The sequence below is a fragment of the Hemiscyllium ocellatum genome, chromosome 17 (genome assembly GCF_020745735.1).
Source record: "Hemiscyllium ocellatum isolate sHemOce1 chromosome 17, sHemOce1.pat.X.cur, whole genome shotgun sequence".
Lineage (NCBI taxonomy): Eukaryota > Metazoa > Chordata > Chondrichthyes > Orectolobiformes > Hemiscylliidae > Hemiscyllium > Hemiscyllium ocellatum.
In genome coordinates this window covers 42243824-42532181 of record NC_083417.1, presented here as the reverse complement: position 1 = coordinate 42532181, position 288358 = coordinate 42243824, and the positions used below count along the sequence as shown (strand labels likewise).

General features: G+C 40.9%; 2 protein-coding genes across 5 annotated transcripts in view; both read left to right on the top strand.

The window, feature by feature from the left end:
• Window positions 1-42693, top strand: part of znf423 (zinc finger protein 423) — a 374786-nt gene extending 332093 nt beyond the window's left edge. For all 4 annotated transcript variants that reach the window (XM_060838114.1, XM_060838113.1, XM_060838112.1 and 1 more), the window contains one exon: window positions 42061-42693. In XM_060838114.1, coding sequence (XP_060694097.1) covers window positions 42061-42090 — 30 coding nt within the window. In that variant the 3' untranslated portion in view covers window positions 42091-42693. The remainder of the gene's footprint in view (window positions 1-42060) is intronic.
• Window positions 42694-126668: 83975 nt separating this feature from the next.
• On the top strand, window positions 126669-265272 carry si:ch211-212o1.2 (uncharacterized protein LOC492735 homolog). Its single transcript, XM_060837703.1, has 6 exons — window positions 126669-127032; window positions 158582-158701; window positions 214110-214201; window positions 230021-230165; window positions 253970-254182; window positions 262400-265272. The coding sequence occupies exons 1-6, from the start codon at window positions 126858-126860 to the stop codon at window positions 262519-262521; spliced, it is 867 nt and encodes a 288-aa protein (XP_060693686.1). The 5' UTR covers window positions 126669-126857; the 3' UTR covers window positions 262522-265272.
• The last annotated feature ends 23086 nt before the right edge of the window (window positions 265273-288358 follow it).

Genomic DNA, 288358 nt, shown 5'->3' with positions numbered 1-288358 from the left:
CTGCTAACAATAGTTAAACTCATAGTCCTCTACAAAAATCATTGTGGAGAGGATTTTCTGTCTGTCTCTGTTCACTGGTTTCCTGCTGACACACTGATGACTGTGAATCCTGCGCCTGCGTGAACACATCATGCTGCAAGGAGGATTGATAATTAGCAGAATGGGAGCTGAAATCTTTCTGACAGATTTACGTTAGACTATTGATTGAGAAGCTCTAAGTCTGGCGTTGGTGCGTGTATGTGTATGATTAATCATATGAATATTATATAGCTTCACCAATGTCCTGTACAGTCACAACATGGCATCCCAACTCCTATACTCAATGTTCTGATCAATGAAGGCAAGTATGCCAAACACCTTTTTCACCACCCTGTCTAACTGTGGCTCGCTTTCAAGGAACAATGCACTTACACCCCTGTTCTCTCTGTTCGGTCCCCATGGCCCTACTATTAACTGTATAAGTCCTGCCCTACTTTGCCTGAGCATAATGCGGCCCCTCATATTTATCTAATTTAAACTCCATCTGCCATTTTTTTTAGCCCATTGGCCCAACTGATCTACATCCTTTTGTATGTTGAGATAATCTTCATTGTCCACTACAACACCTATTTTGATGTCATCTACAAACTTACTAACCAGTTATTGTGTGTCTGATTGTCGAAACTCAGAAATGGATGGTTATGTCAGATAGCAGCATGAGGGTTTGCTGGATGTTGAGAAGGAGGATAAACAAATACATGATGTAATCCTTAATATTTGAAGCAATCTGATGTTATGGGTTCAATCACAGTCAGCACAATAATGCTCCAAGCCATTGATGCTGTAGAGCTCAAGGTATGCAAGAGTGATCTGCTTTCACCATGCCTCTATTCTGCATCTATCTTCCCCCTAGAGCAGAATGACCTAATAATTGTCTGTAACAGTGTAAAGGTCTGAAAGGTTTGTTGCTGGGGAGTGTACTAAAGCGGACTGTCCAATTTGATAATGTCAAATGTCCTTGAGGACGGGAACAGGTTTTGCATCTTGAAGGAGTAAGATCCAACATTGTGCTCTCTCTCCTTTATTGTCTCACGAACAATGTCTATCATATCAATGTAACTTGTATCTAGTTGCTAATATGCAATAAACAATGTCTAGTTTAAAACAAAGTCCTCTTCCCTTTCAGCTGTCTGGTGGTGTTTCTCTACACACTAGTCTAAGCAAACTTGTAAATCCCTAGAAGGAAAGGGGGTGGTAGCAGCATGTCTATCAGATATTTCTTGCACCACGATAAGCTGTGATCAGGATTCATTGTTCAGTAATAACGTAGTGCTTTGTAAGATATTATGTAGAACATAGCTAAGTAACTAGAGGCATGTGGAGACTATAAAAGATGAATGTATGGCAGGCAGCATTGTCAGCTGGGCTAGATGGAGCATTTATAAGGGATAAGTTGGAATGGTGGGGAGGGTTACTATGAGAGTGATAAGTGAGTCGGTTATTGAGCCGTTTGTGTCATTGTGACGTGTTGGGTACAAAATACGATGTGAAGAAGCATTGCTGTGTGATCTCATTTTACTTCCTGAGGCCCTAGGGTTCAGAATCTGGAAGTTGCCCTCCCTGTCCACCTTCTTTTAATCGCTTCTGTAGGTGGATCTTAAAGGTCTCCTCCTGTCCACCTTCATGACTAACACCTTGAGTGCTTATATTATTGTTCCATCTTACCCATTTTAAATCCCAGCAATGTTTTTGGTACAAGCTCTTTCGAAGAGAAAGACCTTGCTTTTCAGTACAGAATACTGGCCCTACCATTCTCAAAACTACACCAAGAAACACCAATTCAGCTGGTAATATAACAAGGCAATCAGCAATGAAGACCCACTTGGACAAAAGCTACAGTCAGGTAAATGAGATGGGAACACTAAGGTTGCCTCTAAAGCAAATGATCTGCCCACCACAAATACATGCTGGTAATGTAGGTATTTTTCATAAATCCCAAAATAAGTAAATCCCGATTAACAGTAAGCAGAGAAATTCCTTTTGAGTGTGTTCTTCATATCCTCGAAAACATTGGGCAAAAGAAATGAAATCAGATGAACAAATCAGTAGACCTCTACAAGAATAGAAATGGACCATTTGTGTCAACAAGAATAATGGGAGAAACAAGGCTATATGCTTACCTCAGTCTCAACTAATAACAGGAATGATTCAAAATGCTTAACATCTAGCAAATTACTTTGAATGCAGACATAGATGATTGCCCATTCACAAGTCAGTGGGTGGAAAACCCATGCTTTAATCAGATCCACAGGATGCCCATGAGAGATTTGTTAAAGAAAGGATATTTGCTTGAGCAGCAGAACCACGTATCTTTCTTCAAATGGTGCTACAGTAGCCTTTGCATTCATCTTCTTAGAAGCTGGCATCAAGTTACAGGTTTACTGTCTGGTATGGAAAAAGCTGGCCTCTGCTTTGAAAGTCTGAGTTCCAGAGTGACCATTCAGATTTGTTTGATGGTCTTCAGGTAAGTTGCTGTCATTCTTGAAAATGCTACAAGGTGGAGTTTCACAATGGAACACTCAGTCTTTGGGACATGTACAGATTAACAAAAAAATCTATGGAATTTTCTGAAACATGTTCCCTGTTGTTTGACAAAGAATTGCATTAATTGCAGTTTTGGAGAATTGTTTGGCTACATTTTTCTTGCTCTTTAAATTGAAATAGGATAGTTAGGAAAGAAAAATGTAGAAAATGCAGATTGTATTAAAAACACCGATCACTATGAGACGGAGAATTGTGCTATGAAGCACCTTCCTTGTTAGAGGGATAAAAGGTGGTTGTAATTCATTGCTTAGGTAACCAATTAAAACAAGAACCAGACTTTGGTGCTGTCTTTGAAGGTGTTTTTTTCAGACTGTTTCTGAAAGCACTGGCTCTTAATGAGCTTACAGAAGAAGCTGATGGACACCAGATAACCAGTGTACACTTGCACATGAGCAATTTGTTTGGCCAGCTATTTTACATTCTTCCAAGTAAGAACTGTATATATATAGATGTTTCACTCATTCACTGTTAATTAATATTTATGAAAGAGAAATTGCATTACCATATTATGTTTAGTATTGCTTAGGAATTATTTATAGTCTTGTTGTCTTTGACCTCCCTTGTTCTGATACTTCCTTTAAACTGCTGTGTGAGAGATAAGTCTTGGAGTAGAATTTATCCTGCAACCATTCCTCGAATCTTGCTCCTGTATCATCCTAATGATGGGTAGGATACACTCAGTCTTGTTAACAAGTATACATTTTTAAGAATCTCTCATGTACTTCATGATGATTTTTGTGTAGCTAATTTGGAAAGTTTCCTGTTTCCCAGCTTAATTATCCCTTGTGTTACTCAGCACATAACTTCACAGAGGAAAGAAAAGAAAAGCAATTCATTACTTCTGCTGTGAAAGTGATCCTATGACCTGCTTGATATTATCCATTGGCTGTTAGTCTACTGCAATTTGACAACACACCATGGGGGACTTTCTGACTGGTGGTTCCCCATCAGGTGCAGCCCACCCCCTACCAGTTGTCTTCTAATAGGTCCAGCTGCTGTTCATGTGGGTTCTTGAGACTGCGGCTGCTTCTTTCCCTTGGAGAGTTCCGCCATCAGAGTGAACCTGGCAATAATGACACTCATGATAGGCAGATAGAGCTCACTGAATGTGCACAGAACAAATAAAATATCAGAAAGAAGCAATCCAGAAGCTGAAAACTCTCATGGCAATCCTAGCAACAAATAAGAGGTCAGGCATAGAGATCCTGTTCCCTGTAGCTTAGTGTCTCTTTCAGTCCTGCCTTGAATTGTTGATTTTAGAAAATAAGCCCGTCAATAGTTGTTTGGAACTTGTATGACTTCAGGTTAAGATGGTGTTGAAGTTCAATTTGAGTCATATGTTCCTGCTGAACATGTATTTGTTCTCCACTGGCTATTTTCTAATGCATGCCTTGGACGATGAAAAAACCTGTTGAAAATGGTGGTCGGTAATAACAGAGATTTAAGCCCTCTACAGTCCTCTTCCTGCTGGCTCGAGATTAAAATCTAACATAAATAAATTGGATCAATATTTTCAGCAACTGAGAAAAATGAAAGGTGTCCTCATTGAAATGTATAGGTGCAAAGGAGCTTGAGAGGTAGGACTGAGATAAGAGAGGAGTCTCGTTACTCAAAAGGTTATGAATCTTTGGAGGGCTCTGCCTCAAAGGGCTGTGGAGTCTCTGTTGTTGAATGCATGTAAGTTTAGCACAGACAGACTTTTGGATACAGAGAATCAAGGAAAGATAGAGATAACATAGAACATTATAGTGCAGTACAGGCCCTTCATCCCTCGATGTTATACAGACCGGTGGAACCAATCTGAAGCTTATCTATCCTATACTATTCCATTTTGATCCATATGTTTATCCAATGACCATTTAAATGCCCTTAAAGTTGGCGAGTCTACTCTTACAGGCAGTGCGTTCCATGCCCCTACTACTCTGAGTAAAGAAACTACCTCTGACATCTGTCCTATACCTATCACCCCTCAATTTAAAGCCTTGTCCTCTCATGCTAGCCATCATCATCCAAGGAAAAAGGCTGTCACTGTCACCCTAGCTAACCCTCTGATTATCTTGTATGTCTCAATTAAGGCATCTTTCAACCTTCTTCTCTCTAGCGAAAACAGCCTCAAGTCCCTCAGCCTTTCCTCATAAGACCTTCCCTCCATACCATGCAACATCCTAGTAATCTCCTCTGAACCCTTTCCAAAGCTTCCACGTCCTTCCTGTAATGCAGTGACCAGAACTGTATGCAACATCTCCAAGTGCGGCCACACCAGAGTTTTGTACAGCTGAAGCATGACGTTGTGGCTTCAAAACTCAGTCCCTCTACCAATACTATATGCTGCCTTAACAACCCTATCAACCTGCGTGGCAACTTTCAGGGATCCATGTAACCCAGTACTCTTTATTCCTGTTGCTCCTTCCAAAGTGGATCACCTCACTCTTTTCCACATTAAACTCGATTTGCCACCTCTCAGCCCAGCTCTGCAGCTTATCTATGTCCCTCTGTAACCTTCAACATCCTTTGGCACTATCCACAACTCTACCGACCTTAGTGTTATCCGCAAATTTTACTAACCAATCCTACTATGCCATCATCCGGGTCATTTATGAAAATGACAAACAGCAGTGGCCCCAAAACAGATCCTTGCAGTACACCACTAGTAACTGAACTCCAGGGATGAACATTTCCCATCAACCACCACTCTCTGTCTTCTTTCATCTAGCCAATTTCTGATCCAAACCGCTACATCACCCTCAATCCCGTGCCTCTGTATTTTGTGCAATAGCCTAGCGTGGGGAACCTTATCAAATGCCTTACTGAAATCCATATACACCACATTAACCGTTTTACCCTCATCCACCTGTTTGGTCACCATCTCAAAGAACTCCATAAGGTTTGTGAGGCACAATCTACCCTTCACAAAACTGTGTTGACTATCCCTAATCAACTTATTCCTTTCTAGATGATTATAAATCCTATCTCTTCTAACCTTTTCCAACACTGTACCACAACCGATGTAAGGCTCACTGGTCTATAATTACTAGGGTTGTCTCTATTCCCCTTCTTGAAGGAGGGGACAGCATTTGCTATCCTCCAGTCTTCTGGCACTATTCTTGTAGACGATGATGACCTAAAGACCAAAGCCAAAGACTCTGCGAACTCCTCCCAGCAGGGAGAGCTGACACAAAAGAGAAAAAGAAGCCCAGGATCAATACAGCAAAAGTAGAGATGAGGGGAAGCAATTATAGCAATGTAGACTATGTGGAGTCAGAACCATGGTTTGCTGTTGTCTCAATATTGAGATCCAGTTCAGTCTGAGACAATAGTCAAAGAGGCAAATGGAATTGGTTTACGGAATCAGGAGTTCATTATGAGGGTTGATGATGGAAGCTTTACATTTCATAATGTTTAGTTGGAAACATTTGAGATCATCAAGGCTGGGCACTAGACAGGCTTCTGACAAAACAGGTCATGATGAGAATCGAGGATAGGTGGTGAAAAAGTGAGATTTGATGTCCTTAGTAGAAGCTGTTGGACAATGATGTGTGCCTTAAGTAGTCTGTGAGTTCTGAGCTTTTCTCATGGATTGTCACTTCCTCCGATGGTTGATTTGTTATGGTGCAGTACAAATTGATCCAGTGCTCACATGTGAATGGTGCTTTGTGTATCAATCTCTACTGCCCTAAGTTCAAGATCATCAGTGAACTTGAGTGATCTGCTGTTTTGATTCATTGCCCCAATCTGAGTTGGTAACAAAAACAGTTCATTCAGTAACAGTCTTCCTCCTTAAAACATAGATTAGCCATAGGTCAAAACAAAACATTCAACTTATTGTTTCATGCCAGCTCTCTGGATGAGAAACTCCCCAACCACTTTCCTGTATTTCCCCTGTAGCCCAGCAATACTATGGGTAATTTTGATCCCCTTATATAAGGAAAGATATTTTGTTCTTAGAGACAGGGAATCTTTTCTGCATTAAGTTCATCCTGGTTGGAGACGATTGTCTTATGAGGAGAGGTTAAGTCGGCTCATTGGAGTTTAGGAGAATAAGAGACAGCCTTATTGAAATATACAGGACTCTTAGGGGAAGTGACAGGGTGAATGTGAAGAGGTTGTTTCCCCTTGTGGGAGTGGAGAGTACCAAAGAGCATAATCACAGTAAGAGATCACACATTTAAGACAGAGGTGGAGAGGAATGTCTTCTCTCAGAGGGTAGTGAATCTGTGGAATTCTTTACACAGAGGACTGTCAAACCTGGTTTGTTAATTATATTCAAGGCTGAGAGGAATCCAAGGTTATAGGGAAAAGGCAGGAAGTTAGAGCTGAGAGTTATCAGATCAGCCATAATGTCATTGAATTCTGGAGCTACCTCAATGGACTAAAAGGCCTACTAATTGTATATCTAATGATCTTAGAATCAATATTTTCTCTTCACATGCTGACCTAATCCATTTGAAAGTCACCACTGAATTTACTACCACCACACTCCCAGACTCTACGCCAAATCCTAATCACTTGCGTTTCAGGAAGGATGTGAAGGCTTTAGGGAGGTTCATCATGGACAAAAAGTTTAGAAAGTATTTGATAGAGTTGACGGGGCCATACAGACTGGGCAGGGAGAAACTTGCTTTCAGTGGAAGAGCCTCAAGCCATAGGACAGATGAAAGAATGGTAGCATGAGGGAAAGCGGTGAGTGGTTAGGTTTGGGATGCATGATCTTGTAATGTGGTGGAAGTAAATTCAATTGTAGCTTTCATTGTTGACTGTTGTAAAAACCAGTCTAGTTCACTAATGTCTTTTAGGAAAGGAAATCAGCCACCTTCACCCTTCAGGCCTCCAGATACACAGCAAAGTGGCTGACTCTTGAATCTCTGAACTGGTCCAAGCAAGCCACTCAAAACAAGGAGCAATAAAGAACAAGCAATATGTGCTGGCCCATTCCACATCCCATGAATGAATAAAAAAAATTGATCTTGTCTTTGGAAGTGAGGGGCCCACTGAGTGTCACTTCCATGCCTTTTCCTCGGAACACCTTACCCTCCTTGCTTTTGACTGTATTCCTTGAATCCCCATATCACCATCACTTACCTTTCGACAAGGGATTAACCTTAAACCCTGACAAAGGCGAATGTGAATTACTGGGGGGACCCATTGCTCCCCCCTACAGTGGATCTGCTGGTAGTGGACAATTGTAGGCCTCTGATTAGGCAGAAGTTGTTGCATTGAAGGCAAGATTTCCATCCAACTTGAGGTTTTGCAATTAATTTTTCCCAGTGGAGCCAGGAGCACTGCCAGCAAGAATCCTGGAGTAAATCAGGGACTTAGTTCGTGGCTCCTAAAGATTGGTTCACTGCGGTTGCTGCTAGTTTTGGTGGCAACTTTTGAAACTTGCACCACCTTCAGTAAATTCCTCCCTCAACCTCTATTTATAAAGCCCAGAATTTTATATGCAATTTTAGCCACTTTCTCAATCTGCCTGCCAGGTCTCTGTGTCTACATCCTCTATAGAATTGTAACCTTCACTTTAAATTACTTTTCCTCATTCTTCCATCTATCACAGTGGAATTTTTTATAACATGTTTCAACATACTGCAAATGTTCTTATAATATGGGGATTTCATGGCATTAGATTTCATCTGCCACATGTTCTCTTATTCCATCATGCTCCTCATGGTTCACAGTTAATCCAATTAGTGTTCTGTACACCCATGTCTAGGTCATTAATATGTAGCAAGGAAACAGTGGTCTGAGTACCAACCTCAGGGAAATGCCAATGTACACCATCTCCAAGTCCGAAAAACAGCTGTTTACCATGCTAAGTTTCCTGTTACTCTGCCAACCTGACACCCAATTTGTCACTAACCCTTTTATTTAATTTTGCTAACAAGCCTGTCCTGTGACGTTTTAAATTTTCCGTCTACTGACGCAGTGTCTTTCATAGATAAACTGCAGCACAGCAACTCAAATAGGCACATTTGAGCACTTTCCAAACCAGTCACCACCATGACCTCAAAGGACAAAGGTAACAGACAAATGGGAGCATCACCTACTATATCCTCTCTGAGCCATATGGCTTCCTGAGCTAAAAGTATATCACTGTTCCTTAAGTGTAACTGGGCCAAAATCCTGGATTTCCCTTCCTCTTGTATATCTATGCCAGATGGAGTGCAGTGATACCATGTGGCTTACCATCACCCCCCTCAAACACAATTAGGTAACAAAAGCTGACCTTATGTAGATGCACACCTCCCAGAAAAGAATAAACAAATGCTTATTGGAAGTCCACATATACCACATCAAACACAGTGCCTCCATCAGCACTCTCTTACCTCATCAGCAAACTTGTATAAGTTAATTAATGTATGTTGCCTTTAAAAAAAATCTGATGCTGTCTTTCCTTCATTTTCTGCCTTTCTCTAAGTGTCTGTTAATTTTGTCTCAGATAATTGTTTTTCAAAGCTTTCCTAATACACAGGATAAATATTTTTTTAAAAAGTCAAAGAACTGCAGATGCTGGAAATTAGAAATAAATGCAGAAATTGCTGGTAAAGCTCAGCAAGTCTGGCAACATCTGTGGAGAGAAAGCAGAGTTAAAGTTTTGTGCCCAGTGACCCTCCTTCAGAAGTACTGAGGTTAAATTGACTGGCCTGTCGTTGCTGGGTTTATATTTGCATCCTTTTTTTGCACTAAGATTTGCAACATTCATGTTCCCTGGCACAGCCTCTTCATCTGTAAGGATTGGAAGATATGGCCAATACTCCTGCAATTTTCAAACTTACTTCTGTCAGCATTTTCCAGTGCAGTCCTTATCAGTAGTGGCCACTGCTAATCTTGATAATGGCTATTTTAATGATAACTAGCTTTTCTAATCGCCCTTTATTTCAATTATTAGCATATCCAATAGTTCCTATTTTCCAATAACTTCAGTAGCTTCTTCTTTAATAAAAGCATATACAATATAAATTTTTTAATCTTCCATGTGATGTGGGCATCATTGTCTGTCTAGAACGTCCTCTCTGCCAGGCAGTGCTGACAGTCCCTACTGAGTGAGGTGAATAGAATGGGCATTTAAGAATCAAACATATTAGTGACCTTGAGGGGTTTTTATGGCAATCTATTATAGACTCATGGTTGCTGTTACTGGCATACCTTTCTAATACAGATTTAATTACTTGAATTCTAAATTTCACTGGTGGCCATGGTGTGATTGGAGCCCATGTACCAGAGAATTAGCCTCAGTTTTTGGATTTCTAGCCTAGTAATGTTACTATTACAGCACCATCGCTGTATGGCACCTTAACCATGACCTCTGCTCCATACATGTGTCTTCTTTCTTGATACCTAATTGACCCCACTAATCAATCTTTTACCATTTATATGTATATGGAAGACTTCAGTTTCTCTTCTACCTGAGTTGCCAGTCTCTTCTCATTCTTGCTTTTTACCTTTCATATTCTTCAACTCTAATGAATTAGATTCTGTCCTTGGCTCCTCAGGAATATCTACCCTGCCAAATACTTGAATATTACCTTTAATTAGTGTGAAAAGTGAGGTCTGCAGATGCTGGAGATCAGAGCTGAAAATGTGTTGCTGGTTAAAGCGCAGCAGGTCAGGCAGCATCCAAGGAACAGGAAATTCAACGTTTCTGATGAAGGGCTTTTGCCCGAAACGTCGAATTTCCTGTTCCTTGGATGCTGCCTGACCTGCTGCGCTTTAACCAGCAACACATTTTCAGCTATTACCTTTAATTATACTGATAATTCTAATTTTTCTTTCCTTCCCTATCTTTCCTAAAATCTTTGCATGCTTTCTTACTGTTCCTTGTCCTCATACCATGTACTTCTCAATTCTTCAAGTACCTTGTTTTTACTACCACTAATGCTATTCCTGGTGCCCAGATCAGCTGCCAAATTAGTCTAAACCCTCCTCAGTTGCACTCCCCAAGCTGCTCAATGGGGACATTGTTCCTAAGCTCCCTTTGATTGAAACTATTTCAGCCTGTACAAATCTCATCACCCCAAAAACAATTTAAATATTCAAGGAATTAAAAACTCTGTCTTCTGCGCCATGTCTCCAGCCAATTTTTGCATTTTTTTCTATTTCTACATTCCCTAGTATGTGGCTAAAAGGAAACCAGAGATAATAATTACTTTTGAGGTGCTGCTTGCTAGTCTCTTTCCTAGTTTCCGAAATCCTCCGACAGGATCTCCTTCCTCTGTCCAACCATGTTATTGATCCTGATATGTACCTTGACTTCTGATTATGTGTCTCTCTCTTGTCTGAACAATCTGATGCCACTCCGAAGCATCCCTGAACTAAGCACTAGGGAGCTGGAATACTATCTTGGATAGAGGTCTGTAGCCCAGAAGTGGCTGTCTGTTCTCATGATTGCAGCATTCTCTATCACTATTACTTTTTCAATTTTCTTTCTTCCCTGGTGTATACCTGCAATTTACCAAAATAGGCTTCTGCAAAATTATTATAGTCAAGCAATGCAACATAACAACACACCTTATCTGTTAACTGTTACCTCCCAGAAGCTAACACCCACAAAGGTACATAAAAGGAAAAATTTAAATCTTTGAAAAGGCAGTGACCCAAAATGCCATTACTTACTCACATAATGAGGATACTGCATGACATGACAGGACCCACATTACCCATTCACAACCTTGTCGATCAGGACTTTGATAGCCAAACAGTACACAGGTATGATGAGGAATAGAGCTAAGTTTGAGCATAAAATACTGTGATTCACAAATTAGTATAACATCTTCACATATAAAACAATTTATGTTTCAATAAAAGAGAAGTCAAGCATTTTTGAAAACAATGATCACAATTATATTTATGTTTCTCGGTGTTTAAAGTCTTTTAGTTCAGCTATATGCCTGCTCCAATCGTTCCACTCTTCAACAAACAGTATGCAGCTTATAGTCCATCTTACAATATCTAGATTCAATAGCTTGGCATTTTTCAAAGTTTATTTTCTTTTGCACTTACAGCAGAAGTGCCTTCTCCATTTTAACACAACAATACATGCCTGGGTGTTTTCAGAAAAAAAAGTCTAGATCATTAAATATAATAGGTCTCAGCTGCAGTTATGATCACTGAAGCGTGCACACAATTCATCACAGCAAATTAGGTACATCTACGAAATGTAAGTGTCTCTGAGAAAATCTTAAGAAAAATGCCAACACAAAACTGTATGACCAAAATCATCATTTTGCTTAAAATGTTTCTTGAATATTATTAGGCAAAATAACATTTTTATAGAAAATATACACATTTTTTGTTCACAGTCCATGCATTAAAATTAAATAATCACTGGATGGATATCTCTCTGCATACATAATTTATTTATTTAAAGTATCTTGTCTACTGTTAAAGATATGAAAGTCTAAACAGTTAACATTTTAGTGACAAATATTTGAATACAAAGCCCTCATACTTGTCAAATATTCCTGGCATGGGTTCAGATAATTGTCCTTTTTTAACGCATCTTGTTTATGGCATATAATAAATTAACCCAATTGTTTCTTAACTAAAGGCTCTTGAGATAAAATAAATGCCTTAAAATTGGTCATTTGTTTTCCATTCTGTTTAGTTGTGATGCTGTTTAGCATGCATTTATTAATTGCATTAAGATTTTACCTTTTTTCTCTGCTGCATAAATCCTTTTGGAGTACCTTTCCTAATGTCCATAATACGCTAGTTACAAAATAATTTAATCACAATATAATTTACATTATGTGTATTGTGCTGAATATTATAAAGTAGAAACCCACTAGCTCTTTTTTTCGTAAATCTTTATGGATTAAACTAAACACAATAATCTTGTTCTCATGTATTGGTGTTAATCTTCCTCTTATACCTAAATCCTGAAACATGTCTCCAACCAAGTCTGGAAAAGTATATTCCCTAAAGTTTACACTTTCCTTATAAAATATTACTACCATTTTATTTCCACATTGCTAGAGGGGAAGGAGGAGGCCTGAACTCCCATGAACCATTGCATTATTTATAATGCTTGTCAGCACAGTGTTGAGTATTTTCAGAACATAAATGCTGTGACAATATCTGTGATCTAATAGTTTGCACAACTTTAATATAGCATGAAATACACATTGTGTTCTTGGCAATACTGAAGTATAAAGTAAATTGGCTTTTTGTTACTCCATCTTATCACAATATACTTAACAAAGAGGAAAGTGTTTTAGTTTTGGTGGCTTTTCATTATTTGATGTAAATAGACATTTTTGCAGACTATCATGTTTATCCTTTAAAAAGCAATTTTATAGTATACAGCAGAGTTTATCAACTTCGTTTACTAAATATAGCATTAGAATGTTGATCAATAGGGAACTGAGGAATTATTTTTACTATAATTCCCAGAATAAAACATTGATGTCAAAAAATTTTTCGGAGGCCAGGAGAAATCCATCTCCTCCTTCCTGGAATTACATGGACCATAATTTACACTTGTATGCTGTTAAATAGATTCATGGTTCTGAAGGGTTAGTGGTCATGTTAGAGTGGCTCCACTCATTCTAATAGCATCATGCAAAGTCTTTGTGTAGAAGATGAGAAGTCCTGCTGTAGCTTTCAGAGGGAACCGATATTAGTAGGACCTCCCTCAGGTCCTACTAAACATATCTGATCAAATTAGTTTACTTATGGCTATCATGCAATTAACCTCCTTATCTAAGAAGGTCTACTCAGTGGTAACTTATCCTATACCAATGATCTCTGGGTAGGGCCAAAACAAAACAAAAACAAAAGGATAAACTGGTGTCAATGAATTACCTCAAAACGACCCTTAATCATTACAACTTACTTATGGGAAATGCTCACAGTACCGTCGATTCTGATATAACGCAACAGTTCTGTTTGCTTGCAATCCCACGTTGTAAGAAGCCTAATAGCCAATACAGTTGGAAAGTTTGCGTTCTACAAATAATGGTCTAAATTCTTCAATTGCGTTATAGCCAATTCGTGTTGAAGAAACAGGCGTTATGGCAGAACCGACTGTACCAGCAGTCGTCATCTGGGAAAATATCACAGTGCAATAGTGTGCATCCAACCTTCACCATGAGCAGAATAAATACAGAAGACCCTGAAGTAAAGGAAATTTTTCACACAAATTAATGTGACACTTTAAGAGCATTACTGCCTTCAGAAGACAGTCAGCAGCTGAAATGCAGTTCCTGGCAGAAAGAGACAGCTGGAGCTGTGGAAGCAGCAAAAAGGAAAGCTCAGTCCTCCAAAGTCAAAACTTCTTTCAGAAGCTAGTAAGAAGTGTGAAAGCAAGAGTGTGGGTTACAAAAAGAGAGAAAAGCCAGCCATACTTAGAAGATGCAGAAGTCTTTGTGAAGAACGTTCCATTAGAACCAAGTGATATCGCCAGGAGATAAAATTAGAGATCTTTATGGGAAAAGTGAATAAGTTTTGAGAAACGGCATAAAGAGAAGAATGGGAAGACAAGGCAGTGTGAAAGAACGTTCTCATCGTCACAATTAATATTGGCATCATTGACATTCAACTTCAAGAGGTGCAGCTTCAATGAACAGTGAAAGGGCCACTAAATAAATTCAGACCAGTGTTATAGCATCAGAAAGGCCTCAGAATTTCTTTAAGATGAAAATAAACAATTTCGAACTAATCTAGTGTAAAAGATCAGAAGATAAAGGTTAGGAAGAATGAATGATGTAAAATAGCCTGGATTTAGTAATTAAGCTATAACATCAATGGGAAGATTATAATTATAAAAATAAATAAAATATTTATATTTAGCCTGAGAACTTTATTTAAATACTTGGGTGGTGGGAAAGTATTTGGTGATTTTTACTGTAAAAGATGGCAAAATATCCACTTAACTCAGGACTAAGTGGTTCAGGTGGCACCTTTGGAAAAAGTATGTAAATTCAGTAAGTATTACAGAATTCAATATTACAAAGAACAGATTTAAAAAGCACAGAAGCAATAATTCATTGCTGAAAAAAAGTTAATTAAATTGAAGGCTTTATTGAATAATTTAATATGCTATTACAGAAATACAGGACTAAAATAACTGGCAAATAGAAAACACCACAACACTGTTATATTATTGAAGTCTTAAAATCTCTTGCAAGAGAATTTTAAATAGTATTTGTGAATACAAGGACAAGTTCAAGGAAGTCTAGATTTCAAGCAATGTTGAATTGCTCCAGAATTAAAACAATTTTACAACGATAGGATTACTCAGCTCATTGAGAAGAAATGGAAAATATTTTAATACTTTGTAACAGATTCAAGGTGGATTATACAAAGCATAAGATTGGATTTCATGGAGGCAACAGTTCAGATAGTATGGTCATGCCTCAAAAGCAAACACTAAGTACAGATTAGCACATCGATACAGAGGTGCAGGAAACTAGAAGGTTGTACACGCAAATATCTTAACAGGGTAGTGCAGTCCTCTTTCGAAAGGATAACTGAGGTGTTTATAGGGGAAATTGTTGATCCTAACTATCAGTAATTCATAGAACATGTCTATGGTCGTGAACTATTTATTAAATGTAAGGTTGATGCAAGTGCTGAGGTCAGTAACTTATCAGAACAGTTACAATGGCTGAAGAAGCCGAAGCTACAGCCAACAGTTATGAGATTATATGACTTAGATCTTAGGGGAAAGTAGCATGCACAACCAAGTTTCTGGTATCAAGACTGGCTCTAATTTAGTGAGGGACACCTTGGGTTCCAACAGATTGATTGTATTAGAGGACTGTCTAGTCCGAGGCACAGACAGACGTTTCTGTGGCCAGCAGTGAAAAATCGAAATGGTGTGTTGTCTCTCTTGTGCCAGGATCAAGAATGTCTCAGAGAGGGTACAGAATGTTCTCAAAGGGGAGAGGGGCCAGCAGGTGGTCATTGTCCACATTGGAAACAATGACATATGGAGGGAAAAGGATGAGATTCTGAAGGGAGATTACAGAGAGTTAGGCAGGAATTTATAAAGGCGGTCCTCAAGGGTAGTAATATCTGGATTACTCCTGGTGCTGTGAGCTAGTGAGGGCAGGAATTGGAGGATAGAGCAGATGAATGCATGGCTGAGGAGCTGGTGTATGGAAGGAAGGATTCACATTTTTGGATCATTGGAATCTCTTCTAGGGTAGAAGTGGCCTGTACAAGAAGGATGAATTGCACCTAAATTGGAAGGGGACTAATATGTACTGGCAGAGAGATTTGCTAGAGCTGCTCAGGAGGATTTAAACTAGTAAGGTGGGGGAGGGGGTCGGAAACCCAGGGAGGTAGTGAGGAAAAAGATCAATTTGAGACTGGTACAGTTGAGAACAGAAGCGAGTCAGTCAGGGACAGGGTAGGACTAATAAATTAAACTGCACTTATTTCAATGCAAGGGGCCTAATAGGGAAGGCAGATGAACTCAGGGCATGGTTAGGAAAATGGAACTGGGATATCATGACAATTACAGAAACATGGCTCAGGGATGGACAGGACTGGCAGCTTAATGTTCCAGGACACAAATGCTGTAGGAAGGACAGAAAGGGAGGAAAGAGAGGAGGGGGGTTGGTGTTTTTGATAAGGGATAGCATTACATCTGTACAGAGGGAGGATATTCCTGGGAATGCATCCAGGGAAGTTATTTGGGTGGAACTGAGAAATAAGAAAGAGATGATCACCAATTTGGGATTGTATTATAGACTCCCTAATAGTCAGAGGAAAATTGAAAAACAAATTTGTAAGGAGATCTCAGTTATCTGTAAGAATACTAGGGTGTTATGGTAGGGGATTTTAACTTTCCAAACATAGAGTGGGACTGCCATAGTATTAAGGGTTTAAATTTAAATGGGTTTGTTCAATGTGTGCAAGAAAATTTTCTGATTCAGTATGTGGATGTACCTACTAGAGATGCTGCAAAACCTGACCTCGTGGGAAGTAAGGCAGGGCTGGTGACTGAGGAGTCAGTAGGGGGAGCATTTTGGAGCCAGCGACCATAATTCTATTAGTTTTTAAATAGTGATGGAAAAGGATAGACCAGATCTAAAAGTTGAAGTTCTAAATTGGAGGAAGGCAAATTTTGATAGTATTAGGCAAGAACTCTCAAAAGCTGATTGGAGGCAGATGTTTGCAGGTAAAGGAACGGCTGGAAAATGGGAAGCCTTCAGAAATGAGATAACGAGAGTCCAGAGAAAGTATATTCCTGTTAGGATGAAAGGAAAGGCTGGTAGGTATAGGGAAGCTGGATGACTAGAGAAATTGAGGGTTTGGTTAAGAAAAAGAAGGAAGCATATGTCAGGTATAGGCAGGATAGATCAAGTGAATCCTTAAAGTATAAAGGCAGTAGTGTACTTAAGCGGCAAACCAGGAGGGCAAAAAGGGGACTTGAGATAGCTTTAGCAAATAGGGTGAAGGAGAATCCAAAGGGTTTTTACAAATACATTGAGGGCAAAAAGGTAACTAGGGAAAGAATAGGGCCCCTCAAAGATCAGCAATGTCGTCCTTATGTGGAGCCACAGGAGATGGGGAAAATACTAAATGAGTATTTTGCATCAGCGTTTACAGTGGAGAAGGACATGGAAGACATAGAATGTAGGGAAATAGATGGTGGCATCTTGAAAAATGTCCATATTACCGAGGAAGAACTGTTGGATGTCTTGAAACACATAAATCCCCAGGACCTGATCAGGTGTACACTAGAACTCTGAGAAGCCAGGAAAGTGATTGCTGGGCTCCTTGCTAAGAAATTTGTATCATCAATAGTCACAGGTGAGGTGCTGGAAGACTGGAGGTTGGCTAACGTGGTGCCACTGTTTAAGAAGGGTGGTAAAGACAAGCCAGGGAACTATGGATCGGTCAACCTGACATCGGCGGTGGGCAAGTTGTTGGAGGGAATCCTGAGGGACAGGATGTTCATGTATTTGGAAAGGCAAATGCTGATTAGAGGTAGTTAACATGGCTTTGTGCAAGGGAAATCATGTCTCGCGAATATGATTGAGTTTTCTGAAGAAGTAACAAAGGGAATTGATGAGGGCAGAGAGGTAGACGTGATCTATATGGACTTCGGTAAGGCGTTCAACAAGGTTCCTAATGGGAGAATGGTTAGTAAGGTTAGAGCTCATGGAATACAGGGAGAACTAGCCATTTGGATACAGAACTGGCTCGAAGGTAGAAGACAGAGGGTGGTGGTGGAGGATTGTTTTTTTTAGACTGGATGCCTGTGACCAGAGGCGTACCATAAGGATCGGTGCTGTGTCCTCTTCGTCATTTATGTAAATGATTTCGATGCGAGCATAAGAGGTACAGTTAGTAAGTTTGCAGATGACAGCAAAATTGGAGGTGTAGTGGACAACGAGGTAGGTTACCTCAGATTACAACAGGATCTTGATCAGATGGACCAATGGGTTGAGGTGTGGCAGTTGGAATTTAATTTAGATAAATGCGAGGTGATGCATTTTGGGAAAGCAAATCTTAACAGGACTTATACACTTAATGGTAAGGTCCTAGGGAGTGTTGCTGAACAAAGAGACCTTGGAGTGCAGGTTCATAGCTTCTTGAAAGTAAAGTCTCAGGTATATAGGATAGTGAAGGTGTTTGGTATGCTTTCCTTTATTGGTCAGAATATTGAGTACAGGGATTGGGAGGTCATATTGTGGCTGTACAGGGCATTGGATAGGCCACTTTTGGAATATTGCGTGCAATTTTGGTCTCCTTCCTATCATAAAGATGTTGTGAAATGTGACAGGGTTCAGAAAAGATTTACAAGGATGTTGCCAGAGTTGGAGGATTTGAGCAATAGAGAGAGGTTGAACAGGCTTGGGCTGTTTTGCCTGGACTGTCAGAGGCTAAGGGATGACCTTGTAGAGGTTTGTCAAATAATGAAGGGCATGGATAGAGTAAATAGACAAAGTCTTTCTCTTGTGGTGGGACAGTCCAGAACTAGAGGGCATAGGTTTAGGGTGAGAGTGAGAGGTGAAAGATATAAAAGAGACCTAAGGGGCAACTTTTTCAAGCAGAAGTGGTACTTGTATGGAATGAGTTGCCAGAAGAAGTGGTGGAGGCTAGTGCAATTGCAACATTTAAAAGGCATCTGGATAGGTATACGAATAGGAAGGGTTTGGAGGGATATGAGCCAGGTGCTAGCAGGTGGGACTAGATTGGATTGGGATATCTGGTCGGCATGGACGAGTTGGACCGAAGAGTCTGTTTTCATGCTGTACATCTCTGTGACTATCTGACTCTATGTGGAATAATTGTCAAAAGTATAGATGTGCTCTATGTTACAAGTAGTGCAAGGAAGTTGAAGATCAGAATCAACAATCTTCACTTTTGAACCTGTGTGTGTCATGATCTCAACTTCCCAAGGAAAGTAGAAGGACTTCAACTAATCCCCGAAAGCAACTGACCAGGAACGACTAATCATTGCTGAAAGATCTGAAGGTAAAACTGAGTAGAGTTTGCCAGAAGAAAGCAAGAATGAGCAGCGCAACCCACCTGAGCTCATTGTCAACTCTTTAAATGAAGATGTCTAGACAGCTCAATAGTCTGCTGAACAAATTGCTAAAACATAACAGTCAATACCAGTGAAAGAGAGTGCTGAGTAAACTGCGTCTTCTTTTTAAAAAAAAAGTTTACTTCACTCGTCAAACAGCTACAGGAAGTGACTAAAGATCCCCAGCCTCATCAATAATGGGAGTGAGGTAAGCAGCATATCACTCCATGGGAGCCAGCACAACATCCACAGATTCTGAACACGATCACGAACAAAGGATTGCCTGATCCAGAATCAAGAATACTACAAGAAAGAAAGTATTTATTTCAACACAGCAGCAGTCTTTCACAGAGGAAAGTCCAGAGAGTCAGGGTCCTCCAGCTAAAGTAGTAGGCTTACTAAAAATGTTTACAAAGAACAAGATCCTCTGTGAAGGATATCTGATAGATTAAAGGTGTTTCAATGGAGAAAGGATCCACAGTTGAGAACAAGGGTCAACAGTTTTCAAGCAAGAGATATACCATTCTGCCAAGCCCAAAGGATTCTGAGCAACATGTGATATGTTTAGACTGCCTACATTTGTGAAGTCTAAGAGTTGGGGAGATAGTATACTTCACTCCGAGCTGTGAGGCTGGGCATGTGTAGCCACTCTGAAGGTCCATGCACAGCCAACCCCATTCACAAAAATAGTTTAGGCTTAAATACCTGACTCATGTTTGTAATATGTTTACTCCCATATCTTTCCATCTTTGCAATGCACTTTGTTCATTTAGAGAATCAGGTGTGATTGATCTAAGATTCTGCATATGAACATTGCTTCAATTCACTGGATTGATCTTCCACGTATCCTTAGATGGGCAAGATACCAGTTTCTCAGTTTTAGGCTTATCCATTCAATTAAGCAATTGCTGGCTAAAATTATCTCACCTTGGTGTGAGTCTTGAAGTATTGATCACTGATGATGTTCATGTTTACTTACTGAAACAGAGAGCAAATTGGGCTCCATAAATCCATGAGGAACATGAGTAGGCCATTTAACCCTCGGATCTGCTCCGCCATTCAGTAGGATCATGGATGATCCAACATTTCTTATGTCTACCTTCCTGTCCTTTCCTCATAACATTTGATTCCCCTATCGAGTATTTCAAAATTTGAATTCTGGCTGTTGTCAGAAGCAGCAAATATATTTTGTTTTTGTTAACTACAAAATGGCTTTTCAGTTTAAAATATCACAACAAGATGGCTGCAAGTTATGATTTGACTTTGTGAACCTGTACTGCTGCTTTGCTGTTTTAGCTGTAATAGAAGATAAGGCAAACAATAGAGTTTTCATCAAATGAATTATGAACCATTAATTAACCACTCAAACTAACCTTGAACTGCTAGCATGAGATGATGATCTACGTAAACCAAGAACCGTTTCCCAGGAAATATCGTTGGATTAGCCTGTCAATCAAGTCGGTTGATTGGTCTTTTCTTGTTATTAAGGCTGTACTGTTTCTTGAAAAACATATAAAAAATGCTTATTGTTCAATTGTAATTGCACAATTTTGCCACGGAGCATGGAAGCTTTAATCTCTGTGTTGCTGGACAGAATTGCGTTAGGCTGCCTTACTTTATTAAATTGATAATCTTGCTTTATGCAGACCGGATTCCGTTGATTCTTTGACTGATCTCAAAGCCAAGGGGTCCCACCTGGGATCTAAATCTTCACTATGATCAAGAATATATCAATCTCTCAGCCTTAAATATACACAGCTCTCTGTGACAAGGATTTCCAAAGACACTCAACCCTCTGAGAAAGAAAATACCTCCTCATTCAGTCTCAAAGCGTTTCCCCTTTAGTGAATTGAACTGAATTGAATTAAAATTATTGTCACATGTACTGAGGCACAGTGAAAAGCTTTTTAGCCTGAGACTGTGCCCTCTAGTCCTGGACTCTCCCATGAAAGGAAACATCTCCTTAGCATTTACCCTGTCAAGTGCCTTATGAATTCTGTCTGTTTCAATGAGATCAACTCTCATTCTTCTGAATTCTAATGAGCTGGGTCCCAACCTGTGTCACCTTTACCATAAGATAATCCCTCCATAGTTCTGTAGCTGTGAGGTCTCTTAAAGTACAAAGCTAGTGTCCATGACTTGCATGTGCACTTAAATGAAAAGTGTACTGGATCCTACATATGCAAAACCCTCTTTCCAAATATATTCTAATGACTGTCTGTGGCATGGATACCAGGCAGATTATAGCTGTCAGCAGGAGACAGTTTCTATGGAACAGTTGACTAAAGTGTTGTAACATTGAAGAAGTTTCTTTGCACATTTATCCAGAGCCACAATAACAGCAATCTGAGCTTCCAGTGAATGTTGTTTGTGCTGCAGTGGAAGCTGAGATATCAGCCATCAGATTATGCACCATGTCAGTATTTAACATCAGACTGAAGTCTCTGATCACTGTATGTTCACCAAGCTGTATTGCTAACTTGGCTCAATTCTTTATGCCACGTCGATGCTGGTACCATGTTGCTTGACATTGAATGCATGTATCCTGATACAGTATGCATTTTGGTCTATGCACAGATCTACTTCCTTTGGCCCAGTCCTCATCTGAGTCCTGTATATGTTTTGTCTTCCAGTGAGTTGGCACCTTGAATGTCCTTGGCTCCAGGTACTTGTGTTCACTTGTCATGTTTAGATCCCACCTATCTAAACTTTGTGTCAGTTTCTGAACTGGCAGCTGTGCTGGGGAACTCACTTGATAGTGCTTCTTCGTCTTTACTTCTTGTTTCTCATGTACTGACTAGGTAGCTGCCAAAGCTTGAGGATTGAAATGAAAAGGAAACAAAGACTGTGCTAGGCAGGAGAGGAGAAAGTAAAATGAGTGCATGCACCATCTGCAGCTGGTACATCAATAGAGATTGAGGGATGAAAGGATGAGGTTAGACAAGGAGAATCAGCCATACAGATCTTCTAATCTTCAATGGTTTCAGCCCCCTTGATTATCACAGCCTCAGCAATGGCCCTTCCCCCCCCCCCCCCTCCCAATGTCCACTCCGAGGGAGGAAATGTCTCTTTCCTACCAGTAAACTCCTGCAGTCTCCTCCTGTGCACTGCTTCCTTTCTCTAGAAAGAGGGAAATGTGCGTGTGTAATACAATATGTTTGGATGATGTGGCTGTCATAGATGAATAGTTGCTAGCATGCAAAAGCTTTGAGATTTAAGTTGGTTTGAGAACAGGACTTAAAACCAGTCTTGTGGGTGTGTGTGAAGTTGAGGTAGAGCAAAAGAATGTTAGGTGTGAGTCCTGTATGTTAGAAAGTGTTAGTAAGAGATAGGAATGTAGTGAATTGACAGTGGATATTGATAGTCATGCAGCTGGTAGGATATAAGATGCATTAACTTATGTGAGACCATTCAACTTCTTCCTGCACTGTATCCTGGTCCTTAGTCTCACTTCTCGCATTAATCTCTGTCACGATCTTTTGTGGTGGGCCCTTGAGTATTTGTGTAGAGGCTGACTCTCTCAGGATTGAGGATTTCTCTTGTGTTCTTTCTGTCCCTTCCAACAGGATTTCCAGGGCAGTGTCCAAAAACCTTTTCGCGCACACTCTCCTATGGTTAACATTGTTCCATTGCACAATGTTTAGAATAATTTCCACATCACTGTAAGCCACAATACACCTCCCCCTTTAAAAGATATAAGCTAACTTTAATTAGTGCTAGGGAGTAACAATGTTGGACTCCCTGCTGATTTGTGCAGCCAATAAATGATGCAGGAAAGTCTAGCTCTATGCAGATAATGTGGCATTGAGCAGACTGCAGGAACTTGTTATATCTACAGTCAGCTTGTGCAAGTTAATCACACATCATCATCTCAGCACCCATTATCAGGCGTTACTCAATTTGACTTCCATGTGGTTGCGGTGTCAATCATGGCTCAGTTGATGACACTCACATTCAGTCAGCAGGTCCTGGGTTCAGCCACTTGGACTTAGAACAAAAAAGTTGAGCCTAACATTCCCAGTGTGATAATGACCAAATGCTGTACTGTTGGAGGTGCTGCCTTTCAAACAAGGCATAAGACCAAGGTCATACTTACCCTCTGAGACACTACTTCAAAGGGAAGTAAGCTATCCTTAGTGTTCTGATCAATATTTACCCCCTCAGTGAACATTATCAAAGAATTTTTTTGTTAATCACTTGGCTGCTGTTTGTATCATTCAATGACTCCTCTTCACAGCTCATCGTGGTATAAAATATATCTCATAAGTTTTAAGCCTCCATCCTCCTTTCTGATAGGGATTTACAGTATTCTGTTGCATCTAATGTGGTAGAGGAAGTCAACCATGTAGTCAAATTAGAAGGAGGTATACTCTTTAACCATATATAATGTATTGCATGATGGCAACCAGGTTTCAGTTGCACATTGGTATGATGGGCATAGTTACTGAGACTACAAGGGAGACCATCTTACTCATTTCAGAACCAAAAATGTTTCCTGGCCTGATCTGACGTCACCACATTGGAAAGTGCTTAATGCAGTTCTCATAATTATCTGTTTCAGATTCTTCCAATCTCATGTAATATCTCTCTCCTCCTGCCACCCATCTCCCCATACACACCTCCCCCAATACCCTAAGCTTTATTCCTAATAGTAATGTTATGCAATTGTGTCCATGATTGCATTTACCACAACGCTAGTCTCTGTCTAAGTCTCTTCAGACCTGGAACATTGTAGGCCACTGGAGTGAAGATTGTTGACTTTGACTCTCTTCTGGACATCAGATTCAGGACTCTGGTCACTGTTCACCAAGCATGATTGCAGCATGAAGTACTTCAGGTGTGTATTCTCTTAATGGCTTTCCTGAATTAATCCCACTCTTCATGGCTCAATAAGACAAATCCTGTTCCTGAAACGGATTTCCCTAAATGATTCCCACTGTCTGCAGCACGACTAATAATCTCTGTTACTTCACAGTATTTTGCTGGACATGCTTCCTGCCTCTATTGCGATTTAAGTAATGGAATTCCTAGTTTTTCTGTGGTCTTAAAAGCATCCGAACATCCTTCTTTCCTTAGGTTTGTCCATATATGCATTAACTTGTCCCTTTATTGCTTTAATTCTGGACCTGCAATGTTCCTGGATATGTGATCTCATTGTAAATCATTTCTGTGCTCGACAATTTCCTTTATATTTTAATGCTTCTTCATGGTGGCCACTCTCTGGTGGTGATGCCCAATCTTAGCTGCAAGCACTTTGCTTACTTCTAGCTTTTCCAGCCTCAGCCACCAGGGATTTCAACTTTACCCATAGAACCTTTGATGTCTGTTTGCTCTTTGGCTAAACCTTGACTTGACTGCTCTGACAGATTAGTCAGCATCTGCGACAATCTGTGACAATCTCGATGTGACCAGAATTCCAGCTTCATGGAGGTTCTAGTTCACACTCACTGCTCTGCAGCAGTTGCCAGGTCCGAAATGATTTTGTTTATCATAGACTGTCTTATTGACTCTTGCCACCAGGTTCTTTTCAGTAGGATATTGAATGTTCAACACCTTCAGATGCTAACTGTCTAATTGACCAGCTTCTTTAAAGCTGTGTCAGTAAAATCTTCAGATCTCCACGGCTGCCAGCTAAATAGAGACTTGCCACTTGCCACCATGACGTATGATAAATCCTCCTCACAGCTCATCATAGTGTCAGATACATTGGGTAGATTTGCTGCCAGCACCCTCTTTCCTGGGCGGGATTTACAGGGCCTGTTTGATGCTGTGTGGTACAGGAAAACCACCAGGTGGTCTAATGAGAAAAGGCTCTTATTTTAAGCAAAGTATTGTTTATTGCATGTAACAACTCAGTAAAGTTACATTTCTACACTTGACCCTATAACTTAGAATACAGGAGGGACTTTGATATTAGGTTTTATTTATTCAATGTCCAAAACTGTTCCCCTGTTTGAGTCCATGTGACATTTTCAGATTGGGCTGTGTTTAATACATTCTTCCACATTAACTCTGTGACACCCTTACGTCTTCATACAATAGAGTACCAGGTGCAAATTTGCTGTTGTGATTTCTACGTTATAACAGCTGTATATATTTAAATATAAATGTCAATCAGACATTGTATGATATCCAACCATTGTAAATTATTAATGCAAGTCTTTCTTTCTCTTCTATTGGAGCATTTTAACTGGAAGAGTAAATGCAGTCAGGCCTCCATACTAAAGCAAGGCAAAAATTTTATTAAAAGTGATTCATATCCCAGAAACCTTTTAATACTTTTACATGCTGAAACCAAAATTCACCAGCCTGCTGGGTGCATATTAAAGATGTCAAGGTGGTGTTTGAACAAAAGTGAAGAGGTATCATGGGTTTTTAAAAAATTATTCATTCTTGAGATGTGGGTGTCACTTGTTAGGCCAGCATTTATTACCCATTCCTAATTGCCTAGAGAGCACTTAAGAGTCATCCACATTGCTGTGTGTCTGGAGTGACGTGAAGGCTCGACCAGGTAAGGAAGGCAGAATTCCTTCCCTAAAAGGATATTGTGAATCAGATAGATTTTTATGACAATTGACAGTGGTATACAGTTGCCAAATTATTCCAGATTTTTACTGAATTCAAATTTCACCATCTGCCATTGAGGGATTTGAACCTACATCCTCAGCATATTAGCCTGGGGCCCTTTCTTACCAACTCAGTAGCATTACCACTACACCATCACCTCCCCATGACAATATCCTTCTCCTACAAATGCAACTTAAAAATTAAATTTAGTGACCAGTTATCCCTTTTCAGTTTGTGAGGCAATGTTATCACAAGATGACTGCATACAAAATTATCACTGAATTGTTTTTGCTGAAGAGCTATTGATTGAAATATTTTGAGCCTCACTAACATAAACGTTCAATATAAATACAAGGAGTATTATTGCAATATTATTGTGTGCTGATAAAGGAAGTGTTTGGGTGAAGTTGCCAATGTTTTTCCCCCTGGTAAGGAAGTCCATAACGAGAGGGCACAGGTTTAAGGTGAGAAGGAAAAGATTTAAAAGGAACTGAGGGGCAACTTTTTCATGCACAGGGTGGTGTGTATATGGAATGAGCTGCAGAAGAAATGCTCGCGACAGATGCAGTTACAACATTTAAAAGACATTTGGACAGGTACATGGACAGGAAATGTTTGGAAAGATATGAGCCAAATGCAGTCAAATGGGACGAGATTAGAAGGGCCTGTTTCTGTCGTGTATACTTCCATGACTACCTCCTAAACTGAAACCATACGATTCTGTTTTCTTGGCTATAAATCAACTGCATGTAGAAAAATAATATTTTTGTTATAGTATGAAAAATACAGCAGGAAGTTGATGTCTTGTGCATCATTCTATTCAATGTCATTTTTACAAAATCACATCCAAAGAAAATTGCATGGTAGCTCTGCATCTACCTCATTCTAAACCGTCTGCATGGCAAGTCTGCTCTTTAAAAGCATCATCATGTATGAGAGAACGTTTCACTTCTTGCATTAATGATCTAGATGAAGGAACTGAGGATATTCTGGTTAAGTCTGCACGGTGGCACAGTGGTTAGCATTGCTGCCTCACAGCGCCTGAGAACCAGGTTCAATTCCCGACTCAGGCGACTGACTGTGTGGAGTTTGCACGTTCTCCCCGTGTCTGCGTGGGTTTCCTCCCACAGTCCAAAGATGTGCGGGTCAGGTGAATTGGCCATGCTAAATTGCCCGTAGTGTTAGGTAAGGGGTAAATGTAGGGGTATGGGTGGGTTTCGCTTTGGCGGGTCGGTGTGGACTTGTTGGGCCGAAGGGCCTGTTTCCACATTGTAAGTAATCTAATCTAATAATACAAAAATAGGCATGGACGAGTTGGACCAAAGGGTCTGTTTCCGTTTTGTACATCTCTATGACTCTAGGTACTTGGACAGGTAGCATTGAGGAGGCGGGGAGGCTGCAAAAAGATTTGGGCAGGTTAGGAGAGTGGGCGAAGAAGTGGCAGATGGAATAGAACATGGGAAAGTATGAGGTCATGCACCTTGGGAAGATGAACAGAAGCATGGATTATTTTCTAAATGGGGAAAAAAATTCAGAAGTCTGAAGTGCAAAGAGACTAGCGAATTCTAGTCCAGGATTCTATCAAGGTAAACTTGCAGAATGAGTCTGTAGTTAGGAAGGCAAATGCAATATTAACATTTATTTCGAGAGGACTTGAATATAAAAGCAGGGATGTACTTCTGAGGCTCTATAAGGCTCTGGTCTGACCACCTTTGGAGTAGTTTGCGCAGTTCAGGGCCTCATTTCTCAGGAAGGATGTACTGGCCCTGGAGCTTGTTCAGAGGTGGTTCACAAGAATGGTCCCAGCAATGAAAAGTTTAACATATGAAGAATGTTTGAGGATTCTGGGTTGATACTCGATGGCGTTCAGAAGGATGAGGGAGGATCTAATTGAAACTTACAGAATACTGAATGGCGTGGACAGAGTGGATGTAGGGAAGATGTTTCCATTGGTAGGAGAGACTTGGACCCAAGGGCAGAGCCTTAGAGTAAAGGGAAGAGCTTTTAGAAATGAGATAAGGAGAGACTTCTTCAGCTAGAGAGTGGTGAATCAATGGAATTTATTGCTACAGAAGGCTGTGGAGGCCAGTTCATTGAGTATAATAAAGACAGAGATAGATAAGTTCTTGATTATCAAGGGTTACGGAGAGAAAGTGGGAGAATGGGGTTGAGAAATCTACCAGCCATGATTAAATGGCAGAGCAGAGTTGTTGGGCTGAATGGCCTAATTTCTGCTGCTATGTCTTCTGGCCTTAAAATGCAGAAAGTGATAGTCTTGAGACAAAAGAAAAACTGCAGCAAAACAAAAAGGAAAGGGTGAGGGCAACGCACTGTAGACTGTCCTCCCTGACTGAACTTCTGACTATATCAGCACTGAAGTTTACAAAATATGCAGGGCAAGGAAGGAACTGTAAGGACATCATGGTTGCAGGGAGGAGGAAGCAAAACAAATTTTAAATGGGGTAGGTAAAGCAAAAGTGGAGAGAGATCTGACCCAGATCTTTTAAAGATTAGAGATCCTATGTTTGTGGGTATGTTCGCCGAGTTGGGAAGTTGATTAGAGATCCTGGAAAGGTAAAGATCAAATCAGGCAATACTGAACTGAGACCAGGTGGCAAAAGAAGCTGTAGAGAGGGAAAAAACTGACTGTGGACACAAGGAACTTCATCTCTGTTCCTACTGGGAATGGGAGGGATGGATGCTGTTGGAGTTTGCATTATTAAAAATATGATATCATTTGTTAGCAGTAGTATGGGATCTCTTGGTGTGACCATCCACCGTCATCTGATAGAGAGTACCAAAAATAAATTGATCTCGGTGTTGGTAAAGGAATATCATATGTAAAGAAAGTACCTACCTTAAGTGATGTCACTTCCAGGGCATGTACAGATATGTACATATACAGCATGGAATACTGCCTGCTGCTGCTTTTGCCACCAGTAATTGTAGTTTGCTATTACCACACTCTATGTTGCCAAGCCAGCATTTGGCCTAAATGTTCAGCCGAACCAACCAAATTCAGTTGTGTATTTTTATAACCCCCTTTGCTGCACACGATTCACTGCACACCCGTTGAGTGCGTTTACTGTTTGTCAGGAGTGCAAACTACAGAACATATGAGGCTTTAAGACAGGCCATCTGTTAGTCCTGGATCGTTGGAAGATTGTCAAACTAGTCTAAAAATAAGCAGATAAAAATACACTGAAAAAGACAATTAAATGCTTTGTTTTATTCTTTGGAAAGGTGTAAACAAAGTTTGGCTTTGTGATAGCATGTAATGAAGCATGCAAATCTTTTTAGCTGCGTGAGATTTCATTGTTAGTTAATGAGCTGAATATACACTGTCGGGCCAGCTAAAGTTTTGTTTGTTTAAAATCAGACGTCCAGAAAATTTAAGATACATGTTACTAAACAATACTGGTTTTGATTTTCTTGATGGCCTTAAGATGTCTGTAGCCAAACCATTATGATATGACTGTAAAATGGGGCACACTTGGGATCAGTGGCTATACAATATGCTAAGTAGTGGCTTAGTGCTCATTTTCTGGTACTAGATGTTGCTGCACTTAAGTATAGTAGATGTAGAACAGACATACTCAATCGAACCAATGTGAAGAGCACATGAGGATGACTGATTTCTTTATCACTATGGATTAATCATGAAACACGTTAAATCTCAACACTAACAACAAAATCAGTTGCCAACATGCATATTGTTTTGCTAATGTGGAGCTGACTGGATTTAATAGAGTCATAGCAAATTTGTTTGAGCAACGATTGAATAAAAGCCAATGATATGGGATGTATAGGATTGGTCTGAAATAGTTGGACTGAAATTTGAGAATACAAAATCCTAATCAGATTTTAATAGCGTGGTTTTACACTTGAGTAAAATTCTCCAGAATGTAATTATATCTTGTTTAGAATTGATCTTACATGAGTTGTACCTCAATTCTCCAGCTATGAACTCAACTGAAAGGCTAAATTTTACTCGCCCCGTACAGGCAGAGAGACTGGTGAAATAGCGGTTGAGCTGTGATGTGTTGGAAATCTCTTAGCATAGGTCTCAAGTCAGAATAGTTGTTTTCTCCCATCGAAGAAAGCAACCGATTTGCATAATTCAGGAACCAATTTGGGCCATTCTGTGAGGCTATCTGTAATTTGCTGATGGCACGTGGACCTTGAGAATGAGGTAAAGTTTCCAGTTTCATAATGGAAACTTTCCTGTAGCTATCCAGGAAGTCCATCAAAGTCAGAGGGGACAGGGTCAAGAAAGATCCCTGCTGCAGAGTCCAGCTCCCATGAGAGACTTCCCCTTTGTCTCACACCAGGGAAATGCCCTTATCTCCTTATATCTTAATTGATATATAACTGTCTGGAGAACACTTCTATTTTGAGATGCACCAAGGACAAACTGCCTGCCTCAGCAGTATCCATTGCTGCCAGCTCTCTGAATGGACAGCCATTAGCTAGTTATCCTTAATTGAATAATCTGACACCAGGCATCCTCTTGCCTACTAAGGGCAGATAGAAGTCCCATGCTTAACTCAGCGTGTCAGAAAATAACTGGATAAAGTTGTTTAATTCCTATCATTTGCAGTGGGTTTCACTGCTTTCAACTACAGTTATGGGAAGCCCCCAAAGGAGCCCACATAGAGTTTTGGCTTTTGGTCAGTGATGCCCAGTTTGGGTTCTGCCAGGGTCACTCAGCTCTTGATTTCATTCCAGCCTTGGTTTAAACATGAATAAAAGAGCTGAATTCCAGAAGTGAGGTGAGAGTGACAGCCCTTGACATCAAAGCTGCATTTCACTGAGTATGACATAAGAGCTTCAGCAAAACTGAAATCAGTGGGTATCAAGGCAAGCTCTCTGCTGGTTGGGGTCATAACTGGCAAGTAGGAAGGTGGTTCATGGTCATTTGAGGTCAGTCACATTCGATCCTGGACATTTCTCCAGGAGTTCTTCAGGGTAGTGTCCTCACCCCAACTATCTTCAGCTGCTTCATCAACGACCTGCCTTCCATTAAAAGGTCAGAAATAGGAATGTTCGCTAATGATTACACAACGTTCAGCACCATTCACAACATACTAAAGCAGTCCATGTTCAAATGCAACAATATCCAGGCTTCGGCTGACAAGTGACATTTGCCCCATACAAATGCCAGACAATGATCATCACCAGTAAGAGACAATCTAACCACTGGCACTTGACATTCATGGTGTTATTGAACATCATTGAATTCCTCCACTGTCAACATCCTAAGGTTACCATTGACCAGAAACTCAACTGGACTTGCCACATAAACACTGGCTACTAGAGCAGGTCAAAGACGAGCAATACTGTGTTGAATAACTGACCTCCTGACGCCTCAAAGCCTGACCATCATCTACAAGACACAAAGAGTGTGATGGAATACTCCCCAGTTGCCTGGATGAGTGCAACTCCAACAAAACTCAAGAAGCTTGACACCATCCAGGAGCACCACCATGTGCAAGGTCCCCTCTAAGCCACTCACCATCCTGCCTTGGAAATATATCACCGTTCCTTCACTGTTGCTAGGTCAATGTCCTGGAATTCACTCCTTATTGGCATTGTGGGTCGGACTGCAGCAGTTCAAGAAGACAACTCACCATCATCTTCTCAAGGGCAGCTAGGGATGGGCAATAAATGCTGGCCAGCCAACAATACCACTTGCCAAAAATGAATAAAAAAAATCTTGGGATAGGATTTCCCAGTGTGTTTTCCTGACTTCCAGCCATAATTTTAGTGGATGATCAGTTAAAATTCTGAGAGAATGTTCTCTATTCCTGCTGTAATCACAGCAAGAGATGAGGCAGAGGAAGTAGCCACAGAAAGTCTGACCCTTTGTGTTTAATATTCAGTTGTTACCCTACAGAAGATTCAGCAATGTCTGTTGGGTAGTTTCAAAATGAACAGAACCTTGTGCCTTCCAGCAAACCTGTCTTGGTGCTGGAACATTTAATTGAGTGGCAAGGTGGAGATCCCATCTCCACAGCTATTAAGGCCCTTAAATGGGGAATTAATCCAATCAAACACCTTTTATTGTTCTGCTGCTGTGAGTGGTGGGAGGATGCTCATCATTCAAGGAGCACAGCAAGCAAACTCTTGCAGGATTTATTTGTGGGTTGCTGGAGTGTGGAATGGAGGGCAGAGAAGAATGGGAAATCCCTTGAGAGGTCTAGCATCTAGAATGGGACAAACCCTCAGATAGCCATCCTCCTACTCATGTTTCTAGCCCCCTCCCATCTTGCCAGCTATCGTCACCCGTGCATGGGTCCCGTCTCATCGACATATGCAGTACTGAAATCAGCCACCAACTTATCAGTGGTGCTGAGAGTAGAAGTAGGCTGTGGGCTTCTGATATCCAGCAACTCTCAGCAGACAGGACCCTGCCTCTAGGATACTCAATCCCAGAGGAATGTGTGCTCTTGTCCTGTGAACTGCCTGAATGGTACAAGGTGCAGAAGGATTTTTTGATCAAAGGTAGTGAGAGTCTCCTGCTGCCCCTCCAACCACTGGTCAAGACTCCCTCACCCAGTGATATTCTACCCAGTGTCTTATTGGACATAAGTATGGCAAGACAAAAACGTTAATTTCTATTGGCTGCATCTTCAAAGGCATCATTTAACGTGGGGTGTAATTTGACATTGAACGGTGTCTGATCCCACCTTGCAGAGTATTTTGCATAATGATCTTTCCTGTGTGATCAGTCAGCAGTACCCAGCAAAGGAAATGTTAGACTATTTGGGGTCATGTTTGCAACACCCAGCACGAGTCAGGCTTTGTTCCCAAAAGAATGGGTTGCATCAACAAGATGGATTCCTCAATGTGACTTTAGATGGGTGCTGGGCAATTCATTTGAGGATGTAAACCTGTCATTTGTTTATTTGATAGACTGTTGGCTGAAATTGGGCATTAGTGGCCCAACTTTTAAAAGGAATAGGTGTAACCAACAATTGTGTAACCATTTGCAGCCACAATTTGTGGCAAGTGGTATTTGTTGCCAAGGTTTGAGGAATAATAACAATTGTGACATCTGGTGGACAGTCAGAATAAGACCTCACTGACAGGTTAACTGGGGAGTCACATGATTACGTGAGAGACCTGACTTTTATCTTCTGAAAAGTCCCATGTTGTTACATGCTCCAAATGATAGACACACATACCAGCTTAATTTTGATTGGATGTCAGGAGCTGTTAGTTATTTACACAACTGAACAGAATTTTAGAGTTATGTTGTGTTGTAAAATAAATGGGTTACAATTAAAGAGAAAATAGACCTCTATTAATATCTAATTATGTTAGAAAACCAGTCTTGTTGTTATTGCATAGATTCCTAATGTCATAGTTGACTGTTTTAATGCAAATTGTCAACCTGTGAAAGAAAAGTAAGCCCAAATCCCATGTTTTTTTCATTTACATCAACCATTTATCTTAATAATTGCTATAAATGTTTTTGAACAATTTACCTCAAAAATTAGTTGGAGAAGAATTTTTATTAGATTCTCCATATGAAGGTTTTCCATCATGCCAATGATCACAATGACGTAGTTCAACTGATGACAGGTAAAGTGTAATGTGCTGCTTCCAGGCAATTGTTCAACTCTATTATATAAAAAAAACTGACACCTGTCCTCAAACTACCAGCTCCTACATAAACACCTTTATTTCTAAAATACTTGACTGTATTGTTATCTTGCAGTTCTTTCCAATGACTCCATGTTTGATCTTTACAATAAACCTCCCTTCCCATGGTTTAAGCAAGTCATGAACGATAGTAAAATATATGGCGCATTTGCCTTTTTTTGTTGTCCTCATCCTCTGTGCAGCTCGTGGCACAGTTAAACACATTATCCTCTCTGCTGTTGTCCAGTCTGGGGGAACATCACCGGGAATCCTAGCTACAGCCTACCAGTGTCGAGAGTGTGGTGCTGGAAAAGCACAGCAGTTAAGGCAGCAGCTGAGGAGCAGGAGTCTGCAGTCCTCACTTTCTCCAACAGCCTAGTGGTGCCCAGCAGGGTCCAGGAGGGAGATTGTGGGCCCTGGCACTTCTCTGTCTCTCGAGCCCCTTTCTTTCCCCACCCTGACAGCCTTTAGCACTTCCCCTCACATCCTTCAGATTTGAGGACAGGGAGCAAAATGTTTCCTTTTGAGCTTTTCTGCTTTTTGATTTCTCGATTGCTACTTTCTCATTCTCATGTCGTCGCGCTGTAACATTACTTTGAGTACTTGACATTGAATTGGAAAAATTCATCAATATCCTCAGCAAGTACCAACATTCCATTAAACTTAAGGACCCACAAGAACAGATTTCTTTTCTTGACTCGATTATGTTTAAATTGACACAAGACAAGAAATAGAAGTTTTTTCAAAATAACTAACACGTTGCTACACAGAAAAAGCTATTGCCCTAAGCACAACTTTCACAGACTGATGAGATCATTGCTAATGGTTTTCCACCACATGTGCAAGAAGCTGGAATATTTTAAACAAACAGTTGTTACTCCATTGCCCATCCCTAATTGCCCAGGGGGCAGTTAAGATTCAACCACATTGCTGTCGGTCTGGAGTCACATGTAGGTCAGACCAGGTAAGGATAGCAGTTTCCTTCCTGAAAGGACTTTAGTAAATCAGATGGGTTTTTCCAGCAATTAGGAATAGTTTCCTGGTAATTATTAGACTCTTAATTCCAGATTCTTCATCGAATTCAAATTCCACTGTCTCCTGGCAGAGCATGCACTCATTTATATTGCAGTGGTGTGTACAGAGGGGAGTTGAACCCTTAATATTTTAAGGAGGAGGTGAGAGTACATCCAATGAGCCTTAACTCTTCATGTCTTAGCCCACTGTCCAGACCCCCTCCAAATTTAAGTATTCCAAAGCTTTCTGCTGTCCTCCACACTTTATAAACCTCAAATTCACCCAAAACTTTACAGCTTATTACCTAAACTAGAGTAATTCTCATCTCTGTTACCTATCTGATCACTGATCAGCAGTGACATCTCAGTCCCCTAACATTTCTAACTTAAGTGTTGCGTTCAAGTGCCTTAATGACCTCAGCCAGCCCCACCCCTGCCACTCTCACCATCTATCTCTATAATCTTCTGAAAACCTATTATTTGCAAAGAATCTGTTTTTCCACATGACCTGTATATCCCCATTCTCTGCCAAACCCACCTTGGCCATATTCATCAGAATTTCTTCTCTAAATCTTTATACTTTCTTTAAGATCTTCTGTAAAATATACCTCCTTGGCCATGCTTATAGTCACTTCCTTCAAATAGCTTCACCAATACCTTAGTGTCAATTTTTATCTTATTTTCTGCTCTGAACTGTCTTTTGCTATTTTCCTACATTAAAAGCATTGTTTTAATGCAAGTTTTTTTTTAAAAATTAGCAAATGGTGAAATCTTGTTCCGTTTAAGATTTTAATTATAAAGTGTGTCTACAGTTCTCATCAGTGCAAAGGTTTCATAATAAATCAGGTAACATATCTTGCTTGATATGTAGTGTGCTGACATAATGAACAAGAAAGGGATGGAAAAGATCCTGACATGTTTGGAGAGAGAAAATCAACGTAGTGAAAACAATTACCATACCATTAAATTAGGTTGCTTTGAACTGTCAATATGTCTGTCTCCTAAATCTACACTAATTGTTTAAAGTGCATTAAGTATTGCTGTATTGCTCTGAATGGGAATGGAAATACTACGCTGCAAATCACTATTTGTCATATATGGTATTTTTCAAAAACGAATCTCCTTCCCAAACAAGACAAGTGTCCTTCATCGAGTTAATATAGTTTCTTTTTCAAAAAAAAGATCAATCACGGGAATAACCCTTTAATTTACCAATGGTGAAAAGTGCAGTAGGTCACATTATCATATCATTTGCATGTGGCACAGGTCCAGCTCTGCACTGCAGAAACTGACAAAACACCAATTTCTGGCACAAGGACATCTACTCACAGCTGGCACCAAAATTACACCATTTCTCAGAAAACAATAAACTACTATATTAAAGGGGTACTGCATTCATCTATGTTTTTAATAATCTCCAGTTTTATGAAAGGGAGATGTCAACCATTATTGGTGTACTTCAGTCACCATTACTAGACTATTGGCTCAAAACAATCTGGAAGCAGGATTTCTGTCTGAAACCCAATGTACGGTGATGTTTTTAAGATCTGCCTCTGTGATGTCACGAATGGACAAATATTCTGGCTCCAGCTACTGTTTCAATTCATGTCGTCACTAGACTAGGAAGCCAAATAGTTATATTGCTGCTTCCTGTAGAAATTGTATGTTCCCTATTTGCTGTAATTAACAATTTGCCTTTGTTCTTTTTGGGACCTTGCTGTGTGCAAATTGGCTGTCACATTCCCTACAATACAGCAGTTGAGTATATTTTAAAAGTACTTAACTGTAACTCACTCAGGAATATCCTGAGGTTATAAAAAGTCTTGCAGAAGTTCTTGCTTTTTGATTTATTTAATTCTGGATTGAAGCATTTTTTTCTCCACCAGTCAAAAAACTTCATTAAAATATATAGATATTGTATTGAACAGGATAGAAAGAAAATTTATTTTGCTTCTTTAACTTAATTTATCTTTGTTCATTTAAGCATACAAATTAAGAATACCCCATTTGGCCCCTCGAGTCTGCTTTGTTTTTTATTATGATAATGGGTTGATCTGATTGGGCCTTCAGTGTCTTTTTCCAGCCTATCTCTGACACCAATTGATTCCCAAAATCAGTCAAGAATCTATTTCCCTCTGCCTTATAAATATTCAGTGTTACTGCCTGCCTCCGTCGCTTTCTGGTGAAGAGAATTCCATCGACTCTCAATAAAAAAAAACTCATCTGTTTATTATCTTGCCTATCCTGTGCATATTTTCCAAACCAAAAGTTTTTTATCCACTCCTAATGTGTCATAGTGCAAATTAGTAGTACCTGGAAGTTGTAGCTGAGATAAACTCATAAATTATCATTCCTGGCAGGAGCTAAGTGACCAGCTCTGATAACAAAGCTGCGTGAGAATGTTTCAGTTTAGTAATGTGAACTTACTCTTAGGTTGAGTTCAGTTTCTCTCAGGGAACCATCACGTATCTCAGATGAAATGCAACTAGCTATTGAGTAGTATGTAATAATCCTATTTACTGCTTATCAAGGTCTAACCTATCTTCTGCTGAAGACTTCATGTGGTATCCTTCTCCACATGGCATCAGTAACTTAAACTAATACAAGCGGGAAGATTGAGGTCACTCTGATACTCTTAGTCTTACAAATCAGCAACTGTCATAAGGATCTTTTGTTATCTATCACTGGAAAACACCAAAAGAAAAAGCATTTCCCAGAGGCTTAGCCAAGATTGAAATATTGCATGTCGAATTGCAGATGATGGCAGAATCTTACGTCCTCCCTTTGGCAGTGTGGTTGCAAGGGGCATTTAATCAGATAGAGGATTGGTGGGTTGGGGCCCCATCTACAACCTGATTATATCTCTGATGGAAGTCAATAGATGCTTACTTAAGGGCCTTATCCCATTTCCATCAATATCCTAAAGGTGGCAGAAAGCTTGTCATGTAGGAGATATGGCAAGGAAACCAGTGTGAGTGACCTGCGGACTCTCTGGCATAGCCCCTCGTTCAAAAGTGCTCAATGGTTGATTGAGGGACCCAGAATTGCAAAGGAGGGATAGTACTGCTGAGAGCCAACCCCTCCTTCCTTATTACTGACCATACACCCTAATAGTTCTGTGATCACATTCATAGAATCCCCACAGTGTGGAAGCAGGCCATTCAGCCCATCAAGTCCACACTGACCCTCTTCAGAGTGTCACATCCAGACCCACAGTACAACCCTGTTCCTGTAACCCTGCATTTCCCATGGCTAATCCACTTCACCAACACATCCCTGGTCACTATGAGCATGGCTAATCTACCTAACATTGCTGAAATGATAAAATTATAACAAGATTACAATTTCATTGATTTTTAATGTACAATTCAGTTCAAGGAAAATCCAATTTTCCATTAGTTGACTTTAAATCTTGCTAAAATTTATGAAATAAATTTATTGCTGGTTGTCACCTAAATCAAGATGTTATTAATTATATGATACAGTGTCACCAGGTTGACAGTGACTTTGAGCATTTGAATGGCTTTTCATTGTGGCCTTCAAAGATGATGTAACATGTCATTGCTTTAAGGAGCTATCCTGAGAATTTTGGTCCAAAATAGCATTTATCTTTTAAAGATAGGATTTCTCAAATGGCTGGTCCCACGGGGTACCACAGTTGTCCAGTGTTAGGTACTGGGACAGATGTAGTGGTGATGAGTTTTGTATATCTGTCTCTATACAATGCACTACCAGGAAAAGCAGGTCAGGCAGCAGGAGGAGCGAGTGCACAGCTGCAGTTTCCCAAACTGGCTCACTTCCAAGATGGTGGGTTTGCCATGGGGACAAGCAGAAATCTAATTGTCTCTGTGGATTTTTTTTTAAGAAAAGTAAAGTTTATGATAACTGCTGTTTCTTTTTGTATGTTGTTACCAGTGCAGATGCTGGATTATTACCATGTTAAATTCTTGTTTGATACAGACAGTTATTTTAATTGCTATAATTATCATGTTTGAATAGGACAAATTGAAGTAAAAGTGTTCAGCACCGATATCTGTTTCATACCACCTGAGTGTTTACAGTAGGATGATGAAAGTGGCTATTAAAACTAGATTGGTATAGGAAGTTCTACTTTGTTCTCTTTAACAGCATTACAGTGAACTTTTTGCCTTTTGTACTATTATATAGAGATTTGAAACCAGTATTTTACCCCATATAATAATAAAAAGAGATGTCAGACAAAGAGCCTGAGGTCTATTTGTTGTTCCATGAAGTGAGTATAACAAACAAGTTGCCTGTCTTAACATCTTTTGCTTTTTGAAACTTCCTCCTTCCAATTTTGGGCTTGTCCCAACACCTCGTTTGTTGTTTGTTCCAATTTTATTAAAGAAAACATAACAATGTCAACATGCTTCAATGTAGTGCAAATCAATTTTTTTCATTTTTTTGTTCTCATTTGAAATTTCTGCATAACAAAGGCAATTCAAACAGCAAGTCAGGTAAGCCAACGAGAAAATGCTGCACGTGTTGAATTAGGCATTCCAGGTAGGCATAAGCAGCAAATGGCAGTGTTTCTCAATGAAGTCTCTAATGCTCACTTTCTCTCAGAATATTTGTAATGGTATAGTTCCAAAACTAAGAGCTGAAGTGGATTTGTGTCAGTTTAGATTACAAATTACACTAACTTTGTATGCAAAATGGATGTGGTCCTTATTTAAATCTGGAATAAATGTCTGTTCGTAGATACTTAGCTTACAACAGTTGACATGCATTTAATGCACAATCACCGATCAACCTTTCTGATTATCTGGATAAACAGCTCCTTACTTGCATTATTATGTGGAAAGATTATGGCCTGGAGTTTCAGTTTTATGCACAATTACTTACCTGGGCACAAACTACACCAGAAATTGCACAAGTTGTTAAGAAGTGTTTCCTCTCTATTAAATTTCTGCTCAGACTCATTTGTGTACTATTGAAGATCCGATTTTTGGTGTTCTCAGACAATATTTCGCAATGTAGTTTTCTTTTAAAAAGTGCTCCATTAGATTGGTTATTTGATGCAATTTTGATGAATGCTGCTGAAAATGGAATTATCAGAAAAACATCTATTTTAATCAGTGTCTCATCCACCATTCATGAATAACCCCAGTGTAAATAATTAAAAGTGATTTTAAAAAGGATTACAAAATCATTTACTGGGTTCATTAAATGGAACATTCTGGGTCTGTAGGAGATGAGGAAGAAGGTGGAAGATCTAGAAAAATTAGGCGGGTTGGTGTCAGGACGGATACCATACTTCCCTACCTCTGGCCAAGTGACTTCTGGATGGGAAGGTTCAAAGGCAACTGTCTCTCTCTGCTGCCACTTTCAGACCCTTTAGTTACTCAAGGACCATTTAAGAGCTTATTCCCTCCTGGGCTGCAATTATTTCAATCCTAGGTGGAACAAATAAGAGATTGCATAACTGACTGATAATCCTGTGCAAATTGCCCATTAGCTGGAGAGCTGCCCTATAGCCGTGCAATATCTTTTGCATGATTAAATATAGTGTGTATAGGGCAGTTTGGCTTCTGACATAGAATCTACCACTGTTGCTTCTGACCCCAGTAGCTGATTGTGACCCCTGTCTCCCAAAAGAAATCTGCACGTTCCTTCCACACTTGTCGCTCGTTGCTCTTCCATCTTGGGAAATTCAGTACTGGCAGCAGCCACACCTCCACCATGGTGCTACTGAATATTGGAGCTGCTGCCCTCTGATTGATTGGCATCCTGCAGGCAGCTGGGGCGTCCCATTTTGGGGTCCTCAGCATCTTCGTTGGTGTTCACTAAACTGCCTGCTGAGGACACACTGGTGTTTCAGTGCTTTTGTAAGCAGCATGCAAAGCATCCAGCAAAGCAACCAGTGTTTTAGTGCATTTTATTCAAAGCTTTCAGAGTTCTTTGTTACAGAAAAATGCTCAAATTTAAGAGTTTCCTTGAAGGCTGCAGATTGCACAATTAGAAGTTTGCATTAGTACTTAATTCAAACTTGGTCCATGGCCAATCATTCATGGGCAGTCAGCTTCTGTTTGATGTTTTTTAAATTAGTCTGGAAGATCATTGAGACTTGATTTTACTGGACATTGTTTCCCCCTAATATTCTGTTGTCCTTTGTGGTAGTTTGCCCTATTTCACACAAATTGGGCTGAAAAAGCAGTGTAATTTAGCAAAAACCTTGACCTGTGTGTAAATAATAACCCTTTAATCACTTCTAATCAAAATTCCAATATATGTACAATTGTCATTCTCATGCTCACCTTACTGGATCAACACAATGTATTTCTGCAATGTTGACATTCAATAATTTGATCTTTTTCTGTTCATCCTTGATGTGAGACTGTTTAAGAGACCAAACTCCTGCACAATAGCTGAAGAAAAAGTTAGTTATTTATTTAATTGTTTATTATTTACTATAATTTCCCAGCAGTCAGATTAATTGCAAAGTTTTCAACATTTAAACTTAAAATTGTGTTATCTAAAAGAATGGAGTGGAATAACATAGGGATTCAAAACTGGATATTTACTCTGGTCAGCTTCTTAAAACCCATTTTATATTGACACTTGGAAGTTAGATTGAGCCCAAAACATGACCTCCATTTGACAATATAAATCTCCTGAATTATGAATGTCAAACTGGTGCTGTTTTTAAGTAAACTCACCTCAGGAGTAGGTCTCCTGCTAATACTGATTCAGATGCACAAAAGCAGTTTAAACTGTAGGCGGATTTGCTGTGAACCATTTTTGCCTTCAGTATATACTTTTTCAGTTCGTACATCTTTGTATGCATATTCATGTATAGTTAAACATTTACATGCTATGTTATATTAATTGTCCTTGTAAGCAGCTCAAATTAACAGGCCATATTAATGGAGGAGTCAGTTGCACTCGATGTCGTTACTTTAAGTCCTGACACCAGATTATAATACTGGATCACATTACAATTACAAACAATGAAACCTGAACTGTTCAGCCAGTATTTTGATATGAATAAATTAATATTTATAAAAATCAGATTGGAGACTGTTAATCTTTCTTTAAACGCACCTGGTCAGCTTTTTATAAACCGGAAATGCATATATGTGAACCAAGATTGGTTCTATTATGAGAAATCGTACAAAATTGAAATTAATTAGGGATTTTGTGTTTCTTAAATTGAATATTTAAATGAAGGAAAGCTGACCAAAAAAAACACAAGTATTGTGCTTCCCTCTTCTGGTAGAAAGACAGAATTTGCTGAACATTGACAAAAAGCATCAGTTCAAAGATAGCACCAAAGAGTTATTCTTTGATTTCAATGTTTGAAACAATAATTTAATAAATTGTTACATGTCTGTAAAGGTACCCTCCACATGACTATCAGTTTGTTGCAGAATTAAGTCAAAAATACTTTGACACAGATTCAAACATTTTTTTAAAATGGATTTTAAATCTCAAATTTCACGTGATCTATTTTTAGAGTTCAAACAGACTTACATCTTCTGCAGTTTGTATTCATTTGCAGACCTGTCCAACGTAATATCATTATTACAAAACAAAGGTGTATGTCATACCCAATTGATTATAAGGAATTATTATGTGTTCAGTCTTGCTCTTGTTAAGCTAATGAAATTGGAACCTAGTGCAGCCAACAGTTACTTTTGTCTCTGTGCATAAAGCTAAGTTGTACAAATTTTACATTATCTGCAGTGAGCCCTGGGTGGATATGGACACGTGTAATTTATCCCTTATGGGGTTTTTTTGTCTTTCCAGAACCACATGATGAGTCAGCACGCACAGTAAGGTGTCAGCACTGCGAGACATATTCTCTGCAGAAGACTCGACAGAGACACAGTGGGAGAGAACTTTTGAACATTACATCCAATCAAAGTGTCATTTGAAACCCAGATGTAAAACTAATGATTTGGCCATGAGGCACTGCTATTATAAGCAGTTTGAAATGAATATTAATGTAACAGATTAAAAGTATTCTATGCTCAGTATTTTTCTGTCCTGCTTTTAACTAGTGAGTTCACAGCTTTTGCTTCTAATCAGAGTTATAGTGTGTTAGAAACATCAGCTTTGTTGCTGTTGTCCTTTGTTGCTTAATGTAGTAAGCTAATAGATGTCAAGATAACTAGATGTATTTTGTTAATACTTGCTTTTAAATGCAGAATTAGCCAGTTGTGATAACTGTGATGCGCTAGCTTGCCATTGTCAGAATTTTTTTTTCCCTTTTTGTCAAAGAAAGATGTTTTAATTGAATTGACCGGTTCACCGTACAACGAAAGATTATGTAAAGAAAAACAATGATTACAGTGCAACTGGATGGTGTTTGCTTATAAAATGTGATTTACCTGATTGCAATAACTAGGACAGTATAATAAAGGGAAACCACGCACTTGATCTGTCTTTGTATTTTGTGTGAATGCATGTGTTGGTTATTGTTCTCTTTCAGTCTAGCAGAAGGTCTTGACCACAGTAGAGTGTATTAATCATCAATGCACATAATGCAATACATTTTAGTGTTACACAATAGCTAATATTAGAGTAGTCATGCAGAGATAATATGATTAACTTTATAATTTTGGTCAGCTTGGTGTCGTAGCACACTGCATGTCGTGGAGGACATAAACCCCTTGCACACAATTTAATATGACTGTGCTTCCCTTTATACTATACCAGAACTCCCTTATGTTTTTTAATTCACCCTAGAGATGTTCAGTGAAATTGAGGTCAGGTTTGTCTCCAACTTATTTCAGTAATGGTTCACTGTAACCTCGTTTCACTATGTTAAAGGCACCATAACTGGAAGATGTTGTTTTTATTGCACACAACTTGCATTGTTTTACAGGGTACTGCCTCAAACTGAAATATTGCAACACTAATAGAAGTGGAGGAAGTATTGGATTTGAAATGGTAGGATGTAATGTAGGTAAATTATATTATTGAATTTTCTGTTGCAACCTTATATTGGCTTATTTGTCCTGTGTTTTTTTTTCTTGCCCTAGTTAAAATTTGTATGGAGATTTGTATATGGTGTTATGGCAATTTATAAAAAGCCAACCACAAGAAAACCTATTGCTTATGGATTCCCGTCTTTTTAATCAGTGTTTCTGTGACCCTTTCCCAACTACATTATTTCATGAAAACAATTGTTACATTAATTATGAATGATTTATTAAAAATGAGTAATTCAAATTATAATTTTCATAAACCAAAGACTGCACAATTCCTTTACAATCAGGATAACTAAAACACTTTGACCTTAGCTGCTTTTAGATTGGGTAGAGATGTTAATGAACAGAATCCTCTTTCTTGGTTTTCTCTCCATCAAAATTTCAGTCCTTCTGGAAAGATCAAATGTACACATCACTTAATTGTATTGTGTAAGTGTGCAAACTAGACCATGCAGATATTGCCTTGGCATTCTTACCTCTTCTGGATCAATATTTGAAATTTGGATTTATAGCTTTGAAAATGACAGACTTTTGCTGAAGTTACAAAAAACATTTCCCATTGTACAACTCCTCACTTGTTTTTTCTTCCAAACTTTCCATGCTGCCAGCATTCCTTAGAAAAGACTCCACCCTTCCTTCCTACATGCAAGCTGACTGCTGGAAGATGCGTCAGGGTTCATATTTTCTCATACTTCTATTCACCTGTGTTTCCTGCAGCAGACTTGAGATTAGGATGTCTTGTTAAGTTAACCTTTGCTTAGTTACACCACGGATGAGTATGTTATGTAGGAAGTGCTTAAGTAGTAAACCAAGAGGTGCCAGGGTAATTGAATGTGTTTCATCGACACAGTTTAGTTAGTACATCATCAGCTTGTGCCACTACAGATCATTGCTGTTGATTTTCTAGTTCAGCCTGAGTTGCAGGTGAATTTTCCAGCAACAGTTAGGCTTACAAAATTCAGTCCTTATTTTTGGCATGAAATGTGCCATTTCAACTCCAGGTTGGTGCCTGCAGTACATGCACATAAATTTGACTAGGTAAAAACAAGGACTGCAGATGCTGGAAACCAGATTCTTGAGGCAGGTCATGCCAAGCAGCATTTTGTTCAGGGCGTTAGTGTGCACACAGGGAGTGCTCACTATAAACATGTGGGTTAGGTTATTTGGAATGTCTGATTTGACGTCAACATTGCCATTTTAGAGCTCAGCACTCCCAGTAGGTACCATTTCTTAATCACGGACAGCTCAGCATGCATTCAGCAGCAGGATTCCAACCCTTCCTCCACTCACGGACTAACTACCACTGCTAACTACTTAAAGAGATCATTAGTTTCTTAATGGATTAGTTGTTTATTGATTTCTACTGGCTGGTTCTGAAAATGTTAAAGTGTTTGATGGTTTCTAAAGTTCTTGAATATTGTTACAGTCTGCAAGGCTGAGCTGAAGTATACTGTCAAGATTTTAAATGTTTTGTATAAGCAACATGCTGTGTGACTCAATGATAGATGAAGATGAACGTGCTTAGAGGATCGTTAGATGTACCTGAAACTGAGGTCCAACTGGTTGAGAATTCAATGCAGGACTTGCTAAACAGCAGAGACAGTATTTCAGGCATACAAGGCTGAAGTATTTGCAATCATCTTTAGATGGAACTGCTAAGAGGTTGATCCATTTGAACCTTCCCTTAAGCTCATTGCCATTATAGATTTCATCGTTGAATCAGTTTGATAAGTTTCCACATGGTTTCAAAAATGAGGTGAAGACATTGGATATTGAAGCACCAATGGAGTCTAGCAGCATTCCACCTGTAGGACTGAAGATATATGTTTGACAACTAGCTACACTTGTAACCGAGCTACTTCAGAGATTAAACATTTGCGTCTACTCAGCAGTGGGGAAAATTTTACAGGTATATACTGTCCACCCAAAACAGGACATATCCAATCTGGCCAATGACTGTCCCTACAGTCCACTGTCAATAATCCGCAAAGTGATTTAACCAGGGAACATATTGTCAAAAGTCTTAGTGGCACTTACTCAGCAGTAACCTGCTCTCTGATGCTTAGATTGGGTTCAACCTGGAATATTCAGCTGTGTACTCATTACTGCCTTGGTCCAAACATGGACAATGGAGCTGAATTCTAAAGGCGAGATGAGAGTGATGACCAAGGTATCAAGACAGCTTTTGACCAAGTGTGATATTAAGGATGGAATACTCGCCTCTTCCCCAGATGAGTGCAGCTCCAACAAGACTGAAGAAGCTTGATACCCTCCAGGACTAGATTGGCACCTCAGCCACCAATTTAAATATTCACTCCCTGCATTGCTAACACATAGCAGCAGCAATGTGCAACCTTTACAAAGTGCAGTGCAAAAACTAACCTAGGCTTCTTCAGCAGCACCTTGCAAACCCACAACTCTTGCCATCTGTAGAGAGAAGGGTACCGATAGGTGGGAAAATGAGGCACTTCCCCTTCAAGCCGTGCACCAACCTGAAATTTTGAAATTTTATCCCCATTCCTTCAATGTTGCTGGTTCAGAATTCTTAAACCTTCCTAACAGAACTGTCAATATCTCTACCCATCATGGACTGCAGCAGTTCAAGAAGGCAGCTTACTACTTCTCGCTCAAGACTGATGAAAGATGTGCAACAATTGTAAGCAGAAGGTGCTGGACAAAATCAGCAGGTCTGGCTGCATCAGAGGAAAGAGAGTCACTGTTAATCTTTCAAGTTCAATGATGTCTTCCGAACGCTTTCTAAAGAGGAGTCATTGCACTTGAAATTATTTCTCCCCACAAACACTTCCATTTCTTGTACTTTTTGTTTATGTTTCAGATCTCCACGATATGCTATATTTTACTTTTAAATAGAGTGCAAGAAATGTTGGCCTGGCTGGTGTAGCCTAAATTATGTGAAAGAATACATTTTAAAAAAAAAACCCTTGGTTACATTAACATCAAAGGAAATCCAGTAAACTCTCCTCTGGTTGGAGTCATTCCTAGCACAAAGGGAACTGAAGTGACTGTTGGAAGCCAATCATCTCAGTCCCATGACATAATTGCAGGATTTCTTCATGTCTTTGGGCTAACCATCTTCAACTGGTTCATCATTGGACTTCCCACAAACATTAAAGTATTTGTCGATCATTGCATGGTATTCACTGCCAATCACAACTGCTCTGGCACTGAAGAATTTCATTCAACCAAATCAGCATAACATTCCAGCTTGGGTTTGATAAATGGCAAGTGGCATTTGTGCCACACAAGTGCAAGACAATAACCATGTCCAACAGAGAGAATCTAACCATCTTCCCTTTACACTCACTGCTGCTTTCACTGAAATCCTGACCATCCTGGGTGTTGCCATCCAAAAACATAACAGTTCCAACTTCATCAAAACCATGGCTCCTGTTCTCTTCACTGAAGAGTATAAATACTGTGGTTTCTAGAGTTGGTCAAAGACTGCAAATTCTACTGCTTGTAACTCACTCTTGACAATGTCTGACCATCATCTACAAGTTGCAAATAGAGTGTAATAGAATGCCTGATTGAATGTAGATCCAACACCACTTAAGTAGCTTGCTTTATTTGTATCCCGGTACAATACCTTATATATTCACTCAGTCCAACACTGATAGCAGTGGGTACCCTCTGCGCAAAGCAATACTGCAGTTCATCAAACCACCTTCACCTTCCTGACCTCTAACAACGCTACTAGTTCCTTCCCATTCACATGCTATCCTGGTGTGCAACTATCTCACTATTCCTTCAAGTTTGCATGGTCAAACTCCTGGAACTTTCACCCTAACAGCATTGGCATATACTGTTGGATGTAGACCCCAGCAGTTCAAGCAGGTGCACACCACAAACGTCTCAAGGGCTCTCAGGGAGGGGAAACAAATTCTGGCTTTGCTAGTTTCATCCACATTTTACAATTGAGGAAAATAAGTAGTATGCATTCCTGTTGGATGAAAACTTAGGGAAGATAATCAGAGACAACCCAGCAAGACAAGCTGCTGCAAGAAGGGGAGCAGCGTTCTCCTTAGTAGACTGTGTTCAGAACAATTTACCGACGTTTCAGTGAGGAACTGTGTGCGCTTCAGTAAAATGCTCTAATTGAGATATGCCATTTGAGGCAGCATTAAATGCCATCTGGGAGCAGGATAAGGACAGCATCCACTGTCTGTGAAGATGATATTGACTACAAGTGTTTGTGTGTTGGGATCATCTGAGGTTGGATCAGACTACAATACCACACAACTGTTACATGTAGGATGTCACTGAGGTTTGAAATTTATTCCAAGACTGATGAGTACGTTGTATACTCTCTCTCTCTCTCCAGAGAGAAGCCAGTGAATCAAGTACACAACTTTGGAAGGATTTGGTGTGAGGATCTAGAGAATAAATATTGATGTTTGCTCCATTTCAGCCACATGCATGCCAACCACTGAGCAGTATGAGCAATAGTGATAAATTTGGGAGAATGTTGCAACAATGAAAAAATAACATATTCAACATTGAGGAAAAGAACTCTTGATTTTTCCCTTAAGATCACAACGGCTGGATGCAAATCTTGCTGGTAAGTGGTGAGGGCCCTCTTTGCATGTGTTGACAGTAAAAGTAAAGTTGCCATTGTTCCACTCTCCCATTTGAGAGAGACAACATTAAGCTAACCTTCAATCCAGGTCACCAAGAGTGCCTGAAAAAAACTGCCCATTGCTCCTGTGACTGTTTCTACATTTGCCTGAAGTTATTAATGGCCAATACAATAGGATCATCTTCTACCTGGGGCTGAGAAGGCTCCTGGTCTTTACTGACCTTCCATTTCCAGCGATCCAGGGTTTTTCTTCCTTGACCAGCTGTGGAGATGTGAGATTAGAGTGGTGCTGGAAAAGCACAGCAGGTCAGGCAGCATCTGAGGAGCAGGGAAATCGACATTTCAGACAAAAGCCCTTCATCAGGATACTGCATCTGCAGTACTCACCTCTGCCCAGCTGTGGAGATGTGCCTGTGATGTGCTCTTCAGGACATAAACCCAAATAATTAAAGTTTCTCCTGAAGAAGAACAATAGTTTGGAGTTGTTAGACATAGGTTACCCCAGTCTAATGAGTTTAGTTCAAAAGTTGCAGACCAGAAGTGTTTGGTTAAAACCCTGAAGGGGCTATTTGAAGTTGAGAAATGTGACAACTCAAGGAAGAAGCTAGCAGGTTCTCAAGACCAGGAATTGAAGCATAAGTTAAGTTATAGGGTTAACAACTCCTCTTGTGGGAATGATTTTGAGGAACAAACCAGCAAGAAAATTGCAGAGAGTTTTAAATATCATAGCATCATTATAGTGGGGAGCTTTAATTACCTCAATATAGACTGAGATAAAGGGTGATGTAAAATCCAGCAAGGGACTAACATTCCTAGATTGTGTTCAGGAGAATTTCCTACAGGAGAATCTGTCTGGTCCATTAAGAAAGGTTGAGACCGGACCTTTTCCTTGAGAATGAGGTGGGTCAAGTAAAACAAGGAAATTTTAGGGGATAGTGATCATTGTATCATAATATTTATGATGTTGATGGCCAAATTAACAATGAGCAATCTAGAATAAGAAGAATCAACTGGCACAGAACTGATTTCAATGGGGCAAGAAACAAACTAGGCCAGATAGACAGTAATGAAAGGTTATGAAGAAAAACAGTAATGCCTATCTTCAAAGAGGAGATGGATCAGACATGGTTAAGATATATTCTGTCAAAATCAAAATGTAGGATGAACAAATCTCAAATTCCTTGCTTGATGAAGGAGATAGAAATTGAAGTTAAATAAGGACAAGTGTGCTTGTGGTAGAAAATGCAATTGAGAACCAAGCTGTACACATAAGGTTCAGAAGGGAGATGGGAAGTAAGTGGGGAAGTGAAGAAGGATTATGAAAAAATGCTGACATCTAACATACAGAGAAATCTTAAAGTCTTCCATAGGCACATCAATAGTGAAAGGATGGTGAATGGAAAAATAGTGCTGATTATGAACCAAAAGGAGGATTTACACATGGAAACAGCAAGCATGCGAGAGATGTTTAAAAACCTCTGTCTTTACCCAGGAGTAAAATACTGCCCAGGGCATGGTGACAGAGGAAGAAACTTTGAAGGATTTAAAATTGATCATGAGGAGGCATTGGATACTAATTTACAATTAGTACGGCACTGGGATCGGGTGAGATGCATCCAAGGATATGAAGAAAATGAGAATGGAAATTGCAGAGACCCTGGCAATAATACTTCAATATTCCTGAAGTGGTGCTGGAGGACTGAAGAATTACAAATATTACATGCTTGTTCAGTAAAGGTTGGAAAAAATAAGCTCAGCAAGTATCGAGAGTTCTTGGTGGTGGGGAAACTTCTGTAACATTATTTTAGATAGGATTGCTAGTCATGTGATAAATTATGGGTTAGTTCAGAAGAACTTGCATGGATTTGTTTAGAAAAATCATGTCTAGAGGTGACAGAGGTCTGGTGAGGACAATGCCATTGACAAGGTATACATGGCCTTTCAAAAGCGATCAAATGCAGTGATAAGAAAAATACTGAGTGGCTAGAGTCTGCATGGAAGTATTTATTCTTGAGGCATTAAAGAGGATATTAGAAGATTATCTACATAGAAACAACATGCAATGTAACATAGGAGACTAGCAATAAGGTAAAATGCTCAGAGTCAATGCAGACAAATGAGCCAAATGAAGGAAAGGAAATGAGGATGAACAACCATATCAACAAAGTACAACATCCTCGGTGAAGGATTTCTGAGAGATATAAAATCCTCCAGCAGAGAAATTATCTATGAATCAGAATCAGGCTCAGTATTTCTCAAGCAAGAGGAATGCATCAATGGGAATGCATTTAGAGAAATATGTGAAAAATCCAGACTGTCTTTGTGAAGTCTGAGACTTAGGGCGCAGTATTCCCGCCATTATCTTTTCCATCTGTGCAGAGATTTATGCACAAGAGCAACTTCAGGATTGGGGATCAATTCTGTCATCCAACCTGGCTGGCCAATCACCACTCACATTGGAGTGGCAGCACATGCAGCCATAGAGGTTTTGAGATGATGTTATTGGTAGGGGGTGTGGAAGTGGTAGATGTAATCTAATTATATACTTGGCTTACATGGAGAAATATGGAGAAAGAAATCTTGGGGGAGATGGCGTTACTAAAAGGGCTACCATTCATGTTATATTGTCTCTCCTGTTCTACTAATATAATGTGTAATATTTGTGTGAAGATCAAGAAGTTCTACCCTAGCTTTCAGAAGGAGCAAATGTATCTATACTGGAACCCTAAAGCTCCGAGAAATAATGCCTCATTAAATGTAGTAATAGTAGTTATTGCTAGCATGTAATAAACCTTCTTGTTATCTAAGAACTGTGCCTCTTCTATAGATACAGGTACACAATCTTTATCCAAAATTCTGAAATCCGATAAGCTCCGAAATCTGAAATTATTTTTATGGGATGTGGAGCATCATTTTGGTGTGCAAACAGGTGACCCAACTCCACACCCACTCAAACCATGTCACTCAGATGTGATGTAGTGGCGTGGCCCAGTACTGGCAGGAGTCAATTGTGCCTCAGCGCTCTTACTATTCACACGTGCGCCTGCTGTTAGGTAATTTTTAAAAATTTCACTGTGAAAATGTCATTTATTTTGAAATCTGAAAAATTCCAAAAACAGCTGGCCCCCAGGATTTCGGAGAAATGATTGTGTACCTGTCTTCTTTACCACAATTCACTAGATGGGCCCAAGACAAAATAAAGACAAAGTAGGATTGGTAACTATCTCAAATAACTCTTACCTGATAATATACGCTGGTACAGGTGGCAAACATCACAAGACACCAAGAGTGGTCATCACAGATTGTGCCTTTGGTGCAAGTGCCATTAATTGTACCAAATACAACAAGCTAGACAGTGTACTGGGTGAGGTGGTCATCCTTTGATGTCATGGTTCATGATTCTGATGCACAAACCATGCATGGTCAGTCTGCATATGGTGGGAGATGTGCTACTACATGAAACAAGATAGAATAGAACATTGATATGCTATGACAACATGTCCACTGCCTGCTTCATTCTAGAGAAGCCCTGCCCTACGTGACAGACCAAATGTTAAAATTGGTGGTGGTCTGTTATCCTCTATACAACCTCTGCATTATAAGCCAACAGCTCTTACAACCTGCGATACAATGTGCAGCTGAGGAGTCAGAGTAAGAACAATGGAGACGATGTATTAATGTTGGCTGCACACATCAGTATAGTAATAAGGAGACGGTCTGAAGTTGGTGTGCTGGTTGCATTAGAAGCAACTGGGGTATGGGCTAATCATGGGCCATGATCCCTGTGTCTATTTTTCAAGGGCCATTATATTTTGCTTTCTTGTAAGGCTTTTTATTCTTAACTATTCTCTCTAGATTCTGTCATGTTGAAAAACTGTTATATAAAATTGAATGTGGTAATTCACCAGTCATCACACTAGTTAACAGAAAATAAAAGCTGATGTGCACAGAACAAATTATTTCACTGGTGGTCTTTTGGATTCTTTTGAATATTTCGGTGTTCTTTTTAAGTGTATCTCTAAAAGGGACATGTTTCCTTCAGGTCGAAATAGAATTTTTAAAAAATTAACAGAATTTTTTTATTAATTTGTTATAACCTTGAAATCTTGTAATGTGCATAGTGGCAGGGTCAGGATTTTGTGAATGAGAAGATGTAGAAATAATATCTGATGCTCGCAATTCTGAAGAGATTAATGGCATCTATCCTATGCTCAATCCTGCATTTGAATAAAGTTATGCAGGTCAAGAATGGTTACTAAATTAGTTATGGCATTTGTAAAATTATCTCCACTGTATACAGAATCAGGTCACTTGGTACGACTGTATGAAAGTGTTTATACTCTGTGAACCTCCCCCACTCTAATTACCTACTTCCATCCAAACTACTGTATCCCTATCTTCCTTTCTCTGCCATGAATTAACACAAATTAATTAGATTGTTAAAACCTTTTAATTCTTTCCCTTAGCCTCTCACCACTTTATAATGTTGCAATTTGAAAAGATGGCTAACTCGATTTTCAGCTTCCATGTTCCATATCATGGAATGTTTACAAAAGCATAAACTGCCAGCCAGCATACTTCATTTTGTTCTTCAATTTACTTTCTGATCTATGATTAAAAAGTTAAGAATTCATTGGGAATGCACCTTAAGAGCTTATGGGTCATTTTCATTTATTCTAGGATCACTAGTCAGCCCATCACGTAGTACATGGAACAGATTAGAATTAGAATCATCCTTTATTGTCACATATATTCAATGAATGTAGTGGACTGTTTATATGTTACCACTTATAGCTCCATCTTAGGTACAAAGGTACCTAGAGTAAAAAATGAGGTCTGCAGATGCTGGAGATCACAGCTGCAAATGTGTTGCTGGTCAAAGCACAGCAGGTTAGGCAGCATCTCAGGAATAGAGAATTTGACGTTTCGAGCATAAGCCCTTCAACAGGAAATTTCCTGATGAAGGGCTTATGCTCGAAACGTCGAATTCTCTATTCCTGAGATGCTGCCTAACCTGCTGTGCTTTGACCAGCAACACATTTGCAACAAAGGTACCTAGGTACAGTTTCTTTACTTACAAGATCTGAGAAAATAGAGAAATAAAATGTCCAGCATTGCAGAAATAAAAATTCAAAACAACAATCTTCCAACCCAGACTATGCTGGCATCTAGCCTCCAACCCATACTGGGTCCTGGCTCCAGACCACTCCAGGCCTCACCTTGAGGGTGATGAGGCTGGGAGATCACTTCAGACTGCCACATCAGGCTGAGAGCCTGTCATGTGAAGACGTTGTCCTGAGAGAATGCTACAGTAAGTGGGGGGACAGTTATGCCAAGCTGGGAGGACACCACAGCACGCCAAGAGGCTACTCTTGGCAGCTGTTACACCAGGCTGGGACTCGGCCACACCATGCCAGGAGGCTGCTATGAGAGGGTGCTGAGTTAGGTTGGGAGGTCACCACAGCACGCCATGCCAGGAGGCCATTATGGGAGGCTGCTGTGCTAGGCCGGGAGGTCACCAGTCATTGGAGGTCTGGCATTATTGCTGGAGGTCTGGCGTTATTGCTGGAGGCCTGGGGCCATCACCTGAGGTTTGGGGTCATCGCCAGAGGCTGGGAGTCATCACCGGCGGCCTAGGGTCATCACTGGAGACTAGGAGTTATTGTCAGGGCCTTGGGGCCTTCGCTGGAGGCTGGGAGTCATCATCGGAGGCCTAGGGTCATCACTGGAGACTAGGAGTCATTGTCAGAGGCCTGGGGCCATCGCTGGAGGCTGGGAGTCATCATCGGAGGCCTAGGGTCATCACCAGAGGCCTGGGGTCATCACCGGAGACTGGGAGTCATTGTCGGAAGCCCGGGGTCATCACCAGAGGCATCGCTAGAGGCTGGGGATCTTTGTTGGGAGCATGGTCATTGTTGGGAGCATGGGGTCATTGCTGGAGGCCTGGGGTCAGCGCCAGAGGCTGGGAGGGAAGGAAAAAAAACACTTAGTGGAAAAGAAAAGAAGAAGAAGAATGGGCAAAGTGGATGAGTTCCGGCTGCAGCATCCTCTTCCACCGCCATATTGGTAGGCCTACTTGAGCCATTAACAAAACTACTATGGAGAAAATATTTGCTGTGAACAATCCTGATGTGAACATTTTTCATTAGTAAGGGGATCAAGGGTTATGGGGAGAAAGCAGCAGAATGGGTTTGAGAAACCTATTGGTCATGATTGAATGGTGGAACAGACTTGATCGGCTGAATGACCGAATTCTGTTCCTATATCTTATGGTCTTATAATGTTTCAGGGACTATTAAGTCAATATACTTAAAGGTTTTCCATATAGTTCCATATAATTTGTACTTATACCATATTCATCTCAGACATGAATGATAACTCTCTGAAGTACTCTGGTGTCCATGCTTTTACAATTAATCTAGATAGCAAAAGATATAATTATTTGGAGAGTGGAATGAAGCTGCGATTATTACATTATAGCCTTATTTAGCTAAGATTGAGAGTTGAGCAAAATAAATTTTAGTAATGAAATATTTTGAGAAGGTTCCACTCACATTAGTGTGCTGTATCTTGTCCTAAAAATGTATTTACTTCCTGGTGCACACCGCCTACCCTCATAAACCTTCAATTCTTGATGTTTGCCAACCAATGACTGTGATATCAATTGTGCATTGTTGAAATAGTAATCAGAATAATTTTAGTTTTGACAGCAAATATTCTTCTGTTTAGATTGTAAAGTGTAACAAGTCAGAAAATGAAGATCTATGCAGATAATGAATTTGTTGCCAATGGCCCTCTGACTCATGAAGATTTCTAAACATTTGGGGAATGCATACAATAATTTTCCTTGTCAAATATTTGTCAGTTCATTCATTCATTCATTCTTCAATGATTGCTTTCTAAACAGGTGTGAACCATTCAGGCGAACAGTTTGAATGCTTGCTTCCTCTTAAAGTGCTTATTTTCACCTGTAGCTCAGATACCTACACATGTTGGATGTTGGACTTTATGAATTTTATTTAAAAACCGGCACTGATATATCATCTTAAATGCATTAAAATATCCCAAGGAACTAATAGGAGCATAAACAGACATACGGTGAGACCAAGCCAATGATAAACACTAAAAAGGCTGGCTAAAAGCATGGTGAGTGAATAGGATACAGGGAGCATCTTAAAGGAGGAAGTTGAAGTAGGTAATTGAAGGAGGAGACCCATATGGTTGAAGGTGGAGCTGCCAATGATGAGTTAAATGAAGTGGGAATTGTACAAGGCTAAGCTTGAGGAAGGTGACATGGATGGATAGGCTTGATTTCTTTATGATACCTTCAGCAACTTTTACTGCCAGCTCAGCTTTTCCATTCGACTGGCAATAGTATGCGATTGAAGCATGATATTGAATTTCCTCATTTTTTAATGAAGCAGCTGCATTCTTCACTCATGAACTGAGAGCCATTGTCACTCAACACATTATTGCGAATATCATAAAGTTGAAATGTATTTTCAGGCATCCTGCAATCTCACGGGTAGTCATCAAAGTCAGCTGGTCCACCTTCCGGTAATCAGATCAGTGGCAAGATAATCAATTTCTGAAAGCATAAAGAGATCCACTCCCAGGGTACCACAACAGGCAATGCTTGTTCACACTATGTAAAAACAATTCATCTGAGGGAACCAAATACAACATTTCCACCTTTGCTTGGTTATGAAAAATTGTGCAGGATTGTGAGTTGTAAGGAGGATACGAGATGATTTCAAGGTGACTTAAACCAGTGCAATGAGTAAGCTAATGCAAGGCAGGAGGGGCTGGGGTGATGTGGTGGGAATGTCACTGGCCGATAATCCTGAACTTCAGGCTAATGTTCTGTGGGCATGTGCTTGAGCCCCATCATGGCAGGTGGTGACTTTGAATTCAGTATCACAAACAAAAATCTGGAATAAAATGCCAGTCTAATGATAACCATGACCACTACCGAGTACTGTAAAAACCCATCTGGTTCGTCAATGTTCTTTAGAGAATACACTGTCTTTACCTGGTCTGACCGACATATGAATTCAGACCCAGAGCAATGCAATGGGTAATTAAAGATGCTCAATAAATGCTGGTCTCACCAGTGGTGAATGAATTAAAAAAAGATGCAGTATAATGTGGCTAAATGTGGAGTTACACACTTGGGTGTGGAAAACAGGAAGGAAGAGTATTATTTAAATGGTGATCTATTGGGAATTTTGGACATACAAAGGGATCTGGGTTCCCTGATACACCAGTCAGTGAAAGTAGACAGGCAAGCAATTAGGAACACAGATGGTATATCGTCTTTCATTGCAAATGGATTTGAGTTCAGAAATAGGGACACTTTACTATAGTTATACAGGGCCTTGGTCAGCTTACACCTGGAGACATGTAGATTTTGTCTTTGTACTGAAAAAAAGACACACTTTCAATAGAGGGCATGCAGTGGAGGTTCACTAGGCTAATACTGGGGATGGCAGAACTGTCCTATGACAAGAGATTGGTTTGACTGGACCTATATGCACTCGAGGTTAGAAGTATAAACAGGATCTGATTGAAACATTATAAAATTCTAACATCTGAACAGACTAAAGCAAGGAGGATGTTTTCCCTGGTTGGGGAGTCTATAACCACTCAATGTATTCAAGAAAGAGATAGATACATTTTTGGATTTTAAAGGAAACAAGGAATATGAAAAAAAAAGTAGGAAGTTGGCATTGATATAAAGGATTAGCTATGCCGTTGACATTACCATCAAAATGGTGGAGCAGGTTTGAAGACAGACTGGCCTACTCCTGCTCCTTGTTTCTATGTATGTAGTATAGATTAAACCATGACATTAAAAAGTGATATTAATAGGCAAAGGAAATATTTGAAGTTATTGCAAACAGATTTCTATGTTGCTGAATGTGTGAGTATCCACTTTGGATTTTAAAGGCTAGAACAGAGTGCTAGATGATGAGAAAGTTAGAAACCTGAGAGTACATGGCTAAATATACGGATCATTGAAATTAATGATAATCGAAGAGATTAAAGAATGTTGGCTTTTCTACGTGGAGCTTGAGTTATTCAAAGTCTTGATGAGGCTTCGCCTGGAGCACTGTAAGCAGTTCTGTGGAGCATATCTTAGGAAGGATTATGTTTGCATTGGAGAGAGAGTAATACAGAAGTATCAGAATCATACGTGGTTGAATTACAAGAAATTATTACATAGACTAAGGTTATACTTCCTGTAGTGCAGATTTAATCAAATGTGTCAAGAACAGATAGGCTACTGAAGTGTTTCTGTTGGTTGGGATGTCCCATGGAAAGCAATCCTTACAGAATTGAAAGTAAGATATACACTGCTGCACACAAAGGATGGCAGAAGTTTGGAACTCTTATCCACAAATTGTAACTGATGCTAGATTAATTATAAATGTGAAATCAGGGTTTGATTAAAACATTGATTAACAAAAATATAAGGCATATATGGAATTAAGTCACCAGTCAGTCCTGATCTCATTTAATTGGTAGAACAGGACTGATGGGCTAAATTACCTAATCCTGTTCCTAAGTTTCTTTGTTCCTCCTTCTGTTCCTCTCATGCAGGTGAAATAGGTTTGATGCCGGGTGGGATAGAAGCTGTCGAGTTTTGGTTGACTTAAGTTTGAGGTCTGCCAGGGGAACTGAGTAGAGTTTGGAGGTGGTTAAAAACATTGATGAGAATATGATCTGATGCAGAGTCAGAAACTGACAATATTCCACAAGTGAAGTTAAGCTGCCTTTGAAATGGAAAGGATATGGGGTAAGATGCTCATAAAAGATACCAAAGTACCAAGCAATTTAGTGAACTAGAAACAGTAGCCAGAAAATTGACGAGGATCTTGGTGACAGATTGGAATTATTGACATGGACCAAGGATAAACTCAATAGTTCCAAAAACAGGGAACAGATTTGAATGGTGAATTAGCCTACACCTGTTGTTTCCAATGCACGTGAACATGGTAATGTTGTGCTACCTGCTGTTTAATATGATTGCAGCATACAACTATCACTAACTGCGTTGTGGAGTGGCCCAACAAGATAACAGTCAGTTTTGATTATCCAATTCATAGTTCGATAGCATCATAGAGTATACCGCATGGAAACAAACCCTTCAGTCCAACCAGTCTCCATTGGTAATTTTTCAAAATTAAACTTGTCCCACCTGTCTGCATCTAGGCCATATCCCTCCAAACCTTTCCTATTCATGAACTGATCTAAATTCTTTTAAACACTGTAACTGTATCTGCATCCAACACTTTTCCTGGCACATGAACCACTTTCTGTGCAAAAATGGTTGCCCCAATGTCTATTTTAAACCTTCCTCCTGTCATGTTAAAAGAAGCCCCCTAGTTTTGAACATCCCCATCCTAGAGGAAAGACCATTGTCATTTATCTTATCCATGCCCTCATGATTTTTAAACCTCAATATGGTCATCCCTCAAATTCCTACGCTCCAGTGAAAAACAGGTCCTAGTCTTTCCAGTCTATTTTATATCTCAAGGCGACCATTCCTGGCAACATCCTAGTAAGTTTTTTCTGAATCTTCTCCAGTTTATTAGTATCCTTCCTGTAGCAGAGCAACCAGAAATGGACACAGTACTCTAGAAGAGACATCACCAGTGTTCTGTACAAACTCAACATGATGTCCAACTCCAATACTCAAAGGTCTAAGCAATGAAGGCAAGTGTGTTAATTCCAGATCAAGCTGACATCTACTTGCTTCAGTCCTCCACAAACTCAAGGCCACAAACAGATAGTGTCCTTGGCTGCCCAGAGGTAGACTGCACTCACCTTGGTGCTGCGACCATTCTGATCAGTTAAAGCTAGTTTTCACTCCTTAATGTCAGCCTGCACTTTCAGACGTGCATTGCGACTGGAACACTGTGAGTTATTTTACATCAGATAATGACCTGGAAACGACTCCAAATGGCTGGACTCCAAGATATTCTAATGTAGCACTGGATACTTTGATCAAGATGATGCAGAAGTGATATATTCTCAGGAGTAGTGGAGAAGTCAATGGTCACCTCAATGAATATTTAAGAGGCAAGAGGGTTGCAGTGGTGGTTAATCCTAGGGAAGCATCCAAGGACCTGGAAGCAATGCCATAAAAGATTTTAATTTCAGTAACCTGCCATTAGCGGTCAGAAGATGAATATATCTCCAAATACCATACCCCCAATTACACCATACCCTTAAACTCCATCACACCTCTCTCACTCAACAACCAACAAATCTATCAATCCAGGCTCATAGCTCGTGTTCATAGATTCACCTCACCCTCCTATATCTTGATCTGCTGTAAACCTCACACCGACATATGCACATTGACATGTAGCTTCAACTGTAAAGGTTGCGCTCACTAACACACTTGCCTTTCTGTTGCTGGCCAAAGTACTGTAAAACCTGAGGCAACAAGTGCTAACCAGTGGGGGCAAGTGAGGCTGCTAACCCTTACTCATGTTGCAGCACAGATGGTGCTGGTCATTACTGAAGCAACCATTGCTGAAGACATGGTCAGCGATGGTGCTGCAATGATGGGAAAAGATAATATCCTTATTTCTCACGCTTCCTGCTCTCACTTTTTCCTCATCCCACAATTTCTTCTGATTTACACAGATCAAATGTTGTAAGCATGCACCTCTTTCTTTCCTCTGCTATCACTCCCTCCTCCCCCACCAGCACCAACACCTTTCCTGAACTTTATTCTACCCTTGCCCTTTACACCTTTCAATTATTCAAGAACTGCAAGTGGCCAAGGCTACGGAAGAGCAAACTGATGATGATGAGGAAACTGTGTCAGTGGACTGCACACCAACAGCCACAAGTTTAGATATTGACATGTCATGTACTTCATAGGATAGCACAGAAACAAGACCAGTTCATGGTAAAACATTGGTCATGTGGTCTGCTGACTAGGCAGTGTTAAAGATAGCAATGGTCCCCTCTAAGGGTGAATCACTCATGAGTTCTTCAGCAGAGGATTCAGCTGAGGATTTTGATGAAGCAGTCCACAACTCCAGTTCTGAAAGACAGTGATATCAAACCTGAAACATTAACTCTGTTTCCCTCTCCGCAGATGCTGCGAGACCTACTGAGTTTCTTCGCCAATCACCAGCATGCTTTAAGACTTAGAAAGGAACTAAGAATGGATGTTTGAGGCTTCAAGAGATAATGATGAGGGGGGCAACTTGAGTAACCATTGCAGATTTTCTGTCTATAAATAGTAAGGCTGGGATTAGGCAAGAGCAGTCTTACTGATTGTCAATAAGAGAGTGATATTTGTTGAGGATGTTTTAGTCAGTGCTGTATTTCTTGCACCAAGTGCCTTGTTGTTTCCTTCATTTGCATGTTTTACCCATCCACTGGAGGGTTGTGAGTTCTGACAAAGGGAAGCAGCAGTGGAAGTGCTGAAGGGATAGCTTCAAAACCTTTAGCTCAAGTTTCTTAATATATTTTATATAAAATTAAGTCACTTGTACACACATGGTTGACAGCTGTGTTTTTAATACAGTGAAGGAAGCATCTGCAGTAAGTACCGATGAAGATAATGGTTGACACATGGTGCCATTTGTTTTTAACGGTCGGCATCCACCAGAGGGAGACTTGGGCTAAACCTTTACTCAATCTTGTCTGTGGGATGGAAGGGATGGAATGGTGGTGGGCCTAATTTGAAGTAACCTTGTGAACAATTACCTATGTTAGGCATCAAGAATTGCCAGCTTTAGTTTTCATCTAAGAACCCCCCCTCCCCCACAACCCCCCCCCCACCCCCACCCCTCCTCCCCGTGCAACTATTGTAATCCTGTTTTGAAAGAATTGTAGCTGCTTTTTTCTGCCTTTCCAGCAGGGAGTCTTTTATGTTGATGGATCATTTTAGTAACTCTTCAGTTTCCAGGTCTGGTATTTTTGCAGTGGAATCTGTTTTTTCAAATAATTCATTTTTAGGGCAGTTGCTACTTGGGCTACCTCAGAAATTGTTAAACATCAACCACAACATCTGGATCAAACCAAGTCAGGACAACATAGTGCTCATATGGATATTCACAATAATTCTGTTTTACCGACCTCTAAAGTAGAACTTGAATGCATAACTTGTGGGTTACTATTTCAGCACACTAGTCAGTACACTACCATGTCATGTATGTTATTGAACCTCTTGCCAAGAAAGAGATGTCTATCTAGTTTGTTCAGAGTGAACACTGGAAAGAGTAAAATGAGGCATCACTCTTAAGGTGATCAAGCACATTCCTTAGTTCATGTATAAGTTTCCATCCCATGTATATGTGGGTTTCCTTCAGGTGCTCCAGTTTCATCTCACAGTCCAAAGATGTGCAGGTTAAATTATCCGTAATGTCTAGGAATGTGCAGACTAGGTGGATTAGCCATGGAAAAAGTCGGGTTAGGGGTAGGGTAAGAGGGTGGGTCTGGGGGGAATGGTCTTTAGAGGGTAGGTGTGGACTCAATGGGCCAAATGGCCTGCTTCCACATAGTAGAGATTCTATGATTCTATGATGATTCTATGTATACTCACAAGGAATCGTTACAGATATAAATAAGTTTCCATTGCTGATAAGCCATTTAAAGATCTCTTGTATTTGAGGTTAGACCAAAGAGAAACGTTGTGTACTAGTAACAGCTACTCCAAGAATTCCAGCCTTCCTGATTGTTGCATAATTGACTACATTTTGGGGCATTGAATTTTGTCGTTATTGGTTTTAAATTAAGTCGTACTTCTGCAAAATGCAAGTGGAGATTCAAATGTTCACTCTGTGAATTTATTGTGTCTAGTCAAAAAATGTGAGAATGTAGATATGCTCAGAATATTGGCATTGGCAAAGATTTATTCAAGTGCAAAATCTTGTAAAAATTGTCAATTCAGGATGTTGGTCAGGCCACGTTTGGAACATTGCGTGCAATTGTAGTCTCCTTCCTATTGGAAGGATGTGGTGAAACTTGAAAGGGTTCAGGAAAGATTTAGAAGCATGTTGCCAGCTCTGGAGGATTTGAGCTATAGTGAAAGGCTGAATAGGTTAGGGCTGTTTTCCCTGGAGCATCGGAGGCTGGGGGGTGACCTTATAGAGGTTTATAAAATATGTGGGTGGCATAGTGGCTCACTGGTTAGCACTGCTGCCTCACAGTGCCAGGGATATAGGGTAGGGGAATGGGTCTGGGTGGGTTACTCTTTGGAGGGTCGGTGTGGACCGTTTGGGCTGAAGGGCCTGTTTCCATACTGTAGAGAATCTAATTTAACCTAAAATCATGATGGTCATGAATAGATAAATAGACAAGTTTTGTTCCCTGCGGTGGGGGAGTCCAGAACTAGAGGGCATTGGTTGAGTGTGAGAGGGAAAAGACATAAAAGGGACCTAAGGGGCAATAGGTTCACACAGAAAATGGTGTGTGTATGAAATGAGCTGCCGGAGGAAGTGGTGGAGGCTGGTACAATTGAAATAGTTAAAGGTACATGAATAGGAAGGGTTTAGAGGGATATGGGCCAAGTGCTGGCAAATGGAACTAGATTAGGTTGGGCTATCTGGCTGGCATGGACAAGTTGGACCAAAGTGTCTGTTTCCATTCTGTACATCTCAACATCTCTATGACTCTAATATAAGTGGGTCATCCATAAAAATACACAGTTGTCTTCTGATGGAAAGAACGGAGCCGCTGACAATGGAATGCAACACCAATATGAATTTATATCGTACCTTTAACATAGTAACAACAATCCTGGCCCTTTACAGGAGTATTAACAGTGTTTGATAGTTTGGAAAAGCCTGCCATTTTTGTATACCTGAGGTAACCATTCGCATCAACAACCTGAGGAGAACTTAAATATTAAGGGTCATAATGTCTTATTGACAAACTGGTAATTATTTAGCCACAGATATACTGAAAAGGAGGGGAACAGTTTTGTCAACAAGGGACTGAAATGGTGCTGGAAATTAGTAGTCAGTCTGCATCTTGTATTCCAGGGACAGAGTGAGTTTTATAGTCTCTGTGTTTTTTCTTAGTAAACAGAGACTTTGATGCAGTTCCTCTAGTTTTGATTTATACATCTGTTACCCTGACCAAAAGGAAATGGATACGAAGTAAAAAAAATCACCAAGTTATTGAGAACCTCCACATTGAAAAGAAAACTAAAATTACTTCAGAAATTGTAACATCAGAAAACAAAAATAGACTTAGTCAAATAACTTCCGTGAATGAAGCTGGTATTTACTAATTTACACTAGTTAATGCAAAAGCCACTACTTAACCCTGGATAGTAGTTTAATTCTGATGGCTGGGATCTTGGTTTTTTCCAATCATAATGTTGGCACCCGTAGTACTCACCACCTGGACTCTGAAGAATTTCCTGTTGCTTTCCCTGATGGCTATGTGGGGAAAGGATGCAGATTTGAGTTGTCTGGCTAATGGCCAATATTTTAGGCAAACTGCCTGAATGATGGTGAGCAGAGTCATCATTTTCAACCTTTCTTTCATAAAGAACTTGTTGACTGAGCTGTTGAATACATGAGACGGTGATAGAAATCATTGATGTTGGAAGATTCCCCCATGTTCAATCCCTTGACGCTGCTTATGAAATAAATTGGAACCGTCATATCTTCTCAAACTCTTTGCTTCTCCTTTGACACTGGACCATATTTTCACAATTTGTGGTCCTGCTTTTGAGCTTGAGATTAATTGTGATGCTGCTGGCAAACAGATCCTCTCCAGCCTTGAGTCTCAGCTTGACCAGTGGGTGAGTTCTTGTTCAAGCAGACAGCCTCCAGATTTCCAAGTAGGAGGTCACCCATGCCAAAGGTGGAGTGTTGTTTTTGTATTGTTTCAACTATTTTTAACTTTTTAGGCCCAAAATTTAGAAGTGCAAGTGCCTGTATGTGCTCTAACTCTAATACTCTGCAACCCCCAATTCTAAAATAGACAAAACAAATGGATTATAAAATGTAGCTTCTCTTATTTATACATATCCATCCGAACTGTGCTAGATTTGGTGAAAGACAGTTGAACCAAAGATCAAATATGTATACAAAAGAGATATAAAAAGGAAAAGGAAATGGCATGTTCCTTATTTAGAGTTGGGGTATGTGAAGAATTTCTCATATAGTTGGACTAGTACTTCTGAGTCATTATCAACTGCTTTTGAATGTGGCTAAGGTTTAATTTGTTGCAAAATGTCATAGGCTTACAGTTATGCCTTACCAGCTATGAAGTAGCTGGTAAGGCATGTCAGCAGAAATAGCATGTGACCTGCTGCATGTGAAGAACTAAACTCAGTGAGTGTATCATCAGTTTTTTTCTGGTGTAGAGAGGAGTGTCACACTCTTGAATGCATGAAGTCTGGAACAATGGACGAGTCAGGTGATCTGAGTAAGAGGATCTTGGAAGGTGGACACCAGCAGGATGTGTTACATATCCAGTACATTTTCCTAATGCAGTGATCTTATGCACAGTCATTCCAGGAAAACTTGGGACTTTACCTAGTATTATCCTATAGCAGTGAAACCTGGTCACAAAAAAGCTGTTGTATTACAGTGCAAATACTGGTCAACTTTATATTCAACCTAAGCAAGAAGAAGATCTTGAAGAAGAGTTATTAATGCTAATTTATGCATATATTATGCTATCACCCATCTTTTCTTAAAGCCTTGAAGCTAAGTTATCAATCCTAAATAAACATATTTTACATTTCCATTCTTCTTTGTTTTAAAGTGAGTGTCCCTGATGTTTTCATTAATGGAAACATTTTACTCATTACTTTGTTTCCAGAAAACTAAAATCCACAAGCTACGTCATAAATGTTCAAGTTGCATTTGTTTTTGTCAGTGTTGTTAATATTTATTCATTTGGGTGAGGTAGAGACCATCTGCTTTCTGGATTGAAGGATGATTGAGAAACTATCGATCGGAAGGGGGAATGCATGCAATGTGAAAGGTATATACAGATTGCTCTTAGCATTCCAGCACACATTCTGAGAGAAAGTCATTAAGTTTCTCCAGTTTAATGTAGTGACTACAAAATTAACACATGAACTATTCCTCAGAGTTGTAGTCAGAAAGCAGAAAAGTGGATTTAAATACTGCCTCTCATATTTCCAGGAGCGTTATGACCAATGAAGTACATTTGAAGTGTCACAGTTGCAGAATTAGCAGTCAATTTATGGATGGCATCAAAACATTGAGATAAATAACCACATGAGCTGATTGAATTGCATTGTTTGAAGAATAGATGGATAAATCCTGTGCTCTTTGTAGTGCTTTGCCATCTTCATGTCGATGTCAAAAAGCAAACAGGGTTCCATTTTAAAATTTTCATCTGAGAAAAAGAATCTCTCAAAATGTAGGATTGCACTGAAAAATACTCAATTGTGTGGTCATGTAATGGGGCGGGATTTTGTTGGAAATCATGGTCCCTGGCTAACATACCTGAGCATAACTCTGATGAAAATCCTGAATTGTCTTAAAGTCTTCTAAAGTAAATATTTTGTCAAAAGTATTTCATTATGGTGAAGTCCTTTAAATTGCTTTAGCCTGACATTGCAGCATCATGTCACCTGGATCAAACACCCCCTCCACCTTCCCACCCCACCCCACCCCACCCCATGATGCCAGTAGTCACCCTGCAGCAATTTAACGCTGGATTAATTGGAGGAATTCCCACTAGAGAGATTCTGGCCAATCTAACTGGCCATGATGACAATCATGACCACAAGCAGTCCTACCAGGATGAACAGCCCAGGTGATCTGAAGTTTGGAGACTTGGTGAGAGAGAGGGTGGCCGTGTTTGCAGGGGACAAGGTTAAAGATTGGGATGACCTTCATGGGGTGGGGGGGGGGGTGGGGGGGGGGGTGGGTGGGTCCCTTTGGTGAGGGCATAGAAAAAAATACTCTCCCTCTGCTGTCAGCAGCCTGTTGCAGCTTGTTAGTTGGCTACTTAAGGGTCTCATTAGGCCCATGGGTGGTCAGGCTGCTCAATACCACTCTAACCCCTGAATAATTTTAGCTTTGTCGCAGTGAGTGGGTCAGCAGCAGGAAGGCCATGCCCTGCACTTTGTGTGCCACCCTGTCTTCAAACCCACCATCAGGGGAGTGGGTCTTGAATTCATACCATTGCAACACAGAGGCTCAAGTCAAGAAAAGTTGCTAAAGTATAGCATTCTGATGCTCGTTTGTAACTCCTGAAAGATTAATCCTATCTCCTTTCTGAATACATGCCATCTGACCTACTGAGCATTTCGAACATTTTTTTGCTCATTACAGATGGACTTATTCCATCAATGTGAATCATCTGGTGTATTTACCACAGCTTAAAGAAATTGGCAGAAAGCCGTCTAATGACATTCCAGGGTCCTTGTTGGGTCACACATATGGAGAAGGGTGTTTTCTATTCCACTTGTCGACCGGCACTGGGAATTTGATAATCCCTTTTAATAAAGGACTGTGGGTGGCGCCATATTCCAAATAGCTCAGGTTTTGAACTGAGAAGAAAAGGTCTTTTCATTGCATGTTGCAAAAGCTGCAAAAACCAGCATTTCAGAGATCTCCATTATCTATTTCAATGTACTGTATTAAGCATGCTCCTGCTCCCAGTGTTAAATCTTTTGACTAATTTGTTATTTCTTTTACTAAATGATTAACATGCAAGTCCAAAGTGAAGAACCTGAATGATGAATGGCTGAAGTTCATAACAGAACTGTTTGATGATAAGAATTGATGATAGAGATAATAATGTAAGATCTCACAGCAAAGGGCTGAATTATATCTTGTATGACTTGTATGTTATGTGCAGTTATGAATGCAATTCAGTTGTAGGAGAACAATTGGCAAAGTTCATCTGATTAATTTTTAATCCACATTGACCATAATGGAAGTGGTTTGTCTAGGAATGAAAGGTTAAAATAACGTTTACCACCAAATAAATACAGATAATGCTATTTCATGACATATTCTATTAATGTTAAGGGATAAACCAACTACACTTGATCTGAGTGACATAGTGCTGCAATGTCAGGCTAAAGCAATTTATAGGGATTCGCCATAATGAAATTCTTTTGACAGAATATTTGTTTAGAAGACTTTAAGACAGTTCAGGATTTTCATTAAAGTTACAATAAGATATATTTCAATTCAATTTGTGTGCATTGAAATTCAATGCACAGTTACTAATGGATTTTCTGTCACAGTTCATGCGGGTTCTCTTGTCTTTGATTGTGCTCTGTCCTGTAATCATGTTGATTAATGTAAACTAACAATGACATTGCCCCTCTTCCTAGAATAATGACTGCAGATGGATACCATTGCTCCTCTCCTTTCCTGCATAAGCTCTTCATCAGGAATGGGGAGGGGGTGGCTCAAGGGGGCTGAGAGATCCATGCCACTCGCCCCCATTCCTGATGAAGGGCTTATGTTAGAAACATTAACTGTCCTGCTCCTCGGATGTTGCGTGAGTTGCTGTGCTTTTCCAGTGCCACGCTCTTTGACTCTGATCTCCATCATCTGCAGTCCTCACTTTCCCCTCTCCTCTCCTGTCATCATCTTCAGTAAAACATCACTTTTGAACTATTCAAATGTTATCAAGGTTTTCTTTCTTCACTCTCTTTTCAAAGATTGCTCCAATAACCACAAAAAGTATGAATCCATTTCCCTTTGGCAATCATTCTCTGTTTTTTTTCTTTGGTTTTCTGAGCATGGTTATCCTGAGAAGCCTGGGATGCATGTTGTCAGTGCTTTGAATAAAACCCCCTTGATAGATAGCTGCCTGAACATTATCACACAGAAAATGTTATATATGTAAAGTTGTTCAATCTTTATTTGGCTCTGAGTGAGGGAGTGCTGCGACAGAGAGTGAGCAGCCCAGAGATGCAGCCTGGTGCAGTAAATGAGCTGGGTGCATGACACTTAGCACAAGGTGTCCTTACTGCAGCATTACAATCTTGGTTGTTGGTGCAGCCTGAGGTGCAGCACTGAAATTTGAAAATTTTCTGGAAGTGGATTGGAGATGTGCAATGAGCATTCTTAGTGTGCAGCACATTTCAGGTGCCAATGGTCATGGACATGGGATGCATTTGACAAGTGCCCATGGAGCATGCCCTGAGATGTTGGTGGCCAGCATTCAATATGGAGGTCCTTCAGAACAAGTGGCAAGCTGAAGTTGTCAGGTAACTGCTCTAACTTCCATGTTGAGAACTCTTGACATCTAGCTTCTTTGGTGTATTTGGTAAGATGGGAAACTGAATATTAATGAGACAAGATTGCAGTTAATAAGGTCATTAACAAACTACAATCCTGTTAATTGGCAACTACCCGTTCCTGGCAAAAACTTGCTTCACTGCTTGGCAAATGTGTAAAAGCTGCATCAAGATCTCCCTGATGTTGTGACAGGCCTCCATGCATTTCTTGCCTGATTCTGCCACAAAATCTTGCATTAACTGATAACACTCAGACCCCTACAATATTCCACCCAATGTTTTTTGCACATAGGGGATTCTGGGTAATCCAAGATGGAGGACGGGAAAAATTTCTGGCTGTGACAGCGACTCCCTTATTGAGGTATTTTAGGTATTGGAGGTGATTTCCTCGAATTCCAGGATCAGCAATTACTGTTTTATATGCTGTTACATTGTTTTTGAACTTTGGAAAAAAAAGTCTATACAAAAGTAGTTTTAAAAGGGAGAAGAACAGACAAAGGCAACACATGGTGAGGTCAGTGCAGGAGAGAGAGAGAAAGGAACTGACACAGCAGTGAACCTGCACAGTTACTGCCTTTGTTGTTTGAATTCATGTATCACTGGACAACAGAGTGTGTCTGGGCAATTTAAAAAACAGTAAAATTCACAACTGATCTTGGAGGAACTGTTTGGGTGAAGTTCACAGCACAGAAGCAGATAAGTGTATTGTTTTTAAGTGGGACCTACAGAAAGTCTGGCGTAGTGAGTAGAGTGGGTTTTTTCTTGATTATGTGTTTTTTGAGATCTGTCTCTTGATTAAACTTAAAATATAAGCCATAACTATTAATTTAACCTGGGGCAGTGTTTTGTAGAGGAATAAGACTGACTTATTTTCTGGGTCTGTAGATTGTGAAGTAGCAAAAATGGCCTTTAGTAGAGTGATATGTTAGATATGGGAGTTTAAAGAGAGTTTAAGGGTTACTGCGGATTATATCTGCAATAAATGCTGTTGGTTGCGAATCTTATCAGATTGAATGGACCGGTTGGAAAGACAATTAGAAGCAATGAAGAGTTTGCAACAGCAACAGTATTTGATGGATGGCAGTTATGGGAAGGGGGGGAAGTCTCAGATACAGTCACATAGCTGGGTTAACTCCAGGAAGGGTAAGAGAGGTAGGCAGCTAGTGCAGGAGCCTTCTGTGGCTATACTCATTTCAAATAGGTATGCTGTTTTGGAAAATGTAGGGGTGATGGATTCTCAGGGGAACGTAACACAAACAGCCAGGTGTCTGGTATTGAGACTGGCTCTAATACAAAGAGGAGTATATTGGGTCCCAAGAGATCAATTATGTTCGGGGACTCTCTAGTCCGAGGTACAGACAGACATTTCTGTGGCCAGCAGCGAGAAATCAGAATGCTGTGTTGCTTCCCTGGTGCCAGGATCAAGGATGTCTCAATGAGGTTGCAGAATGTTTTCGGGGGGAGAGGGGCCAGCAAGAGGTCATTGTCCATATTGGAACCAATGACATAGGAAGGGAAAAGGTTGAGATTCTGAAGGGAGATTACAGAGACTTAGGTAGGAATTTAAAAAGGAGGTCCTCGAGAATAGTAATATCTGGATTACTCCCAGTGCTACGAGCTGGGAGGGCAGGAATAGGAGGATAGACCAAATGAATGCATGGCTGAGGAGCTGGTGTATGGGAGAAGGATTCACATTTTTGGACCATTGGAATCTATTTTGGGGTAAAAGTGACCTGTACAAGAAGGATGATTTGGACTTAAATTGAAAGGGGTCTAATATACTGGCAGGGAAATTTGCTAAAGTTGCTCGGGAGGAATTATACTAGTAAGGTGGGGGGGGGGGGGCAGGGAGATAGTGAGGAAAGAGATCAATCTGAGACAGGTACAGTTGAGAACAAGCCAGTCTAACAGTCAGGGCAGGCAGGGACAAGGTAGGACGAATAAATTAAACTGCATTTATTTCAATGCAAGGGGAAGGCAGATGAACTCAGGGCATAGTTAGGAACATGAAACTGGGATATCATAGCAATTACAGAAACATGGCTCAAGGATGGGCAGGACTGGCAGCTTAATGTTCCAGAATACAAATGCTACAGGAATGATAGAAAGGGAGGAAAGAGAGGAGGGGGAGTGGCATTTTTGATAAGGGATAGCATTACAGCTGAGTGAGGATATTCCCGGAAATAAATCAAGGGAATTTCTTGGGTGGAACTGAAAAATAAGAAAGACATGATCACCGTATCGGGATTGATTATAGACTCCCTAAGTCAGAGGGAAATTGAGAAACAAACTTGTAGGGAGATCTCAGCTATCTGTAAGAATAATAGGGTGGGTTATGGTAGGGGATTTTAACTTTCCAAACATCAACTGGGACTGTGATAGTGTTAAAGGTTTAGATGGAGAGAAATTTGTTAAGTGTGTACAAGAAAATTTTCTGATTCAGTATGTGGATGTATCTACTAGAGAAGGTGCAAAACTTGACCTACTCTTGGGAAATAAGGCAGGGCAGGTGACTGGGGTATCAGTGGGGGAGCACGTTGGGGCCAGTGACCATAATTCTATTTGTTTTAAAATAGTGATGGAAAAGGATAGACCAGATCTACAAGGTGAAGTTCTAAATTGGAGTAAGGCTAATTTTGACGGTATTAGGCAAGATCTTTCAAAAGCTGATTGGGGGCAGATGTTTGCAGGTAAAGGGATGGCTGGAAAATGGGAAGCCTTCAGAATGAGATAATGAGAACTCAGAGACAGTATATTCCTGTTAGGGTAAAAGGAAAGGCGGGTAGGTATAGGGAATGCTGGATGACTAAAGAAATTGAGGGTTTGGTTAAGAAAAAGAAGGAAACATATGCCAGGTATAGACAGGATAGATCGAGTGAATCCTTAGAAGAGTATAAAGGCAGTAGGAGTATACTTAAAAGGGAAATCAGGAGGGCAAAAAGGGGAGATGAAATAGCTTTGGCAGATAGAGTTAAGGAGAATCCAAAGGGTTTTTACAAATACATTTAAGGGCAAAAGGATAACCAGGTGAGAGAAATGGGCCACTCAAAGATCAGCAAAGGCAGCCTTTGTGTGGAGCCACAGAAAATGAGGGAGATACTAAACGTGTATTTTGCATTATTATTTACTGTGGAAAAGGATTTGGAAGATATAGAAAGTAGTGAAATAGATGATGACACCTTGCAAAATGTCCATATTACAGAGGAGGAAGTGCTGGATGTCTCGAAACACATAAAGGTGAATAAATCCCCAGGACCTGATCAGGTGTACCCTGGAACTCTGTGGGAAGCTAGAGATGTGATTGCTGGGCCTCTTGCTGAGATATTTGTATCGTTGATAGTCACAGGTGAAGTGTCGGAAGACTAGAGATTGGCTAACATGGTGCCACTCTTTAAGAAGGGTAGTAAGGACAAGCCAGGGAACTATAGCCCAGTGAGCCTGACATCGGTGGTGGACAAGTTGTTGGAGGGAATCCTGAGGGATGGGATGTACATGTTTTTGGAAAGGCAAAGACTGATTACGGATAGTCAAATGGCTGTGTGTGTGGGAAATCATGTCTCACAAAGTTGATTGAGTTTTTTGAAGAAGTAACAAAGAAGATTGATGAGGGCAGAATGGTAGATGTGATCTATATGGACTTCAGTAAGGCGTTCGACAAGGTTCCCCATGGAGACTGGTGAGCAAGATTAGATCTCATGGAATAAAGGGAGAACTAGCCATTTGGATACAGAATTGGCTCAAAGGTAGAAGACAGAGGGTGGTGGTGGAGGGTTGTTTTACAGACTGGAAGCCTGTAACTAGTGGAGTGCCATAAGGATTGGTGCTGGGTCCTCTACTTTTTGTCATTTACGTAAATGATTTGGATGTGAGCATTAGGGGTACAGTTAGTAAGTTTGCAGATGATACCAAAATTGGAGGTGTAGTGGACAGCGAAGAAGGTTACCTCAGATTACAACAGGATCTTCATCAGATGGGCCAATGGGCTGTGAAGTGGCAGATGGAGTTTAATTCAGATAAATGCGAGGTGCTGCATTTTGGGAACTCAAATCTTAACAGGACCTATACACTTAATGGTCAGATCCTAGAGAGTGTTGCTGAACAAAGAAACCTTGGAGTGCAGATTCATAGCTCCTTGAACGTGGAGTCGCAGGTAGATATATAGTGAAAAAGGCATTTGGTATGCTTTCTTTTATTGGTCAGAATATTGAGTATAGGAGTTGGGAGGTCATGTTGTGGCTGTATAGGACATTGGTTAGGCCACTGTTGGAATATTGAGTGCAATTCTGGTCTCCTTCCTATCGGAAAGATATTGTGAAACATGAAAGGGTTCAGAAAAGATTTACACGGATGTTGCCAGGGTTGGTGGATTTGAGTTATGAGAAGAGGCTGAACAGGCTGGGGCAGTTTTCCCTGGAGCGTCGGAGGCTGAGGGGTGATCTTATAGAGGTTTACAAAATTATGAGGAGCATGGATAGGATAAATAGACAAAGTCTTTTTCCTGGGTTTGGGGAGTCCAGAATTAGAGGACATAGGTTTAGGGTGAGAGGGGAAAGATATAAAAGAGACCTAAAGGGCAAACTTTTCACGCAGAGGGTGGTATGTGGATGGAATGAGCTGCCGGAGGAAGAGGTGGAGGCTGGTACAATTACAACATTTAAAAAGCATTTGGATGGTTATATGAATAGGAAAGGTTTGGAGGGATATGGGCCAGGTACTGGCAAGTGGGCCTAGATGGGGATATCTGGTCGGCATGAAGGACCGAAGGGTCTGTTTACATGCTGTACATCTCTATGACTCTCTATGATATTTGGACAGTCTATATTGCCTCATGGTTAAAAGTTAAAAATTGGAAATATCATTTAAATATGTTCTTTCTTAATTCAGCACCAAGGGACGATTGGGATATTTTTGGGGGGCTGATTCTTCACCAAAATTACAAGAGGACAGAAAAAAAATGAGGACAAAATGTGTCATTGATATCATGTAAAGTTTCTACACCTTACAGGCTTGATCTGTTGTTTTATGCTCTCTCTCTTTGAAACAGAAGCCTGGAGCTGACACACACAATGCATTTTTACTCTGTTATAAATGGTTCCCCTCTCATTCATCAGACAGACTGTAGAAAACAGCAGATGGGTGAGGTGGTCAGCAGCAGGGTGGTGTGTTAGTGAACAGAACTGCTACATCCTCAATTAAATAACGCAGAGCAGCAACAAATTATCGACATTCTGCAAAACAGAATGATTAAAATTACAATGGAAGGCAAATGGATTATGATTTGCGTGTAAGTAATTGCAGAATGTAGAAATCTATTGAAGATCCAGTAAGGAGATTTTTAAAATAATCAGCAAATGGCACTGTGGCAACTAGAGGGTAGTGGATGTTAAAGAAAAGGGTGCATTAGCGGTCTGTTTTACTTTATGGTAAAATAATAAGAAACAATTTGGCCAAAGTGTAAAACAAGTTATCAATTCATCTGGGCTTGTTTATCAACATCGTTTCTGGTGCATTTCACATTCCTCAATCGAAAAGCTTTAATCTAATCATATTATCCATCTCATTGATGTCAACTTTACAAAACTGCAAATCTGTTGCTTTGATGTAGTGTAATTTTGCCAGTTCTGTGTAACGGTGGAAATAATGGGACTGCTAGCAAAAGCTCCTTTCACATAGAAGGGAACATGCATTTCTTGAAAAGGCATTAACATTATCGGCACATGCCCTCCCGCTGCCCATCATCTCCATTGGTAACATATTGTCATTGAAAGAAGATTGGCTGGTAAACAGGAAGCAGAGAATAGGCATAAATGGGCCACCTTCTGGTTAGCATGATGTAACAAATGGCATGCCACATGAATCAATCCTGGGACCTTAATTGTTGAAAAGTTATGTTTAGGACTTGGATTGAGGAACTTGAGGTACGATTGCTAAATTTGCTGCTGACACAAAAATAGTTGCAAAGATAGGCTACACATTGACATTAGGAAACAACAAAGGGATATGGATAGGCTGACTGAGCTGGTAAAGATTTGACAAATGAAGTATAATATGGAAAAATGTGAAATTGTCCATTTTAGTAAGAACAATATTAAAAAGCATATTATTTCAATGTTGAGAGCTCTGAGATGTGGAGGCATCTGAGTGTCCTAATGTAAGAATCACATAAGATTAGTATGCAGGTAAAGCAAGCAATTAGGAAAACTAATAGAATGTTATTGTTATTGCAAGGGGAAGTGAATACACAAATAAGGAGGTTTCTTTATGTTATACAGAGCATTGGTAAGTCCACAACTGGGTACTATGGTACTGTGTACAGTCATGGTTGCTCATTTAAGAAAGAATGTAAATGCATTGGAACCAGTTTAGAAAAGGTCTACTAGACCACTACATGGAATGGGCAGTTATTCTTATGAGGAAAGGTAGGAGAACCTAGGCTTGTTTCCACTGCTGTTTACAAGGGTAAGAGGCAATTTGATTGAAATGTAAAATGTTGACGAGTCCTGACAGGATGAATATGAGAAGAATGTATCCACTGCAAGAGAATCCAGAACCAGGAGTCATCGTTATAAAATATAGGGTTTCCAACTTGAGACCGAGAATGAAGAGAGATCTTTTCTAATGGTCATCCATGAAGGGCGGTGGAAGCAAAGTCTTTGAATATTTCTAAGGAAAGACAGATAGGTTTTTGAAAGGCAAGGGGGTGAAAGATTATAGGGGATGGGCAGGAATGTAGAGATTAACCATGATCTCATCCAATGTCAGAACAGGATCAAAGTGCTGAGTGGCCTCCTTTTCCTAATTCACATGCATTTTCATGTTTTCACATGGTTAGTGTCCAATGACCACCATACACAAGAGCAATGTATTTGTCTTATTATGTATAATGACATCACTGCCTTGAGTATAATCAGGAAAAGTAAAAAAAAACGATTGCTGCCTTTTTCTAATTTGATCACTAAGTCTACCGAGCGGGAAGGAGAGAAACTAAATCACAACCAGCAATTATTTAAAAGCTTTCTAAAGCAGGAAAATTTGTTGCCTCAAATGTTAATACATATTACAGGCTGTAAAAATGATTCAAGATGTGAATCTGAAGGCAGGAGTTCTTGACCTCCTTATTCTGTCTCCTTGATTACCTCAATCAGAGTTCCCTGATGAGAATCATTTTAAGTACACAACAATAATCAGGGATTTTGGCTTCTAGTCTCTTTTTTAGTAATAATATTTCTCTTCTCAGAAGGTGATCATAAAAGACAAATAGGATAAGTAGATGTCAGGTCAAAGATTTTTAAGCTGGCTGTTGTGCACACATTTTATTAGTCATGGTTTTCTGAAACACTATCAGGAGTAATGTTAAATTTCACATTTGATAACAAGTCTCAATGAAATTGAGCTAGTCTAGAGGAAGAAAACATTATAACATCACACAATCATCCCAGAATGGAAAACTGGTCTAACTTGAAAATAGAATGTACAATTTAATAATCATCATAAAAATGTTAAAGATTGCTATCATTATTTTTAACCTTAAAATATTTGAAAGGATGCGAAATGAAGATCAGAAAGCGCCACCTCATTTTTGTAAAGGTGTTCATACATTCTGTTTCCTACCATCATAGATTAATGAAACATTGGTAAATGTTTTAATTTTCTTGCCATTTGTTACATAATAGAAATTAAACTACTAAGCTAAACGGTCAGGCCACCATGCATTATGTGTTTTCCTTCATTTTAAGTCATCCAAAAGATTTGAGCCTTCTTACTGTCGAGTTAAACAATGATGCAATAATTGAATCACAATCCCCGCCCCCCCCACCCACCCCCCCCCCACACCCACCCCCCCACCCCCACCCCCACCCCCACCAACCACACAATCAGATAATATTAAAACCACCGATTGTCATATTAAGGATGACTTTAGTGAATCCCAGATCACTGTAATAGTTGTGTTACAGTCCATTAATGGCCGTACGAAAAGAGTTCACCCTTGTTTTTAACAAGCTTTTTTGGTGGTCTAGGATTAGGGTTTTAACTCGTGGTTGGATCAAGACAATCCATGTAGAGTCCAAACGATGCTTCTTGTTGTTCCTCATGCTCTGACCTCAGCTTCACCAAGAGTAAACAGACTCTGAACAAACAAACAAGGAACACCAAGGGCTAAGTTGTTAATGCAGCAGGAGATTTTTTTTATAAATCATTCAGGTAATAAATCAAAGTGATTTGACAGGTTTAATTATACCACAAAAGGTATTGGTTTAAATACAGTTCCTAATTTCACAGAACCCCTAGCATGTGGAAAGAGGCCCTTCAGCCCATTAAGTTTGCAATGACCCTGCAAAGAGCATCCCACCCACATCCAGCTCCCTACCCTATCCCTGCAACCCCATAACTATGATGGCTAATACACCTAACCAACATAACGCAGGGCAGTTTCAGCATAGCCAGTTGACCTAACCTGCACATCTTTGGATTGTGGGAAGAAACCCACACAGACACAGGGAGAATAAACACACTCCACAGACAGTCGTTCGAGGGTGGGAACGAACCTGGATCCCTGATGCTGTGAGGCAGCAGTGCGAACCACTGAGCCACTGTGCTGGGGGAGGATGGTAGGCTCCATTGTAGTAATGATTGGAACTCTGACCAAGTGCCAACAAATGTCCCTTTAAATCTCCCAGAGTTTTTAGTGGCAAGTTGGGTATAATTGTCCAATTCTGGAGACCTGAATCATTTTCTTAAAAACCTAACATGATGTTTTACTTAAAGGCCCTATGGATTAACCGGTCCACCACCTCCCCCTGCTTGCTCACATGGGACATTCTCCCACCCCTCCCCTCTGTCCCTCAATGGCAATGCTCCAAACCCCTGCTTTCACAAATCTGGGGTGGTGGCTAGTATTGTGCACTAAAATGGGGTCACACTGAGAAAAAGTTTGGTAAGTTCTGATCTAAAGCTTGGGAAGGAAGGAATCTCCACAGGACCTGAACAACATGGGCTAATGGAAGGAAATTTGGGATATCTGGTCGGCATGGACGAGTTGGACCAAAGGGTCTGTTTCCATGCTGTACATCTCTATGACTTGTGATAATTGGATGAGATGTCACACAAGATCCTTTCTGTGCCTAGGCCAAAATGTCATATTTTTCAACCAAGTCCTGGATGTGGAAGGTGTATTCTTGTTAGTGGGCAACAAGAAGACTGTTACTGGAGTAATCACTTATTATGACTAGAAGGATCTAGACAGTTTGGGAGAGTGGTCCAGGAAATGGCTGATGGAATTCAATGTGAGCAAATGCGAGGTCTTGCACTTTGGAAAAAAGAATACAAGTATGGACTACTTTCTAAATGGTGAGAAAATTCATAAAGCCAAAGTACAAAGGGCTCTGGGAGTGCTAGTCAAGGATTCTCTAAAGGTAAACATACAGGTTGAGTCCGTGATTAAGAAAGTGAATACAATGTTGTCATTTATCTCAAGAGGGTTGGAATATAAAAGCACGGTTGTGCTACTGAGACTTTATAAAGTTCTGGTTAGGCCCCATTTCGAGTACTGTGTCCAGTTTTGGTCCCCACACCTCAGGAAGGACATACTGGCATTGGAGCGTGTCCAGCGGAGATTCTCACGGATGATCCCTGGAATGGTAGGTCTATCATATGAGGAACGGCTGAGGATCCTGGGATTGTAATCATTGGAGTTTAGAAGATTAAGGGGAGATCTAATAGAAACTTACAAGATAATACATAGCTTGGAAAGGGTGGACGCTAAGAAATTGTTTCCGATAGGCGAAGAGACTAGGACCCATTGACACAGCCTTAGAATTAGAGGGGGTAAATTCAGAACAGAAATGCGGAGACATTTCTTCAGCCAGAGAGTGGTGGGCCTGTGGAATTCATTGCTGCAGAGTGCAGTGGAGGCCGGGATGCTAAATGTCTTCAAGGCAGAGATTGATAAATTCTTGATGTCACAAGGAATTAAGGGCTACGGGGAGAATGCGGGTAAGTGGAGTTGAAATGCCCATCAGCCATGATTGAATGGCGGAGTGGACTCGATGGGCCGAATGGCCTTACTTCCACTCCTATGGAATATTTTGTTGTTTTGTACTGTCAGTGAGTTTTCATTGTTGAATGCTACAAATTTTCCTCTAGTCTTCAACTTTAATTGGAGCGATGAATATGTAAAGTTGTAATTAATAATTTTTTTCTTGACAAAGCAGTAATTGTTTCAGCATTTCATTTTGGCCTTAACTAATGATTAATCTATACATGTGATGCATTTTATGTGGCACTGATATCAATTGAGTTCAATTATTTTATAACCATGAATAATTGAAAATTAAGGATTTTATGATATTTCTTTTGTGATGAAGAAATTTCTAACTCAGTTTTTGTATTGGTACTTGCCAAACTGTAAACTAAATCATTAAGAACAATGAGCTGAGGAAGCATGAGCGATTAAACAAGGTAAATGGTATTCCTATTAAAATAAAACAGGCACACCTTTTACTTACTGCAATAGCCTGCTTTCTCTGCTGATTGTTGGTATTCAGATCTTTCCTGGTATAATCTGAATTGAACTTATCTCAAACCTAAGATCAGCTACCAAAGACAGACACACTCTTTGAAGTGGAAGAGAGACTGCTATTCTGGCTGTCTTCCTAGATTCTATCTTTATAGAAACCTATGCCTTTCAAAAGGCTGAGAAATTGGTTTTATGCTGAAAAGCAAACAGAAGTTTGATTGCCCAAATACATGGCTTCAAAGGTCCTCCAGCGTGACTTTTAGACTTCATTTCCATAAAATAGGCAAGCTACAAATGTCAGTCAGGTCTCTTGATGCAGCCTGATGGTCAGGGTCTTTGTAGAACTGGCTGTCTCAACCTTGAATTCACAGAATCACTTGCGATCTTTCAAACTCTACATTAACTAAAAACAAACCATTCCATTCAGTGTCCCTGTCTGTATTTGGGAACTGTGTCCCAAACAGGAGTTAGGCCCACATTAGCAAATTGAAGGAACCTGTTACAGATACAGAGCTCTCTAGGCTCTCAAATTTCATCAGTTTGTAATTTAGCATCCAGTGCACGTCTGGTTATGGGTTAGTAGATGGGGGTGAGAGGTGGAGGGAATGTGGGGTGGGGAGTGTGAGGGTATGTCTTGGGGCTAGTTAGATGGGGCAGGTTAGAGCATGTGTTATCACCACACAAGACCATTTCCAAATCCATTTCATGCCCAGAATTTGGGCAGGATATTAATAAATTTCTTCTTTGATATTGCTAATGATGAAGCTTTGATCATCGTGCTTTTGGAGCTAAGAGAAGCGAGAAGGGGACATGAAAAGTCTTTAGCTGGTAGGATTAGGGAAAACCCAAAGGCTTTCTATAGGTATGTCAAGAATAAAAGGATGACTAGGGTAGGTATCGGTCCAGTCAAGGATAGTAGTGGGAAGTTGTGTGTGGAGGCGGAGGAGATTGGAGAGACATTAAATCAGTACTTTTCATCAGTATTCACTCAGGAACAGGACACTGTTGCTGATGTGAATATGGAATCACAAATAATTAGAATGGATGCCCTGGAAATATGCAGGGAAGAGGTTTTGGGAATATTGGAAAGGATGAATATAGATAAGTCTCCTGGGCCTGATGGCATTTACCCCAGGATCCTATGGGAAGCTAGGGAGGAGATAGCAGAGCCATTGGCCTGGATTTTTATGTCGTCATTGTCAACGGGAATAGTACCAGAGGACTGGAGGATAGCGAATGTGGTCCCATTGTTCAAGAAAGGGAGTAGGGATAGCCCTAGTAACTATAGGCCAGTGAGTCTGACTTCAGTGGTGGGCAAAGTCTTAGAGAGAATGGTAAGGGATAAGATTTATGAACATCTGGGTAGGAATAACGTGATCAGGGATAGCCAGCATGGTTTTGTGAAGGGCAGGTCGTGCCTCACAAACCTTATTGAGTTCTTTGAGAAGGTGACTAAGGAAGTGGATGAGGGTAAAGCAGTAGATGTTGTGTATATGGATTTTAGTAAGGCGTTCGATAAGGTTCCCCATGGTAGGCTAATGCTAAAACTTCGGAGGTATGGCATTGAGGATACATTAGAGGTTTGGATTAGGAATTGGCTGGCTGGAAGGAGACAGAGGGTAGTAGTTGATGGATTATGTTCATCTTGGAGCGCAGTTACTAGTGGTGTACCACAAGGATCTGTTTTGGGACCATTGCTTTTTGTTATCTTTATAAATGATCTAGAGGAAGGACTTGAAAGCTGGGTGAGCAAGTTTGCGGATGACACGAAAGTCGGTGGAGTTGTGGATAGTGAGGAAGGAAGTGGTAGGTTACAGCGGGATATAGATAAGTTGCAGAGCTGGGCGGAAATGTGGCAAATGGAATTCAATGTAGCTAAGTGCGAAGTCGTTCACTTTGGTAGGAATAACAAGATGATGGATTACTGGGCTAATGGTAGGCTACTTGGTAGTGTGGATGAGCAGAGGGATCTTGGTGTCTATGTACACAGATCTCTGAAAGTTGCCACCCAGGTAAATAGTGCTGTGAGGAAGGCATATGGTGTACTGGGCTTTATTGGCAGAGGAATTGAGTTGCGGAGTCCTGAGGTCATGTTGCAGTTGTATAAGACTCTGGTGAGGCCTCATCTGGAGTATTGTGTGCAGTTTTGGTCGCCATACTATAGGAAGGATGTGGAAGCTTTAGAACGAGTGCAGAGGAGGTTTACCAGGATGTTGCCTGGAATGGTAGGAAAATCTTATGAGGAAAGGCTGAGGCACTTGGGGCTGTTCTCATTGGAGAAGAGAAGGTTTAGGGGAGATCTGATAGAAGTGTATAAGATGATTAGGGGTTTAGATAGGGTAGATACTAAGAACCTTTTACCGCTAATGGAGTCAGGTGTTACTAGGGGACATAACTTTAAATTAAGGGGTGGTAGGTATAGGACAGATGTTAGGGGTAGATTCTTCACACAGCGGGTTGTGAGTTCATGGAATGCCCTGCCCGTATCAGTGGTGAACTCTCCTTCTTTATGTTCATTTAAGCGGGCATTGGATAGGCATTTGGAAGTTATTGGGCTAGTATAGGTTAGGTAGGACTCGGTCGGCGCAACATCGAGGGCCGAAGGGCCTGTACTGCGCTGTATCCTTCTATGTTCTATGTTCTATGTTCTATGTTAGTTGAGAGGAGAATTGCTGAACTGTTTTATATATTCATCTATTTACTATTAGTAATAAAACATGAAAACCACAGATATAAGTACAGCTCAGAGAATTCATCCAATTGATTGTTGAAACATGTAGTATTCCTCATGTTCCAATATCCTATTACCAACAGAAAGACTCCAGAGTTTTTGCTTCCACTTCCTTAACAGAAGATTATTTCAAACATTAATCGCTTTATAAACTTGCATTTCATTAGGTTTCAATATTATGCCAAGAGTTCCATTGCCCGTCCATGTAGGCTTGCAACTCAATTTCCATTCTAGCAGCAAGACAAACTTGCATTTGAGAAAACTCCAGCCAATAATTTTCTTTTTTAAAATAACCCCTTATAAAATAATGTCATTCTGCCTTGATGATTTGCATGTCCTGAAGCAGATATTGTATTTGCCGTTTACTTAATGAACTTTTTAAACTATCAATTTTATAAAGCTGTTCATTTTCAGGAGTAATGAATCCTTTGATTTGAAAATAATGTGTAAAAGACCTTTGTACAGAGGGTTTATTTCCTATAACTTGTTTTCAGTAGTTTTCCCCGTTACATTGTTTATAACTTACTTAATGCTATAAAACAATGCAACTGGAGATCTGGCTAACAGTAGTTCTGCGTTGAATGACTTTCGGAGATCTTAAGCATTAATAATTCAGGGACGTATCATCTTGTTTTTCTCTGTGCTATGAACTCAATTGCTTTTCCCATTTGCAGTGCTAGTCGACATTGTTAACTGTTCCCTTTTCTGGTATGACATCGATATCCTTATGAAAACTCAGCAACCAATTTTTTAGGAAATCAGCTTCAATGTCTGTCACTTCCAAATACCATTCCACTTGTAACTACCATCTTCAGGAAAATTCAGGCCTTAGTTATGGATGAGCCAGGATTTCTTCCAGTTGAGCACTGGAAAGTTTAAAGCCATTGTTTAACATCCACATCAAAACTTTTGATCCCATTTCCATTCGATCCCTCCTTGCCCTGTTTGGTCACTCAGGCTGGACTAGTTGAACCCAGAACTGAGCTTGAAACCAATTGTTTCTTTAACTGTTTCATCAATGGCAAAGGCAGCATTTGTTGCCCATTCCTAATTGCCCTTGATGAGATTTACTTTATTGAACTGTTGCAATTCATGTGATGTATGAATTCCCACGATGCTATGAGAAAGAGAATTTGAGGATTGCATTCCAACAAGAGTGAAAAATCAGTGATATACATCCAGGTTATGACAATGCATGGCTTAGAGAGGAAATTGTAGCTGGTTATGTTACCATGTGGCCTTGTGATGGGGTTGAAAGGTACTGCTGAAAAAGTCTTGTAGAGTGGCTGTCGTGAATCTCATAAACATTACTCACTGCCACAATTGGTAGTGGAAGGAGTGCGTGTTTCAGTTAGTGAACAGGGTACCATCCATGCAAATAAATGAATATTTTTGAGCTTCATGAGTGCTGTTAGAAATAATTAAGGAAGCTACAGAGTTCATAGAATCGCGCACACCACAGGAAGAGGCAGTTGGGCCCCTTGTGCTTGCACTGGCTCTGTTACCTAGTGCCAATATCCTACCTTTTTCCCATATCCCTGCACACCATTTTTGTCCAAATAATCATCCAATGCTCTCCTGAATGTTCAAATGAATATGTCGCCACCAGATTTCCAAGCAAGACATTTCATACCCTAACTACCTGCTATGTGAAAAGGTTTTTCTCACATCAACCTTGCTCCATTTGCACATTACTTTAAAACCATGCCCTTGTGTCTTTCATTTTACCTCTTATGAGTGGGAAGAGTTTTTCTCGATCTAATCTGTCCAGCTTGCTCATGATTTTGAAAACTTCGAAAAAGTCTCTCAGCTTTCTCTCCAAGGAGACCAGCCCCACCTTCTTCAATCTATTCTCAGAACTGAAGTTTTCCATTCCTGGAACCATGCTTGTAGACAGCTGCTACATTCTCTCCAATGCATTCACAAAAATTCCTATAATGTGCCACCCACAACTGTACACAATACTACAGCAGAGATCTAACATGTTTCTTGTACAAGTTCAACATCAGCTTTTTGCTCTTGTACTCTATGCACCTATCACTAAAGCTGAGAAATGTTTATTAACTGCTCTCTCTGTCCATCTTGCCACCTTCAATGATTTGTGCATATATACACTCAGGTTCCTCTGCTACTCCCCGTTTTATGTTGACTTTTCAATGTTTTTCTGACCAAAGTGCATTACCTCACATTTCTCCACATTGAACCTCATCTGCCACCTGAGTTAGTGATGTAGTTAGTTTTTTTTGACAGGATGCCACACAAATGGTCCTTATTTATTCAATCAATTGAACTACAGCACAAATTCTTCTTCCATGACCAGCAGGTTGTGGCTTCAGACCAGAATCCTGAACTTCTGGATCAGAGGTAAAGATGCCACATGACCTCTCAGAAGCCATTGAAGCCATTTGTGAGGTAAACGTAACGATCTTTCATGCATATTTGATTTTGGACAACAAATAGTTAATCATAATACAGCATTTTGGTGAAATATTTCAGCATTGAAAGTGAATGTTGATTGGACTTGCAGTCATTGAGTGATTGGTTTCCTGGCATCTTCAGTCTTTTTAGGCAGGAGCTTCTGACTATTGACTGCTGCCCTGAGGAGGCCTGTGCTCTTGTATTCACCTTTTACTTAACGTTTGATGCATGAAAACTTGCATATTCTTCTCCAATCCAATACATTCATGTGTGTAGATTTTGCTGATTCCCTACATTATTTATCACAAATAATTATAGTGTCTTATACATATCCTCAACTGTTAGTGTGGTTAGGCCCATCTGTTGTGTGTCTTCCATCTCCCATTCTAAAATTCCATTTCCTTCTATTCTGTTTCCTGACTTGATGATGATCTCATGCTGCTGTAAGCTTCTTCATGACAAAAGAATTGAGATACAACTGTTGAGGCTGCCAGTGACTTTATGTGTACAGATGCCTTCATTTCAGGTCAAGGAAGCTTTATTCAATGATCCTTTACTCTAATATTTGTCTTTGTTCTTCAGGAAATAACAATAATTAGATTATTTACAGTGTGGAAACAGGCCCTTCGGCCCAACAAGTCCACACCGACCCGCTGAAGCGCAACCCACCCATACCCCTACATTTACCCCTTACCTAACACTACGGGCAATTTAGCATGGCCAATTCACCTGACCCGCACATCTTTGGACTGTGGGAGGAAACCGGAGCACCCGGAGGAAACCCACGCAGATACGGGGAGAACATGCAAACTCCACACAGTCAGTCACCTGAGTCGGGAATTGAACCCTGGTCTCAGGCGCTGTGAGACAGCAGTGATAACCACTGTGCCACCGTGCCGCCCAGTACTAGTAGCCATGGGCACCTTTTATAACGTAGCTTGATTTAGCTTGTTGCCATTGTCAGGTTTTTAAAGGGATTGTATATTCTTGGAAAACAATCTATGCCCTACTGCTTTTCGTAGGTGGGAGGAATTACTAAGGGCACATGTAATGTCATTTTGATATCGGCAACAAGTGATTTTATGATGCCAGTATGGGACACATACTGTCACCTGCAGACAAACATATATGATGACATTAGGAAGCTGTCATGACAAGACTATCATGTTGTGTGATTCCTGACCAAAGAATGAAACTTGACAGTCAGTTAAAAAATGCATTTTCTCGTCTGTCATATTAAATAAAAAAATTTAGCGCGCCAAGATTTGTTGCAAATTACACAGAACACTTTGATTGTCAGCTGATGGGAAAAGGACAATCCAAAAACAGTTTATGTTCTCTGTCTTGAAATGGGCATCTTTAAACAAATGTAGTCTCCATATGGACTTACATCCATTTAAGTTCAGCCATTTCAACTCCATCAAAATCACTGTGTTCTTCATTAATTGGTTCTTCAGGGCCTCAAGTGCAGTTTGATGTTTTCACTCCCAGATACAAGTGCTATCTTTCTTGTTAATTGCCACAATAGCTGTGTGATTGTGACACAACCATTTAACATTCTCAGTAGTTATCTACTTTCCTTTTGTGAACTTTGTACTCATCAGGTTGAGGAATGTTATTGTTCAAGCTCTAAAACACTTTTTTTGAACGTCTGTACTAGGCTGCACTTGATTTAGTTCATCATGTGACTTAGGTGTGTAACATTTACAATTGCAAATGCTTTGGCTAACAATTCATAAATAACCCTAAATTTTTACACATGTTACTCATTCTACGAGGTCAAACTTGAAAATACCGCATTAAATTGAACTTAGGCAATAATTAGTTATAAATTAAATAATGAAATGGCAGAACTTGGCAAAATACTAAACAGCATAAGGCAGCATTTATTTTTAACATACGACTAGAATGCTCACTTAAGAGTCAGTTGCTGTTCAGTTTATCTCCCTTGGAAACAATGTATTTAATAAAAGCTGCTTATGTGATGTCTGAGTCTGATTCTAATGCTGTTGTTTCCAGGAAGCTAAGTTTTGATGCAGCTGTCACCTATTCACAAAGTAAACTTTCTGAAATCCAGTATGTTTGCAGTGGTATTGCCAGTAACAATACAAGACTCACACATTGACAGCCAATAGTACTGGATTGGATCTTGAGCCATATAAAATCAGCATGAAAGACTCTCTAAAGGTACTTTGACATTGTGTATGTAGTATTGCTGTTGCAGAGTGAACTACAAGCGAAATATAAAAATGCCAGGGGTTGTTATATCTGATGGCTCACGTCTGGCAGGATACAATAACTTGGCATTCCAAAAATTATTGAATTGAGATTGTGGCCAGTACAGTTTCTCTCAATAATGAGTTCTTCATCTCAATAAAGACCTATATAAGTTCAAAAAAAGGTGAGTAAAGAAAAAAAAGAGAAGCCACTGGGCTGTTCTGTTCTCCCAGAATGAAGATTAAAAAGTGACACTCCACATTCAGCTGAACAATTGACTCCAACTGATTGTACAGCACATTAATCATACCAGGGACATATGTAAGGCCATTCATCCACTCTGTAATGAGCATGTTTGTGAACATCAAATCCATTCTTACTTGACCTGACAGTGTGCCCATGAAGAATAAAGTGTTCATGTAAGTCTGAGCAGCATATTTTGAAAGAAAACCACAGAAGACACAATTTTGGTGATTTAACCTTTCTTCGATGCTTTCAGATATTCCATTTCTGTATCTTTACCATCTACTTGCAGATTTTTGAAGTGTGACTGATATACAACACATTACTTATGAATATACACATGAATTCAGAGGAGAAGTAGGTCAGTCGGCCTTTCAAGCCTGCTGTGACATTAAATAATATCGTGGCTGATTCTACTTTCCCAAATCTCCCTGATAACCTTTGATTTCCCCTGCCTGGCAACAATTTAACTACCTCCATCCTAAAAATATTTAATGACTCTGTTTCCAATGCCTTTTGAGGCAGAGTGTTCCAAAGTAGTAGAACCCTCTGAGAGGAAAAGCAATTCCCTCACCTCTTTCCTAAAAAGGTGCCCCCTAATTTTAAAATGCTGTCCCCTCATTCTGGACTCACCCATGACAGTAAACATCCTTTCCAGCTCCATCTTGTCAAGACCATTTAGGATCTTATAAAATTCAATCAGATCACCCTTACTTTGCAATTTAAAGAAACCCAGCTTGTCCAATCTTTACCCAAAAGACAACCCACTCATTCCAGGTAGCAATCTAGTAAACTTCCTCTGAATGTTCACCAAAACATTTACACCTATCCATAAATAAAAAGACCAAAACTGCTCACAGTAATAAAGATATCAGAGTAGGTCATGTGGTCAGAGGGAGACAGAGGAGACATTGCTGGAGCGAGTAACTGGGAACCAAACCAGATGTTGCTGGAAAAACTCAGCAGCTCTGGCAGCACCTGTGGAGAGAAATCAAAGTTAATGTTTCAGGTCCGGTGACCGTCCCTCAGAACTGGGAGAGGGGGGGAGAGGTGGATAGAAGGAACTTTATTTATGGGTTTACTGCAAGACATGAAGTCTCGACAGTGAGGGGTGAATGGGAGAGAAAACAAAGCATGAATCAAGAGGCCTGTTTGCACTGAGACCAACAGTAGCATGATGTCACAAAGGCAGGGGAAAGAATCTGATTGGTGAGTAGATTTGGTCAGTAATTCCAATCGTTAAAAGGGAAGTTGGACATTTATGTTTAAACATCTAGACCTTTTTTCTATTTTCTGAGAAACACTTTATTAAGTTTTCATAGTAATACTCACTTATTTTAGGGGTAGCAAATAGTCTTTAGAGTTACAAATAGTAGGTGGAGGGACAGGCCAGTGGAATATAGATCCTCCAGTTAGTGTGAATGTGAACTGGCATGGGTGATATTTCCTCAGACGATGGCACTACAGGAGACTCTGTTATCTAGGGGAGAAAGGTGTAGAATGGGACAGGAATAGTTACAGGAGATTCCAGAGCCAGGGGATCAGGCAAGCCCCTTAGTGGCAGGGAGCATAACACCAGGATGTGTTTAATTAGTGAAGTTAAATATGACTCAAGTCCATTTTAATTAATAAAGCATCAAATTTTATAAGCGTTCATGCCATTGTTTTCATGAGAATTTATCACTTTGTTGACACAGCCTTGATAAGTTACTTTCTGTTGGTCAGCAATAGTTGGATTGAATAGAAGTATATGCTTCCCTTTTTGTTTTGCAGAATGAGGTGACATGGTGGCTCAGTGGTTAGCACTGTTGCCTCACAGCACCAGGAACCTGGGTTTGATTCCTGCCCTGGGTGACTGTCTGTGTGGAGTTAGCACGTTCTCCCTGTGTCTGTGTGGGTTTCTTCTGGATGCTCCAGTTTCCTCGCACAAGGTCAGGTGAATTGGCCATGCTAAATTGCCCATAGTGTTAGAGGTAAATATAACGTCGGGAATGGGTCTGGGTGGGTTACTCTTCGGAGAATCGGTGTGGACTTGTTGGGCTGAAGGGCCTGCTTCCATACTGTACGGAATCTAATTGAAAAAAAACTAGTTTGTAGTCTTCACAGCATTTTCTTCACTTGGCAAGTCCTTGGTCTATTTGTTTTCTTTTCCAACATCTTTATATTAAAATGGTATAGAGCATTCTGTTAAATGTTAGGATGATTTTTAGTCCCAGAAATCCTAGCAACAAATGAGAGATGAGCATGTCTGGATGGACCCAGCTGATGAAGAGCTTTTCCACATACCAATTAGATAAGCTTTACCTACTCTTCATGCCTGTACCCTCACAAACTCTTTTGATCCCGGACCCTTCTGACCTCGTCCTACTGATCTTCCCTCACAAACATTTCCAATATCCTTCACCAACTTTTAAGGTTTGTCTCCAATCCTTCCAATCTGCTGTCAAGGTGCCTGGGTCTTACATCTTCACCAAGCACAATGTCTAACGTCTCATCAATTTTTGCTGTGCCGCTCAAAAGCCCTAGCCTTATTGATCCTTCTATCCCTTGGGTCTGTTCCCTGGCTCTAGCCTAGCCCCAAGGGCCGTTCTGCCTTATTCCTGCTCTATGACACTTTATGGATCTGTCAATCTGGGCTGGGAAGCTGGGTAATCAGAACATAATGAGATCCTGCCTTTAGACTAATCAAAACCTGGGAGAGCCCATTCTTTCATATTTCCCAACTGCAAAAACCTCACCATCTCAATGCATTCCCAAGATGTCCTGGGACCATATCCAGTGGGATTCCTCAGCTCTCCACAGCAATACCCTGACCATCCAAAACAAGTGCATTGGGAATGGAGCATTTGAATAGAAACGGTGTGTAGGCAAATGAGGAAAAGGCAGGGGATAGGCACTAGGTAATAGGTGGGGGAATGATGGGCCAAATGGTCTCCTGCTGAGCTGGAACAAATCAATGATTCTGTGATATGCATTCAGAGCTTTACTACATTGCTCAAGCCATGGATGCATTCCTTCAGTGGCTAAGTGAGAGAGGGCTGAGCAATCTGGAACACCCTCAGGATGTCCTATCCCTCGAGAGCTGAGGGAGGTGCTATTGTATACTGACATGGAGGAAGAGCAACAGACAGGCACCCAAGGATTGTCACCTCAGGACACTCTGGAGGTGCCCTGGGATACCTCCTCCCCTCTGTCAGGTACCCAAATGCCTCCAGCAGATCAGGTCGAGGTGCATCTATATAAGAGACCCGCCCAACCAGCAGACGGTAACTCTGGATCATCAAACCTTGCCTGTCAAAGTTATTTGGGATCGGTTCCCTCAAGCTTAGCTGAGGCTGTCTAGGTGGCACCAAGACATAGGGGTCAGGAAAGAAAGATTGAACAACATTGGAATCACTTTGGATGAAAAGACATGAACCTTCTATACAACCTGACACTTGACAAATACAATTGTCTCTTGTTTTTTCAACTTGGTAAGCTTTCTGATTTATAACTGCCTTGCAGACCACCTTTATGGGCACTAATCACTGTACATCATGGGGAACAGGGCAATGATTGCTAAGGCTGTCATTCTCTGGGAGGCACATACCCTCTGGATAGTGTTGGCATTGGGTATTCCTTCTGCTCCTGTTCCTTCTTCATCACAGCTGTGCTGTATAGCAGTTGGGTGAAGATGGTCAAACAATTGGCACTGATCAGTGAGGAAATATCAGAAAGGAGATTTAAGTTCCAGTGAGTAGAAGGCAAAAGTGAGGACTGCAGATGCTGGAAACCAGAGGTTAGATCAGAGTGGTGCTGGAAAAGCACAGCAGGTCAGACAGCATCCGAGGAGCAGGAAAATCGATGTGAAAAGCAACCACACAAAAGCCCATCCCTTTCCAGCCCTTCCCTCTCCCTTCCACTGCTCAATGCCACCAACCAGAATCATTTCTCCAATCAGGTCGTACCCTCTTCATCTGTACCCACTTCATCACCCTGCACATGCTGCCCCCTTTATTTGCAGCTCCCCCTACACCCACCCCCAGTCCTGAAGAAATGTCAACTTCTTCACCTCCTGATGCTCCCTGGCTTGTTGTGTTCTTCCAGCCTCCTGCCTGTCTATTTTGGATTCCAGCATCTGCAGTTCTTTACCTCTAACTGAGATAGTCTATTGAGGCAGCCCTGCACTATTTGGTGAAGTGGTGGAATGTTCTTGTGCTTTCAGTGCTCCCCCCAAGCCCACATGCAGTCTGGAGAGCCACTATCTCTCTCGCTTGCCGTAAGGAACTGTCCAACCACGCTGCTTGATAGTCCATGTTACTATCATGGCCTTTGGCCCCATTCCCACCTTTTGGCACGCTACCGGACTTGATCTCCACTCCTGGGTTTTTCTCCAGTCAAAGTGTGTGCTCCCACTCCCAGATTCTCAAACCCTGACTTCCCTGGATATATGGACCTTTGGCTTCAGTGGGGCCATCTGCACATGTGCAGCTGGTGATGTTGCTTCATTTCAAACATAGTGACGTGAACACACACACGCTGTGCAGTTCATTCTGGCTCGGGATTGTCTGTCATCAGAAACTGATGCTTTCTGGCCCATTTGCTCATGAGCAGGCAGCTGTGTTGACAGCCTCTTTTGATTCTGTGCCATTTGCGACAAATAGCAAAACACTAAACCATTGTTAGAAAACTGATATTTTGACTCCTGCCCAAATAAGAACATATCCCAGCATCAGCCCCCTCTTCTCTTCGAAAAGGTCCAGACTAACCTGAATGATTCAGTTGAATGATGGGGTCCTCACTGTTCTAGTCCAGGTATCTACCTGAATCAGGAAGGAGACATATTAAAGCTTGAACACATAGGGATCTGACACATTAAAGGCTCCAAGCGCTAGGGATGCAAATAGCTATAGTGTGTGCCAATGGCCTAACCAGCATTTCTTCAAAAGACTCTCTGAGACCATTCACAAAAGGACTCAGGAAAAGTCTTTTGTTTCTGTGGTTATCTGCAGAGTGTCTCTTCAACACTCACAGCTTGCCAGAAACATTTAAATAAACTCTTGTATACTTCTGAATGGTTCCGGTCTCCTATTGACAAGAAAGGGAGGGCTGAGTCATCCCTTACGTCTGGAATGTGTTTCTATAATAGCAATTAAAACAGCTATTGTGTCCCTTTTCACTGTTGATGATGGTTCATTTGCTTATTTAAAGCCACAATTCCAAAATTGATCAATAATGAGTGGAGTCGAAGAGTGTGGTGCTGGAAAAGTACAGCCAGTCAGGCAGCATCCGAGATGCAGGAGAGTTGACATTTCAAGCATTAGCTCTTCATCAGGAATGAGGGGGTGGCCCAAGGGGGCTGAGTGATAAATGAGAGAGGGGGTGGGACTGGGAGGGAAGGTAGCTGGGAATGTGACAGGTAGATGAAGGTGGGGATGAAGGTGATAGGTCGGAGGGTGATGAGGCCGCTTAGTGTGTGTCCCAGAGATGTTCTCTGAAAAGTTTTGCAAGTTAGCGCCCTGTCTCCCCAATATAGAGGAGACCACATCAAGAGCAACGGACACAATAGGTGACGTGTGTGGAATTACAGGTAAATCTCTGTCTGATGAGGAAGGACACATCATCTACTGTGTAGTTGCTCTCAATGTGGTCCCCTCTACATTGCTGATCTCCAGCATCTGCAGTCCTCGTTTTTTTCTCCGAAGATGTAATGAAGCTTGGATTCCTTACGTGGTCCAAGTAACAAATGATGAAGAAATATATTTCGAAATGGTGCTGAGCCAAGAGAAACAAGAGGATTTCTGCACAACCCTCCCATGCCCTGAGGGCTGTGAGCTGCATCCCCACCTCCTGTTCTTTTTAACTACTCCAGCCATTAACTGCAAGGCAGGTGATAGCTGCCTGAGGATGTGGTGGAGGCTGGTACAATTGCAGCATTTAAAAGGCATTTGGATGGATATATGAATAGGAAGGGTTTGGAGGGATATGGGTGGGGTGTTGGCAGGTGGGACTAGATTGGGTTGGGATATCTGGTTGGCATGAACAGGTTGGACCGAAGGGTCTGTTTCCATGCTGTACATCTCTATGACACTATGACTCCGGAAGTGGGCAAGCTGCCTGTGCAAGTGGAGATTGCCCACTTGGTTTCAATGTAACATGAAGTCTACTACATTTGGGTAGACCACGGGGCTCCGAACTGAGGCACGCATTGCAGACGCATTGTTGACTCCACATTCTCAATGTGACTGACAAATTTCACCACAGGATTTTGCTTTTATCCACATAAGTTAGTTTTCAGAGCACACACGATACAGCCTTGTCATTTGCTTTCCTGTATAATTTGGTGATCTGAAACTGTTTTAATGTTTCAGAGAATTCTGGTGATTGATCTGAAAGTACACCCCTTACCAACTACAATCCCCCTCACTCCAGGCAACCATCATAGCTGGACTGCTTTGTATTCAAGAAGCCAACGACGTTACGTCAAAAGGCCATTTTGTCAATATTTACCGAGGCAGCTTCAGCTTTGAACCGGTGAGACCAACCAGCTGCTGACCTCACTGGTGACCTTATACTTAAATGTGTTGTACATTCCCAATGATTTGAAAATGAAATTTTCAGAAAGTCAATCAAACCAATATAATGTTAGGTGTTTCAATTTGTGCTGAAAATGCTGCAGAATGTGCTAAATGCTGGTCTGCAAATTACCTAGCTGCATGCCCAGAGAGTGAAGCTCTGAGATCGGATGCTAGTAAAATCCACTAAACAATGACTAAACTAATCATTAGGGTTTACTTGTCTAAAACTGCAGTCAAGGATATCACTTCTATCACACAAAGCTTTTAAATGTTGAAACTTATAGGGGAAGCATTTAATCTAAATTGTGTCATTATGTCTACACAAAACATGTTTCCGTTAATAGACTGTCAACTGGCATTAAAAAGCATAACAATGAAATGTCAGTACACTTTGATAGAAGTGATAGAAGTGAGCATTTTATGCCTGGCAGAAATCCATCAATCCTGTGTGTTACATCACCAAAAAGAAATCTAAAATTTTCCAGATAACTTAAAAGCATACACTTTCACTGTCTCTTGCCACTTGTCTCAAACTGAGACAATCATCCATCCAACAGTCTGCCCTGCTTCCATGGTTACTGTGTTGTTGGGGATTGAGATCAGTAGCATTTGTGATGATAACAGAATGGTAAGGTCAGGCTTACATAGATAGATAGTGGTAGCTGGAAAGAAACAGAAGCTGTAACCTAGTATGAAGAGAATGTGTCTGTCGGTCAAGCTGTAAAGATGTTTTGCAAACAGTTCCAGCAGCAACACTTTAAGAAACTAATCAAAGTTAGACATGTCAGCACTAATGGTGGCAGGTGGAAAGGGAGGAAGAAATAAAAAGGTCAAAGTCAGCAACTGAAATGGAAGTTGTGGTGAAAAGAAAGAGAGAATTTGTTTGAATTCTTGCCAGCGTGTCATGGATGTCTGAGGAGCAGCAAGCTTGAAAGGACTGGACAACAATAAGCACTGGCCCAGAGCCAAAAACTGCAGGACAGAGCCTGGTTGTCCCAGATGCAGGAAGAGCTTCAAGGTTTAGGAGACAGGCAAAGCCAATTTCCTACTCCCATAAACAATCCAGGAAATTGAGGGACTGCATCAGGCTGAAGAATGGGAGAATTGAGAGAATTGGTTCACTGGGTATAAAACTGCTTCAGGATTAGCTAAAAATAGCTAGAAGGATCAAGTTAGCACATTACCATAGAAGTTATCTGTAATGATGATATTATCACTAATGAGAATACGGTATCATATGAAGAGGTTCACACGCATTTGATGATTATTTCAGTGTTCAGAGAATTTTAATTGTTGAAAGCTAAAGTTTAATAGAGGAAAGCAGACGCAAAGTGAAAGCATGAAAGATCCTTACTGGATAGCAGAGAATTGTGCGTAAGAAGGATTGAAGGCAGAGATATTTTGGAACTAGATCATAGTCACAGTAGCAGTTGACGGCTTACAAGGATTTTGACAAGCCAAAAATGATTTAATGTTGCAGATTACCAGTGGAATTTCAGAATTAAAACAGGCTGCATGTTCAACAAGAAACTGAGACAGAATGGAACAAAGTGAGCAAGGTTTTTAGGTTATAAGGAAGAAAGTGCGCTTATACCACTGCCTGTCAACAATGGAGAGAAGCATGCCAGCAGACATTTTGATAAGTCGTTGACATAGTGGGAACAAGTGACAAAAATGTCCAGCAGGGTCAGCAGTGTCACACTTGTGGAAATTGGGTCTCTAAAATTGTCAATGTCATAGCATTCATCCTCTAATGAGTAGGATTGTCTCCCTAGGAGATTCTGTGTCACCGGTCATGGGTAGTGTGAGTCCTTAGGTGGCTGATGAGCCCGATCCTAGAGCAGCGTCATTTGGCAGGGATTTCCTGGTGGTGAATTGGTCTTTGACCTGAGATCACTGGCATTCCTTTCTCCGGTTCCTTTTCCATACTTCCTCCTGTGGATGGGTGTTTTTGAAGAATCGTGTCCCCTCATCCAGGAGGTTCCTCCCAGTCGGTTTCTTCTGAGTGAGAGTCTCCCAGATTTTGATATCTATGTTGCATTTCTTGTGAGAAGACTTCAGGGAATCTTTGCAGCATTTGCTGGGTCCTCCTCTTGTTCAGGTGTCTTCCTTAAAGTACCATTGGTTTGGTAAAGTACAGACATAGATGAAACAAAAGGATATATCCTCAAAGCTGAAGACAAATACTTGAGTGTCAAACCAGAGGTAAATGGATACCCCACAAAATTTAAACTAGGTACAGAGCTGATGATTCAGCATTATCAGATGAGCACCAATGGCTTAAACAGATTAAGTTGCGGGGGATTCAAGATGGCGGCGACCCAGCAAGTCTGAGTCTGTAGTGCTCTGCCTAAGTCTTTGGCAAAGTGGGGCACCTGCCTCCACCTCACCCATTAAATCATTTAAAATAGCTTTTGCCCAGTGTAGTTAGTGATTTTGCATCAAACTTGGATAGTTTGGTGTTGTTCTTGAAATGACAAAAGGCAAAAATTCTCGCAGCTCCAACAGGCAGGGACCCCTCCCCCATCTTCTCCCGCAGCAGCAGAGATGTCCGCAGCTGCCTCAGGGGACTTACCTGCAGAGGCGAGCCTGCTCTCCGCGATCAACAAACTTCAAGAGAAAATCGACACTCTTGTTGAGGAGTCCCGGTCCAGGTGAGGGTCAATCTCGGTCATGCTGCAGAAGCTCTCGAGCTGCGAATCCAGACCCTGGAGAAGCGCATTGATGATCTCGATAATCAGGGCCATCAGAAAAATATTTGGTTGCTGGGCCTTCCTGAACGGGAAGCACAAGGCCAGCATATAGACTTTTTGAAGCGATGGCTCACACAGTTATTGAAGTTGAAGTTGGGACCGGGACGGGTGTGGGTGGAGTGGGCCCATCGGGTTGCTATACGCAGGCCTAGGTCAGATCAGCACCCCAGCCCAGTTCTAATCCCACAGCAATGCTACAAATAAAAACAAATGCTCCTGGAAGCCTCAAGAGCCCTAGGGAAGGATCCCCAGGCCGTGATACACAAGGGCTCCAGAATAATGTTATTTCAGGACTTCTCTCCAGTCATGGTCTGCAAGAGGAAGGCATTTGATGAGGCAAAGAAGCATCTGAGAGACCTAAATATCCATGTGTTATCCCCTAACACTTCTTCAGCCATGGAGGATCCGTTTACAACTTTGGGCTGCCGGAAAAAGCAAAACAATTCTTGGATTCTCTTAAATAGACTGCGGGACTCGAACCGTATGGATAATGACTTTTATTTACCCCCCCCCTTTGTTTGCCCCTCTTTATTTTTCATCCTTCTTCCACTCATTTTTCCCTGGGGGTGGGTTGGGTTTGGGGTTGGGGTGGGGGGGGGGGCTTATTCTTTACTCTTCCTTTGGTTTCTTTTTTATAGTCCGTGTGGATTACTCAATTTGTAGATGAGGGGGTTTTGTTTTATCTTGCCTTTTTCTTAAGAGCGGGTTTTCTTTTTTCCTCATTTTACTTAATTGCCTAATAATTGCTGAGGTTGTAATATTGTAATTTTGTAATTTTATATATTTCTATTTTTTTACTTTGTCTGCTAAATGCACCCAGATGTTGGGGGGTTACTCACTTTCAACTCTGGTTTTACAAAATATTTGAATTTGTCTACTCCACTCTATAATGCTTGGGCTGAGGGCAGGACCCGAGCTAGGAGAGGTTATGGTGGGGTTATCGATAGGTAGTTATGCCCCCTGGGAGCAAGGGGGAAGTCTCCTTTCAAATATATTTTGCGTTGTTTTTTTCACTTCAGGATAGTTTTTAATTGTGTTGGTTTAAATGTTTTAAAGAATTTTTGTATTTGTGAAATTCTTATGGTCTTTATTCAAGGTTCGTTGAGTGGGGTTCTTCCTCCTAGGGGTATCTCGGGCACCTGGACGATTATGGTTAGCTATTCGCTTAGATGGTGCACCTGGAATGTCAAGGGGAGTAATTCACCAATCAAAAGAACAATATATTATCAAGTCTCAAAAAAGAAAGTGTTGATGTAGCTCTCTTACAGAAGACACATCTACTTGACAAACAACATATAAAGCTACAACAGGGTGGATTTGATCAGGCTTTTCTCATCTTTCAGTTCAAAAAGTAGGGGAGTAGCCATTCTTATTCAGAAGAATCTTCCTTTCCAAATGTTAAGCCAGATAAAAGATGAGTCTGGATAGCATATATTGATCAAAGCACTAGTACATGGAGAGGAATATGGAATTTTGAATCTTTATTGCCCCTCCGGTGCACCTCTTTAAATTTGTAATGGAAGCAGTTCTCTAAGTTGATGGCTTTTGGAGTCCACCATACAATTATAGGAGGAGACTTTAACTGTATTATGGACAGATAGAATACCTAAGAGCACTATGGGTATATCTCTGAGATCTAGACAATTGACAGGTCTGAATAAGGAGCTTGGGCTAGTGGATGTATGGAGGTGCTTTCACCCCCAGGGTAGAGATTTTACTTTCTACTCTAACCCATACAAGTGCCAATTGATATGTTTTTGACCCTCGACCCTTTTGAATTCCATATTGTCTTGTAAAATAGGTAATATAGCTATTTCTGATCATGTTGCAGTATATATGGAAGTCAAGATCAGGGATGATGGAATAGGCCCCCAACATTGGCGTATGGATCCCTTCTTATTGAAGGATAGCAAATTTATGAAGTATTTTTTGCAGGAATTCAAATCCTCCTTGGAAATTAGCTCAGGTATGGCCATTAACCCATCGATGATGTGCAAGGCTTGATCATCTCATATTCTGTGACCTGGAAAAGACAAAAGGGAGAGCAACAGCACCTGCTCGAGGCTCACTTGAAGGCAGCTGAGACAGCATATGTTGACAGACCTTCCATTACTAAGCTACAAAGGATCACAGCCCTTAGGACAGCCTTGAATACCACACTTACTCAAACAGCAGAGAGGGAAATATTATTCGCAAAGCAGAGATTATATGAATATGACGATAAGCCTGGCAGATATCTAGCATACCTTGCTAGAAAAAGGCTCCTCAAGCCATTATGTCCATTAGAAAAAGTGCTGGTACCCTGACTTGTGATTGTAAAAAGCCTTTAGAAAGTTGTATTTTGAACTGTATAAATTGCAGGACTGTGCGGATAGAACTGAGAAGATGTAATCCTTTTTGAAAAATCTGACTTTTCTGGGTTTAACCTCAGAGCAGGTGTCGACCTTGAATGCCCCCCTGACAACCCAGGGAGTACTCGACGCGGTTAGGCAGCTCCAGAGTGGCAAAGCGCCTGGAGCAAACGGATTCCAGGTCAAGTTCAATAAAGAATTTATAGGGGATCTGGCCAGGCCACTCACAAATATGTTTAATTGTTCACATAGTCAGGGTTGTCTCCCGCCTTCATAGAGAGAAGCAAATAACTCTCTTATTCTTAAAAAGGTAAAAGCCCCAGAAGATTGTTCATCATATAGACCCATACTCTTATTAAAAGGATTTGAAAATTCTTTCTAAAATGTTAGCATTAAGATTGGAGAGGGTCTTATCATACATCATAAAACAGGACCAGACGGGGTTTATAAAGGGCCGCAGGTCAACAAATAATATCAGAAGGGTCTTAAATATGATACAAGCCTGCCAACAGGGAACAATACCGGGTTTAACTGTCTCCTTGGACGCAGAGAAGGCATTTGATTGGGTAGAATGGCCATTTCTTTCTTATACACCTGGAAAGGTTCGGTGTCGGAGAGGTATTTAGTAAATGGGTTTCAGTGTTATATAATGATCCTAAAGCAGCGGTGATCACTAATGGTCTAAGTTCGGATAGCTTTAATGTTGGCAGGGGTTATCGTCAGGGATGTCCTCTTTCACCATTATTATTCACACTAGTGATTGAACCACTGGCGGAAGCTATACGAACTGACCCTAACCTAATGGCTCCGAGGGTTGGATCAGGCAAACAGAAAATCATTCTATATGCGGATGATGTCCTCCTCCTTTGGTATCCCTGCCCCACCTAATCCAAGTGATCAGCTTATTTGGTATGTTTTCAGGCTATAAAATCAATTTCATGAAATCTGAGGCCATGCTGTTGGGAGGTGTTGCCAGTGTGTCTAATTTACTGGACGGATCTTGTTTTCCCTTTCGGTGGTCACTAGAAGGTTTTCTGTACTTAGGTATTTTTATCACCCCAGTATTTGGTCAGCTGTATAAAGCCAATTTTGTGCACTTATTAGAGACAATAAGACAGAACCTTCAACGCTGGGGAGATCTTGCAATATTCTGGTTAGGCAGAGTAGCCCTAGTTAAGATGAATATCCTACTTCGTCTTTTATACCCCATGAGAATGCTCCCCCGATGCTGCCAAGGTAGGCATTGCGTAAGCTTTACGGCTGGCTCGGCTCCTTTGTTTGGAATCATAAATGGCCCCTTATTAAATTAGAAAAGCTGCAGCTTCCACAAGCAAGGGGAGGATTGGACTTTCCAGATTTTAGGAGGTATCAATTGAGCTCCTTATTGTCCTATGTAGCTGATTGGGTCTCTTGTGACCCACAATCAATCTGGCTAGATATTGAGAGCTCCCAAGCAAAGTGTCCCCTCATCACTCTTTTATTTATGGACAAGGTGAGAGCTATTATGGACTATTGTAAAAACCCTATTGTATTAAATACAATTAAATACAAGATGAGGGTAACCTGCAAAAAACCTCTCCTTATACTCCTATAGTGGGAGCATTGGGGTTTCAGCCAGGGCTGACAGATGCTACATTTAAAACTTGGAAGTCCAGAGGTATCTCCTGCTTGGGAGACCTGTTCGATGGGGAGCAGCTGCACCAGAAGTTTGGATTGCCTAACAGGGACCTTTTTCGGTATTTCCAAATATGAGACTATATACAAAAGAAGGAGAAAGTGAGGTCTGCAGATGCTGGAGATCAGAGCTGAAAATGTGTTGCTGGAAAAGCGCAGCAGGTCAGGCAGCATCCAAGGAACAGGAAATTCGACGTTTCGGGTATAAGCCCTTCTTCAGGAATGAGGAAAGTGTGTCCAGCAGGCTAAGATAAAAGGTAGGAAGGAGGGACTTGGGGGAGGGGCGATGGAGATGTGATAGGTGGAAGGAGGTCAAGGTTCCAGCAGGCTAAAATGTACCTACAACAAATGATGGACAACCTGTACCTACAACAAATCCGAAGCCTCCAGCAACACTCCTCCCTCCGGATCCTCCGCTCCACCCTTGCAGCTATGTGCCGCTACCTACATTCCCTGCAATTAGACCTACCCCAGCTCAGGACAACACTCTCACAGACTTGCAAAGGACCTCTACTGTTCTTCATCCACAGAAGAATCCATACACTAAACAAACAGTTCTTCCTAGCCATATCAGAAATTAAAGACAGTAAGTACCAAAAGCTTTCATGTACTTACCCCCACACTCTGGGTTCCTCAACTGTTCCAGAATCTTCCATCGGCCTCCGAAATCAGTCCGGCGCCATTAACCACGCGGCCGCTACAGCGCCCGCGGCAACAACCGCCGCCGCCGACCATGACGTCACTTCCGCCCCCACCGACCTCGCGGCCTCCGCGATTGCCGCCCAGACAACCGCCTCCATGATCGCCAGGAAGACCATTGCCAACGGATTCGCGACCCCCATGGCTGTCGTGAATAACAGGGTTTCTTTCGCCACAGCCACTTCCGCCCCTTGGGTTGCCGTTGCTGCAGCCACTTCCGCCCCCAGTGACATCACTAACCTGCACGACCACAACGCCTCATGTGTCTCCGCCCCCACGCCGATCTCCGTCACCACGCCTAACCCCGCCCCCACACCAATCTCCATCACCACACCTAACCCCGCCCCCACGCAGATCTCCGTCCCCGCCCCTGCACGTAACCCCGCCCCCACTCCCAACTCCAGTCCCACAGCAGGTCCTAGCTCCCAGCCCTGCAGTGTTTTCACCATCCCTCCAGACCTCCCCCTCTCTGAGGTTGAAAGATCAGTCCTCAGCAGAGGCATTACCTTCATTCCCGTATGCTCTCGGATTAACGCGTTCAACACACGGCGAGACATTGAACAATTCTTACGCCACCTTCGCCTCTGTGCCTGCTTCTTCAACCAAGATTCTCGCCCACCCTCTGACGACCCCTTCTCCCGCCTCCAACACACCCCATCCACCTGGACGCCCGGTGCTGGGGTCTTACCCGCCCTCGATCTCTTTACAGCCAACTGCCACCGCGGCATTAACCACCTCAACCTGTCCACCCCTCTTATCCACTCAAACCTCTCACCCTTGGAATGTGCAGCCCTCCACTCCCTCCGCTCCAACCCCAACCTCACCATCAAACCGGCAGACAAGGGAGGCGCGGTAGTAGTTTGACGCACCGACCTTTACACCACTGAGGCCAAACGCCAGCTCGCGGACACCTCCTCCTACTACTGCCCCCTTGACCATGACCCCACCTCCCACCACCAAACCATCATCTCCCAGACCATCCATAACCTCATCACCTCAGGGGATCTCCCATCCACCGCCTCCAACCTCATAGTCCCACAACCCTGCACCGCCTGTTTCTACCTCCTGCCCAAAATCCACAAATCTGACTGCCCTGGACGACCCATTGTCTCAGCCTGCTCCTGCCCTGCCGAACTCATCTCCCAATACCTCGACACGGTCCTGTCCCCCTGAGTCCAAGAACTCCCCACCTACGTTTGGGACACCACCCACGCCCTCCACCTCCTCCATGATTTTCGCTTCCCTGGTCCCCAATGCCTGATCTTCACCATGGACATCCAGTCCCTGTACACCTCCATCCACCATCACGAAGGACTCAAAGGCCTCTGCTTCTTCCTTTCCCGCCGTACCAACCAGTACCCTTCCACTGATGCCCTCCTTCGACTGACTGAACTGGTCCTCACCTGAACAACTTCTCTTTCCAATCCTACCACTTCCTCCAAATCAAAGGAGTAGCCATGGGCACCCGCATGGGCCCCAGCTATGCCTACCTCTTCGTAGGATATGTGGAACAGTCCATCTTCCGCAACTACACTGGCACCACCCCCCCACTTTTTCCTCCGCTACATCGATGACTGTATCGGCGCTGCCTCATGCTCCCACGAGGAGGTTGAACAGTTCATACAATTTACCAACACCTTCCACCCCGACCTCAAATTCACCTGGACCATCTCAGACTCCTCCCTCCCCTTCCTAGACCTTTCCATTTCTATCTCGGGCGACCGAATCAACACGGACATCTACTATAAACCAACTGACTCCCACAGCTACTTAGACTACCTAGACAACACCTCCTCCCACCCTGCCCCCTGTAAAAACGCCATCCCATATTCCCAATTCCTTCGTCTCCGCCGCATCTGCTCCCAGGAGGACCAGTTCCAATACCATACAGCCCAGATGGCCTCCTTTTTCAAGGACCACAGATTCCCCTCAGACATGATCGACGATGCCCTCCACCGCATCTCCTCCATTTCCTGCTCCTCTGCCTTTGAGCCCTGCCCCTCCAACCGCCACCAGGACAGAACCCCACTGGTTCTCACCTACCACCCCACCAACCTCCATATGCAGCGTATCATCCGCCGTCATTTCCGCCACCTCCAAACGGACCCCACCACCAGGGATATATTTCCCTCCCCTCCCCTATCAGCGTTCTGAAAAGACCACTCCCTCCGTGACTCCCTCATCAGGTCCACACCCCCCACCAACCCAACCTCCACTCCCGGCACCTTCCCCTGCAACTGCAGGAAATGCAAAACTTGCGCCCACACATCCCCCTTACTTCTCTCCAAGGCCCCAAGGGATCCTTCCATATCTGCCACAAATTCACCTGCACCTCCACACACATCATTTACTGCATCCGCTGCACCCGATGTGGCCTCCTCTATATTGGGGAGACAGGCCGCTTACTTGCGGAACGTTTCAGAGAACACCTCTGGGACACCCGGACCAACCAACCCAATCACCCTGTGGCTCAACACTTTAACTCCCCCTCCCACTCCACCAAGGACATGAAGGTCCTTGGACTCCTCCATCACCAGACCATAACAACACGACGGTAGGAGGAAGAGCGCCTGAGAACCCTCCAACCACAAGGGATGAACTCAGATTTCTCCAGTTTCCTCATTTCCCCTCCCCCCACCTGTCTCAGTCGAATCCCTCGAACTCAGCACCGCCTTCCTAACCTGCAATCGTCTTCCTGACCTCTCCGCCCCCACCCCACTCCGGCCTATCACCCTCACCTTGACCTCCTTCCACCTATCACATCTCCATCGCCCCTCATTCCTCATTCCTGAAGAAGGGCTTATGCCCGAAATGTCGAATTTCCTGTACCTTGGATGCTGCCTGACCTGCTGCACTTTTCCAGCAACACATTTTCAGCTATATACAAAAGAAGACTACACTGATAAAAGAACTCCTACAAATCAGATAAATAAAGGAGAGTGCTATGGCCGATGAGGCCGCCCTCTGTCAGTACTCTTTATCACTCATTATATAAGAAAGTATCTAAGGACATGGAACGATTATTTAAAACCTGGAATCAAGAATTAGGGTTGGAAGTCTGATCAGAAATGTGGGAGGACATCTAGGAAAATGGCAGGAAGATCTCTGTTTGTATTAGAACTCAGGCTATTCAATTAAAGATACTTCACAGGGCTCATATGGCACCTGAACGACTCACAAAATTCAAGGCAGGACCATCTCCATGTGTCCTAAATGCAAAGTAGAAGTTGGCACTCTCACGCATTGTCTATGGACATGCCATAAGATCCGCAGGTATTGGGATAGAGTAACGAATCTTGGGTACAGAGATTAGATCGGATCCATTGTCCCTGCTTTTGGGCTCTTTAGATTTTCCCTCCCTGGATGTGCACGAGAGGAAATTATTTATCATTCTTTCCTTTTGTGCAAGGAAAAATATTTTAGTGAACTGGATAGCTGAAGGCCCTCCAGGACTCTCGAACTACACAGGTTAATCATGGAATAAATCCCTCTTGACTTCTTTACAAATATGGTGCACCAAAAAACAGAATTATTCTATAAAATATGGACTATATTGACACAGATAATTTGGCCATACTGTTCAGGGCTTTTGTCTAGCTGTGGTAATGGTTCTGGCTGGTTTGGGGATCCGTATAAAATTGGATTTTATTATGACTTGATGTAAATCTATTTTGAGCATGCATCTAGTTAATTAATTATTTTGTTGTTTATTGCTAGTAATGTATGATATTGTATTTTATGCTATTTTGTTGTTTGTAGAATACATTAGTAGTTAGTTGGGTTTTTCTTTTTTTTGGTTATTATTTTTTAAAAATTTATTTAAATTTATATTGATGTTTATGCTTCTTTGTATTACTTTTGTAATTTTGTAAAAAATCTTTAAAATGTTCTTTTTTCAATAAAAATATCTATATAAAAAAAACAGATTAACTTGCTATATCCTCAATGAACATATAACATCCTGGAGGAATATCATTGAAAGTAAGAGGCCAAGTATTGGCAAAGCACCAGTAAACATGAAGAGAAATCATTGAATCTTTCTATGTAATTCTCCTTGAATGAGACAAAGGGAGGGCTTGGTTGATATGAAAGTGGTGGCGCAGCTGTTAGTGCTGCTGCAGGTGGGGAGGGGGAGGGGGATGGGAGATTGGGGGGGGGGCACGGTGTCCTGAATACATTAGTAGGCACCGTAGAGATCATACAGACGTAGTAATGTGGGAGGATTGTGTGAGTGAGAGTGAGTAAGAGAAGATGCTGCATATAACAGTGAGAGTGGTGGACCATGAACATTGGTGGGAGGTAGTTGCAGCAGAAAAACAGATCGTGAGATACCAGAGAGAAAACAGTGACACTTGCCCTAATGTAGCAGAGAAAGTCATTGACCTTTTTATTGCATTGTTGCATATTTCTCTGAATTGTGAAAATAATACTGTCTCAGGTAGCAACCTCAGACCAGGAGGACAGCTTCTGGTGTTGCTGTCGCCTCTGCTGGTCCTGAGAGAAGTCCACTCTACATCACCCAGTCTACCAGGACCTCCAGGTCCTTGTCTGTAAAGCAGGATGTCAATTTACTCTATCCGCATCTTTGGGGCAAACAACAGGAGCTGTGTTGGATTTCATAGTTGAATTTTCAAATGGTGCCAGTGCCAGGAATCTAGGACATCCCAGCAGCTACTGTGAATGGGATTAGATGAGACTAGTGTCAAAGGGGTGTACTTCATAAGCACAGAGGCGAGTTTGGGAGGATAGCATGAGAAATATGAGAACAATCAGAAAAATGAGAAAACCTCTGTGATCTCGCCAAAATTGACACATTCCAATCTCTGAACAGACAAGATCTAAGATGCCAGGTATGTCATCTTAATTTTTAAATAATTGTGTATTCATTTTGGAAATAGTTGTTGCAATCAAATTAGATTAGATTACTACAGTGTGGAAACAGGCCCTTCAGCCCAACAAATCCACACCAACCCACCTATACCCCTTACCTAACACGACAGGCAATTTAGCATGGCCAATTCACCTGATCTGCACATCTTTGGACTGTGGGAGGAAACCAGAGCACCCGGAGGAAACCCACACAGACACGGGGAGAACGTGCAAACTCCACACAGTCAGTCGCCTGAGTCGGGAATTGAACCCAGGTCTCAGGCGCTGTGAGGCAGCAGTGCTAACCACTGTGCCACCATGCCGCCACTGAATAATCATCTTGTAAATAGTTGTTGTAATTGTGTGCTCAATTTGTAACTAGTTGTTGCAATTACTGTGTGCTCATTAATTCTTGCACTTAGGTTTAATTTCACCATTTGGGTCTTTTGTTTGGATTTCTTCATAAAAATTTAAAATTGTGTTGTTGCCTTTGCCTCATCATGATCCTTCAATTTCAGCTAGGTTTTCAGCCTCGATCCAATGGGTTTCATTGAGTTCTCTTCAACAATAAAGTGTAAAATCCACATTACCATTGAAGGCACATATACGTAAAACCTGCATATTGGGGAAACAATTACTTTAAATCATAGGCAGAGCTGAAAGGCCAAACAAAAACTGCTCTACAAGATAATAATGGTCTACAAGATAGCTACCAGTGACAACCATCTCCAACTGCTAGCAGCAACTGAAATGTTCCCAGTATCCCCCTTTCATTTTTCCTGTTCAGTAAAACTGTGTTTTCCTTCTGGGTAGGGTCAGAAACCAGCCGACCTTGTAATTTTGAGGCCCAGACTGACCAATCTCATTTCTGACCTCAGCAGGACTCAAAGTTTCACTCCTATTTGATGACTGTTCAGTGTCAATAAAAGGATAAGGCTTGGGTTTCCTGTTTTCCTTTGTCGGCAGAGCTGATTTGTTACTTCTTAAGGTATCTCTGCAAACACTGAATTTGGTGTTTTGTATTTGGTTCTGAGACACGTAATTCTGTGATTGTTTTTCTCTCTCTCTCACACACACACACACTGTAAAAAAATGTGAATGTGCTGATTAATAATTATTAATGAAGCAGATAAATTCGAGTTTTCAAAATTTAGCATTTTGCTTTCTTCTCATGTTATTTCTTGCTCTGTCTCGTTTTTTTCTGTGCTTGGTAAAATTGTGAAGTTTCAGGCATGTGGACATAAAAAACATATATTGGTAAGAAGTTAGCACAAAAATGTAGCAAACATTTTGAAAATTAGGTTGCGCATAGAAGAAGCATTGTAATTTATAGCAAGGCATAGAGGTATCAACAAACAATTAACCTAAAGATCTTTTATGCAATGGCATGACATCAGAAAGGTGCCATATGGAGAAAAGGGCGCTCTGTAGAACCAGACTTAAACCTTTTTCTCTGCATTTAACTTTTTCTGCTAATTAGGGCAGAAGAAAATAGCTGAAGAAATGACATAAAAAGAAAGGGACAGAGGTGAAATCAGGCTCAGAGGAGAAAAGAGAAAGAAATGGGCCAGAAGTATAACGAGAGTCACCAGGAGGCAAGGATCAGGAGATTGTAAAGCTAGTCATAATTTAGCTGCAGGGTCTTGAGATAACACAGAGGGAGCAGAAAATCAGTGAGGAGTCGACAGAGTAAGTTAAATAGTCTGAGACTGATTGTTTCCTGTAGTTGAACTGGAAAAAAAGTGCAATTAAGAGAATCAGTCAGTGTGAGACGGAGATTAGGTGTTAGATGACTGGAGGCACTGATTTCTAGTGATCTATGAACAAGTTCTGCTGTTCCTTGTCGATCAAACAATAGAATATTAATGCTGTGATTTTTAATGCTAAGTGGAAAGTAATTTAATTACAACCAGAGTGCTACTCCATTAAGAACAAGCTAATTAGTATATTGCATTTTTCCACTATATTTTCCATGTCCAAATGTGGGCTATACATGAATATTTCATATTGGCTTAAAAACACCAACGTGCAGAACATTTAGAACAACATAATGGTGTCTGTCAAGTATTATATAACAACTGATTGGATTTCCAAGCATGCTAAGATACATTTAGCTGGAAATAAAATTAAAATCAACAAGCCGCTCTGCCACGCTGAGCAAATGTAGAGATTGGCAACGTCCCTTCTTCAGTTCCTAGCTTGCCTTAAACTAACTGGGGTCAGCTAGACTGATACTGGTCTTGCACAATTAACCTCAATAATCTTGGAAGGGAGCTATGTTAACTCTTCTGAGCTTTATCCACTGTGCCAGAGTTCCCAAAATCAAATAATCCAGTGACATTCATTGTCCAGCTTTACACATGAAATGTTGTGTGATGAATGAAGTACTGGACACCAGCTAGCACATGTGGAACCACATTCCTGTCTGAGTTTCTGGAAGAGACAGAATAAAAAGTCTAGAAAGGCAGTGCAATTACAAACAAGTTTCTAGGCACTGGAACGTTTGTAGTTTGTCAGAACAGCCAGAAGGTAGGACAGCAATATTTTTTTTACAATGGTGAGGAGGGAGATGGATAACGTCTGACCTCTGCCTCAATTGGGCTATGACTTCCAAACTCATGTCCCAGTTTCTATAATGGACATTCCAGGTGTGCCGTGGCATGTCTACTTGCACATGCTATTAAAAGCAGGGAATCTCCTCTTCACCATGTAGACTGTGGTGGTCTCAGCCACGGAGATCAGGAGCAGATGCATCTGTTCAATTACACACCCAATCTGCTGTTATGACCAGACCAGCGGCAGCATTCTTCAACATTTTAAGTTCTAAACAGGATACTCCAAATTGTTAAGCTCCTGGGTGAAAAGGGCCTAAGTGGCTCACCTGCCCCTCATTTAGTTGCAATCAGATTAATTCAAAAACCGACCCCTTCCCTTGTGGTTACCTTTCTCCCAGATTCAACTGAAGTAATGTTTTAAAGGAGTCACTGTGACCAGGCTTCATTGAATTTACAAAGAATGAATTTATTAATTACAAAATGTGAGAAAAATTACCCTCACAACACACACAGACAAGGATTAGAAATAAAAGCTGTGTCCAAAAAAGAAAGTTCAAAACACAGATGGAAGTCACTTCTGAATTGTTTGTGAAAAGAAGACAATTAAATGTTATGGGCATTGTGGTGAAGCTCACTGTTGTATTGGCATTGGTAGTCAAATATTTGGTTACATGATCTGTAGTTTTGGAGATTGGTTCAGATTCTGTAGTGGTGATTCTTTTTGATTGTGGCTCATTCCAGCATTCAGGGTGAGAAAGAGCCCTTTTGTCATCCTGTTTTCCATTTCACTGGCTGCTAGCGAGCTGACTTTTAGCACTCACAGAAGGAGAGGGTCTTTACTTGTAACAGAGAGGTGACTATGTGATAGTTCTTTGCCTGGTACCTTCACTAGATGCTAAAGCTTGAACCCAAGCTGATACACATGAGAACCTTCAGTCCCAGTAGTGCACGCCAGTGGGGTTGAAATTAACTTTTACCCCACGTTCTTGTATATTGCTCAAAGGGAAAAAGAAGTATATCTAGAATTTGGGGTAACTTGCTGTTGAGGAGAAGGCCATTAGGTCTCTGGAATCATTATAGTCACATGATATCACAGTCTAGTCTGTTTTATTGACCTCCTCACCCCCCACCTTTGAAGGGCTATTGCCCTTTTGCATTTGTAGATGTGACATTCTGAGGATCTCCCTCTGTCTCTAAGTAGCCACTAACTTTATAAAAGCAAATTACTGCAGATGCTGGAATCTGAAACCAAAAGAGAAAATGCTGGAAAACCTCAGCAGGTCCGGCAACATCTGTAAGGAGAGAAAAAAGCTGATATTTCGAGTCTAACTGATCCTTTGTCAGCTTTGACAAAGGGTCAGTTAGACTCGAAACGTCAGTTCTTTTCTCTCCTTACAGATGCTGCCAGACCTGCTGAGATTTTCCAACATTTTCTCTTTGGGAGCCACTAACTTTACATCTGCAACCACTTTTGACTGCAGCTCCTTTTTAAAAAAAAAGTATAGAAGTAGGAGTTAAAATGTTCCCTGTACTTTGGGGTTCTGTGGTCATGACACTACCCATGGCTTTTCAGTGTCACCATCTCCATTATTTGAAGGCTACGATCTAGGCATCAGTAAATTTTGCAAACTGAACTGTATGCATACATATTTACTGTTCATTGCCTTAACTCAAAATGATCAGTTCAGTTTGGAAGCCTTTTACATCCTCACTCCACCCTATACTGTGTTCATTTTTATCATTTCAGTGAAGTGTCTTGAGTTATTTTTTTTACACTGAAGGCTCTACACAAGTATAAGATGTTTGTTTTGTTTTCTGCCACTTTGAAGTTTCCATCCTATACTCCTCGGACTGCAGATGTTTTCCATCCATGAGCTGTGGCCTTAATGTTCATCTGGGTCAATGATACAATCCAACTTCTTGTTCCACTAGAAGGAAGTGATTGACTTTGTCATAGTTTATCAAGGTGGATTAGCTGGTGCATGACATGCTGGGATCTCTAAGGTTAGGATAGATTTTCTTAAAAAGCTCCTGGCTTGTCTTAAACTTGGGTTTCTGCAAGATGTGTAGAATCATTGGGAACAGTTTAGCCTGGTTAATCAGTCAAGCATTGCAAATGCAACTGTCGGAAGTCCTACAGCAAATGATGATACTAATTCAGATGAAAGGTCCACTAGTGATAGAGGAACATTGGAGCATTATGGATGTTGGTGATGGAGCGCGTCTAACCTATGGCCTGAAACTGGGAACCAGATGAAAAAAAACATTTCTGGTCTGCACCAAGTTGCTAAACTGGTATCAATACCTAATTAGGTACACCACCACAGATGAATAATGCACTTGTTCAGCTTTCTAAATCAAAACTCATATAGTTTCCATTTTGACATTGTGTATCACAGTCATTTCAAAGTGCTGGTCATGTTTCCCAAGCATGAAATTGTTGTTGTATGATTTCTACTATTCTTATTGCTACCTATTAACCCTTTTCTACTTCAGCCTCCAAACACCTGCTCATTCATGGTATAGAGTATTTGCTATTATCCAGAGATGCATTGTGGTAGCAGCACATTTGCTGATAAGAGCAGAACAAATTATGCCCTGCATTTGTGGGAATCTGCTACCCAGCAGGTAGAGACTTTCTCCAAAGTGAAAGATGATCCCTTCATCACCTCTGACAAACCATGCATCAATGACCGATTTGCAGTTTTAGTGTACTGGGGTAATTTTTATTTGATAAAAATGTCAAAGAAATTTAATCTCACTGTTTAATCTATGAAAAATAATATTGTAAAATCATCTGTTTGAACACTCACTTTACATCTGCAACCATTTTTGACTGCAGTTCCTTTTAAATAAAAAAGTATGAAGTATGAGTTAAAATGTTCCCCATATTTTGGTGTTTTGTGGTCATGGCACTATCCATGGCTTTTCAGTGTCACCATCTCCATTACTTGAAGACTACGATCCAGGCATTAGTAAATTTTGCAAACGGAAAATTGAACTTTATGCATAACTTTACTGTTCATTGCCTTAACTCAAAATGATCAGTCCAGTTTTGGAAGCCTTTTACATCCTCACTCCACCCTATACTGTGTTCATTTTTATCATCTCAGTGAAGTGTCTTGGGTTATTTTTTTACACTGAAGGCTCTGCACAAGTATAAGATGTTAGTGTTAGTGTTTGAATTTTTAACACAGACACTGTCAAATTACTAATATAAATACAGAAAATATTCCAAATATTTGGCAAGTCTGTGGAAAGAAAAATCAGAGCTAACATTGATCATCTTCGATCCAAACTGGGAAACAGATGTAAACAGTTTGCATAAGGGTTGGGGGGTAGTGGAACAGGGCCAAAAGGAAGGTTGTGAGATAGTAGAAGGAAGGAGAAATTCAATGACAAAAGAGTTAGTCTTCCTGGACACCTCAAGGTTTGCAACCAAAATCTGGAAATGTGATGGGATATTATAAATATTTCCTGAGCTAATGCATGTCTTTGCTCGTAGTATGTAACTCGTACATTCTGCAATCTAGTCAAACACTTCTCGCACATGCTTCCTCATGCTAGAAATGCATGCTGATAGTCTGCTCAGTGGATAGAGTACTTTCATGAAAAGGTTTGGAGGGTGCTGTCCATCATGCTATGCAAAGGGATGTGAGACAGGTCAGTTTAGGCTTTGTGCAATTTACAAAAAGCAGGGAAGTTATCCCCAACCCAATTTCTGATATAGAGAAAAAATATTGGAGGGGTGTTCTATTACCCTATGCACTTTGAACGGTATGATCTGCCCGTACTACACGTAAAACAAAATGTTTCATTGTGACTAGGTATATGTGACAATAATAATTGATCAAATCAAATCATAGGAGAAAGTGAGGAGTGCAGATGCTGGATGCCTTCTTGGATGTCACCTGACCTGCTGCAGAACTGGCTCGAAGATAGAAGATAGAGGATGGTGGTGGTGGAGGGGTGCTTTTCAGACTGGAGGCCTGTGACCAGCGGTGTGCCATAAAGATCGGAACTGGGTCCACTGCTTTTTGTCAATTATATAAATGGTTTGGATGTGAATATATGAGGTATAGTTAGTAAGTTTGCACATAACACCAAAATCAGAGGGGTAGTGGACAGTAAAGAAGGTTACCTTGGATTTCAATGGGACCTTGATCAGATGGGCCAAAGGACCGAGGAGTGGCAGATGAAGATTAATTTAGATAAATGTGAGGTACTGCATTTTGGAAAGGCAAATCAGGGCAGGACATATACACTTAATGGTAATGTCCTGGGAAGTGTTGCTGAACAAAGAGACCTTGGAGTGCAGGTTCATAGTTCCTTGTGAATGGAGTCACAGGTAGATAGGATAGTGAAGAAGGCATTTGTAATGCTTGCCTTTGTTGGTCAATGTATTGAATATAAGAGTTGGTGGGTCATGTTGCAGCTGTACAGGGCATAGGTTAAGCCTTGTTTGATCCCCCAGCTATAGGAAATATGTTGTGAAACTTGAAAGGATTCAGAAGATACTTACAACGATGTTGCCAGGGTTTGAGGGTTTGAGCTATAGGGAGAGGCTGACTAGGCTGGGGCTATTTTCTCTGGGGTGTCAGAGGCTGAAGGGTGGCCTTATTGAAGTTTACAAAATAATGAAGGGCATAGATGAGGTGAATAGCCAAGATCTTTTCCCCAGGGGTGTGGGAGTGAAAAATTAGAAGGCATAGCTTTTAGGTGAGAGGGGAAAGAGTTAAAAGGGATCTAAGAAGCAACTTTTTCATGAAGAGGGTGGAATGAGCTGCCAGAGGAAGTGGTGAGGGCTGGTACAATTACAACATTTAAAAGGCTCTGGATGGGTATATGAATAGGAAGGGTTTAGAGGGATATGAGCCAAATGCTGGGAAATGGGACTAAATTAATTTAGGATATCTGGTTGGCATGGATGAGTTGGACCAAAGGGTCTGTCTCCATGCTGTACAGCTCTATGAGTCTAAGTAAGAAATTCAGAACACATTGTCACAGTCAGGCAAATTTCCATTCTCTGGGCATGCTTTGTGTATTGGACCATGTCTCCTTATGTCTGGTGATCTGCTTGGCAATAAGCCAGATATTGCCTCATCTTCCCACAAAGGTCCTAAACTAAGGAATGGAGAAAAGTGAACTTGTTGCACAATGGGGCCCTTGGCCTTTTTACTCAGCAGCCTAAGCAATCACGAGGAATGTTCTAGGTGACTTTGGAGTCTCACTAATGTCTGCTGCACAACTGAACTTATAGGGAGCTATCTTAAGTACCATCTGGTGAATTGCATACAATGCAGCAGAAGGTAGATGTGGGTACTGGATTCATCCCAATCGACCATCATTTGTTTTCACATCACGCCCTCAATAACTACTTAGAAACTGGACTTGTTTTGAGAGCATGTGTCAGTATCTGTTTCATTTCATTAGGACCATATGAAAGTTGATCTGCCAGAAGGAAGAATTTTCTTTTCATCCTTTGTCACCACTGCTCCTTCATACTTCCACCTATAAAGGGTGGAGGGTGCTTTAGCCATTTATTACTTACTGCATATCTTTTTTTCTTCAATTTAAAGATCAATTGAACTAAAGTTTTGTTGGTGAGGCTTGCTGCATGTTATGAAGTGCTGACTTCTTCCATCTTCCTTGTCATAAATTCAGCTTCAACAAAGAAAAACTGAAAATGGGTTGTAATGGTGCCTTGAGGAAAACTCTTCAGATTTATATTTCATCTCAGTCGACTGGAATTGACCTGTTCAGTTCATTTTAGTATCTGTGAATAAGAAACTTAGTTAGAATAAAGGGTAGGCTTTGCATACAAACCTGAATGCAGATGTAAAAATTGCAATTAATCCAGAACCAACCATTGTGTGTAGTAGGGAGTTCCATATTTCTGTGAGTGGAAGTGTCTCCTAATTTCAGTCCTTAAAGATCTGGCTCTAGTCTCTAAACTCTACTACCAAGTGTTATAAAAGGCAGTTAGTACCTGAAAAAGATATCTCAGATGATTTTGCAGAAACCAACACTTACAAATTGCTGGCAATGCTAGTATACCACAGTACAAACCAAGAATCATAAACTCCCAAAATAACAGAAATGGCCCCTTCCATTTTACTCCATCTGTTCTTCTTCATATTTTGAAAACTTCAAACAATGCACCCTTAAACTCCTAAATTCCAGGTAATAGAATCCTATTTTGAGTATTCTTTCTTTGTAAATTATCTTTTGGAGTCCAGATATCATGTTGCTAAATCCATGCTGCACTTTCCCTTCCTTATGCTGTCAATAGCAACCCTATTGCATGCAACTACAGTAAGTGAAGAGGTATTACAAGCTGAAAGGGAGAGGATTTGGTTTTGTGCCCCTTCTCCTGCCCATCAAAAGCTCAGCTGGAAGTTGGAGTAGTCACATAATGCATCTAGCTACAGAAAGAATTCATTTCCTGCCATTGCACTCCTAGTGATTGCTGTGTACCTTGTATTGAGTACTGCTCAAGCTCTCTGAAGAATTTAAATGTAAAAGGCTGATTTCAGCAATGTAGACAATCCACTGAGCAATTAATCCCATTATTTTCAATTGACGGCTCCAACAGAGTTTTTGTTGACTTCTCAAAGGTTCTCAGATTCATTTATGTTGTGGCAATTATAATCCTTCCCTTCTTCATTTGAGACAGCTGCTCTGTTGGTAACATATAAATGCCCTGACTGACTCTGAGGGTGCAACCATAGTTGGATGGAACTTTTGTGACACCAGAGATCTTTGTTTCCAAAAGGCTTCCGGGGAAACATCTGAGCTCTTTTTAAAAAAACTGAGCAGAAGTGATTTTAAAAACATTCTTGACAATTGAAACTTGTTTACTGTCAACAATGAACATTTGACAGTACACATGCATAGACCATGACTTTATTTTTAAAAATAACAATAAATGTACAATGTACCTGCCATAAAATAAAATTAGTTTATATTTCAATGTTAATAGAATGATGTCAATTTAAATATTGCACCAAATCTTAATACTGGGGGTTAGGATAGGGAGGAGGTGCCATTACACACACTGCTCTGAAACAATCAGTGTTATTAGCCTGTGCACCAGAAAAGCAGTCAGAGAGTGATTTTAATGCCTCTGCAGCCAATATTGGTAAATATTAAATGGGAGAAATGAAAGAGAGACAGAGAGAGAGAGCGAGAGAGAAATGACATGGAGAAAGAAATGATAGAGAAAAGATGGCAATGAGAATGAGGAAACAAAAAGATTGAACAAGACGGAATAAAAGAGGGACAGAACAAATGGGGAATGAAAGAAAAAATGTATACCCATAGAATGAGAGTGGGAAAATAGAGTTGGGAATGACTGTGCAATCAAGATCTTAGTGAAATATTGAAACTAAAACATATCACATGATTAAACTAGGTTTCAAAATTTCTTGTATTCTATTCCTGTACCTCCAGTGATATCAGTGAGTATAATGCATTTGAAACTTAAAGGGCACATGACCTTTCCTTTATTTTTACCTGTAACGTGTTTAAATCAACGACTTCCATAAAATTTTATGGAATTTTATTCCATCACAGAGTCTTTGAATAACCCTGTATCTCTGCTAATTTCAGGGCACCAAATATTGAGATAAAGGAACTGAGATTCAGGAAGCAAACAGAGAACCCCAGGCACTGCGTTTAGATTAGATTACTTACAGTGTGGAAACAGGCCCTTCGGCCCAACAAGTCCACACCAACCTGCCACCCACCCATACCCCTTCACCTAACATTATGGGCAATTTAGCATGGCCAATTCACCTGACCTGCACATCTTTAGACTGCGGGAGGAAACCGGAGCACCCGGAGGAAACCCACGCCGACACAGGGAGAATGTGCAAACTCCACACAGTCAGTCGCCTGAGGCAGGAATAGAACCTAGATCTCTGGCGCTGTCCATAGATCAACCGTAAAATTATAAACCTAGTTACAACTGGTTAAACAATGCATGACTTTTGATTGGTGTTTCCAGCAGCAATCCAAAAGTGGGAAAGACGAAGTTCCAATCACATCAATTTGAAGTTGTTGATGAATTTGAATATTGCTGCTGAGAGGGTGGGAATGTGAAGGTTCACAGAATGACCTGCAGGGAGCAGTGAATGATAGTGTGCAACTTGAGGATTTCCACATAAACTGCACTAATCTAAATCCTGACATTGTGGTCAGATTCAGAGGGACGACAGCATCAAGCCCTTCAGAAATCCAATCCATTATCATTGGCTCTTAGAAATGTTACTTGATTAATCCAAATTTTCAATGCTGTAAATATGTTTCTCTTACATTTCTGAAATGCATAACTCAACATAAAATTATTCTTTACCATAGCCACATTCTTTTCAAGATACTATCACAGAGTCTTTGAATAACCCTGTATCTCTGCTAATTTCAGATTGAGTAGTGGACTAACCTATAACCCTTCAAGACGAAACTCCTGGCTCCAAAGCTGCAGATTATATAGGATCAACAGACAGATCTTCTCAAACTTATTCCATGTCTTTCCCACAAACACAGTTACCATCAAAATTATTGTCCCTGAGAAGCCCAATTATCTCAATCACTAGCTACCTGATGAAGGAGCAGCGCTCCAAATGCTTATACTTTCAAATAAATCTGATGGTGTTGTGTGATTTTTAATATAGAATATTGGCAGCAAACAGTTGTATATCTGTGCATTGTAATGAGCAAATTAATGATTAATTGTAGCTAGCTGTCATCAGTATCAGTGAGTATGTTACATTAACACTTGTGTCTCTTTGACAGCATGAAGTCCTTTGTCCAGCTCTTGAGCTTAGGAAGGTTGATCACTATGTCCATTGGACTGAATAATATTGTTTGACTTTATTTAAAAATTGTAAGGATTTGTTATTTGAAACAAAAAAGACATCTGAGCATCCGTATTGCCGAGGTTTTCTGAATAATGCAATTTAATCTTTGGAGTCCAGAGCAATGGAGAGAATTGGAGACTCAAGAATTAAAGATATGTTGAGGTTTGTAGCCTAATCTCAGGGTACAGATTTATGATGGCAACTGAACCTGTGATTGTGTTCCATATTGTGTCTTTGCATCATGCACTCTTCTTCTATCAGTTTTCTGGCCCTGACTGCAGTGCAAAACACACTGCAACAATCAAATGGAACCTTAATCAAATACAGTCTTGGAATAAATATTGCATTGCAACACTTCAGTAAAGGAACATAGTGACTGGTTAAAGTGCCCTGCAAACACTCCAACAGGTTCAAAATAAAGTTGATTACAAATAAATGACCGATGAGAACAAAATAAACAGGAGCAAGAGTAGGCCATGTGGTTCTTCAAGCCTGTTGCACCTGTCAAGAAAATCATGGATCACCTTCAACCTCAACTCCACTGATACCCAATTCTCTTGAGTTCTAGAGAGTCGAATAGTCTAATCTCATTACCCTTAAAGGCACTCTACATCTAAGCACAGAGACACTTCTAAGGTGGGGATTCTAAAGATTCACAATCCTCTAAGAAATTTCCTCTCATCGATCCTAAAGGGACAATGTCTTAATCTGAGACTACACTTCCTTAGTTCTCAGTTGCCACTCAGCATCTACCCCACCAAGCCATTCAGAATCAATGAGATTACTTCTCACTCTTCTAAATTCCAAGCACAGTAAGTCTGTCTACATAATCACTTTTCAGAGGCCAACTTCTTCATCTATGATGTTATGATAGAACTATTTTGTCAATCAATTCTCCAAAATATTGTTTTCCTTGCAATCAAGACCCTTCCCATATATTTCATTTGTGAGTGCACTGGTATAATGGATTTATTTGAAGCCAAAAGATGGTGACTACTCTATCCTTACAGATATTTTGGTATATTTTGTATCACACTCCTGTCCAACCTGGCAAATGGGGAGCATTACTGATGTTGGGAAGTCCCATCTTGGCTTTTGGCCTTCATAGAATCAAAGAGATATACGGCACGGAATCAAATCCTGCAGTCCAACTTGTCCATGCCGACCTGATATCCTAAATATATCTAGTCCCATTTGCCAATATTTGGCCCATTTCTCTCTAACGCTTTCCTATTCACCTATCCATCCAGATGCCTTTTAAATGTTGTAATTGTACCAGCCTCCACCACTTCCTCTGGCAGCTCAGTCCCCACATGCAACACCCTCAGCTTGAAAAAGCTGCCCCTTAGATCCCTTTTAAATCTTTCTCCACTCACCTTACACCTCAGCCCTCTGATTTTGGACTCCCTCACTCCAGGTGAAAAAAAAACCTTGCCTATTTACCCATCCATGCACCTCAGGATTTTATAAATCTCTATAAGGTCACCCCACTGCTCCAATGCTTCAGGGGAAATAGACCCAGTCTATTCAGCCCCTTCCTATAGCTCAAAACATCCAACCCTGGCAAGATTCCTGTAAATCTTTTTTGAACCCTTTCAAGTTTCACAGCATCCTTCCTATAGCAAGGAGACCAGAATTAAATGCAGTATTCCAAAAGCGGCCTTGCCAATGTCCTGTACAGCTGCAACATGATATCCCAACTCCTACACTCACAGTCTAATAAAGACAAGCATACTAATCACCTTCATCACTATCCTGTAACTCCACTTTCAAGGAACTATGAACCTGCAGTCCAAGGTCTTTTTGTTCAGCATCACTTCCCAGGACCTTACCAATCATTGTATAAGGTCTGTCCTGATTTGCCTTTCCAAAATACAACAGCTCACGTTTATCTAAATTCAACTCCATCTGCCAATCCTCAGCCCATTGGCTTATCTGATCAAGATCCCATTGTACTCTGAGGTAACCTTCTTCACTGTTCACTATACCTCCAATTTTGGTGTCATCTGCAAATTTACTAACCATATCAGAACTTAAACAGTTAATGGTAAGGTCCGAGGGAGTGTTGCTGAACAAAGAGACCTTGAATTGCAGGTTCATAGCTCCTTGAAAGCAGATAGGATAGTGAAGAAGGTGTTTGGTATGCTTTTCTTTATTGGTCAGAGAGTTGAGTATAGGAGTTGGAAGGCCATGTTGTGGCTGTACAGGAGATTGGTTAGGCCACCATTGGAATATTGCGTGCAATTGTGGTCTCCTTCCTATCGGAAAGATGTTGTGAAACTTGAAAGAGTTCAGAAAAGATTTACAAGGATGTTGCCAGTGTTGGAGGATTTGAGCTATAGGGAGAGGCTGAACAGGCTGGGGCAGTTTTCCCTGGAGCGTCGGAGGCTGAGGGGTGACCTTATAGAGGTTTACAAAATTATGAGGGACATGGATAGGATAAATAGACAAAGTCTTTTCCCTGGGTCGGGGAGTCCAGAATTAGAGGGCATAGGTTTAGGGTCAGAGGGGAAAGATATAAAAGAGACCTAAGGGGCAACTTTTTCACGCAGAGGGTGGTATGCGTATGGAATGAGTTGCCAGAGAATGTGGTGGAGGCTGGTACAATTGCAGCATTTAAGAGGCATTTGGATGGTATATGAATAGGAAGTGTTTGGAGGGATATGGGCTGGATGCTGGCAGTTGGGACTAGATTGGGTTGGGATATCTGGTCGGCATGGACAGGTTGGACCGAAGGGTCTGTTTCCATGCTGTACATCTCTATGACTCTTTTCCTCCTATGTTCACATACAAATCATTTACATAAATGACGAAACGCAGTGGACCCAGTACCAATCATTATGGCACACAGCTGGTCACAGGTCTCCAGTCTGAAAAGCAACCCTCCACCACCACCCTTTGAGCCAATTCTGTATCCAAATAGCTAATTCTCCCTCTGTTCTCTATGATATAATCTTGCTAAACAGTCTACCATGAGAAACCTTGTCGAACACCTTATTGAAGTAAATATAGATCACGTCCATTGCTCTGCCCTCATCAATCCTCTTCATTGCTTCTTCAAAAAACTCAATTAAGTTAGTGAGACACGAATTCCAATGCACAAAGCCATGATGACAATCCCTAATCAGTCCTTGCCTTTTCAAATATATGAAAATCCTGTCCCTCAGGATTCCTTCCAACAACTTGCCCACAACCAATGCTCACTAGTCTGTAGTTCCCTGGCTTTTCCTTACCATCTTTCTGAAATAGTGGCATCATGTTAGCCAACCTCTCGTCTTGTGGCAGCTTGTCTGTGGCTATCAATGCTACAAATATCTCAGCTAGCATCCCACAGAGTTCTAGGTTACATCTGATCAAGTCCTGGGAATTTATCCAACTTTACGCATTTTGAAACATTCAGCACCTCCTTCTGTTAATATGGACATTTTTCAAGATGCAGCTGTTTATTTCTTCATGTTCTCTATCTTCCATGTTCTTCTCCACAGTAAACACTGATGCAAAATACTTGTTCAGTATCTCCTCCATTTCCTGTGGTTCCACATATAGGTGGCCTTGCTGATCTTTAAGGGGCCTTATTCTCTCCCTAGTTACCCTTTTGTCATTGATATATTTGTAAAACTCTTTGGATTCTCCTTTCCCTATTTGCCAAACCTGTCTCATGTCCCCGCTTTGCCTGTCCCCTGATTTCCCTTTTAAGAATACCTCTACTGATTTTATACTCTTCTAAGGATTCACTTGATTTCTGCTGGCTATATCTGACATATGCTTCCTTCTTTTTCTTAATCAAAATCTCAATTTCTCTCGTCATCCAGCATTGTCTATACCTACCAGCTTTTCTTTTCACCTCAACAGGAACATACCGTCTCTTTACTCTCGTTACCTTATTTTTGAAGGTTTCCCATTTTCCAGACATCCCTTTATCTGCAAACATCAGCCCCAAATCAACTTTTAAAGTTCTTGCTTAATACCATCAAAATTGGCCTTCCCCCAATTTAGAACTTCAACTTTTTGATCAGGTCTATCCTTTTCCATCACCATTTTAAAACTAATGGAATTATGGTCGCTGGCCCCAAAGTGTTCCCCCACTGACACCTCAGTCACCTGCCCTACCTTGTTTCCCAACAGTAGGTCAAATTTTTCACCTTCTCTAATCAGTCCATCCAAACACTGAATCAGAAAGTTTTCTTGTTCACACTCAACAAATTCCTCTCCATCCAAGCTTAGTACTATGGCAGTCCCAGTCTACGTTTGGAAAGTTAAAATCCCCTCCAATAACCACTCTATTATTCTTCCAGATAACTGAAATCTCCTTACTAATTTGTTTCTCAATTTTCCACTGACTATTGGGGGGGTCTATAGTACAATCTAAATCAGGTGATCATCCCTTTCTTATTTCTCAGTTCCCTGAATGTATTTCCAGGAATATCCTCCCTCAGTACACCTGTAATGTTATCTCTCATCAAAAATGCCCCTCCCCCTCCTCTCCTGCCCCCCCCCATACTTCCTGTAGTATTTGTATCCTGGGAACATTAAGTTGCCAGTCCTGTCCATCTCTGAGGCATGTTTCTGTAATTGCTATGATATCCCAGTCTATTGTTCCCAACCATACTCTGAGTTCATTTGCCTTCCTTGTTAGGCCTTTTACATTGAAATAAATGCAGTTCAATTTGTCAGTCTTACCTCGTTCTCTACTTTGTTCCTGCCTGCTCTGACCTTTTGACTTACTCCTTTTCCAGTCTCGGATTGATGTCTTTCTTCACTATCTCCCTGGGTCCCACCCAACATGATCCCCCCCCACCCCCCCCCCCCCCCCCCCCGCACCCCCCAACCCCCCTCCCGACCCCCTAAATTACCCCTGAGCAGCTCAAGCAAATCTCCCTGCCAGTATATTAATCCCCTTCCAATTCAGGTACAATCCGTACTTCTTGTACAGGTCACTTCTATCCCAGAAGAGATTCCAATAATCCAAAAATGGGAACCCTTCTCCCCTGCACTAGCTCCTCAACTATGCATTCATCTGCTCTATCCTCATATTCCTACCCTCACTAGCTTGTGGGACTGGGAGTAATCCAGATACTACTGCCTTCAAGGAGCTCCTTTTTAAATTCCTGACTAACTTCCTGTATTGTCTCCTCAGAATCTCATCGTTTTCTTTTCCTATGTCGTTAGTTCTAATGTGTATAACAACCTCCTGCTAGTTGCTTTCCCTTTTGAGAATATTCTGCTCCCTCTCCAAGAGAGGGTTACCACAGATTACAACAGGATCTTGACCAGATGGGCCAATGGGCTGAGAAGTGGCAGATGGAGTTTAATTCAGATAGATGCGAGGTGCTGCATTTCGGGAAAGCAAATCTTAGCAGGACTCATACACTTAATGGTAATGACCTAGGGAGTGTTGCTGAACAAAGAGATCTTGAAGTGCAGGTTCATAGCTCCTTGAAAGTGGAGTCGCAGGTAGATAGGATGGTGAAGAAGGCATTTGGTATGCTTTCTTTTATTGGTCAGACTATTGAGTACAGGAGTTGGGAGGTCATATTGTGGCTGTACAGGACATTGGTTAGGCCACTGTTGGAATATTGCATGCAATTCTGGTCTTCCTATCGGAAAGATGTTGTGAAACTTGAAAGGGTTCAGAAAAGATTTACAAGGGTGTTGCCAGGGTTGGAGGATTTGAGCTATAGGGAGAGACTGGGATTGTTTTCCCTGGAGCTTCGGAGGCTGAGGGGTGACCTTATAGAGGTTTACAAAATTATGAGGGGCATGGATAGGGTAAATAGGCAAAGTCTTTTCCCTGGGGTCGGGGAGTCCAGAACTAGAGGGTATAGGTTTAGGGTGAGAGGAGAAAGATATAAAAGAGACCTAAGGGGCAACTTTTTCACATAGAGGGTGATACATGTATGGAATGAGCTGCCAGAGGATGTGGTGGAGGCTGGTACAAATGCAGCATTTAAGAGGCATTTGGCTGGGTATATGAATAGGAAGGGTTTGGAGGGATATGGGCCGGGTGCTGGCAGTTGATGGGTTGGTGGGTTGGACCGAAGGGTCTGTTTCCATGCTGTACATCTCTATGACTCTATGATATCCTTGATCGTGGATCCAGGGATGTAAAACACCATCCTGGTGTCTCACTGTCGGCCGTAGAAATGGTTGTCTGTATCTCTGACCAGAGGGTCCCCTATCACAATTGATTACTTGAAACCTGGCATATTCCTTGATACATTACAACCAGTCTCGGTGCCAGAAATCTGTCTGTCAGTGGTACATTCCCCTGAGAGTCCATCACTCCCTCCTTTTTCCAAAACAACATATTTGTTTGAGATGGGGATAGCCACATGAGATTCCTGGAAGTTATGACACAGTTTCCATGCTTTATCCTAATTTATCCACTATCAACCTTTCCACCTTCACTCTTAGGTCTTGTTGTCTACCATTCCCTGAAGCCTCATTGCAGCTTCTTCAGTGAGCTCTCCTTAATCTCTTCTTTGTTTAGATACTGTGGTGAACAACTTAATGCTTCATTTAATTTATCTCTAAGCTCTCTCAGTTCCTTGTCCAGTCACCATTCTTCCTTCTGCATTCACTGAACACTATGCTATATAAACTCAGCCATGGACAGTCCTTTGATCATGCCAAATTCAAGGTTTTGATTTTTGACAATTGCCTTCTCTGAGCTCTGCTTGATCTCTCTTTCTATTCATGTCATCAGTCCTCCTGCATGATTCACAGTACTGCCCCCTTTACTACCACACCTCTTTGAGAAAAACATTTGCTTGCACATGCTTATCATTCCACCTTCTAACTGCAATTCCCAAATGCTAGTCCTTTAATTTCCATAACCCTTATGCTATTGTTGATATCTTCACCTTATTAAATGTTCTTGTCTTTTCCATGAGCTTCGAATATCTCTGTTCCTCTTGATTCAGTTTCCACCCTGTACCTTTAAGTGTGAATGCTGCCAAATCAGGTTCTGGATTAGGGTGGTGCTGGAAAAGCACAGCAGTTCAGGCAACATCCGAGGAGCAGGAAAATTGACGTTTCGGGCAAAAGTTCTTCATCAGGAATAGAGGCAGAGTGCCGGCAGGGTGGAGCGATAAATGAGAGGAGGATGGGGGTGGGGAGAAAGTAGCATAGTGTATACTAGGTGAATGGGAGTGGGGATGGAGGCGATAGGTCGGGGAGGAGGGTGGGGGAAGGTAGCAAAGGAGTACAATGGGTGGATGTGGGTGGGATGAAGGCGATAGGTCAGAGAGGAGGGTGGAGTGGATAGGTGGAAAGGAAGATAGGCAGGTAGGACAAGTCATGGGACAGTGCTGAGCTGGAAGTTTGGAACTGGGGTGAGGTGGGGGAAGGGGAAAAGAGGAAACTGTTGAAGTCCACATTGATGCCATGGGGTTGAAGTCTTCCGAGGCGGAAGATGAGGTGTTTTTCCCCCAGGCATCGGGTGGTGAGGGAGTGGTGGTGAAGGAGACCCAGGACCTCCATGTACTTGGCTGAGTGGGAGGGTGGTGTCGTTGATTGGTGCGGGTGTCCCAGAGATGTTCCCTAAAGTGCTCTGCTGGGAAGCATCCAGTCTTCCCAATGTAGAGGAGACCGCATCAGGAGCAACGGATACAATTAATGATACTGGTGCATGTGCAGGTAACACTTTGATGAATGTGGAAGACTCCTTTGGGGCCGTGGATGGAAGTGAGGGGGGAGGTGTGGGCACAGGTTTTGCAATTCCTACGGTGGTAGGGGAAGGTGCCAGGATGGGAGGGTGGGTTGTTGGGGAGCGTGGACCTGACCAGGTAGTCATGGAAGTCATTGTTTTTACCTTACCGCCAAAACAGGATTCAAGAAAGGGCCTACCTTACTTTCCATGAACAGACTTTTTTTTGTCATCAATGATAGTAAAGCTAGTCTCAAACTCCAATGAACCTCATACAATTAATACAACACAGAACACGGCCAAGTCTGAACCAGCTCACCAAATATGCAACTCACCTGGTGCCATTCCTCTGACTTCTCTCTGAGACCATGCATATTCTCTCTTATGAAACAAGACAGACCATTCTGCAATAACACACCTTTCGTCAGTGTGAATTGGGTATATTGCGATTGATGAATTGTGAATGTTGTTGGATAATGTGTACTTTCTACTGAACGGGTATAGCAATTTTCTACTTGTGACCTTCTATAGCGCAATTTTCTGTAGTGGTTTTCCATAGCATGAGGAAATAGCTATTGTGTTAACCTGTATCCATTTTCACCACACTCTTAGGCAGTGCTTTGCAAACCCTAAACACTTGCTGCATGGTAAAGATTTTCCTCATATCACTTTTACTTCTATTACTAGTAACTTTAAATCCGGGCCTTCTTGTTAACAATCCTTTCATGAGTGGGAACATTTTTATCCTATTTACTCCATCCAAATCACTCATATTTTTGAACATTTTGGTCAGATCTCCTGATCTGAGATCTCTAAATCTCTTCTTTAAAGAGAATTGGTTCAGGTTCTCAACTCCATTTTCCTAAACGATATTGCTCATCCCTGGACTCATTTTTATAAACCTCTTCTGCACTCTCTCCAATGTCTTCACTTCCCTCCTAAAGCATGGTCCCCTGAATTGGGTGCAATATTTCAATGTTTTTAAGTTTCATGGTTAAAAATCACACAGCACCAGGTTATGGTCCAACAGGTTTAGTTGGCAGTACAAACTTTTGGAGTGTTGCTTTACAGTGCTTCCAAAGAAACCTGTTGGACTATAACCTGGTGTTGTGTAATGTTTAACTTTGTCCACCCCAGTCTAACACTGGCACCTCCACATTTATGTTTCATGCCAGCAGTAAATTTTAAAAATATGCTTAGTACATCAAGATTATTAACCTAGCTCAAGAAAAGCAATAGTTCCAACTCTGACTGTAGAGGTCTCCATGATAAACATTGTCCCAGCCTTAAAGGCATCTATTAATCACTAGTCTGTTTCCTGTCACTTAGCCAATTCTGTATCCATGCTGTTATTGTCTTTTTGTTGCATGAGCTCAAACTATCCTCACATGTCAGTTGTGTGGCATTGCATCAAATGGCTTCTGGAAGTCATTTAACTGCTTAATTTCTCTCTTTTCATCCATTCCTTCAGCTCCAGCTGTAAGAAGCCGAGAGATTTGCTTGTTTGAAAATTGAAATTGTTTGCTTCAACCTCTGTCTCCTCTTCATCTAATAATTCCCAGTATAGCCTGGACTTTATTCTAGTCTGGATGCCCATTATTATTCTCCAATCTTCCTTCCACTTCCCCTTAGTTGACACCAGCTCTATCACATGACATTCATCTATTGCTCCTTTAATTTTGTTCCTATTGAAATTCTCAGCACACAATCATTCCTTCAATGCTCTTTAGCATCAGTGATGATCATCCACAACAGATGGACCACTTCCCCAGATATGTGCAATTCCAGATCTCATTTCATCTTCAAGTTATGTAGCGTCCAGCAGACCACAGCCTATTGGGGACATTTAATACTCTCTCTGTGTGACTGTTCAAAACTTGGTCACTTCTTATAAACAAACCATTCCTGGACATCAGCAGTTCAGGAGGACAGCTCACCATCACCACCAGCTTCTCAAGAGCAACCCGGGATAGGCAACAGGTACCGGCCCAGCCAGCGTCACCCATGAAAGAATATTTGCAATAAGACTCTTCAAAGTCTCTCAGGCTGGAACTGCACACAGCTGGTCTTAATCTTATTTATGCAGTCGATAGCATCACTTTGTCCGTGCTACCTTCTCCCACATCCACATGGTTACCCGCTCTCCCAATTCCAGCAGCCAACGAAGGGGTGGGCATTGTAGGAATGTCCCCTGACTGGACAGAGGAGACATGAACCCCTCTACTTTCTGTATCCCCTGAGCTAGTGGGTCGGAGATCCGTCAGCCTCCCTTTGTCTCTGAACATTAAGGCAAATTGAACCCATCATGAGGGAAATCTCATGCAGAATGGAACCAAGCCTCCGGTTTCTGCCAGATTTATGTTGGATGGTACTGTTGAACTTTTTTGGAGTTGGAGTGGAGAACCTCTCTCTCTCTCTCTCCAACTTTGTCGCTGCAGTGAGTGAGCTGACAGTGAGAGCGGTTCAGACTGGGGCAGACACTCCGCCCCTGCTTCCACCGCACGCACGTCCTTTCCGGACCGGGGTTGGTGGTGGGGAGGCTGATCCTCAGCATCTTTCCCCGGCTTGCGGGCCCTCACCTGATCCTTCTCTCCCCCCCGCCCTCCATCCCAGCCAGCGAGGGGAGGGGAAAGCAGCTGTGGAAGGAGGTCCCTCCCCGGGCTGATTTGAGCGCTCCTTGCCTTCCGCACGATGGACGAGCCGGCCGGTGCCCTGCCGCTGTCGGAGGCGGAGATTGAGCGGCGCTCCATGGCCGAGGAGGATCCGAACGGTAACGAGCACGGAGCCGGGGCGAGGAGCAGCACGGTACCGCGCTGGGGACCACAGCACGCCGGGGCCAAGGAGCTCGCACAGCTTTACTCACCAGGTAAACAGGAGAGCACTCCGGGCACACTCACCCCAGTCAGGGCTGGAGACAAGGCAGTGCCCAGACCATACCAGCCCAGCCCGGCTCGGCTCCTACCCAGCAAGTACCACTGGGTGCTTTCTGGCTCCAGAACAGAGCAGAAACGCCATGACAACAGGTAGTCTCTTGAAGTTTAAGCAGAGGTCGTGACACTGACCCTTTAACAGCAAACCAGAACTAATCAAGTTGTTTCCCCCCTTTTCTTTTGCCCCGCTGTAACTCCCCACTACTTCTCTGGAAGGTGCAATGGTCCATGTTTCTACCCCTTGCTGCTGTCAAAGCATCTGTATCCGAACTGTACAGGGAGCCGCTGAGTTCAGGATTCTGATCGCTCCGTTGCATTGTCAGGGTGGTCAAAACTGGGACACCGAGGCAGCTCAGTTATTCGAGCTTGCAGTTTAGGTAGTGCTACAACATCATGTGTGAGGGTGGCGGCACCCCCTGGGCTTTGAATCAGATGTTTGTGGGCCCAAGTCCCACTGCAGAAACTCGGGCAGATCATTTCGCAGACACTCCAGAGCTCTATTTAGAGAGTGGCCCAGTGTCAAGGATGGCATCTTTCTGATGAACCAGTCTCCCAGATGGGCCAAGAAGATCCCGCGGGTGCTATCTTGAAGACGTGCAGGGAGGTCCTCTCTGGCGTCCGGCCCAATATTTATCCAAAACCAATTTCTCAAAACCAGGTGGTCAATAATCATTATCACATTGTCATTTTCTCTGTGCACATTAGCTGCACTTCCTACACTACGAATGACTATAATTGAAAAAGTAATTTGGTTATGAAGCACTGAGATATGCTGATGCTGTAAAAGGAGCCATATTAATAATGCAAGTCGATCTTTCAAAAAAATTTGGTTTTTAATGTTGCTGACAAGAAGTGGAGCCTTAAAACGCAATTGATTAACACAAGTGAGGAAGTTTGGGCATGTGACCTTCTGATGCAACAACACCAATTTGCATTCATTTTGTGCCGAGCCAATATAAAATGTCTCAAAGCAATCTTAAAAGAAAATATCATATGGAGCCATATAACATATTGGGACAACATTTTGCTGTGTGCAGTTAGGTTTTTAGGAATATATTAAAGGAGGAAAGATAGGTAGAGAGGCTTAAGGAATAAATTCCCTGAGCCTTGGGGTCTAGCCAGATGAAGGCATAACCACTGCTGGTAGAGTGATTTATGTAAGAGGTGCTCAAAGGACTGGAAATTAGAGGCATGCAGATATCTTGGCAGGTTGTAGAGCTGGACAAGACTACAGAGACAGGGAGCGGTCAGACTGTGGAGAAATTTGAAAACAAAAAATGAGTTTTAAAACTGAGGCATTGATTACTTGAGGGCCAGTATAGAGCGGTGGTAATTAATGGATTGTCTCATTGCAAGTTAGGGCAGGGACAACACAATTATGGTGAGTAGAATATGCAAGGCCAACTAGGGGAGTGATGGAATAGTTGAATCTGAAGGTAATAAAGCATGGATGTGGGTTTCAGCAACAGAAGACTTGAAGTACGGGCAGCGATGAGTGATATTGTTGAGGTGGAAAAGGCAGTTTAGTGACAGTATGGACATAAGATTGAAAATATATTTTGGGGACAGATATGAGACTGAGGTTGCACACAGACTGGTTGAGGCCCAGATGTTGCTGAGAGAGAGATGGAATCGGTAGTGAGAGAATTGGAATTCTGTCAGGGACTAAAAATAATCTATGAACATATCATCAAGGAACAAGACTAGGCCACTTGCCATTCAATAAGATCATAATTGATCTGACTTTAACCTCACCTCGACATCCCTGCATATTCTCAATAACCTTTCATCCCCTTGGTAATAAAGAATCTATCTACCTCTGCCTTAAAGATATTTAAAGATTCTTCATCCATCTACTAAAAACAACTGACATAATGTCATTAATATTGCTGATAACTAGTGAATACAAAGAGGAATGAATTGACTCATCCAATGATGCTGAGCAAGGATCATATATATTGGATTTCTGGTGATCTTGAATGGATACATACCTCTGACTAGGATTAGTGGTGCTGGAAGAGCACAGCAGTTCAGGCAGCATCCGAGGAGCAGTAAAATCGACATTTCGGGCTTTTGCACCACTTTTGCTCTTCCAGTACCACTAATCCAGAATCTGATTTCCAGCATCTGCAGTCATTGTTTTTACATACCTCTGTCTAGCCTGTCCCCCCTCAGTACAACTGTGTGAAGTGGATTCACTCAGTTGAAATTACTGTAAGGGAAACCACTTGAATTGCCCTCTGATTCTATTTTTAGTAACAATAGGACTTGACACCAGTGGTGGGAAGTTGATGCGACTTCTGTTCTTGAAGGGCACATCCACTTGACTTAAAAAAAGGGAGAGCTTACAGGTACAAGATTCCACAGAGGAATCCTATAAACAATAATATTATTTGGAAAACAAATCATCTTGGGACACGTTGCTGTGCAATCCTGCAGTTGTCTTCTGTTTTGAATCTTTCACTATTGTAGCTAAGCTATATCTTTGTTGAATTGGATTTGTTTAGTCCCAAATGATGCTCTGCTGAAGAATCTCTAGTTTATCAAGCATCTGTGATTGACAGTTTCTCAGTCGCCATACAAAATTATTAGGTTCTGACTTTTGACTATAAATTAAAACTCTAAATGCTGCAAACTTTAATTAAAGAGCTTAAAATTAAAACTGACAATTTTATTTAAATACATAGACTAAATATAGAGCAGGAAAAATACTACTAGTAATGATTAAATTAGAATTCTTCATCAAGCATGAGAATTGTTTTGCCCTTTAACTAAGATTAGAGATCTGCTATTTTAAATATAGTTGAAGATGTCACTAATTACAGGCTTACACCCAATGTTGCCGTTAAGTTAATTCACTGCTTACTGTGGAAGTGAAACTGCAAGTACCTCATTTAATTTCTGATCTGTGCTGAATTAGATTATCTCAGTTGGGGTGATGGTTAGGCACAATATTTGGCCTCAGCACCTTTTGGGCTTGGGAATGGAAAATCATCCATGGCTCTAGTCCCTGACTTTAATTTCAAAGTCTCTGCCAGAAAGAGCACATGTTGGACAAGGGTGGGATCTGGGATGCCAATGAAGATTCTTTTAGTCAAATAAATATTGGGAACCGATACATACCTCTGTATAGCCTGATCCCCCTCAGTACTGTTGTGTGAACTGTTCGCTCAGGTGGTATTACTATAAGGAAAACCACATGAATTGCCCTCATGTTCAAGTGACACGTATGAATAGGAGAAAGTGAGGACTGCAGATTAGATTAGATTAGATTACTTACAGTATGGAAACAGGTCCTTCGGTCCAACAAGTCCACACCGACCCTCCAAAGAGCAACCCACCCATAAGCATTCCCCTACATTTACCCCTTCACCTAACACTACAGGCAATTTAGCATGGCCAATTCACCTAACCTGCACGTTTTTGGACTGTGGGAGGAAACCGGAGCACCCAGAGGAAACCCACGCAGACACTGGGAGAATGTGCACACTCCACATAGACAGTTGCCTGAGGCAGGAATTGAACCCAGGTTTCTGGCGCTGATGCTGAAGATCAGTTGAAAAATGTGGTGCTGGAAAAGCGCAGCAGGTCAGGCAGCATCCAAGGAGCAGGAGCATAAACCCTTCATGTGGAATGTGTTGTTGTGGGGAGGGTGGGGGGGGGGGGGGGGGAGGGAAGAAGAGGAGGGTGGGGGAAGGGAAATAAATAGGAGGGGGGAGTGGGGTTGGGGGTAGCTGGGAAGGCGATGGTGGATGCAGGTGGGGGGGTGATGGTGGTAAATCGGAGTGGATGGGTGGGAAGGAAGATGGATAAGTAGGACAGTTCAAGAGGGTGGTGCCGAGTTGGAGGGTTGGATCTGGGATGATGTGGGAGGAGGGGAGATGAGGAAACTGGGGAAATCGACATTGATGCTGTGTAGTTGGAGCGTTCCAAGATGGAAGATGAGGCGTTCTTCCTCCAGGTATCAGGTGACTAGGATTTGGCAGTGGAGGAGGCCCAGGACTTGCACGTCCTTGGTGGAGTGAGAGGGAGAGTTGAAGTGGTCGGCCACTGGTGTTGGGGTTGTTTGGTGTGTGTGTCCTGGAGATGTACCCTGAAATGTTCTGCAAGTCAGCATCCTGTCTCCCCAGTGTAGAGGAGACCACATCAAGAGCAATGGACACAGTAGATGGGGTGTATGGATGTACAGGAAAATCTCTGCTGGAAAGGGAAGGATTCTTTGGGGCCTTGGATGAAGCTGAGGAGGGAGGTGTGGGGACAGGTTTTACACGTCTTGCAACGGTAAGGGAAACTGCTAGGAATGGACGATGAGTTGATGGGGGACGTGAACCTAACAAGGGAGTCATGGAGGGAATGGTCTCTTCAGAATGCTGATAGGGGTGGGGAGGGAAATATATCTGTGGTGATAGGGTCTGATTGTAGGTGGGGGAAATGGCAGAGGATGATGCGCTTTATGCAGAGATTGTTGGGGTGGAAGGTGAGAACCGAGGTGGGGGTTCTACCTTGTTGCGTTTGGTGGGGGAGGGGTTCAAAGGTGGAGGTGCAGGAAGTGGAGGAGATGCATTGTAGGGCATTGTTGATCATGTGGGAGAGGAAATTGTGGTCCCTGAAGTAGAAAACCTTCTGGGATGTTCTGGAATGGAATTGCTCCATTGAAATGCTCCAATGAAATGTTTGAAAAACAAACAGACTGCAAAGGACTGGATAGTCGTGTTCCAGGCAGACATGATGCAAATAAGCATCAGGATCCACTGTATTACTTTCATCCATGTAATTGCTTAGGAAAGATAAAGAAACAAATAGCGAAAGATAACATGAGTCGATTCAGAGGAAACCCTGCAGTTGATCATAAACAGTTCTGGGAGATCATACTACATAATTACTGCTTAATGTCTCACCTATCTTTCAGACACAATGATATCAGTAGGTAGAAACAATGACTGCAGATGCTGGAAACCAGATCCTTCAAAACACTGGTCCTCCAAGTGATGTCAAGCATTTCGCATCTTTGGAACAGGTAGCGTGGGAGTGCAAAACCTCAAATTTACAGTGTAAACTTGGCAAGACTGCGTGAGATCTTAATACATTTCTGTAAGTAGCCAAGACACCGTTTTGGATATGACCCTAAGACACCTCTGGGGGAGCACAGCTGCCCTTTAGAATTGGTGAAACTAGTCATGAATGTACACACATAGTCCATTAACCCAATAACTGTTAAGCTCATTGGGAATGGCAACTGACCTGTTAAATAAAACTGAGAGAAGTGTTGCTCTCTCAGGATGCTGGAAACCAGATTCTGGATTAGTGATGCTGGCATCTGATGCTGCCTGAACTGCTGTGCTCTTTCAGCACCACTAATCCAGACAATGATATCAGTGACAGTTTTGGGAGGGATCATAAAGAAAATTGAATACGAAATCAGCAATTAATGCAGGGCAATAGTGGGACCACATATGGAGTATTATTTACAGTAATTGTCTCTTTATTTAAGGAAGAATGGAAGAAGTTCAGAGAAGGTTTACTAGACTAATACCTGGGGGAAAAGTTGGACAAACTAGGCTTGCATCCTAAGTTTGGAAGAGCAAATGGTGACTTGATTGAAACATATAAGAAGATCTTAACAGTTATTGTAGAAAGGGTTTTTCCACATGTTGAAGAATCTAGAACTAAGGGTTACTGTTTGTTTACTTATGTCCTCCCATCCACATTTGCCCTTATACCTAATATCTACTGTAGACTGAGCTGAGGACCCAAGCTGAGATAGGATGAAGTAAAGTTCTAAGAGTCTATTGCAAAAACCTCACTCAGTCATCAAACCCTATGATTATGTTTGCATTCCTTCAGCTACGTAATGCCTTATAAAAAGAAACATTTCTTTAAGTGCACAGACTCTTATAACAAACATTGGAATTAATAGTTTGATTTCAAAGTGTCTGTAACCACTTGTAGCAGCTAATCAAACGATGAAATGGATGACATTCTTTGATGATGATCATTGGTTGTGAAATCAGTCATGCAACACTATTTCAAGAATGCAAACCCCCAGTCTTATATTGACAGTGAGAGGAAAATAGGACACAATGATTTATTTAATTCCTGAAAATTTCTGTCCAAGATTTAAAGGGCAGGGTGTTTAAATGCATAGCAGCTCTTGTTGACATTTGTGTTTAACACATCCTTTTGCCATTTTTGACAAGTTCTCTTAACACTTCTCTCAGGTCCTTTCAACTTTGACAGCTTTATTTGACAGGTCAGTTGTCATTCCCAATGAGCTGAACAGTTATTGGGTTAATGGACTGTGTGTGTACATTCATGACTATTTCACCAATTCCAAAGGGCAGCTGTGCTCCCCCAGAGGTGTCTCAGGGTCATATCCAAAACGGTGTCTTGGCTACTTACAGAAATGTGTTAAGATCTCATGTAGTCTTGCCAAGTTTACACTGTAAATTTGGGGTTTTGCACTCCCACGCTACCTGTTCCAAAGATGCGAAATCACTTGGAGGATTTGTGTTTTGAAGGATCATGGAAAATATTTATTTCAGTGTTTTGTGAAAATATCTGAAGCAGTTTCTTTAAAAGACTTCCTAGCACTGGTGATATTGCTTGTTTCCTGTAGACTCCTGGTGATGTTGTTTTGAGCAGTGGCTGGTTGGAGACTTGGCTGCCCCTATTTGTTTTACCTGGTTGAGTTGAAGTGAAGCCTGCTATTAAAAGTTGAGTTGGAAGAAAGCTCACTATGAAATCGCTGCCCAGCTGATCTCTCCCATTTCTAAAAAGGAAACTCTCTCTGCGTCAGTTCAGAGTGGAATCTAATTGTTCTTTTCAAAGAGTAATTAAAAGAACATCGCAAGCATGCATTTCTTGGACAAGGTGAGAGCCACAGTGTGACTAACATTGGGGGATTGCTGAAAGTCTGTGGGATTTGCTTTCACTGCAATTTGCCATGTGATGAGCTCTGTGGGTGTTTGCTAACAGTTTGTCACCCAAAGTTACCTCATAATAATTCTGGATGTTTGAGCATAAATTGTACATACATTGCTTTACTGTTCTAAAGTTCTGGAGTCAAGGTTATTCTGCTTCTTTAAAACCATGCAGGCAAGTGAATACAAATGTCTCAATCTCCCAGGTAGCTCTGTGGTTAGCACTGCTGCCTCATAGTGTCCAGGTTCAATTCCACCCTTTGGCGACTGGCTGTGTAGACTTTGTTCTCTTGGAATATACTTGGGGTCTCAAATTTTATCTATGTTAAACAAAAGGCTTCCTGGTCCTTTATCGACTGTAATATAAATTTGGCAGTCTCTTCCAGGAGCTTACATTTCTTAAAATAAATTGCATTTGATTAACTGGATTGAATTGTTTGACTAAGTCATATGGATTTTTAAAAAATGCTGCATAGTAGACTGAAATCTATAGGATTAATAGGACAATGGCAGCTTGAGTATAAAACAGGCTCAGAGAGATATTAGATCTCTACTGTTCTTAATACCTCCAAGACCTGGATAAACAGGGCATAATTTGAAAGCTTGCAAATTGTGTCAAACTCAGGGAAGATAGTACCAGACTTGAGGACATCAGCCAATGAAATGGGCAGGCAGCTGGCAGATGCAGTTTAATCAGAGAATTGTATTGCAATACATGAGGAGAAATGAAGTAATATAGTATGTTTCACAGCTTTATAACCTGTTCAAGGATTAGCAGCCTGATGAATACTTTTGTACTGCACTCACTCTTGTAAGAAGGAAAAGCCAACAGTCATTAATGAACTACAGATGTCCACAATAGCAATGTGATAATGACCAGGTAGTGAAGTTTTTGGTGACATAGTTTGAAGGAAAAATATTAGCCAGGATAAAGCTGACAGTTCCCCAAATCCTCTTTGAAATTGTGGGACTATCTACATTCTTCTGAGAGGCCAGATGGGGCTCTGATTGAATGATTTAATTCCAGCACCCCTGACAGTGCAGCATTCCCTTAGCACTTCTTATTATCTTTATATTATTCTTGAACTGAGGAATGGAGCTAAACTTGATAACAAACAGATAGGTCAATACAAATGTTTCCCTCTCGTGGCAGCATGTTGGCTCAGTGGTTAGCAATGCTGCCCCACATTGCCAGGGACCCAGGTTCGATTTCACCCTCTGGCAACTGTCTATGTGCAGTTTGTATATTCTCTTTGTGCCTCCGCGGGTTTCCTCTCGTTGCCCCAGTTTCCCCCTCTCAGTCCAGAGATGTGCAGGTTAGGTGGATTGGCCATGGAAAATGCAGAGTTACAGGAATAAAGTAAGAGGGTGGTTTTGGGCAGGTTGATGTCATTGGACACGATGGGTCAAATGGCCTGCTTCCATGCTGGAGAGACTGTGATTTTAAGAATAGTGTGGGTTATCTTAATTTTAGCACTTAACCCATAACCTTCTGACCTTGCCAAGTACTACAAATGGAGTCAAGGTGACATATAAACGAAACAATACTGGCTCAGATGTTCTGAATAGTCACTGCAGCAATGTGGACTGGAGTTATGTGTTGGAAATGTGCAGAAATCGTGAGGCAGCTAACTCTCTGGGAATTATCTGGGGAAGTTGATAACACTGAAGGACATTCCCTTGAATCTGGAACTTTCTAAAGTCATCCCCTAATTCCAGAGTATGAAGGGTTCCAACTCACTTAAGTTTAATAGCTACCCAGGAAAGATTAGACGATTAAAAAAACACTTTTAACACCTGCAGACGACTATTAAACCGTACTGACCATCACTGCCCCTCCCGACCCGTCAACAACATCTGCTCTCCGAACCCGCTAGCTTGCAATGCTGGCTCTGACAATTTCCCTCCCACCATGACCCAATAACACATCATCCCAAACCAGTAACAATACCTGGTGAACCTGACACCATGTCCCAACCTAACATCTGCCCCTGCAGAGCATAACAGCTCTCCCCTCCACTTCCGCCTCGCCAAAACTGGAGACCTGTGTGAGCCTGATCTCCAAAGCACCTTTGGGGCCGGGGCCTGAAGTTTGTGGGAATTAAAAGTTGTGAAGCTGCCTTAGGATCCTGACACCTGTGGGACAGTTTCGAACTTTGAAAGGAGTGACAGTGGGTTGGGGCAAAGGGCAAAAAATATAAAACGTGATCATTGCTAATTACGAGTTCCTTTAAGGGCCAATCAGTTTGAGATTGAATTTCTAAAATCTTTTTCTGGTGAACCCAAACCATCTTGTGGCATAATTGTTGAATCTACCGTGGAGTCCTGGTAATTTGCTTTGCATTAGTTTTTAAATTTATCCTGCGGTTTCAACAAGTGTTGTTCCCACCCTTAGGTCCATGGGTGAGTTCCATTATGTTCCCCATCAAAGTTAAAATGGCTGCCACCTGCCCATGCTGCTGGAACCAGGAAGACATTTTCCCTTCTTCTAGACTCCCAATGACTCTAATTGGACGCTGGGCTTACCACTTGGCCAATTTAGCTTGCTTGCACTAAAAATAACATTGTGAGCACATTGCAGCTCTGGTACCTAGGAATGCATGTGGATGACAAGTTCCTGACCCCATTTTGAAATTCTGGCCTCAAATGTTTGCTAAGTTTTCCTCCTCAGAAAGTCCATAAAACCCTTTCTGCAATGTTTTATAGTGAAAGCTGTCACTAGCAGCAGAAAAACAGAAGAGAAAGCAGCGCCTATTCAAACTACATTTAAAGAAATAAAGGTGTATTCATTTGTGTAGTGCCTTACAGCAAATGAAGTATTTTTGAAGTGTAGTTGCTGTGATATTGCAGGAAAAGTGGTGAACAATTTATACAGAGCAAACAACCATGCGATAGAAAGCAGACTATCTGTGCTTTTGTGATGTGTTTTGAGAGAAAATATTGGCCCATCCACCAGGGATAACTCTTGAGGTATTCGTTGAAATATTGTCATAGTATGTTTTACATGACTCAAACAGGCAGATCAGGTCCTCTGTTTAATATCTCTGCTGAAAAAAGTATGTCCAACAGTCTTACACTCCCTCAGTAATGCACTGCAGTGTCAGTCTTGATTTTTATGTTGAAGCCCTAGGGATAGTACTTGATCTTGGATCCCTTTGACGCTGAGGCGACCGTGTTACCACTGAACTGTAGTAAATGGCTCTGGAAATTGTATACCTTCATTGGCTTAGATTGTGATTTAATGGCAAGAGTTTGAAGTTAGCTGATGATATTGAGTGTGGTTGTGAAGCTAGTTTTTTGCTTTGTGCATTGTGTAAAAAAAAAGTCATACTGTTCTATTTACAGAAAAGAATATTTGATCTCATCCATGTCTCTACTGAAGTGAAATTATAAACTGGTGACAGCCAGATTTCAAAATGTCCTGGAATAAATTAAGTGAGGTCAAGTTTTAAATGTGAATAACCATGCCTTTATTAACTTGAAAATATCTGATGTGCAAATTGTCCTTCCCCATAATAACATTCTTTACTTATTGGGTGTAAAATGTGACATGAGACTTAAGTCAATGTTTTGTGATTACTGCATGGACCCATAATTCAAATCTGTTGAGCTTTGACCTCCCATAACAGTTAGTTAGTCAGAGGGTGGACAGATTAACAACTCTCTGAAGTCTTAAAATCATTTGCAGGTAAGATTTGTTTTTTGCAAAAACGGAGCATATTGAGTATAATGCTGCTGCATAGAGCACACTGTATCAATAAGGATTACATATGGGTCTGCATTCGGCTTTCAAGTACCTTTCCAGATGTCTTTGTTTGCCTTCATGATGCAGCTTGAGGAATGTTTTGAAGTAACAACAGCTTGCAGGTAAGATGGTAGAAAAAAATGTCATGAGGAGCTGCAGCTGTTGGCGAAGTGGCAGGGTGGGGGTGGAATAAAAGACACCTAACCAAAAGAGGAAAGATTAGGAGGGATGATCAGAAGTTTGATCAAAGAGTTGAGTTTTCAACATTTTAAAGGAGTTGACAGAGGTAGAGATGTTCAGAGAAAAATTGCCAAGTGTGGGGCCTCAGTGACTCTAACAACATTTTGGAGGAGTTGATAGAAGAGATCTGCAATTAGTTGCCCAGCTAATTTTGATAAAAAGCAGTCCCCACACCTGATTCTGTTGGATAATCTAATAAAGGTATTAGATTCCATCTTTAGGAGTCTATAACTATTTCTTCATTAAGCAACTCTTGTAAAATGACTTATTTTTCAAACTTATTTGAAAGCTCATGAATGGGCGGCACGGCAGCGTGGGTTTCCTCCGGGTGCTCCGGTTTCCTCCCATAGTCCAAACAATGTGCAGGTTAGGTGAATTGGCCATGCTAAATTGCTCATAGTGTTAGGTGAAGGGGTAAATGCAGGGGAATGGGTCTGGGTGGGTTGCGCTTCAGCGGGTCGGTATGGACTTGTTAGGCCGAAGGGCCTGTTTCCAAAACAGAAATCGCTGGAGAATCTCAGCAAGACTGGCAGAAGTTCTAAAGAAGGATTAGTGGACTCGAAATGTTAACTCTTGTTCTCTCTACAGGTGCTGCCAGCCCTACTGAGTTTCTGCAGCAATTTGTGTTTTTGTTTCAGATCCTTAGCACCGCAATTCTTTGTTGTATATTATCATAGACCAAGCTTTGCTACTAGTAAGTGAAGGATGTTAATATAGGAAATTGGCCAATTTTCAGCATCAAATATTTTCAAATCAAAAAAAGCATGGTTAAAACGCAGGGTAGGTTTTCTTTGTCATTGAGCTGCTACACTCTGAAATCTTTTCCTCAAAGCTATCTGATAATGAAACTCGTGAATGTTGTGATATTTTGTCAATACTAGCTGCATTTAAGGGATATATATCTGTTGTAATCACTTTCCATAATAATCTGGGCAGGTAGATGGTGATTTGGCCACAGCCAGTGAGCTTCTTCAGTTTTTTTTGTGTTGTTAATAAATTAGTACCTAAATTATTCTGTGACCTCATAATCTGAAACCTTTGTGCCTGGATTTTATGGTCAGTCATGAATGGGTGGCACAGTGGTTAGCACTGCTGCCTCACAGTGCCAGAGACTCGGGTTCATTTCCCACCTTAGATGACTGACTGTGTGGAGTTTGCACATTCTCCCCGTGTCTGCGTAGGTTTCCTCCGGGTGCTCCGGTTTCCTTCCACAGTCCAAAAAATGTGCAGGTTAGGTGAATTGGTCATGCTCATAGTGTTATGTGAAGGTGTAAATGCAGGGGAATGGGTCTGGGTGGGTTGCACTTCAGCGGGTCGGTATGGACTTGTTAGGCCGAAGGGCATGTTTCCACACTGTAAGTAATCTAATCTAATCTAAAAAAAGTGCCGACTTGCTCCCGGGTATTCTCTGGGCATCTACATGATGGTTTGCAGTATTTGGAGAGCCCCAGTGGGGGCTTTGGGATCTTTGTGATGAGGGCAAGCAATTGTTTACCTCCTAAATCAGACTGAAGAACTCTGAGACATGTGGGCTAAAATTCCCTTAGTGTTGGCTCTATGGAAAAATGTAGCATACCCAGACTGTGGGCATGAATGTGGGTACCGTGCTGGGACATGCCTGGTGAGTAGACCACAACACCAGAGAACTGCCAACATTGGTTTAGTGCACAAACTGCCATTTTAGATTTTGCAGATCTAGTTAATGCCCTCTCATAGTCACTTCCATTTGAGAATGCATTAGGGACCCACCTCCAACTGTTGCTCTTTAAATAGACCATCATGGAACTTGCAGATGAGGTGCTTCTGACTTTCTTCTGCTGTAGAGGAAGTGGAAGGGCTGTGTTGGATGTTATTAGAGAAATTCAGAAAAGCTTTGAGGATTCCCAAGTGGCTGAGAATGTACATTGATAAATGAGCAGTTAAAATTGGAAGTGGACCATAAACAACAGAGAGGAAAAGGTGAAGAATTGGAGGATGGGGACATTTAGTAGAAGACTTTGCCCATCAAGGGTTTTTGGCGACTCCTCTCCTACCTCAACCTCAGAAGGAGCAGTGTGAGAGATGCCTGTGTTTCACCAAGAGGCAGGTGACTGGACTGTGCCAGCTCCTACAACTGTTTCACTTTTCAAGAAGAGTGGTAAAGATAAGCCAGGGAATTACAAACCAGTGAATCTTACATCCGGTGTTAGGCAAACTACTGGAGAAAATTCTGAAGGAGAGAACTATCTCCATTTGGAGAGGCAACATTTGATTGGGGATAGTCAGCATGGCTTTGTCAGGGGGTCGTCATGCTAACAAATTTGATTGCATTTTTCAAGGAGGTGACCAGGTGTGTGGATGAGGGTAGTACAGTTGATGTAGTTTGTATGGATTTCAGCAAAATCTTAGATGACATCCCACATGGGAGGCTGATAAAGAAGATAAAAGCATGTGGTATGGTGTGGCCAAATGTGTGGTTGGAGATGCAGCTAAAGGATTGGGCAGTTCAGCCACACGAGGGCCCACAGAACACATGACCAGCGACAGGACATTTCTTAGGTGGACAATTGTACTTGTTGGCGGGTGATTTTGACAGCGACGATGATGGAAAGCACATGGGATGCAGGGTAATTTGGAATGTAGGATCCAAAATTGGCTTATTGATAGGAGACAAAGAGTGGTATAATGTTGTTTGCATGGCTGGAGGCTGATGTCCAGTGACATACTATACAGATCAGCGCTGGGTCCTTTATTGTTTGTGATACACATAAATGATGTAGATGAGAGTGTGGGAAAGATGACAAATACATTTGCAGATGTCACGGCTGGGTGCTTGATAGTGAGGAAGAAGGTCTTAAGTTCCAGAAGGATATAGATGGATTACTCAAATGGGCTGATCATTGGAAGATGGAACTTAACTCTGATATATGTGTGGTGATGGATTTTGGAAGAAGTAACAAGATAAGAGAGTACTTCATGAATAGGACACAGGAAGCTCAGATCAACAGAGAGATCTTGGGGTGCTAGTTAACAGATTCCTGAACCTGACATGTTAATAGGGGAGTAAAGAAGGCATATGGGACCCCTGCCATAGATGTGCAGAGGAATGTAGTGTTGGAACTGTATAGGACTTTGGTAAGGCCACAGCTGGGATTCTGTGTGCAGTTCTGGCCACCACATTCTCAGAAGGATGTGATTACACTGGAGGGGTGTCGAGGTGATTCATCGGGATGTTGTCTGGGATGAAGCATTTTATCTGAAGGGAGGCTGGATAAGCTCAGGTCTTTTTCTTTAGAACAGAGAAGGCTGAGAGGGGATCTGATTGAAGATTATGAGGGGCATGGACATGGTGGATAGAAAGTTGCAGTTTCCCCTCAGTTGAAAGGAAGATAATTGGGACTGTGATTTTAAGGTGGAAGGGAAGAGGTTTAGAGGGGATTTGTGCAAAATATTTTACACCCAGAGAGTGGTGGGAATCTGCAATGCCTGGGATGAAAATTGAGGCAGATAATCTCATAATTTAAAAAAAATATTTGGATTAGCACTTGAAATATCATAGTATTAAAGACTATGGACCAAGTGCTGGAAAGTGGGACAAGTGTAGATTTAGTGTAGATTTGTTGGTGCAGACATGATGCACCGATGGGGCTAAAATGTACTGAATGGTCTTATGATCCTTCCTTTTAATAAATTGACCAATGTTGTGTAGAATACTCAGATGCAATCTCACCAAACTCAGTATAACTGAAGCATAACCTCCCCACTTTTGTATTCCGTACCCTTTGTGGTAAATTATTTGCTGTACCTGCATTCTAATCTTTTGTGAATCACACATGAGGATGCCCAGATCTCTCTGCATGTTAGATCTAATTACTCACCATTTGTCTAATTTGATTCTTCCTTCAGAAATGGACAGTTTCATATTTTTCCACATTATAATGCCATTTATCACATCTTTGCACACTCACTAAACCTATTTTTTAGCAACCTCCTCTTCACATCTTACTCTCCTTATTTTTGTGTTGTTACGAATTTGTGAAGCATACCTTCTGCTCCTTCACTTAAATCATCTATACGAATGGAGATGGTTAAGGTTCTAATACCGATCTCTGTGGCACATCAGTTGCTACATTTTTCCAACAAGAAAGATCTATTTATGCCAACTCACTGCTTTCTGTCAGCCACTCAATTTTCTATCCCTACGCCGCCAGTTTTTAACTTTTGCAATAATCTTTGATGTGACACCTTATCAAATGCCTTTTAAAAATCTAAGCTCATCCACCAATTCTGCTTTCTGCTGAGCATGTGTTACTTCCTCAAAGAACTCCAGTAGATTGTACAAACATGATTTCTCTTTCACCAAACTATGTTGACTCTGCCAGATTACCTTGAACTTATCTCAGCACCCTGCTATAGCCTCTTTAATAAATCTTCCAAGCACTTTCCCTTGAAGGATTATAGAAGCTGGAGGCCAGTGGAGTTATTTTTGATGTCTGGTGAGTTGGCACATGGACTGCTGTTTCCTTCTGCAACAACCTACTCATGCCTGGTGATGTACTGCAAGTTGATCCTGAATTTAAACTATGGTACATGCATTGCAATGGTTACTAGTGTCAGGTCAGTGATGGTGCTTGGAAACATGGAAAATGTCTGATGCTGCCCAGTAAAAGACCTTATCCAGTCTAATCTGGCTTTCTAGCTCTTGATCTGTCATCTTGGCACGTTATTGTCTTTTAAGTGCATATCCAGTGGAGTGAGGGTTTCTGCCTCTATATTCACTGACTTTCAATGTCCAACCATTCTGGTTGAAAAAGATTCTCCTCAGCTCTCCTTGAATCATTCTATCAATTGGGATCTAAAAGTCTGTCCGCTTTGGTTATTTACCTCTTTGTTAAGGAAATAGATCTTTCCTATCCACTCTATTGAGGCTCCTGATAATTTTTTTTTACATCTTATGTAGACTTTCAGTCAGTCTCTTTTCTAAAGCAAGCAACCTCAGACTGCTTATATCTAACATTCTCTGGTTCTGGAACTTCTTGACAATTTCATTTATTAACCTCTCTAGTGTGATCATATCCTTTTCGAATTCTAGTTACCAGAGTTGAATGTATTACTCCAGTCCTGGCCTAAATAGTGTTTTGTATTGTGTAGTACAACCTCCCAGCTCTTATATTGCTGGACCTGTCCTTCTTCCATTCAGGATCTGTGGACGTGGAGAATCCACTACTACTCCACATTTAACAATATTTTGTGAATTCCTTTGCCTTGTTTATTCTGCCTAAACACATTACCTCAAACCTCTGTAGATAGAATTCTATTTACCACTTTTTCATGATCTGACATGTCCAATGAAATCTCCCTGTAGTGCCCACCCTCTGTACTTTGTAATCATGTACCCTGAATTTTACTCCTCAAGATATACCAAGTACAGTAAGGGACCTAATACTGAGTCATGCAGAAACTCACAGTTTTGCAATGTATTCACCTAATGTAGTATTTGGTATGTTGGAATTAGATGAGATACTAACAAGGCTAACGTCATTGTTAAGGATGTAGAAGTAAGATGGAACCTCTGAAGATTAGTCCAGATGCAGATGGGTCAGTGATGGAGCTATGGTTGTTTGAGGCACTGTGAAAGCCTAGTGTTCTGCTGGGTCGATGTCATTTGAAGGATCATTTGTTGACATCGACCACTCTTGAAATCAGTCAATTGTTTCCAATGTTGCAGCTAAGTTGTCAGGGTCAGGCCCCAGGTGTTGAACTTCATGGCCATGTTCTTCGGTATCCTTCTCAGGAAATGCCTTGGTGGACTCCAGGCCTTCCAATGAAACATGGCCTTTCTTCACCCTTTGAGGTCCATTACTAAAGCATCCAGTATCCCATTCTAGAATGTGGGAGCCCTTTCCTGGTTTAGCGACTCCATAAACAAACTTCCGCCTTCCATCAAACCCTTCCTATTACAGTTCTAGCAGCTGCTGTACCCGTTTTCCATGAAGAAGGACAGGGTGCCTTTAAGAAATGCAGGCTCACTACAAGTCACCTTAGCCAAAAACTCACATGGCCCCCTTGCAGAGTATGCAACCAATCAGCATTGCATTTCACACTGGGTTGCATGATCCAATCATGTTGATGAGTATGCTCCCTGCTGCCAAACCTAGCGTGGGATAATTTCACATCACCGTTCCCACACCTGATCTCACATCTAATTGCTCCTTCTCCTCTTGAGTCTAACCCAGCTGTTGTGAGTCAGAATATTTTATTTACCTGCAGAAATTGGGGCTCTTGTCGTGCAATGGTCCTGGATTCCAGTCCCACCTGCTCCAGAGGTGTGTCATAACATTGCTGAACAGGTTAATCCTTGATGGGGAATGCTCATCATTGTATGATGGGTTGTATTCTAAATAGAGTGTATTTTTAAGCGGCTCTGGTGGCACTGTAGTAGTGTTCAAGTCCCGCCTGCTTTAGGGGTGTGTCATAACATCTCTGAAAAATTGATTAGAAAATGTTTAATGTGCAGAAAACAAAAAAAAGGAAAACAAGAGATAAAAAAAGGTTGCTGTAAAAGCAAAAATAAATTCTTAAACCTCCAAAAATAATGATGTTCTGAAGGAATGAGATGTCACCTTCTGTAATAAAATTGCTGTCTTAACGTCATGAGGATGATTGAGTGATGATTAAGACTTCACAAGCTGGTTCACTTATATTGGAATGGATAAATCCTGACTTTTCCTGACACACTTTTAATCATATCTATTGGGTAAATAGTTGGACTTGATTGCACATTTGCAGTGTTGAGTAATGCACACCTGGTATGGCAAAGCTTGTGGTGATGAGGCAAACTCAGCTACTTCCTGATCTCTGAATGTAACTGTACTTCTGCAAGCACCAAAATCTATTGCCCATTTTGCTCAATAATGATGAGTGTTGGCAGCCTCCCTGTTTGTTTCAGCACAAAACTGGTGCCAACGTTTGCAAGGCTTGTTGGAAAGATCCGTGACCTTGTGAGTGGGTGGCACATCAATCCAGTTCCAGTCCAATTGGAATACAGAGGTTTCTTTCTTTCTCCCCTTGTTGCTCTGAAAGATACTGTAAGCATTGGGCACCGGATCACCACCTCTTTTTTTTTCTCATTAATATTTCATGCCTGCAATAGTCTCAACTGACTTTCTAAGTGAGGGTGGATGCACACCAGGCTGTGAACGTAAACACATGATGAGTTTATAGTGAGAGGAATCTGTGTGTAATATAATTACATTATATTTTCCAAGACACATGTAGGAAGAGTCTATTATTTGTGCTAAAATAAAGGAGTATAACTGCTGTTGACAATATTATTCATCATCAGCTTAGAATGGTGGATATTGTGTTCCTCCAACATAATGTCTTCAAGTTACTGCTGAATGATATATATATTGCTAATAATAAACAAGGAATGAATTCAGAATGGTATTGAAAGTCTTTGGAGGAACGTACTATGTTTTCTGTAAAATATTTTTCCACTGCATTTCTAAATTTTGGATTAAATGTATACAGAAAGCAGACCATTTCTTTACTTCGTCTCCTGCATGTTATAGTGCTGGAGTTATGATTGGTGGCGGTAGAGGCTCCAAGTTTCTTTGTCACCTCACTGACCAGAAATCCCTCCCACTCTCACTGCCTGCCATTAGTTAATAATGGAAGAATTGAAAAGTTGATATATACCCTCTTTGGTTGTGTTATGTACAATCTTGTTTGGTCACTGACTTCTGGAGTGGGACTTAAACTTTGAGCTTCTGGTTCATAAGTTGCGGAGTTAACCATTGTGTCTCAAGGCCTCTTAGAATACTAACGGTCAAGACACAGTGCTGAAGAAAATTTCGGAAATAGACCTTCAGTATTGATCAACTTTATTTCATGATATACCATGGGAAGCAGCCAGTGCGGTAAACAAATGGATTGCGAACTGCTTCCCATGATATATCATAAAATAAATTTGGCCCATACTAAAGGTCTGCTTCTGAAATTGTCTTCATTACTCAGCAAGTCGATACTAACTTTCAGTTCATTTCCAATGAGAGTATCTTGGCTTTATGTAGCTGCATTCGAGAGAAATTGAATACCATACCCTGCTTGAGCCTTTAGTAAATATTGTGGTCACTGGGACCCGACACAGCATGCAGTCAAAGATCCTGCCAGCTTTGGCTGCAGGGGTATTGAGGAACTTTAACCAGTTCCTGAGTTAAGGCTGTATGAATATGTATGAAAATGACACAATGCAGAGAGGACTAAAATTAATAAATTAGCTGAGGGCTGTCTTTGCTGTATTTGGATTTCAGTAGCTATTAGCTTATATTAATTGAATCAGACCATGGTACGGTCACAAAACAGATGGAGCAGAAGACAATAGAGCCTTGTTCTTCACCCCACTCTGCCGTTAGCTGAGCATGTTAACACTCCATATTCTGTTGGCATTTTACTTCTTCTGAAAGAATTTTAAAAACGCTGTTGCCTGAGATCCATGTCTTCCTGTTTTAAAATTTATGTTTTGTCGATACTTGGTTCAGATTTCTAAGAGAACTTGATGTATGCTTAGGAGCGACTTTTTGAAAGCTGTCTTTAAATGCAACTTGCAAGAAATCTTATAAGGTTTTGTTATGCAACATCCTTTTAATGTTAGTTTATTTTTCCCATGGAGCTGCAAACATCAGGCCCTTATTCCTTTGGAATTTGAGAATTCATTGTGAAATTATATATATCCAATCCGACCATGTGGTATAGTGACATTGGAAACAAGCAGCTTGACTAGAAAAAGTAACATTAAAAGGAAATGGTTGAAAATAAAGAGGCAGAAATGAAGAATCATATGATGCAGTCCACTTGAATTTGGATTGAGCTCCAGCATTGATCAAGTTGCACTTATGAAGTTTATAAGTTTGTTTTTAACTTAAGTTTGTAACTTTAAATTTTGGGTAAATGAATGGCATCTGTAGTGATTGTAATGAGGCCAGCTAGCTGGACCTCCATAGAGTATGAGTTCCCTGATTGGGGCTGTTAACCTGGTCCAAGCAGGAACCCTTGGTTGACATATAAAACAAGTGAGTATCATAGATTATGACACTCTGACTCCCTATGGGGCAATACTATAGTTAATCAAGGACTGGCCTCTGTGGAATTATTTCAACATCCTGCGGCTGCTCTAGAGTCTGCCCTAGAATAGGCCTGGGTGCTTTGACCGATAAGAGAGGGCTTGGATAGTTTCATTAAGAAACGTGTGCAAATTACTTGTGATCTGTATTTTGAATGAGTAGACTAATTGTAGACCTAAAGTCCAAGAAAGGTGTTTTCGATATCCGCTTGTAAACATTTGTACTTTGATTTATTTACTTAAGAAAAAGAGAATTGGAGTCAAAATAACTAAGTAGCATTTCTATGCTTCATGGGGTATGGTGCTATTCTGTTTCATGTTGGGGAAGAAAGCAGAGGAAGCCATTTTGAAGATTGGGTTATAGGCTTCCCAACAAATCAATGAATATCATATACAGGCAAGAGGTGGTGTGTGGTCAGCAAGAGTAAAGACTACTTGGCTTTGTGAGCTACCATATCCTGATGTAGGAGGGAGATGATATTGTGTCAGAGATACCTTCTGCAGCCATCAGCAGAGTATCGAATGCACAAGACAACTAACATGTGACCAGGGATGAAATCGGATATTCAATGACTTGTGAATGCATGTGAGGTATGCCAACCCTAACAGCAGTTGCAATTTGTGGTAGGTCCCTTCCTCAAGGTGAAAAGGAGCAAGGATCAAGTCCAACCTTCTTCACGGATGTATTATAAATGTCAGAACAGGTTTATTAGACATATCTAGCAATGCCAGTAGCAGAGGGAACCTCTAATGCACATGATGATCCGTCCACATCTTGGATGAAAGTAGTAACAGTGCAGGGGGCAAGTTATGTCCTTGTTACAGATTGCTTCTTTAAATTTCCCGTTGTTTAATAACATAGCAACACAACAAACATAGCTGTTGCTGACACAATGAATGTTATTTCCAGTTTATTCAGTAACCTGGAACAGATAGATTTAGATTAGATTAGATTAGGTTACTTACAGTGTGAAAACAGGTCCTTCGGCCCAACAAGTCCACACCAACCCTCCGAAGAGTAACCCACCCAGACCCATTACCCTCTGACTAAAGCACCTAATAGTACAGACAATTTAGCATAGGCAATTCACCTGACCTGCACACCTTTGGACTGTAGAGGAAACCCACGCAGACATGTGCAAACTCCACACAGACAATTGCCTGAGGCTGGAATTGAACCCAGGTCCCTGGTGCTGTGAGGCAACAGTACCAACCACTGAACCACTGTGGGACATGGGCATTGCTGGCTGGCCAGCATTGATAACCCATCCGTATTTGCCCTTGAGAAGGTGGTGGTGAGCTGCCTTCTTAAATCACTGCAGTCCACTTGCTTTGGGTTGACCCACAATGCTGGGAGGGAGGGAATTCCAGGACCTTGAGCCAACGATTGTGAAGGACTGACAGTATATTTCCAAGTCAGGGTAGCGAGTGGCTTGAGGAGGAAATTGCAGGTGGTGGTGTTCCTAAGTACCTGCTGCCCATGTCTTTCTAGATAGAAGTCGTCATGGGTTTGGAAGGTGCTGTCAAGGATCTTTATTGAATTTCTGCTGTGCATCTTGTTGATAGTACACACTGCTGCTACTGAGCTCCGGTGGTGGAGGGTTAAATGTTTGTAGGTGTCGTGCCACTCGAGCGGATTGCTTTGTTCTGGATGGTGTCAAGCTTCATGAATGTTGTTGGAGCCACACCCATCCAGGCAAGTGGGGAGTTTCCCACAGCACTCCTGACTTGTGCCTTGTAGATGGTATTATATAGACTTTGGGGTGACAGGAGGTGAGTTATACACTGCAGTATCCCTAGTCTCTGACCTCCTCTTGTAGCCACTGCATTTATGTGGTGAGTCCAGTGAGTTTCTGGTCAATGGTAACCTCAAGGATGTTGACAATGGGGGATTGAGTGGTAATACCATTGAATGTCAAGGCATGATGGTTAGTGTCTCTTATTGGTGATGATCATTGTCAGGCATTTGTGTGGCACAAATGTTACTTGCCACTTGTCAGCCCAAGCCTGGATATCATCCAGATCTTGTTGCATATGAGCACGGACTGCATTAGTATCTGAGGAGTCACAGATGATGCTGAACACTGCAGTCATCAGTGAACATCCCCACTTCTGACCTAGGACACTACCCTGAGGGAGTCCTGCAGAGATGCCCTGGAGCTAAGATGACTGACCCTCCACAACCACAGCCATCTTCCATTGTGCCAGGTATGACTCTAACCTCCTGATATCCATTGATTCCAGTTTTGCCAGGGCTCCTCGATACCATACTCCGTCAAATGTCGCCTTGATGTCAGGGGCTGTCACTCTCCCCTCATCTCTGGAATTCAGCTCTTCCTTTCCTAAAGGATATAACTGCTGGACTGAGTCTGCAGCAGTTGGTGAAGGAACCAACAAGAGGAAAAACATACTTGACCTCATCCTTACTAACCTGCTGGCTGCAGAAACATCTGTCCATGATTGCATAGATAAAAGTGATCACTGCACTGTCCGTGTGGAGGCAAAGTCCCATCTTCACATTGAGAACAATCTCCATCATGTTGTGTGGCACGATCACCGTGCTAAATGGGACAGAGTTTGAACCGATCTAACAGCTCAAGACTGGACATCCATGAGGCGGTATGAGCCATCAACAGCAAGAGAATGGTACTCCAGCACAATCTGCAACCTCATGGCCAGGCATATCCCCCACTCAACCATTACAACATAGAACGATACAGCACAGAACAGGCCCTTTGGTTCTCGATGTTGCACCAACCTGTGAACTAGTCTAAGCCCATCCCACTGCACTATCCCATCATCGTCCTTGTGCTTATCCAAGGACTGTTTAAATGCCCCTAATGTGGCTGAGTTAACTACAGGGCATTCCATGCCCTTACCATCTCTAAGTAAAGAACCTGCCTCTGACATCTGTTTTAAATCTTTCACCCCTCAATTTGTAGCTATGCCCCCTTGTACAAGCTGAAATCATCATCCTAGGAAAAAAACTTTCATTGTCTACTTTGTCTAATCCTCTGATCATCTTGTACGTCTCTGGATGTAGGTTTGCTCACAGAGCTACGAGGTTCGTTTTCAGATGTTTTGTCACCATACTGGTTAACATCATCAGTAAGCCTCTGGATGAAGCATTGGTGACATGGCCTGCTTTCTATTTATGTGTTGAGGTTTCCTTGGGTTGGTGGTGTCATTTCCTGTTCATTTTCTCAGGGGGTGATAAATGGGATCCAAGTCAATGTGTTTGTTGATAGAGTTCTGGTTGGAATGCCTTGTCTCTATCAAATCTCCTCTTAGTTTCTTCTCTCCAGTGAGAACAGACCCTCAGCCTTTCCTCATAAGACGTTCTATGTTTTCTATGTTTTTTATGTTCCCTCCAGACCAGGCAACATCCTGGTAAATCTCCTCTGCACCTTTTCCAATGCTTCCACGTTCTTCCTGTAATGGGGCAACCAGAACTATACACAATATTCCAAGTGTGGCCACACTAACATTTTGTATAGTTACGACATGACATTACGGCTCCGGAACTCACTCCCTCTACCAATAAAATCTAACGCACAGTGCTGCTAAGAAGGCATACAATCAACCTGGGTGGCTACTTTCAGGGATCTATGTACATGGACTCCAAGATCCGTCTTCACATCCATACTACCAAGAATCTTTCTATTGGCTTAGTATTCTGCCTTCCTGTTATTCTTTCCGAAGTGAATCACCTCACATTTATTTGCATTGAACTCCATTTGCCACCTCTCAGCCTAATTCTGCAGTTTATTCAAGTCCCCCTGCAACCTGCAACGTTCTCTCACACTATCCACTTCTCCACCGTGTTTATTGTCATCTGCAAACTTACTAACCCACCCATTTATCCCTCCAACAGCCTACCATGTGGAACCTTATCAAAGGCTTTACTGGAGTCTATATACGCCATGTCAACTGCCCTACCCTCATCTACATGCTTGGTCATCTCAAAAATCTCAACGAGATTTGTGAGACATGACCTGCCCTTGATGAAACCATGTTGACTATCTGCAATCAAATTGTTCCTTACTAGGTGATTATAAATCCTATATCTTATAATCCTTTCCAAAACCTTTCCTACAACAGACATAAGGCTAACTGGTGTATAATTACCTGGGTGATCTTTGCTCCCCTTCTTGAACAAGGGCAAAACATTTGCAATCCTCCAGTCTTCTGGTACTAAACCTGCAGACAATGATGACTCAAAGATCAAGATCAAAGGCTCTACCATCTCCTCCCTAGCTTCCCAGAGAATCCTCGGATAAATCCATTCTCGCCCAGGGGACCTGTCTACTTTCACTCCTAGAATTGATAATGCCTCCTCCTTCCTAACCTCGATACTTTCTAGTCTAATATCTCATATCTCATTCTTCTCCTCTACAGTATTCTCCTTTTCCTGAGTGAAAACAGATGAGAAATATTCGTTTAGCACTTCTTCGATTTCCACAGGGTCCACACACAACTTTCCCTTCTGTCTTTGACTAGCCCTTTTCCTACCCTAGTCATCCTTTTATTTCTCACATACCTATAGAAAGCTTTAGCGTTCTCCTTTATTCTGTTTGCTAAAGACTGTTCATGTCCTCTCCTTGCTCTTCTTAACTCTCTCTTTAAATCCTTCCTAGCTAATCTGTAGCTTTCTGGAACCATCTTGTCTCAACGTGTCACATAAACTTCCTTCTTCCGCTTAACAAGAGATACAATTTCTTTAGTAAACCACGGTTCCCTTATTCCTCCTCCTCCTCCTCCTCCTCCCCCCCCCCCCCCCCCCCCCCCCCCCCCGCCAACCGCCTGATACGGACATACCTATCAAGGACATGCAATATCTGTTCCTTAAATCAGCTCCACATTTCGATTGTCCTCATTCCCTGCATTTTGCTACCCCATTTAATGCTTCCTAAGTCTTGCATAATCATATTATAATTGCCCTTTCCCCATCTATAACTCTTACCCTGTGGCATGTACCTATCTCTTTACATCGCTAAACTAAACGTAACCGAATTATGGTCTCTCTCTCCAAAATGCTCACCTGCCATTGAATCAAACACCTGGCCTTGTTCATCACCATGCACTAGATCCAGCGTGGCCTCTCCTCTTGTTAGCCCTTTGACATATTGTGTCAGGAAACCATCCTGTACACATTGGATCAAAACTGATCCATTCGATGTACTAGAATTATAGCATTTCCAGTCAATGTAGTGGAAGTCCCCCATAATGACGACACTGTCCCATTCACGCCTACCCAGAATTGTTTTGCCAATCATCTCCTCCACATACCTGGAATTCTGTGGAGGCCTATAAAAAAATCTCCCAGCAGCGTGACCTCTCCTCTCCTGTTTCTAACCTCCACTCATTCCACTTCAATAGACGAGTCCTTGTCAAAAGTTCTTTCAGCCACCATTATACTGTCCTTGACTAATAAGGCCACACCTCCCCCTCTTTTACTGCCTTCCCTGTGCTTAATGAAAGATCTAAATGCTGGAACCTTCAACATCCATTCCTGACCCTGCTCTATCCATGTCTCTGAAATGGCCACAATATCGAAGCACCAAGTACTGCGAGCTTACCGACCTTATTTTGGATACCTCTGGCATTGAAGTAGAAACACTTCAAACCAGCTTGCTGTCTGCCAGCACACTCCTGTGACTGTGAAATCCTGTCCATCCCTTCCCTACTCTCATCCTCCTGTGCACTGGAACTACACCTCAGGTTCCCATCTCCCTGTTGAGTTGGTTTAAACCCACCTGAATAGCGCTAGCAAATTTCCCACCCAAGATATTAGTACCCCTCAGGTTCAAGTGAAGACTGTCCTGTTTGTACAAGTCCCACTTTCCCCAGAATGAGCCCCAATTATCCGTGTACCTGAAACCCTCTCTCCTGCTCTATCCCTGCAGCCACGTGTTCAGCTGATATCTCTCCCTATTCTTTGCCTCGCTATCACGTGGCATGGGTAACAAACCGAAGATAACAAATCTGTTTGATCTAGCTCTCGGCTTCCACCCTAGCTCCCTGAAATCCTGACTTACGTTCCTATCCCTCTTTCTACCTATGTTGTTGGTACCTATGTGGACCATGACTTGGGGCTGGTCACTCTGTCCCTTCAGGATCCCAAAGACACGATCTGAGACATCATGGATCTTGGCACCTGGGAGGTAACACAACAACCGGGAGTCTCGTTTGTTCCCAACGAATCTTCTATCTGACCCTCTAACTATTGAGTCCCCAATGACTAATCCAGTCCTATTTTCCCTCTTTTGTTTCTGTGCAACAGGGGCAGACTCTGTGCCAGAGACCTGCACCCCACTGCATGCCTCTGGCAAGCTCCCCCCCCCCACAGGATGATTGTGTTGTCCCAATCGAAGTGGTGTCCTTCCTTATCCGTATGTAAGGATACTAGTGAGAAAGGGTCATGTCGTTTTGTGGCTAGTTTTGTCCAATGTAGTGTTTGTTACAGTCCTTGCACGGTATTTTGTAAATGACATTAGTTTTGCTTGTTGTCTGTATAGGGTCTTTCAAGTTTATTAGCTGATGTTTTAGTGTGTTGGTGGATTTGTGGGCTACCATGATGCTGGGTATACTTTGACTGGGACAACACGTCCAACCTAGGACAAGTCAAACAGAGACAGCACGAGAATTCCTAGAAGCATGGCATTCCAACAGGAACTCTCATCAACATGCACATTGACTTGGACCCGATTAACCATCCCCCAAGGAAATGAACAGGAAATGACATCACCATAGTAAATGACATCACCATGGTAAATGACATCACCACAGGAAATGACATCGCCAACCCAAAGAAACCCTAACATATAAATAGAAAGCAATGCTTTGTCTTGAGGCTCACTGAAGATGTTACCTAATATGGTGATGAAACGTCCGAACATGAACCTTCCAGCTCAGTGAGCAAACCTATATCCAGGTATACTTGTTTTTCAGGCCAACGACCACAGGCAATCCCTGCACTGACTATTTTCCTCCCCCTTCAAACAGTTACCCAGCTTTCTTCGTGCCTACGAGTAACTATTTCCCTGTAACTCTTAGATATCACAGTCTCCCGAATGATCTGAAGTTCATCCAGCTCCCACTCCAGTTCCCTAACGCGGTCTTGGAGGAGCTAGAGTTGGGTGCGCTTTCTGCACATGTACTTGGATGGGACACTAATGGCGTACTTCACCTTAAACATCATGCAGGAGGAACATTCCTCTCCCTGCTAGTCCCCTTATCAGAATGTGAAAAAGAAGAGAAGCTTACCTGATGTGTCCCTGCTGTTTAAGGTTAGAGGAGGTGGTTGGGTGGGAGACCCTAGAAAGGTAGGGTCTCGGGTTTAGAAAGCACTCCCGTACATAGCTGGAGGGAAATAAAATTCTCATCAAGTCAGGGGATCAACTCTGATTCAATGGAGAATGCAGGAGGGCATGCCAGGAGCAGCATCAAGAATACCTAAAGATTAGTTGTTAACCTGGTGAAGCTACCAAGTGGGGCTGCCTGCATGCTAAATAGCATAAACAGCAAGTGATAGATAGAGCTAAGTGATCCCACAACCAATGGATCAGATCTAAGTTCTGCATTCCTTCCACATTCAGTTGTGAATGGTGGTGGATAATTGAACAACTCACTGGAAGAGGAGGCTCCATAAATATCCCCATCCTCAATGATGGAGGAGCCCAGCACATCAGTGCAAATGATAAGGCTGATGCATTCGCAACAATCTTCGCTCATAAGTCCGACTGGTTTATCCATCTCTGGCTCCTCCAGTGGTCACCAGGGTCACAGATACCAGTCTCCAACCAATTCGATTCACTCTACGTGATATACAGGAACAGCTGGAGGCACTGGATACTGTAAAGTTAATGGGCCCTGATAACATTTCGTCAATATTACTGAAGACGTGCTCTAGAACTTGTCGCTCCCCTTGCCAAGCTCTTCCAGTACATCTACCCGACAATGTGAAAAATTGTCCAGGTACGTCCTGTACACAAAAAGCAGGACAAATCTCACTGAGCCAATTACTGCCCCATCAGTTACTCTCATCATCAGTAAAGTGATGTAATGTGTCATCAATAGTGCTATCAAGCAGCACCTGCTCAGCAATAACCTGCTCAGTGACGTCCAGTTTGGGCTTCGCTAGGGTCACTCGGCTCCCGATCTCAAAGCGTCAGATGATAGACTATGCCACATTGGCAAACTCTTTCAAAATGTGTAACAAATAGGAAATGAAATATATCACATTGAGAGCTCAACCAAAATATGCATTGGGCAGAATGCAAGTTAGGAATACAAATACAAATACTTTGATGCTGGCACAAGTTTCTGAAATGTGTAATCAACAAATATATATCTGTATTATTGATCATAGTGCTACATTGCAAAGGAACAGAAGCCAGATCAGACCAAGATACACACATCAATCATAGAAGAGAAGACAGTGAGAAAGAAAACTCTGACAATGATTATGGTGTGGTTGTTAATGATCAGTCATCTGAACAGCCATTTCTGGATGATTTATCAACTGACAAATAATTTGATTCCTGATTCCCCAGTGTCTGTCCACGTAGAAGGCACATATCAGGAATTTGATGGAATATTTTCTACTTGTCTGAATGGATGCACCTTCAAAAACGCTCCAACCTGACATTATCCAGGACAAGGCAACTGTCTTTATTGGCACTCCAATCACTCCCTTCAAAATTCACTCCATTCACCATTGACTCACACAATGGCAATAGTGTGTATCACCAACAAGATGCATTACATCAACTCAACAGAGCCCTTTCAGTAACACTTTATGAATCCACAAACTCTACCACTTTGAAAGATGCGAGTAGTAGATACATGGGATTATCACTATCTGTAAGTTCTCCTCCATATCACCAGCCATTTTGACTTGGAGCTATCTTATCATTCCTTCATTATTTCTGGGACAGCATCCTGGACATGCCTTCCTAACAACTGTGGGCATCCCTACATCCCAGGAGCTGTTGTGCTTCAAAGACGTAGTTCACTACCACTTTCTTCAGGGCAATCTGGGATGGACAAAACTGCTGGCTTAGCCAATAACACCAACATCCCATAAACAAATTGAAAAAATCCTCATAAAGGTTTGTATCACTCTTATGATGAAGAGTGGACTGATGAGTGTTACTTCATTTGTTGGTTTGGATATATAATTTGTTGCCTTTTGTAGAGAAAACATAGCTTGGCAACTTTCCACTTGTTGAGAAGATGCTTTTAATATAGCTGGATTGGAAGCATTTAGCTGAAGGTGTGTCTTTGAATGGAACACAAGTGGGATATTATTGGAGTTAGTAGCCTTTGCTGTATGTCCTCTAATATGCTGTGCTATTTCTTGAAGGGATGTGGAGTGAATTGAATTGTCTGAAAATTGGCTTCAGTGATGATGGGACTTTAGGACAAGGCCACGCTGAATAATCAACTCAGCACACTTCTAGATTAAGATGTTTGCAAATGCACCAGCCTTGTCTTTAGTACTTAGCTGCTAGACTCCCCCATCATTGAGGATGGAGATTTTCATGGATCTGTTTCCTCCTCTTGTGATTGTAACAGGATCAGTCAGGTGGAGCTCATAGAATATGAGTTCCCTGATAGGGTCTGTTAATTGTGGTTGAAGCAGGGAACCCTGTCTGATAGATATAAACGGAAGTGTCAAGGGTTCTGTTCAGCCTGAGAGCTGGCTCCGAGGAGGCTGGGTGAGTGTCAAGGACTCTCCACATGTAAATAAAGGGTGACTTGGAGACGGGATACTGGCTATTTCACCTCCCACTAATAGTTTAATTTTCTATCACCAGGCATAACCTTGTGGCAGTAGTGCAGTGTTGTAATCAGACCCACTGGCTGTGGCGTTGCTTAACTCTGTCTATAGCACAGTGCTCCATCTATTTGGCATTTAAACAGTAGAATACACTATGGTATAGTCTTAAGGCATTGGTTCCTTCTTTTTAGTCAGGCACAGTCCATCTCTGGCTTTATGGTAATGGCAGAATGAAGGATATACTGGACCAAGATTTTCTCTTTGCTATTCCATGTCTCCATGGAAAGGTTGATTTTTTTGAAAGAAAATTCTGGTACTGTTGTTTCAGTGCTCAGATTTTCAGAAAAAAGTTCTGGGTGTAATTAATCCTTAGGTTTAAAGTCTTTCACTTGGAATCTATTCTATTAAACTTAATGTGTAGATAGTTGAAAATTCAAGGCTTTGCTGTACGTTATTGGGTGACATTTTATTTATACAGCTTTTGGGTTCATTCCTGTACAATTTCCAATCAGATTGTGCCCATATTGTGTTGGCAGTTTCTCGTATTAAAATATTGGAGTAACAAAAAAAGCCGAAGTTTGAAGAGCCCAATTAATTAATTGAAAAGCTGAATGGGACTAGTCCTGATTTAAGAGCTATAAATAATAACAGAGGTGAACTTTCTCTTATTATACAATTTCTAATCTGCGTTATTCTGACCTCCTTTGTCAGTGCCTTTGCTTTGTATTGCACTTCAAGCCGGGTTACATTAGCGTATTTACATTTATGATTCACGCTGTCAAATGTGTCTTCAGCAGGAGGCTGTCGAGGTAATCCATTGTCAGAAAAAAATGGTCAGTTAGTTAACCTGTACCATTGTCTCGAGTCTCCTATTGGAATGGTGTTGGTGGAGGTATGGAAGCAGTATGACGCCCTGCTCCTCAATCGGGGATTGTGCACAACAAAGTGTAATGTGAGAGTGAAAGTACATTTTTGTAAAAAAATAAGTACACTATATCTGGCAATCTGCAATTTGCCTGCTGTGTTCAAACTCACTCCTTACAAAAAGACTTTGTTCGTAACCATGAAAAGGGGACAGAAATTCATTTTATTCAACCAGCCCACTCCTGACAGCTGGAATCACTCTTAGAAGAATTCTGCTTCTCTGCCTTGACTCAAAGCATTCTGGAAAATTCTGATGTCTCTGTGTTAACAGGAAAGGCAGTAAGCTGGTCGGAAGCAAGAAGAAAATGGGCACTCACTTTTGTGACTTTTTTGATCTGTAAACCTTTAATAAAAATGCAAAGTTTTGTTTTAAAATGTCTAAACTAAATGGAGCAACTATGGGGACTATGCGGGTGGCGTTGGGGGAAAGGTTAACTAAACTTACCAGATAAACAGCTTTTCTAATATTTTATTCCTTCAAATATTGCCTGATCGCCTTTGGAAATTATTTTTGTTGCTTAAAGATTCAAGGTTGTATTGCTTGATTTCAAATGTAATTAAAATATTAGTCCAATAAAGAAAAGAAAATTAGGAGTTAAATCATCATTTAAGATCAAATGCCTAAATTTAAAAAGTGATCTGAAGCTGTTGTAATGAAATGAAGAAAACCTGACTGCAAACTGACAAAGTTTAATTGTTACTTTTTAACGTACTATCTCACCTCTTGTAATTTCTAACAATAATATCTCCTTTTCCCATTTCTTCTCAGGTAAACGGTTACAAGAATGGATCTGTGTCATCTCGTGTGTCTGTTTGGTGGTGATCAACTTCTTTTTCCTGATGCTGCATTTTTCTATGGATCACTTTTCCAAATTAATAGTAGCCATTTGTAAGTATTGTGCAGATAATGTTGGTGTTATGTTGTACACGAATCATTACTATTGGTGAATTGCATGCCACAGTGTTAATCTGTGCTGGTTTTGAAAGGATGAAGAGCAGGGTTATACTTGCTGCTGTATAAATTGCAGTGAGAGCTGCATCATGTTGTGTATCAGCAGTATTACAAGCCGCAATTTCTGTGAGATTAGTGTTTGTATTTTATATCTAGTTGGACTGTCTGCAAAATTGAGATCATTTTTCTCTAGTAATCAGTACTCTCGTGACTTCAACCGTTACCGTAGAAATGGTTTGCCCTTTTAAGATTCTAATTGATAAAGAGTGATCTGGCACCATTTCACATAATGTAAGATTCTTTTGTTCAGAATATAACCAAGCATAAAGAATAAATGCCTTTTAAACCTTTTCAATTCTGTCTTTCCAGGTTTTAGTTGTTGCATCTAGCCTTACCATTTATCAAAAACAGAAACAAAAACAAATATTGCTGGAAAAACTAAACAGGTCTGGCAATATCAGTGGACAGAAATCTGTGGACAAAACTTTAATTTTGAGCAAGGGTCACTGGACACAAAGCGTTAACTCTGATTTCTGGTCACAGATGTTGCCAGACCTGTGCTTTTCCAGCAATTTCTGTTTTTGTTTCTGATTTCCAGCCTCTGCAGTTCTTTCGGTTTTTACTTACAATTTGTCACTTTCTTTTTCCCATCCACAATCCAATATGACCCCACTCTCCATTGAATCAGGAAACATTCTAATTTCTTTTTATAACTTTGACTAAATCAGGACCGCTCCACAAAAACCATGATTTCCTGAGTGTTTGTACAACTATAACCAGTTGGAATAAGTGACAGTGCTTGAGGTGATTTGGCTTGGTACTAAATTATGAATCATTTACAGTGTCTGATGCATTGAACCATTTTAAGACTTTGTCTTTAGGTTTCTGGATTCTAATAAAAATCACAATCAATCCAGAAGAACATTGAAAAAATTGCACCATTACGATGTTGAGAGTCAAAAATGGTGTTCAGGTGCAACACAAACAGAAAAGTGTATGAAGTGTTTGTGCAGTTGAGTGGATGATGCATTTAATATTTTAATTGTTGTGTTCAGTTATTGAAATTTAGTATTTTATTTATTTGATGAGTTTGAGTATGTTTGACATGGGGAGAACGTTAAAATGAAAACCTTCAGTGACACGGTAAAAATAAAATGTGGCCTTTACATACTGGAAATTTGATTTGGGTTGTTTTTGTGCTGTTTCACTTCAATGCAATCCCCTTAGCGAACGTAACTTTCTTTCATGCAGTACAGTCTCTCGTCAGTCCCTCATCATTCATTCACTCTGCTCTCTGTTCCAGTGCAAATTAAATTAGATTTCTCCTGTACCTGTAAAGTTTGAAAAATCAGGACAGTTAGCTGGATAACTGCTTCCAGGCATTTGCTGATCCTGGTATGTAGTCTGAACCCAGTAATTCTACAATCGGTTGAAACTGAAGTTATTCAGCAACGTTTGGGAATGCCCCGTCCATAGAATGTGAGCGAAAGCTTGCTGAGTGTCTGTGTCCAGCATTGTGCTGATTCTGCATGCAGCATTGTAAAAGGTAATCGTAGAAAAAGTCTTGTGGTTTGAAACTTGTTTGAGTTCATGGTGTGAATGGAGCACTGTATTCTTAGGTACTTGTGAGCCAGGTGCTTTCTAGTCCTGAGATAAATTTTGTAATCCAGAACTTGAAACCGCATTGACTTTTATTCTGAGGTACTATATTACAGGAATCATCCAGGCACTAGCTCTGTAAAGCTAAGTAATTAAAAAAGAAATAATTATTTAATAATTAGGCTGTCCTTTCACATAATAAAATGTACAGATCAAACTTTACTGGTTTTTTTAGCTGATGCTATGTAATGGTTAAAAAATGCAGTCTTTCTGTTTAGTGCCACAAGTCCTTTCCTCTGTTTCCTTTTACTGCCCTTAGTCCTAGGAACAAACTGATTCCCTACTCTTATTGACCATGATTTCTTCACAACCTCCAGCTCTTCCCAGTTTCTTCCCGAGGCCTCCCTATGGAGCACAGCCAGCCAGCAGCAGCTCTTCCTTGATCTGTACTCTAGCCCTGAAATAAAATTGCTTTTGGAATGAGCTGCCATCACGCACACATCTCTAGGACTCAGCGAGGAGTCTATTCTCATAGAAAGAGCAAAATGATTAAAGCATTTATATAAAAAAAATCCCCAACTGAATAAAATACAGATGGCAGAAATGGAATTTCCTTCAGGACATAGTTACACACGTGAAAACACATGAGATAGTCAAGTCATGACCAGTCCTACATGTAAATACGTTTTTGTATTCAGCAGTGCCTGCAGGATATCTATCCTTTGGCGTACTGGGAAATTACACTGCGACAGGGAAAACGACATTTACAGTAACTGCAGTGATGGGGGTGGTTTGGTGGCGGTTGTAAAGGCAAAATCCTGAGAACAATCCTTGTGATCTGAAGCAATGGCTGCCCTTATTGGGGACATTTACAAAATGCCACTCTGTGGAGTAAATGAATTAGCTGTAATTAAACCACATCACGACATGGTGGGGAAAAAAGTCCCCAGGTGGGGTTTACTAAACTGCTGTCATGGCATCCAGATCCTGATTTTATGTAGCTTCTGAATGAATGCTCAATTGCCACTTGCCTAAAGCCAACAGTGTCCCATTTTAAATTCAAGATGGAGATCCGATTATGGCATCATGCTCTATTTCTGATTTTGGCTGAAAGGTTTTCCCATTACACTGAAGAGAATTGATCTCTCCAGAGAAGTGAAGAGACTCCAAACAGTTACTTTTATTTTACATTTCTATATTGGCTAAGAAGAACATGAGCATTTCTCTGGGCCCTTCAAGCATTGTTTTGGTCTTGAATAAGGAGCATCACAATTTGTTTTCTTTTGCAGTATGCTGCTGCCAGGTTTTGTGTACTTGTAAGTCATGAAAGGTAGTTTAGTGGTTCCATGCCTGCAGAGAATTTATTCAAATTGGGCAAAGTAATTTCAGAGCGAATCTTTAATAGGTATCAGCATGGGAAAAAGTTCCTAATTTCTGTCTGGCCATGATTTGAACTCGGGTAGTAAAGGCAGAGTGTTCTGCTGTGTTGTTATTTCAAGCCTTGAAGTTTTTGGAGATCTTAGTGATTTTAAAGGGAATAGCATTTTCTTCCAGACAAAGCTACAAAACATATAATGGTATTGGCCATTGGATTTATTAAATGCAGTAACATTGGAGAAAAGAACCCGGATTGTACAACGTCATTTCTAATAAGAGACAAATAAGCAAGCTGGACACACATTTTCCCTCCACCCCAATGTTATTAGTCTTCATTCAGTAGCAAGAACTAACCCTTCCAGAATCATTGACTTGAGTTCTGTTCATCTGTACATCCTGCCATTTTGTTTCCCCTTGGCTGATGTCTTCTCAAGACCACAATGAGCATGTTCAATACAGAGTTGGAGAAAGTGAGGTCTGCAGATGCTGGAGATCAGAGCTGAAAATGTGTTGCTGGAAAAGCGCAGCAGGTCAGGCAGCATCCAAGGAACAGGAAATTCGACGTTTTGGGCATAAGCCCTTCATCAGGAATACAGAGTTGAACCTGCCTTGCAATTGGTGCACCCAATGGCCTGGAATATCAAGAATTTGAATTTACTACTACACTTATGAGCTGTCACAAGTGTTAATTTTCCATAAAGGGAATTGAACAACTTGCTTCCTTAAACAGAACTAGTTACCTAATCCAAACTTCCACATTTAGTGATGTTGAAGTCTTGAAGTTAGGAAGTTCTTTAACATGTATACCTGATATAAAATGTTTTAATAGATGTGGTGTTTTAATTTTTAGAAATCCCTAGCTGGGGGATATCTATCAAGATAAGTCATAAATGTAATAAACTTTTGTAATAAACTGCAACACACTTTAGGGCCTAGTGTGAATTCAGGGCCTAGCAGATGAACGCAAAAGAACTGGTGGCCTGAAGTGCATCTACTTTAATGTAAGGAGTATAGTGTGTAAGGCAGATGAATTTAGGACTTGGATTGGTGCCTGGGAGTATGACATTATTGCAGTCATAGAGACATGGTTGAAGGAAGGGCGTGGTTGGCAACTGAATGTTCAAGGATATAGACGCTTCAGACAGGACAGGGAAGGAAGTAAAAGGGGGGGGGGAAGGTGGAGTTGTGTTGCTGGTCAGGGATGATATCTCAACTGTGCTAAAGGAGGACAATATGGAGGGCTTGGGAAATGAAGCATTATGGGTGGAGCTGAGAAATAAGGGTGCAGTTACTTTGTTGGAGCTGTATTACAGGCCTTCCAACAGTAAGCGTGTGGTAGAAGAACAAATAGGTAAACAGATTATGGAAAGATGTAGAGGTAGTGGTGAATGGGAAATTTTAATTTTGCCAACATTGACTAGGATACACTTAGTGTCAGAGGTCTGGATGGGGTAGAATTTGTAAGAAGCATACAGGGGAGTTTTTTAGAGCAGTGTGTCAACAGTCCAACGAGGGAAGCAGCCAAATTGGACTTGGTATTGGGGAAAGAGCCAGGCCAGGTGGTAGAAGTTGCAGTGGGGGATTACTTTGGGAACAGTGACCACAATTCTGTAAGTTTTAGAATGAGAGTGGTCCTAAGGGAAGAGTACCAAACTGGGCCAAGGCCAATTCTATCAAAATTAGGCAGGAGCTGGGAAATGTGGATTGGACACAGCTATTTGAAGGGAAGTCCACATTTGATATGTGGGACGCTTTCAAAGATAGGTTAATGGTAGTGCAGGATAGGCATGTCCCATTTAAGGCAAATGATAGGAAAGGCAAGATTCATGAACTGTGGATGACAGGAGAAATCATACAACTAGCCAAGAAAAAAAGGGAAGCGTACATAAGGTCTAGGCAGCTAAGAACAGAATGGGCCCTGGAGGAATATTGGAAGAGTAGGGCCAGTCTTAAATGAGGAATCAAGCAGGCTAAAAGGGGTCATGAAATAGCTTTAGTAAGCAGAATTAAGGAGAATCCCAAAGCATTTTATTCTTATACAAGAAGCAAGAGGGTAACTAGAGAAAGGATTGGTCCACTAAAGGCTAATGAAGGAAGGCTGTGTGTTGAATCGGAGAGAATGGGTGAGATTCTGAATGATTATTTTGCATCAGTGTTCACTGAGGAGAGGAACATGATGAATGTTGAGATTAGAATAGAAGTTTGATGAGTCTGGATCACGTTGGCATAAGTAGGGAAGATGTGTTGGGTAGGCTAGAGGTTATTAAGGTACATAAATCCCCAGGATCGGATGGGATCTATCCCAGGTTGCTGAGGGAGATGAGAGAGGAAATAGCTGGAGCCCTGACAGATATCTTTGTGGCATCCTTAAACACAGATGAGGTGCCAGAGGACTGGAAAGTTGCTCATGTTGTCCCCCTTTACAAGAAGGTTAGTAGGGATATTCTGGGTAACTACAGACCAGTGAGCCTGACGTCAGTGGTGGCAATGTTGCTGGAGAAGGTACTGAAGGATAGGATCTATTTATATTTAGAAAAGAATGGGCTTATCAGTGATAGGCAACATGGTTTTTGTGTGGGAGAGATCGTGCCTGATCCAACCTAATGCAGTTCTTTGAAGAAGTGACCAAGTTGATAGATGAAGGAAGGGTGTAGATGTCATATACTTGGACTTTAGTAAGCTGTTTGGTAAGGTTCCCCATGGTAAACTAATAGAGAAAGTGAAGTCACATTGTGTGCAGGGTGTTCTAGCTAGGTGGATAAAGAACTGGTTGGGCAACAGGAGGCAGAGTGTAGTAGTTGAACGGAGTTTCTCAAAATGGAGAAAGGTGACCAGTGGTGTTCCACAGGGACCAGTGCTGGGGCCACTGTAGTTTGTAACATACATAAATGATCTGGAAGAGGGCACTCTTGGTATGATCAGCAAGTATTCAGATGACATGAAGAAAGCATAAGGGACTGTCAAAGAATGCAGGAGAATATAGATAGAGTGGAGAGTTGGGTAGAAAAGTGGCAGATGGAGTTCAATCCAGACAAATATGAGGTGATGCATTTAGGCAAGTCTAATTCTAGAGTGAATTATACTGTAAAAGGAAGAGCCTTGGGAAAAGTTGATGTGTACAGAGATACGGGAGTGCAGGTCCATTGTACCCTGAAGGTTGCTGCACAGGTAGGTAGAGTGGTCAAGAAAGCATATGGTATACTTGCCTTCATCGGACAGGATATTGAGTACAAGAGCTGACAGGTCATGTTAAAATTGTACAAGCCAGTGGTTTGGCCACATTTAGGATACTGTGCACATTTCTGGTCGTCACATTACCAAAAGGGTGTGGACACTTTGGAGAGGGTGCAGAGAAGGTTTATCAGGATGTTGCCTGGTATGGAAGGTGCTAGCTATGAAGAGAGGTTGAGTTGGTTAGGTTTGTTTTCATTTGAAAAAAGGAGATTGAGGGGGGACCTGATTGAGGTTTACAAAATCATGATGGATACAGACAGGGTAGATAGAGATAAGCTTTTTCCCAGGATGAAGGATTCAGTAACTGAGAGGTCACACATTCAAGGTGAGGTGAAATGTTTAAGGGGAATACACAGAGGGTGATGGGTGTCTGGAATGCGTTCCCAGCAGAGGTGGTAGAAGTAGGCACGGTAGATTCATTTAAGATGCATCTGGACAGATGCATGAGTTGGTGGGGAGCAGAGGGATAATAGATACTTAGGAATTGGGCAACAGGTTTAGACAGTAGATTTGGATCAGCTCAGGCTTGGAGGGCCAAAGGGCCTGTTCCTGGCATGTAAATTTTCTTTGTTCTTTGAATTCTTGCCTCAGCTTTACAGATTTGGGTAGAGTTCTACATCCAGCTTTGTAGATGATACCAAGTTTGGAAGCATATTAGGTGGTGCAAGGTAGGAGGAGTTCTCTTGAGGAAGTGCTGTAAAAACTAATCAATTGTGTGGGTAAAACAGTATCAGATAATTAATGCGATGAAGTGAGAGGCCATTCACTTTAGATCTGAGAAAGTTATGTTGTATATTTTCCCAATGGTAAATGGCTAGAGATGGAAATTTCTCATTTGTGAACTGTAGAGTTAATCTTCTGGAAAATGGATGGCAAAACGGACTGTGGACAGCGGGCCAGTTATGAGAGGGGCACCATCCAGTTAAGGCTGGTAGCCTGCCTCTCAGACTTTCCAGATTTGAGTGGCAGCAGCCTTAGAAGTACCAATGATAAAAGTGTCCTCTACCAAGACTGCAGGGTGGAGCTGCCCTGGAAAGTGGAATAAGCTTTCAATTAGTGTAGAGTCACTTGAGGCCTCAGAACTGTGAGGACGGCCATTGTCTTTATGGTGCAGGGGGCTCTATCCATAGTCCACAGAGCACCTGTTAAGGAAGGCGCCCGCTCCATCTTGGAGTCCACTGGACGGCCAAGGTTTACCCAGCTGTCGCCTTCTCAGATTGTGAAGGCCCATCCTGCCATCTGTGAGGGAGGGATGTGGTCTGTTGCTAGTGTATTGGTTAGATTAATTAGCTGCCTGCCTCTTCCATTCCCACAGACTGGAACATTCCAATCGAGAAAGTGTCAATATGAGGTATAAAGCCTCTTCCCTCCCAGACTGTCTTCCAGGGACTGATAAAATCCTATGTGTTGCGGAAGAACAAAATCCAGCATCTGATGTTATAACTTAATCGAGACCAGAAATGTCTGTATATATTGTTTTGGAAATCCAAAAACCCAGCTTTCTACTAAAGTAATGAAACCACAGGTTTTTTTTTTACTTAAAACCTTAGCTTCTTTCTATATTAAGTTCAATATCATGAGAAAAGCGTGACTGCTAATAACTGTATCCCTGCTAATAGCCATACACGATCACAGATTCCATTGATATAAACATATTAAAAATACAATGAGCTGAAAATGTGTTGCTGGTTAAAGCACAGCAGGTCAGGCAGCATCCAAGGAACAGGAAATTCGACGTTTCGGGCCAGAGCCCTTCATCATGAATGGCTTCCTGATGAAGGGCTCTGGCCCGAAACGTCGAATTTCCTGTTCCTTGGATGCTGCCTGACCTGCTGTGCTTTAACCAGCAACACATTTTCAGCTCTGATCTCCAGCATCTGCAGACCTCACTTTTTACTTAAAAATACAATGAGCACAGTTACTCATATTTTGAACAAAGCTTCCTAACTTTCCCAACTCATTTGATTTATGCCCTTGGACAACTCAAGTCAGATAGTCATCTGAAATTGGAGGATGAACCACATGTAGAGTCATACAGCATGGAAACAGACCCTTCGGTCTAACCAGTCGAAGCCACATGTAATCCCAAACTAAACTAGTCCCACCTGCCTGCTCCTGGCCCATATCCCTCCAAACCTGACCTATTCATGTAATCATCCAAATGTCTTTTAAACATTGTAGTTGTACCCACATCTACCACTTCCTCAGGAAGTTCATTCCCCACCTGAATCACCCTGTGGGTGTAAAAAGTGTTCTTCATATGTTTTTTTTTAAGCCTTTGTCCTCTCACCTTAAAAGTGTGCCCCCGGTCTTGAAATTCCACATCCTAGGGAAAAGACAACTACCGTTAACTGTATCTATACCCCACATTATTTTATAAACTTCTATAAGGTCGCATGTCAACCACCTACACCCTACTGAAAAAAAACCCAGTCTACCCAGCCTTTCTTTGTAACTCAAACATGCCATACCCAGCATTTGGGAGAAAGTGAGGACTGCAGATGCTGGAGGTTAGAGTCAAAGAGTGTGGTGCTGGAAAAGCACAGCAGGTCAGGCAGCATCTGAGGAGCAGGAGAATTGACGTTTCGGGCATAAGCCCTTTATGCCAGAAACATTGATTCTCCTCATACCCAACGTTTGGTCAAGTATGGTTCCAAAGATTTGTATAAAGGTTGAAATTTCTTCAGCATACCCAAGCAATATATGTCCACCAAGACTAAACCTTCAAACCACCTTCAATAATCCTACCGTTGCAGACTCCAACTCAACACAGGTGCTGCTCACATCTTTAATGTAGCAATCTGAGCTTAGAACTCCCCTGGTTCTAACATCCTTTAAGTCTGATTTCTTGCATCTAAGAAATTTCTCTCCCCTTTTTTTTCAGATTGCCCATCCCAGAAATTCGATTCACTCTGAATCTATTCTTCAGTTTCAAAATTGTTGAACCTCTTCATCTTTTGCAAGCTAAATTCAATATTCTCTGCATCCAGCTTGTTCCAATATAAACTTTTTAAAAAAAGCAGCATTAACAAGAATCCCATTGCTAATTCTTCTTTATACTTTTTAATTTAAATATTGCATTTCTTCCAGGCAGCTTACTCAAATCATAAAACCCCTACAGTGTAGAAAGAAGCCATTTGGCTCAACAAGTCCACACCAACTCTCTGAAGAGTATCCCATTCACACCCATTTCCCTACCTTATTACTCTATATTTTCCCTGACTAATGCACCTAACCTACACATCCCTAAACACTATGGGCAATTTAGCATGGCCAATCCCCACCTAAATTGCACATCTTTGGGTTATGGGAAGAAACCAGAGCATCCGAAGGAAACTCACACAGACACGAGGAGAATGTGGAAGCTCCACACAGACAGTCACTCAAGGCTGATCAGTTGCTGTAATCAAGTTGCTTTTATCATGCATCATTTCCCAGAGAAATCTGTTTCTCAAAGAGATCATCACCCCAGTATAAAGTATTGGGTAAGGGTTATTCAACCTGAAATATTAACTCTGATTTTTCTCCACAGATGCTGCCAGACCTGCTGAGCTTTTTCATTAGTTTCTGTTTTGGTTTCTGATTTGCATATCTGCAGTTCTCTCGGTTTTTACTTTTAGCTCACAGCTATTGCACTTCAGTTAAAATGTCATACTTGTGAAACTTAAGGAGCCAATGACAAGGTGTTCTTCAGTGAAAGAAACAGGAATTTTTAAAAATTTTTGATAAAACTTCATGAGGTATTATCATTTGGGAATTTGGAATTCTTAAAGGAGATCTAAACATATCCGTGGTTAGGGTTCTGTGAAGGTAATTTTTGTTTAAAGGATTTATTTGATACTATGTACAGTGAAGACACATTTTTCAAGAGGCATGCTACTTAATTGTGCAGTAGAATTCCTGAGGAGGTAATTGTTGGCATGTTTACAAAGTTGAATCTCTTTTTACAAAAAAACCCAGACTGGATGCCACTATTAGTTTGAGTTCAGAATCAGCTTTTAGTTCAGAAGAATTGTATTTTCAGTTCAGAGAAATGTTTTCACCAAGTAGAACGTACATTAGTTTATGAAGTCTTTTTATTGTGAGGGTTTATCTAACCATTTATTGGCCATTTCATCGGAAAAGTGGTTTTGGCCAACAGAACTGGAATGAAATTTCTAGGCGTTTGGAATGGGGAAAGAATCAGCATCATCAGAACCAGACAAAGCTCTCTTGGACATTAAAACTGGAATCGGTCAATTACATAAGAAATTAAAGTTCAGATAGGTATAATATTTCATTGGGATTGAGTAAACAGCAAAACAATGCTTCAACCTGTTTCCCATCAATATACATCTCTATGACTCTATAAGTACTGTGCCAATGTTGCAAGATGATCAATGATCCCTTTTTCACACACTTTAGCTGCCATTGAGTTTGCATTCAGAAACTCAGTCAGTTGTAGCAACATATCAGAAACTTCATTGCACGGTATAGTTTTTCATATTTCAATTTTCTTCTTTAATGTTGCAATCTTGTCATTTAATGGACAGTTGTATTGTCACTTGTATTGATAAGTTCAATATATTTAAAGTATCAACGAGGTATACAAATTTAGATATGAATAGTTAGTTACAGAGATTTTTAACTTGTGCAGGGCTGTGGGCAGAAAGAAAGGTCTTCATATAACTAATAACCTCTTCCCCTGAGTCTGCTGAAAGATACCTAACACAATTCAGTGTACAATATCGTGACTCACGGGGGTAGTGGAAATCAAACTCTATTCCTGGAGTCATTGTCAATCAAACTATCCAAGGTCCTCACTTTACTTGCTTGGTGAAACCAGGTTAAACTGAAACACTCACCAGGTTTCTATCTTGAAAAATAAAACAACTATTTATTGCAAACAGATTGTTTTTAACCAATAACAGGAAAATAATACAAATTACTAACTTATAAATCTACATAACCTATATTCTGCTCCTTTTCAAAGAAAGATTTAATTCACAGATGAACGGACACACATAGAGACATGACAAGACACATTATTACATTTGTGGATGAAGTGAAAAAGGACAGTGAATTGCCATTCTGGTATTATGTTCGGTTACAGATGTCGAAGTGATGTATTTTGTCAGTTCCCTTCCAGTTCCTTTCGACTCTGAGGAGGACACAAGGTTATGAATATATCAATTCTCAATCTTTCTTTCATTGGCCAAGGATTTTTCCTTTAACTGTCTTCGAAGGTGTTTTTTTTTCTCCTTTTCCCTTTCAAGAATTGAGTTTACAGAGACAGAGAGTAGCTAGCTGCTTTAATGTTCTTTTGCTTATCTTCACATAGAAGGGAAAGAGGGAGTTTTTTTTAACTTTCATAAACTGGATGTTTCTGCAGTTCTGTCCAAATATCAAGCTGCAGCCACTTGTCCAATCAAGATGTGGTTACTATGTTGTGTACTTCTGAACACGAACACGAACACACACAGACACACACAGACACACACAGACACACACTCTCACACAACTGGTTCTGGTTGAAAAACCAATCAGTGATCTATCAGGGGGAGATACTGCCCAAACACAGCTCAGCTTCAATCTTGAGAGCATTTCCACCTGGACCACATAGTTTCATCACTATAGGCCATAACTTATGTTTCTTTACCCATGGTAAATAATCTGATAAAATGACATTGCTCCTGTATCAAACTTAAAATTAATGAGATGTCTATTGATATAAACAGATCCTGTCAAATGTGAGTTAGTTGGATCACCAGTTTCCCTAGAGATTGCATTTATATCTTTTCTAATGCATTAACATCTTTGTACCAGTAGCCATTTGGCATTTTGCTGACGTTTCACTCTGCTGTAACTATTTGTCGTCTTGAAGTGATCTACAGTTTAAAGTTTTTAGTTTATAGTTTTATAATATTTTTTTAAAAAGATAAGCACTGCTTGTGCTTGTGAGTGTTTGTTTGTCACTGTCCTTTGGAATCTGCTGTCTGGCCTACTTTTTGCATTGACTTGCTATATGTATCTTTAGTGGTTTTTATAATTTATACACTGGATAGATTTAGTTGGTTCCAGTGATAAGATTATTCTTTTACTCTCAGGATTTCACTGCAATTCTTCCTGCTTTGTTGTCAGTGTAATCAATTTTTTTTGATTGTAACAGATCTGACAAAAACTCATCAGTCAATCCAAAAACAGTTCTGCCTGTTAGAAATTCTAGCATTCCAAAGTTCCATCAATTTTGCATCAATATATCAAGTCCATTAATGTAATTATCCATGGATTCCCAGGGTTGTTAAACTCTTCTGTGAGTGGGCGGCATGGTGGCACAGTGGTTAGCAGTGCTGCCTCACAGCACCAGAGACTTGGGTTCAATTCCTGCCTCAGGCAACTGTCTGTGTGGAGTTTGCACGTTCTCCCCGTGTCAGCGTGGGTTTCCTCTGGGTGCTCCGGTTTCCTCCAACAGTCCAAAAATGTGCAGGTTAGGTGAATTGGCCATGCTAAATTGCCCGTAGTGTTAGGTGAAGGGATAAATGTAGGGGAATGGGTCTGGATGGGTTGCTCTTTGGAGGTCGGTGTGGACTTGTTGGGCTAAATGGCCTGTTTCCACACTGTAAGTAATCTAATCTAAATCATGCAATTTAATAGTTTTATTTATTCTCAGATTGAAGTAATTTTCAAAGATTAGTACAACTTTATCAAAAGTACCTTTGTCTTTTATGTCATAACAAGGAGGCATCCGCTGTAGGCCCTATTGAATACAATTCTATATTCAGTTACTCAGCTTGTGATATAGCATGTAACTTGGAAGCGTTTCTGGACCGAAGGGTGTGCTTCTGTGCTGTACATCTGTATGACTCTAAGCCTTTTCTCTAAAATGTCCATTCTTGTGTTCTACTTGGCTCATTTCTAAAATTTAAATCTGGCAAGCAGTACTAATTTTCCAGCCATTTCTTTCTAATGTAGTTATTTATTTTTCATTCTTCAAAGCTTTCTAATTTTGCAGCATCTTGATACTGCTTCTAATCTTTGCTTTATATGCTTTTAATCTTGCAGTGTACCAATGTTGCTTTAATCTCTTTCATAAGTAGAATTGTATTTCTTCATTGTAATAATGTTGTTTTATTTTCTTTGTCTTAAAGAAACTTTTACATTGCATTGTGTAGCAATGCTGATTTAAAGTTCCTCTAAAAGTTTTAATCTTTGCTATGTTATGATATTTTATCTCTGTGTTGTTTGTTGGAGCTGTCCCCCTCATTTTTACAGAAACAATGCCGGCTTCGCACATTCCACCAACATACAGGTTTCCCATCTTCTGAGAGCGAAATCAGGTTTTTCCACCCTTTTGCAGCAAAGTGATTGATTTTCTATTTTTCAAAGTCTGAAAAAACATTGCCTGTCCTTATCTATGACTTTCTCAAATAAAGCCTGCTTCCTATGAACTGAATAAATTCTTTTCACCCAAGCCTTGTATTAAGTTATAGATTTCTCACTATTATTGAAATCTCAGTAAAGTTCATACTATCCCCTTTGGTTCGACTTTCTCTGTTTAGTCTCTTTAATTGCCCTGACCTTGCCTTAATTCTATCTTGCGGTGTTGTCAGTATTGTATCCCCTGGTTAATGTATTTCTGTGGCCCCCAATCTCTCTATTGTAGCCTTGCTTCATGGAGTCTGCTTACTTTGATGACAGCACTTGTAAGCAGTAAATTGTCTTTTTTTAAACTTCCTGTCTTGTCAGCCCATTCTTCACTGTCTTCCCCTTGCCCAACAAGGAATCTTTCTCATGAAACTGCGATGTTTATTTGCTTGAAAACAAAAAATGCTGGAGATCACAGCGGATCAGGCAGCATCCATGGAGAGAAAACAAACTAATGTTTCATGTCAAGATGACTCTTCATCAGAGTTAACGTTAGCTTGGTCTCTCTCCATGGATGCTGCCTGACCCACTGTGACCTCCAGCATTTGTTGTTTTCAGTACAGATTTCAGCGTCTGCTGTAATTTTCTCATACATTATGGTTATTTACTTCTTAGCTGACCCTCTAAGTGGGACTGTTCCTACAGGTTCTCACTTCCCAGTGTAGTCTGTAACTTCCAGGTGTTACTAACTTCTTGCTAACTCTATTCTTTGCACTTCTTACCATGTCTGAAGTAAAAGGATTCATCATCAAATATCTTTCTGTCTGGTTGGGCATTCTGTAATTTATCTGCAGTCCCTCTGTGAGTAGTTCTTGTATCCATAAAGTCATTAAAGCCATGAATATTCAGGACCACGCTTGGGTTCACTGGAATTCTCACCTTTGTTAACCTTGAGGTCTTAAGCAACAGTGCCCATCTCTGTTACCACTCTGAATGTGTTGGGATGCAAACCACTATCAATGTAGAGTTGGGATAGTTTGCTGCCATCAAGTGAGTCTTAACATAAAGAGGCTCTTGTCTGAACACGACGTGGTTTATTTCATGGTGACAATAAAAGTTTAACATTTGGTGCAATTTTCAGGTGCCTTGTGTCACATGAACACTGGTGAAAACAATTGGGGAAGTAGTGAGAATGACAAAATCAAACTTCCTATTTTCTTATTAGGATTTAAACAGCGAATTCTGACTTTTGCCACTGAGTGATGACGCACCTTATTTCACTGTCAGCTGATCTCATCTCATATCCATGCAATTCTTAATTCTCTCTGCTTTACTCCAAGAAACTAGATGGCACAAATTCCCCATATGAAGATTGAGCGATTACCTGCTGGAAGCAGGATCTTGCCTTTTGCTACTGGGGGGGCTCCCAGACAATCATTTTCCACCACAACACCCTGGTATGCTCCATGGAAACTGTCTTCCATGTAAGTGGGCATTGCCAACCCAGCATCGCCCCCAGATCATCATGGCTGCTTTTGGATCAATTTGCCCATGACTTTAGCCTGTCATGTCTACATTTTGGAGCTCAGGTACACTTAAGGCTTGGATACTTCTTCTGGGTCACTTTGCGTACAGGGACAAACGCGAATCTCATGCATTTACAGAGGACTGACCATGTTCCTTTTAGCTTAACTTACAGCTCTGTCACTTTGCACTCACCTGCAGGCTGCCAGGCTTTCTGGCTTGCATTGCTTTTAAGCACATAAAGCTCTAAAGTCCCAACTTACATGTTGCCAGCTTCTGCGGTTTACATTGCTATTTAGCACAAAAGGAGAGGTAGGCAGCTTGTCATTTTTGGAGTACTGAACAGTCAAGGGGGTGGACATGTTGCAGTTTGGCACTGTGCAATGTCGATGTCAATCTGCAGCACGTCTCAGCAGTTTATGTGGCAGAACATACTGCCTGGGCTTCAACCAAATGATTGTATCTGAAAGTCAAATGGGACTGGTCCTTAGTTGAAAAGGGATTGTGGTCAATCATGGGTTGCTGCCAGATTCAGTTAAGTGACTCAATCTTGGTTGGAGGAGTGACAACTGCCCATCAGTTGCTTAGTCTCACTGGAGTCTGGGGATCAATAAGCTCGCAGTCTGAGATTATAGCACAGTCTGTCTTGTAGGTCAAATGCAATCAGTCTAGGGGTCACAGGTACATCAGTTGGGGTGCTGTGGAGACACCCATTTAGTTGCTGGGCCACCGAGAGTCGGGGCTGTCCGGCCAAATTAGTCAATTTGCTGGGGCATGGTCAGTCCTGGGGATTTGGCCAGTAATGGTTGGAGTAGGTGAGAATCTCGAATCAGATGATGGGGATTATTGGACTGGGTTGCTGAGGAAGTGATTACAGTGAAAGGGGCCAATTTGAGATATAAACAGGGATTATGGTCCACTGGAATTTGTGAACCCTCAAATGTTATGGCTCAGTGGAGTAGTGCACTGGAAATAAAGTCCCATTATCCCCAGAGTTATTACAAATTTTAAACATTTTTAAGTAAACAAACTTTGCAACTTTATCAGATTTTCAGACCCAGGTTATTAGAATTCATGGACCAAGCTTCTGTACTGAGCAAGAATAATTATTTATGACAGGTAATTAGATTTTAGCTACAGGTAAACAGTAATAAGCTGTCAGCTATAACACGACTAATTAAAACTGTAATCCCTTTATAAACTGCATACATACAGTGTCTCTCTCTCTCTCTCACACACACACACACACACACACACACACACACACACACACACACACAGTCTCTCTTACACCAACAGTTCTCTTTCTTTTTCTCTCACTCACACACACTCTGTCTTGTTCTCACACTCGCGTGCGCGCGCGCGCGCGCACACACACACACATACACACACACACACGTGCATTATGGAAAAATAGTTCAACAAACTATTTGTCACCAGATTCCTTTGTTGAGATGATCCTTTATGGTTGATCTGTTGAGCAACACATTGCTTTATTCATCTTTATCTCTCCCTTTCTCTGTACACCCCCTGCCCCCATCCCTGTAGCTTGTTCCGAGCTCCAAATTGTTGAGTTACGGGAAAGCCAATCACACAGTCGTTGTCAGACAAAAGATCTCTGTCATTGATAGTTGGGTGTATTCCATAACCACCTAATGAAGGAGCAGCACTCCGAAAACTACTGCTTCCAATTAAATAGTAGAAGTTAAGGTAAAACCAACAAAGTCAGTCCTCTGTGAATGCATGAGATTCGCGTTTGTCCCTGTACGCAAAGTGACCCAGACTATAACCTGGTGTTGTGTGGTTATTAAATTTGTACACCCCAACCCAACACTGGTACCCCCAAATCATTGATAATTGGGCACTAGTCCATAGACCAGTCAACTTAATTTGGCAACAAGAGCTGCATCTGAACACACACCCACCCCCCACCCCCCCACCCCCTCAGCTGCAAACTGGCTGCAACTCAATTTCAATTATTGCTTATTGAATCAATTATTTTCATGATGTTTGGCTTAGTGCACTGGTTTTAAATCAGCTCTTTCTCATTTCAGTCCACAGTTTTATAAAAAAAAGTCGATATATAAATAACATTCCGTACAGTGAGCAAATTCCATTTTGTTGACTATTCATTCCTTTTTGCAAAAATGAATGTTAAAAATTAAAGCCTTAAGTAATCCTGACTATTCTACTGCTTGCAGCAGTTGAACCACTATCATGTCAGAGAAATAAATCCATGCAGATGTGAACTTAGAAATCTCACTTGAATTTGCCATTTCTGTATCACTCCTCAAATCCAGTACTGGAAAATAATGCTTTGCAAAGCCTCTAGCATGTAGATCTAACTCTAAATATCTCAGGATGTGGTCTATGATGTTTTGGGATATCTTTTTCAGGAGGAGTACTATCACAATGGACTTGTACCAAATGTTCACTCCCCAATGTAACAATAGCACTTTGGTTCTGCAACTTACATCTGGATAAAGTTAATAAATCAGAACTCTTTAGGAGGCATAACATTAGCCTTCTTGTGAAGCTTCTGTTATGACTATGTCAGGGCATTACATTTTGCTTCATAATGATCGATGTGAGGGCTCAGGAGTCCTGTTACTGATGAGTTCTTCAAATACTGACATTTGGCTTCGCTTATTTGCTCATGTACCTGAGATGGACTCTATGCTGAGGAATAACTGGGAACCTGTCTGGCATATCCTACTTCTTGACCCATAAATGCATCCAGAATGTCAATGATGCCATTTTTCTCTACATCCTTCAAGATGTTAACGGCAGTTAAGTCCCTCAGATACTGGGACTCGCCATTTTCCTTTGCTTCCACAGCTGTAGGGTATTATAATTTGCACCCACATTGCTTTGAGAGCACCCTATCACCAAACTGCAGCGCTAGGCAAATGGAACTGGTTTTATTCCATCAATTTGACCATAGATGCTAGACTTGGAGGAGTGTACCAGATATTCTGGGAGCTGTGATGTTGTACATTCTGGAGAACTCACAAGGTTCTGCATCCTTCCATGGTTCTTGGATCACTTAGGGAAGGCTGCTCCAAACATGGTTCATGATATCTTTACAAAACCTTCAGATGGTTCCAGATGGTAGATGAAATGCGGTCCCTGCTTCTACTAGGACCATAGTGGAACAGGGCATAAGCCTCTTTACCATGGGATTTTGGTGCCTGGACCACTCTCATAGGGCCTAACAATTTAGCTCAGAAAGGTTGTGTCACATCATTGTGACAATTTCCTTCACAACAGGAGCTGTTGAAGGGTGAGGCGTGCATGCAGAGAAAATGGAGGATTGACATAAATTCTCTGAGAATGAGGATCAAGACTGGGAGGGACACACAAGAAATCGTGATAGAGCTATGCACTGTCAAGTGTAAGAGACCAAATGGAGCCTCATTGAATCTGCTTCCAGAAGAAATGAACTGGGTTTGGATTTCCTGTCATTATATAGCTTTCTGTTGGCTATATGGCATGCAGCTATATAGTACATGTACTATATCCTATAACAAAGTACATGTGGACTTGGTTATTTCTGCACTTCTTGAAGTATTCTTGCATGAAATAAATGTTTTTGTATCCATACAATTATGTCTATTATATCTTCAGGTGATCCCACCTTAAAGTACCTGATCATTACACATCATAGTCATCATTAGGGAGAAAGCAGCAGGCAATGAGACAGGGCAGTGATTTCAGGTTAGCATATAATATCCATCTACAGCAGTAGGTTAGGCAGAAATCCAGAGGCATCTCCTTACCACCACCTGACCCTAAGAGACTGCAGGCTCCTGTTGCCCATGTACTCTGACAATCGAATAGTGCATTTTGAAGGCAGGATCACTTGAAAATATCAAGTACGCAGTTATATGGCTATGAAAACAGTCATGCGCTAACAGAAAGGTTCAAGCAATACAAAAATAACCAGGTCCCTATGCACTCCAGAGAACCACTGAACTAATTGAGGTGCTGAACAATAACAGGTTCAATTGGATAGATGCAGAGAAACTATTGAACAGAGAAACTATGAAACAAAATTACCCTCTTTTAAAATTAAAGTGCAATCAAGAAACTATTTCTTCTACACAAAGGGTAGTAGATATCTAGAACGTTTTCCAAAAGGCAATGAGTAAATGGTGTGTCAATTGGAAATTTCAAGCCCAATTTTAATGGATTATTTCTTGGCTAAGGTAGTAAGGAAGTTGGATAAAAGGTTGGTAAATTAAGCTGAAGTACACATCAACCATGATCTGATTGAATGACAGAACTGGCTCAAGGGGCAGAATGGCCAGCTCCTCTTCTTGCAAGAGGAGAAATGCAGATAGTCAAATCGTTATCAGTCCAGCATGCCCTTTTTATTCTAGCTGACTCCCATTCCCTTTTCCTGTTGTGTAGTGTAAAGCCACATAGAATACTGAGTAAAAATAATGTTCGTTAAGTGAGTTTAGCAGAATCTCTAAACACAGGTTAAAAACTAAAATGGAAACCTGGCAACTGGACAAACTGCATGTATTCATTTAGAAAAAACAAAGAATGACAGGCAGTGTTTTTACAGCTGTAACTAACTCTTGCGTTTTGGCAGATGATGAATTGCATAAGCTTCACTCATGTGATTCATGACATCATACAAACCTTTTGAATGTTGAATACTTGCACTATCCTCCCTGCTATTATCACGATCTGAGGAAAAATTGATTGGCTTAAATTTCAAATCTTAGAAACACTTAAATCACTGTCTCTGTGTGCATCTCAGAAACTAATTTTGAAATCTTTTTACCAGCCAGTGTGCAATCCCAACTCATACACTTAGTTCCCCACACCCCTTGCAACAGTGTAATCTCTTACATGCTGAGAGTTATTCCACAGGAGACCTTCCACTATCTATAATAATATGCAGTTCTCACTTTGCAATCAACTGTTAATTATTTTGTGATTAAGCATGCCATGATTACATCACTGTCATTAGTTGTGTGGGTGTCTTCACACATGAACGCCATAGAGTACCTTGCCTTACTGAGGCCACAATGTGTGCGAGTATCATTAGAAAAACAAACTCATGACTAGCGAAAGCTATCTTGTGGAGTTAACAGTGCATATTCTGATAACTGACTATCCTGAAGTGTGTCAGAGGCTGAAATCTCATCCTTGGTTAAAGTAGATCATTAGCTTGATGTCATGACTGATAAAGTCATTTGAACTCCTTGGATAGATTACTGGCTGATATCATGGCCAGGTATCTACCGTTCTCCGGAGTGTGGTGCTGGAATACATAGCAGGTCAGGCAGCATCCAAAGAGCAGGAGAATCGACGTTTCGGGCATAAGCCCTTCACCAGGATGAGTAACCCACACAGACCCATTCCCCTACCCTATTACTCTACATTTACCCCTGACTAATGCACCTAACCTACAAATCCCTGAACACTATGGGCAATTTAGCATGACCAATTCACCTAACCTGCACATCTTTGGACTGTGGGAGGAAACCAGAGCACCCGGAGGAAACCCACGCAGACACGATGAAATTGTGCAAACTCCACACAGACAGTATCCTGAGGGGAAAATTGAACTTGGGTCCTTGGTGCTGTGAGACAGCAGTGCTAACCACTTAGCCACCGAGCCACACCTAAGAAATGAGGCTTGTGCAGGATCTACTCCTGGGAGGTTGATTGGTAATTTAAGTATTTTAATGAGGCTCCCTCCCGCCCACTACATAGTGAAAAATTCAGAGAAATTTTGCTGTACTAAAGGTACTAAATCAGGCACACAGGTCTGTACTATGAGGAGGGTATGCTGCCATCAAAAATTCCATCTTTCAGATGAAAAACTAAACCAAATCTTTATGTTCTCTAATTAAAAGTAAACATCAATTAAAGCATTCATCAAAGACGTGCTTGAAGTTCTTCCAGTACCCTGTTCAACAAGTTATTCTTTCACAACATCACTAGAACAGATTATACAGCCAATTATCTCATTTATAGCACCTTGCTTTGTGCAAATTGGCTGCTGTGTTTCCTAACGTTTCAAGAGTAACTGCATTTTTGAAAACATTTCATTAACTCTGAAGTGCTTTGAAATGCCCTCAGCTTGTGAAGCATGCTATACGAATGGGAAGTTTTTTTTATTAGAATAAAAGTTTCTGTGGAAGCAACCCTCCAACAATTTTAGAGCCATAGAGGTGTATAGCATGGAAACAAACCTTTGGTTCAACTCGTCCATGCCCAGATATCTTAACCTAATCTAGTCACATTTGGCAGCACATGTTGGAATTGTACCAGCCTCTACCACTTCCTCTGGCAGCTCGTTGCACAAACGCATCACCCTATGCATGAAAAAGTTGCCTTTTAGGTCCATTTTCTATCTTACCTCTCTCACCTTAAGTCTAGGTCCTTTAGTTCTGGATTCCACACCCCAGGGAAAAGAGTCTTTGTCTTTTTACCCTATCCATGCCCCTGATGATTTTATAAACCTCTATAAGGTCTCCCCTCAGCCTCCGACCCTGCAGGGAAAACAGCTCCAGCCTATTCAGCCTCTCCCTATAGCTCAAATCCTCCAAGCCTGGCACATCCTTGTAAATCGTTTTGAACCCATTTGAGCTTGCCACATCCACATCAGGGATAAAAGATCCAAAATGTGTCTTCAAGTGACTGAAATGATTGGTCATTATGAATTGGTACTGTTCACCTTCATTCTGTTCAACTCAAAAGTTGAGGGAAAGAGTTAAAGTTCAACTTTTGCATAGGATCTTTTCGTGAATGACTGATTAACACAACAATTGAAGAATTTCTGTATTCTTTCCTTGCATAGGCATTTGGTACACTTGCCTTTATTGGTCAGTGCATTGTGTATAGAAGTTGGGAAGTCATATTGTGGATGTACAGGACATTGGTTAGGCCACTTTTGGAATACTGTGTTCAGTTCTGGTTTCCCTGCTATAGGAAACATGTGGTAAAATTTGGAAGAGTTGAGAAAAAATTTGCAAGGGTGTTGCTAGTATTGGAAGATTTGAGCTATAAGGAGAGGCTGAATAGGCTGGGGCTGTTTTCCCTGGAGTGTCAGATGCTGAGGGATGACCTTATAGAGGTTTATAAAATCATGAAGAGTATGGATGGGGTGAATAGCCAAGGTCTTTCCCTGGGGTGGGGGGAGTCCAGAACTAGTGGGCATAGATTTAAGGTGAGAAGGGAAAGATTTAAAGGGACCTGAGGGGCAACACGTAGAGGGTGGTGTGTATGGAATGAGCTATCAGAGGAAGTGGTGGAGGCTGGAACAATTACAACACTTAAGAGGCATCTGGTTGGGTATATGAATAGGAAGGGTTTAGAGGGATATGAGCCAAATGCTACCAAATTGGATTAGATTAATTTAGGATGTCTAGTCGCATGGACGAGTTGGACTGAAGGGTCTGTTTCCATGCTGTACATCTGTGATTCTGTATTTACAATCAGTTTATTTAATTTCACAAATATGCCTTTGCCATAGGAAAAAAAATACAAGTCTATGCTGGTTATGGAGTAAAAATCATTGAATTGTCTTTGTTCGAAGTCTGTTGCAAATGCAAGGATCTGATTTCTTAGTTCAAAACAAAAATCTTTGTAGTATTTTCCATCTCCAAAGCCAGTGGACCCAAGTGTGAAATAACACGTAATCCAAGCCTATGTTTTCATGTAGATTTGTAAACGGGTTTTCTCCAAGTGAGGGACATTTAATATAGTTCACGGTAGATGTGATCCTTAGCAATATTGCACCTCGCTCTGTGCTCAGTGTTTTCTTTGCTGGTAACGCCTTGTGAATCATGGTGAATCCAGACATCAGCGGGGCAATTCTATTGATGTAGACCTGACTAGTGGCTTCTACATCACCTAGGTCCAACCATACAAGCCCAGAAATATCTTCGTCCTTCATTTTCCCTGTAACACACTAATTATTCCCTGTGCCATTTCATGGTCAGTAAGTGGGAGACAGACCATGATGAGCTTACATGGCTTTATGTTGTTGTTAGATGGTGCTTTAAGAAAAATTATACATTTGCCCAGTCTTCAGGTTTGGTGAAAACATTTCTGAATTCATATTCATCATACTGTGCTTATTTCTTGTTTTTCATTTGCAACAGAGTTAGAAGACTCATTGCTCTGTGTGAAAATGTTTCCATGGTGTTCGATGCAATAATGATCAAAATGATTTTCAGCCTACCAACTCGAGATTAGAGAACGAAGAGTCACCTAGACTCAAAATGTTAGCTTGCTTTTTTTCCGTGGATACTGCCTGAACACACTGTGATCTCCCGCATTTTTTGTTTTCACTCTAGATTAGATAACTTTTTTAATGGGCCCCTTCCTCACTCAACTTCCTCACCTCACCCCTGCAATTGCACTTTCCTCCTCCGCTCACTGACCTTTCAGTAGGGAATCCTGTGGATTGATGTGACCCTGTCATGTATGGGGTCACTTGAAGGTAATTTCCCCTTCCCGTAAGCCATGGGGTCTATAGAAAACATCTGGCCAGTTGATGGTAGGCACTGTTGCTGCTTGTGTGAAGTTCATTTGCTTTGTCACCTCACAGTGAACCAGGGACCAAAAATAAAACAAGCACACGTTTATCATGGGGCTTTAGAGCTGGTCACCGAACTTGTTTAGCAGTCTCCTCTCAGAGGTCACCATTCTGCCCCAAGGCTCATGACTCCAGTTTTCCAATGGGGTCACAAACCACAGTTTGGAAACAATGAACCGAAGTCCGAGAATGAATTACCCAAGAATTTATAGCTGTATACACGAACAATTTGTTTATGCTGAGTTGCTCTTTAACTTCCTCCCTGATTTCCCTGAGCGATGTTTTTCCTCTCGCTGAGACCGCAGCTTATGACCTCTGCTAGTCCTCAGCCAAGTGACTGTCATGAGCTGATAACACGAGGCGCAAAAACAGTCTGAAGATGACACTTTCCATTTTATATCCCCCACTGTGGAAAAACGTATAGCATTTATCCAGTGCTATTGTGACAGCAACCTAGTGGAAATGCCAGCTCTGCACAGTGAGAACTGTATATTGAAACATTAAAGCTATGGAGTTATAAACAAGTTTATTTGCTGGAATCTGATGGCAGCTAATGGCTTCAGACTCATAGCAAAAGAGTACAGAAATCAATCAATAGAAGACAAATGTTTGTGTCCTTTACACCGTTTCTACTATGTGGATGAGATCTTGGCTGCATTTACAGCTATTAGTTTCTTTAAACTGTTTGTGGCAATGTTTTGTGACGAGGCTTTAAGCTAATATTATATCTGACACCTTTTTAAGTCCATCCATTTCAAAATTCAGCAGAAGAATCGTTGTGCATCTCTCCACTTCTATGCTTTTCCTTTCTTGTTTTTGGTTGAGGTCAAGTACATACTGATCAAATCTTCCCGAGAGAAACAGATTGAAGAAGTTTCGGATGCTTTTCAAAAAAAATTCAAAGGCAGCAGCCAATTCCTGTTGGGAGGTTGTTGCGATACAGATGCTGTCAGTTTGTATTAGGATGAGCTTGACTCCTCCTTATTCCTCTCCTTGGTCGAACAAATTATTTTATTCTTGTGACTTATCACCTTGGGTGGCAAAAGGTCAGGTAATGCAGCAATATTGCTGTTTTGAGTTCAAACAATAGGAGGTGCTGGATAGAAATTGGTTTAAAACAGAATGGGAGAGCACTGTTAGATCTAGCAACTTATGTATTTCCATAAAATCTTAACGACTTGATGAACCTGTTTAGTGAGTAACTGAGTTACCATCATTTTAAAGTTCCAGAGGACTCCTAATTTAGCTGGCTTCAGCAGAGACAATGATAATTATGCTATAATCAGCCTTACTTCCCCAGGTTAAAGAGCAGAAAATTAGCTAGATTTCCACATCCGATTGCGATAAAGTGCTACCAGCGCGAATGTTTAGATATCATGTGAAGCTGGGTTTGGACACATTCGAGTTACTACACATACCGAAGAGTACAGCTCAGATTTGTGAGGATGAAAGCAAGGTTTAAAGGGTTAAATTGTCAGGACAAATTGCATAAACTTAGTTTATTTTCCGATTTAGGTTTGGTAAATTAAGGGATTGATCTAATTGAATATTTAAGACTATTCAATTATATTATAAGGCAAAGTGAGTGAAGTTAATTTTACTGACAGAGGGATCCAAAACAAGATGGCAGAATCTTAAAACTAGAACTAGGCCATTTGGAAGTGAAGTTAGGAATTACTTTTTCACACAAAGTAGTGGAAACTGGAACCTTCCTTCCCTGAAGATTGTGAATGTATAGTCAGTTTAGGGCAAATCAGCAGATTTTAGGCTAAACGGTTTTAGCCTAAATGGCTTACTCCTGTTCATATAACCTTAACATTCACAATCAAACTTACACATGAAGAATGACCACTTTGGTTGGATTCTGAAGGGCAGCTAGTGTCCAAGACACAGAACCTGACAAGAAGACAACACTAAAGAAAGGTGGGAAGGCAGGGAAAAATAAATCAATTCATTAATGAATTCTGTATGCCCTACTGTTCCGTTTGCAAGTAACTATTTGCAGGAGTGTATCATCTAATTTAAGGTGGTTTTGTGATTAAAAAACATAGTAATTTTCTTATGAAGAATAGTGAATTTTACAACAAGATTTATGTTTTGCTGATGCTTTCACTTATTCCTAATACAACATAGAACAGTACAGCACAGTACAGGCCCTTCGGCCCTTAATGTTGTGTCGACCTTTTATCCTATTCGAAGATCAAACTAACCTACAAACCCTATTATTATGTGCCTATCCAAGAGTTGCTTAAATGTCCCTAATTTATCTGACTCTATGACTACCGATGCAGTGCATTCCATCATTTCTGCCTTGGGAAAAAGATCTCTGACTATTCACTCTATTTATGCCCCTCACCATCTTGTAGATCTCGATCAAGTCACCTCTCACCCTTCTTTGCTCCAATGAGAAAAACCCTAGCTCCCTCAACCTTTCTTCATACGACATGCCCTCTAGTCCTGGCAACATCCTGGTAAATCTCCTCTGCACTCTCTCTAAAGCTTCCATATCCTCCCTATAATGAGGTGACCAGAACTGAACACAATATTCCAAATGTGGTCTAACCATGACTCTATGCAACTGCAACATAACCTCACGACTCTTAAATTCAATCCCCCCATTAATGAAAGCCAACATGCCATATGCCTTCTTAACAACCCTATCAACTTGGGTGGCAACTTTGAGAGATTATGGACATGGACCCCAAGATTGCAAAGAATCCTGAATTTAACCCTGTATTCTGCATTCAAATTTAACCTTCCAATGTGAATCACTTCACACTTTTCCAGGTTGAACTCCATCTGCCACTTTTAGCCCAGTTCTGCATCCTGTCAATGTCTGTTTGCAACCTACAACAGCCCTCCACACTATCCATAATCCACCAACTTTCGTGTCATCAACAAACTTACTAACCCATCCTTCCACTTCCTTGTCCAAGGCATTTATAAAAATCACAGAGTAGAGATCCCAGTACAGATCCCTGCAGAACACCGTTGGTCACCAAGCTCCAGGCTGAATACTGTCCATCTACTAACACCCTCTGGCTTCTATGGGCCAGCCAATGCTATATCAAAACAGCCAAACTTCCCTATATCCCATGCCTCTTTACTTTCTGAGTGAACTTACCATGGGGAAACTTATCAAACATCTTGCTAAAATCCATGTACACCACATCCACTGCTTTACCTTCATCAACATGTTTTGTCACATCCTCAAAGAATTCAGTAAGGTTTGTGAGGCATGACCTGCCCCTTGCAAAGCCATGCTGACTATCTCTAATGGATTTCCAAGTAATCATAAATCCTGTCTCTCAGAATTTTCTCCAATAATTTGCCTACCACAGATGTATTTCCCAAGGTTATCCCTATTCCCTTTTTTGAACAGAGGAATACCACTTGCTATCCTCCAGTCATTTGGCACTACTCCAGTGGACAGTGAGGATGCAAAGATCATTACCAAAGGTGCAGCAATCTCTTCCCCTGCTTTGTGTAGAAACCTTGGGTATATCCCGTCTGGCCCAGGGACTCATCTATCCTTCTATTTTTCAAAATTTTCAGCACATCCTCTTTCCTAACATTAACCTGTTTGAGCATATCAGCCTGGTTGACGTTGTCCTCGCAAACGACAAGGTCCCTCTTAGTACTAATTACAGAAATGAAGTATTCATTAGGGACTTCCGCTACCTACTTCAATTCCAGGCACAGGTTCCCTGCACTATCTCTGCTCAGCTCTACCCTCACTCTGGCCATCCTCTTGTTCCTTACATAGTGTAGAATGCCCCCTTCAAGCTCTCCTAAGTCCATTCTTCAGTTTCCTTCCTGGCCACCTTGCAACCCTGTCTGATCCTCGCCTCCTCAACATTAAGTAAGCTCCCTTCTTCCTTTTGATTAGATGCTTTACATCCCTTGACACCCAAGATTCCTTCACCTTCCCATCCCATCCCATCCCATCCCATCCCATCCCATCCTTGCCTCAGTGGGACAAACTTGTCCAGCACTCACAGCACGTGCTCTCTCAACAACCTCCACATTTCTGTTGTGCATTTCCCTGAGAATATCTGTTCCCAATTTAGATGCCCAGTTCCTGCCTAATAGCATTGTAATTCCCCCTCCCCCAGTTAAATACTTGCCTGTACTACCTGCTCTGATCCCTTTCCATGATTATAGAAAAAGTCAAGGAGTTGTGATTGCAATCATCCAAATGCTCTCCCTGCAAGAGATCTGACACCTGACCCAGTTCATTGCAAGCACCAAATCCAATATGGCCTTACCCCTCGTCAGTGTATCTACATTTATGGGCGGCACGGTGGCACAGTGGTTAGCACTGCTGCCTCACAGCGCCTGTAGACCCGGGTTCATTTCCCGACTCAGGCGACTGACTGTGTGGAGTTTGCACGTTCTCCCCGTGTCTGCGTGGGTTTCCTCCGGGTGCTCCGGTTTCCTCCCACAGTCCAAAGATGTGCGGGTCGGGTGAATTGGCCAAGCTAAATTGTCCGTAGTGTTAGGTAAGGGGTAAATGTAGGGGTATGGGTGGGTTGCGCTTCGGCGGGTCGGTGTGGACTTGTTGGGCCGAAGGGCCTGTTTCCACACTGTAAGTCTAATCTAATATTGTGTCAGGAATACTTCCTGGACACACTTGACAAAAACTGCTCTGTCCAAACTATTTGAACTAAGGCGGTTCCACTCATGACAACAATCCTGTTACTTCTGGACCTTTCCACAATCTGCCTCCCAATGTGCTCCTCCATGTCTTTTTTACTATTGGAGAATCTTTAAAAAAACTCCAAATGAAGTGACTGTTCCTTTCCTGTTTCTGACTTCCACCCATACGAACTCTGTAGATAAACCCTCCTCAATGACCTCCCTTTCTGCAACTGTGATACTATCTCTGATTAGCAATGCCACACCTCCCCCCCACCCCCACAACCCCACCCTCACCCACATTTCTTTTGAAATATCTAAACCCTGGAACATCCAACAATGTTTCTGCAGCTGTGATATCCAAGTCTCCACAATGGCCACAACATCATAGTTCCAAGTACTGGTCCATGTTCTAAGTTTATCACTCTCACCACTGAATCACCTGTTGCTATTGCTCTCCTATTCTCCCCCTTCCCTTCTGAGCCAAAAACCCAGGCACAGTGCCACAGACCTGGCCACTGAGGCTTTCCCCTGGTAGGAGCCCCGACTCCAACTGTATCTAAAGCAGTATACTTATTGTTGAGAGGGATGCCCGCAGGGGTCCCTGTACAGTCTAATCCCTTGCCTGCTCCTGACAGTCACCCAGCTACACTTATCCTGTAACTTAGGTGTGATGACCTTCCTTTAACTCCTCTCTATTACCCTCTCAGCCTCCCAAATGATCTGGAGTTCATCCAGCTCCAGCTCCAGCTCCCTAAATGTGGTCTGTGAGGAGCTGGAGTTGGGTGCACTTCCAGCAGGTGAAGTCAGCAGGGACACCAGTGGTGACCGTTACCTCTCACAGCCTGCAAGAGGAGCATGCAGCTGCCCTAATCTCCATCCCTTCTGCTCTAAGATGCCAAGACAGATTGAATAAAAAGAAACAAAAAAACAAAACCTTACCTTACCAACCCTCCACACAGAGTCTCGGGTTTAGCCACTGCCTGAATATATCAGTTCACGTACCCAGCAGTCCCCGTGTCCGCATCCACTCCTGTTGCACCTTTGCTCCGCCTATTTATGAGGTAAATCTTTAAGAGGGAAAACATTCCTACCCGGCAGACCCCTGGTCTGTGCCCTCAACACTCCCGCTGTGCAAATTGCAAGTCAGCAATTTGCAATTCTGGCATTCCTTTTTTAAGAAAGGGAGAAAATCAATCAGAAGCAAAACATTAGAAAATATAATCTTGACAGGATGGTAGAAGATTGCAACGACAGCTTGCTTTCTTCTAAAGGCACCGATTTTTCTGTGACTGTTTATATTAAATGCTGTGCAACAGGACCCCACATTAACACAGGAAACATCAGAATCATTTTACAATTGCCTGGTCTTCACCCAACAAAAAACCCATTCAAATGCATGCTGTAAATTGTTGTGAAGATCACAGTGTGTCCGTAGTGTTTATTTGCATGGACAGGAAGAAGTAGCATCCAGTACTGCAGCTCCTTCAGATGTTGTTGCTGCTACATATTTGGTTCATGGTGAAACACAGGGAAAAAGTCGTTGCTGAATTTCTATGTGAATTGTTCTTGCTGACGAGATTAATTAAGATAAGAAAAGAGGGATCTACTTCACACCGCTCAAGCACACTGACTGAAACGTTGACAGTCTGCTTTCCTTGAAGCATCACTTGTAATTTCTCACCTAAAACTTGTAACTGAAATGTCTGTCATTTTGACAAGAAGAGGCAAAATGTAAATGAATTTAAGCCCTTTAAAGGTTTATTGTACATTGTCGGGTACAGTATTTAAACTTTTATCAGTGTGATGCCATTTGCAGTATCACTATATCCATGGTGCAAGCTACAATACTAATGTCTCTCTCTTCCTAATGAAGAGTGTGCATTCTGATACTGTACCTAGTTAACCTTGTGAGGTGTCATCAGTTACCTAGTGTAATGTAAGACTGTAATGTCTCTTATTTCTATATATAGTACAATGTTGTAACCATGTTATAAATTCACTATGATGTGGAGGAGCCGGTGTTGGACTGGAGTGAACAAAGTTAAAAGTCACCCTCTGCCAGATTATAGTCCAACAGGTTTATTTGGAAGCGCTAGGTTTTGAAATGCTGCTCCGAAGCTAGTGCTTCCAAATAAACCTGTTAGATTATAACCAGGTATTGTGTGATTTTTAAATAAATTCACCAGTTACACTGGGCTTGCATAAATCAAGCACCTATACCCAGGATATACCATCTGACAGATCATCAGTGCAAAATTTTGAACCATTTCATTTTGTTTGCTAATTGCCATCAGTTTCAAAATTTCTCTCTTCCGCTGTTATTTTGTTTTTCTTATAACATGCGCACTTCAAACTTAGAATGACCTTTCTATCAAATCTTAAACTGCACTGATGAAGATAAGTGTGGCTTACAAATATTGAGGCCTTGGTGGCTAACAGGGATGCCAGATGTATGTATTGTTAGGAACAATCTATTTATTCAATGATTTTAGTCCTTGCCCCAATGATATCACTTTGACCTGCCATTGAGTTGCAATTTGACGGTTTCTGACTAGGATACTATTGCACTTTACAAATGGGAGAAATTCCCTGAGAGATTTCTTGGTGACCAAGAAAGAAAAGACTTGCAAAATGAAAAGTTCAGTGTGCCAGGATGGAGATAACTCGAAATAAACAATACAAACAAGTATAATGCATTTGTACTTTGCTTCTTCCTTGATTGTTCCAGTACAGAAGAGGTGAAAAGAAATGCCTTAGACAGAACAATATAGACAGGATGAACTGGATTTAATCCCATTAAGTGTGAGGTACTGCATTTTTGGGGGAAACGAACATAGCCAAGGGGTATATAATAAATGGTAGGACGTTATGCAGTACAGAGGATCAGAGGAAACTTGGTGTTCATGTCCTCAAACTACAGGACAGGTAGATGAGGTGGTTAAGAAAGCATATCAGATACTTCTCTTTCCTAATCAAGGCATTGAGTAATTGAGTGGTATAAGACAATAATTAGGTCAGAGCTGAGGTAATTTGTGCAGTTCGAGTTGCACATTCTGTAGGATGTGATTTCACTAGAGAGGATGAAGAGGAGATTCACCAGCTGTAAAGAGAGACTAGAGAGGCTGACATTGCTTTCCTTTGAGTAGAGAGGCTGAGAGGGGAACCTTATCTGATATCCAAAATTATGGTGGGCACGGATATGTTAGAGAGAAACATTTCCCCTCAGTGGACGGGGCGATAAACATTGCACATATATTTAAAATAAAGGGCAGGAGGTTCAAGGGGATTTAAGGAAGAATTTCTTTCACTCAGAGTGTGGTGTATCTGGAAATGCCTATGAACTGGAGCCATTACAACATTTAGAACGTATTTCAATAATCACTTGGAGCACCAAATGGGCCAAGTGTTGGAAAATGGGTCTAAAGTAAGAAAGGTGCTTGGTAACTGTGGTCACAGTGGGACAAAGGGCCTCTCTCTCTGCAGTAAACCTCTGTTTTTCTACGCTATATTCCTCATTGTGCCTTTCCTAGGTTTTTGGTATAGCTATTCAGTTTGTCCTATTTCTTTGCTCTTTCCTCCTGGCTTCACTCATTGAAGAAATTTCAGTTCAAGTATTTAATCTAATACAATTTTGCATGTTATTATTTAATCAGTTTCCACTACCTTCTAAGTGGTGCAATTCAAATCCGAGATCATTTTTACAAAAAATATATTTCCTCATGTCATCTCTTGTGCTTTTATCAATCATCTGAAAAGACGTGTCCTCTGGTTCATGAGCAGTTCTACAACTGGAAACAATAGTTTCTTACTTATTATACTGAAATTCTTAAATATTGTGAACATCTCTATTAAATCTCAGTCTTCTCTGCTCAGGGAGAAGAACTACGAATTTGCCAATCTCACCATATTGGTCTTCATCTTTGGTGCCATTCTAGTAGATCAATGCTGCACCTGTCTAATCATTCCTAAAGGAAGTGTAAATAATTATCCTATCTTACCACTATTTTAAAATGTTTCTTCTGCGTATTTTTGTATCAGAGCATAGTTGCTTCACGTAGAAAGGGGGGAGGATAGTTTGATGTGGGGAGCACTGGTTAGTGTGGAGAAAGAGATGTGTAGGAGAGCTGAACCTGCCTCTTTTGTCGAGGCTAATTCATTACTAACAACTACCTAGATATACTTCTGGATAGTAACCACTGTCGATGGAGTTGCAACCACCTTAGGAGGCTGGGAGAGGTGAGTGAAATGGTTGGAGCTGGATTTTTAGCATAGATCACAACAACGGCTATGGGTCAAGAACTGTATCCAGGCCGTGGTACTGAAGACTGCTAGATCTCCCTAGCCAAGCTATACCGTTACAGCTACAACACTGGCAACTAAACAGTGTTGTGTCCTGTCCATAACAAAACAGGACATAGCCAAATCGGCCAATTACAACTTCATCAGTCTGCTCTCAATCATCAGCAAAGTAATGAGCAAACATTGTCAACAGTGCTATATCTAGTGGCACTTATTCAGCAATAACCTGTTCGTTAATGCTGAATTCTTCTTTAGTATCTGCTGGGACCCCTTAATTCTGGGTACGATTTCAGTCTTAGTCCAAAAAGGACAAAAGAGCTTAATTCTGTAGATGAGAACTGCATTTGATTTGAGGGAGCATTTGACTTGAGTGTAGCATTGAGGAACCCTTGAAAATATTGAAAGGAATTGGAATAAAAAGGAAAAAATTTTATTAATTGTTTGGAGTCATATTTAGCCCAAAGGAAGATGTTTATTGGAGAGCAGTCACCTCAGCCCCAGGACATGCTGTTGGTGTTCTTCAGGGTGGTGTCCCAAGCTCATTACCTTCATCTGTTTCCTCTGTAACCTTCCATCCACATGAAGTCAGGGATATGGATACTTGCTGATGATTTCTATGACACTTCTTTTCAGTTTATAAAACATATTTAGCTGGAGAATTGTTTCTGAATTTGTAAGGACATAGCTAGTAATGGGCTGGACGAGAGATCATTTTCACATTGTTTTCAGGCACAGTAAGAATAGGGTTATTTAATTGATGTATTCAGTAAATTCAATAACTAAAACTTATAAGATTGCATTTTCTGAACATCGGTAGGAAACTATCCAGAAATAGCAAGTTGACCCAAATGGGGCAGTTTTAAATACTCAGAAAGATATAATTGCATACTGTGCACATGTTTCTGGCATGATTACAATGACCTTGTCCTTCTCGTTTATGCAAAGAAACAAATTGCTTTGCATCAATCTGATTAGTTTACAAAATAAAGCCCTTTAACCCTTCCCCAGTTAGACAGAGAGATGTTCTACAATTTTCTTGTACTTTGTTGTGTGATACGAGGAAAGTTGTTAGAATTCAGAACAGGAAATTAAACATTGACAGTGTATGTGGGTCCAAGTTTCTAGCTTTGATTCTTGCTCTAGTGAGTTAGATGATCTCCATTGAGCATTGTTTTAGTAGTACAGTTGGTCTCCAACTTTGCCATCTTGGACTGGAGATAGGGATAGTCAACCCAGGTACCTGTGTCTGATCATTATCTAGTGGCTGCATGTTGGACCATGGGTAAGAGCGAGAATGAACTTTGCAATATCCTCCACAGTTAACTAGGTTATTGACAGTCTCGCTTGTATGTAAACCTCAGACATATGGGCCAGACAGCATGATAACATCAGAGTTCAAACAGTCAGCTATTTTAGGTGAGCAAATGCAAGTATAATCGAACCTCCAGAAGGGTTTGAACATCAGTCTGGGAATGAAGAAGTATACATCTGCCTATCAAGCTGAAAAAGCAACTGTCCCACCCACTCTGCTACATATACAAAACTTGAAGCTCAAGTGTTCCAGCATCATGCCAAGAAGCTCAACCACTTTCACTTAACCTACCTTCAGAGACTTCTGAACTCAGATAGTAGGACAAAAAGACTCAATGTTGAGGTGTTGACCCAAGTTAGTTTGCTAAGTATCCACACTCTATTGATTCACTCGCAACTGAGTTGGAATGGTCTTGTAGCCAGAATGCCCGATACTCACTAATCAAAATCAATCTCATTTGGAGAGTGTTGCATTAGCAACCACTGACAATTTGTGGCATGTGCTGTTACTGATCCCCCATCTTTTACTAGTCCAAAGGGCTGTTCAGTAATCTATGGTGGATGATGGACCAGAAATAAGGCTCAGCAGTTATCTGTCTGTTATCCTCAAAAACAAGGAGTGGTGTATTATATAAAATTATTACATAACAGATCACCTGAATCTTTGGGCATATTGATTACTGTACTACTAAAAGGAGACAGCTAAGACTCCAGTAATGTGCCTCCATTGGGAGACTGAGCCAAAGTCCAACAAACTCCAATCTGTTGGCTGCTCAAACTATTGAAGACTGCCTGATCTGCCTCAGCCGAATGGCTATGTTATGGACAGAGCTTCAATATAGCTTGATCGTTAATGCTTTCATGATCATTCTTCTATAAAATCTTCACCCAATCTTTCCTTTCAACTAACCCAGTTTATACAGTTCATAAAGCTATTTTACATCATAGCATTATACCTTATTGCACCATGTTTCAAACTTTATGAATTTAGTGTTTCGAGAGATTTAACACTGCATCTTCAGTGCATATCTTTCAGGCTTGGTATCCAATTTTGATAGATCTTCTATTTTGCTTAAGAATATCTCCGGTATTTATTTAAATGGGTATATCTGCAAAAGTAGGTATCCCTTCTCATGGAGGTGGATGAGCTTCTATGTAGAGTGCTTTGTGTGTGCCAACCAGTGCTTGCACTTTTCTAGAACTGTTTCCAACTTGTGCATATTCCTTGGAAGTGATCCATTTTTGTACAGATGTCACATTCTTTTATGATGTGACATAAAAAAGGACGCTCCTTTTTTTGTGTGAATAATCTTAGTATCTGATGTCTTGCCTACTTTGTGTGCTGCTTAGCATGAGAATATTTGGACCTATTGAAGATAAAAAGATTCTTTGGCAAGTTTGTTGTTCTCCTTATTTGTTGATTTTATTTTTCTGATTGCTGCTTCCAAGAGAATTCAAAGTTAAATCTTCCTTGGAGTGTACAGGATTTGTAAAGACTGAGCAAAAATTCCAACGATGATGCTGCTAGCTTGTCACATTAGTTCTTTGAGGTGGTACTTTGAGTTCGGTCACATTATATTCACATTAGGTGGTGGGATAACAGAGACCAAATAGGAGATTGTATTTGATGTTAGTCAGCAGGAACTGCTCTTGTAAAATGATCAGTGACTGGTTCAGGAGTGGCATTGGCAGAAGCCTGTAGCACAATCTTTAATGCCAGATTAGCTAAATGTATATTTTCCAGTGCATACACAATACAAATATGACTTTAACATATTTCTTAAAATCGACAAACACTTTTATCGGCTGAGTGGAAATATCCACTCATCATGTCTGTGTTGTAGTGACTGTCCAGGTTCAAGCTAGCCAACCATAAAATGTTGAAATCTCTCTGGATTTCCAAAAACCACCCTTTTGCCTCCTCGGTCACATATGATGCCACAAAACGCAGAGCTGAAGATTTTTTTTTACTTTACTCAGATTTCAGGTAGTAGGGCCCCAATATTTACATGGGGCAGGAGATGTGCCATAGTGGAATTGTGGACTGTGTGTAGAATTGAATAATAGGAACTTATTGGAGTTTTCTTCCCTGCTTCTGGCCAGCCAGGATGAGAGGAGAGTTGTGCTGGCATAGCCAGGGAACAATGCAGAGGGGTGGGAGGGAGAGATAGAGCGTAGGGAATGGGCATCATGATATGAAGGGCTGGTAGTGTGAGGGGTTGAGGTGCTTTGTTCTGCAAGGGATGACGAGTGAGATTCAGACCGTTAATTTTGATGGAGATGGGCACTGAATGGTGTGCTGCTTTTAAGCCCATGGAAGAGTTGCTTTTGATGCCAGAAAAACTCAAATATATCTTTTATTGTAACTACAACCTGTGGCCACGATCACAGTTTTTATTGATGAACAATTAGCTGAACATAATTGTTTTACCACATTAGTGATGAAAGGAGGAAAAAAGAAGAGAAAAGCATTGTTTCTGTTATTCTCTGTAGTTCTATTTTACTTTTCGGTCATAAAAGTATTGTTTTATAGATCTGCATTTTTCTGCCTTTAAGAAACAATTGCTTCATTATGGCAATACTGGTTACACTCCTGTTTGTCTCTTTGCTTTTGAAAAGAACTTTCAAGTCTAAAATCATATTGGTGTACAATTTTCTTGAAAAATCGATGAATTAAATGATCACGCTATTATTATGTTTAAAACAGACCATTTGCAGCAAGGAAGAATTGCCCCAGGAATGATGAAACAACACAAATTTCTGAACAGTTTAGGCTATTTCTGCATTATCTTATGAAAACTGGAGCTTATCATCAATCATACTATATGAATTTTCACTGATAAAACAAATTAAACTTGCCATAGAATGTTAGGGCCCATATTTCACATCTTAAGACTGAATGGCGTGATTTAATATTTCTGCAGAGTGGCTGTGCAAGGGAATAATTGAAACTGTGCAGCCTCACACCTGCATGTCATAAATTATTCCCACAGGATTTTAAACTTCATTTTTTTGTTCTTAATTTAATTTTTTTCCCTCTCAATCTAAACTTTCCTTCCTACTTTTTCTGTATGCAACTTGATACTTGGCTCCTTGTCCTTTTCCTGTGTTCCAGTGTCTTCCAGGTCCTAGTATTTAATTAGTTCAAGAAATAGACTGTTAATGCTGTTGATTGTTAGCTTGTACCTTTGGGCTAAGGGTCCATATTGATGATCTGGGGTGAATACTCTGCTCCAGTGAATGTTGCTAATTTTAAATGTGGGAGTAAACTGCTCATCAGAGTTATGTTACAAGCTAATTTTGGATGAACTCTGCCTTTTAGCCCTTTATTATCTATTATAAAAACCACGTCTTTTTATGTTTCTCTACTTCTTTGATTGTTTACCAAAAATATGAAAAGAATACAGCTTTATATCAAGAAAATTGTGGAAGATGGTATTGCAGTTTTGAACTCACTTTGAGTTTTATTTGCACAGTTGTTTTGTTCAAGTTATAGGTGAGGATTGTTGCACTAATTGGCAACAATCAGTTTTGTTCAGAGACAACCTGTTGATTTGGATTTTCAATCCGGTTTAGTTGTGTGAGTCAGGAGTGCTGGGTATGGCATCTGGACAAGTAGACAGTCTATGTGTGAGCAATACAGTCACACATAGCCTCCAGATTCTAAAAAGACAACATCTGCCATCTCTCCTTGCAGAGAAGTGACAAAGTATTGGAGTATACCTAGCTATTCTTACTCGCTATTTACTGTTGCTGTCTCTAACCCGTGACTGAGAGACTGAACAATTAGTGTGCCAATTGCTCTGTGTCTGCAGTAAAGAATTGAAAGGACTTAGTAACAAGATAAGAAATCAAGAGGACGTCAAAGAAACAAAACAACACATCAGTGATTCTACTAAGGTCCCCTAATATATTTTTCTCCATCCATAACATATTTTTGTTTGTTTTTTGATATCTGTCTGCCTATGTACATAAGAGTTTAAGAAGATGTAGAGTTTAATTAAAAAAGTTATAAGTTGATATTTCAGATTGTTTGCCTGTAGTTAGAATGAATCTATTTGTAATAAATAGTAGTTTCTAAGTATAAAAACCTTGTCAGTGTTTTTGAATAATCTGAGTTCGTTAGACAAGAAAATTGGGGATTTAAATAATTTGATTGAATCTTTAACTTTCGTGATGATCTCAGGAATAGTGGGGATTCCATATCAGTGTGGGTTCTCAAGTGGATTGTGACAGTATTTTATCTTTCCATGACAGCATTTAAGAAAAGATCAAAATCCTTGTAGCCCTACCAGACATTAGGGCTGCTGTCTCATTAGAGAGAGCTGACTGATGGTGGTTTGGCCTGAAGGTCTGCACACCTCGGGTACGGGGTGAAGGAGAGTCTTTCGTAGTAACCTCATCTGGGTGCAGGTATTGAACCAATGCTATATGCACTACTCTGCATAAGTGGTCTGCCATTGGGCCAATTGAACTAATCTTTGATATATATTGTAAATAACTGGGACTGAAACACTGATCCCAGTGGTACTCCACTTTTCAACCCCTGCTATTTTGAGTCAAATTATTTATTCTCACAGTCTGTTCATCAATTCTCAATCAGTGCCAGTATATTACCACCAAGCCCATAATGTTGCACAATAACCCCTCAAATGGATCTTTATGAAAAGCTTTCTGAAAATCCAAATATACCACATCCCCTGGTTCACCCTTGACTATTCTACTACAATAATCTCCTTGGTATCCGGTATGTATGGAGAATGAGAGTTGCCACTTACATGAATACATGATTTGCGGTGAGAACGACTCATTGATGCAGGCAGTGAGGTTATGTCTGAAGGGATGAGAGAGAGAGATGACCAAACAATTAGTTCTCAGAGCGAGAAAGCCTACTAACATTGATTGCTGGTTGAATGAAACTTCTGGACAATGGGTTACTGGATAATGGAGATTTTACGGTAGTTACATCCTCAAAAAAATGCAATTAAGTTTGTCAAATAAAATTTTCCTTTCACAAATTGGTGTTGGCTTTGTGTAATATTCCTAGTACGTTTTCTGAAGTAACCTGTTATCCACTCTTTCATAAAAGACTCCAGCATTTTCCTTACTATTGATGTTGGGCTCACTAGTCTGTAGAACCCAGTTTTGTCCCTCCTTCCTTTTTAAAATAGTAGATTTACATTTGCTAGCCTTGAGTCTGCTGGGCCTCTTCAAGGATATACAGACTTTTGGAAGTTGACAACCAATGTTTCAATGGTCCCTTTCTTTATTACCCTGGCATGTAAATTATCGGTTGCTGGGAATTCTTTCACTCCTATTAATTTCTTCAGAGTTTTTTAAAAAAAACTAATACTAATTTCCTTCAATCCTTTGGGAATAGGGAAAGAAAAAGGCAAAGAGTGTCGGTAATGATTATGTAGAATGTTACAGTGCTGCTGAACAAAAATGCATTGGAGAGGTCAAGTACAGAGCCTCTGTCTGGTTAGACATACCATTACACAAAAGGGGTTATTTGATAAGTCACCAAATACAGAAGAACCTTGATTATCGAAACGACATGGGCAGGGAGTATTTTGCTGAGATAATCACATTTTTGGATAATTGAATGCCAGATAACACAGTTTAGCCAAGCATCGGGACCTTGCCACCTTGTCCAGATAATCCAAAATTTGGATATTCAAATGCTGGACGATCGAGGTTCCTCTGTAATGGGAAAGGTATAGAGGAGCAAGCTCTCAGGGAAATAACAGTGGTGAAAGAACTATTGTGTGATGATGACTGGAGATTTAATTAATCTAATGTCGACTTCAGATAACATAGTAAAGGGCAGAGAGGGGGACATTTTCTGTACCTTCAGGTGATATGTTTCTGGACCAAATGTGAAAGAGGTATTGCTGAATCTGTTGCTGGAGAATGGAGTGGATTCAAGTCTTAGTAGTGAGTGGTGATCATTGTATCATGTTTTTAAATTAGGTACAAAAGGACAAGGAACAATCTACACTAAAAATATTAAAATGTAGGAGGATTGATTTCATTGGGATAAGAATATATCTGTGCCAAATGCGTTAGCACCAAAGCAGGCGATACAACAATCAAGCGATTGCTCTGCCTTTTAAGGTGGTGATGGTTCAGGTACCAGCATAGAATAGATATAGCATCAAAAGAGATCATTCATCCCATTATGTCCTTGCCAATTCTATGCGAAGCAACTCAGGTAGCCCCATTGTGGGTAGCCCCATTGTGCTATCATTCCCCCACCCCATTTCCAATCTTGCATTTATTTTCTGCTTCCTCTGAAAGGTCATGATTTGAATTTGTCTCGATTACATGCTTGGGAGTGCCTTCCACATCCTAACCATGCAGTATTTAAAAAAAAAGACCTCATGTTACCTTTGATTCTTTGACCATTCACTGACTGGTTCTCAGCTCTCCTGCCAATGGAACAGTCTCTCTCCATCTACTATTTTTCATGATTTTCAATAGCTCAATAAAATTGTCTTTTCTTGAGGAGAAGAAAGAGAACAATCCCATCTCTTCCAATCTGTACTTGTAACTGAAGTCTCTCATTCCTGGGAGCATTTTTGTGAACATTCTCTGCACCTTCCCCAATGTTTTCACATTCTGACTGAAATGAAGTGCCCAGAATTGTGAACAATACTCCAGTTGATGCCGAATCAGTGTTTTATAAAGATTCACCAACGCATTATGCTTTTGTTCTCAGTGTCTTATTGATAAAAGCCAAGTTCTGGTTAGACTTGATGTTTTTCTAACCAGCCCTATCATATGATTCAATGATTTGTACATATATAGCCCCAGGTCCTTCTGCCCCTCATCCCTCTTAAGATTGTATACTTTATTTAGTATTGCCTTTCTGTGTTCTTCCCACGAAACTGTATCACATCATACTTTTGTGCAAAAAGAATTCATCTGCCACACATTCACCCATTCCATCACTTTATGTCCTCTTAAAATCTATCACTAACTTCCTCACAGTTTACAATATTACTAAGTTTTGTGTCTATTGCAAGATTTGAAACTCTGCCTGCACTCCCAAATCTGAAGTTATTGAATATTATAATAAATGTCAAGACCATTTCTTTGAAATGTTGAAAAGTTCCAGTTCATGTGTTCTCTCGTATTTTATTTTAAACTGAGCAGAAGAATCAAGGGTTTGAATTATGCATCTGGAAATATTTAACATTTGAATATTAGAGTACTGCCCTATTGGTTCTGCAGTGTTTAGTCCCTTGCAGTGATTCTGTGGTACTGTGCTGTGATTCCTCACATATCAAATTATTGATCTTGACCATGTCATCCAGAGGAAGTGCTGAGTAGAGACTACTGCTACTCTGCAGGAAGTGAGAAAGTATCAGTTGCTGAATGAACTCTCACTCGTCTCCCGATTACCAGGTAAAGTTCCTTTGTCTTATTTGTGGAAAAATATAACTGGGAGCAAATAAAGTATAATGGAACAGGAAGAAATTATGTGTTTTTACTCCGGCTTGACATCAAATGATTTATTTGTTTTATGTTAGAGTATCTAGAAGCTGTTTGCTTGTGCTGTTATCTCTGGAAATGCAGGCTAGTCACTGAAATATGCAAAAAGCTCAATAGTCTTTTAACTAAACTTGAAAGAAATGTTCTTTCATCAAATACTGAATTTGTTTTTTCACAAATCAAAACTTGGTGGATGTTTGCTGTGCAAGTGCTGATTGAATTCATTAGACATTGTGCAAAGGCTGTCAGCTCAGGACGATGTGGTTCATCTTTCTTAGAGTTTCAGAACATGCCCAAGAAATTTTAAGTCAAATCATTAACATTGGCAGTAGAAACAATCATGGAATTCCTGCTAAGGAAGATAATGGAAGAATATCATGAAACAAAATGCATGAACAGTCACTGCACCGGTACCTTTCCACTCCAAGCCCACCATTTTAGCCTGGATGTAGTTCAGTCCAATGAGGACTGCTTGTATTGCCATCTGAAAATCTTCGTCGATATGGGAAGGGGACCTTAATAAGCCTTTAGATTACTTTTCTTTTATGGTTGGATGTCAGCCCAACCCCAAGCCAATCTCTAAACATGGTCCAGGTTTGTGGTAAGGAAAGAGCACTGCAGCAGATTGAATTGCAGATTCACTTGCCTCTAATCTACTTCAACCTTTTTAAAAATTCTGCACCTCATCCTTGTACCATCAGGCAATGGGAGCAGCTGTTCCTTGTCTGCTTTATCAAAACCTGTTCTCAAATCTCTCCTCAATCTCCTTTGCTCCAAGGAGAATAGATCGAACTTCTCCAATCTAATGTCGCAGCTGAAAACCTTCATCCCTGGAATCATTATTTATTTTATTTATTTATTTATTGACTTAATTGTCGCATGTATTGAGGCACAGTGAAAAGCTTTGTCTTGTGAGCAATAGAGGCAGATCACAGAGTTAAGTAGCATGAGTAAGTAAAGAATAGGTAAACAATGGCAAAAACAAAAATACAGGTACAGGTGAATGTTAGGAGTTTGAGAGTCCATTCAGTATTCTAACAACAGTAGGATGGAAACTGTTTTGAAACCGGCTGGTGCGTGTGTTCAGGTTTCTGTACCTTCTCCCCGATGTTAGAGGTTGCAGAAGAATATTGCCAGGGTGGGATGGATCTTTGAGAATGCTGGCTGCCTTTCCTTGACAGTGGGCCTTGTAGATGGATTCCACAGATGGGAGGTTGGTCTTTGTGATTGTCTGGGCCGAGTTTCTGTAACCGTCTCTGATCTTGAGTGGTACAGTTGCCATACCAGATAGTGATACATCCAGACAGAATGCTTTCGATGGCACACCTATAAAAATTGGCAAGGGTATTCACCGTCATGCCAAATTTCCTCAGCTGCCTGAGGAGGAAGAGACATTGTTGGGCCTTTGAAACCAGAGCATCCACATGAAGAGTCCAAGAGAGCTTGTTGTGGATGGTCATTCCCAGGAGCTTGACACACTTCACTCGTTCCAATTCTGTGCTGTTAAAGTGTTGGAGGGAATGGGAGGGTGGGCGGGCATTAAAATCTCTTCTGCTCTCTCTCTCAGGGACTCTCCCATCCCATCCCAGGAAGGCTGAGGGATCCCCCAATAGAATCCTTTAAAGTTATTAATGGGTTTAAGTAGAATGGATACAGGGAGAATGTTTCCACTTTGTAGGTGGGTAGGGGAGATCAATATAAAAATCTATTATTTTATTGTATAGTTTGATGCCACAGGATGAAGTTGAGTTCAAGACAGACTCATAAAGGAGAAAGCAAAGTCATGGAATGTCTTCAGGCTTAGATGTCAAAGTAACACAATTTATAGTACAACACTAGTATGGCAGTATTAATATTAATGATAGATATACCAGGCCCTGACTTCTTATTATGTTAAGTAAAGACTAATCCATCTTTGTACATTCATGTTCACATGAAATCAAAACTCTCTCTTGCAAGCATTTTACAGAGTATTCCGTAATGTTCTAACTCCATTCTAAATGCTTTATTTAGGCTCGGTAACGTGCAACTCTGTGATGCCACCACAAGATTGCTGTAGGGTTCTCATACCCTTATGCAATAGACACCAAACAAATTTCAGTAGTGTGTGTCAGAAATGTCTTTATCTAAACAGCGGTGATAATGTTGAATTCATTACCATACAGACTAATTGAAACAAATAGTATTGATGCATTTAAGGGATAGTTGGGCAGATTTATGAGGAAGAAGGAATGCAGGGCAACTATGATAGAGTTGGATGAAGAAAATGGGAGAAGTCTTGAATGGGGCATCAATGCTGGTTAGATCGAACAGCCTGTGTTTTTTTCCATAGGTGCCATGTAATCCAATAATGATTGAGACTCCCAAAAGATAGTTCTACATATGGACCACTCCCGTTTGCTCTTACTCAGTATATTGAACATTATCTTAGCAACAATTTACCTCTGTGTAGTAAAGACAAGCAACAGCCCCCTTACTCTGCTGATAGTCGAACTGGTCGTAATTTGACATACCTGCCAATTCTCATGGTTCCTCTTGTGCAGAGACAAGCATCATAATGTTTGGCACACCAGGTCTCCCTCAGGCTTTAGATTACCAACATTATTTGTTAAGATAGATTAGGTAGATGCCAACTAACAAGGACAAAATTATGCATGTACTGTAATTTGTTTATCTTAAATCATGCTTTTTATCAGAAAAGATCTTAACGCTTCACTCATTCTCATAATCAGGAACAGTTATGCCTTTCTGCTTGTCTCAGTTCATTAGATGCATTGCAAGACAGACATTCACTAAAGAAACCTTCATATTGGCTCCCTTTAAATTGCTGAAGCCTAATTAAAGTGAACATAGATCAAAAGGGATAAAAGCACAATAGTTAATGAGATATTCACAATCACAATAATTAACTTGGCAGTTATTTTTAATTGATCTGCTCAGACATGTTATTACACATTGCTGGAGTAGGTAGACTTGAGGTCTCCTCAGCAGAGGCCTCACCTTCATTCCCCTACGCCCTCGAATCAATGAGTTCAACACGCGGCGAGATATTGAACAATTCTTCCGCCGCCTTCGCCTCCGTGCCTACTTTCACAACCAAGACTTCCGCCCACCCTCTGACGACCCCTTCTCCCGCATCCAATGCACCCCATCCACCTGGACACCCCGTATTGGCCTCTTACCCTCCCTCGATCTATTTATAGCCAACTGCCACCGCGACATTAACCGACTCAACCTGTCCACCCCTCTTACCCACTCCAACCTCTCACCCTCAGAACGTGCAGCCCTCCACTCCCTCCGCTCCAATCCCAACCTCACCATCAAACCGGCAGACAAGGGAGGCGCGGTAGTAGTTTGGCGCACCGACCTTTATACCGCTGAGGCCAAACGCCAACTCGTGGACACCTCCTCTTATCGCCCCCTCGACCACGACCCTACCTCCCACCACCAAACCATCGTCTCCCAGACCATCCATAACCTCATCACCTCAGGGGATCTCCCATCCACCGCCTCCAACCTCATAGTCCCATAACCCCGCACCGCCCGTTTCTATCTCCTGCCCAAAATCCACAAACCTGACTGCCCCGGCCGACCCATTGTCTCAGCCTGCTCCTGCCCCACCGAACTCATCTCCGCATACCTTGACACGGTTCTGTCCCCTTTAGTCCAAGAACTCCCCACCTACGTTCGGGACACCACCCACGCCCTCCACCTCCTCCAGGATTTTCGCTTCCCCGGTCCCCAATGCCTTATTTTCACGATGGACATCCAGTCCCTGTACACCTCCATCCCCCATCACGAAGGACTTAAAGCCCTCCGCTTCTTCCTTTCCCGCCGCACCAACCAGTACCCTTCCACTGACACCCTCCTTCGACTGACTGAACTGATCCTCACCCTGAATAACTTCTCTTTTCAATCCTCCCACTTCCTCCAAACTAAAGGAGTTGCCATGGGCACCTGCATGGGCCCCAGCTATGCCTGTCTCTTTGTAGGATATGTGGAACAGTCCATCTTCCGCAACTACACTGGCACCACCCCCCCACCTTTTCCTCCGCTACATCGATGACTGTATCGGCGCTGCCTCGTGCTCCCACGAGGAGGTTGAACAGTTCATCAACTTTACTAACACATTCCATCCCGACCTCAAATTCACCTGGACTGTCTCAGACACCTCCCTCCCCTTCCTAGACCTTTCTATTTCTATCTCAGGCGACCGACTCAACACAGACATCTACTATAAACCGACTGACTCCCACAGCTATCTGGACTACACCTCCTCCCACCCTGCCCCCTGTAAAAACTCCATCCCATTTGCCCAATTCCTTCGTCTCCGCCGCATCTGCTCCCAGGAGGACCAGTTCCAACACCGCACAGCCCAGATGGCCTCCTTCTTCAAGGACCGCAGATTCCCCCCAGACGTGATTGACGATGCCCTCCACCGCATTTCCTCCACTTCCCGCTCCTCCGCCCTTGAGCCCCGCTCCTCCAACCGCCACCAAGACAGAACCCCATTGGTTCTCACCTACCACCCCACCAACCTCCGTATACAACATATCATCCGCCGTCATTTCCGCCACCTCCAAACGGACCCCACCACCAGGGATATATTTCCCTCCCCTCCCCTACCAGCGTTCCGCAAAGACCACTCCCTTCGTGACTCCCTCGTCAGGTCCACACCCCCAACCAACCCAACCTCCACTCCCGGCACCTTTCCCTGCAACCGCAGGAAATGTAAAACTTGCGCCCACACCTCCTCCCTCACTTCCCTCCAAGGCCCCAAGGGATCCTTCCATATCCGCCACAAATTCACCTGTACCTCCACACACATCATCTATTGCATCCGCTGTACCCGATGTGGCCTCCTCTACATTGGGGAGACGGGCCGCCTACTTGCGGAACGCTTCAGAGAACACCTCAGGGACGCCCGGACCAACCAACCCAACCACCCCGTGGCTCAACACTTTAACTCTCCCTCCCACTCCACCGAGGACATGCAGGTCCTTGGACTCCTCCACCGGCAAAACATAACAACACGACGGTTGGAGGAAGAGCGCCTCATCTTCCGCCTGGGAACCCTCCAACCACTAGGGATGAACTCAGATTTCTCCAGTTTCCTCATTTCCCCTTCCCCCACCTTGTCTCAGTCGGTTCCCTCAACTCAGCACCGCCCTCCTAACCTGCAATCTTCTTCCTGACCTCTCCGCCCCCACCCCACTCCGGCCTATCACCCTCACCTTGACCTCCTTCCACCTATCACATCTCCATCGCCCCTCCCCCAAGTCCCTCCTCCCTACTTTTTATCTTAGCCTGCTTGGCACACTCTCCTCATTCCTGATGAAGGGCGTATGCCCGAAACGTCGAATTTCCTATTCCTTGGATGCTGCCTGACCTGCTGTGCTTTAACCAGCAACACATTTTCAACTAGGTAGACTTGAACCCAGGACCTCTAGCTCAGAGGTAGGAGCACTACCACTGCACCACACAAGCCACTTGTCAGGATTTCCTGGTAGATAATGGTCAGGTGTAGCAAAATGATTTGCTTTATCTCCTCGCAGCTAGATCACAACATTAAATGACATGTCACCTATAAAAACCTGGCAGTTGACATTTGTCAGACCAGTGATCATACATTTTTTCCATTTGAAGTGGCATTGATGCACAATTTGGGATGTACCGACAACAAACTATAAATTACCAAAAGTGGCCATCACATTGCCAGCAATCAAAATTTCATTAGGTAATACATTTTCAAACATTTTTCATTATTCATAATATTGCTAATTCATTGCACAGCTACCATTTATTTTTACAGTAAGCAGACCTTGCACTTAAAATGATACAAATCATGTACTTTGCCAAAGGGAATACTAACATATTTGTAATCTGCCAGTTGGCCCGTTGGCTACCAAATGATGTTTACGTGTCCAGAGTTGGCTACCAAATGATGTTGCCTCCTCTGCAGTCAATTCAATCACTGTGCCACTTCCCCAGTCAACATTTTCATCAATGTTTTTGTGAACGTTGGTCAAGTTTCTCAATTTTTTAATAGTCAAGTCTTCCTTTCTAATATACTCTTGAATCAAGCACAGACTATCTAGAGATAATGAATGAGGTTCATGCACACTTTCAGGAAACTGGGAGGGATGTGGAATTTTGTTCCCAATGAGGATTTTCAATACTTCATTCAACATCATTATCTTGATTGCAAACTATAGGTTCCTGCCATTGTCCTGACTTAATACAAAATAGAACATTACAACATTGCCCAGCACTTTTCAAAGCGGTAACAGCAAAACAAACTCCGGGAGTCTAGAACAGATGCTTTTGGGAGTCGAAGCCATGTTATTGGAGATCTCGAACTGGGAGAGTCCACAGACCAGAGTGGGATTGAATTGGGGCAGATCTGATGAGGAGCTATAATAGGTGGTAGGACAAATTGAAAAGATTGGGAGGTATTTGAGAATGGGAAGTTGGTGAATTAGTGTATATTGAATCCAATAAGTATTGGAAGGCATTGAGCTACTGGATCCTGCAGTAGTCCCCTCCAATAGATGTCAGGTTTATCAAGGCCCAGAAAACCTGACCAGTCATGATGACATTTAAAATGGTGGTTAAATGTGAGACATGTAATCTCATTATGATATTTAAAGAGCTGACTCAGCTGTGTCTAAATTGAAAGGAAACATATTTGGAGTGTGTTTTTTAACATCTTAGCACCTCAGCTGACACCAACTCTCCCATTTTGCTGGCTACAATTCCATCCACTGCTTCTGCTGCTTGGTTTTTAATGCATAGCTCTTCAAGCAAAGGCTGTGATCTCTGCCCTGGTCAAGGTGCGCTTTTCCAGCAACACATTTTTCAGAAGGTGAAACAGTTTGTCAATTATCCAAAGCAGCAGTTGTAAACGTTCCAACATTCCTTTTCTCCAATGAGAACTTAACTGGTTTAAGTATTCGGTCCAGATACTCTGGCTTTTTGGCCCATTGACTCCACGTTAGTCTCATTCCTTCACTCTGTTCCTGCAGCCCTACAAGTTCATTTCTCTCAAGTATCCATCCAATGTTGTTTTGGCATCATTGATCATTTCTGCTTCCACCACCATCATAAGCAGTGAACTCCATGGCATTACCATTTGTTGTGTGGAAAGATTCTTTCTCACATGCCCACCATCCCATGTCCACAGTGGTAAAGCTATGTCCCCTATTACTTGTGCTCTAAGCTAATGGAACAGCTTTCCTTTGTCTACTTTATCTAAACCTGTCATAATCTTGTGCATCTCGATTAAATCTCCATTGTTGCAAGGAAAGCACCTCAGCTTCTCCATTATAAATTTATAGCTAAAATCCTGCATCTCTGCAACCATACTGGCAGGTCTCTGAACCTTCTGAAGTGCCCTCATATCTTTCCCAAAGTATGGTGACTAGAATGGTTGTAATGCTCTTGCTTTCTCGGAGTTTTATTGAGATTAAGCATAATTTTACTGCTTATTTACTCAATACCACTGCCTGTGAAGCCTGTGAGTTTAAAAAAAATTGGTCATGGAATGCGGGCATAGACATAGAGATGTAGATACAGAAACGGATGCTTTGGTCCAACTCCTCCATGTTGACCAGATATCCTAAATTGATCTAGTCCCATTTGCCAGCATTTGGCCCATATTTCTCCAAACCCCTCCTATTCAGATGCCGTTTAAATGTTGTAATTGTACCAGCCTTCAGTACTTTCTCTGGCAACTCATTCCATACACACACCACCCTCTGCGTGAAAAAGTTGTCCCTTGGGTCCCTTTTAAATCTTTCTCCTCTTACCTTAAACCTATGCCCTCAAATTTTGGACTCCCCTACCCTGGAGAATCATCCTTGACTATTCACCCTATCCATGCCCCTCATGATTTTATAAACCTCAATAAGGTCACCCCTCAGCCTCCGACACTCCAGACAAAATACCCGGGCCGACTCAGCCTCTCCCTATAGCTCAAATTGTCCAACCCTGGCAATGTCCTTGTAAATCTTTTCTGAACCTTTTCAAGTTTAACAACATCCCTCCTATAGGAGGGAGACTAGAATTAAATGTAGTATTCCAATTGTCTAGGCCAGCATTTATTGTCCATCCCAATTTGCCCAGAGGGTCTATCGGTGTCAACAACATTGCTGTGTGTCTGAAGTCACCTGGAGGCCAGACCAGGGAATGAAGGCCGATTTCCTTTTGAAAGGACATTAGTTAACTGGATGGGTTTTTCTGACTATCGATAGTGGTTGGCATTAGACTTGTAATTCCAGATTTTTTACTGAATACAATTTTTAAACAAAATTCTTTTGTGGGATGTGGGTGGCACTGGCTGGCCAGCATTTATTGCCTGAGGCGGGTTGACCTTGAGAAGGTGGTTGTGAGCTGCATCTTGAATTGCTACAATCTACTTGCTGTAGGTTGACCCAACATTGCTTTTAGGGAGGGAATTCCAGGATTTTGATCCTGCAAAAGTGAAGGAACGGTGATATATTTCCAAGTCAGGATGGTGAGTGGTGTTCCTATGTATCGGCTGCCCTTGGAAATACCACCATCTGCAAATTCTCTTCCACTGTCTGTAAGGGTGGGATTTGGACATGGGTTTCCAGACATTACCTGGGTTTCTGGATTCTGAGGAAGCATTACCAGACTTGAAATGTTTACTCTGAATTCTCTTCACAGACCTGTTAAGCTTTTCCAGCAACTTCTGCTTGTGTTTCTTACTTACAGCATCTGTGATTGTTTTGGTTCTTTACTCTGGATTATCATCTTTTGCATTTATACAGCCACAAAAACTCCATGAAAGTACTTTCTTCTGGCGTAACTATTGAATATAAGTGATATTTGATTTGCAAAGCTTGAATAATGCAAATGTTTTCTTCTTACAAACTGTTGTCCTGTTTCAGTGCTTTTTTTTATCGAATGTTGGCAGGACCTTGCATTAAGAGTGACAGAGTCATACAGCACGGAAACAGATCTTTGGTCCAACATTTCCATCCTGACCGGACATCCCAATCTGACCTCGTCTCATTTGCAAGCATTTAGCCTGTATCCCTCTAAACCCTTCCTATTCAAAAATTTATCCAAAAGCCTTTTACATTTTATGGAGGTGCTGGCATTGGACTGGGGTGGGCAAGGTTAAAAATCTCACAACAACAGGTAACAGTCCAACAGGTTTACTTGGGAGCACAAGCATTAGGAGCATTGCCCTTTTGTCAGGTCGCTAGTGGAGCAGGATCATACGACATGTCCTATGTCCATTTGCTACCCGATGAAGGAGCAACGCTCCAAAAGCTTGTACTTCCAAATAAACCTGTTGGACTATAACCTGGTAGTGTGTGGTTTTTAACTTTTAATTGTTTGAAATGTATCCATCTCCACCACTTCCTCTGGCAGCTTGTTAGCGAGTCATAGGTTGCAAACTCAAATTCCAAGTATATATTTGGGGCTCCCACTCTCTAGCTTATCATTTTAAATGATGTCTGATATTTGATATGTGGAAGAGAGATCTTTTAAATTAAAACATCGGTAATTCCAAGCTTAGCAAGGATAAAAATGGTTGTGTTTCATCACTATCTTAGGAATGGTTTCTAGGAAGTTTTTAATTTCCTTTCATTTATAGCATGTCACTTACGCTGATTACAGAATGCAGTAAATAGTGTGATATTGTTGTGTAGGATTCGTTCATTTGTGATTTAAACACAAAACCTTCATACAATCCGTAATGCTATCATGTTAGTTAGTATCTTGAGTTAAGTGCCTCAATCAGGACAACTCTAAGACCAGGAACATTCACAACTATAATTTAACATGACATTACCTGGGAAAGATTTTACTTGCATCCTGTACTCTGAAGGTTTATAGACTCATTTGGATTGGTAATGTTGCATTTCGTGACAACAGATACATGCGAGTATATTTACTTAAGCTCTCCCTGGATAGCACTGATATGCTTAAGGAATGTGATTTGCATCTTCCAGCTACCTAATAATTTTTCCTGATTAAACCCTTTACATTTTGCATACTTGTTGTTGCATATCTGATCAGTGACATTAACTAGTGTAATTTGTCTTGGTACCGTTTTGTTCCAAGTTTTCCCACGGTTATGCTCTTGCAATGGAAGCAAAAAAAGTTTGAAAATGCTTCCCAAGGTAATTTATTTTAATGTACATATTTCATGTTAAAGTCTATTGTTGCAGATGTAAGTTTCCCTAAGAATTAACTGGAAAACGTAACTTAGGATGGAGCAACTGTTATCATCACAGTGCGTTGTTGTTTGTATGCCTGACACCAGACTCCTGAAGGAACTGCTCTGTTCAGAACTCAGTTCCAGCAAAAGACTCCCAAGAGAACAGTGGAAATGCTTTAGGAATGACCCCAAAGCATCTGTGAAGAAGCCAAATGTCCGTGTCGACTCATGGGAGTCTCTGTCCTGTGACCAAAAATGAAGAAAGTGCTTTCGGGAAGGCACTGAATACATCAAGAGACTTTGTTGGGAACACACAGAGGCAAAGTTGAGGTATTTGTGAAAGAGCACAAATCTCTTAACAACTCATCCAAGCATCCCTTGCCCCACATGTGGCAAAGTCTATAGATCGCACATTGAACTTATCAGCTATCTCAGAACCCATTGGACTAGAATGGAAATGTGTTTTTTTTCTCAATTTCAAGGGACTGCCTAAGAGAAAGAGAAATTCCGTGCAATAGTTGTTTACAACGATATAAAGCTGTTGTAACTTTGAAAATTTTATGGGCATGTTTCAACCTTGATAATATTAATGGGGTAAAATGTAAAACTGTTTGATGTATTCTAAAGATGAAATTGCAATTTTGCAAAGTACAAAATGCAGATTTTGCAGAAAAAAACAGAATTGAAATATCCTACCTCCAGCATTGGTAGCAGTTTGATCTGAATTAATAAGAGGACCTGCACCACTGGAAATTTGTTAACCACTCTTTTTCTGAACTGGATTTTGCAGAACCTCTTTATTGTTGTGCTTTTTGTAAAACCATTGTTCAGGGAAGAAATTTGAAAATTTTGGGAGAGGGAAGCCTTTCCAGATAAATTACAGATGAGTGTTTGAGCTAATTTTGTTTTATGTTTGGCATTTCTTTTATATGATAACCTGCAGCTTGAGCAGCACCTCCCTACACTCAGGGAAACTTAAACTACCAAGTCACCAAACAGCCTGCTAACCAGAAATGGAAATATATTTTGCATTGGTTACAATCTGAAGTGGATCTACATGAATAGTAGCCACTTATTTTAATGTTCAGAGAAACTGCCTGTGTATGAAGCTTAAAGAGTTCAGATTTCTTCAACCCTTTCAGATATGAACAACAAATTTGTTTTACTGTTAAATTTGAAACATGCTGATTATCTGGTGTACTTTCATTTTAAATAATAGGTTTTTCCACTTCACATGTTTGCTTCCTGATACTAGTCAGTCTACTGTTAGTTGTGTAATGTGGGTTTAATAAATGAGCTATCTTTCATTCTCGTACTCTTATCAAAATAGATGATGCCAGTAGGAATTGTATTTGACTTTGTTTGCAATCAAATTTTAAGTCCCAAAATGAAATATGAATTTCTAGACTAAAGCTGGAAGCATTTAACTACATTATGTCTAATAAAAAAAGAGCATTTCAAATGCATTGGATCAAGAACCTGAATAACCAACTGAATTGGGACCAGACACACAGCTATGCACAGTTGAATCATTTTAATGAAAATGATAAGAGTTGAAGCAGCATGGTAGAATGAGTATGCCGGTGTAGCAGCAGGGAAGTTGTGGTGACATGGAGATGTAGGATGCAGGTTGGCACCCACGATTCCTACACAGTTGTATGTCTCATTATTTTAAATCCACGTAACCCCTCAACTGGCATTTTTATTTCCGAAGGCCTCATTAAAATAATGAGCTATTTTAGAAATGAAAGCAATAAAAATTGGTTTGTTTTTAACAACCTACAAATAACAGTGTAATGAAGTGCATTTGTCTTTGATTTACAACTGAGAGAACTCTGGTTGTATGTTGGAAAGTCTAGCTGAAATCTCCTTACTTTGCTGTTCTGCTGATGTGGTAAAGAATATTATCATGGTTTCCTCGCCTCTTTTGCCAGGAGTATAGTCAATAAATCTGTGGCTATTGTTAAATGCTGGTTGATGTCCTGTGGCACTGCTCACAGCAAATCAGACGATCCTGTGGTACGTGATACCATAGGATGACTACACCACCTGGTGCCCTGTAATCTGCAACTACAGTGCCACCAAGATCTGGTTACATAGTGAATTTGCATGAAACCTGATGACATGGACAATTATAATGTTGGATACTGAGGTGAAAAAACAGACCAACTGTTGTGACAATAGGATTTGGAGATTCAGAGCAGTTAGTGTATCAACTGAACTTTCACGATAGAATGTCATTTTTCAAAAACAAGCATTCCACATAACCACTATGGGATTTTAAGCAGGGTATCTGACAGAAGAGTTTCCAATTGATTGACCAGGAACATTAAGTGACTGGCATTCTGTTTCAATTTGCCAAATGAAGCCTCTCAAAAGACGTTAGCAACTTACATCAGGCACAATGTGGCTGGAAATGTGATCCCAGTGTAAAAGAAAAATAGCTGTAAATTATCTTGAAGTTCTGTGACATGATTACTTGAGGATGAACATTGGTGCCCATGGTAGAGGCGTGGTCTTCTCTTGTGCAGTTGTGTCTCAGAGAGCATTTGTTATCAAAGTGACGCAATACAAGTTGATATTGGCTCTGAATTTTGGCTCTTGATTAGCCTTCCATCCAAACTGCTTAAACTGGGCTGGTTTGAGGCACTCAGTATAGATTGGATGCTTTTTCCTAAGAAGAAGAGAAAGTCAAATGTTGAATTGTATTGGCCATTCCAGCACAGCTTCTGTAGTATAGACATGTTTCCTAAAGTTATTGATCAAATCAAAAATGTGGAACTACTAATGTATATACTGTGGGGATAAGGGAGCTAATATCTGCAGTGGCTGGTACGTGAAGTGTCTTTGTCCTTTGATTTGAGTTATAGAGTCTACAAATGTAGAAGTGCCTTTCTACATTAGGTCTAAAGCCTGGAAATAGCCAAGACAGTTAAGAGTTGTGTAGGACTTTACAGATCAAGAATTTACTGTTCAATTAAATAATAATGAGGTGCTTTGTCATGGGTTTGCAAACTTGATTAGAAAAGTGTTCACCTTTTAAATATTTCCCACCTGCTGTTCTATCTGTCCACTTTACGCTAACAATGAATGAATGGGTTTCTGATCCCAGGCCAATTGCCATGCTCTGTAGTTGTAGTTTTTATGTGGTGCTTGGTTGGTGGCTGTCTCACTTTGCAGTTTCGTACTCCAGAGGGGGTCTGCTTGCTGTCTACCTAAGAAACAGATCAAGATGTCTCAAAGAGAAGAAATAGAAACACAGTCCCAGATGAAAAAAAACTGATCAGTCATCATGTGTTCATAAAGGAAAGGTTATGATAATGTGGAAAATTTGGTGGGGTGGTGAGGGTGATGTGCATTAACCTATGTCTCTGAGCACGTCAGTGTTTCACTGAATGAATTGCGTTGTGCTGTCCAACCAATCAGCGACAGTAAAAAGTCTTCAGGTTTTAAAAAGTTTTTTTGTTCATAATTACACAAAACCTTTGTTTCCAATGTGTGTCCACCTTGATTGTATTGACTTGAAAAACATGAATACATTCTATTTAAAAAAAAAATTGTTTATGTCTCAATGTCCATTTCCTGCTTGTAAGAAAATTGTCACGGTTATGAGAAAAAAGACAGCAACTATAAAAGTAATTTGCTTTTTTTACATTTTAATTTAAATACAGTATTTTGGATAAAATAACTATCTGAACATACATAGCTTCAGTCTGTGAGCTCATTATGGATCTTCCAATCCTTTCCATATTTTCCAGTTGCTGGGATTGTTACTGCGGATTTTGCCTCCGGCCTGGTTCACTGGGGAGCAGACACCTGGGGTTCTGTTGATATCCCTGTCATTGGCAAGGTGAGGGCCGACTGGATGAATAGCATTTAATATGTGCATTGTCTTGTGAGCATGCTGACATCTGGGCCACAATTAAAAATTGTCTAAAAATAAGTGCTTTGTTTCAGTGACCCATTCACATTGTTACTTTCTGTTCACATACACACACAGACACACACACCCTGCAAATGTTTCTGATCTTGTATTTACGCTTGAAAGCTAATTCAGAAAGCTTCAATGTAAATTGGGCATGAACTAATGTGAACCAAATATACTGGTGGCTCCTTGTGGGCTAACACCAGAATCTGTCAAGATTTGCATTATAGTAAGACCCTTCACTGAGAGGATCTTTCTTGAAGGAGTATTTTAAATGACCCAAAGATTTTGCTCGAATCAGATTAATTGAAATCAGCTTGTGACTTAACAGGGAACAGCTGAGAGCTGTTGAAAGAGACAGCATTATAATGTAGGGTGAAGCTTTTAAAAGGGCTACGTTATCTTGCAAGCTACACTGTGTGTCAACTATATAACATTTGTTTTTTTTATTGTAGCATTATTTTTGTGAGCTGTTTCAGATAATTTCTGAGAATGTGCTTTCTGGAAATTCTAACTGATATCCTCATGCATGTTAAATACCATGAACTTAGTTTTTGTCCTTCATTGTACTGCTGATGATTATCTCTTTGAATTGTTATGTGTATGGTTATTATCAATCCAATAATCTAATTGTGCAGTAAACAGGCACTAATTAATCTCATTTGTACTATGTCAACTATACCTACCTCAATTGTACCATTAGAGGAAGCATTGAATCCAGCCCCCACCCACGGGGATAGAAAATTAAAAAGTAAGTCAGGCTGGACCATTCTTGTATACCTCCAGTGGGCTGGTTTCAAAGGAGTGTTGACAAAGGCCTGTGAACAGGTTGATCTCCCTTCCCCCACTCTGTTTTCCAGGGATGCAGCATAGCAATGAGGCCCAAGGAGGAGAGGGGAGGAAAATGGTTTAAAAAAGGAACCCTTCCTTCAGAATGTGACAGCTGAGACAGAGGGCAAGACTGCATGGACTCAATGCACCCTCTCACAGGATATCTCAGCACGTTACTTTCTGAATGGCTGTGATCACATTACCAACTCCGGCTCTCAATCTGACAATCCAGGGAAATAATCGAGGGAAATAGGTGTTTATAATGCAGCTGGTGGGACTGATTAATTTTCAGAAAAATGCTTCATGTAAAAGCTAGAAATACAAGCCCCAAAGCAATGCTTCTTATATTTGGAGGAATGAAGGTAAAATGGGCTAAAGTTCAACATGGAACTGTTCTTCCCTCCTGGACTTCAGAATAGTCCCTAGTGGATTGCTTCATTCTTAGAGCCTGGTATACATTACAGGATGGAATGCCAATGATTTGAGCTGAACTTGACTCTACCTTGTTGAATGGAAAGTAAATCTAATTACTCTGCAGTGAATATTTTGACTGTGGAATCTTACTGAATATTTTTACATGTTTCTACAGCATAACTAGCAACATCAAGTACTTGATTGTTTTCTGTTGTTTTGGCAAATGAAAACTAAAGTGAGTTAAAAGGAATAACTGTCACAGACATTTTTCACAGACTGTGTTTTCCTGTCTGAGTGTTTCTGCTACTGCCAAGTACTGGGTGCAGACTGACTATTCTCAGCCACCTGAAAGGGGGTCCCCATTACTAATCTAGTGTGCTAGTTCCTCTGAGGAACTATGAGGGCAGTGCCCCAGACATAAGAACTGTATGAGGCTTTATTTAAAAAAAAACAATATTTGCTTACGTTAAAACAATAATGTAAAGGTGTGTGGATAGGCTTGTTAATTAATTGCACCTAGATTTAAAGGTTTTAAATAGCTATGCAGATAGTATTCTGCCAACAAACTGAATCTCTCATGAGTTAATGGGACCTTCTAATGCCTCTTAAATGTGTGATTTTAGCAGTTCGACTGGACACGAATCTGACTTGCAGACACAAGTGTCAAGTTTGAAATAGCTGAAAAGAGCTTCCCTTGTGGTCAGTGGTGGGAAAAAGGCTGCTCTTGGCACGATGCTTGGTTCACGGCTGACTAAAAGGGAAGCAGCAAGAGAGAACTGTTGGCTAGACTTACAGTGGGTGACCTTTAGAGATCAAAGAAATCGGCCTTTGAGGTGGATCTGGAAGGAACCACTGGAAAGTAGTGTGATAGTGACTAAATGCATGTGCATGAACTAGACTCTTGATAAAGTTATATTTCTGTGTTGTTCAATGGATAGAATCTTCCCAGCCCTAAAAGACATGGGCATTGGCGAGTCACTTGGGAAAACTCCCCTTAGAGTATGGTTCTGCACTTTGGAACACACTATCATTGGTAAGCTACTACCAGTGTACAGGAGAAAGTGAGGACTGCAGATGCTGGAGATCAGAGCTGAAAATGTGTTGCTGGAAAAGCGCAGCAGGTCAGGCAACATGCAAGCAGCAGGAGAATCGACATTTTGAGGAAGGGCTCATGCTCGAAACGTCGATTCTCCTGCTCCTTGGATGCTGCCTGACATGTTGCGCTTTTCCAGCAACACATTACCAGTGTACAGGAACAGGTATCCAGTTTATTGTTTGGACTCGGGCTCCTCACTTGGCCTGTTAGTATTCACTCACTTTGCAACTATTTGGGTACATACAACATCTCTGGCTTGTCTTGCCTCTTTGTGCTTTGTCTCCTCATTTAGAGCTAAAAGGCTCGCAATACTTCTGCCATGGTAGATGGTAGAATTTGAATTCAGTGAAAATCTAGAATTAGATGTCTACTGACAAACATAAAACTATTGTCGATTATCAAAAAAAACTTATGTCGTTCACAAATGTACTTTAAGCATTGCTGTTCTTATCTGGTTAGGCCTACATACGTATCCAGTAGTTGAGTCTTACTTGCCCTCTGAAATGGCCTAAAAAGCCAATCAGTTTTAACAGTCACTAGAAAATTTCAAAGAAGGTAAAAGGCCTCGTCATGACCTAGGCACTAGAAACAACAATGTCGACCCTACAACAAGAGTAGCGCCAAAATTGGGAGAGCTGTCTCATTGAATAGACCAGACAGCCTGATGCAGTCTTATCATACCTCCAGACAACATCTCAACAGCACCATCACCAGGCCTGGGTATATCCCGTCTCAGCAGAGGTGGTATGGCACTGCGGTTTCCAGTCAAGAGATAGTTCCTTGAGAGTTCTCAACATTGACTCTGCACAAAATGAAGTCTGATGGTGCCAAATTGAACTTGAACAAGGCAGCCTCCTGCTGATTACCAAATACTGTCCTCCTTTGGCTGATGAATTGGTACTACTCCATGTTGAATAATGCTTGGAGGAAGCACTGAGAATGGCAAAGGTGCAGAATGTATTGTGGGTGGGGGATTTCAAAGTCCATCACTATGAGTGGCTCAGCAGCTGCACTACTGATCAATCTGTTGGGCCCTAAAGAACATAGCTGCTTTACTAGGTCTGCAGCAGATGAGGAGGAAACCAACAAGAGGGAAAAACATACTTGATCACATTCTCACCAGTCTGTAGAATCGATAAGATTGGGCACCACAGAGAACTTGTAGAGATGAAGTCCTGCCTTCACATTGAATATAACCTCCCATCATGTCATTGTGTTAAATCGTTCAAACTTCACACTGATGTATCATCTTAAGACTGTGCATCCATGGTTCACTGTGAGTCATTAACAATGGCAGAATTGTACTCCAGCACAACCTATAACCTCATGGCCTGGCATATCCCTTACCCAACCATTACTATCAAGCCAGGGGGTCACCCTTGTTCAATGGAAAGTGCAGGAGGGCGTGCTAGGAGCAGGCATACCTGAAGATGAGGTGTCAACTTGGTGAAGCCACCAAACCGAACCAGTTGCATGCCACTCAGTAAACAGTAAGTGATAGACAGAATTGAGCAATTCCAGAACCAATGGATCAGATCTAAGCCCTGCATTCTGCCACATCAGGTTGTTAGTGGTGATGGACAATTAAAGAACTCACTGGAGAAGGAGGCTCCACAAATATTCCCATCCTGAGTGATGGGGAAGCCCAGTGTCATGCAGAAGATAAGACTGAAGCATTTGCAACAAACCTCAGCCTGGTGTCCAGTGGATGATCTATCTTGGCTTCCTCCAGTGTTCCCCAGCATCACAGATGGCAGTCTTCAGCCAATTCAATTCACTGCATGTTGTATAAAGGAATTGTTCGAGACACTGGATACTGCAAAGGGCCCTGACAACATTCTAGCAATAATAGTGAAGACTTGTGGTTGAAATGTATCACTGTCCTAGCCAAACTGGCCCAGTACAGCTACAACATTGGCATCTGCCTGACAATTTGGGAAATTGCCCAGGTATATCCTGTAGACACAACAGGACAAATCCAACCAAGCCAAATATCCCCCATCAGTCTACTCTTGATCATCAGTAAAGTGATGGAAGGAGTCATCAACAGTGATCTCACGCAGCACTAACTTGCTCAGTGATGCCAAGTCTGGGTTCCACCAGGGCCACTTAGCTCCTGACCTCAGTACAGTCTTCATTCAGACATGGACAAAAAAGCGAATTTCAGAGGTGCAGTGTGAGTGACAGCCCTTGACTATGCCAACTCCAGGAGCAGGACTGTGACATGAAGGAGTGAGTGGCTGTGAGGGTGACAGCTGCATTAAACTTTGATGGACTTGGCTGCTTTCAGTGATCCACTGGGGCCCTGTGTGGGATCTCACAACCCTCAATCCACAAATGTTTCAAGGCTGTTACTGAGGAAATCTGTGACAGATCATGCCACTTCTTGTTTCTCAGTGATGGGGCCAGACAGTAGACGTTTTTGCCAATGAAGCTGGCTCTCCCCTGATGCAAACAATGATGTCCTATAAGAGGGCCATATCATAACACAACTCACATCAATAGAAACTGATTCCATTCCATCAATGCACAAGTTATATGTGATCATTGGTATCAGATCGTTAAAGTCTATTCTGGGTCTACTGGGAGTTGCCATGATACCTTTATCTTTGGGGACTCTTATCTTCCTCCTTCATTTCATGGCCTGCTGCATTCTAAGAATGGTTGCCCGGAGACCAAAGCAACCTGTTTCAACAATAGCTAATGCCTCCATTCGATGAAAGCCTGACCAAGGCAGAGTGTAGATGCAGCGCTACCCATTGTTCGACTTGGGCCATCATGGAATAGACGATAGTCCTGCTAAAGGTGAGTTTCCATTGCTGAATGGGTTTAAGGTGTCTTTGAAGTGCACTCCAGGCAGTGAGTTGATAATCATTGCATGCAGCAGACAATGAGGCCAAGTGCTGGACATTGGAGAGCTGGTATATTGCAATCATTTTTGGTAATGATGTTGAGCAGGAGGAGCATCACCTTCAGCATGACCAAGCGCTGCAGCGCCGGGTACAACAAACCAGGCAGGGTTAAATTGACAGCAGCTCCGGTAGCTGTGAGCTGGGTACGGTGATCAATCATTGACTGTGAACTTGTTGCTGCTTGGAACACAAGCAGCCCTGATCTATACCCAGAGGCAACTGCAACGTTTACTTGTTTCTAATTTGCTTTTGTTATTGCAGTATAAAAGTGAATGTTTTCAACCATTTGAAGGTTTACCAGCTTGTGATGCTCCCCCAGTGAACCATGAAAAGAAGTTGGACTGTACTGAGCACTGGGGCAAGAGTAATGGCTCCTATAGGCAAGGCATGGCGCTAAGGACTGGTAATCTGTGGAGCTTGGTTCTTAAATAGCAACTGAAAATGTGTTGCTGGTTAAAGCACAGCAGGTTAGGCAGCATCCAAGGAATAGGAAATTCGACATTTCGGGCATAAGCCCTTCATCAGGAATGAGGAGAGTGTGCCAAGCAGGCTAAGATAAAAGGTAGGGAGGAGGGACTTGGGGGAGGGGCGATGGAGATGTGATAGGTGGAGGGGGGTCAAGGTGAGGGTGATAGGCCGGAGTGGGGCGGGGGCGGAGAGGTCAGGAAGAAGATTGCAGGTTAGGAGGGCGGTGCTGAGTTGAGGGAACCGACTGAGACAAGGTGGGGGAAGGGGAAATGAGGAAACTGGAGAAATCTGAGTTCATTCCTTGTGGTTGGAGGGTTCCCAGGTGGAAGATGAGGCGCTCCTCCTCCAGCCGTCGTGTTGTTATGTTCTACCGGTGGAGGAGTCCAAGGACCTGCATGTCCTCGGTAGAGTGGGAGGGAGAGTTAAAGTGTTGAGCCACGGGGTGGTTGGGTTGGTTGGTCCGGGCATCCCAGAGGTGTTCTCTGAAGCGTTCCGCAAGTAAGCGGCCCGTCTCCCCAATATAGAGGAGGCCACATCGGGTGCAGCGGATGCAATAGATGATGTGTGTGGAGGTACAGGTGAACTTGTGGCGGATATGGAAGGATCCCTTGGGGCCTTGGAGGGAAGTGAGGGAGGAGGTGTGGGCGCAAGTTTTACATTTCCTGCGGTTGCAGGGGAAGGTGCCGGGAGTGGAGGTTGGGTTGGTAGGGGGTGTGGACCTGACGAGGGAGTCACGAAGGGAGTGGTCTTTGCGGAACGCTGATAGGGGAGGGGACGGAAATATATCCCTGGTGGTGGGGTCCGTTTGGAGGTGGCGGAAATGACGGCGGATGATACGTTGTATAGGGAGGTTGGTGGGGTGGTAGGTGAGAACCAGTGGGGTTCTGTCTTGGTGGCGGTTGGAGGAGCAGGGCTCAAGGGCGGAGGAGCGGGAAGTGGAGGAGATGCGGTGGAGGGCATCGTCAATCACGTCTGGGGGGAATCTGCGGTCCTTGAAGAAGGAGGCCATCTGGGCTGTGCGGTGTTGGAACTGGTCCTCCTGGGAGCAGATGCGGTGGAGACGAAGGAATTGGGAATATGGGATGGAGTTTTTACAGGGGGCAGGGTGGGAGGAGGTGCAGTCCAGTACAGGGGGCAGGGTGGGAGGAGGTGCAGTCCAGTACAGGGGGCAGGGTGGGAGGAGGTGTAGTCCAGTACAGGGGGCAGGATAGGAGGGTGGGAGGTTCCCTCAACTCAGCACCGCCCTCCTAACCTGCAATCTTCTTCCTGACCTCTCCGCCCCCACCCCACTCCGGCCTATCACCCTCACCTTGACCTCCTTCCACCTATCACATCTCCATCGCCCCTCCCCCAAGTCCCTCCTCCCTACCTTTTATCTTAGCCTGCTTGGCACCCTCTCCTCATTTCTGATGAAGGGCTTATGCCCGAAACGTCGAATTTCCTGTTCCTTGGATGCTGCCTGACCTGCTGTGCTTTAACCAGCAACACACTTTCAGCTGTGATCTCCAGCATCTGCAGACCTCATTCTTTACTCTTAAATAGCAACACCTTTACAATGTGCTCCTGTATTTGCAATGGAGTGTCAGCCATGTCACCTATATGCCCTGAGAAGCATTTTTGTTTTGTTCCCTTCCCATGACATGAACTTTAAAATTAAAAATTAGAACAGTGCTTTAACAATGGTGCTGCGCTGGGAACCCCGTGAGATCCCAGCAGTGGTGAATGCTTCCACCGATGGTGAGAAGGCAGTCAGCACAAATAGGGCACCATGTGGGACACAGCTAGTGAGGAGAGTTGTGGAAATCAATGTGGAAAAGCCATGTGCCATGTGGAGAAACCATGATGAAATTCGCTGATATAAGTCTTGAATTGGCTGGACAGCTGGTTCGTGATGCAGAGCGCGTTCAGTTGGCAGCAACGGTTGAGGTTACAATGAAGGATTTTCTTTCTCAGCCTCTCCCTTCACCTAAGGTGTGGCGATCCTCAGATTAAACCACCACCACCCAATGGTCTGGTAAGACTACAGCAACTTTAGTGTTACCTTTTTTTTTCTTGAATATATTCAGTAACTTGTCTCCACAGCCTTAAGAGAATTCCACAGGTCCACCACCCTGAAAAGTGAAGAAATTTATCCTCATCTCAGTCCTCAGTGGCTTTTAAATCTTGTCTATAGTCCCTCCAATCCTTTCGCATTTTCCTAAAGTGTGGAGCCCAGAATTGGGCACCATACTTAAGTTGGGACCACAGTAGTGTTTTTAGTAAGTTCACCAAAGCGCCTTGCTTTTATACACTCTGCCTCCATGTGTAAACTGCAGGATTCAATGCCATCAAGAATCATAGAATCCCTACAGTGTGGAACCAGGTCATTCAGCCCAGTGGGTTCATTTTGACCGTTTGAAGAACATCCCACCCAGAGACACCTCCAATCCTATCCCTGTAATCCTGCATTTCCCATGGTTAATCCTAGCCTGCACATCTCTGAACATGATGGGAAATTTAGCATGGCCAATCCACCCATCCTGCACATTTTTGGAATGTGGGAGGAAATCCATGCAGACACGGGAAGCATGTGCAAGGTCCACTCAGTCACTCAAGGCTGGAATCGAACCTGGGTCCCTGATGCTTTGAGGCAGCAATGCTAACCACTGAGTTACCTGTGCCTTAGTTGAACTGCTTTCTCAACCTGGCCTGTAGCTGTCAATGCATTTGTACACCGAATAATCCTGCTTCAGTGCTTCCTTTAGAAGTGTCTTTGCTATTTTTAAATGCCTTTACTACTTCTCAACGAACTGCTGATATTTATTCTGGAGTGCCTGTTTCAGGTTGTTGTCCTCATTGTAGTAAGCAAAGGTTTTAAAGCTCAAAGCACTTTTGCAGAATTGTTATACTGGACACTATCTGAGGACTGCAGTGGTGTAGGATTTTATTGCTGCAAACTGTAACTGTTGTGCTGAAAGAGAATAAAATCAATTGCGACACCAGAACAGGGAGCAGGTTTTAGCAAGTCTAGATTACTGGTGCCATAAAGGTATCTGGAATACGATGTGTTTTTTGTTAAAATGTCTGTGTTATATCAATGAAACAATTTTACAAGTGCTTCCTTTATATGTGAACCACTTAACTGTATGCTGTAACACTCTTGAGTAATGAGGCTGCAGTCTGTCTTTGCATTATATTCACCAGAGCCTCCCAGCCCATTAGATTAACACAGTGGGGACTTGATATGATCACTACTTGCCACAAAAAGCTGCACCAGCAATTCTTACAGTCATGTGAGAGCCTTACACACTTTAGGATCCAACCATCAAATAATTAGATGGCATCCTCAGTTATATGCAAGTTGCTATTATTGATTGGTTGGAACTGAATCATAACTGGTTGAGCGCAAAAGGATTTTGGTCAGATTATTAGTCATGTGCAGAAAGTAACCAGTCGTTGCATTGGGTTACCAGCAAGGCTCAGTAGCCTGTAGAATATTCTTCCAACATCTCGATTGGTTGACAAAACAGTTTATGTTACGTCAAGTCATGTTTTAAAATTTTTAGTCAGATCAAACTTTGAAGTGTTGTACTGTAGGCATCACCTTCAAAAAGAGATTGATATATTGGGTAATGTTCACAGAAAAGTTGCAAACAGCAATGTGCACATTTCATGGGAGAAAAGATTGAGGCTAGAGGAGCAGCCAAGGTGAGGACACAATGTCAGGCAGTCAGCATCACATAGTGGAGAAAACGAGGTGAGGAGCTGGTGAAAGGCAGTCAGAAACGTCTATAGCAGCAGCCAAAGGGGGGACACAATATCAGGCAGTCAACATCACCTCCAGGAATGGGCTTTACCTGTAGGATCAGCTGAGGTGAGGGCCCAATGACAGGAAGTCAGCATCACTCAGGGAGGAAAGTGGTCTGAGAGCATGAAAAGTTTAAGCAGGACTCTGTGCTCTGCAGTCTGTTCTCTGGGGGACACACTGATACAGACAGTGACTGTGCCTGGAGGACCATCAACTCTGTTCTTTGGTCTACCCAAAACCTGTTGGTCTTCCAGAGCAAGGAGTTGGCCCTGATTGAATGTTGCAGACTGGCATATTTTAAGGTCCAGGGTTACATGCTGAGGGTCACACTCTGCCGAGGCACAGTGGGGAAAGCCTACTGTTTCAGATCTTTCTGCCAAAGTGGTAATGAGGTCTTTTTAGTTGTCAATCGTCTCAGTGCCTCAAAATGAACATAAATTGTTCCCTGCATAAGTCAAAAATGTCTTTGTTTTTTGCAACTGAAGCTCTGAAAAATGTCAAAATTCCAATGCTTTTTTTGTTTCCTTCCTCAGCAAAGAGTGTACAGAACTGATTTAGAATCTTTGTATCTACTTATAGATGATTTTTATGAATAAAGTATGTTTGAATAAAGTAGACAGCCATCAGAGAGAATAACAACTGCATCAGGGTTTGTTCTGGGAACTGCTTTCTGTAGTTCACTGTTACTTTGGTATAGGGTAAGAAGTTGTTTGGCAAGTAGCAGTATATTTTTGGACTATTCTAGTTGTAATAAATAATTTCTAAAATTACAGAATGGCGGGTGTTATAACAAGCCCAGAAATATAGAAAAGCTTTGCTTTTAATTCCAAAATGTGTTTTGTTTTAAAAAGAACACTGCTACTGAGAGAGAAAAAGTATCCTAAGGATCTTAATGCAGTGACTGTCTGGCAAAATTCTGTATGAATCTCCAGGAATGTCGCATATTTATGTCAGGGAAGCTTCAAATTGGGAGAGATTTAGGATGGGATAGCAAGTGGACTATCTGTGCCCCCCCTCAACAGAAAGCCAGCTTTCACAGACATGTCAGTTTTACCTTTCACAAATATTCAAAAGCAGTGGCTAAAAACTGAGTGCATGTCTCGTCTGCATTATTGACTGGATGTCCTAGTGCATGGACGAAAGTGCTCTGAAGGCCACAGGTTTGAAGTCGGCCATTCTAAGCACAACTGTGGTACATGCAAAGTGAAAGAAATGTGTCTCTCTCACTCTGAAATTTGGAATTCAGTCACTGTTGAAAGGAATCTGAACAGCAGATTTCCGCTAGCCTGCAAAGCCAGGATCTCTACATCAACTGCTCAACTGTTATCGCCACACACTAGTATCGCTCAATAACAACCTTAACAGAGAGTCATCCTGCTGTTCAGGATGAATTAGTTAGAGGCTGGCAGCCTCTAAGTAAGCACAAAGTGAGTGCGCACTAAGCAAGCAAGCTAAGGGTCATAGGATGCATCCCGTACAGTTGCCTTTGTCCCTGTGCCAAAGCGACCTGGCAGAACTATGTATGCTCTAGGTATCCCTGAGTTTCAAAGTGAAATGTTGAAGGGCTGAAATGGTGTGAGATTTGGTCTAAGAGCTGGAGTTGTGAAGTGGTGAGGCTGCAGCTTGCCTAGGCTGACTGTCATGGACAATGGGGTGAGAAGGATGGTGTCCATGGAGTACATGTGGACATTGTGCTGGAGATATATTTGGATGGCAGCCAGGGCAATCTGTCAGTGAGCTATCATTTCCAGATACCTGCTTTCATGTCAGAAATTTGTACTTGTTTCTTGAGGAAGGAGAGATTTGGAAGTGGCATGTAAAAAGACAACATGGAGTACTGCTGAGTATTCTTAGAAATAAGAGCACTCAATAGCACGATTCTGAAGTTGCCATTAAGGCTTAAGGGGAAAGATTGCAAAATGTTTTCATGTCAGGATTCTAAGATTTTTTTTCCGTTCTCTTCACATATTCCAAAATATCTCACTATTGCATGCACACGCTAGACTGGGGAAAATTCCACTCAAAGTGTTGGGTGAATATCGACTGGATAATAGCAGTTTCTGAAGTTAATGATAAGAATAGAGATAGACTATTAAATTATGTGACAAACCTGTCAGGATGATGCTGTGTGTGAAATGCAACGAGCTAGATTTGGATGGTTAACAATAGTGAATCAATATCTTTATCTTTGGCTCATTTATGCCCTTTGAGAAAAAGAAATCTTACCTAATCTGGCTTACATGTAATTCAAGAGTACAGCAATAGGGATGATTTTTAACTGTCCTCTGAAGTGGCAGAGGAAGCCACTCATTTCAAGGCAATTAGGGATGGGCACAAAGGATAAACCTCTTGTCAGAGGCATGCACATTTCAGCAAAGAATAAAAAAACTTCGACTTTTAAGCATTGTGACATGAAGAAATGTTATTTTCTTCTGTACTCTACACTGTGTTCTCACTTAAAAGATGCAGTGGTTTGCTTCGATTCACTGCCAGAGAAAAATGTATATATTGAAAAGGACTGGTGAAAGCTGTTTTCTGGCTTCTTGTAACATTTTCAATTATCTGAATACTGCTGTTATTACTGAAAATTTGGAATACCAACTTTCAGTATTTGACCTTGTTTATTGGGCAGACTAATACACATACTAACTGGGAGCAGATCTCTGCATAAACTCTGAGGTATTTATCTTGTGACTCCTCACACAAGTGAATGTAGTCTCTTGTCGGTTGAAAGCAGAAATTAGCTTGTGGAGTATTTTCCGATTATAATTTTCTGAATTGTTAAAAGAGACCAAACCAGGGCTGACCTGCTCTTCTATTGTGGCCTTTTCATACCTCAATACTTGTGACATTGTAGTTTTCAGTTTGTTTTTCATTCTACTTGTTTTTTTTCTCTCTGCTGTATTCAAAACTCTTCCTCTTTTAGTTTTCCCCTTGTGCACTCATAGATCATTTTTTATATTGTGTATTTTCTTATGGGGCTAACTGAAATCTTCCTTGGAGAATGCCACCTCTTTGTCATAGTGACATTTAAAAAGTAAATACATTCATTAAAAGAGAGTTGGTGCAGAAGGGATATGCTCTATTTCGAAGCAGGAAGGTGAGGGAGAAGGTGACTAAAACTTTTTTGCACAAGAGTACCACATGACCTCTGTACTTGACCAATTTGTTTACTCCCTTTTCTCTCTCCATCATTTATTATCCTCATTGATGTTCCTGATCCCTTGTTTCTGCTGAATCTTTCCTCTGCCAATTGAGTAGCCACTGTTCAGGCTTTGTGTCAGTTGAAGTGACAAAACTGGTATGAGTCCTTGTCCAAATTTGACAATGCACACCATTTGTTTTTCACTTTGATTAAAGATGAGTCACTTTGCATTCGGTATTTGATTCCCCACTAATACGGCTTTTTTAAAGCTCTCATTATACGATGGCTGTATCGACTTATTCCATGAGCAAATGACAGGCAATAACTATAGAGACAGCAAATCATATTTTTGAGCAGGGCTTTGAATTATTTTCATCTATTTTACACTAATGCATATACCACAGGCCTGAACCAAGTAATTGGTGTGACTTACATTTCACTTTAAAAGTTGCTGATTATGGAAGAGTGCATATTTAGCTCACAGATGTAAATTACAGTTTACTTGGTTGCAGAGTTATACATGCCAAACATTTTTATGTTGGGTTCGAAGTGTTTGCTGATGCTAACAACTGCCTATAATTACTGACTGCAATGGACTCTTCTCTTTTTCTCTCATTTTGTGCATGTGCAATAAAAAGGCTGGTATTGAAAGGATACTTTGCTTGATACTGCTTTGCATTTAATATTCTTTTTTCTTTCATACAGTTCTTTCCAGTTTTATGTGTAGCTGGTATTTTTTAATTGATCTTTTTAAAAAATGCATTTTGCGTGTCAGCAAACGCAGGTTTTTGTGTTTTGTAACATTTGGAGTCCCCTTCATCCCCCTCCATATCCCTGCCATACCATATTCAAAAGAATAATTTAGAATTGCATCTGTCACGATAGTGATGGGTTAATTTCACATTCCATCACCAAGTTTTAATACCTGGGACCTTCAAGGCATAAATATTTTGCCAACAGAAGACAATGACTTAAGATGTCCATAGTAATCAGCTGACCACGTTATTTAGCCACACTTCATGAAGCCAACATGGATTAAACTAAACTTATCTGAACTGAAATAAGCATTTTTACCAAAGCTACTGAAAATATTACAACCAGTCAGGATGAAGCATCTCATATCTTCTAATCTGATTTATGTCTGTGTAATACATTTCACATAGCAAAGAAAGATATTGAACAACATAGGGATTCTGTCTATCGAGTCCACACCGACCCTCTGAAGAGCATTCTACCCAGAATCCTCCCCCAAATCTGTAACCTTGCATTTTTCCCATGGCTAATGTACCTAATTTGCACATCTGTGGGAGGAAATCAGACCACCCAGAAGAAATCCACGCAGACGCAGGGAGAATGTGCAGACTCCACCCAGGCACCTGCCTGAGAATGGAGTCAAACCCGAGTCCCTGGTGCTGTAATGCAGCAGTACTGGCCAGTCATGCCTTGAAATTGTAGAGCTCAGGAACAAGGAACTCAGATGTTGGAATGCACAAATTAACAGTATTTCAGCGAGCTACTTTTCATTGAGGAGGGCAGGTGGATTTGTGGCTAGAATGAACTGGAGAGAGCTGGTTATAAAGAAACATTAGATCATCGAAACCTCAAAAGGCAATAGAATGATTTGCTGCTGCTGAGGATAGAAGACATCATTGTAGTCTGTGTGTGTATATTGCTGATGCAACTTTTTTGTTTTTCTCAGTATGAGCTAATAACACAACTGTTCTTTCTTTCACTCAAGAAAACTTTTAGCTGCATCTTTTCTGTTAAAATACACATTGAGTACTGATATTTTTTATTAACGAGAAGTATAATCTCCTCATGCTAAAAAGAACATGAAATTGTTCCAGAAAATAAAGACGTTTAAAATGGAGAAGCATATTCATCCTTCCTTACCTGGCAATAAACCTTCTGGTTCAGAAAGAATTTAAGAGGTTCAGTGATAGGATTCATCAATTCATAAAAGTGCATAAATACGTTCTCTGGTTAATTCTATTAAACACAAAGGTTAACATCCCCTATCCTCCCCAATTGATTGCTTGTTAAACTGTAATTTATTTTTGCTCGATATGCAATCAAACCCTAATTAAAAAGCAGTAGTTGGAATGTGGTTAGATAAGATCATAAGATGTAAAAGCAGAAGTTGATACTTCAGTCTGTCGGGTCTACTCTACCATTCAATGAGATTATGATTGATCCATAATCCTCAACTCCACTTTCCTGCCTTTTCCCTATAATGCTTGATTCCCTATCTCATAAAAAATCTATGTGTTCTGGGGAGAAGTGCTAAAACATGGAATATTTGGCAATTAAAGTTGGTGGCGAGAGGAATTAGACTAATTATAACAATAGGGGCAAGCTTTTTATTGAATGGTAGAGGTCTTATGGCACAATGGGAGTGTCGTTCCTCTGGAGAATTGTTGTCCAGGTCTGTCCACCATCTTCCATTCCCCCTGTGCTGTTCGTATTAGTGATCTGCTCCGAACCCTGTCGCTCAGCTTAACTTCAATCACCAACATTTCTGCATTTGTAATGGCAAACCTACTGCTACACACACCTGCCATTTCAAATCCTTTGCTGCTGTATTGCACGTTTGTGTTTGTACATCCTGGTCCTTTAAACTGCTGCAGAAGGAGATTAGTGACCATTTCCAGCAACAAGCTCTGAATATGGAATCTTCTAGCTTTTGAATGTTGCCCAAGTATTTTCAATTAGTGACGCAGAAAGTTTTGAGCCAACAGGTTTCGCCCAAAAAATTTCATGTTGCTCATGTTCAACGAATACGGTGCAATGTGTAATTTGGAAATATAATATTCAGTGATTGGAGCTTTGAGTATGGGGTCTTCCAGAACATATGACCAGTGATCCTAATGTATAATTGTAATACTTCATAATTTAATTTGCACCATATTTACAAAGATTTCATGCAACAGTAAAACAGCTTCCCTTTATCTGCGAGCAGCTATCATTAAAACATGTGATTTAGACATACTTCTGATATATCTGTCACCATTTGGTTAAAATATTTGAAAGATTGGAGAAAAAGTCAAGCCACACTTCAATTTTTTTTTGGTTTTCTTTTGTTTATATACAGGCATTTATAAGACCTTTTCGAGAGCATCATATTGACCCAACTGCAATAACAAGGCATGACTTCATTGAGACTAACGGTGATAACTGTATGTTCACTATTATTCCACTGGCCCATATGACCTACAAGTTTATCACTAACAGTCCAGGTGAGATTATGTAACTCTTTATTGTGATGCCATTTAATTGGATAAAAAGATCTTTAAATTTCTGAGCATTAAAGATTCCAAATCCAATCTCAATGTTCTAATTACAAACTGCACAGATTGTGAGGAGGTTATTGGCACTGTAATTAGAAGGATTAGTTGATGTTTCTGTCTGGTTTCCTCTCTAATTCATGGAATGTGGGTGTCAATAGCTTTGCCAGCATTTAGATTAGATTAGATTAGATTAGATTAGATTACCTGGAGTATGAAATTACTACCCATTCCTAATTAAGCACTAATCACATTGCTGTGGGTCTGAAGTCGTATGTAGACCAGACCAGGTATGGATGGCAGATTTATTCCAGATTTTTATTGAATCAAATTTTACCATCTGTCATGGATTTGAACCCAAGTCCTCAGAACATTGGACGAGATTAGAAGCAAAATCAGAAGTTGCTGGACAAATGCAGTAGGTCTAGCAGCACCTGTGGAGAGAAAGCAGAATTAATGTTTCAGGTTAGGTGACCCTTCCTCAGAACTGATGGTGTCTAGAAAAATGTTAGTTTATATGCAGAAGATAGGATTGGAGGTGTGACAATATAAGGAGTAAATGATAGGTGGGAGTAGAGCCCTAAGAGAAAAAAAGAACAGTTGGACAGACAAAAGAGTGGATAAAAATCTGGGTAGGAAGGTGAATAGCTATTATTTGGGACTGTTGGTAGCTACCAATGGTTTGTGTGTAATAGCAGACCATGTGATAACAAGGTCTGGTGTGTGGGGGTTGGGATAAGGACATGGGAGAGCTGAAGCCCTCAAATTGTTGGACTCAATATTGCCCAGAAGGCTGCTGGGCCCCCAAGCAGAAAATGAGGTTCTGTTTTTCCAGCTTACACTGAGTTTTGCTGGAGCACTGCAGCAAGCCTGAGACAGAGATGTTGGCCAGGGAACAGGGTGAGGTGTTGAAGTGGCATGCAACTGGAATCTCAGGGTCAGAGCACAGGTGTTCCATGAAATGGTCCCCCTGTATATGCTTCGTTCCCCCAGTATAGAGGAGACCACACTAAGAAGTGAGTGCAGTAGACTAGATTGTGCGAAGTGCATGTAAAGTGCTGCTTCAGGAACTGATTCTGGTTTGGAAGCTGGAAGTGCGAGTGGGAGGCTTGAAGGGCCAGGGTGGTGGATCAGGGTGTAGTGAAGGAGGTGTGGTAATTTCCAATCACCCTTTCGGAGATGTTATTACACAACTCTGGAGCAGGTGGGATCTCCTAGCTCAGAGGTAGGGATACTACCACTGCACCAGAAGAGCTTTTGAGGAGGAGGTGGAGGAGAAGAGGTGTGGGTATTACTTTATTTGAAATCAGCTAGTCTCCTGTTGGTGAGAAATAATTTTAGATGGTGCACCAGTGACTGAGTACAATATTAAGTTAGCATATCCCTGGCTATGAAGTTAGAATGATCTTTGGGAATCAAGTTAAGCCTCTGCATGGGCCCACTGGTTGGGAATTTTGAGAAAACTGGAGAGAAATAAATTGCAATTTGACATTGCAATTTTTTCTTTGTTAAAAGGAAATTTCCCATTGGGCTAGAGACTCTTTTTGGAAACACTAGATCGAGAAACTGTGGGTGTTGTTTTTGTTCCCACCCTATTCCAGTTCTTTGGGCTAATAAATGTGCAGATATTGATGCTGGGGCCTGGAGCCTCTTAATTGGGCAGCTGGCCAGATCATGACTTCACTAGAAGTCCAGGTAAACTTTAACTCTGGAGCACTTGAAAGGTCAGAATTCATTGGCGAAGCTTTGTACCAGATGTGGCTGTATTTTCGACCTCTATCCTAATATGGAATGAAACACTTGGCAGCAGCTGTGAAGCTCATAATAGTTTAGCTGCTAAGACATTCAACAATTCAAATGTTGCCAAAAAGACCACGCAGTATGTGTAGCACCAGTCAAATATAAAGCAATCTCTGGGCTAGAGCCTCAACTGGGAGTGCCTGCATTTTTGGATAAGAGTCTGCTCGCTTTCAAACTCATGAGAAAGAATTAAAATACAACTAATTATGGAGGCTGTCGTCTTGTCAATCATGGTGACAAACTACTATGTTTACTTCAGAGGCTGCAACAAATATATTTTAATGAGCATATTTTATTTAAGTTTTGTCACGTCTGTGCTTTGAAGTCTTTATTTTTTAAAGCAACTTTACCTTTTTTTTGTTTCACTTTTCTTTTGACTATTGTTATGATTCATGAAAGCACTGATATCCTTATGGAACTTATTTAACGGATATTAGTTTGTAGATGTTCAGAAGAAGAGATTTTTTTTGTGTCACGCTACCTAAAGCTGCACCATAAGTGTAAGCTGGTTCAACCGTAGTTAGCATTATCTGTTTAAAGAAACAGTGTACAGGGCAGTGCTCTTTCCTCACGGAGATGAGGTTAGCATGTAAACTTGGATCATGCTTTTCCTTTAAAATGTAAACAATGTACTCCCAACATGTGGTTTTAAGTAAGTTAAGTGATGCACTACAAATTGTGGAATTGAATTTTTGTTCTCAATGTATTTTTGAAGATATTGTGTATTTTTTCCACTTCTATTGTGGTGACACTCTGCTCTTTTATCGCCCCGAGAGTGGCCTTATGTTGTCAGACTCCTCCTCTGACATTCAGTACTGGATGAGCTACAATTTCCACTATTGAAGCCTCAGGAAGACCAGATTAGTTGTTCCTCTCACTCTATACCTATGCCACTGATATCATCCCTATCCTGCCCAAAGCCTCATGTTAACTCAGACTGTCTCTGAATTGTTATACAGTGTAGAGAAAAGGTCTTCTGACCCACCATGTCTGCGCTGATTGTTCGGAATCTGGGTGCCCCTTCTGATCCCACCTGCAATGAGCTGTTGCAAATGGGCAGCATGGTGGCTTAAGCACTGCTGCCTCAAGCAGCAATGACCCAGGTTCGATTCCAGCCTTGGGAGACTGTGCAAACTCCACACAGTCGCCCTGTGTCTGTGTGGGTTTCCTCTGGGTGCTACAGTTTCCTCCCATAATTCAAAGATGTGCAGGTCAGGTGAATTCGCCAGGCCAAATTGCTCATAGTGTTTAGGGATGTTTAGGTCAGTTGCATTAGTTAGGGATAAATATCAGATAATAGGGTACGGGAATGGGTCTGGGTGGGTTACTCTTTGGAGAGTCAGTGTGGATTTGTTGGACCAAAGCGCCTGTTTCCACACAAGGAATTCTATCAGCTTCCACATTTATAACAACATCTACCTTCACACTTACCTCAGCCAGATTTCTTCAGAAAACCTCATGCCTTTTTTTTAACTCCACACTTGCTAATCCCATTCTCTTCAGGCTGTTTTATCTTCCACCCTCCAAACCCTTGTAAATTCAGCTGTCACTGTTCAATCCTGCACTCGTCCTGCTCATGTCTGCCCTGGTTTATATTGGCTTGAGAACATACATTGGTTCCTGGTCTTCCAACGCCTCAGATTTCCAGCTGTCTTTCTGCTGTTCAAATTCCTTACTGACATTGCATTTCAAGTTGTCTATAATCCAGTTGAGGCATATTGCTTTTGAGAACGCACTGTTTCTCAGGTTCCTTCATCTCACCTTTTTGAATTCTAGCCTTCTAATCTCTGTGCCCTGAAATTGCTTCTCTTTCACCGCTGAAGACCTTTTAGAACTTTGATCGATCTTTTTATCACCCTTCCTTGTGGTCCTTCCTTTCACTGACTGTCATTTTGTCACCCTGGTGAAGCACCTTCAGGGTGATTTTTTATATTCAAGGTACAACGTAAATGCAGTTATTGTTATTAATGGTGGTGATGTCCTCTCTGAAGATTGCTAAGATAACCTGACATCATCTGGTGATGCAATCTGTGTCTGACACAGATTTGAAATTTCAGACTGTTCTTTCACTTACTGCATTCTCCAGTGGGGTTTGTAAGCAAAACATATAGGATTCTGCCAAAGCCCATTTTGGAATAAGCAAAACCACGGTTAAACAACAAATAACCTGCAGATGCAAAACTATTGAATATTGTCAGTAAGTATGGAACATTTCAGATTCCACCTTATTTAATGTTATTCTGCTGCATCCATGTTAATTTATAAAGTGTTGAGTAGCTGGGGTTCCCTGCATTACCATCTGCTTGAAAGAAAAGGCAAAGAGAGACATAAAAGCCATTCACAATTCATTCCAAATACTCAGTGGGGGTTATCATACTGCCGACATTGCAGCGTTACTCACACCCCTTCCAAATGCTCAACAGGAGGACCATCACGCTGCCATCATTCCAGATTGTTTGTGCTCACAGCCATTCCAGATTGTTTGTAAAACCTTTCATTTATATGTAATCAGACTTCAAACAAGCAATGCTATATTTTCGCTGGCTGAGAGTGTGGATGATCCTGAACAATTCTGGTTCTGTTCCAAATCTGCTTGGTGTGATGTACACAATTATGCAGCCCATGAACAGTAAGCTCATTGGAAGTGGTGTGGCTTTTAAAAAAAAAAGTAGTGTGGATATCAGGATGGGTCACTGATGTACTGTGAGACATCATCACCTGTCATAAAGTTTTATTTTAGCTTTGCTTGTCTTTTTCAAGTTAACTTTATTGTCAGTCTGTAATTGTCTTAGTTCTGAAAAATCTATTTCTCTTTTTAATATTAATGACCATCATTTTTTTATCCAAATATATTTATTTATATTGCACAGATAATACCTGGTTTCTTCTTGTTAGAACAGTTCCACCAGGGAATATAAAGTGAAACAAAAAGAGAAATAGATTCAGAAGAAACAGTTATAGACTGATAATAAAGTTAACTTCACGGCAGGGGGAGTGTGTATATGTGAGATCAGTACTCCGGTGTTGTCGAGAATAAGTTCGTTTCACATTAGGAAAAGTCTCAACCAGTTACATATTTCTTTGGAAGCCACATTGTACTGTAAATTGGGACTCTGGTTTCTGGATTTCAATAGAAATGGACAAAAACATGTATTTTTCACTTACCTAAAATATGAACATATAAATACCAAAAAAAAGGGAAGGAATTGGAACTTGACTTGAACACTGCCCTCCAAAAATCTCGAAATCTTGGAGAGGATCAATTGCACTATTCTCCTTATTAATTGGCTTGTTGCCCATCACGTTGGTCTTACGCTCCTACAGTTTCATTGGTACTAGTCACAATGCAATGGTACAATTCCCCCAATAACTTTCTCTCCAATGTTGTTATGGTTAACTGCAATATGCTCCTAGCTTTTTATCCTTCATTCATATTTTGTGCTTCAATAATAAGCAATGAATCAGTTATTATTTGTATAACAATGGTAACTGGCTCTATCCTTTGATTGCTGTCCAATAGATTTTGTTTTTGTTACTCCACTGCTGCACTGCCACCCAGCATCAATTTTAGACCAATCAGAGTTTCTTGCACTTTATTATTGGCAAGATTAAAACCAGCTTGTTTAAGACCGATCAATATCATGCATCCATTTCTCTGATCTCATCACCCTGTCAGGCCATCTGCAAAGCTCAGTCCGGCAGTTACATGTTGCTTGTCCCTGGACAAAGCTGTGAACCTCAAATCCACTACATAGCCAGGGCGCACTCCCTATGCCTCCAAAAGACCTTTCATCTCTGAATGTGTTAATCTTTTGAATTCCTTCCTCACTGACTGTCCACAGAACACGCTTAGTAAAGTTTCACTGATCCAGAGCATGGTGTCTGCATCCTAACTCACTCACCTATCGGCCCAATTCTTACCAGGCTTCCCATTCTCAGCAGATCAGTTTCAATTTCATCATCCTTCAAATCCCCCCACTGTCTCTTTCCATACTATTGCCAGAGTATTCTCCAGCTCTCAGTTCCCTACTCACGCTCTTTTCAATTCTGGACTGCTGCTTGTTGCTCTGTTTTACCCACACTGGCATTAATTCCAGTTGTCCACCCCAAACTCTGAAGCTCATTTCCATTTTCAAAAGCTTTCATAACCTTTACCTTTTCAATTGCACCCTGAGCTAGCAACCCCTTTTTATTCCGGTTTGGATCTAGTACCTAACTATCTGAGATCTGTTTACTTTATTAAGTGTAATATGCCTTAAAAACTTGTGTCTAAATGCTCTTTGATTAATACCCCCATCTTTGATAGGCTGTTAGAGTCTCTAGTACTATTTTAACCAGATAGGTTGTAAAGTATTTGGACACCTGCATTTTCACACAAATTTATACTTCTTTGTTCACCTGCTATATATGCCTGAAATGGTGTCTTTAATGCACTGCTCTTCTTTGAAAGACTCAGCTGGAGATTGGAATTGAGTGAAATGGAAGGATTTGATTAGCATTTCCCATTCATTGATATAGTGTGTTGATATCCCAACCTGGGGTGCCATTGCACTGCAACCTGATACCAAAAAAATTAATCAAAAGCATGTGAAACAATAAAAAAACAGCCAAGTAAACTGCAGATCACATATGAAAGTAACCTTATCTTTATAGACATGATTGTATGACAAAGGACATTTGCCGTAATATGGGCTGGCATTCGTCTAGTTTGTTTGTTTGAGATATGTAAATTGGATCCATGGAGATGGGCCTTATTAGAGATTGGCAGTGATTCAGTTTGTTTATTCAGTAGAAAGAATCAGAATGTAAACTGGAGCATGGAAATATCCTGGCACTGGTCTCGTTTGTTTATTTGCTTGAAAGACATATTGTAAGATGGACCTCCTCACAAATCTTGTTTATTTGAAAGGCATATACACATGCTTATGTTCTGTTTGTGAGCCAAGTGCCAGAGCACAGATCCTGTGCATCTGGCGGTAGCCCCAAAATAAACTTGTTGAATTCATCAAGGCCATTTCTTTAACTACCTCTTTCCTCTTGCAGGTCCTCAAAAAAAAAAGCTGAAGTAATGACTTTAGGATTGCTGCAGGCTGCATAAGACCCATGCATTGGGAGCCAGCAGTACTAATGTGACATACCGGCAATATAAAAGGAGCTATAATGTAAGCCACCCCTGCAGGGATGGGTCTTACTAACAATAGCTGCTTGTTTTATTATTCTAATGCATTTCAAGTATTATAAAGAATCCAAGGCATGTGGTTTTTAAAGTATGAATTCTTTTTATACTTTGTATTTACCAAATGCTGTCTTACTCCTCTTAAAGAAGGACCAAGCTGTTTAATTTTGAAAGGTTATTTGATTTATCATTGTTCTCCTCTACAGTATGCAGTGTGTCATTGAACCTTTTTTGTCCTCCCTGCAGAAGTCCATTTAAATAGCGGTCCTTTGGTGAAAGCATCTCCCACAGAAGGGGATGGGTAGTGGTAATGAAGCTGGCACTTCTATCAGCATACTGTGTTCAGAGTGGTTGCTGTGGAAATACTGGACTTGCACAATCAGATCAGCTGAGTAACAGCAGTTCAAATGGACTCATTGTGCCAGCAGATGATGTCAGTTGATAGAGGATTTTAAAAGCTCTGATAGTTCAATGTGAGCGGCTGCCAGCGAATCGCTAGCAGTGCGTGATATTTCTCACTTTTATTTTTAAACGCTATCTGAATGATTCAAGGTAATCTACTCCTGCATAGTTGAACCCCGCTAATCACATTTTAACAATCTTTCCAGTTCAGAGCGACTCGTGAGACAGTATAGTAGTAGTAGTTCAGGTCACACAGGAAAATTGGGGTGAGTCCTGATGCCATTTCCTGCAAGGAGCACGGGGTCATATCCATTGGCCCATTAACAACCAACAGGGGATGCATTCTGAATCAGATGTCCAGCTGCTAAGGCCTTTTTCCCAGGAGATGAGCATCCAGATGGTGTTGTTTGAATTCTGTTCCCTGGGGATAATCCCGTATGTGCTTGGAAAACTGATTCACCACATGTTCTTCCTCCCCTCTAGTTTCAAATGGACTTTTGATCTGACCCCCTTCTGTCTCCCAGTGCTCTTTGCAGGAAACATTATTGAGACCCCCCAGTAAGCAAAACCTATGTAAAAAGTCGGTGCTGTTTTGCCTGCAGTGCTATGGAATTCTTTTATCTAGCTCCCAGATGGGAAAGTGGAGATAATATTGGTGGTCCCGTTCCTTCATCTTTCTGTGCTGACATTACAGAATTGAAACGCCTCACAGACTTTTACAGAATTTTGCAGCAACTCCCCTCCTGAGGATAAACCTCACTTTCAGAGTCAGGTCTGCTTTCAAAAAATTAAGAGCAGCATCATCTTCAGTAATGTCTGAACACTAACTAACTGCCAAGGCGGGGGGTGGGGGGGGTGGTTTGAATCACATAGTGTATGAGCTTTGTGTAAAATGATTTGATGCCTTTTTTCACTGAGAGCCAACAGCTCAGCAGGCATCAGACTTCTCTTCAAGCGGGGAAGTGTTTGAAATTCTGGATCGAGAGGCTTCATCCTTCCAAATTCCTCCTTTTTGGTCATTCCAAAACATTCAAATAATCTATGGGGACACCTACTGAGAAAATCTATGGGATCCTGAAAGAGGTCAGCAGTCATACAAAGTGAAAGCTGCAGTTGCCTGTTGGTATTTTGATCAGGCTTCTTTGAAACTGGGAGCGAAAGAGTTTAGTAGATTTTATTTTTCCAAATTGGCATTGAAAACATAATTAATTTAATTCTGAATGCAAACTCAGAAAATCAGCCCCATTAAAATCAACACATTGAGATAATTTTCACTTGCAGTTGGGGAAGTCATTGCCTGACCTTCATATTCCCACATGGAAATGAAAATCAGGCAGATTTTATTCTTGGCGAACAATTGGCTTGCTGCCTAAGTGGTGAAGGTGAAAATTCCCTCTGTTGATTCTATAAGCACTTAAACCTGGCTCCCGGTGATCATTGAGGATGTGACTTTTGGCAATTAACAGGAGATGCATAGCACTTCTGGTCTGGTTACAGGACAGGGGTGCAGCAACACTGAAAGATAGATTCGTTGAACTCAACAAATCAGTACTCGACAATTCCTATGAGGAGTTTCATTGGTTACAATTCAATACTGAGCACCAGGTGTTTCCCAATTTACCCGTGGCATCTCCTGATGCTGCTCTCACTCCCCCCATCCTTACTGTTTGTGACTTCCCACCATTGCTAATCCATTCAATACCTACTGTTCTCTACCCAGTATTCCTGCAAACCACCGCCATTATTCTACTGTGGCTCACCCCTTTCAGTGCTTCCACAGCCTCTGATTTTCTCAGTCCCTCCAAGCCCCACTATTGCCCTTGGATCCTTTAACTCTTCCCATTAGGTTTTGCTGACGCTGGCATTTCAATACTCCTTCATCTGACATGGGCAGCACTTGTATTCACGATCAAAGTGTTATTGTGTGCGAGATTATTGTGTTTTCTGACCCCCAGAGGGATTTGTCCCAATTTACATGATTCAAGCCACAAGCTTTTTTGTGAATTAAAAAATACGTACCATTTATTATCGTATGCTTGTACCAGAATTTTAGAATACATTATGTCTCACACACTATAAAATGCACAAAGATTTAGGTACAGAGGAAGTGAAAAATTACAATTATCGTTGGGAATTATTTCAGTCCCTTCTGTAGCAGGCATGTCATTTCTCAGATGAGCTGATACCTTTTCTGAAATGGCGGTCAGTAAAAGCAGAGAGTTTGCCGTAAACTGCAAAGACTCCTATAGTTGGTTTACTGTGAAGCCAACTCTCAGTTAAAGTTAGATCAAGTTGGAGTAGAGGAGAAAGTGAGGACTGCAGATGTTGGAGATCACAGCTGAAAATGTGTTGCTGAAAAAGCGCAGCAGGTCAGACAGCAACCAAGGAACAGGAGATTCAACGTTTCAGGCATAAGCCCTTCTTCAAGAATAAGTCCTGAAGAAGGGCTTATGCCCGAAACGTTGAATCTCCTGTTCCTTGGATGCTGCCTGACCAGCTGCGCTTTTCCAGCAACACATTTTCAGCTCAAGTTGGAGTAGAGTCCATCCACAACTTTAAGGCCTTTCTTAATTCTCCTCGTTGTGTAGTTGACGTTCAGCTAGTTTGATGGCTTTCCAGTTGGTCTTTCAGACGGTGCCCTTTGTGGTGTTCAGTTTCAGAACAGCTTGTCCTAATATCTTTAACAACATGAATATACAAGTAAATGAAAACAATAAATATGATTGTCTTACCCCTGTGAGTCCAAATATGACGGCATGTTTGCCAGTAAACATCCTGTAATGTGGCTTTTTGCACCTTGGGTATTGGGGACAGTATTATCTTTGTGTTTAAGATGAAGAACTATCATAATGCAATAAAAAGTTAATGATATCCATTTCATATTCTTACAGCAACCATTGAGTTTAATATCTCTGTTATCCATGGTGAAGTATAAGGATGGGTTGGCTAGAATGTTACAGTCCTCTTTGTTAACAATGAGATGTGTGAATTTCACAAGTAACTTTGGTTGACCATAGTTACTGTATGTAGTTGTCATATTAGATAACGGGATTGTCGGGAATCAGTATGCAACAGTGAGATGACAACACATTGACATTCACAGTTAAAACGAGCTGAAAATCATTTCAGTGTTGGATATTGTGTAATTCCATTAAGTGGGTTTACACCAGGGCAGGTTTGATATCAACGGCAAGTGGGTGATAATTAGGAAGAGTGGATTGTTCTGTTAATTGTCGGGTGTCAACCTGTGAAAAGAGAGTGATTTTTGGGCCAACATTCTGAGGTAGACTTTTACGCAAGTATGTACAGTAATTAGGTATTCGCTTGAGTCAGGTTGTCAGTTTGCTCAGGTTTGTTTTCAGAGGTTTTGTCACCATGCTAGGTAACATTATCAGTGAGCCTCCAGTGAAGCATTGGTGTTCTGTCCCACTTGCTATTTATGTGTCTTGGTTTGTTGTGGTGGGTGTTATCATTTCCAGTTCTGTTTCTGAAAGATTGGTAAAAGGGATCTATATGTTTGTTTATGGAGTTCCAGTTTGAATGCCAGACCTCTAGGAATTCCCGCACGTATCTTTGTTTGGCCTGTATCAGGATGGATGCATTGTCCCAGTCGAACTGATGTCCCTCTTGGTCTGTGTGTAAGGATACTAGTGATAGTTGGTCATGTCTTTTAGTGGCTAGTTGGTGCTAATGTATCCTGGTGGCTAGTTTCCTGCCCGTCTGTCCAAAGTAATGTTTGTTGCAGACCTTGCAAGGTACTTTGTATATGATGTTTGTTCTGCTGGCTGTGGGCATGGGTTCCTTTAAATTCATCAGTAGTTGTTTTAGTGTGGTAGTGGGTTTGTGAGCTATGATGATGCCGAGGGGCAGGGTAATCTGGTGGAAATCTCTGAAATGTCTTTGATGTATGACAGGGTGACAAGAATCTCTGTGTGTGTTGTGTCTTCCTGTTTAGGTCTGTTGTGCAGAAATTGGTGGACTGTGCTTATCAGGTACCCGCTGTTCTCGAATATATTGTATAGGTGTTTTACCTCGGCTTCTTGTAGTTCTGGGGTACTGCAGTGTCTTCTGGCTCGTTTAATTAGTGTCCTGCTGCAGCTCCGTTTGTGGGTATTGGGATGGTTGCGTGTGTGTGTGTGTGTGTGTGTGTGTGTGTGTGTGTGTGTGTGTGTGTGTGTGTGTGTGTGTGTGTGTGTGTGTGTGTGTGTCTCTTTCATGTAGACGCTGGACTTCACCTTTGAATTGGCTTTTCGTTCTCCCATGACATCCAAGAAGGTAAGTCGTTTATTGTCCTCTTCCTCTTTGGTGAGTTTTATATGGTGAGGATGTTGTTTATGTGTTTGTGGATTTCTTCCAGTTTTGTCACATTTTGTGATAAAACTGTCATCCACATAGCAGACCCAAAGTTTAGGCTGGATAGTGGGCTGAGCTGTTTGTTCTAACCTATGCATAACTGCTTTTGCTAAGAATCCTGATATTGGTGATCCCATAGGCATCCCATTGGTATGTTTGTATACCTTGTCATTGAAGGTGAAGTGGGTTGTGAGGCATAGGTGCAGTAGTTTGAGGGATGCTTTCGTTGCTCAATGAGTTGGTGCTGTCACGTGTTTGTATCCCTGGTTTGTCTAGCAGTGAGGCCAGTGTTTCTTTGTTTAGGGTGATGTTTATTGATGTAAACATCGTCTGGGACAACACAGCCATCCTGGGACAAGCCAAGCAAAGACACACACAGGAATTCCTAGAGTCCTAGCATTCAAACCGGAACTCCATTCATAAACACCATTCATAAACATATTGATTTGGACCTCATTTACCAACCTCTCAGAAACAGAACTGGAAAAGATATCACCCACCACAACAAACCAAGACCCACAAATAGTAAGTGGGACAGAACACCAACGCTTCACTGGAGGCTCACTGATGATGTTACCTAGCATGGTGTCAAAACGTCTGAGAATAGACACATCAGCTCAGTGATCAAACCAACAACCTGAGCTACAAATCTTCTCCACAATCTCAAATTTACTTCAGTTTAGGACTTCTAGGAGCGGAATATGGCACAAGGTCACATGGCATGCTACCCACTAACTTAAAAGCTTTTGCATCTATTGTTTAAAAGGATAATGTTCAAGAATATAATGCCTTCATGCTTTTGCAACACACCTCTTGACTCATGTCTGAAAATTACAGGATCACCACCTCAACATAATGATACCACCACTACTACCACAAATAATGTTCAAGACTTACCTGCCACCCTCATGAAATACCTTTCTTACCAGTTTCCTTTATTTTTTGAAAAGGTGGGATATTAACTGTATGTAAGATGTCCCCATTTTCCCAACTTAAATATAATTTTTTGTCTATTTTAGGTATATCAGCTGATCCGCTTTCCAGCTGTGACAGCCTGTACTTCTATTTGGAGTCAGTCTCAGTTTTTCTCTTTACAAATGCATGTTTTACTTACAGGTATCTTTTAGCTGGGCAAAGAGTTCAAGCAGGGAATGTTTTGTGAAGGCGTACTGGAATTTAAGATATGCCCAGTCATTGCATCAGAAGCAAATGACATTCAAAATGGTAATCTCATATTATGCCAGTATTTCCCTTCTAAGTGCAGTATTTCAGTCAGCTTCCTATTTGGAGGGACATTTTGAGGTTCCACAGGTTGACTTGTATGCCAATATCATTACTAATTGCATACTTAAACTATCTTTTGAATTATTTTCATTGGAATGATCATTTGGTCATAGACTTTGAGTTAGAGATCTACAATATTCTGGAATAAAAATGTGATTTGATAATTGGACACAGCTCTGTTTAATTTTTTTGTAACTCGTGGAAGTAACTGAGAGGAACAGACTGTAAAGTTTGCAGCCAGAACAGCAGTTATAATTACCTGTCCTAGCCCTACTGTCCTCCTTGAACAAAGCAACCACAGTAGCTTCTGAATCCTCCAGATTGAGCAGCACAGTGGTTCAGTGGTTGGCACAGCTGCCTTTCAGTGCCGTGGACCCAGGATCAATTCCACATTCTTTGTGGAGTTTGCACATTCTCCCTGTGTCTGCATGGGTTTCCTCTGGGTGCTCTGGTTTCTTCCCACAGGTAGATGGATTAGCCATATGCTAAATTGCTCATGGTGTCCAGAGATGTGCAGGCTAGGCAGATTAGCCATGGAAGATCTAGGGTTACAGGAATAGGATATGGGGATGGCTGTAGGTGGGCTGCTATTTGGAAGGTTGGTGTGGATTCAATGGGCCAAATGTTGTGCTTTCACACTGATGGGATTCTATGATTCTATATAAATTCGAGCACTCTATTAGCCATCTTGAATATTTTCTGCATCTGTTAATGGCATTTTAAAGACCTCTGCACCTGAATCTTCAGGTCTCTTAAAGTCCCCATATCCATCCTTTTTGGTCCTGAATGGATAGCTTCATACTTGCTTACAATGAACTCTTATTGCTACAGTTTGGCCCAATCACCTAGACTGTCAATATCCCTTTGTAATTTTATGCGATCATCTAACTGTCTAAAATGCTGCTTAACTTTGAGTCATTGGCACATTTGGATATGTAAATTTCTCTGCTATTATCCAAGTTGTTAATCAATAATGTCAATGATTGAGGCCGGAACACTGATTCTTGTGGGACACAACTGGTCGCATCCTGCCAATTTGAGTACCTGCCCATTACCACTACTTCCTTATTAGCAGTCTGTTACGTGGGAAGTGAGTCCTGGAAGTCCATATAAACAATACTCGTAGACATTCCCTGCCACTACATTAGTCACCTGTTCAAAAAATTCAATGAGGTTTGGCAGTATGTCCTACCTCTAATGAATCCATGCTGGCTCTCCCTGATTAACTGAAAAGTTTTGGGGTGTTCAGTTACCCCATCCTTGATTATAGACTCCAGTTTCCCCACTACAGATGTTTTCCTCTTTCACATTTCTTTAAAAGCAGAGTGATCGTGTGCAATTTTCCAATCCAGAGGGATGACTCCTGTCTCTTGGGAACTCTGTAGACACCCAAACTATCATCTTTCAATGTGATCCTTACTTTCTTTAACAGCCTCATATCCTGCTTTCTCTTCTGTACCTCCCAGGCCATCAGTAGAGGATTCTGAAAACCCAAATTCAGAGGTTGCTATCATAAAATACCTATAGTGTAGAAAGAGGCACTTCAGCATTGAGTCTGCACCAATCCCCCCAAAGAACATTCTACCCAGACTCAGGCCCCCACCCTATCCCCGTAACCCCATAACCCCATGTTTATCATGGCTAATCCACCGAACATTTTTGGATTGTGCGAAGAATCTGGAGCACTTGGATGAAACCCATGCAGATATAGGGAGAACGTGCAAAATCCGCACAGTCACCTGAGGCTGGAATGAAAGCCAGGACCCTGCTAACCACTGAGTCACTGTGCCGCCAAATTTATCCGTTTTTGATAGTGGTAATAATAAAGGTGAACACTGACACTTACCTCATCATTGGTCCACAATTTGCAGCTACAACGTTGATGAAAGATACAACTTTTGAATTAAAAATGCCCAAATCAGCAGCTGATGGATAAATTATAGGAACCATCATGTTTCACTCCATTTTTAAAATACCTGAATACTTTGAAGATAGGTAGGCAAAAGTGAATAAAAACATATACTTGCAACTGAATATTAATCTCTCAGGCTGTGTCAAGCTCCCACTTAACTCTCTGATCATCTGTTCACACCTATAGTACTGATCTGCTGTTCATTTATTCCGTCACACGCAACAATCTGTTAACATTATAAAGAGGTAACGAACTAGCTTACAAATGAACTGACAGATAACTGCAATCCTAAACGGACACATAGGGATGGACTATTCAGCCATTCCAGCTGTTCCTCCATAGCATTAATTCAAAGCTGATCAATACCTCAACTCTATTTAAAGGTGTTTGAATCAAATTAATTAGAACTCAAGTACACAGTCATATGGAGAAGGTACAGATTTATTGTATATTCAGTTTTCTTTAAAGTTTATTTCAAACGACTAAAACTAACAAAGGCCATTTGTGATTGCATATGTATTCTTTCAATTCTGAGCAATGCCTTTACAAATTGATTCTATTTTACTTCTAAATTGTACATTTGAGAATAGTGTGTTTCAGCACAGTGTGGAACAAATGTATGTATAACAGGCACATTTTTCAGCTTTCTGCCTTTTCGCTCCCCCTGTAATGAGTTGTGGGAGGTATTTAATTTGCAGTCTGCTGCAGTCTCGCACGATCACAGTTGATGACCAAACCCTGACAGTAGAGTGTATTGTGAGAAAGGTCAAGAATGTAATTAACACAGCAAGTTTGGAGAAGTAGAACAGTGTAAATGCTCAAAAATAACTGTAAACATCCGAGCCTACCAGGATCTGATCATCCTCTGATTTTCTATGTGTTGGGGTTGTGAACAAGCAAGTGCTGAGAGAAAATGTCTATGAGAAAGATGTAACTCTGGACTGTTAACTAGGATGTGTGAAAAAGTAACATAGGTTCGTTATCTGATGTGAATATGTGTCAAAAATCATCTGCTACTCAGATGAAATAGCTGATCAGTCCAGACATACTTGATATGGATTGGTGGATTTAGATAGGGTTAACACAGTCAGATGAAACACAAAGTGTCAGTGGGACATAGCATAGGATGAAGCACAAGCTGGCAGCCAGGAAGAGAATGAAGAGATGAAGAAGAAGCTTCTGCAGTCATTCCTGACTAGGATCTGGCATCCTTTGGTGCTCATTAGGACATGCAGTAACTCAAAAACACAATGATAGCTCCAGTGGTTTAGTGCTCAGCTGCAGACTACAATGATGCAAGTCTGATTCCGAGGGATGCCTGTCACTCAAATGTGTTTGCCTTGGAGGGTGAATCTTCATTCTCCTCAGGTGAGCTGCTAGATAGGATTTATTACAAGACTGAGTTTTGCCGGAGGGAAGTGAAAAATACCGAAATACCCTGTTGAATTGTTTGTTACTGGGGTAATCTAACTTCTCTGTGCTGACACAATGCAGGTCAGCATTTTGTGCTGGAATAGTAATGTGCCCCTTGCTTGGGAGATATTTATGCCCCCAGTTGCCTGCCTCTAATGCAGCACCTTGCTAAAAAATCATGGTGAAGACCTTTTCCATTACAATGGTTATAGCCAATGTGATCTTTTTGCAGCCTTCAGCAAGTTGTGGTTGACAACGCCAACCTTATCAAATGTCCCTTTCTTTAGCTGAGCTGATTGAAAGTAGCTTTGGCTGATGGCATTCTTACCCACACAGACATCACCAGAGAATCTCCTCCAGTGGCTTTCCTTCTTGCCTCCACACCATAACGTCAAGCATCTACCCTTAATCCACCCTAACTTTCAAGACATTCTATCTCTTAGTAACAGCATGAAAATCATACAGTCCAGGTTCCAAATATAAATACTGGAGTGCTGCAAGGATCAGTGCTGGGTCCACTACTTGTCACTATTTACATAAATGATTTGGATGTGAGCATTAGAGATACAGTTAGTAAGTTTGCAGATGACACCAACATTGGAGGTGTAGTGGACAGCAAAGAAGGTTACCTCAGATTACAACAGAATCTTGATTAGATAGGCCAATGGGCTGAGAAGTGGCAGATAGTGTTTAATTTGATAAATGTGAGGTGCTGCATTTTGAGAAAGCAAATCCTAGCAGGACCTATACACTTAATGGTAAGATTATCGGGAGTGTTGCTGAACAAAGAGACCTTGGAGTGCAGGTTCATAGCTCTTGAAAGTGGAGTTGCAGGTAGATAGGATAGTGAAGAAGGCATTTGGTATACTTTCCTTTATTGGTCAGAGTATTGAGTACAGTAATTGGGAGGTCATGTTGTGGTTGTACAGGACATTGGTTAGGCCACTTTTGGAATATTGCGTGCAATCATAGGTTTGGGGTGAGAGGGGAAAGATATAAAAGAAACCTATGCGGCAACTTTTTCAAGCAGAGGATGGTACGTGTATGGAATGAGCTGCCAGAGGAAGTGGTGGAGGCTGGTACAATTGCAACATTTAAAAGGCATCTGGATGGGTATATGAATAGGAAGGGTTTGGAGGGATATGGGCCAGGGGTTGGCAGGTGGGACTAGATTGGGTTGGGATATCTGGTCGGCATAGATGAGTTGGACTGAAGAGTCTGTTTCTGTGCTGTACACCTCCATGACTCTATGACTGACAACTTGCAGTTGTATCCAGGGTCTGAAATGATACACTGGTGCTGTTCCTGGCCTGTACCTTGTCCCTATGGTTTTGTCTCCAACTAAAGCACAGCAGACTTCCTGCAGCCCTGGGATTCAATTATTGAGCTCGAATCAAGACCCTGGCTTGATCTCACCCCCTCTCTCAATCCCTTCCTTATCTTTATGCCATAAGACTACTTATCTGACATCAGACCTATTTTGAACCAGAATGTCATACAGTTAAACGTTGGAGAGACCAAAGCTATTGTCATCTTCTAACCAAGCCACAAACTGCAATCCTTAGCTACTGATATCATTCTTTCCCTGGCTGGTTCTCAGGTTGAACTAGGCTGTCAGTAATCTCAAAGACTTATTGATCCCAAGACCAACTCTTGATGCCTAATCAACTCTCTCACAATAAATGCTGACTGATATGTATGTTATTAGTTTTCACTTGTGCCCAAGCTATCTGCGACTAGAACCCTATTTCATATTTTAATTACTGGCTGACTCAACCTTCCTGGCTAGCCTCCTATCGTTTCGCCCTCCAAAAACACCCAGAATTAAGCTCTGCATATCTTAAATTGTAGCAAAACTCATTTATCTGTCACCTTTTTGTATACTGCTCTGAAAGGCTCCCAATCCAATAACAATTTTGAAGTTCTTAGCTCAGATGCCTCCATGACCTTGGTGTTTCCTATAAACATCTCCAGCCCTATAACTCTGTCTCAAATGTCGACTCATATACATTTGTGGCCAGCAATTTGCAGCCGTGTATTCAGCCACCTAAGTTCTAAGCTCTGATATTCCCTTCCAAAGCTCTCCTGTCTCTTTACCTCCTTCCCTTGATCAGACTCCTTAAAACCTACCTTTTGATCAGAGCTTTGGTCGCTCTTTTTTTTAGCTTGGTGTCATTCTAATTAATTTTTTCTAATTCATATTACCAAGTTAAAATGTTAGATAAGTGCACGTTGTTAGTAATGTGTTGAAATTTTATATAAGCTGAATTTATCATTAGGGTGAGGTGATGTTCAGGGAGGGGGATTTGCCTTGGGCTGCTGTGGGACACTTTGCAGTTGCTTTACTGGAGACATTGAATCAGGCTGTTGGTGAAATCTGTTGGCCAGTGACTAACGTGACATGGAAGTATCTAAAGAGAGAGAGATACTATATTAAATGAAGTAAATGTGGCAATAGAATATTGCACTAATGAAACAATAAGGAGATGCAGGTTTATAAAGATATTTAACAGATATTTAAGATGCATAATAATTTTAAGCTTACATCCTAAATGCAAAGGGTCAAATTCAGCACCTTTCTCTAATGTAAAAATATGCAGCATTAAAAATACTGACCCATACATTCTGCTGATATAAGCAATGATTGATAATTACATCGCAGCATTCAGATTTATTGTTAGTACCAACACTAGGTGCTGGCTAGTGATACCCACTGAGTCAATCTGGGCATTGTATCAGGAAAAGCCTGTGTTTGTTTGTCTCTTATTGATTAATGTGAGGGGATATTAACGTAGCTTTTTTTCTGGGAAATCTGGAGCAGCTGCTTACCTTGCATTCAACACTTGTTCAAACCATCGTGACCGAGAGGTGAACTTCAGCCGTGAGCAAGGTATTCAAATGATATCTACAATGTGTTGGCTTGATTCCTAGGTGGGATAATTGCAGATATGGACAAAATGTCACCTATTAAAACTAGCAGCGGAGAGAAATTCTAACACTTAATTAAAGAGCACACATGGAGATAGATGAATGCTGGAAGTTGGAATGATGGAAGATGAGAAATGGTATCCAAACACAGATATCTTTATTCAGTAGAAATTTACCAGTAATCTCAACTTTGGAATGAGAAAGTTCTTTTACTCCTTTTGGTTTTGTAGATACATTCTATGTACCTTCATTAATGCCTGTTAAATTAAACCTGTTGTTGCTGAGCTACCTTTCATATCTCCTGAATATTTTGCAGGAAGTGGAGAATCTAACTTTACATTCCTGTGTTATTCAAGGTGATCATTTGGTCACTCTTATCCCACTAGACCTTGCCAAAAAAAAAAACAAGGGTCATAAACTGCAGCCAGTTTTGGAATTTGAAATTATCTCAGATTCCACGGAATGTGTCGCAATATTACATGTGTTTCCAGCCTGGTCTCATTAATAGTATGTTATAAGAGGTATTGCAAGCATCTGAAGGTATGTAAAGCTGATTAGTTGCAAAAACAGTATTACGTTAAAACTAGAAATATCTCAAAATCAACAGTGTTTCTTGTTACCTTAAATATTTAAAATAGGTGGTATCTCTCTTTTGTTTGATCTGTACAAATGTGCCTCAATAAGTAATATCCCTACGGAGGCAAAGGCTGAAGGTTTGGCTTCTTGTTCTTTTGAATTTCGTCATTAAAAGATTAATAAATAGATGTCACTTTATTTATTTAGTTAGTTATTTATATACATGGCCGACTTTCTCACAAGCAAGCAGCAACAATGTTCAAATTGTTCTTTTATGGCACCATCTAGTGGCAATTTCATGCATTTTTTTTGTCAGTTAAGCTTAAAAAAATCAAATTTCTGACTTGCACTAAATTTAGTTGATTATCATTTTTACTGTCAATAATCATTCATCTTTGTAAAGTATTTCTTTTTACTTAATCAAGTATATATACCAACTATTTATTCACCCAAAAAGGTGCATTGTGAGGTTTTTGAAGGGAAGATGTTGCTGAGAAGACTTAAAACAGAAGTAATTCTGCTTTTAAAGATTGACTTTTTTAATGATTTAGATTTGACACTTACCTATAAATTAAGAGCAGGAGTAAGCTGTCTGGCTTGGCTGTCTTGCTCCACTGTTCAGTAAGATCATGGCTGATGTGACTGGGGTCTCAAGTTCACACTCTTCCCTCTACCCAGTAACATTTGACCCTCTTTTTAATTAAAAATCCACTACCCTACAAATATTCAATAGCTGTACTTCCACTACTCTCTGGGGAAGCGATCTCCAAAGACTTATGAACCTCTGAGGGGAAAAAAAAAGCCCTGGTCATCTCTTCGGTTAATTTTTAAGTCATTTCCCCTAGTTCTAGCCTCTCTCACAAAGAGAAGCATCGTCTCTGCAGTCATCCCGTCAAATCCTCTCAGGATCTTTAATGCTTCAGTAAGGTCATCTCTCATACTTCTACATCTGTCAGGTGGACATTATAAATTGATAATTTAGTATTTCAAAGCCACCAGATGTCAATATTCCATTCGTTGACCAAGGCCGTTGGTGAGATGCTTGTTCCAGATGATGCTGGGAGGAGATAACTGAATTATGAAAACCGAGAGTATATGTTAAAATCTAAACTCTTAATATATTCTAATTCTTTTAGGAACTTACCATAATTATTGTAAACCTTTTAGATTTTCCCAGCTTATCGCTGTTTTCATATTCAACAAAGCACAATTGAAAATTGCACACAAGCTTGCTTATTACCTTGAATGACTAATTCTTCAATACTTGATGTTCTCTGCAGATACTGTAGTGTGTGATTTCTGCTAGACCCGGTGAAATGGACAGTTTCTGCATATGCTGAGTACTTTGTGATCTAAAGTAATATTTGAGAAGTGTAGCTATGGCAGTAAATAGTATTATAAATAACCAACAATTTTGCAACAATGTAGCATTTTATAGAAGTGTCCCATAGTCCTCAAATAGTAATAATCTTGTGCTCTCCTTTATCACTTCTCACCTCACGCTCCACATCATGAACTTTATTACCTAAGTGTGTAATAGGGCTATTGAAGCTACCATCAATTCAATCTGCTGAATAGAATTTCTTCTTTTGCAGGACTTGCTTCCATTCTGGACAGATAGGTTTTGTGGTGGTTGAGTAGGTCAGTACTGGAGCTGCAGTCTCTGTGTAGGTAGTGTTTCAGGAAGTGGGTCGGTGGGTGGGTCAATCAGGATTCTGCTGCTCTTTTGGCTGATTGTGCTTGGCCTCCTTGTGCTCAACTCTAACGCTGGAAGTGGTTGGCACCTTCACGTATTTTCTTCTTCAGTTTGTGTGTTCAAGGGCAGGCGATTCCCATGAGTTGCTGGGGATGTTGCATTTGTTTAGAGAGGCTTTCGGGCTGTCTTTGTAGTGTTTCCTCTGCCCACCTGGTGATCACGCATCATTGCGGGACTCAGGGAGTCGAATACTTTTTGAGGGAGTCTTGTGTCAGTCACGTGGACAAAGTGGTCTGCCCATCGGAGCTACTTGTACATGACTGGTGCTTGATAGTGGGGACATTGGCCTGGGAGAGGACGTTGATTGTGGCACGCTTATCCTTTCAATGGATTCGCAGGCTTCTGCAAAGGGAGTGCTGGTGATAACCCTCCAAGCATTTGAGGTGTGTTCTGTGCAAGCTCCATTTTTGATGGATATACGAGAGTGGAGACTATGAGCTTGGGCTTGAGATCTTGGACTTCAAGCACTCTGTTCCTTCAAGCACCTAAAGACTGCCCTGATGCCTTGGAGTCAGTGTTGGATTTCATTGTTAATGGCTGCTCCCACTGAAAGGAGGCTCCTGGCGTATGGGAAATGGTCCACAGTGCCCAGGGGCTAGCCATAGATTGTGATGGGGGTTTGGGGGGTAGTATTGTGTGGCAGGAGTGGGCTGGGAGAGAGCCTTTGTTTTCCGGATGTTTATTCTGAGGCCCATTCTCTTGGTGAATGCATCAATGATGGTTTGTACTTCAGCCTGGAGGCATTAAAGGTTGAGCAGTTTCCCATTTGTCTTGTGCTCCATTTCAGTGGGAAATATCATGGAGATGGGTGTGGAGTGTTGGGGCAAGGAAAGTGAAGAGGAGCATTGGTACGATGTCCCCACTTTGCGGTCGTACTGAGTCTGTGGTGGATCTGTTGGTCAGCAAGAATATTTTCTGACAGTTATCTCCTCACATTCACTTAAATGTTTCAAGGCTGTTAAACCTGTTACACACACTCACAATAAATATTGTGACATCACTTTGTTTTAACAGATTGTTAAAATTTTGATGAGGAAAAGGTATCCTGAAGTATTCACTTTGTTTGCAGTCAGAGCAAGAATCATGTTTGTTAGTATTTTAATGCATTAAATACCACATTAGGATTTGACACCTTTCCATCCATATTTGAAAGTGTTACTTTGGTTGGTTTCTGAAAAATTGCATATTTCTACAGATTTTTATCGCTCAGATATTTTATACAAAATGTTAGAAAATTGCAGCAACTCTCACTCTCATATGTTGCCTGGCCACAAAACATATGGGAATTTTGAAGACTGCAAAGGACATATGGTACTCAGTAGGTTAACCATATAAAGAGTTGATGAAGTAGGCCTGTGAAACCAAACTGCTTTCATCCCAAAACGCCACGCAGGTCAGCAACCTCTTTCTTCACTCCATGCAGACTCTCCTGACAGGGGAAGTGCTGTTGCTGAGAAAGGAATTCATCACTTCAGGTTATAGTAACACACACCATTGTGCAGCCATGCATTTTTCAGTTTAGATTAAACATGAAATAGACTGAATGTTAATTCCTTGAACACGAATAAATGGTTGATTCAAATCTATAATTCTGATTTTTGGACCAAGAATCCTTCCTGTGATGAAGGAGGCAAAGGCTGTTGTAGATATTTGAGGTGGAAACAGCCTAAGTATAGCAGGGAAAATCATGCTTAGGAAATGAAAGGAATTACTGATGGACATTTCTATCATGGTCAGATGTGGGAACCAGTCCATGTTGGCTATACTTGTCAGGAATTTTATTTGATTAAAATATTCTAACTGAACAATTTCCAACATTGGAAATTCCCTTCTTGTATTTCATTATCTTAGTGGGAAGTCTTGTAGAAATTAAAAGTGCTACTGGAGATATTGTTAGCTTCTTTTAAAACAAGTTTTTACCAACCATGTGATTCTGCCTCATTTTACTCCAGAAAATAATTCCATTTACTATCATAAAATGGAGAAGCTAGATTTGAAGTTCGTGCATATGTCAGGAGAGAGAACACCAGGAGAAAGGCTGAATATTTTTCCAATTATTAACAAAAAGGAAATTTGTTTAAACAATGTTGATAAAGATTTGAGTGTTGTGAGATGTAGCTTGATATGAAGTATTTATTTTTTGTTTTCTCTTACAGAAGCTATCTATGAAGCTTATGCCTGGGACTGCTATGTCTTCTGTTTAGGCATATTTGTGACAATGACCAATCAGATTCACAAATGGTCCCACACATACTTTGGTCTGCCTCACTGGGTCACCATCTTGCAGGACCTGCACATCATTCTGCCCAGAAAGCATCACCGAATCCATCATGTTGCCCCTCACGAAACTTACTTCTGCATTACCACAGGTAGGCTCAGAGTTGTAAATGCTACTTGGAAAGTTCAAAACCAAAGGTAAAAGAGAATGCTGCCAGACTGCTGAGCTTTTTCAGCATTTCATGTTTTTGTTTCTGAGTTACAGCATCCATAGTTCTTTCAATTTTTATTTAACAAATTGTGCTGTCGACAAACTACTTAAAACTTAATCCTTGAACTAAAATCTGTTTAGGTAAAATATTAAGGAAATTAGCAAATTACTGAACAGTAAATGAAATGAACACTTCAACAGTACAGCATTTAATCTAGAAATGTTATCTTGCCCAAAAGTCAAACTGTCTCGCTAGTGTAAACACTCGACTTGCTAAACACTGATGTTGATATGAGACCTATAGGACAAATTAGAAAATTCACCCATGGCTCTTTATTCCTGCTAGCAATGATTGTAAAAGGGAAATCAGCCCTATCTGGAGAAATATGAATAGTTTTTTTTTGCATTCATATCTGGCTGTGAGATATTAGTGAGAGAATTTAGGTGCCGGTGATGCCTTTGTCATTTGTTGATGGAAATTCAGGTCCAAAAACAGTTACCAGCCCGAGGCTTACAGTCACATAAAAGAAAAGGGGCTATTTTTGTCCTAAAAATGAAAAACAGTATTTCTGGTTTAGCTTTCACTTGAGGTAAAATGGTCCAGAATGGGATTGATCACTTGTCATCTTTATATGTGAAGTAATCCTTCATTATCCAAGCTAGGTGGAATATTGCTGAATTTCATCTTTTTTAGGTTGAGATATGGCTCACATGAGTACTGTAGTGTAACAACCTGGGTTATCCCCAGACCCTGATCTAGTCAATAGTTATAGTTTATTTATTCACTGTGGAACGTGGGCATTGCTCGCTGACCAGCATTTATTGCCTGTACCTGGTTGCCCTTGAGAAAGTGGTGATGAGCTGCCTCCTTGAATCACTACAGTCCCTGTGCAGTAAATTAACCCACAATATCCTGAAGGAGAAAATTCCTCGATTTTGCCCCAGCGATGCTGAGGCAACAGCAATATATTTCCAATTCAGGATGGTGAGTGACTTAGAGGAGAACTTGAAGGTGGTGGTGTTCCCATGTATCTGCTGGCCTTCTGAATGGAAGTGGTCATGAGTTTGGAAGGTGCTGTCTGAGGATCTTTGGTGAATTTCTGCAGTGCATTTTATAGATAGCACACACTGCTGTGACTGAGCATTGTTGGTGGAGGGGGTGAATGCTTGTGGATATGTGGCCAATAAAGTGGGCTGCTTTGTCCTGGATGGTCTTAAGCTTCTTGAGTGTTGCCATCTAGGCAAGTGTGGAGTATTCCATCACAGTCCTGATTTGAAGTTAGTGTACAGACTTAGGGGAGTCATCAGATTTGAAGGATAAAGCCGGTTATGGTACACCCAAACTCCCTTAATGGTAAAGTTCTGTGTATTAGTTCTGCACAGTAAAATTTGTCCATCCAATCAAGAGAATCAAATGGAACATAACCAATCATCCCATTCCGGGCCAATTGCGAATTCTAGTTTTAGGTTGTGCTGTTTTTCAGGGTGGCATGAGGAAGCCAGACCCTTGTTTTACAGCACGAGGCGCTCAAACATCCTCCTTGCTGCAGAACCTGGGCTCACGAACACCACTGGAAAAAATGATGAGTTGTTTTGTAGGACACCAACGATGAGTGTATTTACAAAGAAACCACAGGGGAGAGTATCTGTTTCCAGGGAGAATGTGGCCTAACAGTCCTATTCTCTCTGAGGAATGACGTGCTCTCAGTTCTCAGTAAGCAACACTCTCCACATCGAATTATTAATAACCCTCTGTCAGTAGTAACAAATAGACCTGAATAAAACAGAACCAGCAAAAAAAATAAGAAAAATTGGCTGCACAGGGATCAATCAGGGTTTTGAGGTAGTCTTGAAGCACTGTTTCTTAGTTACAGCATTGTAGAATGATTATTTGCTGAAAAAAAGCCATATTTTACATTTTTCTTTTATTCAGTTACGCTATGTTGAGATGCACCTTAAAACCGGATTTCAATATTTCAAGGATTGGTAATTATTAGAGACCAAATTAAAGTACAACGTGCACTCATTTACTTATGATTTTAGGTGTACCAATGCTGAGCCATTATCAGGATCATTGAGAATCAACACTTCTTAATTCCACTGTTTTGACAAATTTATCTTCCTTTATTTAAGTTGTTTCTAATTAAATGGCAATATTTTCAATTTTTGTCATCCATAAAATTACCCACAGTTTTCCAAATAACTCAGATTCTGAGGAAAGCAGATAATATGTGTCTGCTTTGAATACAATGAATGGAAGGATGTTTATGTTGCTGCTGAGAATTATAGTCATTGATCAGGAAGGTATTTTTAGCATTTGAAGTTTAATTGATAAGGCTGTTGGGCTTTTGGTTTCTCTGCTTAAGATCTTACCTACCAGACGTTGAATCTTTAGCAAAACTGCTATCGTGATTATGATGTGCTTTTACTGTAATGACAACACTTAATGAAATTTATGGTTTTATCATTCTTTTTTACGATCCATTCTGTCTGCGAAACCCATTTTTGAATCTTGCTTAACATGTCATATTTCTCTCCCCCGAGACCAGATTGAGGCACATTATGTTTGGACAATATTATTTCCTGTTTTCTGTAATGGCCATAATTTAGTCAAATTTGTGTTTTTTTTCTGCACTTTTAGTATGTGAATGATGCTTCCAATTGACTACAGCTATTAGGCTGTATGGCAGAACAGTACTTTAGAACATCAAAGTGTAACACCACAGAAAGATGCAATATTGATCCACCTTTTTTTTAAGCAATCGCTCACATACTGATTACAAGGAATTGTATTTTTTTAATGTCTGACATTATCAGATCTTTCCCACATGTGACGCCCTGCCCTTTACCTGCTTAAAACCTGATATGTGTTCTAGTCAATTCTTGTTCTTTCTTTCACTCCCACACTTGGAAATCTCAATCACATAGAAAAGCCATACTTAGAATGACACTGCAGTAGGTCTTGAACTTTCCATGACATAAGCTATAGTTTTTCATAGTATTTTATCAGCTTTTTGTTTTGTGGGAAAAAACATGAAGTATGTAATTTTGAGTTTTGATAATTTAATGTAGGAGAAAATTTCCGATAATGTGTAATTTTATTATGAGGAGGCTATAGTGTTATGAGCCCCTGCCCCAGCTTATTTAGATTTTTGATTCCTTTTAATGTATTATCCAGCATTGTGATTTAGTATTGAAATCGAGCATTAACCTAAAAAGTTAAGATCTCAAATGTGGTTGCTATAGTCCACTTGACCCTAGATTGTGCATCATTAAAAGATGATGGAGAGTGAGTATAGTGCAACTGACCAGCATGTGTTCAGATAAAATAATTCACTGAGATTGTAAGAGTGGAATTGAAACCGATAAATGCATTCTTAATGCAAAAACATTAGGATGAAGAAAACAACTTGTAATTCCAGGATACAACCCGTGCAGAGCAAGATGTCACATTGCACTTTAAATTGAAGTGAGGACCTCAAAGTAGATTATAAAATTTTATACTGTCTGATACTCAGGACTACAGAATCCTAGTTCACTAAGGAACCAATTTGACAACCCTGATGTGAAGACAGTTCTGGTAAACAAACCCCACTATTCTCAGAGTTTTTGCAAATGTAAAACATGGCCATCTTATTTACAGTGATGGCTAATTTGCCTATGTCCACTAACTAATATAAAAAAAACTTTACACCAGGTTTCTTTAATGTGGCAAAAATGGATTATCAATTGTGAGTATGCAAGCTTAAACTATATACCTTTAAATCTACTCATACGCATTCACTAATAAAAGGATGGACAGAACATATGAAACAATGGCTTTTCAGGAGTATTTTCCATGCACAACATAAGCAAAAAGAAACAAAGTATGAGGATCAAGAATCCAAGCCAGCAGGGAACTGAGTTGACTTCCTCAGTTTTTTTTGTTTCTGCAATGATGTTATATTGTTTGTGACATCCTCACATCTTCAATTTGGTGCCTGGTCAGTTGGACCTGGGTCTTGGCTTAATTTCAAACTTGTTCTCGTTATTCAGGCATTTTGGTGTTATTTCTTATTGAGGCAGATGGAGGGAGCCAGCTTACTTGCAGGCTTTTAGAAATCCGAGAGTCCAAATACCGTCTCTCCTCTCAGTTCTGTGACAAGCTACTAAATAAAACCAATCTAAAAGCTGTTGTCAGACACTTAATTTTTGTCAGCCCAAGGCATCTGATGCCTTTTGTTTCACAAAACTGTCACATTCCATGTCTTCCAAACATTACATGTTGTGTAATCAATGAGTGAGTGCCATATGTTCCACTTCTGCTTTGAGATAAATAGAAGACTAATTCTTTGCGTGCAGTCCAAACTTCTATTTTCCAGTTTATTCTTTAATTAACATCTATGTACTCCTTATACCTGTATCCATTTCAAACTCATACCTCACCTAATTTCTACAGACCTACTGGAATGGTGTTGATTCCTGTTGTCCTCTGTGCAATTAAGGATTGGCAATAAGTGCTGGTCCAGGCAGTGACACCCACACCCCAAGAATTAATTGAAACAAAATATGATCATTAATGCCATTCACAGTGCACAATGATTTACTTTGTGTTTGATGTTGATTCTGACTACTCAAATTCCTGATTATGTGATTACTGCAGGACTTCAAACTTGCATATATAAATACATAAAATTTCATTGAGCTTTCATAGTTCACTGAATCTATGTCAAGTTAAAGTTGAGTCTGAGTTGTCTCTAAACCTGTTAGTTCATATGGTGTCTCTTTCTGTTCAGTTTTGCTCAATCCTGATATTCTGATATCTTGGTCATAGTTTCCTACAGCATGGAAACAGACCCTTCGATCCAACTAGCCCATGCTGAACATGTTTCCTAACTAAACTAATCACACTTACCTCCATTTGGCCTATATCCCTTCAAAACTGTCTTAATCGTGTACGTATCCAAATGTCTTTTAAATATTATAACTGAACCTGCATCCACCACTTTCTCTGGCAGTTCATCACACAAACAAACCACCCTTTGTTTCAAAAGAAAATTGTCCCTTGTGCCCTCTTTAAAACCTTCTCCTCTTACCTTAAAAATATGCCCTCTAGTTTTTAAATCACCCATCCTAGGGAAAAGACCCTTGCTATTCACCCTATGTATGTGCCTCATGATTTTATAAATCTCAAAAGGTCACCCTCAACCTTTCTACACTCTACTGAAAACAGTTGCAGCCTATCCAGCCTACTTTTATAACTCAAGCCCTCCATTCCCAGGGAGAACAAGCCATTTGAATACAGAACTGGCTCAAAGGTAAAAGACAGAGGATGGTGATGGAGGGTTATTTTTCAGACTGGAGGCCTGTGACCAGTGGAGTGCCACAAGGATCGATGCTGGGCCCTCTACTTTTTGTCATTTCCATAAATGATTTGGATGCGAGCATAAGAGGTACAGTTAGTAATTTGCAGATGACATCAAAATTGGAGGTGTAGTGGACAGCGAAGAGGGTTACCTCAGATTACAACAGGATCTGGACCAGATGGGACAATGGACTGAGCAGTGGCAGATGGAGTTGAATTCAGATAAATGTGAGGTGCTGCATTTTGGGAAAGCAAATTCTGGAAGGACTTATACACTTAATGGTAAGGTCCGAGGGAGTGTTGCTGAACAAAGAGACCTTGGAGTGCAGGTTCATAGCTCCATGAAAGTGGAGTCGCAGGTAGATATGATAGTCAAGAAGATGTTTAGTATGCTTTCCTTTATTGGTCAGAGTATTGAGTACAGGTGTTGCAGCTGTATAGGACATTGGTTAGGTCACTGTTGGAATATTGTGTGCAATTCTGGTCTCCTTCCTATTGGAAAGATGTTGTGAAACTTGAAAGGGTTCAGAAAAGATTTACAAGGATGTTGCCAGGGTTGGAGGGTCTGAGCTACAGGGAGAGGCTGAACAGACTGGGGCTGTTTTCCCTGGAGCGTCAGAGACTGAGGGGTGACCTTATAGAGATTTACAAAATTATAAGGGGCATGGATAGGAAAAATAGACAAAGTCTTTTCCCTGGGGTCAGGGAGTCCAGAACTAGAGGGCATAGGTTTAGGGTGAAAGGGGAAAGATATAAAAGGGACCTGAGGGGCAGCTTTTTCATGCAGAGGGTATTACGTGTATGGAATGAGCTGCCAGCGGATGTGGTGGAGGCTGGTACAATTGCAACATTTAAGAGGCATTTGGATGGGTATATGAATAGGAAGGGTTTGGAGGGATATGGAAGGGTGCTGGAAGGTGGGACTAGATTGGGTTGGGATATCTGGTCGGCATTGACGGGTTGGACCGAAGGGTCTGTTTCCATGCTGTACATCTTTATGACTCTAACAGGGTGAGCAGACTGCACACAGTACTCCAGAAGAGGCCTAACCAATGTCCCATACAACCTCAACATGATGTCCCAACTCTGATACTCAATGATTTGAGCAATGTAGGCAAGCATGCTAAACGCTTTCTTAACCACCCTGAGTACTTGTGAAGCAAATTTCAAAGAATTATGTGTTTGAACCCCTAGGTCTCTATGTTCAACAACACTACTCAGGGCCCTACCATTAATTGTATAAGTCCAGCCCTTTTTGTTTTACCAAAACGTAATATCTCGCATAGAGCCAAATTCAACTCCATCTGCCACTCCTCATTCCATTTACTCAATTCATCAATATCTTTTGAGAATCTTAGATATAATTTTGATGTCTTCCACAACTTACTTACCATGCCTCCTTTACTCTCATCCAAATTATTTATATAAATGTCAAGCAAAGGTGGACCGAGTACCGATCCCTGTAGTACACTGCTGGTCACAGACCTACAATCTGAAAAGCAACCCTCCACCACCACCTTCTGTTTCCTACTGTCAAGCCAATTTTAACTCCCATTGCCAAGCTCATCTTGAATCTCATGGGATCTAAATTTACTAAATGGTTTATCGTGCGGAAACTTGTCAAAAACATTCCTAACGTCCACATAAACGACATCCATCGCTCTGCCCTCATCAATCTTTTCGGTTACTTCCTAAAAACACTCTATCAGTGGCTCAGTGGTTAGCAGGGGGTGGCATGGTGGCTCAGCAGTTAGCACTGCTACCTCAGAGCACCAGGGACCTGGGTTCCATTCCACCATCAGGCGACAGTTTGCGTGGAGTTTGCACACGCTCCCTGCGTTGGCGTAGATTTCCTCTGGGTGCTTTGCCTTCCTGCCACAGTCCAAAGATGTGCAGGTTGGGTGGATCAGCCATTATAAATTGCCTACAATGTCCAGGGGTGTGTAGGTTGGGTGGATTGACCATGGGAAGTGCAGGGTTACAGGGATAGGGCCAGGGGTGAGTTTGGGTAGGATGCTGTTCAGAGAGTCAGTGTGAACTTGTTTGGGCTGAATGGCCCATTTCCTCACTGTTGAGATTCTATGATTCTAAGTCATAGAGTCATCTAGCATATAAACAGGTATTTCAGCCCATCACATTTATGCTAACCAACAAGTACCAAACTACATTAATCCTATTTACCTGCACATGGCCCATAGCCTTCTATGCCTTGGCATTTTAAATGTTCATCCAGATGCTGCTTAAGTGTTGTGAGAATATCTGCCTCCACCATCCTCTCAGGCAGCACATTTAATGTATATCCCATATCCTCCAGGTGAAAATCCTCCGATTTCCTTTAAGCCTCACCTTAAAAATTGGCCAACCAAGTTCATATCTCCACAAAAAAAAATCAGCTCAGGTCTTATGGAATAAACACAATTACCAGCTACTCCAAATTCTCCAAAGTGTAGCCTTCTTTATCCTGCACTGAAAAAGGTCTCAATCATTGACCACATTCCTGTTAACCTGTCTTATCTCACACTTCCAGCTGGACTACCGGGCATTCTAGAAAGTAAGCTTTTGCTGACTGTGTTTGGGCTTTTGATCAATCATGGGAAATTGAAGCAAAACTACTCACATGAATGTATGTTTCCTGATCCTGAAATATACATATGATGCAAAAACAACTGGTTAAATTATCTGAATCTTTGAAGGATCATATACTCTAGAATGAGGGAAATAAATTATATCTGTCCAGGATACTGAAGTCACCTAAAGGTTTAGACATTTTAAGACTGCACACTCTGATATGAAAATATTCTTTGTTATACTCAGGATGGCTTAACTACCTTCTGGAAAAGATTGGATTTTGGCGGAACTCTGAATATGTCATAACAAACCTGACTGGACATAAGCCAAGGGCTGATGACATGAAGTGGGCCCACAAGATGGAATAGATTAATGTGAACTAACCAATCGTATTTTTGGCCACTGAACAGTCCAAGCTGTACTCAAGAACAGAAGACGCTTCTAATTGATTTTTCTAAATCCAGACCAGCACTCGGAAACTTGCAGAATATGCAAGATGTGATATATGTTTGAAAGACATTTTATTTGCAAATCGTTGCTGCCATTCAGATTAGCTGCTGATAATGGTGTAGACACAATTACAGAAATAAATCCTTTGCTTCCCACTTTATGTTAATGTACAAAATACTAACTATGTACCATGTCACCTTGTACTCAATATTTGGTTGAAAACAGTACCAGCAACACATTAAGAAAATGTAAAGATCAGCGTGCCATTTCAAAGGTGAATTTTGGAAGACTTTGGCAAAAGGTAATTGCATCCTGATCAACCTTAAGCAGCTGTTAAAATAACTGTAATCCCAGAGAATTGTGAAGCTCATGTGGGACTTCATACAAAGTTTATTTTAATTTTATCATTGAGTTTTTGTTGTTTTTAAGCAATGATGTTAGTGATGGTTTTAATGTGAGGTAACAACAACATAATATGGAATCAAATCAGAGAAGCTTTCACACTCCTAATGTAGCCTCACAGTTAACTCAAGAATAAACAAGAGGACCACTTTAAAATTCTGTTTTTTACTTTGATTCTGAAACAGATTTGATAAGGAACCACAGGAACAAGTTGATAGGTTCACCCAACAATGGTTTCACTGCTTCGCGTGTAGAGATGAATCCTATACCACACCTATAGCACAAGAATGATTTTTATCATCTCAAACTTAAGGGAATAAGTAGGTTATGTGGTTGATTGTATCTGTGAATGAGGTGTGGGATTATATAGTCCATAGATTGCAATCACTACTAAGAGACCAACAGCCACTGACCTCCAGTAAAACTGATTCACAAAAGCTGTGTGGTCTTGCAAGTAGGTTTCCTCTTCTCTTACCTTAGCTTCAATTAATGCCAACTACAAGGAATTGGTGCCACCAGCAATAGATGGCAGAGTGATCAGCCAGTCTGATTGAAGTATTCTCACAAACAGCAAAGCAAATAAGGAACAGGGTCGATAAATCATGCCTAAACCATTGTGTTTAAATAAAGTTAAATAAAGACTGAGAGATCGACATACAGCTAAGTGGGAAACAAATGCCAGTGAAAATTCTGCAATTTTAAAATGTTCTGAGGGAATGAAACTCCATATGTGTAAAGATAGATTATCATGGCCTGAAAGTTATTCAGCAATCATGACTTGGGATGCCTTCAAGTATTCGAGTCTTGTTCCATTAGGAGTAATTAACATTTTCATTGATTTTTTTAGCAGCTTGTTTGATATAAATTATTGAAGCTAATGACAAATTAGTGATTTCTAATCATTGCATCCATGAAGACCACAACAGCACAGCATTTGGTTGAGCAGAGTAGCTCTAATAGCAATTGATAGATTTTTTACATTTACTTGCAATGTGTGGGTGGCAGAGGTTGCTGTCAGTTTTACACAGTAACAGTAGAGAATGCTGACAGTTTCCCTTTTTCTGCTGATTCCAGGCCTCAGACGCTGTTCCTGGAGAAGCCATGGATGTTGCAACTGTATTATAGAACTCTTTGAAACTTACCTTGCAGTTTGATCCTTCGTAGCTGTTTATACTATGGGATAGAGCTCTTGGAATGTGTGCCATGATAAACAGCCACACCTATGTAGTTCTGACTGCAATTTTGGTTTCTCGCCATAGATTCTAAGTGAAGATTTGTATTAATTATACAGTTCCATCCAAAATACACCAATATCATACACATTTCTAGTTGCAGCAGATTTTTATATTGGCTTCTGACAGTGCATAGAGAATTTTGTAATGGTTGCTGCCTGAAGCACCATTTCCATTTCATTTATAGTTCAGTGCTGCTGTTGAAGTTAGAGATGGCACCAGTGATTGTGCTGAAATATAAATTTAACATCACTCAAATGATAGTGATCATGTAGTGTCATGATCCTACTCTGAAAGCTATAATTAGGTCTTTCTTCTGTCTCAATTTAACACTTGTCCCTGTGTTATGTCCTACAACGGATAGTTTAATTCTTGCATTTGTCCTTTGCCTCATGCATGTATGCATGCACACTCTCAAATCTCCTTCATTATCTCCTTCTTAGATTTATGCTTAAAGTTGTTCATAAGCTGTAAGAGAACATTCTAGCTTAATCCTGCTTTGACTTTCTTCATCTGCTTTTCACCTTTGCAATGCCCTTTTTTAGTATCTCTCAATGCTGTTAATTTAAGTGGGAATGAAGAAGGCCATCTCTTTTACTCTTTCTTCCATTTTGGTGCCCCTTTAACATGCTTACTGTAAATGTAATTATAAATTGGATTTAGTATTCCAAAAACAACACATCTTACTCTTTCGCAAAAGTTGAAAGAATTTGCCTATTCATTCATATTTATTTGTTGCAAAACAATTCATTTTAATAACATCTGAGGGATCATAAAGCATGTATGTGGTTTGGTACGTAAGGTTCATTCACTTTCTAAGTGAATGTGATAGAAGTAAATGAGAGCTGGAACTGTAGCTGAGAGCTGTTTAAATTGACCCATACATTTTCCCAAGCTGACCAGGACCACAACACAGGGATCTGAATAATCAGATGTCAATCTTCTGCTTTTAGTTCTAATTTTAAAGCCCAGAATGTTTGAAAAAGTGCTGCTGGAAATGGAGGGGATTACATTTTGAATATGTATCAACTACCTTCAAGTCAAGTTTATAAATAAACATTTACTTGTCTTTCTCTGATCTTGAAAATTCAAGTATGTTGTTCTTCTCTCCATAAAATTTTTAGAAATAGTTTGCTCTCTCGCTGATACTTTTTACTTTATAAGAGCCGTGTACATGTTTGACAATTTGGTTTGTATTTAGGACATTTATCATGAGCCTCTTCATAATGCTCTTAAATTACATGACAGTTTGAATACGTTTCTGATGTAAGATGACAATATGTAGTTTTAAGGTGAATTCTAGGGGAGGATATGGTCCTGCCTCAGTTTTATTTGCGATTTAGAGAACCATTACAATAGGATTTATTAAATAAATGAGGCATGACATTAGAGGACATGCATTGTCTTCTGTTGCTGCATTTTTAGATATTGAGCCCAGTCAACTTATGCCTTGCCAATTTTTCAATCAGTTATATGGCTCATATTATGAATTTTTAACCTTACTGTTCGAAAGTTTTAGGAATATGATTTTCGTTAGATCTCTCATAAAAATCATGGTTAAAAAATGGCAAACTGACCTAAAGGTAAAATTCCAAGGGTGGTCTGTATTAACTTCATAAGGTTAGAGATGGAAATGGGAAAATATTAAATGGTAGGTCATCCTCTCTTAGCTTCATAATGCTGCAGAGTCTGGGAGCATTGCCCTTGTCTTATAAATATCTTCCAAAGGAAGAAATGGAATCTGGTTTGTCATCCACGTAGATTTATTAGCCCAGCACATGTGCAGACCACTACTGCATTTTACAGACCAACTTCTTGGCAGCAGATATTTGATGTATTTAATCAACTGTTGTCACTTTTTCTGCCTTGCTTAACTGAAGGAAGTGAAGTTCTGCATGCAGATGATTGCTACAGTGGAGATGGAAATCGACACTGTAGGATCTTGAGCACATTGCTATGTGGTCTTATTTGTGCAACTATAAATTTTAGAGTTAATTGCTGATACCCAAGCAAGTCCATGTATTTTACCACCTTCACTTGTCAGGTCGGTGAACATCTGCCCACAGAGTCTTGGGTTGGGGGACTCATTATTGACCCCACCATATGGTCTATGAGTCTGTTTCTTCTTGTGTGTCCTCAGCAACTTACATTTTAGAATATAGAACATAGAAAAGCACAGAACAGGCCCTTTGGCCCATGATGTTGTGCCAAGATTGAATCCTAATGTAAAATATAGTAACTTAACCTACACACCCCTCAACTCACTGCTATCCATGTGCACGTCGTCCAGCAGTCGCTTAAATGTCCCCAATGACTTTGCTTCCATCACCACAGCTGGCAATGCATTCCGTGCATTCACAACTCTGCGTAAAGAACCTACCTTGACATCTCCTTTGTACCTTCCTCCTAATATGTACAAACTATGACTTCTCGTACAAGTCAATCCTGCCCTGAGGAAAAGTCTCTGTCTATTGACTCTATCTATTCCTCTCATTATTTTTACACCTCGATCAGGTCTTCTCTCTTCCTCCTTCTTTCCAAAGAGAAAAGTCCGAGCTTATTCAACCTTTCTTCATAAAACAAGTCCTCCAGTCCTACAGTCCTGGTAAACCTTTTTTGCACCCTCTCCAAAGCCCCTGTATCTTTCCTATAGTAGGGCGACCAGAACTGAACACAATATTCCAAGTATGGTCTCACCAGGGACTTGTAGAGCTGCAGCAAAACCTCGTGGCTCTTTTTGCTGTATTTCATCCAGAAATGTTTGAATGTTGATCTCGCTGAAATGTTACAAAATGCTCACAAAGTTGCATAAAATCTTAGACAAAACATTCATTAAAGCTGCTTGCCTCCTAGTCCTGCGCTAAGGTACTGTGATCTTTAGCCATTCTTAGCAACAGGCCTCTTTTCTAACTCTCCAACTCAGATCTAGCCCATCTTCCCAACCCCAAATTCCCTAATCCTGTCCCTAACTCATTCCCAAACTCCAGTCTAACATAGGTTAAAATCTTCGGGTAAAAAATGAGGTCTGCAGATGCTGGAGATCACAGCTGAAAATGTGTTGCTGGTTAAAGCACAGCAGGTTAGGCAGCATCCAAGGAATAGGAAATTCGATGTTTCGGGCATCTTTCCTGATGAAGGGCTTATGCCCGAAACGTCGAATTTCCTATTCCTTGGATGCTGCCTAACCTGCTGTGCTTTAACCAGCAACACATTTTCAGCTCCAGTCTAACATAGCCAGCCTTCCATTTCTGCATACTATGGTGTCATACTTGCATTATCATGTCTAAGCCATGGAAACATAAATGAGCTGCTGTTGCAAATTACACCAGTGGAAATATCTAGCCTTCAGAACATAACATCGATCTAAATAGCCTTGTGCATTTTCAGGGTAAATTCTTGCAATAATTCAGATTCATCAAATTCTTTGGTGAAAGGGCATCAGCAGCTGCAAGTAGAAACATGGCCAACAGGTCACCTTTTTGGTAATTCTACTGTTCTGCTTGCAACTTTGAGTTCAATGTAATGTTAAATTAATGAATGGTATGTGTGTGAAATAAGTTGCTGATCATCGTGTGGGACAAGACCATAAAGGCACTTGAAGGTCTAGACAATAACCATAAAGTTAGGCTGCAATGGTGGAGAATGGAGGTTCCTCTAGGCATTCCTGTAAGTACCCAGCATTTTGGATGAGTTGTAGTTTGTAGGGAGGAATAGCCTACACAAACTAATTTTACCAGAAGACAAGACAGACAAGAAATGGCACATGGCTAATGATGAAACAAGGCTGTGTAATGCACTAATTACTGAGGTGATTTACTGTGCTTGCTTCCTTTAGCAACTAATTGCAATGCTCTCATTTCCTATAGTGCTTTGCTATCACATTCTGCACTGCTGAGCTACAGCATTTTTATTTCCCTTGGGCTTAGCTACAATGTCGTTCTTTCTCTCAGGGATACTCTCATTTCCTGCAGTCATTCCTCTGGATACAGTTTCTGACTTCACATTGCCCCACTGGTGCAGTTCTTAATTCTTTCAATCATTCAGTTTCTGATGATGTCTTAACACAGTCTTATATCCTTTTGGTCCCATTTTCTTCTCTTTTACTGAAACCATTTTTTTTACTGAAGTTTGCTAGGTCATGGTTTCGCCTGTCAGGGTCACTCTACTACCTTGCCAAAGAATTTTACAAACATGTATGAGCCTAGATCAGGATTGATAGCAACCTAATTAATTGAAGAGATTAAAAAACTAAAGCCATTGCAAGATGACAGGTCCCAAACATACCATCCCTGGGTATGTCCTATCCTATCACCTGAACAGGCCCACCAAAAGAGGCACCACAGTGCTAATCAGTTGGCACTGAGTTGCCCTGGAAGTCCTCAACATTGACTTCAAGTGCCATGAAATCTCATGGCTTCAAGTCAAACATGTCAAAGAAACTGTCTGCTGATTGCCATTTACCACCTCCCTTCCCAGTTCTCTCACTGGCAGGTGGGTCGGTATTCCCCTGTTTTGAATTCCAGTTGGAAGAAGCAATGAGAATGGCAAGAGCACAGGATGTTCTCTGGATGAAGAACTTTCATGTTCACCACCAACAATGGTAGTGCCACCTCTGATTGATGGACCTGATTGAGAGCAAAAGGGCATAGCAGCTAAACTGGCTCTGCAGCAGGTGGTGTGGGAGCCAAGAAGAGGGAAAATATATTTGACCTCATCCTCACCAGTCTATCTGTTACAGATGCATCTATCCTTTACAATATTGATAGGAGTGAGCAACACACAGTTCTTTTGCAGACAATGTCCTGTTTTAACATTCAGACTAATCTTCACTGTGTTGTGTAGTGCTACCACTTTGTTCAATGGGATAGATTTAGAACAGATGTAGAAATAAAACGGGGTATCCATGAGGTGCTGTGGGCCATCAGCAGCAGAACTGTGTTAAGTTATAATCTGTAACACTATGGCCTATTTAGCCCTCACTCTGCCATTATATCAAGCCAGAGGATCAACCTTGGTTCCATGAAGATACAAGAGGACATGCCAGGAGCAGTATTGAGGCATATCTAAAAATGAAGTGTCAATCTGGTGAAGCTACAGTACAGGGCTACTTGCATGCCAAACAGCAAAAGCAGTATGAATTATAAAGAGTTAAGTGACTCCACAACAGATCAGATCAAAGCTCTGCTGATTCAGCCGCGAATGCTGGTTGATGAGAGGAGAAGGTTCTGCAAATGTCTCTAACCTCATACTGGGGCAACCCAGCACATCAGTGCAAATGACAAGGCTGAAGCATTTACTCCATATTCAACCAGAATTCATTTTGGTCTCCTGAGTTCTCCAGCACCTCCATTGAGTCCTTCAACATGTTACCACATAGAAACTGTAATGTATCCCAGGTACATCTCATCAAAAAAGAGCAGGATAAATCTAACCTAGCCAATTACTGCCCCATCAGTCTTCTTCCATTTATCAGCAAACTGGTGGAAGGGGTCAAAAGTAGAGCTATCACGTATCAAAACTGAGGTCAATGGGAATTGCAAAAAGCTTTTCACTGGTTGGACTCATACCTAACACAAAGCAAGATGGTTGTGATTATGGGAGGTTAACCATCCCAGTCCCAAGGCATCACTTTGAACTCCTCAGTGGAGTTTTCTTGACCGTACCATCTTCTATTGTTTCATGAATAACCTCCTCACTCAGTCCTAATGTCAGAAATGGGATTGATCATTGATGAATGCTAAATACCATTTGCAACTTCTCCTACACTCAAGTAGTTATTGTCCATATTTAGCAGGACAACATTCAGGCTTGAGCTCGTAAGTATAAATGAACAATTGCGCCACATAAGTTCCAGGCAGTGACCATCTTCAACAAGAGAGAATCTAACAATCTCCCTTGATATTCAATAAAACTTTCATTACTGATTCACTATCAACATCTACAGGATTACCATAATCAGAACTGACCATATAACTACTGAGAACAGGTCAGAGGCTAGGAATTTTGTGAGTGTAACTCACTTTACATGATACCCAAAGCTTGTCCATCAACTACAAAGCACAAGTCAGGAATGTGATGGAATAATCCCCGCTTGCCTAGATGGGGCAACTCCAAAACCACTGAAGAAGAACCCTTAATTGCTGTCCCATCACTTTAGTCATTTAATTCCTGCATGATGATGCATTGTGACAGTAGTGTGTACCATTTAGAGTCATAGTCATAGTCATAGAGATGTATAACATCCCAACCCAATCTAGTCCCACCTGCCAGCACCCGGACCATATCCCTCCAAACCCTTCCTATTCCACCACATCCTCTGGCAGCTCATTCCATACACGTACCACCCGCTGCGTGAAAAAGTTGTCCCTCAGGTCCCTTTTATATCTTTCGCCTCTCACCCTAAACCAATGCCTTCTAATTCTGGACTCCCTGATCCCAGGGAAAAGACCTTGTCTATTTATCCTATCCATGCTCCTCATAATTTTGTAAGCCTTGGCCCTCCGACGCTCCAGGGAAAACAGCCCCAGCCTGTTCAGCGTCTCCCTGTAGCTCAAATCCTCCAACCCTGGCAACATCCTTGTAAATGTTTTCTGAACCCTTTCAAGTTTCACAACATCTTTCCGATAGGAAGGAGACCAGAATTGCACACAATATTCCAACAGTTGCCTAACCAATGTCCTGTACAGCTACAACACGACCTCCCAACTCCTATACTCAATACTCTGACCAGTAAAGGAAAGCATACTAAATGCTTTCTTCACTATCCTATCTACCTGCGACTCCACTTTCAAGGAACTATGAACCTGCACTACAAGGTCTCTTTGTTCAGCAACACTCCTTTGGACCTTATCATTAACTGTATAAGTGCTGCTAAGATTTGCTTTCCCAAAATGCAGCACCTCGCATTTATCTGAATTCAACTCCATCTGCCACTTCTCAGCCCATTGGCCCATCTGGTCCAGATCCTGTTGTAATCTGAGGTAATCGTCTTTGCTGGAGAAAGTGAGGTCTGCAGATGCTGGAGATCAGAGGGAGGAAGAGAGCTTCTGAGAAGGGCTTATGCCCGAAACGTTGAATCTCCTGTTCCTTTAATGCTGCCTGACCTGCTGCGCTTTTCCAGCAACACATTTTCAGCACTAATCCTCTTTGCTGTCCACTACACTTTCTATTTTGGTGTCATTTGCAAAAGTAACTGCATCTCTTATGCTCTCATCTAAATCATTTATGTTCATGACAAAAAGTAGAGGACCATTTAGAAGATACACTGCAGTAACTTACCAGTGCTTTGAACAGAAGCTTCCAAACTCATGACTATTATCACCTGGTAGGACAGGGGCATTTGTTACATGATATTATCACCACTTCCAAAGCTCCCCTCTAAAAAATAGACAAACCTGATTTAGAATGATATTGCTGTATCTTAACAATCATCACATCAAAATTATGGCATATAATGCGGCAAAATGAGGGTAACTCACATAAAACATCCCCCCATGCACCAATAGTAGGCGCATGGGGATTCCAACCGGGGATTACAGATGCCACCTTTAAACTCTGGAGATCCAGGGGCATCTCATGCTTAGGGGACCTATTTAAAGATGGGATCCTGATGTCCTTTGAGCAGCTGCGTCTGAAATTCGGAATACCTAATGGGGATCTCTTTCGATACTTCCAAGTTCGAGATTATATACAGAGGAAGACTACATTAATAGATAGTCTTTATAAATCAGACAGAGAACGTAATGTCTTACGACCAGCGGGGGCATCCTCCGTTAGTACTATATACCATTTGCTACATGATGGAGTCTCAGGAGACATGGATGACCTGCTTAAAACATGGGAGCAGGACTTGGGGCTAGAAATCTCTGAGGATATGTGGAATGACATTTGGGAAAATGCTAGAAGAATTGCTATCTGTAACAGAACTCAGACTATCCAACTAAAGATACTTCATAGGGCCCATATAGCTCCGGCTCGACTGGCAAAATTTAAGGCAGGAGCATCTCCAATGTGTCCTAAATGCAAAATAGAGGTGGGTACTCTTGTACATTGTTTGTGGACTTGTCAGAAAATCCGCAGATACTGGACTAAAGTGGCAAATACCCTGACAGAAATTTTAGGAACGGAAATTAGGGTGGACCCTGTATCTCTCCTTTTGGGCTTTTCGAATCTCTCATCTCTGGATATGCATGGGAAGAGACTATTTTCTATTCTCTCTTTCTGTGCAAGGAAAAATATTTTGGTGAACTGGGTGGCTGAGGGCCCCCCTGGACTTTCAAATTGGCACAGATTAATTATGGAATATATCCCCCTTGACTTCCTCACAAATATGGTGCACCGAAAGACTGAATTATTTTATAAAATATGGCAGCCCTTTTTGAATTATATAAATGCAGATATTTCGGCTATCCTAACAAGGGCTTTTATTTAGTGAAGAATTCAGACCGGGCTGCTCCGGGGCCCCTTGGGAGAGGAATCCTGCGCGAATACGGGTTTTATTATATTTGATGTTTATACATTCCGAGCATGTAAGAGACTTAGGTATACACTCTGGTTAGTTATAGGTTAGATTAGTAGAAAGTTGAGTTTTTTTTCTTTCTTTTTTCGTTTCTTTTTTTTTCTTTTTTTGTTTTCTTTCTTTCTCTTTTCTTTGTTAAATTATGACTATTGTATATATGATTTAATTGTACATCAATGTTTGTATTTGAGAGTTTTGTTTATTTTTGTAAATTTGCAAAAATGTTAAATTTCAATAAAAATATCTACAAAAAAAAACTTATGGCGTTCCTTTCTAATAGTTCATTAACCCTTCTCAAGGGCAATTAGGATTGGCCAACAAATGTTTCCCAATGTTCACATTCATGAGAATTTTAATAGTTTAGAATTCTGAAGAAGAATAATTTTGGATTCAAAATATCTACTTCTCTCCTCACAGGTGCTACTAGGCCTGTGGAATCTTTCCAGCATTGCTTGTTTTTATATATTAAAACAATGGTACCTGACATCCATACGCTGGATAATTTCCCTCCTCCCCTCCCAGCCTATGGCCCATGCTATGATAGACAATAATGAAACCCCAACTCAGGTGAAATCATGCAGGTAGTACTGACCAAGAATTATACACGGCACTATGTCTCAATGCTACACCTATCCACCAAGCTATTGGGACAGTTGATTGTGCATCTCACACCGAGTCTCTGTGATGCTTGCTGGTCCTCACTGTGATTTGCTTGCTCGTATAATGCTTCATTTCTTTTCTGCTTGGCCAGGACACTGTCTTGCATGTAGGACATTTGGTAACTGTGAGTAACTTGCTACTATGACCTATTTTGTTGTGAACCTGTTCCATCGTACTCTTCTCTGAGAGGGAGTCTCCATGAGATTCTTAATCACTGAGACTTGTGTGTAAACCTTTCTCTCCAATGTTGCATTATCGGTGCAAAGATAGGTCGTAACTTTAGAAGAAATGTGGGCTGACCCACACCAGAATCTACCATTCTATGTCTTATTGGTGTTTTTTTTAACAATGTACAAAGTTATCGGTGGTATGCAAAATCTCCCTCTGTACTATTCTGAAAATTGATTCAGTCTCTCACTTTATCTATGGACATATGGACATCCTTCAATAAGTTGTAACAATTGCTTGATTTCAATGTAAACTGGAAGTAATCATTGAAAACCAATTTTGATCAAATGTAATGTAACTAATTTTAAGGGGCACACAATGTTAAACAATTTCAGGACAAGCAAATTTTTAATGCCAACTTAAAAAATGGATAAGCAATTGTTGACGTACTTGTGTGAGGTGCCCAGGAACATTTCTCTTTACTTCGTATGAAATTACGTGTTACTTTTTTCTAAAGCAGATCATGTTCCTATTTGCTCCAGTTCATAAACGCGTGTTAATTTTAGTTTCTCTTTCACTTCTCAGCTGTAACAAAGAATAGAATCTGACAGCACAGAGGAAGGCCAGTTGGCCCATTCAGTTTTGTGACACTGGTTCTTTGAAAGAACTTGTTCTACTTACTTCGTATATCCTGACTCTTACCTCTTAATGTTGCAAATTAGTCCTCTTTAGTCATATGTCTAATTGTGTTGCAGATTCATGCTTATGCAGTAGGAATAAGCACTCGTTATGTATGGGCTGCAGACACATTAATCTATTAGTGAATCAAGAGGATATCTTGGGGCTTTGATGGAACTACCTTGTGCAGAAACTACTTCATTCCTGCAACAACAGGTTGTTGGCAGGTGACATCCCAGGCATTAAGCTAACAGGTTCTGGATCAGTGGTGCTGGAAGAGCACAGCAGTTCAGGCAGCATCCAACGAGCAGCATTAATTCCCTGTGGCATTGTGTCTTAAGCATATCAGAAAAACTCCAGTGATCGACTTGTGAGACAATGATGGGGAATGACAAAAGTAGGTGGAGTTTTTTTCAATTTGTGCCACTTTGTTCCATGGCTGGCGATCTTTGTTATTTTCCCATATTTTGATGTAACTTACATATATTTACAGTAAAAATCTACATTTCTGTGGTGATTCTCAAATGCAGAGTAATGTTTGAGGCCTATTATCTATTATATTGCCAATGCCAAACCAAGAAGAAAATTGTCTTTTGGTGGGCAAGCGCTCCAACACAAACTGTAAATCATGTGCAAAAGCAAGGGGAAGTGTACAAACTTAAATTTAGATTTATTTTGGCTTGTAGCAAATTGTTCACACTGACTGCTGTGAGTTAATAAATGAGAAAGAGTTCGCTTCAAACTTGGACCATGGTAATTCATAATTGTAAGCGAAATGTCGAATAAACATATTAAATCTACAGCAAAGTAAGTATTTCAAGGGAAATTGCCTGTGCACCATCTTATGAAGTTAAGTTTTCCTCCACTAGCTGGTGCTAAAGCCATAGCAATTCAGTCAAACAAAAGCCCAGTGTTCTGAAACAATGCGTTTGATGCAAACAAGGTCTGGCAATGCTCTTCTGCAGCACCTCAGAATATTCATTGCGTTTAAAACCATGCTATAGTGCAAGCTGTTGTTGTTGACTTCACTGTTTTATGCCTGTATCATTAAATACTTTTGCTTCACAGCCTGTCTTGTAAGAAAAATGATTTGCATTTAATAGTCCTTTTTATGACCGCAGGATGTCTAAAAGCACTCTACAGTTAAACAAATGCCTTTGAAAAATAGTCACTAACTATAGTTGCACACATCAAGCTCCACAAACAGGAATATGGTAATGATTAGATATTCAGTGTTTACAGTGTTGTTAAAGGGATAAATATTGGCTAGGCTATCAAGGAGAACACCTTGACTCTTCTTCAGAACAGTGCCATGGAACCTTTTATATTCATCTGAGAGAGTAGACCGGTTCAGCTGAGAGTCTCAGCTGAAAGATGGCACCTTTCACAGTGCAGCACTCCCTCAGTACTAGAGTGTTAATCTTAATGTTGGGCTCATGTCCTGCAGTGACAATTGAATTTGCATCATCCTTCTGAGTTAAAGATGAAAGATGTTAAACGGTAATCCTCTCTCCACAAAAACTACCCGACCTGCTTATGTTGATTTTGGTTTGTCACTGATGTTCTTCTGTATTGGTGGCAATCATTTCTAATACTTAACCATTTCATTGGAAGCTTTCTAATCCAGAGGTGACAGACTGTCAGGAGGGTAAAAAAAATGCCAGATACAATCTGGGCCAATGGTAAAACATAATCTATTTGCAAAAGAGTTTTGTTTAATGTGAATAGTTAGAGAAATTTCCTCCAAAGAAATTGTATGTTTTTTTAAATAATGGAGTGAAGATCGTTTCACATTTTACTCATGACTAAGTGAAATAAAGATAATGCAATCCTACACATAAAAATACAAAAAGAAAACTGAATTATTGTTGGTGATGATAATTTACCTCCATTTTGAATGGTTTAAAAAGTAATTAAAAACCTTATGCCAAGTGAAAATGTACTTCAAAGTATCTTCAGCAACATAAATCACCATTATGTTTTCTGCATCCTTATTATGTATTCCAAGACTGCTCAATACAAACCAATATAATCGGTGTGTGATAATGTAATATTAATATATGGAAACCTGGGTTCAGAAGTGGTCAAGAGCATGTATAGCTTTCAGTTTAATTTGTATTTGTATGTTATGTGCGTTAAGAAGTAGACATGATGTAGAGGTGGCAGTGTTGGACTGGGGTGGACAAAGTTAAAAATCATATAACACCAGGTTACAGCCCAACAGGTTTATTTGGAAGCACTAGCTATTGGGATGCTGCTCCTTTATCAGGTGGTTGTGGTGTCTGATGATCTTGCTCCACAGCCACCTGATGAAGGAGCAGCGCTCTGAAAGCTAGTGGTTCCAAATAAACCTGTTGGACTATAATCTTAAGAAATAGAAACATAGTATAAGTTTTATTTTGAGTGCTGTGAGTGGTCCTCAACATTGTTTACAAACATTTAAATAAGGCTGTAAAAAACTCTTGAGGTGAATAATCCAGAATAGAAGAAAAGATGGGTTGATGTCTCGCAATTTAGTGTCCTATAATACAGTGAGACAGACAGGAAAGAATTAATTTAGAAAGGCCGAACTATTCTAATAAGAATGCTGAAAACATGATGGTGATTTATGTTGCTGAAGATACTTTGAAGTGCTTTTTTTACTTGGCCTAAGATTTTTAATTACTTTTTATATCATTCAAAATCGAGGTTCTTTCAGAGAATAGTTGATCAAACAGAGAGAAAAGATCTATAACATCAGCAGTGTAGTTTGGGAGTCTCCAAAATAGAGCAGAAATAAAGAAGTAATAGAAACAGAAGACTTTAAGATGTCAGAAAGGAAGACATCCTACAAGGTTGATACATGCGTAAGTTTGAGGAGCACATGTTAAGGAGTGAATGAGCTGGATGAGCAGTTTATTTTAGGATATCATGAAAAGATCCAAAAATGATGACATGGAGTGATGCTGAAGTTTGCTGGAAAGTACAATTGTGCTATCTAAATGAGGGAAATGAGGGAAAGTGGAGTTTCTACTGAGGTTTGAATATCCATAAGATTGTTGTGAGGGGAAGAGGACTGAATCTTATTTTTTGATATCTGTAATAATTCTTACATGCTGTAAAACCATTCTTGTTTTCCTTTTGAGTGTAATAAACTTTTAATGTTCTTGTTAAGAGTAAATTGGCAGCCTCTTGTGAATATACTCAGTGACTGACAACCACAATAAACAAATTGAAAAGTAAATATGATGCTTTATCTAGCTTGGCTTCACTCTTGAGATCTGACTTAATCAGTATTTTCATCAGCTGAGATCATCATATCTGATACATTTCCCTTACTTTCAAGCATAAATTTCCCATTTCATTTCTAAAATGTGCCAGCCTTGCTTAATTCTCCTTAACTGTGTTTTAAAATTATGATGACTATTGAAGTTAGAAAACATATCATTTCTAATGTAACACCTGAAATGTTCAGCTTTATCTTTCTGAAATAGATCAGCCTGCTAAGATTTTCTTTTGTATTCCACTGTTTAAAGTGGAGTCTGGGGTATTTGCCTGCTCCGCTCAGCTTCACCTTCAGGTAAATATATTTTAAATATTTATCTTATTGACAGTGGTTATCTTTTGATAGGTAGCCTGTCCACTTGCATATCAACCCAGCTTTCTTGAATGTAGCAAGATCATAATTGCAGAATGTTGTCAAACATTTTCTGGCCCCTATTTCATATAAAGGACCTAATGCCAGTTTCAAACTTAAGACATTTAAGGATTTTTTGCTTGCCCACATAGATCTGTAAGATGATGAAGAAATGATTCATAATGAATGTAGAATCCCTGTCCACCATGTTGGAGACTTAGGAGATCATTTAATGTATGCAGACAAAACAAGGTTGTTCAATTGAATTTTTAGGCTATCTATGAAGTGAAAAAATGAGATAACTTCCATTTTTCAATGAAGAGCACGAAATGCAAGGTGACCTGTTCATACCCAATAGCTGTTACTTTTTGTTATGAAGTTGATCAAGCTCCTCAAATTGACAGTTTTCTTTAAAACAGGAGAATTATGGCGGATATCTGGTGCAGTTTAAATATTAGCTGAAAATTCTAATTAGCTGGAACTTTTAGAATCATAGAATCCCTACAGTACAGAAAGAGACCATTCAATCAAGACCGCGCCAACCCTCTGAAGAGCATCCCACTTAGACCCAGAACCCCACCCTAATCCCTGTAATCGTGCACTTCACATGGCCAATCCACCTAGCCTGTATATCCCTGGAGACTATGGACAATTTCGCATGGCCAATCCACCTGAGCTGCACATCTTCGAACTGTGGGAGGAAACCACAGAACACGGGGGAAACCCACACAGGTATGAGGAGAACATGCAAACTCCACACAGACAGTCGCTTAAGAATGGAATCAAATTTAGGTCCCTGGCATTATAAGGCAGCAGAGGTAAAAACAATGACTGCAAATGCTGGAAACCAGATTCTGGATCAGTGGTGCTGGAAGAACACAGCAGTTCAGGCAGCATCCAATGAGCAGCAGCAGTGCTAACCACTGAGCCACTGTTATTTTAATAGTGACCCATGTTTCCTCCCTTCCTTACCTGAAATGTTAAAATGAATAGTCATTGGAGTTTACATCATTACCATGAATATTGCATCTGTTCATGAAAGTGGTTTCTTTATAATTCATAATATTTAGGTACGTAATCCTTGTTTCCTATTTGCTTAATCTGGATATCACCATCTTGTGGAATTTCATGTCATGTGGTCAAATATCTGTGAATTAAGAATGTGCCTGTTCAGTCTCCTGAAGACCCAGGCAGGGAATCTACCATCCTGAATAGACATCATCTTGAACCAAGGGGCAGATGACAATGATTTTCTAATGTCTATCAAAAACATAAATTATTTTTTTAAAAAAAGATAATGACAGGAAAGTCATGGTATCAACAAATATTATATTTCCTACTAACTAAGCTTTGAAAAATTATTTAGATATGGATAAAAATGATTAGCTTTAACATTTTGAGTAGTTACCCAGCAGCATTGTCTGATTATGTTCTGTTTGTTAGATTGTTGCTCAGTGTTTACAATAAGAAACTACTAATCTAAATACCAATTCTAGAAAACTTTATTTAAAATATACTTAATCAGAAAGATTTCTGTTATCACATGTGATTGTTCCATGAAGGTTAAACAATTGAGATTGTATTAATTTTGACTAAAGAAGAACATTTAAAATTGAAATTATCTTAAATTGAACAATGACGTCTAATTACCAGCTAATTCCTGTGAGCAATAACATGCGCTGAAATCAAGAGAATGGACATTTGTGGTGTACTGACAAATAAAAAAGATGACTATTTGCTTTACAGTTTATCAGAACTAAAGGATCGTGAAAAAACCCCATCAACATTGACTTCAGACTCTTGCATATGAGGATGAATGTCGACTTGTAAACCGGATTCTTCACATTGTTTCAGCAAAGTAGAAATATTGTTTTGAGACAATCGCAAATATCTGAGGGAAAAGATAGTTAAAAGTATGCATTGATAGTTTGCTGCACATAATCTATTCTCCAAATAACGATTTTAGTGTTTGTTAATGACAATTATTTCGTACAGTATCTTTCTTCTAATCTTTGCAGTCACTTCCGAAGACTAATTCAAGGACTCAACTATCTTTATAAAAGATATAGTTAATATCTATATGCTGCTGTTATCACCTAATGCTTCCTAAAATTAATATCCTCCAAATTCTGGTGTCACAGTGTACAAGCAAATTATTGCTCATTTAATATTGCCATCTATTGTGTTGATGCACTTTTGATACTTGATTTTCATAAGTACCAATAATTCATTTTCCCTGGAGCCAAATCACTGATGTAGTCAGCAACAAAAAATGAACAGAAGGAAGAAAAATAACGTCATGGACATTTGAATGGTGAATTACAAACATAAACAAGTGTCATTGCTTGTTCAGTAATGGGCTAGAGTACACCAGTTTGAATGGTGCTAACATTATACATAATGGCGAGTTTTGAGAAGATTTGAAAATCAGGTTGGGGTTCTGAATGTAGGTCTGTTCAATGAGGTTTGTTTTCAGAAGTTTCAGCACTATACCAGGCAATATCTTCAGTGAGCCTCCAAATGAAGCACTGGTGGTGTAGCCTGCTTTCAATTTATATGTTTGAATTTCCTAGGGTTGGTGATGTCACTTCCTGTGGTGACATCATTTCCGATGGTGATGTTATTTTCTGTTATTTTTCTCAGAGGGTGGTAAATGGGATCCAAGTCAATGTGTTTGCTGATAGAGTTCTGGTTGGAATGTCATGCTTCTGCGAATTTTTGTGCGGGTCTCTGTTTGGCTTGTCCTAGAATGGATGTGTTGTCCCAGTTGAAGTGGTGTCCTTCCTCATCTGTATGTACCTTGCAAGAATTGTAACAAACACTACGTTGAATAAACAGGCAGAAAACTAGCCACCAGAATACATGAACATGAACATCAACTAGCCACAAAATGACATGACTCGCTCTCACAGTATACTTACATATGGATGAGGAAGGACACCACTTCAACTGGGACAACATATTATTTCTATAAGCCACCACATACTGCAGTACAGAGAAATTACGCAGAGCAGAGGAAAATCACCTACAGTGTATTAAAAAAAAGTACCCAATGAATACAGTCTGCCAATTTCTGAGCAACAAAACCAAACAAGCAGACAAAATATGTCCAGAAATCCTAGCCACTCTCCCCTACATCAAAGACATCTGGGAAATGACTACCAGACTACTCAGACCACTTGGCATCTTGGTAACCCACAAACCCACCAACACACTAAAACAGCAACTAATGAATTTGCAAGATCCTATACAGACAACAAGCAAAACTAATGCCATCTACAAAATACCTTGCAAGAATTGTAACAAACACTACATTGGACAAACAGGTAGAAACTATTCAAAGTTTGTGAGAAGATTTGTAGCTCGGGTTCTCATTGTGGTTCCGTTCGCTGAGCTGGGAATTTGTGTTGCAAACGTTTTGTCCCCTGTCTAGGTGACATCCTCAGTGCTTGGAAGCCTCCTGTGAAGCGCTTCTGTGATCTTTCCTCCGGCATTTATAGTGGTTTGAATCTGCCGCTTCCGGTTGTCAGTTCCAGCTGTCCGTTGCAATGGTCGGTATATTAGGTCCAGGTCGATATGCTTATTGATTGAATCTGTGGATGTGGGCCATTCCTCTAGGAATTCCCTGGCTGTTCTCTGTTTGGCTAGTCCTATAATAGTAGTGTTGTCCCAGTCAAATTCATTTTGCTTGTCAACTGCGTGTGTAGCTACTAAGGATAGCTGGTCGTGTCATTTCGTGGCTAGTTGGAAACGACACGACCAGCTATGCTTAGTAGCTACACACGCAGATGACAAGCAAAATGAATTTGACTGGGACAACACTACTATTATAGGACAAGCCAAACAGAGAACAGCCATGGAATTCCTAGAGGCATGGCACACATCCACAGATTCAATCAATAAGCACATCGACCTGGACCCGATATACCGGCCACTGCAACGGACAGCTGGAACTGACAACCGGAAGCGGCAGATTCAAACCACTATAAATGCCGGAGGAAACATCACAGAAGCACTTCACAGGAGGTTCCCAAGCACTGAGGATGTCACCGAGACAGGGGACGAAACGCCTGCAACACAAATTCCGAGCTCGGCAAACAGAACCACAACAACAGGTAGAAAACTAGCCACCAGGATAGATGAATATCAACTAGCCACAAAATGACATAACCCACACTCACTAGTATCCTTCCATACAGATGACGAAGGACACCACTTTGACTGGGACAACACATCCATCCTAGGACAAACCAAACAGAGACATGCACGAGAATTCCTAGAAGCATGGCATTCCTACCGGAACTCTATCAACAAACACATTGACTTGGATCCCATTTACCACCCTCTGAGAAAAAGAACAGGACATGACATAACAATAGGAAATTATGTCACCGCAGGAAATGACAGCACCAATCCAAGGAAACTCAAACATATAAATAGAAAGTTGGCTTCATTTGGAGGCTCAATGAAGATGCTATCTAGTATGGTGACGGAATGTCTGAAAATGAACCTTCTAGTTCAGTGAGCAAACCTACATCCAGAATTGTACGTATAATGTACTAAAGAAAAAGGGGTGCAAGGATATATTTACACTATCATTCATTTATCATTTTACTATATTTGAATCATATACACAGACATAGCTGAATAAAGTATGCACTTGCAATCTTAGTGAAACTGAATAATGCTAAATTACATAGACTAAATATGAGTTGATAAGAAAGTATTTTCATAGTATTTTATATGTTTTTCAATAAGATACTACATATTATCTTTTCAATTGGCAATTATTTTCCCTTCATAATCACTCACACATTTACCAAGAGCCATTTGGTCGTAAATAACTTGAGTATTGTTGAAGAAAACACATTTTGTCAAAGCTTCTCATCTTATTCTCAGGTCAATTTGTAAGAAATACCAAAGTAAAGGGAGAACAGCACTTATAGTTAATTGAAGGAGAGCGCTGATTCATTGACAAATTGACTTTGATTGTTAAAGGCTTGAAATGGACTGCCAAGCTTTGTTTAACTTACCAATCAATTCAAGAATTTTCCATTTGTGAACACCCCTTGGCTCAATTTCATCTGCTACTAGACTTCCCCCATTGCTTGAATAAACATCTGTGTAAATACACTTACGCTGAGAGTCAGGTAGGTTGCATTTAAAAGGTACAGCAATCCTTCAACTGTCCTTCAAATCTTCAACTGCCTTTAAAACACAGCCTTGTACCTATTTCCATCCACATTAAAAAAAAATTTGTTTTTTTCTTGCAAATTGTCTGATGAATGCAAGAGGAAAAGCTTTGCCATAATGTGCCTTTTTTGCAACAAAGCTCAGATATTGTTCATTCAAGTCTCAAAACAACAAGCTGTGATAGTTAATTCAGTAAATGTTCATTGGCGTTGAGTGCCAAAGCATTGCTACTGGGTGAATGTGGTCAACAATATTTGGTCCGATAAAAAGCCATAGTGCCCATTGTAAACAGAAAGACAAAGGCAAAAACTATTAATATTTTATACTCAACAATCTGAACACTGGAGAGTCATAACTGTAGCTGTATCAGGTGATTGAAGAAAATAGAAACAAAACTCGATTTTACAAATATCTTTTCAGGCACACATAAAAAACGTGTTTGTGTGAAAATTGGAATAATTCTGACAACTCTGGCCTTAAGGTGAAACTGTGCGCATTATGGAATGAATCAGGATATGTTTTTTGCTGCTTTATCATATATTTGTGTAACTAATGTACTTCAGAGCAATGCAGAGATGACATTAGTCCATTTACAGCATTTTCAAATTTGTGAGCAACCACAGGATTTCAACACAACGCTTGCTTTTTAGATCTTTCTGGAAGCTTCTGTTTACTTCACAGAGGCTCCAACCAGGATTAATAAATCAAGCATAGTGAACATAGATCAGTCAATAGACTAACATAATCAAACACAAATCAATAAGTCAGAGAACATTAGATGATACACTAAAATTATTTGATTTGCACATTATATTTTAATTTCATTTTTTTATGTTGTTGATGTGATGAAATACTATCTACTTGTCTAAATGAATGCAGTTTCAACAACACTCGAGAAGTCAAACCTTCCAAAGCAACCCATTTGATTGTCACCCCATTTACTGCTTTCCCTATTCACTCCCTTCATCACTGAAGCATAGTGGAAGCAGTGTATACTGTCTGTAAGATGAACTGCACAAACTCACTGTGCCTCTTATATTAGCACCTTCCAAACATGGGGCCTCTGCCAGATGAAGGCCAAGGTCAAGTATATGACATCACCACCACCTACAGGTTCTCCTTGAAGCCATGTACCATCCTAACTTGGAATTATATCTCCTTTCCTTCACTATTGATAGGTTCTTCCTCATAGCATTATGTGTGTCCCTACACCCAAAGGATTGCTGCAGTTTAAGAAGGTAGCTCCGCACCCATTTCAGTAGGGAAGTTAGGGATGGGTAATAAATGTGGCCTAGCCAGTGATGCTCATATCCCACAAACAAATTTTGTAAATATATTATTGTTAATTTTATTACCTGCATCTTAGAACCACTTCAGGTTTGAATGCCTCAGAACTTGTAGATTGATCTGTAATATCCTCATTTGTGACCTTTGCAAGCATCTCATTTAACCTTTTATCAAAGGCAACAGATCCATAAGCACTGTCACGTGATTCGTTCAGAGGTTTGCTTCCAGCTGAAGAAAGGATCTTTGACAAAGAGGGCATCCTTGTGGTTGTGCCACGACTGCCAAGACTGCTTGGAATCTGGCTGGAACGTGAGTATGATGTGCTATATTTATTCAGTTTAGCCAGATTGACACTTCCTGGTACACTCTTGTTCAGGGTTTCTGTGTTCCTGGAGGTTGGCATGTTAGTTGGCAAACTTAAACGACTAAATGGTACTGATGATTTTAGATGCAATGGCCCTGCAAGAAAAGGATTCTGTGTTACTAAATTTTCCTTAAAATTGAAATCTACTTACTGTAAGGAGCAATATTATATTGAAAACATATGCTCGGCCATTACTTGCTTTAGCATTGTTTATTTTTTCAAAAAAGTGTAAAAATCTGACATGAAATTACACTGGGCCCAAAATTCAACAAAAACACACTCAGGAATGTAAACCTCGGTTATCCAAAATATATGATTGGAAATAAAAAATAAATTATTCTTTTCATTCTATTTTATTTCTCTCCCTCCACTGACTTGTCACAAATAAAGTTCCACATACACTGTGGCCTTTGCGCACAGAAGGAATAGAACTATTAGAGCAAACATTGGTCATTGGCAGACTGCAGCTACAGACACGAGGCTCAGACTTTTGCCAGGATGGAAAGCCTCTCCCTTGAAGTGAAAATGGCGCAAGTGGCTGCAGATCACAAGCTCCATCCTTGCATGCAGCATGTCCCATTGTCCCACGGGTGGAAATGGATTCAGCTCAGGATTCATGTGTATGCTGTTTACAGAGGCAGATGACCATTTAAATCAAAACTGAAAGGACTGTGGATGCTCTAAATCAGAAACAAAAACAGAAGTTGCTGGGAAAACACAACAGGTCTGGTAGCATCTGTGAAGAGAAATCAGAGTTAACATTTTGGGTCCAGTGACAGTTCCTCAGGCGCTGCCAGACCTACTAAGCTTTTCCAGCAACTTCTGTTTCTGTTTGCCGCCAATTAAATCATCAGCTTTCTCCACTCCTGCATGATTTTGTTGAAGTTAACATCTGGAGTACAAAATGTGCAGATTAGATCAGGATCAAGAAATCTGAATCTTATCGATTCATTTGGATAGCTAGAGTTCCCTGTTGAAGATGTTAGTTAGCCCTTTGGATCTGGTCCTGGGATATAATCAGGGGAAGCAAATCTGCCCTTTGCTGGAGGTTTATACCTTTTGAGAGAGGAACTCTACCCCTTTGAAAGAGTTTGCTTCTATTTGAGATTGTTAAAAAACAGACTGTGTTTAAAAGATGAATAAATGTATTGGTTTGGAGATGCCAGTGTTAACCTGGGGTGTACAAAGTTAAGAACCACACAACACCAGGTTGTAGTCCAACAGGCTTACTTGGACACACTAGCTTTCGGAGCGTTTCTCCTTCATCAGGTGTTTGCGCTCTGAAAGCGAGTGCATCCAAATAAACCTGTTGGACTATAACCTGGTGTTGTGTGATTTTAAACTAAATTTGTTGGGACTGACAACCTGTCAAAGAACTGAAAAATGGTCAAAATTATTGTTCCAGGCATTTCAAACTCCTGGCTTTTAAATCTTGAAAAAATGCCAGGAGAGTACAAAATCATTGCTTTCAATGTAACTCTGTTGACACAAGTGTGAGGATTTCCATTACTGGATGAATGCTGCAGAGTTATTTTTACAAGGATCCATTAAGGCAGTGTGGTGCCTTCTATTTGTTCAGTTGGATTGACAGCTGCAAGTGGCTTTGGACTCTGACTGAAGGATGAATTCTATTGGGGGTTGGGGGTGAGGATGAGGGTGAGAGAGGGGGTTACTGGTTACCTTACTTGAATGGACAACAATGGCAGGTATTCCTGGATATAATGTAGAAGGTGCAGGATCAGTTCATTCCAAAGAGGAAGAAAGATCCTAAGGGGAGGCAGGGCCAGCCCTGGCTGAAGACGGAAGTTAAGGAGTATGTGAAGATAAAAGAGAAGTATAAGATAGCAAAGGTGAGCAGGAAACCGAAGGACTGGGAAACTTTTGAAGGGCAACAGAGGATAACTAAAAAGGCAATACACGGAGACAAAATGAGATACAATGGCAACCTGGCCAAAAATATAAAGGAGGATAGTTAAAGCTTTTTAGATACGTGAAAAGAATAAAAAATGGTTAAGACTAAAATTGGGTGCTTGAAGACAGAAATGGGTAAATTTATTATTGGGAACAAGGAAATGGCAGAAGAGTTGAAGAGGTACTTTGGAACTATCTTCACTGGGGAAGACACAACCAATCTCCCAGGTGTAATAGTGGCTGAAGGATCTAGGATAATGGATGAACTGAAGGGAATTTATATTAAACAAGAAATGGTGTTTGGTAGACTGTTAGGTCTGAAGGCTGATAAATCCCCGGGACCTGATGATCTGCATCCCAGGATATTTAAGGAGGTGGCTCTAGAAATCATGGATACATTGGTAATCATTTTTCAATGTTCTAGAGATTCAGGATCAGTTCCTGTGGATTGGAAAATGTCCTACTTTTCAAGAAGGGAGGGAGAGAGAAAACAGGGAATTATATACCGGTTAGCCTGACATTAGTGGTGGGAAATATGCTGGAGTCAATTATAAAAGATGAAATTATGACTCATTTGAATAAAAGTAACAGGACAGGTCAGACTGAGCATGAATTTTCAAAGGGGAAATCATGCTTGACTAACCTTCTGGAATTTTTTGAGGATGTAGCTATGAAGATGAACGAGGGAGAACCAGTGGATGTCGTGTACCTGGAATTTCAGAAAGCCTTTGATAAAGCCCTACATAGGAGATTAGTGAGCAAAATTAGGGCACATGGTATTAGGTGCAAAATACTGATTTGAATTGAAAATTGGCCAGCTGACAGGAAACAAAGAGTAGTGATAAATGCGTCCCTTTCAGAATGGCAGGCAGTGACCAGTGGGGTACAGAGGGTTTGGTGCTGGGACCACAGCTGTTTACAATATACATTGATGATATAGATGAAGGCATTAAAAGTAATATTAGCAAATTTGCTGATGACACAAAGCTGGGTAGCAGGATGAAATGTGATAAGGATGTTATGAGAATACAGGGTGACTTGGACAGGCTCGATGAGTGGACGGATGCATGGCAGATGCAGTTTAATATGGATAAATGTGTGGTTATATAGTTTGGTGACAAGAACAGGAAGGTAGATTACTATCTCAATGGAGTCAAGTTAGGTAAAGAGGAAGTACAACGAGATCTAGGTGTGCTTGTACAACAGTCAATGAAAGCAAGCATGCAGGTACAGCAGGGAGTGAAGAAAGCTAATGGCATGCTAGCCTTCATAACAAGAGGAATTGAGTATAGGAGTAAAGAGATCCTCCTGCAGCTGTGCAGGGCCCTGGTGAGACTGCCCCTGAAGTATTATGTGCTGTTTTGGTCTCCAAATTTGAGGAAGGACATTCTGGTTATTGAGGGAATGCAGCGTAGATTCATGAGGTCAATTCTGGAATGGCGGGACTATCATATGTTGAAAGATTGGAGCGACTGGGCTTGTATAGACTTGAGTTTAGAAGGATGAGTGGGGATCTGATTGAGACGTATAAGATTATTAAAGGATTGGACACTTTGGAGGCAGGAAGCATTTTTCCAGTGATGGGTAAGTCCAGAACCAGAGGACACAGCTTAAAAATGAAGTGTAGGCCATTTAGAATAGAGTTGAGGTGAAACTTCTTCACGCGGAGAGTGGTGGAAATGTGGGATGCTCTGCCCCAGAAGGCAGTGGAGGCCAAGTCTCTGGA

Bases quoted from the DNA above. Each gene is read 5' to 3' on its own strand.
- si:ch211-212o1.2 (XM_060837703.1), top strand. From the start codon at position 126,858: ATGGACGAGCCGGCCGGTGCCCTGCCGCTGTCGGAGGCGGAGATTGAG. The intron at 230,166-253,969 runs GTGAGATTATGT...TTTCTCTTACAG, and splicing joins GTTTATCACTAACAGTCCAG to AAGCTATCTATGAAGCTTAT. The intron at 254,183-262,399 runs GTAGGCTCAGAG...TGTTATACTCAG, and splicing joins TTACTTCTGCATTACCACAG to GATGGCTTAACTACCTTCTG.